General features: G+C 42.5%; 1 protein-coding gene across 2 annotated transcripts; it reads right to left on the bottom strand.

Moving 5' to 3' along the window:
* Positions 1 to 127,638: 127,638 nt before the first annotated feature.
* Positions 127,639 to 269,955, bottom strand: MAP2K6 (mitogen-activated protein kinase kinase 6). Of its 2 annotated transcripts, none has more exons than XM_081966728.1 (12): positions 269,623 to 269,955; positions 185,371 to 185,437; positions 167,197 to 167,245; positions 166,075 to 166,188; positions 162,972 to 163,091; positions 161,712 to 161,828; positions 158,238 to 158,289; positions 155,079 to 155,206; positions 145,317 to 145,394; positions 142,822 to 142,961; positions 131,230 to 131,275; positions 127,639 to 128,469 (listed from the first exon to the last, which is right to left on the bottom strand). In XM_081966728.1, the coding sequence occupies exons 1-12, from the start codon at positions 269,633 to 269,635 to the stop codon at positions 128,392 to 128,394; spliced, it is 1,002 nt and encodes a 333-aa protein (XP_081822854.1). In that variant the 5' UTR covers positions 269,636 to 269,955; the 3' UTR covers positions 127,639 to 128,391. The 2 variants fall into 2 exon arrangements, with proteins under 2 accessions (XP_081822854.1, XP_081822855.1); XM_081966729.1 differs by lacking the exon at positions 269,623 to 269,955 and adding an exon at positions 268,600 to 268,799.
* Positions 269,956 to 288,358: the final 18,403 nt, after the last annotated feature.

Below are 288,358 nucleotides of genomic sequence, written 5' to 3'. Positions count from 1 at the left end.
ATGAAACAGGCCATTCCCAGCCTCAGAAAGAGCCAACTGCGCGCTCCTGACGTCCTGCTACGAGACTACCAGGGGAACCAAGTCCCCATCGTGGGCCAAGGCACATTCCACATCCAGTTTAAGGACATCGAAGCCCAGCTGCCCGTGACCATCTCCAGCGCGCCATTGCAGAACCTCCTGGGGCTTGATTGGTTTGAAGCCCTGGGATTAGAAGTCACCGGAATCAACGCCGTGAGAAACAGCAGCGCTGAAAAGATCTTTAAGGAGTTCGAGGATGTGTTCAGCTCCGGTCTTGGTAAGTATGTGGGCAAACCAATATCGTTCAATTTAGATCCAAATGTGGCGCCAATCCGGCTTAAACCGAGACGAGTGCCTTTTGCACTCCGCCCAAAAATAGATAAAGAGATAGATAAGTTAGTGGAACAAGGAATCCTTGAGCCGGTAGATCACGCGCGTTGGGAGACACCTATCGTGACCCCAGTTAAGTCAGACGGATCAGTCCGCTTGTGCGCAGACTATAAATGCACAATTAATGTCGCGCTACAACAGAGCGCATATCCGGTGCCCGTAGTACAGCACCTATTGCACTCATTGGGGCCAGGAAAAGTTTTCGCTAAATTAGATATGGCACAAGCTTACCAGCAACTGCCAGTAGATAGCACCACAGCGGAGGCCCAGACTATAGTGACGCACAGAGGAGCGTTTAAATGCAACCGGCTACAATTCGGCGTAAGTATTGCTCCAGGATTGTTCCAGAGCGTCATGGAACGACTGTTGCAAGGGATACCGGGAGTCGTCCCATATTTTGACGATATCTTGGTGTCCGCTGCAAACGAGGAGCAACTAAACAAAAGAGTCAGATCTGTTTTGGCCAGAATCAGAGAGAAGGGCCTCCGCCTGAAAAAAGAAAAATGCCAAATTAACGTGCCTAGCGTAGAATTCCTGGGTTATAGAATTGATGGTCAGGGAATTCACCCCACTGAAAAGAAAATTAAGGCGATCCAGGACGCCCCCACACCACGAAATCAAACCGAGTTGCAGGCCTTCCTCGGACTACTTAATTTCTACAGCGTTTTTCTGAGACAGAAGGCGACCGTTGCTGAGCCACTACACCGTCTACTCCAGAGGAACGCACCATGGAGATGGGGACGAGCCGAAGCTGCAGCATTCGCCGGGGTAAAGCGCCTGCTCACCACTGACTCACTACTTGTACAATACAGTCAGACCCTCCCGCTGGTATTGACCTGCGACGCATCGCCGTTCGGGGTTGGAGCAGTCCTCAGCCACAGGATGCCCGACGGGAAAGAAGCACCCATTGCTTTCTACTCCAGAACTCTTTCATCGGCCGAAAGGAACTACAGCCAAATGGACAGAGAAGCATTGGCTGCCGTTGCAGGTGTGAAACGTTTCCATGAATACCTCTACGGCCGCGATTTTGAACTCATTACTGATCACAAACCGCTGTTAGGACTTTTGGCGGGAAATCGCCCCACTCCGGTCTCCCTTTCTCCACGTATGACCAGGTGGACTGTTTTCCTGGCTGCGTACTCTTACAAGTTAATTCATCGACCGGGCTCCACTCTAGGGCACGCAGATGCGCTCAGCCGTTGCCCATTACCAGACATTTTGCCAGACCCCACTCCAGAAGTACCGGTATTGCTCATTGACTGTTTGGATTCGGGACCGGTTTCTTCTTACGACGTTGCAAGGTTCTCCTCGAAGGACAATTTAATAAAACAAGTGCAAACTTGGGTATGGAGGGGGTGGCCAAAGGGAAATGTGGGCCCGGAATTCAAAATGTTTTGGTCTAAACGGGACGAACTCTCCGTGTTACAGGGATGTTTGTTGTGGGGGGATCGAGTTGTTATTCCTTTTGCGCTACGAAAAAAGGTATTGAATGCTTTACATATGGGGCATCCGGGGATCGTGAGAATGAAAGCGTTAGCGAGAAGTTATGTGTGGTGGCCCAATATGGACAAAGAAATAGAGGAGTGGGTGGCCACTTGCGATCCATGCCAGGAGTCGAGACCAGCACCCCCGGAAGCGCCCGCCACAGAATGGGAGAAACCCAAGGCACCCTGGTCACGCATTCATATTGATTTTGCAGGGCCATTCCAGGGTCAAACCTTCCTCATAGTTGTAGATGCTTATTCTAAATGGTTGGATGTAGTCCTAATGACATCAACCACGGCAGAGGCAGTTATAAAGGTTCTTAGGCGGCTTTTCGCCACCCATGGTCTACCAGATCTGTTAGTATCGGACAACGGGCCCCAATTCACGGCCATGCAGTTCGAAACATTTTTAGCAGGGTTGGGAATCAGACACGCCCTCATCGCGCCATTCCATCCAGCGTCCAATGGTCAGGCAGAAAGAATGGTGCGGTTCGCGAAAGAGGCCCTCGCCAGGATGGGCCCGGGGGATTGGCAAACACGCATTGACCATTACCTCCTCATTCAACACATTACCCCGAGCGCAACGACGGGTAGAAGCCCCGCTGAACTACTAATGGGTCGCCGCCTACGGTCTCACCTGGACAGGCTCCACCCGAATTATTCTACCTCGGCTCCCCCAGACTCTACAAGTAAGGTCAGATCTTTTAGAGAAGGAGACACTGTTTATGCTCAAAATTACACAGGGGGGACATTGTGGATACCGGCAAGGGTCATTGGCATCATGGGCCCTCGATCGTATTTGTTAGAGCTTGAAGATGGGCGGAATTGGAGAAGGCACATCGATCAGCTTCGAGGTCGCCTAGCACACTCCAACTTAAGGGATGAGGGCGAAAGTTTCCTGTCCACAGAAAGACAACCGCAGGGAAACTTCATCCCAGGAAACGACGACACCGGCGAGCTAAGCGGGGGACAGGACATCACGCACGCAGCTGAGCAACCCCCCGTCATCACAGCCGCTGAGCAAACCCCCGTCATCGCAGCCGAACAAGATACCAGGGAAAAGAGCATCGAAAACGCAAGACCTCCAGAAACAGAAAAAGCACCCGATCCTGCAACTACTTCAACCCAACAGGAAACCAATCCTGCAAGTACTTCAACACAACCTGAACTCCGACGTTCCTCCCGAGCAAGACAAACACCCACCTACCTAAAGGACTATGTCACCTACCGCAACGTCCCATCTAGGAGGGGAGGGGTGTTAGATATTAGCATATATCGGGATAAGTCTTCCCTCAGGTCCGCTCCTACAGCGGGAAACAGGTATTCCTCTGATTGGTCAATGGGCGTGCCTCATCCCTATAAAAGGGGAACCCTCCGACCACAGAGTAAGCTGGATCACTACTATTACTAATAAAGAGCTGTTAAGTCACGTCGTGTCCGCAGTCTGTCTCTCGTTGCCCAGATCTAACACTATCTATCTATCTATCTATCTATATTTTCTAGCTATTTATCATCTATCACAATCTATCTATCAATCATCTATTTGTATTATTATTTATTATTATTTATTTATTTATCAAACTTATATGGGGGAGGCTGTCCTTTGGATCTTAAATAGCTGATAGTGAATATTCCCAACAAGGTCTGTTATAACTTCAAATATTCGCTAAGTCAAGGACTACATGTGTTTATCAAACTCTGGAGAGTCTATCCACAGCCATAGGACTGGCAATAAAAAGGGGGATTTTATAAGCATTTAAAATTTAAAACTAGGAATGACTAAGTATGAAAAGTATGAAAGAGATATATATGGTTTGCAAAGGCCATTCACTAAGTAAGCAAATAATACACAAACAACAATTAGCCCTAAAAATTACCTTCTCTCCCATTTAAAAAACCGAGTTTGTAGTTGAGTTTGTAGTTAAGAAAGTTTTGTGTCAGATTTATGATTTCAGTTTTTCATACCATAAATATATACTGCTATAGTATATAATGCTGGAAGATTGTAAAGCTTAATAGCAAACAGAGCACGTACTTAGCAATAGACTAAGCACAATTAGGCCTCACATTCCAGCCACTCCTATAAATAACTTTTCATTTCCTTTCTAAGTCTGCAAATTTCATTACTATAGTGGAAAGATATAGAAAAAAAAACTTTCCACACCCACCCAATCACTCAATCAAAGATTTTGTTCATTCCAGTGAAGAACATGAAAATAACTCACAACTATCCACTGTCTCAACCATCTGTTCCTGATCTAAAAAAACCTATAGAAATGCACCTGTTAAAAACCAGAAGGACACATTTGTGTTTTATCATACAACGTATTGTAGGAAGCTAAAACCCATCCCTCTCCTAGAAAAATGAAATATCCTAGGAAATATTAAAAAGGCAGAATATTACATTTCCCTGGATGTGAAAAGGGAGAAACATATTTTAAAGACAGAGTAGCTCCCTGCAACTTCCTGCCCACCCCCCTTGTCAATGGGCCATTAAGATGCCCAAGCCAGTCCCTTTACATAATAAAGAGTTCTCCCCTTCAGCTCCAGGGTGATGGGATTAAGGTACGATTAGCCTTTACCCACTCACCACATGGCATCTGAGAGCTCAACCAAACCGTGATTCAAAATACAGCCTAGAGAGTTGCCCCTGCATGGCCCCACGGGAGTCTGACAACCAATCAGAATACATTTCTTACACAGAACAGGAAACAGAGAGGTGGGGCCGAACAGATTATAAAAAACCCTGCAAGCCCCTGCTTCACTGTCTTCTTCTCCACCCAACATTGAAGCATGTGATCACCTTTTCTGTTCAGGACTCAAGCCATGTGGTCCTGTCCACCATTAAAACCATCTTTCCAAGCAACCTCCATGTCTCCAGTGTCTTTTCCCCCACTTGGACATTTCTTTCAACAGTGTGTAACCTGTACCAGTCAACTATTCTTCTAGACCAGGGCTGTCACACTCCCAGCCCATGGGCTAGATGCATCAAATGCTGGCCACACCCATGCCTGGTTTAGCAAAGGGGGGAGTCCCAATACGTCGCATGATGCCGCCATGATGACATGAGTTTGACACCCCTATTCTAGACTTTCTTATTCCACTCCCAGAAGGCAAGCCAAATAATGATCAAACAAGAGGTCTAATGATCAAATAGGATGCCTAATGAGGCCAGGGGCTAGCTTGGTATATTGCAAGAATCTGAAACCGTGAACCTAATTGATGGGAAATTCGAAAATGGACCACTTCTTCACATAACATACAATTAACCAATAAATTTGCGGTCAGTAGTTGTGGTCCCCATTGTGAATGGCTTGAAAAGGGTATGATTCGGGAAAATAAGGAAATTAATAGCTTCTAGGTAATAAAATAATCCATACATTAGGCATTATGTAGCTTCTAGATCCAGGAAAATAAGGTGTTTCATAGCTTCTAGGTAATATGGTAACCTATAAATTAGGTAATGATAATCCATAGCTTCTAGCCATGAAACATATGCATTGGTCTCTATAGAGAGGTACATTATCGGGATAGGAATAGAAGAACAATGTGGTATGTTTGTGAGTTCTCCTTGTGCTTTATTGTGAGAACACTGGATAAGTTAAGCGAATGATCTGAGTCAGCATAGTGCTCTCTCTCCTTTTCAGCTCAATAGCACCTTGAAGGAGAGTGTCCAAAGTGGCTTGGGACTGTCTGTCCATCGGTTGGAGAGCCCTCTGAGAAGAGAATAGAGCAGGATCAAGGTGTGAGAGGAGAAGCCAGCAAATAAATGTTTGTGTTTGATAATCAAACAGATATGGCCAAAAGCTGAGGGTGGAAAACATTTCGGGGGGGGGGACCCTAATTCATCCCTATCGGAGAGGCAATTGGACAATGCTTTTGAATGCTGTCAGCTTCTCCAATTAAGCCCCTTTCTTGATCATTTGGACAGCACATACAGCTTCCCATACTTCCCTGCATGCACACACGCACACGGGGGAGGGGGGGGCAGGCCAGATAAATGGATATTTTCCAATTAGCTCCCCACAACACAAATACAGATTACTTTGTTTACTAGACATATCAAGGCACTCTCTATGGTCACTGTTGGGAAAGGGATTGGAAAGAATTTTAGAAGCCATCTTCACCCTACCTTAATTTATCCTTAGTGAGTCCCGTAACCATGCAAGCCAGAAGTGCGAGTCCTGAAAACTAAAATGAGCAGGATACGGCAAGTTCTTTTCTTTAAAAGCCATCTCACAGGCTACATTTTTAAAAGGGCTTCTTCATCTTATTAATCTTTAGTATAATCATACTCCCTCTGGAGATTGGTTGTTTAACATGACTCTGATACTTGGGATGTTTGTGTTTTGACGAGAAAGATAAAGAAGAATCTATAAAAACTGTCAGCCTTATTATCTCCTGGTTCCTCCTCTTAAGAGAGCTTACCCTTATGGAGAGATCAGATGTAATCTGTAAATGTTGAAACTGTAACTTGGTTTCTGCTGAAAACAAACAAAACATTAAACTAGATTGTGTTGTAGAAATATAACACAATAGTTTACGTTAGAAGAGAGAGAAATAAAACATCCTGCAACAGGCCATTTTTAACCATTAACACAAATGTTGGCTTCTCTTGGCAAACTCCCTGTAATGAACCCTTTTTGCATGAAGATAGAAGTGGGACGCAGTGGCTCAGTGGCTAAGATGCTGAGTTTGTCGATCAGAAAGGTCGGCAGTTCTGCGGTTCGAATCCCTAGTGCCGTGTAACAGAGTGAGCTCCCATTACTTGTCCCAGTTTCTGCCAACCTAGCAGTTCGAAAGCATGTAAAAATGCAAGTAGAAAAATAGGTACCATTTTGGTGGGAATGTAACAGCGTTCCATGCGTCTTCAGCATTTAGTCATGCCAGCCACATGACCATGGAGACATCTTTGGACAGCGCTGGCTCTTCAGCTGTGAAACAGAGATGAGCATCGCCCCCCAGAGTCGGGAACAACTAGCACATATATGCGAGGGGAAACTTTACCCTTACTAGTATAGAAGTAATTAGTTCTTACTGGTCTCCCTCCAACATTAGCCAAAATATAGCCTCCTGTTGTGACCCAGCAGGATCTTTTGCAGCTGCTGAGCGACTCAGATAGCGACGAACCCTGGGAGTCAGCTATGGAGGAGGTGGAGGACCCTGGGCAGGATTCAGACCCTTCTTCTCAGTTCTGAAGAAGCTTCTTGCATGACAAGCGAAACATTTTCAAGGAAAAACAAAGTCCAGTTGTCTTTTGAAAAAGCACTTTTGGGACAACTATGACCTGGATGACTGAGAATCTCCATAGACACATGGTTTCATATATTGTTTTTTGACCTTCAAAATCCGCACCTCCTTCTTTTTCAGGATCTCATTGGCTCTATTCTACCATGACATTTTTGGACTTGCTCTCCCTTGTGATCCATTCACTCTTCATATATAAGTCAATCCTTGGTTTTATGTTTTGCCATGTAGATGCAATAAGCAATCATTCATTCCATTCTCCTGTGAAAAAGAACAAACTTGGGGTTTCTTGGTTTTCATATATTAATGTTTCAGCATACTTTTCTTTGCATCAACCAATGTATATAATATTCATCGCAAAACATGCGGGTTCTCAACCAACAACTTGGTACCATTTGCACATAAAATACCTGCTCATTCATGCTAAAAAAAATGGACCTGTAATCATTCCTGACCCACTTATCTGTAAATATAGAAAACAATGATATGGAAATCACACCTCCTTGTCTTACTCTCTTTTTATAGTGGATCCATTGTTGAAGGATTTACTAATTATTCAATTAATTCTCCTGCATGTTTTACCTGTTACTGTTCTCATATTCAGCAACCAATTTCAACTTCATATTCACATAAAAGATCGCAAAATTCAAATGTATTCACTTCAGGAAATATATTTTATAAACAAAAAATAATACAATGAACTTTTTTTTAACTTTCATACATTTCTTATTCCCTTGTTAAAAAGCAAAAATCTGCTCTGCATATCATTTGCCTACTATAAATATGTATTACACTTCCCAAATTTTGCTCATTGCCACCTCTTGCAGTATTTTTAATCACAATTCTGCAAAAGTATTTTGAGGCACTAAATTTTAATTTCCCAATAGCAGCATTTTTATAATTTTCAGACACAGATGCACTCTCCACATACACATTAAACAAACCTCTCATAGCCAAATCACAACCCTATGTATTGCTCCAGTTACATCGTCTACAACTGCAGCCTTAACATTTCTCAGCATTCTTACAATATCCTTTTTTATAATAGCAAGTGGCAATCAATTTAAATTCTATCCTTCAATAGAATTAAAACAATAGGTTATCATAAAAGAAATCTTCAGCATTGGTTATAATTCTCACTTAATTGGTTAATTATCAACATTTTAACATCATTGTGGTGTAGACATTTAGCAGCCACACTGATAGACCCTCTTCAGGATGATCTGTCCCTAATCTGGTCATTTGGTCTTTCAATAGTGCACACATTTCCACTGCAATTGAATCCATGCATTTTGGTGCTGTTCGTTCATTCAGAAAATAGCATACTGTGTCAGGGAAATATATAAATGCTACATTTATATAGCATAACACAGAATGATACATTCTATGGTCCATTTCTTTGTTTTCTGAGCTATCCATAGTATTGTCAGACGTCTTATCCAACACCAAGTTCAAAAGCATTGTTGTTCTGCTTCATCAGCCCACTTCTTCAAAATGTACATCCATAGAGCATCACAGGTACAATTCCCATTTTTATAAGGTATAGACATACCACAACATTGCGATATTGTTTCCAAGGTCTTCATTGCCATTCTACCAAGTACTGTACTATGTAATTGGTCACTTCACCTTGTTGGTCCATGTGATTGTCTTGGTAAAATAAATGAGTAATTTACTGTTGCCCTCTCATGTACATATGAAATGATGTGTGTGTAGGTGGTAGGTAGGTAGGTAGGTAGGTAGGTAGGTAGGTAGGTAGGTAGGTAGGTAGGTAGGTAGGTAGGGGGGTGGGTGGGTGGGTGGGTGGGTGGGTGGATGGATGGATGGATGGATAGGTAGGTGGGTGGACGGACGGACGGACGGATGGATGGATGATAGCTGGATAGACAGACGGGGGAGAAAGAGAGAGATGATAGATGAGAAAGATGATAGATAGAACATAGATCAGATATAGATAGGAAAGGGGGGGGGGAATATCTTCACCTATCTATCCCAGGAACACAAGGCTGCAGCAGAGCAGGCCTTGAAAACGAGCATTCACCTACAAATAATTTCATATCTTTTGTTTTTAATTCCATTCACTGTCTCTTCATTTCCAAAACATTTATTTTCATCAAAATTGTTCTACTTTTTGCTGCCTCATTTATCTTAACCATCGCTTCAAATTTTATTTTCCCTTGTCTTTTCATCTCAGTAAATTTCACGCAATTTCTCTCAGCTTCACTTTTTTGCATCTTCTTATATGCATCCTTTCTTCTCCTCCTCAGCCTTTTTCACTTGATCATTCTACCAAGCATCCTTTTGTTCAAACTTACTTCTGTGTACTGTGCAGTATTATTCTTTTTATTCTGTTCCAAGCGGTTTCCACATCCTCTTTCCTTGTATCCACATTCAATTTATTCTGTTGGGAGATTATTTTCTTTTAAACCAGATTCATAATTTCTCTCTCGGCAGTTATTCTTTTTCCTTCATACTTCTTTTTTTCCCCTGTCTTGTTTCCCTTTCTCCATTCTTATCCTTTCTAAAGATTCCTTCCTTTTCCAGATAATAAATCTGTTCATATGTGCATATGGAAAAGGAAAAAATAATAATTCCTTCATATACAAAACAATTGGACACTCATTAGTTCATTGAGCCAAACATCTCAATCATTTCTTCTGTATTTTTTCATCACATTTCCACCCATCCATTTATATCAGCAAGCAAAATAAATTTTCATTAAGAGTGTTGATTTTTGCCTTCCAAAACTAATCTCTGATTTTTCCATTGTCACTATTATCACAATTCATCAAATCTTAATATATAACCTACCTATGGATTCTTGCTTTCATGTACATCAGAGGTGGTATTCAGCAGGTTCTGACCAGTTCTGGAGAGCCGGTAGCGGAAATTTTGAGTAGTTTGGAGAACCGGTAAATACCACCTCTGACTGGCTCCACCCCCATCTATTCTCTGCCTCCCAAGTCCCAGCTGATCTGGAGGAAATGGGGATTTTGCAATAACCTTCCCCTGGAATGGGGATTTTGCAGTATCCTTCCCCTGCCACGGCCACCAAGCCACACCCACCAAGCCATGCCATACCCACCAAGCCACGCCCACAGAATTGGTAGTAAAAATGTTTGAATCCTACCACTGATATACACCCATAAAAACTGAGATGAATCAGTTCATATTTTCTAACACACATTTAGCCATTTCATTTATAATTAAACCTGTACATTCATTTACTCAATCAATCAATCAATTTCTTAAGGTCAGAATACTTTCGTTCAGATTTCTTTCTTTCATTTGTTCATTCCTGGTCTTTACCATTTATTCCTTTTACATTCCAAGTCATAATTTTCCATTCACCATGATCCTATTAAAAAGCTGTTATTCCCAAAAGGAGTAGCCACAACATTAAAGAGCCATCAAATTCACATTCTCATTAAAATGTGGTCCTCAACCTGCAACTGTTCATTTAGTGACTGTTCAGAGTTACAAGGGCATTGAAAAAAAGTGACTTATGACTGTCACATGATCAAAATTCAGATGTTTGCCAACTGGCCCATATTTATGACAGTTGCATTGTCCCCGTATTGTGCAATCACCTTTCTGATTAAAAACTACAGTGATTTACTTAGCTATGGTGAGAAAGGTTGTAAATATGAGATAAAATTCACTTAACAAATGTTTCACTTAACAGCAGAAATTTTGGGCTCAATTGTGGTCGTAGGTTGAGGACTACCCATATCAGAAAAATAATGTGGACACTAAGACAATGCAATCAATCACAATAGGACTAATAATTTACGGGAACTCAATGTTCCTGTTCTAGCAGTAATTTATTTTGTTTTCTTGAAATGTGAATTTAGAATTGCAATTCTGAATGAATAGAAGCAAATGGTGAGATGTCATCCTGAGCTTCCCACAGAAATCTCCCTTTTCCAGCTGCAAATAGATTGAGGTAGCCCATAATCTTGCCATGTGTTTTCCTGAACAATATCATTCTTTGAGTACCTGAAAATTCAAGAGACGATCAGAAACTAGGAAAGATCTGCTTTATATCTTTCATCACTTCATTCTCCTTGCTTCCCCAAGGAACATGCTAAACAAAAGCCTTTGTCTCTAACTTAATTTTTGTTCATTTTAGTAAGGTCCCTCTTCCCTCTAGTGCCTCCTTTTTGCATTACTTAAATTTATATTCAACATTCATTGGGTTCCTTGAAGAACCTAAAATAAGTCAGTGAAGTTAACATATATCAGTTATGAATTGGCATGGTGATTTCCTCCAGTTTGGTCTTTCTGGTTGGGATTCCTATATGTTGCATTCCTAGCTTTTCCCTATGGATTTTACTTTAGCTCCCCCCCCCCGCCCCGCCCAATAATATGTGTTCAACTTTCTACAGGGAGAAATTAATAATGTGGATTTTGCATCGATATTAAAAGGAAGGCAATGCACGTAACTATTTGTTTAGTGACCATTCCAAATAACAACAGCACTGAAAAAGTGACATGACTATTTTTCACACGATCGTTGCAGCATGCCACAGTCATGTGATCAAAATTCATATGCATGCCTCTCCATGGCAACTGCTTCATATTTATGATGGTTGCAGTGTCCCTGGGACACGTGATCACGTTCTGCAACTTTCTGACAAGCAAAATCAATGGGGAAGCAAGATTTGTTTCAGAACTATGTTATTAACTTAGTATTGTAGCGGTTCCCTTAACAAGGGTGGCAAGAAAGGTAATAAAATGAGATTCAACTGTATTTGAGGAAACAATTATGCCTGGGAGTTTCAAAGGCAATAGAAAATGAAGCCAGCAGTAGGGCAAGATGATGAGATGCTATTACTGATTTTCTGACTATGGGTTTGGGACTCAAAGAAGTTACTGACAGACAGTCCTGTTGTCCAACAACCAAGTATAACCATGAGTAATGTAGAAAATGTCATCTTCTTTCTAGATTTATTCTTTCCTCCTATTTGGGATTGTGCTCCTGGGTGCTTTCCAGATTAAAAGACCCTTGAGTTCTTTTTTCTTCAAAAAGTTCAGAGGGTGACACAATACTGGCAATAATTATTAGTGTGTATATTATTATGTATATATTATATATTATCATGGTTATGTGGGCAAAAGTTCTAATACCATTGTTATTATTATTCTAGCAATAATGACAGAAAGCAACAGCAATACTGAATAGATCCTTTTTTCAGCTTCATCAGTCTACAATTTCCTGAAATTTGCCCTCATTATATTTCCTTGAACATGTGTATCTTTAACATTTAGAGTTATTTTAATCCTGCAGATGGATTTGGAAAAAAAATCCTTGCAACTAATTAATGAACTTCTCGCCCGAAGGCTCTTCATTATTTCTGAATGAAAACTAAACCTGTTTTGAAATACACAAAGGGCTATTTGTATTTTTCCAAGTGCACAAAATGTTTTTGCCTTGAGCACTGCTAGTGACACAAAAGGAGAAACAAAGATTCAGGTCTAATTATACATTTTGGCTCCCTTCTACTCATTTGTTAATTAAAACATACTTTCCACCACCACCACCTCAAAAGTGTATGGCATTCAAGAAATTTAACAGCATTCAGTAAGGAATTAAGGGCTTAACTGTCTTTCTTTATTAGCTCTGGTGACAGGGGTGAAATTCAATAGGTTCTGACAGGTTCTGGAGAACCGGTAGCGGAAATTTTGAGTAGTTCAGAGAACCAACAAATACCACCTCTGGCTTGCCCCAGAGTGATGAGGGAATGGGGATATTGCAGTATCCTTCCCTTGCCATGCCCACCAAGCCACGCCCACAGAACCAGTAGTAAAAAAAATTAAATTTCACCACTGTCTGGTGACCATAATGCCATTTGACTGTCCCAACCTATCGGAACATGCAGGGTGACAGTATGGGTGGTGTCGGCCGATCCCCTGCAAGAATTCCTAAAAGGGGCTTGTGATCTGTAATTAAGAGAAAGTGGCGGCCATAGAGGTAGTCATGAAACCTCTTTATGCCTGCGACGGCCACCAATGCCTCTTTATCAACCTGACTGTAATTACGTTTAGTGGTTGATAAGGTTCTTGAAAAATACACTATAGGGGCTTCTTGACCTGAGGGTAATAAGTGAGCCAGCACAGCCCCTATACCGTATGGAGAGCCGTCACAGGTGAGGGTCAAAGGCAGCTGCTCGTCATATTGAACGAGAACCGCTGAGGACGTCAATAAACGTTTGACAGCAGCGAAGGCATGTGCCTCCTGTGGCCCCCACCGCCAGACAGCCTCACCATCCAGAAGTCTGTGCAGTGGCTCCACTATAGTGGCTTTATGCGGTAAGAAAACTGCATAAAAATTTAGGAGACCTAGGAAAGCCTGTAACTCACCTTTAGACATCGGAGTGGGTGCCTGGTGAATGGTTCAAACTTAGCCGGGGTGGGGTGAATCCCTCATCCATCAATTAGAAACCCCAGGAATTCCACTGAGGGAACCCCTAACTGACATTTGCTCCTCTTGAGTCTCAGCCCTGCCTTTCTGAAACGAAGGAGGTCGACCCATATTTTGACGATAAGATCAGATTTGCAAGTAGCAGCGATCAATATGTTGTCAAAAAATGGGACCACCCCGTCAAGTCCCTGGAGCTGCTGCTCCATAAGACTTTGAAGCAGACCAGGGACAACACAAACCCCAAATTGCAATCTTTTGCAGCAAAAAGCACCTTTGTGGGTGACAATAGTTTGAGCACTGGCAGAGGCATCATCAACAGGTAACTGCTGATATGCCTGTGCCATGTCCAACTTGGCAAAAAATTTGCCGTGTCCCAACGAATGTAGAAGATGTTGTACCACTGGTACAGGGTACGGGTTGGCTTGTAATGCCTTATTAATGGTTGAGCGGTAGTCCGCGCAAATCCTGAGCAAACTGTTGGCCTTCACAGGGGTGACAATCGGAGTCTCCCACTGTGCATGGTCGACGGGCTCTAAAATCCCTTATGCAATTAATTTGTTTAATTCTGCCTCTTCCTTGGCTTTTAAAGCAAATGGGACTCTTCTACCCTCTAGTCGAATGGGAGCTACCCCTCGATCCAAATTAAGAAAGATGGGGTTTCCTTGATAATTACCCAAAGAGCTAGAAAACACATCAGAGAACTCAGAAATGAGATCATCAAAGTCATCAGTCACGGTGGAATGGATGCTATCAATGGTGAGCCCTAGGGGCTGGAACCAGTCAATGCCCAGCAAGGTGGCAAATGGTTTGGCAACCACGACTAGAGGCAGATAACCCTTGAAGGCATTGTGTTCAACTAGGACTGAAGCCATTCCGATGACCGGAATCAGGTTACCCTGATAATCCCTCAGATGATAGGTGCATCTAGATAGGGAGGCTTTCTTTCAAGAGGGTGCAAGCCTTTGTAGTGCCAGCCACGAAATGATAGATTTGGAAGACCCTGAGTCGATCTCCATCTGGCATGGAGAGCCCTTGATGGTAATGCTGAGAAACAATTTTGACATCTTTGCAGTTTGCTTGGCTGTGGTTTGGACATCCCAAGTGCCTCGGAAGCTGTTGCTGTCCAGCAATGAGCACTGGGATCCCGAGGCAGGCATTGATCTGGTAGACCTTTTTGTAGAGAATTGCTCAGATTGATGATCAAGTTCAGGAAATATCGCCCGGCAGACGCTTGCCAAATGCCCCTTCCGACCACAACGCCAACAGATTGTGGTTTTAAAACAGCAATTTGAGCGTAAATGTTTGCCGCCACAACCTAGGCAACTCTTATGAGGGAATTTGGTGGCCCCAGGAGTTGCTTTAGGTTTCGATTGAAGGCAATTTCCTCACAGTCCTCAGACCAAGTGTCATCAGATTCAGCTTGTTGTTGAATTAAAGCAGAGAATTGTTGGCTAGCGCCATTCGAGCTATTTTGAATTTGTGTTGTAGATTTTTTGGCCATCTTAGCAGTCCTGGCCTCACCCACAGTGGCTTGCAGTGTTAGTTCAGGTTTGGCTAAAAGCCTGCCCTGCAGTCTGATGTCCCTAATGCCACAGACTAACTGCTCTAAGAGAGCTTCATCCAATTCACGGAAATCACAATGGATTGCCTCATGCCGGAGGGAAACCATATATTGGCATACGGATTCCCCGTCCTTCTGCATACACTGTCTAAACACATGTCTACGCGCTATCTTTGAGGGGGCTGGTGAATAATGATTCTTTAATTTGTTTAGCAGTACGTCCCAAGGTACTGAAGCAATAGGCATAGGAGCAGTAATACTAAACATTTCAGGGCCACAAACACTTAAAAAGAAGGCCTTATTTTGATCATTAGTTACCTCAGCAAGATCATGGGCAATAAGAAAACATTCAAAGCATTCTAAGAATGCCTCCCAAGATTCTTTCTCAGCACTGAAGGGAGCGAAATTCAGAATGGTAGACATTGTTGCGATCAGAAAGATTTCAAAAAAACTGCGGCTCAGTGTGGGTTCGTCTCTACTCCTCGTCACCGGAATTAGATTCTCTGTGGTAGTGATAAACGACTGAGGCGATTCTGCATTCAACTGTCTTTATTAACTCAGAACATTAACACTACAGAACAGAACCCCTTGGTTTGACAGCTTTTTATATGGTAGCTGTCAAACTATTAACCAATTAGAATGCTGCCATTCTCCCGTCGGAACGCTTCCGCATTTGAGCCAATAAAAACCCTCATCCGGCTTGAATGACACTGGCCGGTTGTAACTCAAGTATACAACACAATCTGTTTGAGGCATTCTTGGTTTTGGCCTGTTTTTCAAATTTGGCATCTTGAACATATGTAGGCTTCAGCTCCCAGAATTTCCCATCCAGCATGTTGATTTAGCTCCTTAACTACACAGGCATAAATATGAGATAGAAGTTGATGTTCTTCTGATGAGCCAAATGGCATTCAGGCTTCACCCCTTTTCCGTTCTCTTTTTCTCCATTAACCAAGATCTCTTTCTATGAGGTCTTCTGTGATACAGGTCTTTCAGCTGCCAGCATACAGACTCATGACCTCTCTGTATCCACACACACACGCACACAAAAACCTGAGGACCAGTTTAGCACATATTTTTCCAGGACCGCAGGATTGTGTACAAATTTGGGTGGGATCATTCTGTCTTCAGTTTTGAAAATATGTGTTTATGGAAAAAAAGCAAAGTGCAAAGGCAGCTATGAGTCTTTCTTTCATCCTTTTTCTCAAGAATTCATAGAGGTCCTTAAGAGAAGCTCTTACAATGTTTTCCATTCCTGGCCTAAAAGGAAAAAAATGGGCTGTTTAAGATCAGGTTCAAGTTAGGCATTGAATTCTGCAATTTATCTGGTTAAAAGGTGATAGCCACCACAAATGAACTACAAAATATCGGAGAAAAACATGAAGCTGTTCACAAATCCCCTTTATGAAGCCCTCACATAAAACTATTTGGTAAAAGGAATCACAGAGTGGAAGGAACTGTGGAGGTCTTCTAGTCCAACCCAACGTTCTTACATCATCCCAGACCAATAGAGTCCAATCTCCAGAAATGGAGATCCATCCAGCCAATGATGGAGCACAATCATGAGGTTAGAACAGAAGACATTAATCTGGAAAATTATGGAAAAAATATGATCCAGATGATATTCAAATGTTGAGGCTAAAATCCAAGCAGAGGATGTTAAGCTGTATAAAACACGTACGTGCCATCCAAGCAACAGGTAAATTGGGAATGAATGTTTAGTGATTTTTCCACATTATACCTCTAAATTCCACAATTTGATAATGGTGAGGAAAGGAAGCTCCGCGGTAGCAGTTTAAAATAAGAGATGGGATTCTAATATAATGTTTATATTTTTAACAATCACATAAAATCACATCCAGCTGAAAATGTATGACTGATGCGAACCTGTCTGATCCCTGTCGCCCTCCCCCCCCCTCTTTTGGATAGAAATTTTTCTTCTTGAGCTGAAAAGGGAATAATTTCCCCTTCTTTACAAATGCATGTTTTGCTAGAAGTAAAGCATATCAAATCACATTATATTTTTCATCCAAATACTCCAGCAGCTTCTGGGATTCCATAGATTATAGCCGGTAAAATATTTCCTGTTTCAACAAAGGAATGAAACCTGATCCAATTCATAACATTGCTGGCCAGGGAGGCAGTGACTTTCAGCAGCGAAATCTGGGCAAGGAATGAAAAAACATGAAAGCAGAGGGGATGGGTTGCTTTTCTCCTCTACAGTGATGACTTTGCAGGTGTACAACGTGCTTGAAGAGGCCTCACAAATGAGGAGCTCAAAATAGTTACTGTTAAGCATTTGGAAGCCACATCTAATCTTCATAGAAAGATCTGAGCTCATATACAACTCTTTGTGTGGTGGAATTGCTAGCTAAAGGAGGGTAAAGAGGTCTTCTACCATTGAGTCATTGAGTGAAAACTATGGGCCAGATTAGTGAAGATTGAACCAGTGGTGGGTTGCAGGCAGTATGTCCCAGTACGGGCGTACCAGACCCTGCCCGGAGCACCGGATACCGTTCCAGTACGGTGCTCCGGCGGGCCCACCCGCCCACCCAAACTGCTTACCTGTCTTTTAAGCCTTTGGCGTTTCCGCTCACGCACATGGCGCATGCGGCATCTGTGTGACACTCTGCCAAGCAGCTGGAGCATCGCAGAGGCTTACAGAAGCATCGCAGGCAGGTACAACACCCGCGTCCATGTGGGCGTACTGGTTGGAACGGGATCCGGAACCCACCCCTGGATTGAAGAGACAATCAACCAGCTAAAAAGGGAACAAAACACCTCCCCACCAGCAATCAACACTCAAATGAGCACAGATTAAGTCCAAGATTAACATCAGACCAACAATCAAGAAGTAAACAATGCCCCAATCAAGGAACTGCCAAAGAAGCCTGCAGTAAAGATCCCAACCAAAGAACCTCTAAAGTCACCCCCACCAACAGTGACAGGAATATAAACTGAGAGGAAACCCCATTCCTTGCTAGCACTGATGACATTACCTAATTTGGGTAATGAAACATCTGCAAGAAAAGGACAAAGCCCATAGAGTACCAATGACTCCTTATAGTGAAGTCTTTATTTACTCTTTCCCAAGGGAATGCAGTCAGTCTGACCCGATTCTTGTAAAACAGTAAAGAAAAACTGCTTTGGCCTATTCACAGAATTGTTCTGGTTCCTACCACCTGCCATTCTGTTCTGTTCAATGATTTAATTCAACACCATTGAATTAAAGTGCCGGTTTTTGGTTTTGGGGAAGAGTCAGTGAGTTACCGGTTTGTCCCTCAGGGGTCAGAGAGTGGTGGGGGAAATCCTATATTGTGGCCTTCTTGGCAAGTGATACCCCAAAGCTTTAGCAGAAGGAAAACAATGATCTGGATTAGGAACCCTAGATAGAGGGATGAGAAAAAAGTTTTTTCTCTCTTCCCTTCCCTTCTCAACAATCCTGTTCACATACATGATGTGTGGGGCTGGGAATAGGACTGGGACCATCATTCATCTGGCCCACTTAAAATGTCCTGGAGAGACCAAAGTAGTGTACCAATCCTTGAAAGCTACCACAGAGGGATCTTGGAGTCCTAGTGGACAATCACTTAAATATGAGCCACCAATGTGCTGCAGCTGCCAAAAAAGCCAGCACAGTTCTAGGCTACATAAACTAAGGTGACCAATCGTCCTCCTTTAGGGAGGACAGTCCTTCTTTTGTAAGTTCTGTCCTCCCTCGAAAAGTGTCCTCCTAGATGTCCTCCTTTTTGATATTTGAAGAGTAATCTGTTGCGCATTATGTGACGTATTTGTATTTGATATGACAATTCGTCAAGGCTCGGTATAGTGCGGTATAAGACACGATTATGAGACTCATGCGCTCTGCACGGGAGACCTTGAGAGAGAGTGCCGTGTGCAAATGGCTTTGTTTACTTCTTACCGAAACACGACACGGCACATACGCCTGCAGTAGACTCACGGCACGTCGGCAATTGAATGACTCACGGTAATTATTTCTTTCTCAGTCAATATTCAATTATACAGAGGTAAGTACAATTCGTGTTTTATTAATTCATTATCTATTTAATAATTTCCAAATATGTATAATTTTATTTACAAGTTTATACAACCCTATTGTCAACAGAAGTGTAAAATAATTTAAATTTAAATTTTAGTGAAGTTTATTCGCTTATGTTATTAAAGTTTCAGTTGTTATAATTAATTTTATTTATTCATAATGTGCTTGCATCGTTCATGTAGCTTTATATTTTATTTTTAATTTTAAATTTCATTTAGGAATGGAAAAATCAAAAAAGAGGAAATGCCATTTCAACGATCAATTGAAAAAGGAATTTCCATTCCTCATATCAAAGAAAGATGCCATTGTTTTCTGCAATATTTGCAGAGGAGAATTTTGTATTGCAGTAGGGGGCAATTCAATGGAAAAGTATTCATTTAAATAATAATTAACAGGCATGTAAGCATAATTACAATATAAAATGTTACAAATGTTTTTATTATGCATATATCATATTTTAGTGTATTATTGTTGCAATGAATAAAATATTTCTTTTATTTACGATATTTTTTTCCAATTTATTTATCCTCCTTTTCATTGTAAAAAAGTTGGTCATCTTACATAAACAGAGGGATAGAATCAAGATCATGTGAAGTGTTAATATCACGTTATAATGCCTTGGTAAGGCCCCACTTGAAAACTGCGTTCAGTTTTGGTCGCCACGATGTAGAAAAGGTGTGGAGAGTCTAGAAAGGGTGCAGAGAAGAGCAACAAAGATGATTAGGGGACTGGAGGCTAAAACATATGAAGAACAGTTGCAGGAACTGGTTATGTGTAGTTTAATTAAAAGAAGGTCTAGAGGAGACATGATAGCAGTGTTCCAATATCTCAGGGACTGTCACAAACAAGAGGGAGTCAAGCTATTCTCCAAAGCACCTGAGGAAAGGACAAGAAGCAATGGGTGGAAACTGATCAAGGAGAGATGCAACTTAGAACTGAAGAGAAATTTCTTGACAGTGAGAAGAATTAATCAGTGGAACAACTTGCCTCCAGAAGTTGTGAATGGTCCAACACTGGAAGTTTTAAAGAAGAGATTGGATAACCATTTGTCTGAAGTGGAGTAGGGTTTCCTGCCTAAGCAAGGGCTGGACTAGAAGACCTCCAAGTTCCCTTCCAACTCTGTTATTCTATATTTTATTCTATGTTTTTTTTATCCCTTCAATAATGCATGATCAAATTCTCATTTGTTAGATTTGTCCCACCTTTCATTCAGGAATTTAAGGCCTGATACATATAGCCCTTTTGGGGGGAAGGGTGCAGAGTCCCTCTATTGTGTGTGTGCCTTCAAGTCAGTCTTGACTTCTGGGACTGAAGTCCATGCAATTTTCTTGGCAGCATTCTCAAAACTGGTTTGCCATTGCCTTTTTCCTAGGGATCTCTTATGTTTGAGGCGAGACTAAAACTTTATGGTTTCCCGGTTTTTAGACCAGGGCCTGATCTGTTATGGATACCTTAAGCCCTTTCTAAATCTGAAGACCCTTTTTTGTTTAACTTAAATTTATCCCCCATCCAAAAAGCCCTTAAAAGTTTGGCCCCACCCACTTTGAAATGCTGTGGGGAGACCCCCAAAATAATGTTGGCTGATTGCATGTAGGCCCTGGGCTCCCTTTTGGCCTCCATTTAGGTTATATATTCCATCGCAAAGCTAATCAGTAACTGAAACATTTAGTCAGAAACCTCTCCCTTTGGCTAGTGGGACCATTATGCTATTTATCATGAAAACAGAAGGCTAGTAAGGAGCAGAGTCTTTGGCTGGGATGTGGAAATTTGGAAGCTCTTTGCTATAATCTGTGGTTATGACTTCCAGCTCTAACAGCGCTGCCGGGAAAGAAATGAGGGCCTCCAGAGAGCAAGTGGGCCTTCATTGTAATCTGATAATACCTTCACAGCTCACCATCTTCGCTGCATGCTAAATTAAGGGCCTCGTTTGCTTTGAAGTGGCTTGTTTGCTCTTTTTCGTTTAATTCCTTCACAAGGAAGAGGCTGGGGAATCGCAGGAAGAAAAGGAAAATGATCCTGGCTTTCCCCACCTCACCCTTGCGGGCTTTGGCAAATGCAAATGGCATCCACCATTCTCATGCTATCTGATTTGGACTGGCCAAGCTTTCTTTCGAGCGTCCAAATGGAAAGTTGTAGCCTTTGGAATAATGCAGTGAAAAAGATCAAAGGCTCTTTTTATCATAGCCAAGGCCACGAGACATGAACTGTAGTGCGAGCCTTTGGGCCATGTCGGCCAATATTTCCAAGGTTCTTCGGGAGTTTTGTTTTGCCTCTAAACTTTTTTTTTCCTATTCAGTGGAATGGTTTTGATATTGTTCTTCACAGCAAGCTCAATTGTTACCATAAGATATTAGGGGTTCTTCACTTCTGTGGAGGTCACTGTGAAAAGTTTTATATCAAAATATATTTTATTCTTTGTACTGTTTCCATCTTCCCTTAAAACATTAACAGAATCCACAATGGTCTGTCTCCACTATCAAGCTGAAACTAAATTAATCAAGTAAAAATATCAAGGGGGTGTGTGTGTGGAATCTTTTCCTAATCCACATATCAAAGGATAATGTCTGCAAACACAAATACAGTTAATTAAATTAGGTCTCCCTAACAAGAATAAACACCATAGCCATACTTACATGCCCCTCAAGTATCAACCTAGAATCAGCACCTAGACACTTCCACACCCAGAACAAGCTCCCCTATTTAACTGTACCACTTTACCCCATTTCTCTGCAGCTGCCTCTAAAGGCAAATTGTTTTGCTTTTAGGAATAAATATTTCTTCTTTCCTCTCAGCTGTCTGGATCTCATTTTTATTTATTCTTGTGCAAGCCCCTGCTCCAGTTGGAACCCCAAATTATTATTCGGACATCATTGATCAATCAATGATGCTCTTATCCCCTTAATGGACCAAAATGCCCTCACCAACCAGATTATTAACATGACTTGTAAGGCATAAATTAAATGTTTTGTTGCAGCCCGCCAGCGGCCAACAGAGCTGGCAGCAGATTCGGACAGTGAGGAGGCTGGGGAGAAACATGGGCCAGTCCTGGAGTCTGGGGAAGGCTCTGATAAGGGCTCTGCATCAGAGGCAGAGATGGGACCAGGGCCGTCTGACAGTTATAAGCTGCCTTTGGAGTCAGACATCAGTGAGGCAGACAAACAGATGGAACCTGTTCCCAGTGTGCGCATGCACAGAGTTGTCAGACAAAGGAAACAGCTAAGGAACAAGGATCGACTTGGGAGTAAGGCCACAGGCGGACGGTGAATGGCCCCTCCCATAGGGAATAAAAGAGGAGCGAAAGGGGAAGGGTGTTTGCAGGAGACAATTAGTTCATTCCTGCATTCTTGCCAAGTATTGTGGCATCTGAAAGATATCGGCCTGGCCACTCTCCAAGCCTGATAAAGGTAGGTAATTGTGAACTATCTTGAAAGACTGTGGGCCAGGACTTTGCTGGAGAGGAATTCACTGTAAATTAAATAAAAGGGGGTTGTTGGGACCAGAACTCGGCTTCATGCTGCTGGGGAAGCCTAAGTCAGAACATGTTTCAGGATATGTGTGGTGGTGTTACCGGAAATGGAGGGAAGCCCAGTGTTTGCCATGGAGACCAAACAATTGGTCTCATGAAGAATGAGGGGTCATGAAGAAAGTCTTTATATTCTCCTGGAGAAGCTCTAAGTCTATCATGAAATCACTCCCTTGTCGCAGAAAGATTTTGAACACTACAGAGTCATATTTGTCCCCTCCCCAATATGAAGTCCCAACAAGATCCAAGGACTGTATTCAGCAGCCTAGCAGTGTGTGCTCCTGTAAATCATATTATTCAGAGATCAGTATAACAGGGCAACCAGGTGGCAGGTTTATGAAATGCCTTAATTCTAACAAACACATGGAAGGATTGCCAGATTCACCCATAAAAATCGTATGCCGTTTACAAAAGAAGTGGATGTGCTTTAAAGAGATCCAAAAGGGGGTGGGGTACCTCTTCAGAAGAGGTCCACTTTACCCTGGATAACTCTAAACTACATCAGTCCTTGAAATGAATCTTGAACTGGTTTGGGCACCATCATTTCCATTAATCATATATGATTATACGGAAGAAGAATATATGATTATATCAGAAGAAACACTACTCTGGCAAGCTTGCAGCTACATTCCAAAGTTTACATCTTCTTTACCCTTTGCAAGTAGCCCTTGAGTTGAGACCACAACTGAGACCAGATGTTTGGTTGCTATTAAGCAAGGCAGGTATTAAAGTGAGCCATGTCCAATTTTACAGGGAAAAGCTGGAGTGATAAAGAGTACGCTCCAAGCGCTAGCTTCAACAGAAGCCTCCATAAATGCATCTTTATTGGAGACTGTAAGTAAAAATGAGCCATCCTCAGTACTTCCCAAAAGGTGCCAGCTGTATTGAAACAGCCCTTAGGAATCCTAGAAAGGGTGCACAGAAGAGCAACAAAGATGATTAGAGGGCTGGAGGCTAAAACATATGAAGAACATTTGTGAGAAGGGTATGTTTAGCTTAAGAGAAAGAAGGACTAGGGGAGACATGAGAGCAGTGTTCCAATATCTCAGGGGCTGCCACAAAGAAGAGGGAATCAAACTATTCTCCAAAGCACCTGAGGGCAGAACAAGAAGCAATGGGTGGAAACTAACCAAGGAGAGAAGCAACCTAGAACTAAGGAGAACTTTCCTGACAATTAATCTATGGAACAACTTGTTTCCAGAAGTTGTGAATGCTCCAACACTAGACATGGTCCCTTCCAACTCTGTTATTCTATTCTATCCTTTCTATTCTATTCTATTTCTATTCTAATCCTTTCAACAGTCCTGTGCCTGTGCAGAAAGTGCTTCCACCAGCCCTTTGGGAAAAATGATCCTTCAGAATGAGGCAGCCCACCTTGGCATTCTGATAGGAGACACTGAAGTGATCAGCCTGCTCTTGCTCTCTCAAGACAAGGCCTGGCCTTGAATTGAATAATTGCAGTGGTGGGTTTCTACTGGTATGCACTGGTACGCCAGGACTGGTTCCAGAAATTGGGCGTACGTTTGCAAACCATTAGAGCTGGAGGCCCCGTACTGGTATGGTCTCTCCCCTGGTGTCTCCCCCCCCCTGCTCGCTCCCCTCACCCGCCCGGTCACCGCTCGATCTCAATCTCTCTCTCTCCCCCGCTGGTCCATACCAAACTTGTCCTTCCAACTCTACTATTGTATTATTGTATTAAATGTGCATAAGATGATAGGGTTATTTTAAATGGATAGTGAGGCCTCTTTACCAACCTCCCAGCTGGCAAAACAGATTTTTTTGCCAACTGGAAAGGATGTGTGTGTAAGAGAGGGGGGATGAAAAGAGAGAGAAAGAAAGAGAAAGAGTAAGAGAGAAAGAAAGAGGAAGGAAGGGAGGGGGAGAGAGAGAGAGAGAGAGAGAAAAGAGAAAGACAAAGAGAGAGAGAGAAAGAAAGAAAGAGAAAGAAGGAAAGAGGAAGAAAGGAAGAAAGGAAGTTGGAGAGAGAGACACAAGAAGGAAGGGAGGAAGAAAGGAAGAAAGAAAGAAAGAAAGAGGGAGAGAGACACAAGAAAGAAAGAAAGAAAGAAAGAAAGAAAGAAAGAAAGAAAGAAAGAAAGAAAGAAAGAAAGAAAGAAGGAAGGAAGGAAGGAAGGAAGGAAGGAAGGAAGAAAAAGAAAGAGGAAGAGAAAGGAAAGAAGGAAGGAAAAAAAGAGGGAGAGAGAGACATAAGAAAGAAAGAAGGAAGAATGGAAGGAAAGAAAGAAAGAGAACTTATGATCACAGTTAAGCCCAAAATTTTGGTTGCTAGCAAGAGCGTTATTAAGTGAGTTTCACCACATTTTGCAAGCTAGCCACTCCCACCCAGTCACATGACTGCCAAGCCATTCCCACCCGGTCACATGACTGCCAAGCCACTCCCACCCGGTCACATGATCGCCATGCCACTCCCACAAAACAGGCCACACCTACAGAATAGGTTCTACAAATTTTTGACACCCACTACTGAATCATTGCATCTAATCTGAGGCAACACTTCAGAGGCCAGAAGCACCATTGTGTACAGTCTTAGTAGAGAACATATTGGTGGAGCAGGCAAAAGTGAGAAGAAGCAACCCCACAAAATTGCACGTTGCAATTAGCCACACCTCCTCCCTGACAGTTGGTTGACGCAGTCAGCTATATTCTCTCGAAATTCAAAATGCACCATTGACCCCCTAAAAATGGGGACCCCAAGGGGTATTTTTATATGAACCAAAAGTTCTGTTGGAATTATAATTATAATATAATTGGTTTCCTCCAGAGATACTAACAGGTTACTTAGGGATTCTGAGCCCATCTTACCGTGGTACAGAATTCTACCTGCTTTGCTTTGGTTTCAGACTCACTTCTCACCAATGCACCTAGGATTCTATTGCATGTCTTTGTAGACACATACAGGCTAATAACAAATTTGCAATCCTGGTCCCTTTTTTTCCTTCCTCATTGTGCACTTATTGATGTTCTGTACTTATTGATGTGCTGTACTGATATGCACTTATTGATGTGCTGTACTTTTGTTAATGGGATAGTGCCCTTTTCAACAATTCCATTGTGGTCTTGGTGGATTTCTCCCCAAATCTGATACATATCCAGGACAACCTCCATGTCATTTTTCAACTTACATAAAAATTTCATCAGAACAATAAAAAGTAACTCTTGTTAACCTGTGGTTGGGCTAGGAATCAAGAGTAGTTAAGCTGATTTACTCCAGAGGGTAATAAGCAGCTTCTTCGATCCTTCAAGACACTTGTGATTCTACAATCAAATTCCTTTCAGCCATTATTTCTGCGGTGTGACAGTGCCAGGTTTGTGTCCTGCGTACAAGGTTTTCTACTCCAACCCACAAAACACTTGCAGCTGTAGAAGCCCCTTTTGGTGTTATTCTTGGTGGAACCAGGCCCACCTCTGGACAATTCATTAAATTCTGTCCTCCAACTCCGGCAGGCGATGAAATACTTCCAAATTAATACTACAAATATATGACACTGGGAGTTAGGTCAGACTGGATTTGTCCCATTTTAGAGCATTCAACCAAGCAAAGGGTTGTATAACCTTGTGCTGTCGTTTCCTCTCTTCCTAAACTAATACAGGTAGTCCTCAACTCACAACAGTTCATTTAGTGACCGTTCGAAGTTACAACGGCACTGAAAAAAGTGACTTATGGCCATTTTTCATACTTACAACCATTGTAGCATCCCCATGGTCACATCATCAAAATTCAGTTCTTTGGCAACTGGTTCATATTTATGACGGTTGCAATATCTGGTCTTCATGTGATCACCTTTCTTGACCTTCTGACAAGCAAAGTCAATAGGGAAGCCAGATTCACTTAACAATTTTATTACCAATTTAACAACTGTGGTCATTCACTTAATCCCTGGGGCAAGAAAGTTCGTAAAATGTGGCAAAACACACTTAATAGATGTATCACTTAAGAACAGAAATGTTGGGCTCAATTGTGGTCATAGTCAAGGATAATCTGTATTAGTCAATCTTATTACTAGAAATGAGGCAAAAAAATGACAATAGTTTAACAACTCAGCAAAGTTTTGAAAACTACTTTATTGATGGAACTTCATTCTGAATGTTAATTATAATCTATCTTGTTGACTACCTATAGTTCAGTGATGGCTAACCTTTATCTCCTTGTGTGCTGAAATTGCGCAGGTGTGCGCAAAAGCACACATGGGCATGCCCACACCCCTAATGCAATGTGTCCCTCTGCGCATACGTGCATGTCCCTCCTGTGCTCCCCCTCCCCTCTGTGCACGTGCACGCCCCCCCCTGTGCTCCCTCCCACGCCCCATTTTGGGCCTAGCAGTCCTCCCTGAAGCCTCCTGAAACCAAAAACTGGGTATGGTGGGAGGCTGTGTCCAGTTTTGCTAGCAGTCCCCCCTGAAGCCTCCTGAAACAAAAATTGGGGCATGGGTGTGATAATCACCCAGGGTGATAGTATCTTCTGAACAATTCTTGGCCTTAACTAAAAGTTCACCTTTTAGAAATTCAGTCTTGCAAGGGCAAAAGGGTCTTGTTTATGAAGTCGTGCAAGCCTGATGGTTTAGAGCTGATGGAAATGGTGATTAGGTTAGACTTATCTTCTAAAAATGGTAACTGTTAAGATAACTTTACATGTCCCAAACTGATCCTTAGCAGCCCCCCCCCCCCAAAAAAAAAAAACCAATTTCAGAATCTTTTAAAGGAATTACTTAGCCCTATTCCTCTGAGGGAGATTGATTTCTGTCATAATTACCAAATGTAATTTTATTTATTTTTATCCCTTACATGTCACTGCAATGTAGCACTTTTTGACAGATAACATGATGTAGAGCATAGGAAAAAGTTAAATATTCCTTGTACGATTAAAAAAGCATATTAACTAACAGTCATAAAGCCCCCAAAGCAAGAATAAACCAACTCAATAAAAAAATAAAAGGCATTAAAGTAAAAGAGTAAAAGATGGCTCGGTGCATGAAATTAAGAGAAAGTCCTCTAAAATAGTTCTGCTTTTAACATTTGCTGGAAAACCTACAGGAAGAGGACTAATTGGATCTCCATCAGGAGGTTATCCTAAAGGACTGATCCTACCATTGAGAAGCAGTGCCTTCTAGCAATAGCAATGGCACTTAGGCTTATATACTGATTCATAATGCTTTACAGCTTTTTCTAAGTGGTTTACAGAGTCAGCATATTGTCCCCAACAGTCTGGGTCCTCATTTTATCAACCTCAGAAGGATGGAAGATTGAATCTTGAGCCAGTGAGGATCAAACTTCTGGCAGTGGGCAGAGTTTGCCTGCAATACTGCATTCTGTCCACTACACCACCACCACAGCTCCTACCTTTGGCCCCATTCACCTCTCAGAGATATGCAGCTATGAGCTGCTTCTCCTTGGATGATGTAATAGCTTATTTACGGTAGTTTATTAGACGTTTATCCCATCTTTATAATATATAAGTAATTTCAGGTGGCAAATGTACCTAATATTCTTTCCTATCAACCCTGAAGCTGGCCCAACCAAGGCCGTTTTAAGGGTTCAATGTTATCACACTAGAGCTGAGGGATAGGGAGGGGGGAATAGAGAAAGCTCGGGTTTTGTAGCCAAAACAAAATACTTTATCCTGGGAACCAAGGGCATTCCCACAGGTGATCAGAGGAAGAGGAGTGAAGTTACCAAACAACCGGATAGCACCTTGATTGGACCATGTGATATTGTTTGAGAAAGGGAAGAAACTTTTACTTTTCATTAGGTAAAAAACATGGGAAGTTTCAGAGTCGGTTTTCACCAATTTGGGCCAATATGATACATCCAGATAAATTGTTCTTTGAGGAATCTAACTGCCTCGGAGTTCTGTTTGCTATGGGTGTATTACTTGGTACCCTGAGGCTTCCTCCTCTTATTTTCCCAATGACAACAAGCTGTGGGGTGGGGTGGGGTGGGGTGGGGTGGGGTGGGGTGGGTGAAAGAGAATGACCGGTCTGGGCCAATGAGTGTTGAAACAAGCAGCCCTGCAAGTATTTAGCTGCCAAGCCATAAAAGACTTTATTGGTTGACACCAGCATTTTAAATTAGACCCAGAAACTGACAGGCAATCAGGACAGGACCCATAGAATTGATGTTATCTACTCCTAATGCTGGGGGCTTGTAAGTACAGAGAACATTACACAGCTGTAGTACTCAAGTGGTCTTTAAGAACATCACCATTTAAAAACCATCTCAATAGTCAATATGGGTGATGATATAAGTATGAATCATTGTAGCTAAGTTCTCCTGCACCAGGTAAGGTCACAACTGGAATATTAACCTGCTTATGGAACGTGAGCTGTGAGTTCAAGAGGATGCTCAAATTATGAATCTGTTTCTTCACTTTTGCCCATTCAGACATAACACCAGCTTTGACAGAGGACTCTGATGAACAAATAGTAACTTGGTCTTACCTGCGTTCAACTTCAGCCTTTCCTCTTCCATCTATAATGTCTAAGGGACAGGATCTGGTTATGGGAAAGTTGTAACCAAAGGCAATATGTCTATTTATTTGTACATACCTTTTGATAAAAAGGATTAAAGATAGTCATCCATTCTGTACAAACAGAATCAAACCTATTGCCATCATTGTCCAGTAAATAATACAATTTCATAACAGAAATTATAACATATAAGAAAAATTGAATAACAAATGTAGAAGTTTAAATAAATGGAATAAAATGTACAAGTACGGTTCTCAGGGTAATCAAGATATAAGAACAAAAAATAACTGGGATAGAATATTAATAAAAGTTACATATTCAGAATTAAATTAAGGGGCAATAAAATGTTAATGTACTTTAAAAATTCTAAATCAATATTTGAGACAAATTTTAAGAGCCATAATTAAGCTTTCATAGGGTCACTACAATTCATTTCATTAATACAAAGGAAATAAACTATAATAAAACTGAATTTAAGTTGAGGTCAACTTAAAATGTTATTAATAGTTGTAATAGTGGTTTGAAAAAACTTCAGTGTGATTGCCAGGTCCTGTCCTCAAAATTCTCCATTGATTGATTATAGTCATTTTCAACTCTTAGCAACTACATAAATAGATTTTTGCCACGATGATCTCCCCCTAATCTGCCCTTTCTCCCAACAGTGTACCCACCACCAATGTAATCTATCACCAATATAAGCAAATCCATCCACCCTGCTGCTGGTCATTGTTGTGTATTAAACTCTCCTGCCATAGACTTGCCTTGCTAACTTCTCCTGCCATAGACTTACATTGGTCGCCCCTGATTGGCCAAGATGCAGCAGCCAGCCGGCGGGAGAATCCAGCCACCTGATTGGTCTATCGTCTGACAGCTCGACTATAAAAGAGCTGTCAGCTGTCATTTGCTTGCTGTTTGCCTATCTGAGATTTGCCGTACTTCTGAGCTGTTTGTCACTGTTAATAAAGGTTGTGTTAGCTTCAACCTGCCTTGCCTCAGTCCCTGTCTGTCTCGTTCTCCCTACAGAACACTGGCGACGAAGGTGGGATCAGGTCTGAGGTAAAGGACAAAGGCGAAGTCACTGTCAGAGCTGTCTCAAGTCAGGAAGCGACGAGACGTTGCTCATTGCTGAATTTGTTTTTTCTCTCTGATACTTCAAACACACCGTCCTTTTCAGGATGGCTACCCAACCGGCATTCTCGGCATTCAGCCTGGCCACCGAAACGTGGGATGCTTACCTCAAAAGGTTTGAGTGCTTCCCTGCTGCATTGGGATATAGGCAATGTAGAAGTAGGGTACATAATTAAGTCTCATCCCAAGCAACCTTCTGTTGTTCATTTAAGTCCTGAAAGAAAATAATAATACCTTGTACTATTTAGGAGCAATTCCATGCTATCAGTATTCTAGAACAGTTCTGGTTCTTCAGAAAGCATTTGAAAGAACCCCAAGTCTAGTTATGACTCACTGAAGACTTCCATTGGCTCATACCGACATTTATAACAGGCAAGGATATTTCCTGGACCTTTAAATGATGTTTCAGAAGGTGTGTGGTCTACTTACAAACCATTTCCAAAGCTACGTTGCATGGACATGTCGATGAAGTTATCAAATACCAAAAATGAGGCAATGTTTATCATTTTATCTTCAATCAATCAATCAGAATAGAGCTGAAGGGGACCTTAGGGGACCTCTAGTCCAATCCCTGCTCAAGGAGGAGACCTATACAATTTGAGACAAGGGGCTATCCAGTCTCTTCTTAAAAAGCTCCAGTGATGAAGCACCCCCAATTTCTGAAGGCAAGCTGTTCCACTGGTGAATGGTTCTTACTCTAAGGAATTGTCTATATATTGCTTAATATACCTCCTTTGGGTTTAATACTACAACATTTCCCCCCAACAAGTGAGTCTTGTTGGAGAGAAAAAGGCCTGAATCATGAGAGCACCATGAAGGAAGATGTAGGCTTGGCAGGAGTTCTCATGACATCTAGATTGGCCCCCAATTGAATTCTGTGTCTACTCAACTCATTCCCTTGATCCTTCAGAGAACAAAGTTTGTCTACCTTCATCTCATGTTATTATAGATTGCAACTCTTTGTTAATCCAAGAAATTAGTCATTTATTCCACTTTTCTGGGATAAAATATGATTCATGGAATGCAATTATATCTCAAGGGATAATCATTTGGTTAAAAAAATAATAATTTTCAAAGCAATTATGCTATCATTTGTGGACTCCATCAAACTGTTTCCTTTCATTACTTTTTGCTTTCCACGTACGCTTTGAACTTTGGTAGGATTGCTTAACCTAAAAAAGTCAGCTGCGTTATGTCAAAATTCTCCATTTCCCTCTATACACTGGCCTGCTTTTGGAAACATTTGTTATCACTGCAAAATCCGGATGAGGATAGCATTTAAATGAAGCCTACTGAAGGTCACAGAATAGTATGCAAGTCTTTGAGCCCTCCAGAACTCTTCATCAAGCTAACTGGGGAATAAAGAAAAAAGGAGGGAGAACTAGAGATGGAGATTTAAATTGTAGAGTTTCAATTTCAAGATATAATATGAGAGAAGGCTGCAGGCCTTAAAGCAAACTTCTACCAGATGTTGAGATAGCGTCATCTTGCACCTAGAGTTTCAAAAGAATGTTAGAGTGGGGAACAAACAATGGTTAATCTGTTTCTGAATATTTTATTTCTTAAAAAGACATTTTTATTGGAATTCAGCTAAAATTCTGAGGTGAAATACCCAGGTTTGTTTGTAGAGGGAAAATAAATGTGCAGTGAAACTAGATTTGTAACAGTAGAACATGGGTTCAAACTCACGTTTAATATAGTTTATTAATAGGAATAGTTTAATAAAAGTAAAGGTAAAGGTTCCCCTTGCACATATATGCTAGTCATTCCCTACGCTAGGGGACAGTGCTCATCTCCGTTTCAAAGCCGAAGAGCCAGCGCTGTCCGAAGACATCTCTGTGGTCATGTGGCCAGCATGACTAAATGCCAAAAGCGCACAGAACACTGTTACCTTCCCACCAAAGTGGTCCTTATTTTTCTACTTGCATTTTTATATGCTTTCGAACTGCTAGGTTGGCAGAAGCTGGGACAAATAACGGGAGCTCACTCCATTATGCAGCACTAGGGATTTGAACTGCTGACCTTTCTGATTGACAAGCTCAGTGTCTTAGCCACTGAGCCACCGCATCCCGAATAGTTTAATAGCAATAGCTTAATAGAAGCTATATTGTAGACTTCACATAGTAGAATAAAGTAGGTCAATTTTAGAAATGGATTTAAAGTATTATCAGTAAAAAAAATATTTCCTTCAAAGTGGGATAGCCTAAATGATATATTTTTCATGGTACCTAATCTTGCAAACTATTTTGTGAACTTGAATAGGCGTAATAAAATAATTGTCTTAATAACCAATTCTGGCAAGCAGGGATCATTCTGTTTATTGTTTATTTGTTGGTAAGAATATTTGTTGGTAAGAATGTAATAGGACTTTGGACAGCGCTGGCTCTTCGGGCTTTGAAACAGAGATGAGCACCGTCCCCTAGAGTCGGGAATGTCTAGCATATATGTGCAAGGGGAACCTTTACCTTTACTTTTATTAAACTACTCCTATTAATAGCCAGGAACGACTAGCACATATGTGCGAAGGGAACCTTTACCTTTACCTTAAGAATATTTAGCCTACTTTTCATTGAAAAGTAGTCAGCAAACAGGATACATAAAGCAAACCTATCAATGGTATGTAACATTGTTTATTTAAACAATTAGCCCTTCAGGGAATCTGTCTTCTGTCTCCGTTGTTTCTCTCTACAGCCAAACTAAGCTGCAAGCAATGCAAATCAGTACATTGCTGCCAATATTGACCTCTAGGCCCTAACCTGAGAACCTCTCTGGATCACCAGTGGAGAGATTTGTTGCACCAATGTACACCTCACATTGGGGCTTTCATTCGCAGTAAATGAAACTCACTCCATGACATCTATATGTAATCTCTTTCATTTGTGGCTGAAAGCTTGCTGAAATGACACTGCATTGGCTTGCTTGCAGAATGTGAAGTCTCACAGATAAATACCTCCTTGGTTTTAGCACACAATACTCTAATCCTTGATTTCTGTCTAGTGGTCATTCTGAGTCTTTCAACTCGAGTCTGGTAGACCTACCATGCTTTTCTGTCCAATGCTTAGAGATCCACAGTAACCTGGATACAGGGCCACACACTGGGAGCATTACCCTTAAGAGATAAGGGAAGAGTCATTTCAGCCTCAACAGGGCTCCTTTATTACAGTTGAGTTGATCTATAACAAATCATCAGAAGTCGACCTCTGCAAAGAAAAGTAAAGGAACTGCAAGAAGTAAGAGGGATGCACACATAATAATTGATTGTGCAGTTCTGGCATTCCTAAGGAACATAGTCCTGCGTGGGGCAAGGGCCAGCTGCTTTGCCTTTCTTCATTCCCTCAGAAACCTTCCATGGGTCTCCTGGTCATTAAACAGTGACTGCAAAGCAGGGATGATCAACCTTCCTGAAGCTGAAGGTGTAGTATTCTTCCAATGACGTCAGGCTTTCCCTGCCTGACTGCCGGCAACAGCTAAGCCGCGTCTGATTGGATAAGACGCGGCTTGGCTAAACGCGAGCCTTTTCTCTCCCCTGATTGGTTGCCCTGCTTGACAGCTCCATATAAATAGCTGTCAAGCAGGGAAAGCTTTGGTTCTCTCCTGTATTTTGCTGTAAGACCTGTTGTGATTAAACTGTTTGAATTACCTCAGCTGTGTCAGCCTATTCCTTGCCCACCTCTTAACAGAAGGTGGAACTTTATTTCTCATGAATATATTGGTTCTAGAATTTTAAAGGACAGCAGGTCATTAATAAGTGAATTGAATAAGGCCTAATGTGGTAGAATTGAAGGATAAGAGAGTAATTATCACAATCTTTAACATGCCTCTGAGTCAGTGTTGGCACTTGACAACTACCTGGACAAGTTCTTGCAGTTTTCTTGGCAAGATTTTTAGAAGTGGTTTGCCATCACCTACTTCTTACGGCTGGCCCAAGGTCATTCTTCTGGTTTTTCACCTAAGGCAGGGCTAGAACTCCCAGTCTCCTGTTTCTAGCCTGATGCCTTAACCACTACACAAAATTGGTTTTTACACTTATTATGGCCTTAAAGCTGCAAAACATAATATATGGTATATCAATTATGAGGGGTCCTCGGTGCTCTCTGAGTTTGCTTGTTTTCTTGCAGACATTTTATTACCCTAACAAGGCAACTTCATCAGTGCAACTAAGGAGAATGTAGCTCAGGGGCTCCACAAACTATTCTTACAAGGGCGTATCTGCTGATACGGGGAATAACTGAATTGGAAGCAGGGATGGGATTCAGCGGGTTCAGACTGGTTCAGGAAACTGGTAGTTCTGATGATCAGATTGGCCCGCTTACCATTGCGCTTTACTTACTTATAGCCTCTCATCTGATTAGCACGGCAGAGCAGATTGCCACACCTCAGCTGTGTTACTCCCCAAGAAGTAGCGTGGAAGGTAAGGTTTGATAAAACTGCATGCACAGTTACCTTCCACCCGTGAGCGTGTAACGAAACATGCGATCGCTGAACCGGTTGTTAAACTGGCAGGATCCCACCACTGATTGGAAGGGACCTTCTAGTCCAACCCCACACACGATTAGGAGAGCCTATACCAATAACTGCATAAGTAGTTGTCCAGTCTCTTCTTAAAAGCCTCCAGTGATGGAGTACCCACAACTTCTGAAGACAAGCCATTCCACTTAATTATTAATTATTGTCACTGTTAGGAAATTTCTCCTTACCTCTAGGTTGGTTCTCTCCTTGATTAGTTTCCATCTGTTGTTTCTTGTCTTGCCTTTTGGTGCTTTGAAAAATAGGTTGACCTCTCTGTGGAAGCTCCTCAAATATTGGAAGACTGCTATCATGTCACCCCTAGTCCTTCTTTTCACCAGACTAGACTAGACTAGACATACCCAATCTCTGCAACCATTCTTCATATGTTTTAGTATTTTTCACATGCCCCATCAAACTATGGAGATAATATGTCCAACCTAGCCAAGGTAAACGCACACTGAAATTTCTGAATTGGAATGGAGGAAAGATAGGTCAGTGGCACATGCCCTTTCAAAACTGTCTGATTGGATCCTAGGCATAGACTAGTTTGGAAATGACTGTCCTGCTTAAGATGTCCTGACATTTCCAAACTCTAACGGGTAGAAAGTCTCCAAAAAGAAGCCCAAAGAAATAAAACAAGTATAGTGTGACTGTAAATAAATGTTAGAACAAAGTGTATTAAATAATTTTCTCCTTCTGTCACATATAAAAACATACAAATAAATAACTCAGTGGCAATTTTGGGAGAAGCTTCCGAAGCTACCTATGATCCAACAGTTTCAATTTTCTAGATGACCTTCCTGTGTGGCTTACCTGACATCTTATCTGGGTGATCTTAGAAAGACAGCTGCAAGCAAGACTCCCCATTGTTTTCAAAAATGTCATTGAAGCTGCAGGTGGGGGAAAAGAAGCAGTCTGGACAGACATGGAGCAGGGAGTAGAAAAGCAATAGAAAAATATGAAATTCCTTCCGTGTTTCTGTCCATCAGACACCCTGTGTCTTTTCACTGGTCTCATGGATTGCTGATTTTATCTGCTGAGAATAATATGAACAGGAGGAAATGCATAACACACCAAAAATAAGCTGTCGCATTCTCAGCATAATGTATGTTTTAGACTGGTCTGCAAGCTGCAATTCTCAAATGCACTCACCTAGGCTAGGGCTACCATATTTGAGGTGCACAAATCTCAATAGAAGCCTTGAAAGCCACCTGGTTTTTGCAGTCTAGACATGGTAATCCTACAGAAAAGTAAATCGCATGTCACTTATTGTGATAGCACTCATTTTTTAAAAAAGCACATTCTATTAGTTTGCTAAAATGTAATAATATGTGATATAGTTAAATAAAGGAGGGATAATGATAACAAGGTATATATAGGCATGGGTACAACATAAGGAAATTGAATGTAAATTGCAAATAATAATTTGGAAAGAAGGATTAGAAAATTTTGTTATTGAATATTATGGATGTTTAGCTAGAATAGGATATAAAGATTCAGTGTTATTGGAGGATTTTAGAAATAGTAAATGAAATGCTAGTATGTGGTTATGTATTAAATTTTGGTATATTTTATGATGAAGGACGTCTAGACAATTATAGTCAAATGAAAATGGAGGTATGATGATGGTAACATGTATAAATATATCTGAGTTAAAACACTTGAGTTAATATGAATTATGCTTGATGACTGTGGAAGAGATGCACGAAAGTCTTTTGTAACCATCTGATACATTTTCTGCAATATGCAAAAAAAGAAGATTTTATGTGTTGTGTTTGTTTTGAAAACGAAAAAATAAAAATAAAAATTTTATTTTTTAAAAAAAGAATGAGTGTGACATGGCTGGGCTTCCCGTCCCCGTCCCCGTCCCCCCCGCAAATTAAACACAGTTTTTATTCTCACTGTCATGAAAAGCCACGGCTTCAAAAGTTTTCTGGAAGCTACCCTTCCAAAGGTAACAGGAGAATCGCAAATGATTCTATTTAACAAAATAACAGAGTTATAAGGGATCTTGGAAGTCTTCGAGTCCAACCCCATGCTCTGGCAGGAGACCCTATATCATTTCAGACAAACAATTGTCCAATCTCTTCTTAAAAACCTGTTAAAAAGTGTTGGAGCAGCCATAACTTCTGGAGGCAAATCATTCCAATGATTAATTGTTCTAATTGTCAGAAATTTTTTCCTTGTTCTAGGAGAAATTTCTAGGAGAAAAGGCATAGATTGTTAGTTTGTGAAGAGGTAGAGATGGTAAAAATCAAATGAATTGTTTATTATAGGCAAACTATCTTGATTTTTTTCCTCCCCATTTTCTATTGGAAACCAGTGACGTGCAGTCAGGTGAGGCAAATGAGGCACAGCCTAACCTCTCATCATCAGGGCAGCGAGTCATTCGATGGGAAACTTGCCTTTTGGGAGGAATGACCCAGCTTGGCTCCCACTTTCGATCTGCCGCCCAACGACCGAACGGAGAAGCGAAGAGGCAGGAGAGACAAAGCAGGAGCCAAGCAGAGTCATTCCTTCCAAGAGGCAAATTTCCTATCGAATAACTCGCTGCCCTAGAGTCGAGGGGGGGGAGAGGCTTCCTCCACTCCATCTGCTCCCCATCTGCACTGCCCTCGCCTGACAAGCGCGCCCTGGATTCCGCACAGCTCTGGCAGGCGGTGCTGTGGCCGAATCCCAGGGCGGAGGGTGGCACGTCGCAACTGAGCATGCCTGACTGTGGAATTATGGGAGTTGAAGTCCACAAGTCTAAAAAAATTGCTGCCTTACCAGGTATAAACCTCACCACACGTCACTGTTGGAAACCATATTTGAATTTTCACAAGGGTTTTCACAAATTTCCACTCTTCATCCTGGAAGGGCCAGGTCAGCCAAGTGAGTCTAAAAATCCAAATAAAGCAGACGTACTGTGCTGAGATTATGCCCAAGGAATTGAGAAGGTGCCCTGTTCTTTAATTCAAAGGAATGGGGGCATAGCTGGAGAATTCTCCTCAATTCCTATCAATCCCTTGAGGCATCAGTGGTCTTACTTGCAAGAGGGACTATGCCTAGTTTTTGGCTGATACATTAAGTATGAAACCCACTACCACCCCGACAGGAAAAAGGAAGCAAAAAATAATGGCAATTTCAGGCAGACTTAGTGGTGATGAGACAAAAAGAGGGAAAAAACCTCATCCAGAACTGGGCTGATCAATGAGTTGGTCAGCATGGCTGATAACAACAAATTACTCAGCATGCTGACAGACATTTCAGTCAGTGAGGTACTGCAATAAAATCTGTAGGAGTGAAAAACAAAATGTTAAATGCATTTTAGTAAGTAAGATTAAAAGGACTCCAAATGATTTAGGCAGTAGTGAATTGTTGAGCAACAAATGAGGCTGTTACAGTCAAGATACAAGGAAGGTGGGGATCCCAGTATATGACAACTATGGAAAAGCAATGGATCAATTCTCCTCTGAGACAGGGTTTGCAAAGTGCAAGTTACTTTTTTTAGACAAAAAAGGTAAGATATGGAAGACACCAAGTTCTTCCAATGGAAGGGAATTATCAGTGGTTATACAATACAATACAATACAATAGCAGAGTTGGAAGGGACCTTGGAGGTCTTCTAGTCCAACCCCCTGCCTAGGCAGGAAACCCTATACCGTTTCAGACAGATGGCTATCCAACATTTTCTTAAAGACTTCCAGTGTTGGGGCATTCACAACTTCTGGAGGCAACTTCTGTTCCACTGATTAATTGTTCTAACTGTCAGCAAGTTTCTCCTCAGTTCTAAGTTGCTTCTCTCCTTGATTAGTTTCCATCCATTGCTTCTTGTCCTGCCCTCAGGTGCTTTGGAGAATAGCTTGACTCCCTCTTCTTTGTGGCAACCCCTGAAATATTGGAACACTGCTATCATTTCTCCCCTCGTCCTTCTTTCTCTTAAGCTAGACATACCTAGTTCCTGCAACCGTTCTTCATATGTTTTAGTCTCCAGTCCCCTAATCATCTTTGTTGCTCTTCTCTGCACTCTTTCTAGAGTCTCATCATCTTTTTTACATCGTGGCGACCAGAACTGAATGCAGGTTGAGGGCAGCCAACACACATCTCATATTTCTTTATAGAATTCATATTATATTACATTCACCCTTGTTCCTTTACTAGGTACTTTCTCAAGAAATAGGAGCATCGTGAGGGAAATCAGATGAAATTGATTTGCTGGGTAATTGGTTGCAAAGAAATAGTGCGAAGGGACTTCACTGCTCTCTTCCTTGCAGTTGTAGAAGAACAGCCATTTGGAAAGGCCCAGGTGGAACCATGTAATGAAGGAAATCTAACTTCTTAGATGGAACTTGATGAAGATGTCTGTTTCCACCAGAAACAATAGCAGTTAAGAGGAATATGAACTGTGCTAGGTAGTAAACTTGCTTTTTTTTTCCCCCTGTCCAGACCTGGAAGAAATACGACTATTTGAAAGGAATGAGTCTGTCCGTTCCGATCCAGGGGGAGTCTCTTTCTATTACTAGCACACCAAAATAACCTGAAGGTGTAATTATACCCTGGAAATATCACCCCACAGGAATACAAATACTTTCCGTGTGTTTAGCCATCTTAAATTGTGTTGCCTAAGTCTTAAAAAGGCCTGAAGGATCCATTTCATCTCACAAATCTCAAGCCAGGCTGTGGCATCAGCCATCTTTTAACAACTAGGTTCGAAATGCCATACAAATCAGGCCAATGGAAAGAAGGACTTCTGCTCTAAAGCATCATTCCTCAATCTGCATTCAGGCCTTCAGCCACAATGATTGAAATAGGTGAGAGTTGTAGACCAGGTCCCTTTGTAGACATCTACCTGTACAGACAGCGTTCCGTGGGCCACATGACCACGGAGATGTCTTTGGACAGCGCTAGTTCTTTGGCTTTGAAACAAAGATGAGCACCACTGTCTAGAGTCGGGAACGACAAGCACATATGTGCAAGGGGAACCTTTACCTTTAATCATTTCCCATCATTGCAATTCTATACGGACTATTTCCTGACTGCCTCTCAATGTGCATATAGAAGCCGCATTAGGTGTCACTCTGAAAAATCATTTGTTCTCCTATCTGGAAATGTTATTTATTGTATTCAACCCTATACTGAACAATAATTGTGTCAATTAACTACTAATAATTACCTTGAAAGAAAAAAATAAATAAATCCTAGCCTAAGTTCATACTGCAGATTTCTCAACTATACACAAACTTCCATGCACAAGAGTGGTTTCAAAACAGTTAATTAATCTACCTGCTCAGTGCTAATGAAGTAATGGATTGCACATGGCACAGGAATGAGCTTAAGAGCAATCATTTTTGCCATTAAGTACTCATGGATCTGTCATAGTTTGGCAGCTGATTTCCATTAGAAAGCCTTGCGTCAAGAATGAAAAAAAATCACTTTGCATCTATTCTAGCAACTATGATAAATAGGTACGAAGAATGATTTTCTTCCCTTGATCCTTTGCCACATTATTGTTTTAGTTTAAGACAAAGAAAAAGAAGTAAACTTGATGGTGTTGAAAATTGTTATTGCCAAAAGTCAGCAGTTCCGTTCTTTGATTTGTTAATTGATGGCATATATTCCAGAGATTAAGAAAAGATGTGTCTAAAATGTAGGCATTTACTGAAACTAATGTTTTTTTTTAAGTCACAGCATTGTTGCAGACTCCAGATCCCTGATATGACAATTTCAGATGTACACAGAAGCTGAGATTGTCTCCTGCTTGCGTTTGAGTTGAGGAAGTCATTCTGGCTACATATATTCATCCCTTCTGTCCGTTGAATGACAAACCTGTAATTGATATAAATCTTGGATCCACTATCTGGCTCTTTGGAAATTACAAAGAGCTTGCCAATAAATTCTCAAGTCCCTGTCCAAGTTGTTATTTTTAAAAATATTCTTTTAACTTAAGAAAAGAATAGCAAACTAGTATGCCATACCATGCCAGCTTTAATTGTCCACCCAACAGTGTCTCTGGCATTGCCCAAGAGATTCCAGAGGCATGCTTAGAAGAACAGGTAACTTTGCTTTCATTGCTTTCTCCTATGAAAGGGTTCTGTGATTGGCCACATCCATCAATAGCAATAGCACTTAGACGTATATACCGCTTTATAGTGTTTTGCAGCCCTCTCTAAGCAGTTTACAGAGTCAGCCTATTGCCCCCAACAATCTGGGTCCTCATTTTACCCACCTCGGAAGGGTGGAAGGCTGAATCAACCTTGAGTAGCCTGCAGTACTGCACTCTAACCACTGTGCCACCGTGGCTCAAGACATCATTTTAGGAAAATGGTTCCCAAATTCCAATGTGATTGCTAAGGAAAGTTTGAAAACCCTTGTTCTAGACCAGGGGTGTCAAACTGGCTGCCTAAGGAACAGATCTGTCATGTGCAGGCCATGCCCACTCCAGCTCCACAAAGGGAAAAACTTCACATGACGGCAACGTGACGCAGCGAGTTTGACACCCGTGTTCTAAACTGAACCTGAAAGACATGAACAGGAACATCAGAAAGCCACCAGCACGTAAGAATTTGCACAGCCCATTCTGAAGATATCAATACTTCATACATATGATGAAAGTAACTGTTACTACAGTTTTATATTTCAGAACACACTATGTATTGTAGTCAAGTGCAGCTAATTTAACTCCCATATATTTTACAGTAGGAAGATTATATTTGGAGCAAAACGAAAGGGTGCTTAATCATTCCCAGGAGTACTTTTTCTAACCCAATTTGTCTCGCCAGACATTGATGGAAAGATTTTAGATATTACACCATTGTACGTAATATTTGCATGCACAAATCTATAGATATAAATCTGGGCCACTTTATTTGGACCTACTGCATGACATATAATTGAGCATAGCAGCAATGATATTGATGTAAATTTAAAACCTCTAACAACTTTTATCCAACGTTCAACATAACATTTTTATACATGAGCTCATTGATACACACATACATGAATAAGCATACATTATGTTCAATATATACAAATGAACAGGAGTGTGAGTCAGCATTGATATATTATTTTATTTCACAGAACCCAGAAAATCCACATTTCTTGCTTAGAGCAATTTTTTTAACCATGTATCTTTGGTTTGCAATGTTTTCTATCTTTTCAGATAATGCAAGAACTCATTTTAGATGCTTTCAAACTGTAAATCTTTCTGATGTTAACTCTTTTTGACTAATGGCCCAAAATACATTTTAATGCATATTTGTCAAATTTGGATGAAATGGGACAGTAGTAGATATTTCTAATGCTAATGCTAGTGTCTTTCGTGGACCACTGATTCGTGGCATTTCAGTTCAGAAAGACAATAAAAATATTTTAAAGGTAAGAGTTCCCCTCAAACATATGTGCTAGTCGTTCCTGACTCTAGGGGGGGGTGCTCATCTCCGTTTCAAAGCCGAAGAGCCAGCACTGGCTGAAGACATCTCCGTGGTCAGGTGGCCGGCATGACTAAATGCCGAAGGTGCACGGAACACTGTTACCTTCCCACCAAAGGTGGTTCCTATTTTTCTATTCGCATTTTTTACGTGTTTTCGAACTGTTAGGTTGGCAGAAGCTGGGACAAGTAATGGGAGCTCACTCTGTTACACGGTGCTAGGAATTCGAACCGCCGAACTGCCGAACTTTCTGATCAACAAGCTCAGTATCTTAGCCACTGAGCCCTACAAGAATCTTTTACACTCCTGCTAATCAATATAATCAAATAATACTGGAACAATTAGCGTCCAATGTAGTTGAGACAACTGATCCATAACTGGAAAGCAGAGCAGACAAATCAAAAAAATAAGTTAAGTCATATATGGGTTTCTTTATACTGTAGACAAAATTAAAACTCTGCAAAAGACATTCTAGAAAACCTCAGCTGTTGGAACGTTTAAAGATACCTGATAAAATCTAACAAAGGTTTTTCTGGCTATAAACAGCAGGGAGACAACTGGTATCTTTATTTGCCTTTTATAAACTTCCCAGGTGCATGCATTCATTCCATTATTTCCTGTATAATCCCCAAGGTGTATAGGGCAATGTCCGTTCAGAAACGTTTTTGTTGTTCTTGCAACTTTATGAATGGAAAAGACAGAAGAGGCTCCATGATTAGCCAGGAATTTGTGGATGGCCAGAGATATACAGGCTATCAATTCTGACACCACATTTGAAGCTTTTTCTTTGCGCATGACGTTCGAGTTAGGATTAGCTTTCCCGGTTGTGATTTCCTCCATAGAGAAAAATGTGCCATAACGTACATGTGCCGTATCTATATTTTCCCTGTGTCATTTCTCAATTGTCCCACAGAGTTTCCGCTGAATGTACACAGAGTATATTTCCCAGGGCAGAGACATGATGCAAAAGCCGTTCAGACAAGATGGTTGCGGAAGGTAACCAGTATATTGGTTCAGTTCAGAAGATACAGCATGCAAACTAGCAAATATATATTTCAAATAGCTGCCAGATGATATTTTGCAGGGGCCTCCCACCCCACCTCTGCCCAAACCACATACTTGATTGGTACCATATATTTGTTCTTTAGTCCGTCCATCTATCATTGTCTCAAGATCAGTAAACTAGAGTTTGGGCTCTTTTGAAATGCATCCCAGCTGTGCGGTCTTGAAAAGGCCATGCCCTTTCATACAATTCCTATCTACAGCCGAATCTGAACTAACTGGCGCCATCTAGCTCAAAATTCTTTTAAGAACAGCATGTACATTTTGCTGCTGGATATGGATCAATCTGTAAAGAATCAAGTTATCCGAGGTCAGCTAACCCTCAATATTTCCTAGTAATATTTTCACTTAGAAAATAAAGATCAGAATGGTAAAATAGCAACTTCTGATTTTGGGGGGGAAACAGCAGTAAAATGCATTGTCAATAGCATGCATTGTCAATAACAATCGGCAAATCTGATATACAGGACAAAATAGTATTTGCAAATTTTTCAGCCTAAGAGCTGCTATTCATGTCATCTGTTTGAATGTATGTATTGTGAGAATGGTATGTCCTGGAGATGTCACAGTAACATGTCTTCCTATTACTGAATATAAGAAATCCTTATACACAAGTATATCAATATGAGAAACTGCTGTGTTTATTTATGTCAACAAAAAAATCTTTGTCATGTTGCAGAACGATTTCCTTTTTCGTGCTTCTGAATTTTGTCTAATCATTGTTTGAATGTTTTCAAAGTTACCGTGTAGTATTCTAACTCAATAGTGATGCCAGGTTCAGGGAAATCCATTTGAACAATGCAATTTTTGTCCTTCAAAAAACCTGTAACCATGAGTTTTCCTGCCCAAACTTGGGATGAGATGAGATGAGAGAGAGAGAGAGAGAGAGAGAGAGAGAGAGAGAGAGAGAGAGAGAGAGAGAGAGAGAGAGAGAGAGAGAGAGAGAGAGAGAGAGAGAGAGAGAGAGAGAGAGAGAGAGAGAGAGAGAGAGAGAGAGAGAGAGAGAGAGAGAGAGAGAGAGAGAGAAGCATTCCATGTTTCATCAGCTGTCACAATACTTTGAAGAAATTCCTCACCTTCAATCTCATAGCACAATTGCTGACAAATTTCAATTTTTGACACTTTCAATTCTGCTCTAAGAACATGAGGAACCCATTTTAAATAAATGTTCTGATACTGAGTGTCGATAATACATTCATTCCTTGAAATGCCAGAGTTGACAGGGATTTCCCTTTGAGTTATCTGATCATCCCTAATCAGTTCATCAACCTTTCTCGTGTAATGCTTCATTTTGGTCCCAGTATGTCTTAGCTTTGTTACAAGTTCATCAGAGATTATAAAAAGGACCAGTTGCATTTCCAACATACCTATGCAACCCCTTCATGCATTTTTGACAATTTATCACAGGTTTAAATGCTAATGATACATCATATTATAAAGTTACAATTCAATGTAAATTTCAATCCAATATTGTGACATATACAGCAAAAGGTTGAGACTGTATTATTATTATTATTATTATTATTATTATTATTATTATTATTATTATTATTATTATTATTATTATTATTATTATTATACGATTGTATCACAGCGGCCAGTTGATTCGCCGGATTTGGCATTGATTACTAGTCGGGCCCCACCCAGGGGCCTAGGACGTCGTAACGTATTTTCGCAATATACGTGCAGATCCAAGCAGTGCAGCTTTTTGCATTTGACTGATGGTGATTTTGTCAATTTTTAACTGTTTTAAATGTAATTCCAGTGCTTTTGGAATAGCACCCAGTGTGCCGATTACCACTGGAATTACCACTGCTGGTTTGTGCCATAATCGTTGGATTTCAATTTTTAAGTCCTGGTATTTCGCGACTTTTTCATGTTCCTTCTCCTCAACTCTGCTATCACCTGGTATTGCGATGTCTATGATTGTAACCTTATTATTCTCAACCAGTGTGATGTCTGGTGTATTATGCGCCAGTATTTTGTCCGTTTGTATACGAAAATCCCATAGGATCTTGACCATCTGATTTTCGGTGACTTTTTCAGGCTTATGTTCCCACCAGTTTGTTGTTGTTTTAATATTATAATTTTTGCACAAATTCCAGTGGATTATTATTATTATTATTATTATTATTATTATTATTATTATTATTATTATTATTATTATTATTATTATTTTGGTATGTTACTGCCAGGAAAAAAGTGAGAAGTCTATTCCTTTGTTTCCATTTGCACTTTTTCTTAGTTTTCTAACATTCATTTTTTCCCCTATATTTTTATCTTGTAATGAAAATAAAATCAATTGTTTTTTTTTTAAAAAAAAGTTATGCCGCAGTACGGCGAGACAATAATGAACTTAAGTATTTTTTGTTTAATTCATTACACCACTTACCCCATTATCAGGATATTTCCTTTGCAATGGCCAACGTGCCTACATTTCAAAGCTGAATTTATTTCCTCCTTTTGATCATAACAAGGTGATTAGTCACAAGGAATTTATTTGGGCAAAAGTCTGGAGTAACATGGTCTTCCTTCCTTCTGAGCATCTTGCTGATGGGCTCCAAAATATTTTAGGAAAGCGTGCAAGCCCATCACAATAAGTTGAAGGTCAAGCTGCCACGTTCATAAGTCTTTTTTTTTTTACAAATCGCATTTAGATAGTTTAACCCCTGTTGACTGTTATACAATATGTCTCAGTTTCTATGACTCAGTCCTTTATTGAGGATGCACTGCCGAAAAAAGTTGGATATCAGTGAGTGGAGCAGTCCAGTTAGTAGATTACTCATCTTGTCTTCAGACACCTAGAATGATGAAGCCAAACAAATTTGCTAATTATAAAATATCTTGCTGGAAGAGACCAACGGAAGTACATGGACTCGGGAACTTCAACTCACACTGATCCTACTGCTCCCAGAGTTCATTTGAGTTTGACACTTAAAGCATCTTAAACCAATTAATTGATCTTCTTCAGTTCTTGAATGTTCATGCATCACAGTTAAGCATTGCATCCTGGCGACTACTTGGACTTGTCCCTACATTTTTCTTTGTAAGATTTTGGAAGTGGTTTGCCACTGCCTCTTTCCTAGGGCTAAGAGAGAGGGACTGACCCAAGGTCGTCCCCCCACCCCACCCCCTGGCTTCATCCCTCAGCCAGAACTAGAACTCACATTCTTTCAGTTTCTAGCTTGATGCCTTCGCCATGGTACCATAGTGGCTCTGCCATGATGGTGATGAAGTCACATGGGTGACTTTGGGCCATTCCCTTTCTCTCAGCCCAAACCACCTCACGGGGTTGTTGTTGTGGGGAAAATAAGAGGAGGGGGGAATATTAGGTATGTTCTAGTGGTGGATTTCAAAACTTTTTACTACCGGTTCTGTGGGCATGGCTTATTTTGTGGGTGTAGCTTGGCAGTCATGTGACCGGGAGGGAGTGGCTTGGGGGCCATGTAACTGGGTGGGAGTGGCCAATTTGGCCATCCATTTTGCCAATTTAGCAGTTCATTAAACAATACACAGCAGCCCCCTTTTCTATTCTTTTTAATACTGCATGAAGTTTTTGCTCTAGGTTTTTTTCTTTTTACTTGGGGGAAGAGGTTGGCAACGCCTGGGGATTTCTGGGGATTTCTCCTCTTTGTTAGAGGCACTAAAATAACCAAGATGATATAAGGTCTCCTGCTGGAGCAGGGGGTTGGACTAGATGACCTCTGAGGTCCCTTCCAACCCTGGATTGCTGTGCTGTTTCAAAGCATCCTCTGAAGCTGCGTCTGGTGCCAGGTTTGTGGTCCTTCCTTCCTCTCCTTTTTCTCTCTCCCTCCCTCTATCCATCCATCCATATCTCATTCACTTTCCCTTCCCTTTTTCTCCCTTCCCTCCCTCCCTCTCTCTCCTTCTTTCCTTCCTTCCTTCCTCCCTCCCTTTCTCCCTGTGAAGAACCCCAGGTGGTCTTTGGTAGGAGGAAGAAAAGCCAGACATTTTGAAACTTGATCATCTGGCATCCTTAGAGAGCCACTATTGATTAGCTTTGCCTGAGGCTAAGGATAGCAGCTGGCAGAGGTTTTCAAACTTGGGAACTTTAAAACTTGTAGACTTCAACTCCCAGAATTCTCCAGTCAGCAGAGCTGAATTCTGGGAGTTAAAGTCCACAAGTCTTAAAGTTCCCAAGTTTGAAGACCTCTCTGCTCCGTCTCCAAACGGTGAGGATTTCTTTCTTTCTTTGTCTCTTGAAGCCCCCCCCCTCCCACGCTTTTGTTCCCAGGGGGCTGAAGGAGGGCTTGCTACCCCCCCATGCCCTATTTTGAGCCTAGCAAGTCTGCCTGCAGCCTGCTGGGAGCCAAAATGAGGCTCATGGGGATCCTGGAAGGGACAGGAGAAGGGAAGGTTGTGAGCCTGGGGGGGATTAGGGGGGGGGGGTGCAGCAAGCTCTGGGAGGGGTAGTGAGACTTACCTGTAGGCAGAAGGGGGAGGCAGCTCAGTTGGGGCGCAGGGCAGGCACCACGTAGCAGCAGGGTGGGCCAGGTGAGTGGGGCATTTGTACTTAAAACAGTCTGCACAATAGTAAAAAAGGGAAAAATTACATTTTTCCATAAAGATTGTTCTGCATATGTGCAGAACAGAAAACCAAGATGGCACCGTACTGGTATGGTCACGTGTCTGCTGGAGTTACTACCTATTCGCCCGTACGGCACCGAACAGGTAGGAACCCACGTCTGCCCCATAGTGATAAATCAGTGTTTCAGTATATCAGGGGTCCTCAAACTTTTTGAACAGGTAGCTGATTCACAGTCCCTCACACTGTTGGGAGGCCAGACCAGCTGGATGGGCGTGGCTAGGTGGACATGTGAGGGTAGGCACCATGTGGCACCTTAGGCAGGGAAGCCACCCGGAAGGAGAGGAGTGACTGGGTGGGGCGGGTGGGTGGGGTATTTGCACTTAAAATAGTCTACGCATGCACACAACATTAAAAAAGGGGGGGAAATTACATTTTTTCAATGAAGATTTTTCTGCGCATGTGCAGAACAGAAAACCAAGATGGCACCGTGGAGGATAGAACAGGTACGGTCACGTGTCCCCCCAAACTGGACCAAATAGGTATGTTTGCCATCTTGAGTTACAGTACTTATAAAAATCATAAAGGCAGGGTATAAATAAAATTAAATAAAAATTGATGCTTTCAAAAAAATAGTCTAATTTTAGAAAGTGGAAAGGTGGCATCCTTCACACAAAAACACAACCTCCTCACATTCAGTTTATTTCCAGGAATGCCTCTGACCACCAGATTGTCTGATAGGTTTTTGTAGAAAATGATTAATGTTTTGTCGGAAGATCAGGAATAGGAACACCTGACAGGAAGGATGTGACCAGAGGAACAGGGCTTAGTATTCTGGTAAATTTGTGCTTTGTCATTGGAGTTGTGGTGGGAAAGCTATCTCCTAGTATCCATTTTGTGAAGGTGCCCACAGCCCATTTTCAAAAACCTAAATGTTTCTTCCTTGCAATCCCAAACATTGGATATGCTTCTGTTATGCATTTCCTTCTGATCTTCCTACAAAATTGTCCAACACACCTAGGGACAGAGAAACGGAAGTATGGAACATCATGATATCCAGACCTAAAGAAATCCCACTGCTTTATTTACATGGAAAATAACTGAGAAGTTAAGCCTGCCTTCCAAAGCTGAGTCTTTCCATGTGTGCAGAAACTACAGTTCCCTGAATTGCTAGAATTGTGATGGCATTGGCAGAGCAATGTGAGAAAACGTAGGGTCGATGTTTATCTTTAAGGATTGGAGTACCCAATATAAAAACATAGCATTACTTCCAAAGTTGGATAAAATTGCTTTGCAGTTAAAAATAATTATTTAGTTTAGTTTGTATATTATGATGGCACAGTGGTTAGAATGCAGTACTGAAGGTAATTCTGCTGACTGCCAGCAGTTCGATTCTCATTGGTTCGAGATTGACTCAGCCTTCCATCCTTCCGAGGTTGGTAAAATGAGGACCCAGCTTGTTGGGGACAATATGCTGACTCTGTAAATGGCTTACAGAGCGAGGACAGTAAAGCCCTGCAAAGTGGTATATAAGTGCTATTGCTATTTGTATTTTTGACATACTATTTAATATGGTTCAAAGATATAAGCCATCTTAATGGCAATGTAAATACAGGGTAGAAAGTTCGTAGTGCAACAATCCCAACAAGAGGAAGGAAGGAAGGAAGGAAGGAAGGAAGGAAGGAAGGAAGGAAGGAAGGAAGGAAGGAAGGAAGGAGACACAAAGAAAGAAACAGAAAGGAAGGAAGGAAGGAAGGAAGGAAGGAAGAAAGAAAGAAAGAAAGAAAGAAAGAAAGAAAGAAAGAAAGAAAGAAAGAAAGAAAGAAAGAAAAAGAAAGAAAGAAGAAAGAAAGCTGTCTCAGGTTTGCTGGATTTTTGCCAACAGGGAAAAAAATCAGGAGTAATGTTTGCAGCTATATTATTGTTATTGTTATTATTATAGTTCCTTCCCTTGAAACCAGTTTTAAAGCTACCTGAAACCTCAATTTGTGGGTGGTTTGGGGAACAAGGAAAGCTCCGAATCCTCCCAGTCACGAGTTCCATTCCTGTCATCCCTGTCCAATCTTGGATGAATGAACCAGCCTCAAAATCTTCCACAAAGTCTGGAACACTCTCTCAGGGACTACGAAATTATAACCCTAATAAACCAAAGTTATTGACTTCAAAGATGAAGTCTACTTTTGTTCCACATTTCCAATCCCTGTCATCTAGATGTACAGCCTTCAGACTTTGCTGAAACCACCAATCTAATCATGTGACACAGTCAATTATTTATTTCTAAAAGGATTGTGTCAAGGGTCAAGCATCCCTTCATTGCGTACTGCATTGAGCGGCGAACAGCGAGGGAAGGAACTTAGCACATACGCAACATTACTTTTTATTTTTCATTCATAATAAAACACCCTTATTTTTGACCTGGTGAACTTTGGATTCAGCATCAAAGACTTCGCGTTCCCAGCTCTTTTAGGTCGGGTTGTCGTGTTTAGCCTTGTTTCAGCTTTGCTGTTTGTTTTTTTTCTCTGCTCTCCGTTTTTGGCAGACCGTTCCTAGCCTTTTGTGAAGTTGTTCCCACTGCTGCATTTTATCCTATTGCATTTTTGTCATGGAGGTTTTGAACTACAGTAGGTTCAATTTTCAAATTAACTTCTTTATAATGTCTCCAGATAGGGATCACGTTTGTGAATCTACTCCTGCTCATTTTTCGGAAGGAAGAAGTTTGTGGTGGCTAGACACCAAAGTGTCAAAAAAGTGACCACCTAGCTATTGACCGAGTATGTTATCTTGACTGTATCCCACATAATTAAAATATATGTCTAATCAGCTTCCAAGTAGCACATACTACAGTGAAAAAGGGAAATGTTAAAGGTGCACGGGCATACTTCAATTTGGATGAAGGAGGCAGTTTTTAACCAAGCCTTAATCAACTTGTTGTCATAATCCTGAGGGTTAAAGAAGCAGGACAAAGTGCAATGCCCCTCATGAGTAGGAATTTCACTTAGCTTTAATGAGGGTGAGTAAGGAAGCCAGTGATCATATGATCGGGCTGAATTAACTCCCATGGAGTAGCAAGGTGAAATGTTGTGCCCGGCTGGTGCAAGAATTCTGTGAAAACCATCAGTCACTTGAAAGCTCAAAATAATGAAAGTGTAAAAATAAATTCACATACCAAAAATGAGTGAAGCTGCGATTTCATCATTTTCCCTTCAGTTGTTGTTTTCTAACTTGTAGGTTAAACAGGAAGTTTTCTGCAGGATGTGCCGGTATCCTCTGTTCGTGTTAATAACTTTAACACTTCGCTTTCCTTTTCTCCCACGATAAACTTAATGTTTCCTCCCAAGAGCTCGGCTTTCGTGACAGATTTCCTGCATCAGACACAAGGACTTATTTCACTTAACCCCTTAAAACATCTATCTACTCTCAGGATGCTTTACAGAAATTTGTTACGTTTATATCTTTTTTTTTTCTCCAGGCAATTTCTTCTCCAAAGGGGCAGTGACTTCTCCTAGTCCACCATGTTCTAAAAGAGGAACGCAGGAAAAAAAGGTCTAAAATTAGACGGACGGTGGAAGTTCCTAACATTCATTTGGAAAAGGTGCTAAAAACAGACATTTGGATACCACTTAAATATTAATGAATAGGGACGTGGTGGCTCAGTGACTAAGACGCTGAGGTTGTTGATCAAAAAGGTCGGCAGTTCGGTGGTTCGAATCCCTAGTGCCGTGTAATGGAGTGAGCTCCTGTTATTTATTCCAACTTCTACCAACCTAGCAATTCGAAAGCACGTAAAAATGCAAGTAGAAAAATAGGAACCACCTTTGGTGGGAAGGTAACAGCGTTCCCTGCACCTTCGGCATTTAGTCATGCCGGCCACATGACCACGGAGACATCTTTGGACAGTGCTGGCTCTTCAGCTTTGAAACAGAGATGAGCACCGCCCCCCAGAGTCGGGAACGACTAGCACATATATGCAAGGGGAACCTGTACCTTTTACCTAAACATTAATAGTTAATCCAATACCTGGATGGAAATGTGATGTGAATAATATTGTGCATACTGGTTGAAGATCGTTCTATTTCTCTTTTTGTCATTTATAGATTCAAGAACATAGAAAGAGAGATAAGAGATGGAGGGAGGGAAGGAGGGATGCCCTGCTCCTGCTTCCAGCATGGAACCTAAATGAATTTTCAAGAGCCTTCATTATGTTCTGGCCAGGGAGCCTTCTACCCGAGATGACAACTGTGAGAAGCAGCATCTGCCCATTTGTCTGAATGGGTGCAGATGTAAGTACCTAACAATGGCTTTGTCCAGAGATTTTCCTGATCCGAGCTATTGGGGCAGGGCTACCCTAACTGTGTATGCAGGGGTGGCATCCTACCCATTTAACAACCGGTTCGCTGAGTACACCCACCTGACGTGCCTGATGCGTGCTGTGCGCTCTTGCACAGTTCATAGGAAAACAGCTGAGATGTGGCAATCGACTCTGCAGCACCCATCATCTGGGCTAAAAGGTAAGGAAATATAGGTAAGTATAAGCCAGAGGTGGGTGGGCATGCCTACCTAAAGGTCTGAGTGGACCAGTTCTCTCTCAGCAGATCTTCGGAGCTACTGGTATGCCCAAACCAGGCCGAAGCAGTAGAATCCCACCCCTGAGCCTATGTGCTCTAGATAATTTCTCATCTTCATAAGTGCAAGATCACACTATTATGGGTTGTGCTGATATGCAAATAGCTAGCAGAACATTATCAAGTTCATTCATGTATCCCATTCAAATCTCTTCTGACATTCCAAGTAGCTCATAAACTGGATGCTGGTTGGTAGCAGACCAGGACTTAATATTTTTGCCTGTCAACCAGGCTTCTCTGAATCACAATACATTTAAGGAAAACCCAAGGACTGCAGCAGAGGTCATGCATTGCGTGGGTAGTAGAGAGTTTGCTTTAGGACAAGGACCAACTCTGTGGCCAGTGGTCCAGAATTCCGACTGCTGTAGTCTCATCATCCTAGACACACTTCTATATATGTACTTTACACCAGCGGTGGGTTTCACATTTTGTTACCACAGATTCTTCTGCGCATGCACTTTGCTCACACGCGCACCTTCCACGCAAGTGCCCAGCCATGCTTAAATAAGATGGAATTGAGCCAGGGTGGGTGCACACCCACAATTTCTGAACCAGTCCGAACCGGCTGAATACCAAATCTGCTTTACACTGAGGAGGAGTGGTGAGGAGCCATCCACCAGAATAAGAACTGGAGTGTAAGGTTTTGTTGCTCCTTCCCATTTAAAAAAAAAAGCATCTCACACATGAAGTATTTTTCTTTCCTTCAGATTCTAGAAGTTGAGTCATGACAGCTGAACTTTTTTTTTCTTGTTGGTTTGAAGCATTTTGCTACTTATCCAAGTAGCCTCATCAGCCTGAGCAAGTTGGTTATCTCCTCCAAGGCAATTTCATTTTTGTTAGGTGAGTAGGCAGAGAACCATTAAGAGTTGTTGTTCCTAAATCTTTTCCCTTCAGTGAGTTGTTAAGTGTGGCCTCCCTGGTAAAGTGGTTTTCATCTTCCTGGGGATTAGTGCATGAGTGGCATAAAAAGTGGAATTGTCTGAGGCCTCCACATCGTATTAAGGGAAGGACTTGCCACTTGTTTCAAACCAACAAAAAAGAAGTCCAGTTGCCATGACTCAACTTCCATACAATTTTACTGAATGACTGACAGTCTTTGACATTTCTTTCAGACTGTTTTGGTTTCTTAGCATGGATTTCTACCAGGTGACTGATTCTTGAGCCTCGGACTGCCACTTACTACTTAGCCATAGGAAATCAATATACTATAATAAATAAGGACAACAAATAAGAATCTTGTAATCGGGGAGAAGAATATCTACTTGGAGAGCTGACTGGAGTTTTGATTCCAGCTGTTTCCATTACAAGTGACCGAAGCCTCCATAACTCCTCCTGATCGTGAGTTTATCCACATTGCCTCTTCCAGGCCTGAGTCATCGCTTATGGTCTTCTTGATTCAGCCTAGCTATTCACTCCACGGGGATATGGGGAGTGGCCAAGCTTGCAAGAATAGCTCAAAAACAAACTCTGGAAACAGCGACTCATGAACTAGTCCAAGGAGGATGTTGTTTATATGTTAGATCCTGTTTTCTTCCTTGAGCAAACTGCTTCTACCAGGTGCATCTCCCACGGAGGCAAGCCCTCCCTTTGCACGCGGACAGATCCAGGGCAGCTTCCTGCCCCTTGTGTGTGAAAACTCAAATGCCTGGAGGCAAGCAAGGATGCAGGGTCTGGCAAAGGTTAGCTTCCCACCTGGGTGGCCCCCTCCCTCACCAATTGTAACAAAGGGTCACCCTTGTCTGCTACATGCCACTTGCACGGTGGGATTCAGGCAGCATCTTTTGCTGTGGGTCCAGTACTGAGCTTGGAAAGAGGAAGGACAGAGGCAGAGGTGGTTATTCAGCAGGTTCTGATCAGTACTGGAGAACCAGTAGCGGAAACTTTGAGTAGTTCGGAGAACCGGTAAATACCACCTCTGACTGGCCCCGCCCCCATCCATTCTCTGCCTCCTGAGTCCCAGCTGATCGGGAGGCAATGGGGATTTTACAGTATCCTTCCCCTGCCACTCTCACCAAGCCACGCCCACCAAGCAACATCATGCCCACCAAGCACACACACAGAACTGGTAGTAAAAAAAATTTGAATCCCACCACTGGATTGGGGGCTTCTGTGCCCATGCAATACGGGCAGCAAATGTTTCTGTTTGAGAGCAGCAGTGACAAAGCAGTGCCCAGCCAAGCATAAGAGAAATGTCCTAGTATGTAAGTAAGTATCATGGGAAGCAGCAACCACCAGGTGGAGGTGGAGTTAGAGGTCAAATGAACATCAGTTCTTCCAGAAACTGGGCCCTTCATTAAGCTAGATTTGATCAATGTCAGGCAAAGCAAAATTCACTTCAAACATAAATTACCCACGTCAAACTGCCAGTGGGACCAGGTGGGTGGATGAAAGAGTAAGAAATGTTTGGGAGTGCAAAATAAAATGTGCTGCTCTTCTCTTTCTTTTTCACAATCACGAAGAGGTGGATGGTCCATTAAGCTTTCCAGTGGCACAAAATTTCAGCAACATTGAAGAAAAATGCCAGAGTCAGCCTATGGCTAGCAACCTATGAAAGTCGACTGAGGACAGAGTTCTCCTAGCCGCATATAAATAGAGAAAGCTGACATCCTCTTGTTACAGGTTAATGGCAATGAAAACACAACGTACACAATCAGAGGGGTGGGGGGTGGGAGGAGAAGGATGACCAACGGAAAAGACATTGTGTCTTTTTTAACATCTCTTGTTTCCTTCTCACCCATGGCAAGAATTTCCTCCCAGCCCTTAGCTTCCTCTATATATGTTACAAGCTGATCAGGGATCTGCTTCTATTGTCTTCTGGGGTTGGCCCAAAAGTTCAGATTGGTTCAGCTTTGCTGTAGGTTGCTTGGAGCCACAGTCCTTGGGTTCCTCCACACAGCTTGCATGAACAAGACCATCTGTCTTGATTTAAATCTTTGATTTAAATCCTATTTAAGGTGATCTAATGAAGCTGTTGCCCTAGGGTGGATGTGGACATGCACTAAGAATTAAGGCAGCACTTACTCTTTTCCCCAAAAAGTCCTTGATCACATAGAGATATTTAGCAAAAACCTTTAGAATGAATCTCAGTAAGGAGCAGGAAGCCAGGATGAGCTCGTTAGATCTGCATATTTGCAGGCATCTAATAAGGTTGACCTCATTATGTGGCCAGAAAGTATTGATGATGGACTGTCAACCCTACAAGCAGGGTTAATGTTAGATATTAACATATATCGGGATAAGTCTTCCCTCTGGTCCGCTCCTACAGCGGGAAACAGGTATTCCTCTGATTGGTCGAGGGGCGTGCCCACTCCCTATAAAAGGGGAACCCTCCGACCTCAGAGTAAGCTGGATCACTATTACTACTAATAAAGAGCTGTTAAGTCACTTCGTGTCCGCCGTCTGTCTCTCGTTGCCCAGATCTAACATTGGCGACGAGGATGGGATTGAGAGACAGATAGGACGAAGAACGCTACCTCCAGAATCTCCGGATTTGATCCAGCCCAGGAATTCGGCAGAAATTCCGACAGCCATCTCAGATCACCGCAGCGCGGCAAATTCAAACAGAGAAGATGGCGATGCATGCTCCCCCCGCTCCTTTCGACCCAGAAAACGACGAATGGGAAGCCTTCATGATTCGTTTCGAGTGTTTCCTCGAAGCGAACGAATACACGGGGATCACCGATGCGAGGAAGAAAAACATCTTCCTCGGCTACTGCGGAAAAGAAGTCTTCAATACGGCCAGAGACCTCACCGCGCCTACTCCAATACAAGCAGTATCGTGGACAACGTTGCAACAGACTCTGCAAACCCATTACGCGCCAAAACCTTCCCGCCATGTCTGCCGCAAGGAATTCAACATGAGGACTCAGAAGGCGGGAGAATCCGTTAATCAATATGTTGCAGCCCTACGAAAAGCAGCAGCTCACTGCGAATACAGGGATCTGGAAGAACACATCTTAGAGCGGCTCATCTGTGGGATAAGAGACATTTCGTTGCAAAAGAAGCTGTTGGCAAACCCGAGTTTAACCCTACAGACAGCGTTAAATGAAGCAAGAGCGTCAGAATCAGCGGAGAAATCATCGGTGACCATACAACGAGGGGCCAGCGTAAACCAGCCAGCACCGAGGCAAACCAGAGTTCACTACGAGGACACAAGCCCCGACTACGAGAATCCCGAGTTCGAGGACAGTCACCTAATGCAGAGCAGTCACGTGAGGCCTGGGGGGAGACCCGGATCCCGTTTGCCGCCCTGCGCAAGCTGCGGAGGGAATCACCCCAGGTCTACTTGTAGGTTCAGGAACGTTGTTTGTTCGCATTGCAACAAACTTGGGCACATCGCACGAGTGTGCCGGAGCGGAGTCCCTGCCTCACGGCAGCCACCCATGTACCGCCAACAGAAGCCCAACCCAGGGGCTTGGCGAAATCAAAAAGGGCGCCCAGAGAGAAATCCACAAGTGTTTACCCAGAGAGAAAATTTCCAAAGAGCTGAACGAGCGTATTCCCAGAGAGACTACTCACAAGGAAGTGAGCGAGCGTATCCCCAGAGAGAATACACACAGAGAGCTGAAAGAGCGTTCTATCAAGACGCTCAACAAGAGTATTTTCAGGATGTTGACGATGAGATAGAGTTGACCCAGAGAGAGGAGTTGCGAACGTATCTCACCACGATACATCAGCTCCGCCCTAAGCGGCCCAAAAGGCTGAAAGTCACAGTCCTCTTGGAGGGCTCACCCTGCGAGCTAGAAGTTGACACAGGATCAACCCTGACGATCATTTCATGGGCATCCATGAAACAGGCTATCCCTAGCCTCAGAAAGAGCCAACTGCGTGCTCCAGACGTCCTGCTACGAGACTACCAGGGGAACCAAGTCCCCATCGTGGGCCAAGGCACATTCCGCATCCGTTTCAAGGACATCGAAGCCCAGCTGCCCGTGACCATCGCCAGCGCGCCATTGCAGAACCTTCTGGGGCTTCATTGGTTTGAAGCCCTGGGATTAGAAGTCACCGGAATCAACGCCGTGAGAAACAGCAGCGCTGAAAAGATTTTTAAGGAGTTCGAGGATGTGTTCAGCCCCGGTCTTGGTAAGTATGTGGGCAAACCAGTATCATTTAATTTAGACCCAAATGTGGCGCCAATCCGACTTAAACCGAGACGAGTGCCTTTTGCACTCCGCCCAAAAATAGATAAGGAGATAGATAAGTTAGTGGAACAAGGGATCCTTGAGCCGGTAGATCACGCGCGCTGGGAAACACCTATCGTGACCCCAGTCAAACCAGACGGATCAGTCCGCGTCTGCGCGGACTATAAGTGCACAATTAATGTCGCGCTACAACAGAGCGCATATCCTGTGCCTGTAGTACAGCACTTATTGCACTCGTTGGGGCCAGGAAAGATATTTGCAAAGTTAGACATGGCACAAGCTTACCAGCAACTGCCAGTGGATAGCGCCACAGCGGAGGCCCAAACTATAGTGACGCATAGAGGAGCATTCAAATGCAACCGGCTACAATTTGGCGTAAGCATTGCCCCAGGATTGTTCCAGAGCGTCATGGAACGGCTTTTGCAAGGGATACCAGGAGTCGTCCCCTATTTTGACGACATCTTGGTGTCCGCTGCAAATGAGGAGCAATTAAACAAAAGAGTCAGATCTGTTTTGGCCAGAATCAGAGAAAAGGGTCTCCGCCTTAAAAAAGAAAAATGCCAAATTAACGTGCCTAGTGTAGAATTCCTGGGTTATAGAATCGATGGTCAGGGAATACACCCCACTTCAAAGAAAATTAAGGCGATCCAGGACGCCCCCACACCACGGAATCAGACCGAGTTGCAGGCCTTCCTCGGATTACTTAACTTCTACAGCGTTTTTCTGAGACAGAAGGCGACCGTTGCTGAGCCTCTACACCGTCTACTCCAGAGGAACGCACCATGGAAATGGGGACGAGCCGAAGCTGCAGCTTTCGCCGGGGTAAAGCGCCTGCTCACCGCTGACTCACTACTTGTTCAATACAGTCAGACTCTACCGCTAGTATTGACCTGCGACGCATCGCCTTTTGGAGTTGGAGCAGTCCTCAGCCACAGGATGCCCGACGGAAAAGAAGCACCCATTGCTTTCTACTCCAGAACTCTTTCATCGGCCGAAAGGAACTACAGCCAAATGGACAGAGAAGCGCTGGCTGCCGTAGCGGGTGTAAAACGTTTCCATGAATACCTCTACGGCCGCGATTTTGAACTGATCACAGATCACAAACCGCTGTTGGGACTTTTGGCGGGAAACCGCCCCACTCCGGTCTCCCTTTCTCCACGCATGACCAGGTGGACTGTTTTCCTGGCTGCGTACTCCTACAAGTTAATTCATCGACCGGGCTCCACTCTAGGACACGCAGACGCGCTCAGCCGTTGCCCATTACCAGACATTTTGCTAGACCCCACTCCGGAAGTACCTGTATTGCTCATTGACTGTTTGGATTCGGGACCGGTTTCTTCCTACGATGTTGCAAGGTTCTCCTCCAAAGACAGTTTAATAAAGCAAGTGCAAACTTGGGTATGGAGGGGGTGGCCGAAGGGAAATGTGGACCCGGAATTCAAAATGTTTTGGTCGAAACGGGACGAACTCTCAGTATTACAGGGATGTTTGTTGTGGGGGGATCGAGTTGTTATTCCTTATGCTCTACGAAAAAATGTATTAGATGCTTTGCATATGGGTCACCCGGGGATCGTGAGAATGAAAGCGTTAGCGAGAAGTTACGTGTGGTGGCCAAACATGGACAAAGAAATAGAGGAGTGGGTGGCCACTTGCGACCCATGTCAGGAGTCGAGACCAGCACCCCCGGAAGCGCCCGCCACAGAATGGGAGAAACCCAAGGCACCCTGGTCACGTATACACATTGATTTTGCAGGGCCATTCCAGGGTCAAACCTTCCTCATAGTTGTAGATGCTTATTCTAAATGGCTAGATGTAGTCTTAATGACGTCAACCACGGCAGAGGCAGTCATAAAGGTTCTTCGGCGGCTCTTCGCCACCCATGGTCTACCAGATCTTTTAGTATCCGATAACGGGCCCCAATTCACGGCCATGCAGTTTGAAACATTTTTAGCGGGTTTGGGAATCAGGCATGCCCTCATCGCGCCATTCCATCCAGCATCCAACGGTCAGGCAGAGAGAATGGTGCGATTCGCGAAAGAGGCCCTCGCTAGGATGGGTCCAGGTGATTGGCAAACACGCATTGACCATTACCTCCTCATTCAACACATTACCCCGAGCGCAACGACGGGTAGGAGCCCCGCTGAACTACTCATGGGTCGCCGCCTACGGTCTCACCTGGACCGGCTCCACCCGAATTACTCTGCCACGGCTCCCCCAGACTCTACAAGTAAGGTCCAGTCTTTCAGAGTAGGGGACTCAGTATATGCTCACAACTACACAGGGGGGACATTGTGGATGCCAGCAAGGGTCATTGGCATCACGGGTCCTCGATCGTATTTGCTGGAGCTAGAAGATGGGCGAAATTGGAAAAGGCACATCGATCAACTTCGAGGTCGCCTTACACACTCCAACATCAGGGATGAAGGCGAAAGTTTCCTGTCTACAGAGAGCCAACCGCAGGAAAACTCCATCGCAGGGAACAACGACACCGGCGAGCTAAGCGTAGAACAGGACAACACGCACGCAGCTGAAAAACCCCCAGTCAACGCAGCCGAACTAGCTCCTGAATGCCCAAGCAACGAAAGCGAAAGACCTCCAGAACGGAAAAAGGGAAATGCACCCGATCCTGCAACTACTTCGAACCAACATGCACCCGATCCTGCAAACACTTCAACCCAACCTGAACTACGACGTTCCGCCCGAGCAAGACAAACACCCACCTACCTAAAGGACTATGTCACCTACCGTAACGTCCCATCTAGGAGGGGAGGGGTGTTAGATATTAACATATATCGGGATAAGTCTTCCCTCTGGTCCGCTCCTACAGCGGGAAACAGGTATTCCTCTGATTGGTCGAGGGGCGTGCCCACTCCCTATAAAAGGGGAACCCTCCGACCTCAGAGTAAGCTGGATCACTATTACTACTAATAAAGAGCTGTTAAGTCACTTCGTGTCCGCCGTCTGTCTCTCGTTGCCCAGATCTAACAGTTAACAACCGGTTCGCTGAGCTCGCGCTTTGCGTGCATGCACACGTTTCACTCAGACATGCGCCAGGATGCTCACTGCACGCGCATGCACAATTGAAAGAATACTTAGTACCTTCCGGATTGCTGCTTGGGAAGGAAAACAGCTGAGATGCGGCAATCCACTCTGTCGCATGACTCAGCTGAGAAGATAAAGGTTGGTAAAGAGCACTTGCTCATGGGAGCGAACCAGTTCACACCCAGCTGATCTTCGGAGCTACAGGTTCGCCCGAACTGGTCCGAACCAGTAGAATCCCACCCCTGTGTACAAGACAGACCAAACTAAGAAATCAAAGCCATGTAGCTCAAGACTACTTTTATTGTAACAGAATCTGGCAGGTATGAACATTTTCCTCCTTCTCCTTCACTGGGGAGGAGAGTGAACTGGGGAGGGTTTTTTTGCAGACGTTTTCTCAAGCTCCTTTCTTGGCTTGGTTCAAGATCACTTATAAAGTTTGGTGTGTGACTGTTGCCTTGCAAGCAGCTCTTCCTCCTGTCCTTCTAAACTACTTTCCTGGGATTAATGCAACATTTGTAGTGCGGTGAGATATGAATGACCCCTAGAGGTGGTTGAACTACAGCTTCCACTGTTCTACTGCTGTTTCTGGCCAAACTGGTTTCAGTAGAAATAATTTTCTCACCCGTTGTAAAGGGTCATCACCAATCACCACTGAACTTTGAGCTAATGCATTTAAGAGAAAGACACTGGAGAAATTTAGGAACAGATTTCATTTCAAGTAAAATGGCGTATTTCTTCAAGAATCTTGTTGAAGTCTCAAGTATCTTATAATTTCTGACATCTGTTAAAAAGTGTTTCAAATATTTGGTTATACAAATTCATATATTTGGGGGGAGATAGATGATAGAGAGAGCGACAGACAGACAGATATTAGAGGGAGAGAGAAAGAGAGAGATAACTGGGATCATGTCTATGTTTGTGCTTTTTCAAAAGTATCTTAGAATGTGGGGGAGCTGTGATGATTGAATCACACATGTGATCATGGTCTAACCCATATAAAGATTTGTTGTGAAGAGTAGAGACCTGATCTGATCATATCTCTGAATATTTAATTGAGTTCATGTTAGCTAATTTCCGTGTGTTCAAGTTTTATATTTTATATAAAATGTATATATCAACAAAGCAAAAAAAAAAAAAAAACAATTAGAGTGAGAGAGAAAGACAAAAGAAACAAAATAATAAACTTACTCAGAAAGGGAATGCTTCCACAATTGAAGAAAGGAAAAATGTTAACGTATTTGGATTTTTCAGAGGTGTCAAAAGGAAGCAATCTGACCTCTCAAGTAGTGGGGGGGGGGGGGCGGTGGGAATCCAGCTCTTTGGCTCTTGTGGTTCATGCACATTGAGGACATTTAGAAACGTGAAACTTAAAAGGTTGTGTTTAAATGACATCCTGTATCCAAAACTCTGCAAGGGACACAAACAGGAAGAATTTGGAATGAATTCTGCCCATTTTAAAACATTACCCTACAGTACTTAAACATGGAAAGAATGTCAAGCTGTTCTCCTGCATTTGTTGAGGTGCCAACTGTGGAGAAATTAGACTAACCCACACTCAGGTTTTGTTTGTTTTTCTTTGAAGGGGAAAAAATAGACTTGGAATAAGTCCTCGGAGAAGAGAAGCAGCATGTTCCAATTTCATCGGCCTTCTTTGGATCTTCTGGCAGAATACCTACTTATTATTGCTCTTAATTCTTCCTTGTACCCCAAATTTGGCACCGGCATAGTCGATCATGCTGTGTTATATACAATTAGTAACATCAAGCGCAGGAAAGCAGTGGAAAAATATATTCCTTTGGATATGAATGGATGACAATTGCCCAGAAACTCTGTCTGGGACTGTAAGAACAATAATTCATATATATTTCTGGTCTGGAGTATTCATTATGTTTAGTGGAAGGGCATCACAAAATATATAGATTAAAGAACGATGCATTTAGAATGGCAAGGCATCATAATGTTTAGATATGCCTATATTGTAAATAGCCGTCTTCATCCATAGTGAGCTGATCATTCTCAATGGACTGAGCTGCATTCATAAAAATGGGGAGTTGTATCACTGGAAAAAGCATCATCTAGAACAGAACTCTGGTCCTGGCGACTGACTCAGATTGGATCCAGAACAGAGCTTGAGCCACTTTGTATAATGCGAGATCAAAATTAGCTTCACTGTTTCAGGTCGATGAAGGAAAAAGATAATAAAAGAGCCGTGGATGTTTGTGGATGTTATGTGTGCGCAAGTGTATAAACCAGAGTTCTCCAAACTTATTCACATTAATCTTAATGTATTTTATCTTTCCAGCAAGTTTGTCTCCTTTGGAAAATCCCAAAAGCTGTAACTATGAGACATTGGCTAACCAAGCTTATTAGAAGCTTTGAACACTATGATTGATAGTGGCAGAAAATTGGAGTAATAAGAAACCTCGGAAAGGTCACAGAAAGGCAGCATATGTTTCTCTGTTTTTTTCGGCTAGCATGGCCTCTCAGCTGAAGTTTGCCGGAAAAAGAAAAGAGAGATTTTTTTCTCTCTCCAGCAATCAAAGGTTTGAGCAAACAAATGTGAAGGAGGAGCTAAGAAGCAGGGAAATTAAGAGTCGGGAAAAGAATAATTCTTGCAATTGGAGATCCCATTCTTTTTGTGGGAAATTGGTGATGTCAAAACTCAGCTGTGATATTCAGTGTGAGCTTTAGCTCTAGCATTCTAGTGGAAGAAGAAAAGCTGTGTAGAGAATCAAGTAAGGAGTAGGAAAATGCGTGTATTGCAAATGCAACAAGTTCAATGGCTTAGGATAATGGTTTACAAGCCACTGCAGAATCCCAAAACGAGTCCAGCCTAAGATCTCACACACAAAAAAGAAAAAAGAGAGAAGACTTCATCAAAGCTTAATGGGTTTCTTGCAGATGTTTCATTAGCAAACTAGATAACATCATCAGTGTGCTGATGATGTTACCTAGTTTGGTAATGAAACATCTTCAAGAAACCCACCAAGTTCAGAGAGCCCGAAGGACCCCACAGTTCAACTCCTGTACTACAAATATTCTCTACTATCAAGCCCTCTTCACTTTCATTAGTTGTTTTTGAAAGTGCGCATCTGACCATGCTTCTAATGTATCAGATATCCCCACCTAGAAATTATCCTCTGTTTTATTTCTAAATTTGATATGGGGAGAATGGACACTTCTAAGAGGAAGCTATCCTTTGCCAAGTTATCAAGATGGTGAGAAGAACCTGTAACAGTATGTGGGAATGACCTGAGGACACAGGAAGGATCATCTGTAAGCAACTGACATATACAAAAATGTCTCAACCCACTGAACAGGGAATGGCATAGGAAATACTTTCAGTCTGGCAAGATTCTATTAAAGTAGCCTAATAATAAAGATAGTATGGATGACCCTCCTTGGGCTTCTTGTCAAGACTACCGTGCAATGCTACCAGAAGCAGAAGTAGAGCTGCTACTTAAGGCAGAAACAATTCTACTCAAGCCTATTTGTAAGCCACTTTGCAAACTCAAAGTGGAGAATGTGGGGAAATAGAAATCTGTCCAATAAATACAACTTGGACTCCAGTGACCTCACTAATATGCAAGGACTCAAATAAAATTTCACCTGATTTCCTCTCTCTCGTGGAATGAAGCAACAGGGACATTGTGGTCTCTCCTGTGCCTCACCACAAAGGAAAAAAATTTCTGAGCTCAAATAAACCAAGAGTCAAACATCCTAAGCAATGTTCCACTGTTTGAAGGGCTGCCACAAGGAAAAGGGGTCAACCTACTCTCCAAAGGACCTGAAGGCAGGACAAGAAGCAATGGGTGTAAACTAATCAAGGAGAGAACCATCCTAGAACTAAAAAGAAATTTCTTGAAGGTTAGTACAATTTATTGGTGGAACAACTTGCCTTCAGACATTGTGGGTGTGCCAGCATTGGATATTTTAAAGAAAAGATTAGACAGCCACTTGTCTGAAATGGTATAGGGTCTCCTGCTTGAGTAGGGGGTTAGGTTAGAAGATCTCCAAGGTAGAATAGAGTAGAATAGAATAGAATAGAATAGAATAGAATAGAAAAACAAAGTTGGAAGGGACCTTGCAGGTCTTCTAGTCCAACCATCTGTTAAGGCAGGAAACCCTAGACAATTTCAGACAAATGGTTATCCAACATCTTCTTGAAAACTTCCAGTGTTGGAGCATTCACAACTTCTTGAGGCAAGTTGTTCTACCGGTTAATTGCTCTGTCATGAAATTTCTCCTTAGTTCTAGGTTGCTTCTCTCCTTGATTAGTTTCCATCCATTGCTTCTTGTCCTATCCTCAGGTGCGTTGGAGAAGATCTCCAAGGTCTCTTTCAACTCTGTTATGTTTCTTCTTCAAGGATGCTTTAAATCACTCAAATAGCCCTCCGTATAAATCTAAAATGAAACAAAAGTACTATATCAGAGGTGGGTTGCTCCTGGTTCGGCCTGGATTGGGCAAACCGGTAGTAGTAGTGGCAGCATGCGCAAAAGCATCGCAAGCAAACCGGTAGTAAAAAAAATTGGAAACCCACCACTGTACTATATGTGTTAATGTTGAATTAGAGAAACCATTTGTCTCTGCAGATTGAAAGAACTCAAAAATAGGGGGATTTGGAAGACTGTAATCTGTATATATTCCTTTTTCCTTCTGTGGATAATCTCTCCCTCCCTCCCTCCCCCTCCCTCCCTCCCTCTCGTTCTCCACTTCTAATGTGTCAGCAAGGAATCATTTGAATGAAGACTAGGGATATTTGCACAGTTTAGTCAAAAAAAAGTCACATGCAGAAAACGGAGCTTTGATCACCATCATAAATACTGTCATCTCAACGTTTTTGACCACAGCCTTGTGGAATGACAATTTCTCCATATTATTAAAAGGCAACAGATAGCCTTTATTTCACAGAAATGGTAGGACTAAAACATTCATTGGCCTACTGGCTTCCTTTTATGCCTAGCAAGGTAAAAGTAGTGCATGCACCCTGACTGAATTGGCACAGCATCCTAAACCATCACCACGAGTTGATTGTTTTTGTCTTAATAGATGTGGTGAGCCCGGTCAAGGTGGTTTAGAAACCATAGTTTATGGACTAGCATGTTGCATGAACAAAAGTCAATTGTTGTTTAATTTAAAAAAAGACCATAAAACAAATTTGGCTTAGCACATTGGGGGAGCAAGTTCTAATCTGGCTATAGGTAAAGGTAAAGGTTCCCCTCGCACATATGTGCTAGTCGTTCCCAACACTAGGGGGCGGTGCTCATCTCCATTTCAAAGCCAAAGAGCCAGCGCTGTCTGACGATATCTCCATGGACCTTTGGCCGGCATGACTAAACACCGAAGGCACACGGAACACTGTTGCCTTCCCACCAAAGGTGGTCCCTATTTTTCTACTTGCATTTTTACATGCTTTCGAACTGCTAGGTTGGCAGAAACTGGGACAAGTAACGGGAGCTCACTCCGTTACGTGGCACTAGGGATTCAAACCGCCGAACTGCCGACCTTCCTGATTGACAAGCTCAGCGTCTCAATCTTCCATCCCTCATGCTGTTGACCATGCATGCTGGACTTCTGAAGTCCAATGGCCTCTAGAGAGTCCAGTTTCTTACTTCAGTAATTCAGATATTTTGCATAACCTCCAGAAATCAGATTCTGCAAGTTTATCAAAATGATTGAAATAAGCATCTTCTGTTCAACTTGCTTTTCAAAAACAATAATACCGGTAGTAATAATAGTGGCTGTACTAATAATAGTAGACAGATCAGAAGCTCCAGTTGGCCAGTTTTGATGTCTGAACTTGGATATATGTAGTAACTCCGTCTGATGTGCAGAGGGAAGTTTCAAAATCATCCTCAGGGAGTGAACAAACAGTTTCTCTACTGGTAAACAATAACACTGTGTGGTATGAAACAATCGTTCAAGCTGTTTCCCTCTACTGGAACGTGTGGGATCTCATGACCATCTCACTACAATAGCCCACCTTTCCTTGAGAAACGTCTAAGGGGAGGAGGGAAGAAGCCGCGTCCATTCATAAAGTCAAGATCAAAAGACCCAGTGATGCATAAAATTATTTTTCTGTCAGGTCAATGCCCAGCTTTTCATGATGGCAGGAAGGAAGGAAGATGCAACTTTCTCAGCTTGATGGAAGTCAGAGCTTATTTCCAGCAGCCCCAGGTCAAGAGGTGATGGGAAAAGGACAAGGTAACGTGGGTCTAAAAATAGAGCTCCCTGTGGTGGAAGAGGAGAGGCGATGCCTTTAAGCACACAAACAGAAGTGGAAGAAGGTAAAAATAAGACCTGGTGGCCTAGTAGGGCTTGAGCTCGTAGCATCTGGAGCAAGTGTCTGAGCATGCCGTAACTCCCCAAGAGGAAATGAAATCTGGAAGCAGGTGAACAAACACTGATGATCACAGCACGAAGGTGGCTTTTGCTGAATTGTCTCTGGCGTGACAACGTGGGCATCAGGGCACTTTCTGAGAAGTGCAAAGAGATGGCCGTACATTAAATTACCAAGTAATTCTATCCAGGCTAGCTCTTCAAACTGGACATGGTTTACTTTATTTAGCTCCACACACACCAAGGTCTCAAGGCTTCCCACAATCCTAGAGAACCGTGAGGGAAAATCCCTAATGTGACTCCAAAGGTTAACCCCAAATTATTACTATTGCTCATGCAAGAGGCAGAGAAAATAATCAAATGCCCTGGGAAGAATCGTATGAATTAGATCAGATTAGCAGAGTTGGAAGGGACCTTGTAGGTCCGTGATAGCGAACTTATATGACATACGTTCCAGAGGTGGCACTCAGAGCCCTCTCTGTGGGCACGCACGCCATCGCCAACTGCTCTTCTGGGTTTTGTTGTGCGCATATGCACTGGCCAGCTGCTCTCTTCCAGGTTCTGGCATGCATGCGTGCACCAGCCAGCTGTTCTCATCCAGGTTCCGGTGCTCTGGTGCATGCGCATGAATGTGCGCACTCCCGTTTCAGCACTCGGTGCCAAAAAGGTTAACCATCACTGTTGTAGGTTATCTAGTCCAAACCCCCACCCACCCAAGCAGGAGACCATTTCTGACAGATGGCATTCCAGTCTCTTCTTGAAAGCTTACAGTGATGAAGCTCCCACAACTTCTGAAGGCAACTTCTGTTCCATTGGTTGATTGCTCTCACTGTCAGAAATTAGATTTAATGCATTTAAGGCTAACTTAATTAAAATTAACTCGGGGAGCTACAGTACATTTTCTTCCTTATTGCCCAAGCCTCCGAAAGTAAATGTCCGGTTTGATCAAATTTCTGTAGATAAAGTCTAACTTCCCTTTGAGAAGTTAGAAACCAAAACCAAAGCAAAGGCTGGGATCTGTGATCAGATCTTCCAAATATAAAGCAGACACGGCGCGGAAAAATTACTCTGATGCTGATTGAAGCAAGAGGAGTCGGTGGGTGGTGGAGGAGAGGGGGAGGCCAGCTTTTTTCTCTTAGATACATCTGGTCAGTCTTCCTCCAAAATCACAGAAAGATATGGTGAGTCTTGCACAAAATGAAGGAAAATACAAGTATTTATGAATGATAGTTCAAAAGGGGCAATGTTGGATTGTGCAAAAGGCCCAGGAAAACAATGCGGTAGCGTTAAGGCGTATGTGTTCGCGTGTGTTGCAGCATGTACATTATTAGCAAACACATGGAATTCTACTTTTCTTCCAGTTGCTGGCAATTGGAAAAGAATTGGTATGGAATGTTAATTAGTAAGCATGCTGCTTACAAAGATCTCTGAGAAGGAAATACATTGCATAATAACTTTTAAACCTGGCCTTTCTTTGTTCAATTTTGCAATTGTTAGAAATATTTGGCATTACCGGGAAAGTTAATGTGGGGACACAACATATTTGTCTGTTTTCTAAAAGCGTGTGTTTATTTCAGTGAAAATGTTCTACACCCTACACTTTATTGTGATGGCTTATACATAGCGCTACTAAGCAACAATGATATACAGGCAGCCCTCAACTTACAACCTTTCATTTAGTGACTGTCCAAAATTACAACAGCATGTATTTTCACATTTATGACAGTTGCAGTATCCCCATGGTCAAATAAGGAAAATTCAGACTCTTGGCAACTGGCTTATATGTCAGCCTCGGACCACCAGATAGTCCAGGGCCTCCATTCGAGCGGGGGAGGAGTGGCCAGCTGGGACACGCACGCATGGGCATCAACATCCATGCCGGCTTGCCATCCTGAGCCACCATCTGGGACGACTTTCCGGATATGCACCTATGTCCTGTATCGCATGGATCTTGCATCCACAGGGCTGCCAACTGGTAAGCCGGGCCCGGACTTTACCCGGCTGACCTCAATGCAAAGAAACAGCTGAATGTCGGATCATGAGAAAACAGCTGATCATTGGATCGCAGGCTGGGCTTGCTAAGCCGGGCTGGGTGGCTGGGGGCATGGCCAGACTGCGGCGGCCGTATTGGTAGCAAGCAGTTTGTGGGAGGTGTGTAAGCACAAGGGAGTGGAGCACGATAAAAGGGGTGGTGAAATAACCATGGTAGCACAAACTTGGACTCCTTTCTGGATGGTCACTTTGTCCCGGGTCCACATTTTCAGATAAATATTCTCACATGGCCCTCTGTTGCTGGCTTTTCTTATGTGGGATGCCAGAATGTGACATTATATTTATGACGGTTGCAGGGTCCCGAGGTCATGTCTCGGGATTTTGTGACCTTCCGACAAGCAAAATCAATAGGGAAGCCAGATTCACTTTACAACCGTGTTATTAACTTAACAACTGCAGTGATTCACTTAGCAACTGTGGCAAGAAAGGTCATAAAATGAGACAAACAACTGCCCCACTTAGAAACAGAAATTTTGGGGTCAGTTGTGGTCATAGGTTGAGGACTACATGTAAACCGAACATTTATGTCCAATAAAGATAGGAGGAACTGTAATTGTTTTAAATACCTTTTCACATCTGCTTTGGCACCAGGGTAGTTCTATAAGGCTTACGAGCTAGAGAGTCGTTTGACGTTAAGCTTACAATTCATATAGCTTCACATCTGATAGAAGTAAATCATTTCTTATAATTGTTTTTTTAAAGCTTCCCCAAGGAAAAAGTCTCAGATAACACTGGGAATGTCAGGAAAAATGACCTGCAAATGGGGCTCTTATCTTACTGAAATTATAATTCCCATGGTGTTCTCCCTTACTTTCCCTTGCATTACTCTTTCAATTGTTTTTCCTATCTAGAATTTATTATAAAAACATTTCATGACATAGATCATAGAAGCTGAACCACATGTTGGAAAATTCTTGCCGACCATATCCACTTTGTTCAACTACATTTACACACTCAACTATTTTATGATTCTGTTTTGCAGCATTTACAATTTCCACATGGAAAATTTCTTATAGGATAAGCCTAGCCTCTTTGTAAGTTGCATTGCAGTTTCTTGTGCTATTTCTTCCCAACTGGATTCTCTTTCCTGTAGTCAATTTCCAACCCCATTAAAGTGCATTCTGAATGTTACTGCTTTAAGAGAACAGCTTTTAGAAGCATGTTAGATTAGGGGTATCAAACTGGTGGCCTGCAGGCCGGATGCATCACCTGTAGGCCATGCCCATCCCAGCTCTGTGAATGGGGAAAATGTCACGAAACATCACATGACGGCAACGTGGCGCCGCAGGTTTGACACCCATGTGTTAGATACAGGATAACTGGCTACATATGATCTCTTTCTTAGCTAGAAGATGGCTGTAGAACATAGGTGTCCAACCTTGGCAACTTGAAGGCATGCTAACTGAGGACTTCTGGAAGTTGAAATCCACAAGCCTTCATTTTGCAAGGTTGGGCACCCCTTCTGCAAAACTTCCATAAGCGGCATCGTTTGTAGGAAAGCCACTTAAATCAGTGGCCTCCTGGGCCAGATTTGAAAGTAATCAGAATCAAAGTTTTCTCATTATTCTTTGGTAGGACGTGGTTCTGTTGAGATCCATGTGAGATTGGTAAAGGACTCAGAATTTCCGCCATACATTCTCACAGGGTATCATTGAAGTGAATAATAGTCTAGGGAAGAGAAGCAGGAGGAGGAGGAGGAGGAGGAGGAGGAGGAGGAGGAGGAGGAGGAGGAGGAGGAGGAGGAGGAGGAGGAGGAGGAGGAGGAGGAGGAGGGGGAGGGGGAGGGGGGAGATGGTACAGTAATGAGATGGAGAGTCTCAATTTCAGCAAACACCTCAAAGCAAATAGCTACATACAAGGAATATTATGCAAACTGGTGTTTAACAATTAGGAACACTTTAATACATTAGCCACATAAATTATATATATGACACACATATATAATACAATATAATTAATATATAATATAATTATTATAACTATTATATAATATTTTTCTTACCTGCATATTGTAACTAAATATAAACTAGATTTTTAAATGGAAAGTTCACAAAGCACACACTGACATCCAGATAAGGGCTACTCTGCCAAATAAGCTTGGGACAAAGAAAGAAAGGTGTCTTTGCTATTTTCCTTCACAGCCATTCCCCTAGCCCAGGGGTCTCAAACTGGTGCCTGTGGACCAGATGCGTCACATGCATGTGCCATGCTCACCCCAGATCCGTGAAGAGGAAAACCATCATGAAACATCATTTGACGGCAACATGACACCGCAAGGTTGACACCCGTGCCCTAGGCATTTCCCCCTTAGCACAATGCACAGATGACTTACTCCATCTAGAGCAGGTGCTCAATCTGTGGGTCGGGACCCCTTTGGGGGTCGAACAGCCCTTTCACAGGGGTCACCTAAGACCATAGGAAAACACATATTTTCGATGGTTTTAGGAACCTAGACACCAATTTTATGCTTGGGGGGTCACCACAACATGAGGAACTGTATTAAAGGGTCATGGCATTGGAAAGGTTGAAAACCACTGATCTAGAAATACATCCTGCAAGGAATTCAGAAGGTTGGAGGTGAGAGAGAGTCCCAAACCCTGACGGGGCTGCTTTACACTGTTATCACTGCGTGTAACAAACAATATATGCCAACCATGGCATTATCACAATGGATGATGTTATCCATTCAATCATGTCCGACTCTTAGCAATTCTATGGGCCAGGTTCCTCCACATCTTCTGATCTTGCACTATTTCTTTGAGGTGTTCTATGCTCTGACTGGTGTCAGCTTTGATGGTAACCAGCCACTGTGCTCTTTGACAGCCTGGTTTCTTTTACCGCTAACTCTTCCAAACATAATTGCTTTCTCCAGTGAATTCTCCCACACGAAATGGCCAAAATAAGTGATTTTGTTGTTTTTTCCTTCTAGTGACATGCCTGGTGTTATGTGCTCCAGTACTTGCTTGCTAGTCACCTTTGCTGTCCAAGGAATATGTAGGAGCATCCACAAGTGCCACAGCGCAAATGAGTTGATTTCCTTTCTGACAATATCACAATGATCCACCCCTTTACTGTTTTTTCTACGAAGCAAGGTTTCTTATCCTTAAGATATCATGATGTCACCATTGTTCCTATTCTTCTGCAGAAGGAAAATTAAAGTTTCAAGGCCTACTGGCTCAGCACCATCTCAGAAGACCAGGGCCGGGGTGGGGGGCAATTCCCAGAGTCTCTAGGGAAGTCAATTAGCCACCTTAAAATCCCAACTTCTAGCCATGGTTTGTGTCATACTTAAAGCCCTGATCAAGAAAATCTGCAAACTGTTTATTCGGTCAATATTTAAGTTATCAACTGGAAGTCTGGGAATCTTTTGATAGCTACTTCCCAACCATCTTTGCTGCTTTGTAGAACTCAGTGCTCTGGCAACTCTTTTACCATCTATGGCATCTCTGTTTGAAACCAGCTCCAAATATTTTCCCAGCCCTCACGATCTGCACTGATGACTGAAGTCCTGCTATTTCAGCCGGACTTCTCCTTTCCCATGTTTTAAACTTTAATCCTTCCTCTGGGAATACCAAGTTACACAAGCTCGTTCTGTTTTCTTGCTGGAGAGACGCTGGTAATTATTTAGTTGGCAAGATCACATCCAGATAATCCCAATGCGGTGAAGTGGGTATCAATTACAAGATTTCCCCCCCTTGTCTTCTTTTCCATAACTTCACTTCTTTTAAGTTACGTTATTTCTAATAAATCAAAGCGCACGAGCTGACTAGATTGGTGGTTTTGTTTTTTGTTTTTTTGCTGTCCTGAAGTTTGTTGATTTGCCACCTACCAGACCTTGTGAGTTTGCTGGGAGCAGGCGGCCTATATTTGTTTTACAAATTCCTTCGTGCCAGTTTGAATTATCGTGGACAATGGAAAAACTACTCAGCGTATTTCATTGTGCATATTCTTTCAAAAAGACACTATTCCCAATGTCTCTTCCTTGGCTATTAAATGCATACGTTGCCTACATTATCCATCTTTCAGAGGGAGCCAAACTCACTAAGCTCCTATCACAACAACAGAAAAATTCTTCCAGTAAACTGGCCCACAGAAATCTTGGATTTATGAGGTGGTGGTTGTTTGAGCCTATGTAATACTTTCAGGCATCTTTTGCTCCATTTCAACATTTCCCTATTTAAAGCAGGTCACAAGTACACTAAATCTGAGTTGATGTGAAGGTAGCTTACTGTTTGTTAATCAACAAATACTTTCTGTGATGCAGTGTTGACTCATCAGTTTCTTTTGTGCCAATGTAATCCATGCCATGATAGTTTTGTTGACCACTTCTCCCCATTTTCTTTAAGTCTAAATATTCATTGGAAGCCAAAACTGTAGGTATTGATTATGCAAGAGGAGATTCTTCTTAGGAGTTGGAAACCTCTCTTTACTGTTCTCCACCCTCTCTAAGGAATTGTATCTGGCGTCTTCCATTCTTTCTGTTCTCCTACTAATAATGTTTCAGTATAAGGGCAGTTTTTGTAGGAGAAGAACAGCAGAGATGGAAGAAAGGAGTTAACATCAGCTTATAATCCTTATGTTGTCACAAACAATCCGAGTTCAACCCCTCCTGAATTCCTTTGTCCCTTATCTGGTGTCAATTTAATGTAGAAGTTTAGTTGACCAGATTTGTGTATATAGGCATGAATAGATCATCTATGTTGCAACCTAAAGGAAGATAGGTTTTTGTGCCTGACAGTTTCTCCTTGTTGACTAACAGGGAAAAAGGTCAGAGTTATTGGTTTTCTCCAAGCTCATGCTGGTTTTGATTGTTCTGGAGAGAAGGGTTCGTGTTTCCTCATCCTCCCAAATTCACTTTTCTTGAGTCACTTTTCAACACCTCCAAATCAAGATTATGATCAGAGAATTTAACTGTTTACTAGACATTCTAGTTTCTAAGAGGGAGTTACTCCTGAAGGATTTGGTAAAAGAGTTTGCATTTCAAAAAACAGAAACCAAAACACAACAGGCTTTTAAACACTTGACTGTACCAATATAATAATAAATAGTGGAATTCACTTTTCCATTTTTAAAAAATGTAGCTGCTTCTATAGCAAGATAGCAAGAACGGTGAGAGATTATGTACACCCATTGCATTAGGTAATTTCAAGACAGCACCTGACTTGAGCTGTAGAATTTGGTATTCTGGAAATATGTATCAATATTTTTCAAATATAAATGTTTTAAGTACAGGTTCTAATCCTTAAGGCTGCAAAAACTTAAACTGGATAAACCGCATCTGGCAAAATGTCAGAAGGGGAAGGATATACCGATCAGAAGATGGATAATGTAGGCAATGTATGCATTTAATAACCAAGAAAGAGACATTACAAATAGTATCTTTCTGTATTAAATAAGCATATTTTTTTTAAAATCCCTGAGACTTAGAGGATCTGTAAAAATGCAGAAATCAGAAAGTAAGTAGATGCAATTTAGATTATCTGCAGAGATTGTTGTTTTTCTTTTAATTATATTTGATATCCAAATTTGGGAAGAAACTTTCTATGCATGCTGAATAGGCAGTACAGAGCCCTGAACTGTTATACCAGGGGTGTCAAACTCAAGGCCCAGGTGCTCTGGAAAAGAGCGAAGGGCCAGCCCGTATTCCAACAGTCCGCCCTGTACAAAGAAAATTTTAGATTCACTCTCTAGCATCCCAAAGAGAGCAAATTCAAATTACAGGTGATTTGTATAGAACAACTACCTTGGCTGAGCTTGGAAGCTAACAGGATTCTGCTTGGTTATTTCTCTGATGGGAGACATCTGGAAGTTTCAGGAAAGGCTAGACTGGAAGTTCAAAAGTATCCTGGAGAAAGTCATGGTAAACCATTTCCTTATAGCTACTAAGAAAACTGCATGACTGTGTCCATGATCTAATCAAGAGTTGAGTTTGACTTGGAAGGAGGAGCCAATGTTATGACGAGATGACGTGCAATCTCAATGCTCTGAGATCGCCGTCGATACTTTTGGTGGTCAAAATGGACCTAAACCGTCACGCAGAGACGGTAAACAGGAATAATATGTCTTGCTGATCTCAGGGACATTGCAAAGTCCCTGATCGATCCAAGAGAAGTTCTTCTGGCAACAAAAAATCCAGCCATTAGGCTGATGAAGTCGGGCGGCTCCAAAACGGAAGAATACAGAAAGAGAAAGTGTTTCCAGCTGCTGAGGAATTTTTACCGTTTTTAAAGAGACTGCCTATAAAAAACTTAAAACTAATTTAAATTGGAGAACAAAAGAAATAAGCGGCAGAATTAAAATTGGAATGGTTTTGGACAGTGGGCTATCTTACTTTTTAAATGCTATCTTCATGGATGGAATTTATGCAAGCCTTTTAAAATGAATGGATTAAGTTTTCTTCTTCTATTTTTTTTTCTTTTATTATTCTTTGTAACCTATGGATTAAAATTTTCCTCTTTTATTACTGTGGGTGTTCTAACTCATTCAAGAATTGGACTTTTTTTTTTAACCTTGAAATACCAAAAAGATACAAAAAGAAAGAAAGAAGATTGCAACAATAACACTGCTACTTGGAGGCTGGTGGTTTGTGTATTGGAAACGAAACACTCTTACTTTTCTCACTGATTATCCTGGCTTGGCACTTCAAGGTCTCACTGCTTGTTTATAGAGAGTGATAAGAAGAAAAGCATACAGATGTCCCTTTGAAGTATATCTTTAACCAGAGAAAGGTGAATATAAAATGTTATTGTGAATCTATGCTTAATCTTGTTAAAACCTTCCAAGCTAGAACAGCAGTGTTTGTTAGCTGGAGATAATGGCACAATTTCAACAGCAGAAAGAAAATTTAAGTCTGCAAAAGATATTCTCAGAAATACAGAAATTATCAGATACATATGAGAGGATAGAGAAGAAGTTGGAAGACTTAGAGTATCTAACAGTAAAATATGATGAAGAAGTTGGAGATGTTTATCAAATGGAAAAAGTGGTGGTTAAAATCCTAAAAATCGAAGAGGAAAATGAATATAACAAAATTAAAATTGCTGCTATTTATGATGATTGGTTCGTCTCTGAAAATGGAAAGAGTGGAATACTGAAAGAGGAATTAAATGGAGGGGAAATCTACCCCAGATGGCAAGATACAGAAGAAGAAAAAACAAAAGAATTTATGGATTTAAAGAGAGAAATTTTATTAGCAATATCATTGATAACACTACCGACAATCAAAGATAAGCTGATTAAGGAAACAGAAGAAGGGCATCGAAATTACATGAGAGATTTTATAAGCAAGGAGTTGCTAAGAGGAGTCCATACAAAGTTGATTAAGGAGATGATTAGAGGATTGACACCACAAATGGCAGAAGATATGAGACTGTTTTGCTACTGGAAAGATACAGGTTGATAGATGGAAGAGTATAATTTAAAACTAGTTAAATTTAGTGAAATTTAGTGACAATAGATATAGTTAAATAAATAATTGATAATGATAATAATGTATACAATGTGTAGTGTTATTATAAGTAATAATTGGATATGAATATTGAATGGTACCCATGAAAGGAAGATTAGAAATCCTTTTGGATTATATATAAAAGTTAATAAAAAAGAACTAAGTTAGATACAGTTAAGTCTTGATTATTAGGGGGAAAATGTTATGATGCAGGATATAGTTAAATAAAGGAGGGATAATGATAAAAACGTATATGGGTACAGGTATAGGTACAACATAAGGAAACTGGATGCAAATTGTAAACCGTGATTTGGAAAGGAGGATTAGAAAACTTTGTTATTAAATATTATGGATGTTTAGCTAGAATAGGACATAAGGATTCAGTGTCGGAGGATTTTAGAAATAGTAAATGAAATGCCAGTATGTGGTTATGTATTATATCTTGGTATATTTTATGATGCAGGATGTTTAAACAATTATAGTCAAATGAAAATGGAGGTATGATGATGGTAACATGTATAAATATCTGAGTTAAAATACTGAGTTAATATGAATTATGCTTGATGACTGTGGAAGAGATGCACGAAAGCCTTTTTGTAACCAACTGATACACTTTCTACAGTATGTAAAGAAGTATGTGTTGTGTTTGTTTTGAAAATAAAAAAACAGAGTTGAGTTTGACTTGAAGAAGAGTTTGCTCTGACTTTTTACATCCAATCAGAATACATTATAAGATCTAGTACACGGGCTCAGGAATTGGACTTGGATTTTGGAGTCTATCTGGTAAACCGCTCCAAACTTGACTGCAGAAAATACTTCAGTAACAGAGTGGTTAATGCCTGGAATGCACTACCTGACACAGTGGTTTCTTCCCCAAACCCCCAAAACTTTAACCTTAGACTGTCTACTGTCAACCTCACCCCATTCCTAAGAGGTCTGTAAGGGGTGTGCATAAGCGCACTAACATGCCTACCGTCCCTGTCCTAACGTTCCCTTTTATTCGTATCCCTTTCCTGTATCCAAAATCATGTTTATACTTATATCTGCTATTTAATTCATGCTTGATGAAAACAATAAAAAAAAAAATTCACTGGATGCTTCTTCTCAGCTTAAACCACATCACCAGGGGTTCTGCTATAGGGTTCGTCTTAAAAAAATGAAATTCCCATGGAAGTTACCTTGAACTCTTGGAAAAAAAGATGGAAGATAATTGTCCAGAATTATACATATAGAAATCTAACACATCTAAACGCTTCAAGCTGAGGGAAGGTCATAGTAATTGGTAATTAGTAATTAGTAATCTCAGAGTAATTGGTCTGGGACCAAGAAGACCTATAATCAAGTCCCATGATTATGGACCTCAATGGGTGACCTTGGGTTAACGATACTCTTTCTTAACCTGTCTGTCTGGTGAGGTTATCATGTGGAAGATAATAGCCAACCATAGTACCTAAAAAAACATAAATGTAATGATAAACCAATATTCGAGATAATTTATATTGGTGAATCTTTCCCACCAAGACTTCCTTCACTTTTCAGTATTGCATTTTGGGGCTCCGCAGGTGGGAGGATGGTTATGAATGCTGGAAAACAAAAGCACAGTCAAAAGGGCAAATGCCCAATTGTCTAACAACAAAGCCATAGGTACAACCCTCTGACTTTCTTTTCTGAATACAGGCTGGTGTCTGTTCTTTGACTAATTTAGAGAAGATTGGAAGAAGACCCATGGGGTCACCGTTTTCCATATTTCCCCTTATTTTTAACAGGAGGACAAGTGTTTGACTTCCAGCCAGTTCCAAGTGATTTTCTTTTTCTCTGCCAGTAAATCTCTGTGTGAATCAGGCTCTATAATAATTCCTTTTTCCTCTAACTAATTTCTGAAATGGGGAAATGTATCTTTTGCTGCCTCCATGTGGTTTGTTCATGAAATAAGCTACTTGTTGGAAACCTGGCAGCTTCTTTTTTCCATGGCTTTCAGTAGCATCTGGGAAAACTTCGTGAGCATGAATAGCCTTGGATTTTGCATCATACATATTTTGGACTATTCCGCTTAATTCTGACTTGCTTCACATCCCATGCTGGAAAAAGGTAGGGATATTTTGCATTAATCAGTGCATGTGTATATATGTGTTTAGTCCTACAAAACAATGTAACAGTCAACTATCCCCATCAGTACTTTTGTCTCAGACCTCCTTGAGTCTTACAAGAAGAGTGGAATAACAGTGACAACTTAAAATAAGATAGCCAACTTTGGTGAAACAGAATATAAAATGGATTTTCCAGATGTGTTTCAGTGTCAGATATTTTATAGATCGAGAGTGAGAGAACGACAGCACCAATTTACCTTTTAAAAGGAAATCAATGCCACAAAAAAGTGACACAAGTAACATAAGCATTAACTTATAAGATAGGATCGCCGGGACTTGGGTGGAATATGTGTATAATAGATGATGATGATGATGATGATGATGATGATGATGATGATGATGATGATGGTTCGTCACACAGTCTTCCAGATGTTTAGGCCACATTTGGCATTTTTCCACCTATTGCATCCTTCCCAAAGACCTGGTATAGGCAGATGTTGCTGTTTGATGGTGTTAAAGGTATCTCCGCAGGATGTAAGCTGCTCCAAGTAACTTTTTTTTCTATAATTGACTGGTGATTTTGTCAATGTTGGTGGTATTCCAAGTGGTGCTCCAGTTGTTTGGGGATTATACCCAGGACACCTATTACAATTAGTACTATCTTTCATTTCGTTTGTTATTATTATTAATTTAAGTTTATCAACCACCCAATGGATTATGAGTAGCGTGGACTCTAGGTGAATTGTTGCTCTTGTTGTTATTGTGGTGAAGAAACAAATGAGTTGTTCCTTTTTAACTATGCTCGGAAATTATATATGTCAGATTTGGAAGGCACAATGCAGAAAACAGCCATGGTTATTAAACCTACACACGCATACCGAAGAATGGGGAATTGATATTTGCACTAAGAATTGCTCACTTGGACAACTCTTCTTGAAACCTTCGAGCAATTCATAGATTAGTTTTATGTAATAATTTGCACATGCTTAGCAATCACAGTTAGAAGGTGAGAGTGTGCCAAAATGTACATATTAAACCAGGGCATTTTCTAGAAGAAAAGTGAGTACGTCCTAATGATAGCTAAGACACCAGGACAGAAACTGGGAGACCTTGAGTTCTAGCACTGCCTTAAGCATTTAAGTCGGCTGGGTGACTTTGGACAATCACTCTCTCTTTCTCAACCCAACCTATCTCACAGAGTTGTTGTTATGGGGAAAATAAGAGGAGGAAGGATTTTCTGCCTGGATTTTCTACTTATAAAAATAATCAAGATCGGATAAAAAAAATATCTAGAATCAAATGCATAAAATATAAAGGTACACTCATCCAAGTACATATCATAAACTAAATGGATTATATGTGTGTATGAAATACAGATAGTCTTCGACTTACAACAGTTCATTCATTGATGGTTCAAAGTTACAATTGCATTGAAAAAAGTGACTTATGACCGTTTTCCACACTTACGACCTTTGCAGCATCCCCTTGGTCATATGATCAAAATTCAGATGCTTGGCAACTGACTCATAGTTATGACGGCAGCAGTGTCCCTGGGTCATGTGATCCCCTTTTGCAACCTCGTGTCCAGCAAAGTCAATTGATAAACCAGATTCACTTAACAACCTTGTTGCTAACAATGGCAGTGATTCACTTAACAACTGTGGCAGGAAAGGTCATAAACAATGTTTCATTTAGCAACAGAAATGTTGGGCTCAATTGTGGTCATAAGTCGAGGACTACCTGTATTGGGCAGGTTGTGCCACATGTTTCGAGGGCAATAGGACAGATGATCTCCGAAGATGAATGTAAATACTCTAGAAACAAGATTTCCAACAAGCTGACTTCAACTGCTGCCTGTCCCAGCCCCTTAATTAATAGGAGATAAATGCTGATTTCCAAATCCTGGGTGTTAAAACTGAGATCTTGTATTTGAAGGGAGTAGCATTAAAATTTCTTATTAAAATGCTAAAGAGGCTGTACCCATTGTCTTTAAGCAAATTCTTCCTTGTGTTTATTTCAGCACTATATCAAATTGAAAGAGTCCCTCTCTAGGAGCTGTGTCAGTGGATAGGGTCTACAGGAAATGGGTGTACTTTGCCTCCTGGTTTTGTCAAAAATGCCGCAGCTTTCTTAAACGCTAAAGGCAATGTAAAGCCACACACTTTCCCCCTGCCTTCAGAGAATGAAGTGGCTGCTGCAGAGACATCCATCTTAAAATATTAACATCTGCTTTTGCAATTTCCATCGGGGTTGCCAAAAACGTAGCCTAACAGTACTGTGCAAGGCTCAGTTTACAAAGCTCTTGGACAACTCCTCACTCGAGTTCAAACAAAGCTTCAATAATGTTTAACATCAATTTGCCCTCTTGATTAATGTAAAATGTTAGCAGTTCACATTTGCATCAGGTGTCTCCCACAAGATAGAATAAATGGAAAGTTAGTCTCCACTCGTTTCGGTCACCCGTATAGCCATACATTCATACGTAGCCTGCAGGCTCTTCCTTTTGGGGGGTGGGGAGGGGAGTAGTCAAAATTCCTACAAGATAACTTATACTTGCTTGCACCATACAATATAGCAAAATATACACATCTCAATAGTATTTGAAATGATACCCACAAGCCTAGGGACTAGCTGAGAATATATTAGACTTGCTATTCCTGAAAGTTAAGTCAATACTGACATGCTTCTTCATCATCATACTTTAAAATGATTTAAACCAGCCCCCTCTGATTTGGAATAGGTTTACAACAAACTGTTAGAACTTTAAAAGAATAACACCATCTGCCCTATTCAAGATTACCAAAGCTGAGTAATAATACCTCATCTACAATCATGGCCTTCCGGCAGAAAGGAAAAAAGAAAGAAAAATAACAGAGTTGGAAGGGACCTTGGAGATCTTCTAGGCCAACCTCTTGCTCAAGCATGAGCCTGTATACTGTTTCAGACAAATGGTTGTCCAATCTCTTCTTTAAAACCTCCAGTGTTGGAGAGCCATAACTTCTGGAGGCAAGTCGTTCCACTGATTGTTCTAACTGTCAGAAAATTTCTCTTAAGTTCTAGGTTGGTTCTTTCCTTGATTAATTTCCATCCGTTGCTTCTTGTTCTGTCTTCATGTGCTTTGGAGAGTAGGTTGACTCCTGTTTTTTGTGGCAACCCCTTAGTTATTGGAACACTGCTATCGTGTCACTCTTTTCATTAAACTAGACATTCACAGTTCCTGCAACCATTCTTCATATGTTTTTAGCTTCCATTTCTCTAATCATCTTTGTTGTTCTCCTCTGCACTCTTTCTAGAATCTCAACACCTTTTTTATATTGTGGCAAGCAAAACTGGATGCAGCATTCCAAGTGTTGTCTTACCAAGGCAATATAAAGTGGTACTTACACTTCACATGATCTTGATTCAATTCTTCCGTTAATGTAGTCTAGTACTGTGTTGGCTTTTTTGGCAGCTGCAGCATACCTCTGTTTCATATTGAAGTGATTGTCCACTGGACTCCGGAATCCCTCTTGCGGTTACTACTATTAAGTCAGGTACTGCCTTTTCTATATCTATGCATGTTTTTTTCTTGCCTAAATATAGAGCCTTACTTTTCTCTCCACTGAATTTCATTTTGGCTATTCTGCCAGCTTGGTGTCATCTGCAAATTTGATGAGTTCCCCTTCTATCCCCTCATCTAAATCATCGATGTTGAAGAGTACTGGCCCTAAGATGAAACTTTAGGATACCCCACTGAATACTTGCTTCCATGTAGATGCAGTTTCATTAAAGACTACATGTTGAGTGCAGTTGGTCAGCCAGTTATGAATCCATCTGATGGTGATGCTGGTTGTGGTCTACTTTATCAAATGCCTTACTGAAGTCCAAGTAAATTATATCCATAACGTTTTGCTTGGACCACTAATTTTGTCAAAGACATTTTTTCTTTATGCCTTTTTTCTCCTTCCTTTTCTTCTAGAGAAAATTCATCCTCATCGGTTCTTGTGCTAGGAATGATATGACATGCCCATGATAACCTTCCTTCACTCCTATAACTTGCAAACTTTGGAACGTGGAATCTAAAGTTGGAAATTTCCATCTCTTTGCTTTTAAATGGGGATATCCAACATATTGGCCCCGGAAGCTCTCTCTCACACATAAAAGAATTGATACCAAAGTGGAAATGAATGACAGATTAAATTATAGCAATCACCAGCAGAGTGACTTTGGATCAGTCCCTCTCTGACAACCTAGGAAACAGGAGTCAAGGGCAAACAAGAAGCAAACTACTTCTGAAAAGGTAGTTTTCATTTTTCTGCCAGGAAAACTTCAGGGACTTGTCAGTCATAGAGAGTCAAAACTGAGTTTGAGTTATACACACAGGCAGGCTAGCCACAGAGAAAATGGGGCAAACAAAATCCATAGCTGAGTAGTACAGGAGAAGGAATGGCAGGACCTGGAGGTGGAGTTAAAAGAGGGATCAGGCTAGAATCCTTAGGTCACCACAAGCAAACTAACACCACCACCCTTTTGAGTGCCATTAACCCTTATCTAAATCTGGCCAAGTACTGATTAATCAAGAAGATGCCTATTCATAGGCCTTTAGCAATAAATCAGTTTAATTGAACCTTTTTGTGTGGACCTGGTCTTTTGCACCTGACAAGTAGCTATATTAGGCCAAGTAAAAGAATTCAAAATCATTGCAAGTTTTTGCATTTTCTCCCAAATCTGATGACTTTTTTTTATTTCCAACATTCATCAATCCATTAAGCAAATAATACAACGAAGCAAATAATCCTTGCTTAGTAACCAATCACTTAATAGCCATTTGAAGTTATAATAGCCACCACCCATCCAAACTTACAATCTGGTTCCGGAGTTCCAATACGCTTCTGGTCACATGACCAGATTTTGGGCGCTTGGACACTGGCTCACCTTTATGAACAGTCACAATGTTGTACAGTCATGTGACCACAATTTATTATGGCTTTTGGTGGTTTCTGGCTTTTTCAGCCATTTTCCACGAAATATACTGTACCCATAGGGATGGATTTATTTATTTAACATCCATGGAAATAATTAATAACCTCTGCAAAAAAAGTTATAAAAATTATAAAATTGGGTCACGTGGGTGCCTCAACTTACAACCATCATGACTTACAGGAGGAATTCCGGACTCCTTATGTTCATAAGTCAAGCACTTTCTGTACAAACATTAGGCATTAAAGATATTTCAAAATGTGAAAAATACAGTAGAAAAAAGAGAAACATATCATATTTCATATCATTATAGTAATTAAAAGATACAAGTCTCTATATGCCAGCAAATATTATTCAAGTGTGTATGTGTGTGTATTGATTTCTAATACGTTTATGTAACTATTGTTCTTTTTTAACCTTCTGTATTTTGCAGAAATGAGTTCCATATTTCATTACGCTAGTCCATACAAAAAGACTGATAGTGTAACATTGGAAAGATAATTGCATATCTCCATTCACTCAATGGATTGAATACCTAATTACACTTACCACCTATGAGCAGATTGCCTGTAATCAGAGGTCACATAGACTTGGATGGCATCTCCTGTGGCTTTGTTGAAGCTTTGAAAAACTTCATCTGTGTGTGCCAGATGTATAATAGGAAAGAGACAGCTTTCTGTTGGGCAAAACACAGGTCAGATTTTAACGTGAATTATATCCTGATGAGCATTTGTGTTGAGAAAATGTTGTAGGAGATGACCAAACTGAGACCAAGGATGAGGTCAAACGTGTCATCAGTTTGGAGTCATTACACTTCCACCAGAGGCCTAAGTCCAGCCCTCCTTGAAGTCCATTCTAACATCACTTTGCTTTGACTGTTGGTAGGTCAGATTCTTATGCATGAAATAAAGTTTAGGAGTTTTGGACTCTATCCTGGCTCCTGGTTTCTTACGCCTTACATATATGATAAATAAGCACACACTAAGGTAACCATTGGTTTGATACTTAAGATGGTCTTCCTGTCTATAGTCCCATTTGAAATAATACAAGATCAACTTATATTACAATATTCTTTCATCTACTATATAGTGTTCCTGTTTAATGGGATGTTCATGTGTGAAGGCTAACCACTACCTTCCTTAGCATTTATGGAAGGATAGCACATTAAAATGAAGGACAAAATTGTACAGTCCATTCCTAGATAAATATTCATGAATAAACTGTACCATTTTGGCATACTTATAAGAGAGTTTGGAAGGGTAAGATAAATTTGGAGCAAATGTGCACTATTTCATGAGTAAAGGAAGGCCAGAACTTTCTGAATTGACCCTTTTATGGAAAATTAGATGATTAAAACAAAGCAAAAAAGTTTTGGAAAAGTATGGTCCAGTTTCTGGAATAGAACAAAACAAAATCTGTGGGTGCTATCCTTTCAGTTGGTTTGAATTTGCTTTTAACCAAATTGTATTCAACACTAAAGATATGTTGGCCCAGATAAAGACACTCATGAAAATTGAGCAACCAAAAATCACACATAGCTCAAAGTATTTGAAGTTCAATCAAATAATTTATTTTAAAGATGAAATTATATCCTTTAAAAGTTAACCAAACTTCTCATATAATCAGAAACAGTACATCTTAATGAATCATTTGAACTATTGTCAAACTGAACCAGATTTCAACAATTTCCACAACCATTCAGATAACAGTTTCTGATGACTACAACTGCATGGTATTCTCATGAGAAGGTTGAGTTGTGAACCCTTATTTTGTTTCAAGAAGAGGATTTAGTTTGGTTCAAATTCAGCCTCCTGAGAAACTTTGCTCTTCCTGATCTGATGCAGGGTGGGAAGAAACACAAACGAGAACAGGTTTGGTGAATCAAGTCTGAATACCCTGATGATTGGTTCCAAATATATTTGTCACCCCCATGGCCAAGCCTTCTCAAAAAATGTTGGCAGACAGCCTTTTGCCAGTGATGCTCCCTCCCAAGTAGATTGGCTTGAGCCAAGTAGAATGAATCATTCTTTGTCCAAGAGTAGTATTGAGTGAAGGAGCTCCCAAGGTGATTGGTTTCCCAGTGGTGCTCTGTGGAGCCAAGTGGTTGAGCAGAGTGATCCTTCCAAAATATCTTTAAAAGAGAATTAAAAAAGCTAAGAAGGAAACAAAAAGACCAGAGCCATTTCCTAGATAAGCAGGGATTAACACCAGACAAACAATCTATCAATGAGAAAATAATACTCTAATCAAGGAACTAGCAAGGAGAAAATCACACCCCCATCAACACTGGCAAGTAAGCTGTTGTAAACAGGAGCAAACCCCACAATGACTAGTACTGATTATGTTACCTAGTTAGGTAATGAAACATCTGCCAGTGAACAATGAGGCTCAGAAAGTACCAAGGACCCCACAATTCAACCCTGAGGTACAGATATTCTCTTCTATTGAAAGGAGAACATATCACTTCATGTGACAGCTTGTGTAATTCACTGACAGCTCATGCAGCCACAAGTCATATGCATTACTCTTCCGTATAAAATGGCAAGTTTAATTTCACTCAATATCTCATTTTCTTGCATTTATATTGTCCCATTTTAGAATGATTGCATGAAGTTTTTTACCTGTTCCTTGAGTATATGTGTGTTTGTGTGTGTAATAAGACACTCCCATCTTTGTATTTCCAGATGTTATGATGTAATTTGTGACACTCACACACGTATGTTTGTGTCTTATTACATACATACATCTGGGATGTACAAATGGGAAATACAAAGTTTAAATTCACATTAAAATGCAAAGAATATTGCTCCTATCCCTTAAATATCTTCTTTTGTGCTTGTGAATAAAATTATTGAAAAAGCAAAATGAATTTTGTTTGATAGAAATACATTTTATTAATCTGTGGGCATTCATAAGAGAATGGCATAACACTGCAGAATACATTCTGACTGTACTTTTTGACCTTGCCAAATTTTTTGACCTGGCAGAGATTTTAAAGATTCAAGAATGCTGCTGTTTTTCACACACTCTTTGGGTTTATGGAGAGTTTCGATGCTTCTTGTTGTTCAAAAGGGAAAAAAAAAACATACAGTCATGTTCTATATGTTGCGCCTCTGATGGAAAAAACTAATCTGACACATTACTTTTCCATCTCTTCTTTGATGACAGAAATAGAAGTTGCATTGAGGTTTGCAGGTATAACTTAGAAATCGTATAAATTGAATATGGGGAAAAATGACTACAACTACTGTATAAAAGTAGAACAGGTACTATCCAGAGCAGCCTTTCTTGGCTCAGGTGCCCTCCATACAGTAACTGTGGATTTCGACTTCCAGAATTCTCTACCAACACTAGACTAGCCATGCCCAGTTCCTACAACCGTTCTTCCTATGTTTTAGCCTCCAGTCCCCTAATCATCTTGGTTGCTCTTCTCTGCACTTTTTCTAGAGTCTCAACATCTCTTTATAGTGTGTTTATATAGTGTGTTTTTATAGTGTATAGTCTTCAATGTTTTCTACTTTGGCTACCTCAGTTTTATGAGACAACAATTTTTCTCATTAATGGGAATGGAAGAAAACATCACTTCATAGCATAGAACACTTCCATCAACCCTCTGATTTCAGGCATACCATCTTCCAGACTCTTTGTTCTCATGACTATGGATCCAACTATAATGTCTGCATATTAAAGAGAAGCATTAAGATGCCTCGGACTTGCAACAGTATCTCAAAATGCCAGCAGCATATCTATGCTACTGAGAGCTTTCATGATTCATAAAACGTCCCATTGTCTAGCAAAATAATAAAATTTAATCATTAACTAATAACATCTATAGCAAACTAAAATGACAAAATGCCAATGCAGTGCCATCTCATAAATGTTGCTATTTTGGACCTGTGTCTGACATCTGATGCAAGTAAATTCCAGTGTTGGCACAATGTCATTGTTCATATTTAGACAATTCCCTGCTTACCAGTTTGCTCTGCAGATGCCCAGGGGAACAGCTGACTTTGTTCTCCCTTCATATCCCACTTCAGAGAACCAAAAACAAAATTCCATTTTCCTTCCACCTATTTTTCTATAAAAAGATTTCTGCAATATATTCCGTTTTCCAAGAATCCAAATAATATCTTATCTGTCTGTCTGTCTGTCTGTCTGTCTATAGCTAACTAGCTAGCTAGCTATCATCTATCTACTCTGTCTGTATCTATCTAGCTATCTCTCTATCTGTCTGCCTGTCTGCCCGCCTGCCCCCCCTCTCTAATCTATCTACTTTCTGTCTGTCTGTTTCTATCTATCTATCATCTATTTACTGTCTATATCTGTCTGTCTCTCTCTCTGTGTCTCTTTCTCTTTCTCTTTCTCTCTCTCTCTCTCTCTCTGTCTGTCTGTCTATCTATCTATCTATCTATCTATCTATCTATCTATCTATCTATATCTATCTAGTTTCTGTCTGTCACTCTCTATCATCTATTTACTGTCTGTCTCTCTCTCTCTCTCTCTAGCTATCTATCTAGCTAGCTCTCTCTCTCTCTTCTCTATCTATTTATCTATCTATCTATCTATCATCTTACTGTCTATATCTATCTATCTGTCTGTCTGTCTGTCTGTCTGTCTGTCTGTCTAGCTATATAGCTATCTGTCTCTTTTAATTGCTCCACTCACTCATTTCTCAACTTTGTGCCTGTATCTACAACTTTTAGGCTCCCCAGTCTTGATTTCTAAATCAACACATCTGGAGGACATCAGGTTGAAAGAAGCTGTACCAGATTTTTAAAAATGTTAACATTATAAAATGGAAGAATTGGGTTAAACCTTGGGCAAGCATAAATTTTAAGAATAGCTCAACAATGGAAAATGACTTCCAGGAAAGCCATACTTTCCTCCCCTTTTCTATGAAGTTTTTCAAGGAATAGAAGTCCTTGGATTTGTGCTCTTTTAGGCCCGTGGCTTAAGCTCATTCTTTAATCAGGTTTTCTTTTGCCATAAAACGATTCATTAGGTTTTAAAAAATAATCTAATGTGAAATAAAGTACAGCCATCAAAATATTCAGATTTTATTACTTCTGGCATTGTGGCAGAGTTGATTCGAACAGATTTGCTCTATTACTTACAGCTATGGAAAAAAAAATAAACCGCATGTTGAAACATGTCTCACCAGATGAGACTTCTAAATCTTGCATCTCGCCTTCTGATGTAGAAGCAGAATTCTCCCATGATGCTCTAGGAACATGAAATCAGGTAAAGAGAATAGCTTTCACCTCACTTCCAGATAAAAACTATCCAATAGTTAAAATTCAGGTGAAATTCAGCAGGTTCTGGAGAACCAGAAGTGGAAATTGACTGACTGGCCTCACCCCCATCTATTCTCTGTCTCCCGAGTCCCAGCTGATTGGGAGGAAATGGGGATTTTGCAGTATCCTTCCCCTGTCACACCCACCAAGCCACACCCACAGAACCGGTAGTAAAAAAAAATGAATTTAACCACTGATCCAATGGAACTTTGGGGGGGGGGGAAGAATTCTCAGAAGAGAATGGAAGATGACAGAATTGGAAGGAACCTTGGAGGAACAAACTTTCCCTTTCCGTAATAGACAGTGACCTTGTGAATCAGAGATGCATATTTTTTGTCAATTGGATGGTCCCAGCACACTTTGGTGGGAGGTTAAGGCTCATAATCTGAAAATGAAGGGGACAGGGTCCATTTTGAAAGCACTTTCAGGGTTAGTGCCTTCAAATGAATGCCTTAAGCATAGGTATAGCTTCAGGGGTGGAATTCTACCGGGTCAGACCGGATCAGGTGAACCGGTAGCTCCGACTAACAGCTGGGAGCGAACCAGTTCGCTCTGACTTTCAGCTTGGCCCGCCCGCCTGCCCCTGCGCTAGACTCACCTATATTCCCTTTTCTGAAGCCTAGCTGATAGGCTCAGCTGAGTGGATTGCTGCGCCTCACCTGAGCCTCACCTCCCCATCATTATTTTGAAGTTATTTTGAAATAAGAGGAATCCAGAAGGTCTCGAGGGCTTCCCCAATAGAACACAAGGTAATTTTCTGTAAATTGTGCACATGTGTGAGCGAAGTGAGACAGTTGTTAAACCAGTAGGATCCCACCCCCACACGGCTTCTCATGTTGCCCCTTAAAGCCACCCCCACCCCCAATACAAAAGAAGGAGGCTCATCCATTGGAGGCAAAAAATCAAAGCAGACACATAATACAGGTAGTCCTCAATTTACAACCATTGATTTAGTGTCTGTTCAAAATTACAACGGCACTCAAAAAAGTGACTTAGGACCAATTCTCATATTTACATCCCCTGGGTCATGTGATCAAAATGTAGTTGCTTGGCAACTGGCGTGTATTTTGACGGTTGCCCTGTGACGGTGTGTGTGTCATATGATCACCATCTGGAACCTTCCCAGCCAGCTTCTGCCAAGCGCAGTCAATGGGGAAAGCCAGATTCACTTAATCACTGCAGTGATTCTCTTAACGACAAAAGGGTGCAAAATGGGACACAACTCACGTAACAATTGCCTTGTTTAGCAACAAAAATATGAGGCTCAATTGTCACAAGTCAAGGACTGCTTGTATTATTTCCAAGTTTCCCTTTTGTTCATACTTGCTTCAAGTCCACAACCAGGTAAGTTGCTAACACCTATTCTACTTGGTGTCTATTCTCCAAACTACGAGAACTGTATGAAGAGAGGCTGGATCACCCTCTATTGGCCAAAACCTCTTGCTCAGCCATGTCTGCTCAGCTATATTAGAGGAGCAATTTTTGCAGTAGGAAGTTCCATCCTGTGAGAAGCATCATTGCCATATAAGTTGGGCTGGAAGACTACAAAGCAGCCTTTCCTTTCAGATACTCATCTTTTAATGTAAGGAGCAAGATGGAGGAAGAGAGTTGATCCGGTCCTACTGTCTGCCTCACATTTTGCTGATCGTGCAGGGTTCTCCATATGTTCAAGCATCTGACCCAGGGGTGGGATTTAGTCAGTTTGGACTGGTTCGGGCGAACCGGATGCTAATTTTACATCTGGTTCGCTGAACAAGTAGTTGCAAGGACTGCCTGGCCCCACCCCACTCTGCTCCACCCCTCCCAGGAGTTTCCACGTGACCCGTTTTGTATGCCAGGTAAGTGCAGGGCCTGTGCGGAGGCTCTGGGACAGTGGTGGGTTGCCAATTATTTTACTACTGGTTCAGGCGCGCTCCCACGCGTGCTTCTGTGCATGCACAGAAGCATCCAGGCTGGTGGGCGGAGCCTCTGGCTGCCACTACTACCAGTTCGCCTGATCTGGGCCAAGGAGGAACCCACCTCTGCTCTGGGAAGGTGAAAAACAGGCTTCCCAGAATCTCTGGAGCGCCTCTGGAGCCCGGGAAAAGCCATTTTCACCCTTCAGCAGGCTCAAGAAAAGCCTTCGGAGCCTGGGGAAGGCAAAAAATGGGCCTCCTGGAAGTTCCGGAAATCCAGAAATGGACCCATTTCCAGCCTCCTGAGGGCCTCGGGAGCCTGGGGGAGGATGTTTTTGCCCTCCCAGAGGCTTGAGGAAAGCCTCCGGAGCCTGGGAAGGGCAAACCCCCCCCCCCGCCTTGGTGCAGGAGGTGGAGTAGGCTACTCCCACCCAGCCACCGGGCAGAGAACTAATGGCTAAAAATTTTCAATCCCCCCTTGATCTGACAAGAGGTTCCTTTCAACTGAACTACTTTAGAAAAAAAAACATTTCAAGCAGCAGGGTTTTTGTTTTTTTGAAATATCCTTTTGGATTTCTCTCACACATGCTGATTGCTTGGCTCATAATTGTTCCATTCTATTCATCTGATTATCCGTTGTTGGCTCCACAATATTCTCCTTCCAGCTTGCCAAGGCTATCTGGCTCACCAGGATATTGCTCTACATAGTCCCTTGTTCTGATCCAAGAGGCAGTTTGTGCCTCCTTGTATCCAATGTCATGGAGATGGGGGAGAAGTCTATCAACCCTGATAATTAGAGGGTTGCATCTAAAATGCTTTCGAAGACGTATCTTTATACTGCTAATCACTATCAGAGCAGAAGCTCAAGCTTCATTTCCTGTTAGGCAACCCAGCTGAGCACTTAAATGCAGTAGACATTGGGCATGTTCACTAAAGGTTTTGTGACAGCCAGAGATACAGGTAGTCTTCAACTTACAACCATTCATTTAGTGACTGTTCAAAGTTACAACAGCACTGAAAACAGTGTCTTATGATTGTTTTCCACACTTACAACTGTTGCAGCATCCCCATGGCCATGTGATCTAAATTTGGACGCTTGGCAATTGGCTCGTATTTAGGGTTGTGACCGTCTGATGAACAAAATCAATGGGGAAGCCAGATTGACTTAGCAACTGTATTAGTAACAACAAGTGCAGTGATTCACTTAACAACTATGGAACGAAAATTCACAAAATGGGGCAAAACTCATTTGAGTGTTGTCTCACTCAACAACAAAAATTTGGGGCTTAGTTGTGGTTGCAAGTTGAGGGCTTACCTCTACTTACACTTAAGTCAGTTTTTCAAGAGGCAACTGGACTTCCTGTTTTTCCTTTGACTTTCTGGTTTTTCTCTATCCAAAATGTGAACTTTGCTGTGAGTGGCCGTTGTCGTTTAAATGCAGATGGCCTGGTGAATCTTGTCCTGATGGCTTTGTTCTCCTATGTTGTGCCATGTGTTGATGAAGTGGTTGCTTTGTTTCCCCAATGTACAGATCTGCACATGGCTCACTGCCCTGTCTGTCACCTATGTCAAAATTGAACAGCCCTCTCTCAACAGAGGCAAGAGGGATGCAACATCGTCCAGTCCTTTCAACAGTTCCAAGAAGCTCCACATCCAATTGCACTACTCAGGTGATCCTGATGACACAGATAAACCTCAACCACTCATTAAGAGAATGCAGCTGTCTGCAAGGAGTGTCAATCCTTCCATTCCCCACCATCTGGTCAGAACTGAAGAAGCTTCAACAAGAAGCAAAACGTCTTCAAAGAAAAACCAGAAAGTCCAGTTGTCTCCTAAAAAAAAACCCACCATGACCTGGATGACTGAGACTCTCTATAGACATTCCCCCATCAATTATCTTTAAATAAGAGGAAACCAGAATATCTTGAGGCCTTCCCCAATAGATCACAAAGAGACACCCAGATATAAATTGCTCTTCATCCTGCTTTATGTAACCTTCAGGCAATTGTTGATATTTGGTGAATTTAGTAGATAGAGATGGGTGGAACTGTAAAAACAGCCAATATTATGAGGCAAAGTAGTACATCACTGAAGACCTTTTAGAAGTATAGAATTTGGCCGCCATTTCATACCAGACTGTTTTTAACAGGAAAAGAAAGCTGAAAAGAAACAGTAACAATAGATATTGGAAGATGATCAGACTCCAGTAACTGTTAACTCAAAAGAAATCTTCTGCCAAGCAAAGTTCCAGAAAGTGTTTGTGTGTGTGTGTGTGTGTGTGTGTGTGTGTGTGTGTGTATGCACACGCCCAAAAACCCAAACAGAAGCAAAAAAAAAAAAACCCGTTCTAAAAAACGTAATTCTTTCTACTCCTGGCCTAGCCAAAGCCACAAAAAACTGGAAATCTCCAATTGATGCCTGATTTTGATATTTCCAGAGATGCTTTAAAGTTCAGAGATGTTTCCAAACCCTGGTGGAACTTTGCAAGCTCTAATGTTTGATTGTGGTTTTTCTATTGAAAAAAAAATCTAAATCTTTCTAAGAAGTAGCTTTCCACTTGTTTTGAGCATGCAGGGTTCAGAACCTGATCTACGGTATGATTGTGTAAAGCCATGTTTGGAATCTCCAGCCAAACCTTGTAAAAAATACTCTAAGACCTTCACAATGCTATACTGTCTCATTTATAAGAAAAAAACCACAGAGGTCCATGACTATATACAGTTATTCTGAGATATTGGATACTATTTATACAGTGATGGGCAACTTTTCAGGGGTCTGGGGCTGCAGGAAGCCCTCTAATGAAGCAATGACATCACCAGAAGGAATACAATACAATGATACAATACAATACAATAGCAGAGTTGGAAGGGACCTTGGAGGTCTTCTAGTCCAACCCCCTGCCTAGGCAGGAAACCCTATACCCGTGATCGCGAACCTATGGCACGCGTGCCACAAGTGGCATGCGGAGCCATTTGTCAGGGCACGCGAGGCGCTGCCCTGTCAACTAGCCAGCGCGCATGCGCGCGCTGGCCAGCTGACTTCACCTTTTTAAAAGCTATTTTTCGCCTTCCCCAGGCTCCAGAGGCTTTATTAGGAGCCTGGGGAGGGCGAAAAGAGCCTCCCCCGCCCTCCCGGAGGCTTCAGGGACCGTCCCTGAAGCCTTCGGAACGCTTAAAACCACCCTCCGAGCAAACCGGAAGTGACTTCCGGGTTGCTCGGAGGGTCGTTTTAAGCGCTCCGAAGGCTTCAGGGACCGTCCGAGGCTTCCCTGATGCCTTCGGAGCGCTTAAAACGACCCTCCGAGCAACCCGGAAGTCACTTCCGGTTTGGTCGAAGGGTGGTTTTAAGCGCTCCGAAGGCTTCAGGGACCGTCCGAGGCTTCCCTGATGCCTTCAGAGCGCTTAAAACGACCCTCCAAGCAACCCGGAAGTCACTTCCGGTTTGGTCAGAGGGTGGTTTTAAGCGCTCCGAAGGCTTCAGGGACCATCCGAGGCTTCCCTGATGCCTTCGGAGCGCTTAAAACGACCCTCCCAGCAACCCGGAAGTCACTTCCAGTTTGGTCGGAGGGTGGTTTTAAGCACTCCGAAGGCTTCAGGGAAGTCTCTGGACAGTCCCTGAAGCCTCTGGAGGGCCTCCGGGGGATCGGGGGAGGCTCTTTTCGCCCTCCCCAGGCTCCTATAAAGCCCCTGGAGCATGGGGAGGGCAAAAAAAAACATGTAAAAATGGGGGGGATTGCGCATTTTGCGCGCATGCGCACTGGGGGGGTTGCGCGTTGCATTATGGGTGCGGCACGCCTGCACTCGACACCCCTGCACTCCCCCCACTTGTGGCACGCGAGCCAAAAAAGGTTCGCCATCACTGCCCTATACCGTTTCAGACAAATGGCTATCCAAACATCTTCTTAAAGACTTCCAGTGTTGGGGCATTCACAACTTCTGGAGGCAAGATGTTCTACTGATTAATTGTTCTAACTGTCAGGAAGTTTCTCCTCAGTTCTAAGTTGCTTCTCTCCTTGATTAGTTTCCACCCATTGCTTCATGTTCTACTCTCAGGTGCCTTGGAAAATAGTTTGACTCCCTCTTCTTTGTGGCAACCCCTGAGATATTGGAACACTGCTATCATGTCTCCCCTAGTCCTTCTTTTCATTAAACTAGACATACCCAGTTCCTGCAACCGTTCTTCATATGTTTTAGTCTCCAGTCCCCTAATCATCTTTGTTGCTCTTCTATGCACTCTTTCTAGAGTCTCCCCATCTTTTCTATATCGTGGCGACCAAAACTGAATGCAGTATTCCAAGTGTGGCCTTACCAAGGCCTGATAAAGTAGTATTAACACTTCACGTGATCTTGATTCTATCCCTCGAATACAAATGAAAACGTATTATTTATTACCCTGCTGGATCTGCCAAGGACTCCGGATATGTTTGAACAGTTTGTGGGGTTTGGTATGGGGATGAAAACAAGCTTCATAGAGAGAAGCCACTCTTATTTGTACTTTTATTATTCCCAATCATTGAGGAGAAACTGAATTTTTTTGTATCAGAATTTGGTCATTTAAATATCACATTTCTATGCTGCGACCTCATTGTTTTGGAAGGATGCATGTAACACTTTCCTGATGTAAAACTTATTACTGATTACTTTATTTTGAGGGATTGACCTATTCAGGTCAACTCATAGGCATCAGAAGTCAAAAAGTGAGCTCTGATTGTTGAGAGACCTATTAGTGTCTACTCTGTTTCCCTGAAAATAATAAACCCAGTCAGGCTTTTGAGCGCATGCCCTCCTCCCCAAAAATATTGCAACACAGCAGTAGCCATGAGGTGACCATGCTTGCCACTTCCTGCACCTCAAAAAAAGACCTCGCCAAAAATAAGGCCAAGTGTTTATTTCGGGGATCAATAGAAAATAAGACCCTGTCTTATTTTCAGGAAAACATGGTAATACTGGAGATTCAGAATGCTGATCTGTGACCATAATAAAAATTGATTGATTGTCTATTGCAGATTCAGTGCAGCTTGGTCTCAAACAGAGGGCTTCCATGACAAAATCTTACTTTCCTGAACCAAGGCATCTCCTCCAATGGGATTGCTCAAATGAGATGATGCCAAGGGCTGCTAATTAAAAAGGACAACTCTTTGCAGAACTAAATCTGGAACAATATTTTCTATTAGGAATAGAGGTAGAAAGAGAGAGAACTTGATCATTAAGACCAAGTAACAGCTACACATAACTAATCTGAAAGAAAGACAAGCTGTGACATGGTTGCAGTGTTTCAATATCGAAGGGCCTCCATAAAGAAGAGTGGGTCAACCTATTCTCCAAAGCACCTGAAGGCAGAACCTGAAGTAATGGATGGAAAGGAGAGAATCAATTTAGAACCAAGGATAAATTTCCTGGCAGTGAGAATAATTAATTAGTGGAACGGCCGGCCTTCAGAGGTTGTAGGTTCTCTAACACCGGAGATTTTTAAGAAGAGATGGGATAACAATGCTAAAATGGTAGAGGGTTCCCTCTTGAGCAGGGGGTTGGAATAGAACAGGCATGTCCAAAGTGCGGCCCCAGGGCCAAATGTGGCCCTTTTTCAAATTTCAAGCGGCCCGCAGCCTCTTCTCCTCACTGGAGTTATTTGTTTAGTCTTTCATAAAATACTGTGTTTTTCGAAGTATAAAGATGCATCTTTTTCCGCTCAAAAAAGAGGCTAAAAATCTGGGTGCATCTTATACACTGAATACAGCATTTTTTGCCTCCCAAAACTCTGCCCCCTTCACCAAAATGGCTGTGCATAGCCTTTAGGAGGTTTTCAGAGTGCTCCTGGGGGCTGTGGAGGGCATAAATGAGCAAAAAACGGACCATTTTTTGCTCAACTTTGCCCCCTCCCCAGCCCCCAGGAGCACTCTAGAAGCCTCTTAAAGGCTATTCATGCCCTTTTAAAAATAGGCCCATTTTCGTGGGAGAGTGCAAAAACTTTTTTTTTAATTTGCCTCTTCAAAATCTTGGTGCGTCTTATACTCCGAAAAATACGGTAGTTAATTCGCATTTAATGTTAAGGGTTCAAAGAATGTCAGGCTGAATGATCGGCCCCACACATTTTCACCTCACCAAATCTGGCCCTCCTTGTAAAAAGTTTGGACACCCCTGGAATAGAAGATCTCTGGGATCCATTCGAACTGTTAATTTTGTTCTGTTGTTCTCTTAAAATATAGTCAGTCACTGAGAATGTTTCTCTAAAATTTGGTGCTTTTTTATGTTCTTTTTTTAAAAAATTTACAAAACAGATAGGCTAGTTCAAAATTCAGTACACAGGTTCAAAAATTATGTATTAGAATGAAGTTTCTTTTTGTGCTATTGGGTTTTGTTTAGTCATTTGCCTTTTAGGAGTGATATTTTTTTTATTCTTTTAATACACACACATATTGACATAGATATATTAACTGCCATAGTGCATACGTATTAGAGAAAAAGCTGAATCCCTATTTCGTATAATTCCTAGGGATTATACTGATATTCAAACAGCCATATCATTTTATATCACATATTTATTATTTGGACATTCCAGTTAATGCACAGTTATATAATTCGTATAAACTGAAGCGTCAACAGTTGCTGCATAATTCAATGACGGCTAGATTTAAAGTTATTGTATAGGAGCCACAAAATTACTAAGCATTTGGAGTACAGTTCTCATTGTCCAAAGTTCCAAAACACACTGAAAGCAAACCTTTGTTGAAACACAGCTTTTGAAGAAGTCTGGATCATTGCAAAAGCTCAATAAAATAGAAAATATGATATTTTGGAGTTATTTATTTGTCGGGACCTTCAGAGAAGCAACTTCTGCTTTTCTCTATCAGAATGCAGCTGCTTCTTTAGAACTATTGTTCATTCCTAGAACTGAATTTTCTGTATTTGAAACATTCATTATTACAGTTAAGATTTATAAGCCCAGGATGGACTTGCAAATAAACCAAGATTTGGATAATGAATATTGCCTTAGATGTTATCTTAGGAAAGTTATCTGCTTTTCTGGAACCCTTAGCTATAGTTCCCAGTTGACCTATAAATGAAAACTGGGATTAATTCCATCTTCCTGACTTCTTCCATTGCTTATACAAAGAGGGGAATAAAAGGTCAGCAAATGAGCTCTGTCCCAGCTTAATAAGCCAAGATCTTCCAAAAGTAACTAAAGTCATGCGGCTGATCAGCACATAAAGATGAATATAACTACCGAAGTTTTTCACTTGAAATTATGGTAGGAGATATACGTGTCATCTGTGATGGTTTCTGTACACATTTAAGATAAATATCTATGGAGATTCTCAGTCATCCAGGTCATGGTTGTCACAAAGGTGCTTTTTTCAAGAGGCAACTGGACTTTCTGGTTTTTCTTTGAAGATGTTTTGCTTCTCATCCAAGAAGCAAAATGTCTTCAAAGCAGATTCATGTGTTTGCGTATGAACCAATCTTTTCAGTCTGGCAATTCTGACATTTACAACTTGCTTTATTCTGAGACCTCAAATCTGGCTGTGCAAACTCATAAACTTTTTGTGATCACCGCAATTTAATAATTTAAATAATCTTGGCCTTTCCAGAAGGGAAAAATGGAAGGAATTAATCTACAACCGAGACAAAATGGGAAAACATTTAGGACCCTAATGTTTGCTTCATCAAGAAGACCATCAGTTTGCCAGTCTGCCAATGGCAGAAGAAGTGGTTTCTTTCTAACCTCAGGTTTGTGACTGCAGGTGTGACAGGCTGTGTTCCACCAGAAGGTGCACTTAGCTCTGTTTCAATGATCTCCAGGCAATTTTCAAATAAAATATGAATGAGATGCAATCATCCTTTGTGAGACAAATAACTGGGACTTAATGGGTATGTCACCAAGATACTAATGATATTTGGTTAACCGCAATTTTTAAAGGCTTTCTATTTGTAGTGAATATATTTCAATTGCATGGAGCTTTTTTAAAAATTAAAACTGCTCTGACAATGATTTTCAGATTGCTAACATCATAAATATAAACTGAAAATACGATGTTTGAGTGTCACCAATATCTTTTTTCCCCCCAGTGAGGCTTCAGCAGTGAATTGCACTTAGAAATTCAGGTGAGATAAATGATTTCAGCAAATCCAGATGGCAAGAACTGGTATCTAGCCTTCAGAGAGTGTTCTGAAAATATTCAAACTCAGGAGCAAAATAAAAATGCTAGAAAAAAAATTGGTGCTTTCCAAAAAAGAAAAGAAAGGAAAAAAATACTCCAAGGAACTGAGATTGAGGAACCAAGTTTGAACAAGATACTGTTGATAACTTAAAAGAGAAATAAGAACAACTTAAAAGAAAACAGAAGGAAAAATAAAATTAAGAGGTAAAATAAAAAAAATAACTGTTCGGAATGAAGAATTATATATATTGAAAGAAAACTTCCCATTGTGTTTGCAGAATAATAGACAACATAACAAACAAAAATAGGCAAACAAATATAGGCAAGCCACTCATTTTGTTAGTGAAATGCACAGATTAGCAGAGTTCCAACACTTAGAAAAATGTTGTTCTTTTTTTAAACATCCCATTTACATTAGGAAGTCAATGGGGATAAATTGTAATTATCTTGATAAGGCAAATATTTCTTTCTTTTTTAAAAAAAGAATTTTATTGGTTTTTAAACATTTATAGGAAAGGGTAGGTGGATATACAAAAAATTTTGGCAGCTACATCGTGCTGAAAGTAGAAATCTCTCCAAATCTCACAACTTTTACAGAGAGAAAAACAAAAGATAAAAGATAAGCAGAAACAGCATCTTGTTATCAACCATATGTTCAATCATCTCTTTTGCCACTTTCTAATATATCAACAATTACAATGATATTTCAAATACATTTATTTTTGTGACCTGAGTCTTTTCAATATTGCTCCCTCCCGCCCCCCTGTCCTCTGGTGGAGCCACAGCCCCTCCCTCCCTCATATCTTGTGTATTGTCACCTTTTTCACTACCTCTTATGATTTCGTCCTCTAGGAGGGCAGTTTGTTTTTTCATGAAGGCCTCTGCCTTCACAACTGTATTGATTCTAATTCTGTTTCCCTCCCAGAAGATCAACATTCCTTCTGGCAATAACCATCTAAACCAAACTCCTTTGTTATATAATTTCTTTGATAAGGAGGAATACTTCCTCCTCTTATCTCTTATTATTTTCGGAATTTCTTTAAGAATGGCAATTTCTTTATCTTTATATTTTAGTGGTCCCACCCTTTGGGCCCCCAAAACCTCATCCCTCGTGGTCTTCCTAAGAAATTTAATGTGTACTTCCCTTGGAACATTATGTGTTCTGGCATATTCTGAATTGATTCTATAAACCAGGTCCATATCCCACCACAACTGTTCTTTATCTCTCTTAATGTATTCTGCTAAGATTGTACACATAGTATCCTTAAGATCTTCATCTTCTGTCTCCAGTAGGTTCTGGAATCTGAGAAAAAGGGACATTCTTTCAAGTTCCATCTTTACCATGAAATTTTCCAATTCTCTATTCCCCTTCTGAGTTGCCTTCACCTCCTTCCTCAGTCCAACCACGCACGCCTCCAGTACACCAACTCTCTGTTTATTGTCTGTTGTTTGCTGTTGTACATCTCTGAGCTGTTCTTTAAAGTCTGCCACCTCTTTTTTCAATTCATCTTGTCCCTTCATAAGAGCCTGGAACATTTGGGTAACAGATAAGTCCTTTGAACTGTCTCCAGTCCCTTCTTGTTGTAAGAATGATGAAATTTTTGTCTGTTGGGTCGTTGGGCTGGATGTGGAGGAAGTGGGCGCCGAGGCTGCCTTGCCAGGAGGTGGTTTTCTGGGCCCCATTTGTTGAGTTCAGAGATAAGTGTAAGTCTTATACAAAAGAAATGGCGTCTGTGGAATGCGCAGCTGGGTGACGCCGTGGAAGCAAACAAGCCCAGAAGTGAAAGTTAATCCTTAATCACAGTTCCAAGCCAAAAGAAGAAAATCAAATAATCCAAATCCAGAAAGACCACAAAGCAGGAGGGGCTCCAGGAGACTTCGGGGGGTAATAATAATATAAACCCAGAAATTTCTTCAAAGGTAGTTTCAAAAGGCTAGTTTTATTTATAAGAGCAAAGAAGAAGACAGAAGTGGGCCATCTTGGCTCCCCCTTTCAAGGGAACCATGTAGCAAAGCATGCAAAGTTTCCATAAAGCTTTTAAAACAGCTCATGAATCACCTCTTGCAATTGTGATGTAAATCTTTCTCACATAGTTAGTACAAGTGGGTAATTCAATGTTTTACTCTCTCACTCCATTCCGAGATCGAGAGATAGTCCAAATGCCGCTTTACCCGAGGGAGGTGGAAAAAAAAACCCCTCCAATCTTGCAACTTCAAATAGATTGAATCCACAACTTGCAAAAAGCTGTTGCTCATCAATTAAATGGTGTTAAAAGAGATTAGAACAAACTTCTCACCTCCGGCACTTCTACTGCAACTTCTAATTGATTATTTCCTTCCGGAATCCATTCAGCAAAGGCACACAGCTGTGCTATGCACCCCCCAGGCCCCCTGGCTCCTGTGGCGAAGCTGGAAACCCCCCCGCGGCTACCACCAATTCTGGGGGTTCCAGCAAGCCGCCCTACAGCAGGTGGTCCCTCCAAGACCGCCTGTGCTCCATAAAAGGAGCCCACCGGGGAGACGAGCAGCGGATGGCAACGTCCGTCGCCTTCGGGGACCAGAAGTGATCTCCGATAAGGCAAATATTTCTTATCTTTTTTTAAAAAAACAAAATTTTATTGGTTTTCAAATATATAGGGAAGGGTAAATAGGTATACAAATTTTTTTGGCAGCTTTCATACTGCTGGTAGAGATCCCAGCACGATACTCATTTATGTAACATTGTACAACAAATTTATAGAAGAAAACAGTAAACCAAATCTTACTCTATATTGTTAGTCTTGTGTTCCTACATGTTTCTCTTTGTCGTTTTCTAATATATCACTAACTGCTATTGTTCCAAATAATTTTATTTTTGAGATCTGAGCCTTTTCGATATTGCCCTGTCGCCAGAGAGAGCCTCAGTGCCCCCCTCCTTCCCATCTTGGATCTTACTGTGTTGTGTTTTATTGTCTCTTTCACTACTCCCACTCAGTTCCTCCTCTGAGAGTGGAAAATTCTTTTTAATGAAGGCCTCCGCCTCCTGGACTGTATTGATTCTGATCCTATTTCCCTCCCAGAAGATTAACATCCCCTCTGGAATCAGCCATTTAAACCAGATTTTTTTGCTAGGGAGGAAAATTTCCTCCTTCTATCTCTTATTTTTTTCGGGATCTGTTTGAGAATGGTGATCTCTTCACCCTTGTATTTCAATGGTCCCTCCCTTTGGGTCGCAAGTACCTCGTCCCTTGTGGATCTCCTGACAAACTTAACATGTATCTCCCTCGGAACATTGTGTCTTCTAGCATATGCTGAATTTATCCTATATACTAGATCTATATCCCACCATATTTGTTTTTTATCTCTCTTGAGATAATCTGCTAAAATTGTACTCATAATATCTTTAAGGTTTTCATTCTCTGTTTCTGGTAAGTTCTGGAATCTAAGAAAAAAGGACATTCTTTCAAATTCTACTTTTGTCTGAAAATTTTCCATATCTATGTTTCCCTTGCGCATTGCTTTCACTTCTTCCCCCAGCCCCAGCAGTCCGTCCTCTAAAACCAAAATTCGCTGTGTATTTCCAGCTATATGTTCTTTAACCACTCTGAGTTCTTCTTTGATCTCAGCCCTCATTTGATTCTATCCCTTCATGAGTTCTTTAAACATTTCCGTAACAGATAATTCCTTAGGATCCTCCCCAGCCACTGCTTTCTGCAACATTGATGATATCTTGGACTGTTGCATCGTGGGGTTTGGGGCAGCCGATGAGGGGGCTGAGTGCGCTTTGCCGGTAGGGGGTTTCCTTGCCGCCATTTGTTTAAGTTCAGAGATGCAAATCCTTGCCAACGAAAGTGGTGTCAGAGGGTTTCACAGCTACGCTGGTCTCCAAAGGAAAACAATCGCAACGGCACCCAATTTGCAGTTCCAAGAGTAAAATACACCAAGATGAATGAAGAGAAAAGTCAGCCAAAGATCAGAAGATCCATACACAGGAGGAGGTCCCAGTTTCCCTTTGAGAGAGTAAACAAACAATCCACTTTTCTTTATTCTCTCTTTGGGAGTAGCTTCAGAGAACAGACTTCATTTGCATAAAGACAAAGAAAGAGGGGCGAGCGCCATCTTGGCCCTCCCCTTCGCAGGAAAAGAAGTCGCCTAAAGTTTTTTGTTTTAAAACAACAGTTTAGAGTCATTTCCAGCAATTGTGAAAGTCATTTTCAATTAAAAGTCAAATAAATCAGTCTTTTAACCTCTCTCTTCCCGAGGGTCCATTTTCAAAGCCGCTTAGTCCGAGGGGGGGGGAATGGTAACCCCCCCCCCTCTAATCTCTCTTCAAGAACAGAAACACAAAAGACTCACAAAGTGACTGTTGCTTTTCTCCTAAATCCTCCAAGAGCACCGGTCAGGATCCCCACCTTCAGTCTCCAGCTGCACTTTTCTGACTCTTCTTTTAACCTCTGGAGCCATCCGACGAGAGGGCGGGCAGCGCGAAGCTGTCTCTCGCCCCCCCTCCGCTCCCCAGCTCCTAGGCAAAGCCGAAAAGCACCCCAGCTGGCTGCCGCCACATGCGGGGTGCCTTGGCCGGCCGCCCTTCGGCAGGACCCCCCTACAAGGGCTCCTGTGTCCCCTAAGGGACCCACCGGGGAGACGAGCGTCACAAATATTTTTTTATCTTGAAAAGCGGAAAAAGTGGAAAAGGAAAATTAAAACAAATGGACCAGTCTTTTTCCAAATAAATATTGCTCCCTCATTGCCTTCCTTTCCTAAGGTGTGTGTGTGTGTGTGTGTGTGTGTGAGAGAGAGAGAGAGAGAGAGAGAGAGACAGACAGACAGACAGACAGACAGACAGACAGACAGACAGACAGACATAGAGAGACAGAAGCAGAAGAGATGAAAGAGGCGGTTCCTTTTCCTTCCTCTTCTTTTAACAAATTAACTGGTTGGTAATGTTAATTGGAAATACTATGGAAGGATCAGTCTCCTTTCTCTTTCTTATAGTTCACAAGTGGAATATGAAAAAGGTATCAAGAAAAGGTGAAAGAAAGAGAATGGAATTTGGGCTCTTATAGGAACTATGCTAAATATTAATCCTCCGAAGCTGTAGAACACTCAGAGCTCAATGCTGGTAGTCCTTGACTTGGTTTGGGGACTTCGAAATTTCAACAAGCATTGAAAAAGGGACTGATGACCATTTTTCACTTATGACCATTGCAGCATTCCCCATGGTCACGCGATCCAAAACTGGATGATTGGCAACTGACATGTATTCATAATATCCCAGGAGTGACCTTTGTGATCTTCTGACAAACAAAGTCAATGGGGAAGCCAGATTCATTTTACAGCCATGTCACTAACTTAACAACTCCAGTGGTTCACTTAGCAAATGTGGCAAGAAAGTAGTAAAGTGGGGCGAAACTCACTTCACCACTGTATTGCTTAGCAATACAGAAACTTTGGCTTCAAATGTGGTTGTAAGCCGAGGGCTACCTGTAATCATTTTTGTTATGCACAGATTTTTTAAATTTTTATTTTGTACTTGCAAATTCTTATTCTTTTTAAAAGAATAACCCCCCACTTGTATTGAGACAGAGCTTCATTTTTACTATGGAGACATTGCTCTTGATCAAGTGGAATGAACATATGGGCAGAGCTACCACAGAAACCCTCATCTCTACTAATCTCTAGACAACTCATGCATCTGTTTGGCAGAATGATTCAAGAAATCTGATTTCTGATCATCATGGTTAAGCCATGTTAAGGCTAGAGGGCTATGACGGCAAACCTATGGCACGCGTTCCACAGGTGGCATGTGGAGCCATTTCTTAGGGCCAGCTGACTTCGGCCTTCCCTGAAGCCTCTGGAGCAGTGGTTCTCAACCTGTGGGTCAGGAGCCCTTTGGGGGTCGAACGGCCCTTTCATAGGGATCACCTAAGATCATTGGAAAACACAGATTTTCGATGGTCTTAGGAACCGAGACACCAATTTGATGGTTGGGGGTCACCACAACATGAGGAACTATATTAAAGGGTCACGGCATTGGGAAAGTTGAGAACCACTGTTCTGGAGGGTGAAAAAAACCCAATGTGCAAACCGGACGTTCGGGAATAGACTTCTTTGCCCATAGGGCCATTTTTCACACTCCAGAGCCTTCGGGGAAGCCTCCCAAAGCCTCCGGGGAGCGGGAGAGGCTGTTTTTGCCCTCCCCAGGCGCCTAGAAAGCTTCTAGAGCCTGGGGATGGCAAAGAACGGGTCCAACATGTGCCAAAAGTGGGGGGAGGGTGGGGGTCGTGCATGCAAGCACTCAGGGGGTCGCACGCATAGCATTATAGGTGTGGGCACGCCTGTGCATGACCCCCCTGCACTCCCCCTGCTTTTGGCATGTGATGGGGAAAAGGTTAGCCATCACTGCTGTAGGATGTCTAACCATAAAAAGAATGCAAAGCAAGACAGGAGCCCTACCAAATATTCAGCTTTATAAAACTGGTTCAACCAAGAGTGTACAGAAGCCAAACAAGATCTTATCACAAGTTAGAAGTCTGATAATCTCTCCTGGTAACTGGTTCATACATTCTCCTGGGAAACATTCAAAAATCCCTTTGAAGTTCAAAAAGATGTAACTTTAAAGACCCCTTGTTAACAATCAAGGAATTCAAAAGTTTTCTGATGCATTGTATTAACACATTGTTTTGAAGCAGGTCCACCTGGTTCTACATGTCAGATTCCACCCGGGGAATTTTCTTTTGGTTCCTATTAAATCTCTTCTTCATCCATTACCTGAGGCTCTGTCTCATACTCAGAGATTTAAAAATACCACTGAAAACTGGCAACAACCTAGGACAGTGATGGCGAACCTTTTTTGGCTCGCGTGTCACAAGTGGGGGGAGCGCAGGGGGGTCGAGTGCGGGTGTGCCACACCCATAATGCAACGCGCGACCCTCCATGCGCATATGTGCACAACGCGCGACTCCCCCATTTTTACATGTTTTTTTTGCCCTCCCCAGGCTCCAGGGGCTTTATAGGAGCCTGGGGAGGGCGAAAAGAGCCTCCCCCGACCCCCCGGAGGCCCTCCGGAGGCTTCAGGGACTGTCCGGAGGCTTCCCTGAAGCCTTCGAAGCACTTAAAACCACCCTCCGAGCAAACCGGAAGTGATTTCCGGGTTGCTCAGAGGGTCGTTTTAAGTGCTCCGAAGGCGTCAGGGAAGCCTCGGACGGTCCCTGAAGCCTTCGGAACACTTAAAACGACCCTCCGAGCAACCCGTAAGTCACTTCCGGTTTGCTCGGAGGGTGGTTTTAAGCATTCCGAAGGCTTCAGGGACGGTCCCTGAAGCCTCTGGGGGGGGGGCGGGGGAGGCTCTTTTCGCCCTCCCCAGGCTCCTATAAAGCCTCTGGAGCCTGGGGAAGGCGAAAAATAGCTTTTAAAAATGGCTCACGTGCCCTGACAAATGGCTCCGCGTGCCACTTGTGGCACGCGTGCCACAGGTTCGCCATCACGGACCTAGGAGGTGACCATGTCCAAGATGAACTTGAGATAGATCCCAAGTTGTGGATTCTAGTCTTGATATTTTTTGTTTTCATCTCACAGATAAAAGATTCCGGGTTGATTAGAAGATGGCATTTTCCCCCTTAATTCTCAGAAAGGATCAATCTATCAAACTGCCAACCCAAAGCCCTTTTAAGTATCATGAATAAATTATACATCTGTATGGCAATTCTACAGTAGGAGAACATTCTGCCTGAGAAGCAAGCAGCCCTTAGAATAGGATAACAAACCCTGGTTCTAATAGAAGGGAACGTTTGTGGTCCAGGGTTGAACTGTGGAGTCCTTGGTGCTCTCTGAACTTCATGGTTTTCTTGCCGATGTTTTATTACCATTATCATAATCAATCATCAAATCCTAGCTCTATACCATGTGGTAGAAAAATGTAAATCCAAAGTATCTCTATATAAGCATTTGTTGATTTTAAATGTACCTTGGACTCTTATTTCTAGCAGAATCTTCCAGGAAAAGTTTAAGGCTTCCTTCATACTGTATTTATAGGTTGCACATGAATGCAAATTTGTCAAGAGGCTGCTTACAACACGTAACTTCCATTCCATTTGTAACTTGTATTCTAACTGGGTCAGGATCAAATAGCTGTTTCCGTGACCCTTTGCAATTCTATATTAATCAGCAGATTAATTGGACAAAGGTACCCAAAATTACTTTATACGCATGTCATGGTGATTTTATCAAAAATCCCAGATTGCCTCCAGAGGGCTCTTTCTAAGGACAGTACTGACAATCAGCTCTTGTTTAATTACCAGAAGACAGATTTTTGCTCTTTGCCAAAAGCGCCCCAAAATTAGTAACTGGAACATCAGAGCCAACATCAATGAGTAGGTAAAATGAATGTCTGGGAGTTGTACTCTATGCCTTATGAAGACAGTGCAAATTTGAAGTGTGCTGCAGACAATTTAGAAAAGTACAAGTATTACACAGGAATTGTTTTTCCTAAAAAGGAGATGTGCCTGCTACAATTCAAGGCTGTTCCTGGCTCAACGTTTATTCTGAGTTCAGACAGAACCATCAACCCCCAATTTCATCTCGAAGCTACATCGTAGCTTATGACAGGTTTGTCCAAAATGTTGTTCTGGTCTAGTAATCTTTATTTTGAAACTTAACTTCTGCCCAATGAGTCTAGCTCCACTAATATATATTAATGCATTTTATTCTGTTTGGTAAAACAACTGGATGGATAAACTGCTAATTTTTGTCTTATGCCTGTGATGGCAAACTTATGGCACGTGTGCTACAGGTGGCACACAGAGCCATCTCTGCGGGCATGTGAGCCATCGCCCCAGCTCAGCTCCACCACGCATGTGTGCGTGCCTCCCGCTGGTCAGCTGATTTTCGGGTCCCTGCCGTGCATGCGTGGGGGTTGAGGTTCACACAGGGGGGTCGTGGTGCACATGCACAGGGGGAGGGGGACATACAGGGGCACATATACACATGTGTTGGGGCAGGGGGAGCACAGGGGTCCGTGCATGCATGCACGGAGGGGTGGGGCGCACACAGGGCTCACATGTGCATTGCATTATGGGGTGTGCGCATGCTTTCGGCATGCAGCGACAATAATAATAATAATAATAACAACAACAACAATGAGGCTGGGCAAACCATTCAAACCACTACATTAGCTGAAGCAAACCAGCTGATGTATGCAGCAGCGTTCATAACCACCAAAGAATTGGGTTTGAAAATACAAAAGAACCAAAGAGGCAAGAAGGGGAAGCCTAAGTGGAAAATTCGGTTGGAATTGAAGATCAAAAAATTTCGTGGAGACTTGAGCAACTTGAAGAACCTAAGGCAAGGTCAGCTAAAGAACAAGCAGGTCAAAAGCAGGCTGGAAGCAAGATATGATTTGGAGAATAAGGAGATTGCGGTAGTAATTGAAGAGCTGAAGCAGAGGGTTGTTGCCATTGCTGAAAAGATTAAACAGTATGAAAATCGAGTAACTCAGTTCAAGGAAAATTCACAGTTCAAAGTAAATCAGCACCAGTTTTATAAGAGCTTAGAAAGTGGAGATGGAGTAACAACAAATGAAAAGCCTGATAAAGAGAAAGCTCTGAAATTCTGGAAGAATTTCTGGGAAAACAACAAGAAGCACAACAGAAATGCAACATGGATCAAGCAGGTTGAGGATTCTAGTGAAATGCATAAAATGGAAGATGTGAAAATAACAAAAGAAATGGTGCAAGGGCAGTCAAAAAAAGTGAAGAATTGGAGTGCACCTGGACCAGATGAGCTACATGGTTTCTGGTTAAAGGCACTTACAAATATGCACAAAAGATTGGCAGCCCAAATGAACCAGATCTTAAAAACACCTGAAAATGATGAATGGATGACAACTGGAAGGACATTTTTGATCCAAAAAAATAAAGAAAAAGGAAAGGACCCTGGAAACTATAGGCCAATCACCTGTTTGCCAACAACATACAAGCTTCATACTGGTATCATTGCAAACCAAATTTACGGATACTTGAAAAGAAATGAATTGCTTCCTGTAGAACAGAAAGGATGCTGCAAAAATTCAAGAGGAACAAAGGACCAACTGCTGATTGACAAGCTAATCCTAAAGAATTCAAAGAAAAGACGAACCAAGCTGTTCATGGCTTGGATAGACTATAAGAAAGCATTTGATTCAGTTCCCCACAGCTGGATCAAGAAATGTCTGAAAATCTTTGGCATCAGCAGCAGCATACAAAAATTCATGGAAACCTTCAATGAACCTCTGGTAAACGAAGTTCATGGCTAATGGAGAAGAACTGGGTGAAGTTGAAATTAAACGAGGCATTTTCCAGGGTGATTCCCTTTCACTCCTACTTTTTATACTCTCAATGCTACCACTGACAACCATTTTGAAGAAGGTGAACTGTGGATACGAACTTGCCAAGAAAGGACTGAAAATTTCACACTTGGTGTACATGGATGATTTGAAGCTGTTTGGTAAAACAAAAGCTGAACTGAATTTATTAATTGAAAGCACAAAAGAATTTAGCCAAGACATTGGTATGCAGTTTGGAGTTGACAAATGTGCAACAATGGCAACCAAGGCAGGCAAGGTCCTAGAAGATGATGGAATATAACTTGAGAATGAAGAAATGATAAAGGCAGTAAAACCAGAAGAAGGCTACAAGTACTTGGGGATTTTAGAGGCCTCTAACTTAATGCATAATAAAGTCAAGGAATGAACCTCAGCCAAATATATTCGACGAATTTGCAAAATATTAAAGTCCAAACTGAGTGGAGGAAACATCATAAAAGCCATAAATACCTGGACTATACCTGTAATTCGATACTCTGCAGGAATAATTGACTGGATCCAGATGGAGTTGGACAATTTGTACAGAAAAACAAGGAAACTTATGACAATGAATCATGCTTTGCACCCTAAAAGTGATGTTGACCGATTGTATCTACCAAGAGCAGAGGGTAGTCGAGGACTCCTAAAGTAAAGCAGACAGTGGAAGAAGAAAGACACAGCTTGAATGATTACATCCAGAAAAGTGAAGAACCAATGATTAAGGAAGTAAATAAAGGAGGCTTTTGAAGACAACTAAGTTAAAAGCTGAATATAAGAAAGAATTAATTGAGAAGCGAGCTGAACATTGGAAAAGCAAAGCTATGCATGGCCAATACTTGAAAAGTATTGAAGGCAAAGCTGACCAAAAACTAACTTGGAACTGGTTAAGATCAGGAGTACTGAAAAAAGAAACAGAAGGCTTTATTTTGGCAGCTCAAGAACAAGCCTTAGCCACAAACTGCATGAAGGCAAAAATTCAACATGTTACCACCAACAGCAAATGTCGCCTCTGTAATGAGAAAGATGAGACAGTCGACCACTTGATCAGCGGGTGCAGCAAAATTTCACAAACTGACTACCTACAACGCCATGACCATGTTGCTAAGATTATTCACTGGAAATTGTGCCAAAAGTTTGGGTTTGAGTACAGCAAAAACCACTGAGACCATCAGGTTGAGAAGGTTTTAGAGAATGAGAAAGTCAAGATCTTGTGGGACTTCAGAATCCAGACTGACAGGCACTTGGCCTACAACACACCTGACATAACAATGGTTGAAAAGAAGAAGTATGGTTCATTGACATTTCAATACCTGGTGATGCACGAATTGAATTAAACAGCAAGAAAAAAATCACAAAATACCGGGACTTGCAAATTGAGGTTGAGCGACTGTGGAAAAAGAAATCATGTGTTGACCCAATTGTAATTGGAGCCCTAGGAGCAATACCTAAAGGGCTACCTCGCTGTTTGAAAATTCTAAATTTACCTGACTTGAACATTCTGACTCTATAAAAAACCACCCTACTTGGAACAACTTCTATCCTTCGACGTTACCTTACCAGTTCCTAGGTCCTTGGTTAGGACTCGAGCTGTTAGGCTACCAACCAACCCCAAAGGCTGTGAATCTCACCAAATATTAACCACATAATAATGACAACAACAACTACTACTACTACTACAACGACGACGACGACGACGACGACGATGATGATGATGATGATTTGAAACTCTATGGTAAGTCAGAAATAGAAATCCAATCACTGACAAACATAGTCCAAGTATTCAGCACCGATATTTCAATGCAGTTTGGCATGGAAAAATGCGCCACTGTATCCATAAAAAGGGGCAAAATCACTGCGTGAAAGGGAATTGAAATGCCCAATGGCCAACTAATTAAACGCAGCGAAAATGAAGCCTACAAATACTTAGGCATTCTGCACTTGGATAACATCAAACATGGAGAAGTAAAAACTATTGTCAGGAGAGAGTACACCAACAGTTAGGAAAAAATGAAATCTAAATTAAATGGTGGAAATACAATCAAGGCCATAAATACCTGGGCAATACCAGTTATAAGATACACAGCTGGTATAGTTAACTGGACACAAGCTGATTTGGACATTTTGGACCGAAAAACCAGGAAACTAATGACAATGCACTACAGTTTACATCCACGTGGTGATATTGATAAACTATACCTACCCCGAAAATCAGGTGGCAGAGGATTATTACAAGTGAAGCAAATAGTTGAAGAAGAAAAACATGCACTGGCTGATTATCTAAAAGAAAGTCAAGAAAATCTATTAATCGAAGTAAAGAACAAAAATCTACTGAAGGCCCAACAGACGAAACAAGAATACAGAAAAGATGTGATAAAATCAAGAATGGAGAGTTGGCAGAAAAAAGCATTGCATGGTCAATTTCTGGAAAAAATAAAAGATAAAGTGGACAGTGAAAAAACTTGGTTATGGTTAACAACAGGTACATTAAAGAAAGAAACAGAGTCACTAATCCTGGCTGCGCAAGAACAAGCTATCCGAACAAATGCCATTAAGGCCAAAATAGAAAAATCCTCTGATGATGCCAAATGCAGACTCTGCAAAGAAGTTGATGAAACTGTTGACCACATACTCAGCTGCTATAAAAAAAATCGTGCAGACTGATTATAAATTGCGGCACAATTCAGTAGCACAAATGATCCACTGGAATTTGTGCAAAAATTATAATATTAAAACAACAACAAACTGGTGGGAACATAAGCCTGAAAAAGTCACCAAAAATCAGATGGTCAAGATCCTATGGGATTTTCGTATACAAACGGACAAAATACTGGCGCATAATACACCAGACATCACACTGGTTGAGAATAATAAGGTTACAATCATAGACATCGCAATACCAGGTGATAGCAGGGTCGACGAGAAGGAACATGAAAAAATCATGAAATACCAGGACCTAAAAATTGAAATTCAACGATTATGGCACAAACCAGCAGTGGTAATTCCAGTGGTAATCAGCACACTGGGTGCTATTCCAAAAGCACTGGAATTACATTTAAAACAGTTAAAACTTGACAAAATCACCATCAGTCAAATGCAAAAAGCTGCACTGCTTGGATCTGCACGTATATTACGAAAATACGTTACGACGTCCTAGGCCTCTGGGTGGGGCCCGACTAGTAATCAATGCCAAATCCGGCGAAACAACTGGCCGCTGTGATACAATTCTGATGATGCAATAATAATAATAATAATAATAATAATAATAATAATAATAATAATAATAATAATAATAATAATAATAATAATAATAATAATAATAATAATAATAATAATAATTCTTTATTGTCAGTGCATAACATATGTACAATGAGATTTGTTAGCCATCACTGTCTTACGCTATCTCCAGACAATGATCAGGTTGGAATGCTTCTTAAACAATCAGTCCACAATGCTGATGGCAAACAAAAAATCTAATCTGTAATGATGTTAAACCCTATACATTGAATCTGAAGCTAGCAATAGAAGTTACGACCACAATTGAGTCCAACATTTTTGTTGCTAAGTGAAACATTTATTAGGAAAGTTTGCCCCATTTATGATTTTTCTTGCCGTGGTTGTTACATGAATCATTAAGTTAGTAACATTAAGGTGACCAACCGTCCTCCTTTAGGGAGGACAGTCCTTCTTTTGTAAGTTCTGTCCTCCCTCGAAAAGTGTCCTCCTACATGTCCTCCTTTTCGATATTTGAAGACTAATCTGTTGCGCGTTATGTGACGTATTTGTATTTGACATGACAATTCGTCAAGACTCGGTATAGTGCGGTATAAGACGTGATTATGAGACGCATGCGCTCCGCACAGGAGACCTTGAGAGAGAGCGTCGCGTGCAAGTGGCTTTGTTTACTTCTTACCGAAACACAACACGGCACATACACACGCAGTAGACTCATGGCAAGTCGGCAATTGAATGACTCACGGTAATTATTTCTTTCTCAGTGAATATTCAATTATACAGAGGTAAGTACAATTCACGTTTTATTAAACAGTTTTTAATGGTGTTTTTTTTTACTTCATCGCAAGTATATTGAACAGATATTGAATCTTGTGTTGATTTTTATCTAAAGAAATGCTAGACATTAAAATAGATGACAATTGTCTCTTTGAAGAAACTAGAAGACTGAATGTATATTTAAATTCTGAAAAATTAATACAATGGAAAAATCAACATGTTGAAATTGATAAAAGATGGGTGGATATTTTCAGCCATTTCAAAAATGAACATATTCCATGTGAACGTTTATTTATACTTGTTCAATTTACGTTGTGCTGCCCTGGAACTAATGCAGCAGTTGAAAGAGTTTTTTTCAATTGCCAATGATTTTTCGACAAGTGAGAAATCGAGATTGAATGTTGATACTCTAGCTGCAGCACTTGCCGTAAAATTCAATATGAAGGATATTTCTTGTTCAGATATTTCCAATATATTGTTAGAAGATGATACATTGACAAAAAATATTAATTCAATGGAAAAGTACTCATTTAAATATTAACAGGCATGTAAGCAAAATTACAATATAAAATGTTGCAACTGTTTTTATTATGCATATATCATATTTTAGTGTATTATTGTTGCAATGAATAAAATATTTCTTTTATTTACGATATATTTTTTCCAATTTATTTGTCCTCCTTTTCATTGTAAAAAAGTTGGTCACCTTAGTAATACAATACAATACAATACAATAGTAGAGTTGGAAGGGACCTTGGAGGTCTTCTAGTCCAACCCCCTGCCTAGGCAGGAAACCCTATACCGTTTCAGACAAATAGCTATCCAACATCTTCTTAAAGACTTCCAGTGTTGGGGCATTCACAACTTCTGGAGGCAAGCTGTTCCACTGATTAATTGTTCTCACTGTCAGGAAATTTCTCCTCATTTCTAAGTTGCTTCTCTCCTTGATTAGTTTCCACCCATTGCTTCTTGTTCTACCCTCAGGTGCTTTGGAGAATAGTTTGACTCCCTCTTCTTTGTGGCAACCTCTGAGATATTGGAATAATGCTATCATGTCTCCCCTAGTCCTTCTTTCTCTTAAGCTAAACATACCCAGTTCCTGCAACCGTTCTTCATATGTTTTAGTCTCCAGTCCCCTAATCATCTTTGTTGCTCTTCTCTGCACTCTTTCTAGAGTCTCCACATCTTTTTTACATCGTGGCGACCAGAACTGAATGCAGTATTCCAAGTGTGGCCTTACCAAGGCATTATAAAGTGGTATTAACACTTCACGTGATCTTGATTCTATCCCTCTGTTGATGCAGCCTAGAACTGTGTTGGCTTTTTTGGCAGCTGCTGCACACTGCTGGCTCATATTTAAATGGTTGTCCACTAGGACTCCAAGATCCCTTTCACAGTTACTACTACTGAGTAAGGTATCACCTATACTGTACCTGTGCATTCCGTTTTTGTTGCCTAAATGTAGAACCTTACTCTTTTCACCATTGAATTTCATTTTATTAGATAGTGCCCAATGTTCAAGTTTGTCAAGATCCTTCTGTATCTTAAGCCTATCTTCTGGAGTGTTGGCTATTCCTGCCAGCTTGGTATCATCTGCAAATTTGATGAGTTCCCCATTTATTCCCTCATCCAAATCATTGATGAAGATGTTGAAGAGTACTGGGCCTAAAACAGAGCCTTGGGGTACTCCACTGCATACTTCCCTCCATGTAGATGCAGTTCCATTGAGAACTACACGTTGAGTGCGGTTGGTCAGCCAGTTACCAATCCATCTGGTGGTGGTGCTGTCTAACCCACATTCTTCTACTTTATCTAGTAGTAGGTTATGGTCTACCTTATCAAAAGCCTTACTGAAGTCCAAGTAAACTATATCAACGGCATTCCTCTGGTCCACTAATTTTGTCACATTATCAAAGAATGCAATAAGATTAGTCTGGCATGATCTGTTTTTGACAAATCCATGTTGGCTTTTGGCTATTACTTTGTTTGCTTCTAGGTGTTCGCAAATTCGTTGCTTGATTATTTTTTCCAGAATCTTTCCTGGTATTGAGGTTAGGCTGATAGGTCTGTAGTTTCCTGGATCTAATTTTTTCCCTTTTTTGAAGATGGGAACCACATCAGCTCTTTTCCAGTCCTCTGGTAGTTCCCCGGTGTTCCAGGATCTCTGAAAGATATAATTCAGTGGTTCTGAGATCTCGTCTGCTAGTTCCTTCAGAACTCTGGGGTGTAATCCATCCGGTCCTGGTGATTTGAACTCATCTAGGGTAGACAGGTGCTCACTTACCATTTTCTTCCCTATTTCAATTTGTGTTCCTAATTTTGTGGTGCTGCTTTTGATAGGTTGGACTGTTTTATCCCTTTGTGTAAAGACAGATGCAAAACATGAGTTAAATAGTTCTGCTTTCTCCCTGTTGCTTGTCACCTTCTTGCCACTTTCTCCTAGCAATGGACCAATTGTTTCCTTAACTTTTTTCTTGTTTTTAACATGTTGGAAGAAGCTTTTTTTGTTAATTTTTACTTTTGTGGCAAGCCTTTCTTCATTGTGAGCCTTAGCTTTCCTCACTTCATCTTTACAGGCTCGGGCTATTTGCTGATATTCTGCCTTAGTTATGTCCCCCTCCTTCCACTTTTTATACTTACTTTTTTTGTCTTTCAGTTTGTCAGATAGTTGTTTATGCAGCCATGCTGGTTTCTTTTGGGAGCTGTTGTTTTTCTTCTTCATTGGTATTGTGTTAGACTGGGCTTTTCTAATCTCATTTTTCAAAATTTCCCAAGCTTCTTGAGTTGTTTTCCCCTCGAGGATTCTCATCCATGGAATTTTTCCCAAGCTCTCTCTAAGTTTATTGAAATTAGCTTTCTTAAAGTCCAAGACTCTAGTTTGACTTTGTTCTACTACTTGTGTTTGGATAATGTTGAATTCCAATATTGCATGGTCACTTGCCCCCAGGGTTCCTATGGCTTCAACACCTTCTATCATTTTCTCTCTGTTAGTGAGAATTAAGTCCATTATGGCTGATCCCCTTGTTTCCTTCTCTACTTTTTGGAAAACAAAGTTGTCTGCTAGGTTTGTTAGGAACCTGTTGGATCTTCCACTTGGTGCAGAGTTTGTTTCCCAGTTGATGTCAGGGTAGTTAAAATCTCCCATTACTATTGTGGTGTGCTTCCTACATACCTTAGTTAGCTGACTAGCAAAAAGTTCATCTTCTTCCTCTGCTTGGTTGGGTGGCCTGTAGTATAGACCTATGGCAATGTCATTTCCCCCACAACCTTTAATATTGACCCAAATGCATTCAAGATATTTCTCATTATTGTTGTGCTCTATTTCTGTAGAGACATAGTTATTTCTTATATATAGTGCAACTCCACCTCCTCTTTTATTTGGTCTATTTCTTTTAAATAATTTAAATCCTTCTAGCTGTATGTTCCATTTGTCAGTTTCATCCCACCAAGTTTCTGTAATGGCAATAATATCATATCTGCCCTCTTTTACTTGAATTTCTAATTCTCCCTGTTTATTCCTCATACTCTGTGCATTGGTATATAGACATTTGAGTCCATTTTGATTGACCTTGTGTTTACTGTCTACATAACCTGTATTATGCCTGACTGCCCCTATTTTCTTGCCACTTGTGTGATTCATGCACATGGTATGACAATCACTATTACATGCTTGGTTTTGCTTGACAGCAGGAGTGATAATCTTACCCACACACACATCTATGTTACATGCATTTATAACCCTATGAATTTTAGTTTGCTGGGGACAGAGATGTTCTGTATCTATTAATTCTCTGTCCCCGCTCTTCAGTTTAAATGTTTATCAAGAAAATCTGTGAATTTAATGCCAAGTAACTCAGTTCCTTTCTTGGATGGGTGCAACCCATCTCTTTTGTACAGTTTTTCATTGGACCAGCTACAGGCTTCATGACTAATAAAACCAAAGCCTTCCCTTTTACACCACTCCTTTAGCCAAACATTAAACTCTGCTACACGCTGGCCCTTCCCTTTTTGTTCCTTATATACAGGTAAAACCTCTGAAAAGATAAGCCTACAACCTATACTATTAAGTTCATACCCCAAGTTCTGGAAATCATTCTGCACAGAAAGTACATCTTTCTGGGATAGATCATTAGTGCCAAGATGTATAATAGCATCAACGTCACAGTCCTTACTTGCATTCTTGACTATCTTAAGAATACGCCTCTTGTCTCTGCTGGCAGTAGCACCTGGCAGACACCTGACCTCTTTTAAAACCTCCTTATCCTCTCCTAAATTAACATCTCTTACGATTGAATCACCAACCAGAAGGTGACTTCTCTTTTTACATACCTTGATCTTCTTCTGCGACTGATGTGTGATACCTGGTTCCCCTTTTCGCCTTTCCGAAGAAAGTTCTTCGTTTTGGACCACGATCCCCTGCTTATTTGAGTCATCATCATCACAACTGCCTTGACCTATCTGTTTAGTGTCCCCATTAAGGTCAGCAAGGGCACTATATCTGTTTTGCTGGGTCACAGCAAAAGCTTTGGGTTTATGGTTCACAGCTCTCAACCTGCCAGATCCCACAGTTGTCCAGACAGCTCTTCTCCTGCAAGATCTTTGTGGTAGAGGGGGCTGATAGTGTGGCTTCACCATAGAGTGGAATGGCTGACGTAGACACCTAGTTTCTGCTTGGAGAGCACAGATTACAGATTCTAGATAGGTAATCTGCCTATGTAGACTCGTAATTTGTTTACAAAGGGGACAGTATCCAAATTTGAAAAGAGTACTGCGAAAGACAGGTGCAAAACATCTATTACATTGAACTAAGCCAGTCATTATGAAATAAATAAAATCACAATCTCAAACACACTAATCCAGAATGTATTATTGCTATTTTGGTTTATAGATATATGATTCGCGCGCCGTTAGGCGCGCGGGCCCCCACCTCAGTGTCTTTGTCTTGTGACTCACCCCCTCCTTCTCTCCAGCAGCTCCAATCCTAGCTTCAGGAAGTTTCAAATGATATGGAGTTTAAGGGCCCCCACCTCAGTGTCTTTGTCTTGTGACTCACCCCCTCCTTCTCTCCAGCAGCTCCAATCCTAGCTTCAGGAAGTTTCAAATGATATGGAGTTTAAGGGCCCCCACCTCAGTGTCTTTGTCTTGTGACTCACCCCCTCCTTCTCTCCAGCAGCTCCAATCCTAGCTTCAGGAAGTTTCATGGTTGTTAGCCGAGTCTGGCTTTGACTTTGCTTATCAGGTCACAAAAGCCGATCACATGACCCTGGATCCAGAGGTGGCTTCCTATCTATTTGGTCCGGTTCGCACAAATAGGTAGTAACTTCAGCAGACACGTGACCGTACAGGTACTATCCTTGGTGGCAGCACCATCTTGGTTTTCTGTTCTGCATAGACCATTTTAAGTGCAAATGCCATGCCCGCCCACCCCATCCAGTCACTCCTCACCTCTCAGGTGGCTTCCCTGCCTAAGCTGCCACGTGGTGCTTACCCTGTGCCCCAACTGAGCTGCCTCCTCCTCCTGCCTACAGGTAAGTCTCACTAGCCCACCCCGCCTGGGAGCTTGCTGCATCCCCCACCCCACCATCCCCACTGGGCTCGCAACCTTACCTTCCCCTGCTCCTTCCAGAATCCCCACCAGCCCCATTTTGGTTCCCAGGCTTTAGGGAAGCCTGCTAGGCCCAAAATAGGGCATGGGGGGGGGGATAGCAAGCCTCCCTGCAGCCCCCTGGGAGCAAAAGCAGGGTGGGGGCTTCAAGAGAGAAAGTAAGAAAGAAATCCTAAAGAGAGAGAGAGAGAGAGGGAGGGAGGGAGGGAGGGAGGGAGGGAGGGAGGGAGGGAGGGAAGGAAGGAAGGAAGGAAGGAAGGAAGGAAGGAAGGAAGGAAGGAAGAAAGAGAGAGAAAGAAAGAAAGAAAGAAAGAAAGAAAGAAAGAAAGAAAGAAAGAAAGAAAGAAAGAAAGAAAGAAAGAAAGAAAGAAAGAATTCCCAAGTGCATGGAGCAGAGGTCTGCAAACTTGGCAAATTTAAGACTTGTGGATTTCCACTCTCAGAATTCAGCTCTGCTGGCTGGAGAATCCTGGGAGTTGAAGTCCACAAGTCTTAAAGTTGCCAAGTTTGCAGACCTCTGGCATGGAGTTGAGAGCTTATTGAAAGTGTGGGTAGCTATCCTTGCTCAGGCTAAGCTAATCAATAGTGGAAGGGAGGGAGGGAAGGGAGAAAAGGGGAAGGGAAAGTGAATGTGATATGGATAGATGGAGAGAAAAAGGAGAAAGAGGAAGGACCACAAACCTGGCACTAGGCGCAGCTTCAGAGGATGATTTGAAACAGCACAGCAATCCTGGGCTGGAAGGGACCTCAGAGGTCATCTAGTCAAACCCCCTGCTGCAGCAGGGGACCTTATATCACCTTGATTATTTTAGTGCCTCTAACAGAGAGGAGAAACTCCCAGAAATCCCCAGGCATTGCCAACCTCTCCCCCCTAGTAAGAAGAAAAAAACCTAGAGCAAAAAAAAAACCCTAGAGAAAAGGGGGCTGCTGTGTATTGCTTAATAGACGGCTAAATTGGCAAAATGGACAGCTAAATTGGCCATGCCCACCGTGTTACATAACTGCCAAACCACACCCACAAAATGAGCCACGCCCACAGAACTGGTAGTAAAAAATGTTGAAATCCACCACTGCCGGGGTCGCTGCAAGGGTCATAAATATGAGTCAGTTGCCAAGCATCTGAATTTTGATCACGTAACTATGGGGAATGCTACAGTGGTTGAAAAAGTGTGAAAGATGGCCATAATTCGCTTTTTAAGTGTCATTGCAACTTTGAATGGTCACTAAATGAACTGTTCTAAGTTGAGGACTTATCTGTGGGAGGTTCTTTTGCATTTTGGACATGCCCAATCTTCTTTCAGACTTGTTTAACATCTCCTCATAGTCTGTGGATGCCCTTATAGCTCCAGAATAGCCGTGGCAGTCCTGAAGGCCCAAATGTAAAAGATGGTGCTGGGCAGGGACTTGAACTTTCTTTTGGGTGGGGAAAACCTGGAGACTTTCAGATTCAGGTTTTTCCCAGATGTGCCAATGTGACCTCTCACATCTAAAATTTGAGGAAACTCAAGCCTCGGCGTCTTCTTTCGTTGGGGGTGTTACTTGGAACCCTGACAAGCTGTAACATTTGCTTGGCTCAACTTTTCTATTTTACTATGTACCTTTTTGACTTCTTACATTTCTATTGGGTTTTAAACTGCTGGACGTGAGCCATCATCACACGATCTTTCTCCATTTACAGCTCTACTATGACCATTGCAATTATGCAGTGAAGAAATGCAAATTGGGTGAACTGTGATTCGTGGAAATTCATGTGTCTCTGTAAACGTATTCCGAAATTTGCACAATATTTTCATTATAATGTGGAATCTTTTCTTTTTTAAGGAACATTTCATTAACCAGAAAACCCGTCTTTCCACTGTAGGAAATAATATGGTGATGAATTACACTAATTTATGTGTTTCCACCATTGACTAACATTTATCAGCTGGAGTTGGTCTTCATAGTATAAAAGTCTAGTCAAAAGGGTTTCCCCCCCCCCTCCCCTGGCTAATAAAATTTTATTGCTTATCCACAAACTATGCTAAGCCTTTATTTTTTGTTTCAGGCTGCATGCTGATTCAATGGTTGTCTTACTCAAAAGAACGGGGAACCAAAATTAAAACTGACTGAATCCAAAAATTAGATAATGAAGAGGAGGGGAAGGTGAAAACTGCAATATGAAAACTATTATTGAGACTAAAATATAATAAACATATACCTGTGCATGTATAAAGAATGGGTGGTAAAATTGTTGATTTTCTCTCTTCTCCCAATCCCTGGGAATCAAATCAGGTATTCCCCAAAGAACTGGACATAGCAGTATTTCTCAACCTCACCAAGATGTGTGGACTTAATTTCCAGAATTCCCCAAGGAGCTTGCTAGCTGGAGAACTCAGGGAGTTGAAAACCACACATCTCAAAGCAGCTAAGGTTGAGAAACAGATATAGTCCTTGACTTACCACCTTAATAAATGCTTAATAAATATTAGGAGTTATGACAGCCTTGAGAAAAGCGCTTTACAACCATGTAAATTGTCTTTGCATATGTGTGTGTGTTCAAGTAAAGGGTTGACACGTGGAGATGACCTGGACTAGTCCTCTGCAGTCTTTTTGCAAAAGTTTTTCAGAAGTGCTTTGCCATTGCCTTATTTGTGACTGAGAAACAGTGACTGTCTATCCACCCAACTAGCTTTGTACTTAAGATGAGACTTGAACAAGGTTCCTACTGATGCCTTAACCCCATAACAAATCCCCTGGTGTTTATCATGCTCAATTTAACAGACATTGTTATTGAAGTATTAATATTAACCCGGAAGTATTGCATTCAGCCATTTTTCTAGATGGGAAAGGACTTTCCTCCCATGCAATAAAAGACAAAATTGATACATTCCTCAAGAAGCAATTCCTAGAGAAGTTGAGTTTTCAGATTTCAAATTTTCTAATTAACAAATGGTGGGCAGATTGATGGTTCTTGGTAAATTCCTTCTCCCAGTATTGGCTCTGTCACTATCTATCATGTCAGAAATCCACCAATGCCTGTTCTTCTAGTGTGGGAGAATCGGGAAATAGGAATTGTGACAGTCAACTATTACTTTATGTTTAAACCAGGATACATCAAATCCTGTCTTTCTGTAACTAAATATTGCCACTGTATATTTATTAGCAAAAACAAAAAACCCTATACTCGAGGATGGTGATGATGGTTTTGTTGCCCTTCTCACACATCCTTGAAACAAAGCTGATTGTTTATGAAAAAAATATTGTATCAATCGATCAGAATAGAGCTAGAAGGGGCCTTGGAGGTCTTCTAGTCCAACCCCTTGCTCAAACACGAGACTCTATACCAGGGGTGTTAAATTTAAGGCCCGTGGGTCAGATTCAGCCCTCCGGATGCTTAGATCTGGTCCGTGGGGCTGCCCTCGAATCAGCAAAGGACCGGCCCACAGTGCCTCTGCCAGTGAAAACACAGCTCTGGAGGGGCTGCACACAGGTGATGTTGAGCTGGCCATGCCCACCTGATCCCCAAGGTCAAACACAACCCTGATGCGGCCCTCAGTGAAATCAAGTTTGACACTCCTGCTCTATACCATTTCCGACCAGACTCTTCTTAAAAGCCCCCCGTGATGAAGCACCCACAATGTCTAAAGGCAAGCTGTTCCACTGGTTAATTGTTCTCACTGTTAGGAAGTTTCTCCTTAATTCCGGGTTGCTTTTCTTCTTGATTAGTTTCCATTCATTGTTTCTTGTCCTGTCCTCTGGTGCTTTGGAAAATAATTTGACCCTCCTCTTTGTGGCAGCCCCTCAAACACTGGAATACTGCTATCATGTAATATATCATATGCATAACGATATATGATGATGCCACTATCTGCTAATGCTATGCTACTGAGTGGAGATTGGCTTTTTCTTTTCACAGTGCTCTGGAGGAAACTATTCCATGTAACTCAGCAATGCCTTACTACATACAAGAGAAAGCCACAAGGAACAGATTGTGGGCTTTCACTCCATTACATACTGCATAGGGGTAACTCAAAACTCTCCTTGGGAGTTCTGTATAAATCTTTCCATTCCCTGTATCAATTTGGAGTATCTCACACACCAGATGCCCTGGTGTGGGTCAGAGTTTAGACGCTCTAAATACCAATTGTACAAATTTACGTAGGATGTATTTTCAATTCACGCACAATTAGGAAAGAAAAATAAGAGCAACCAGTAGATCAGTCAATTGTATCAGATGCACTATTTCAGCTAATCTGTCAAGTCCATTATGAAACCACTGTTTGGGAAAATGCAGCGATGGCAAATTTACAGGCTCCAAATCCCACAGAGTGAACAGCAGACTAGCCAAGACTTGCTGTTGTCTGTAACTAACATTAAAAGGCCTTAACGTTATGGTTGAACATCATCACCAACTGACTCAAAGTGAGGTGCAGAATACGTGGGTCAGAACTTACACACACTTAACGACGACTAGGTATATTTGTACATCGCCAAACAGCAAATGTTATGGTTCAGAAAATATTACCTTATTCAAGAATCAAAATTTTAATTTCAGGAAATTACCATAAATGGAATTTTAAAAAATCAATTTTAGTCCCATGGAATCATGGATTACGTTACTCATATTATATGAAGCTTCACAGTTCAATGGATTAATCCTATCGCTTATTTTATTTTAGACTATTAACTCCAGGGTCTGGAGTTAATTAGGCTGTGTTTTATGACATAGAAAAATAATTTTTTGACATAAGAAAGGGCATTTAATTTTCCGATTTTGAAAAGAAAACATTGACCAATAAATATTAGTCAACGTTTAAAACATAAAATGCGGCAACTCATCCCCGCATTATTTCCTTCAGTGGAAAGATAGATTTTCTAGCTGAAATGGTTCTTTAAAACAAAACAAAGACTTTCCACATTATAAGGGGGGGGCGGAATCACACAAACATAATTTCTAAGGCCTTTTCTGAGGTTGGCCTGGAGACTGTATGAAAATCAGAATCTATGAAAATATTTCCTTCATTCCCTAAATAAATGCACACCAGGCTGTCTTTAATTGATTGGTTGCTTTCCCGAACAAGTTGTGTGTGATGAGGAACCTCAGTGGAAGAATTCAGAGCATTCAGAACAAAAGGAACCCCAAAGTAATTAAGAGGCTGGAAAAAAAAAACCTTAAGATTCTTTTGTTTTTAATGGAGGAACGAGTTATCATGGTCTACATCTGAAAGTAGGAAATCATCAAGTAGAGTGTGGCATGAGATGACAAAAGCAATACCCTGTAGAGAAGAATTCAACCTTTCATTTCAAATAAGAGGGCAACACAGTGTGTATATGAGCGCTTGCTCGTCTGGACGTGCTCCAAAGCCACAACCCTTTTCCTTCACTGCTCCAAGCAATACTGAAAATGGGCATTCCTGCTTCATAAGCTTCTAGGATACACAATCCAAAGGTGGAGACACAACTTCATTGCAAATGTCCAGTGCAGTGTTTATTAGCTTGCTATCATGCATGGCAAAATGTTCTGCTGCTAATAATAGGATTTTGCTTCATGCATCAGTCTCTGCCAGCTACTTCTTGCTTAGAAATGGTTTCAACAGTCATCTATATTCGTTTCTAGGATGTATGCCATTATGGCAATTTTTTCAGCACTGTTTTACAGAGGAGGGGAAAAAACAACAACCCAGGAGATCATCTCTTTGCATATAGCCCCGCCCCAAATCCACATACCATTAAAAATAATTATTCCAAAATAACTTAAAACAAACCTAAGACAGCTGAGAAGGCTGAAATTAAAAGATCAGTCACAGCAGCCATGGATTCCTACTCTGTTAACATTTACTAGGATAAAAGAATTTTACAAATAGAGCCTTGCCGAATCCAGAAACATTTTCAAATATTGGAAAACATCAGCAGATGAAGGGTTCATTTTTCTGTATAAAACACATAATGGTTATCTGTGTCAGTTTATTTATTTATTTATTTATGGCAGCCTATAGAAATGAAGGCTCTGTAACAACTTCAAGCAGGATGATGTATTTCAGAACACTCTGGGGGTACATGTGCAAGTCTCTGTGAGAGTGAGAATGAGTGTGTGAGAGAGAGAGAACACACATAAATACATGTAAATGGGCGATGTCTTCTTTTAAGCCCGTTATTTCTTACCCTGTTTTCAGGAGACTATCGGATCAGTTATTTCCTTTCCATTTTTACCTATCTTCCTTTAGAAAATGGAAGTGAATTCGGACTGCATTTCAAGGGCTGTGAACATTTATGAGGAATTATGCTCACTAACATGATAGGAGAACTTTTAAATAACAAAGACAAGCAAAGCTTTAAATCTGGAATAGAAAATACAGATGTTAGGCACCTTTTATTCTATAACTGTGGTAGGGTTCGTGTACCTGCCAAGAAATGAATTATATTTGGACAGACCTGACAAAAGAGCTCACAAACACCACATTCTAATTCCTAAAACAAAGCATGAGGCGTGTAGTGTTATTCTTTCCAGTCAGACTTAACTGCAGACATCACTGGCATGCTCCAGCTATTGGAAACCAATGGGAATATTAATATTGCCTATTAAGCCCAATTTGATCTCCTGAATCCAGCCTGCCTGTTACCACAGCAATCCGATAAAGGTGTTCTGAGGTCAAGAGGATATAATATCCAATGGGGCTTCACTATTCCAAGAAGGAAAAAAAAGGCAGCAGACCAATCTCTACAGCAAGCGTCAGATCCGTTTATAGGAAACCCCAAAAGTGGGTTTTAAATGACATGTTTTTCCAGAGTGAGAATAGATGCTGGAACTAGTTCTAAAACCTAGCTGGCTGAGCTTTAGATACAGCTGAAGACAATCAATCACAGCAGCTAAGAATCAGCTAGAGGAGGCAGAGAAGGTAACCAGACATGTAAAATAGTTACAAGCCATTCTTTGCTTTTGAAAAAACACAATGAAAGGGAAGGATCTTAGTGTTTTATCTGCAATTAAACATCTTCTAAATCACTTCCAGTGGACTTCTGCAAAAAAGACCAGCTGCACTGTAAAATATGGACTGCTGGAAAGCAGGATCAAAAATGTCTTTGACAAAAAGCCACCTTATCAATACTAATATACTGGCCTTCCCAATTTGATGCTCTCCAGATCAGAGGTGGTATTCAGCCAGTTTGGACCGGTTCAGGCGAACCGGTAGTGGAAATGTTGAGTAGTTAGGAGAACCGGCAAATACCTCTGGTTGCCCAACCCCCACCCACCCCCGCTGTTTCCTGTCCTATATTCCCTTGTTTTTTAGCTCAGCTGATTCGTGTGGCAGAGTGGATTGCCATGCCTCAGCTAAGCTAAAAAACAGCTCAGCTCACCAGCGCTGCCCGCAAGGGCGGTCTTTGAGTGCTGCACGCGCACGCAAAGCACTCTCACATAGAACTGGTCAGAAAAGATTTGGAATCCCACCACTGCTCCAGATGTGTAGGGTGTTGACTACATATTGGCAAGCACACCTTGAAGACCCTGGATGCATTTCTACATTCTACAACCTCCATTTGGAGTGAACAAACATCCCTGCTTGAACCACTGGGAAGAATTAATATTGTCAGAAGGAAACAGAAATGCTTCGTGAGCAAAAGTTGCCTTGGAAATCATGGGAGAACTGGAGTTATTTTCATCAGATAAGATCTGGTCTTATTTCTGAAACAACCCCGATAAAAAATAGTGGATTGTGAAGTAAGAGAGGCACACAAATTGCCGTTTCCATAAGTTAAAACAAAATCTAAGACAACCACTTCTGAATGAAAAATCAAGTAGTTTTAGCCCTACCAGCGGTTTTTTTTTTTTTTTTTTTTGCTGTTGCTCGTGTTAGATGAGGGAAATAATGCTTATTAAGTAATTCCTGTTCTATCTTTTGTTTTCAGACAGAGCCTAGTCTAATGTGTGCCAGAGATGAGAATCTCTTCAGCCAACTTGCTGCAGCAAACTCACTGCCGCCAACCTGCAGCGGGCAAACTGGCTAAGGCCAACTCGCTGCAAGACAACTTGTTGTGGGACAATTTAACAATTCTATTTAATTATTTAAAATAAATAAACATTATTTTAATTTTCGCCATTCACATTTCATTCTGTCCCTCCTTTTGCATCCTTTCTTTAATGATTCTATTCCACCATTTCTTTGATATTAGTGTAACTCTTGTCCCGAAGCAAGCTGTTCTGTGGCAAGTTGTCCTACAGCGAGTTGGCCATGATGAGTTGGCTGTGGCAGGTTGGTCATGGCGAGCTGGCTGCGGAGAATAGATTCATGTAGGTGAAAAAGAAGACCACTACAGGACACCTGAGAGTCCAGAGCAAGCTCAGTGTTCTCAGAAGAATGTAAAACTAGTAAAACTTTTCTCATTTCTTGATCTCACCCACCCCTTTGTGAAACCCATATCTCTATGCCTCCTCAGTCCCACTTTCCTTTGTGAAGCCTTTTTTTTTTCATTCAAAGGCACAAAACTCTACTAAGCCAATAGGGACACAGTTCTTCCTTGATTGGCCATGATTTAGAGCAGGGGTATCAAACTGGCAGCCTGCAGGCTTGATGCGTCAGGGCCACTCTGGTTCTGTAAAGGCAAAAAACATTGTGATATGTTGCGTGACACTATAGAGTTTGACACCCGTGAGTTAGAGAAACATCATTATTTAAGCAACAATCAAATGTCTAAAGGTGCTTTTGATTTTCCACTAGCTTTTAAATACATCACTGCCACTGTTAATCCCACAGAGCCTGATACTGAGATAGAATCTTAATCTTAAAGATATAATTGTTTATAGAAACTGCAGTTTTAAACCAAACCACTGGAATAATAATCCAACAAATCATTTTCTTTCTTTTTTCTTTTTGCATCCTGCTGATGTTCTTGCCAAAAGTGTCTTCAGACATATCCTAGGGAATGATGTAGACTTCCTCATACATTGCTGGAGTAACATACAAACCAAATTCTTATTTCAATGTAAATTAGTCATCCATGTCATAAATGGGACATGCCTTCGCCTCTTCCTTTTCCTACAAAGCACTATAAATACTCTTTTCTGTAACTTCAGTGTTTTAGCTGTCATTATTGTCCACTGTCTCACATAAAAACAAAAACAAGAATTCTATTAAAAATCAAGCGCTTAACATAAATATTAAAATAATAGTAAGGACAAAATATAATTCTATATCGAACTTCATAACTACCGTAGCACCTATTACCATAAACAAAAGAAATCTGATTTGACAGAAAATTAAGTATGGCTAGTTGAGAGGTTGGTTAGAGAGCCCTAAAATATCATCATTTAAATCACTCGTTGCTTTGTGTATGTTTTTTGTTTATGGTTGACAATCTTATTAAAATTCATTTCACTAATCAGTTCATTCTATATCACTATGAATACCAAAGAACCCTTTAAAAAAGCCTTCAAGGGAAGGAGATTAGGATTTTACAAAAAAAAAAAAAAAAAAAGGAAAATGGCCACCAGTTAAATTCTCCTCTGGCTTTCCTGTAATGAAGGCTGTCCTACCACGACCCCTTCCTCCTTAATCCCACCAGTCCATCAAAGAATAAAATAATGTACAAGTCCTTTTTTTTTTCAGTTTTCCAGGATGAGTTTGACAAAAGAAGCCACATCTGTTTCTTTGGATTCATGAAAGGTAAAGAAGGGGTGTTGCTAAAAAAGAAAAGAAAAGAAAAGGATGAGTGGAAGGTGACAAAAGGTCCCAATAAAAAAAACCCCATATTTTTAATTTGTTTGTTTGTATCTTGCCTTTATTATTTTTACAAATAACTCAAAGCAGAGAACATACAACACACCTTCCTCCTCCTATGTTGGGCTGAGAGAAAGTGACTGGCCCAAAGTCACCCAGCTGGCTTTCATGACTAAGGCAGGATTTGAACTCAAGTCTTTCACTTTCTAGACTGGAGCCGTAAGCCTCACACCAAACTGGTGTCCCATAATAGGACCTTATTCCTCCTCATGATCAGTTTGCAGGCTTCCCACATACTTTTTAAAAAACTTTTCAGCGTAGTGACTGAGTGCTTAGCCGGCATTCGGCATTGGTTGTCACAATGAAAGTATGAGATATTGTTTCTTGAGGGCACAAACACACAACTGCTTCTCTACTGCCCTTAGCCTACTGAGATTTCAACCTCCATCCACTGTTTCCTGTTCTGCGTCAAAAGTAGCATTTCCTGACTTCTGCTGGTTCAGGCAGTATTGTTCACTTGGCCTCCTATGCTTCATTTCATTATAGGCTGCTGACCACTGTTATTGCTGCCCTTGTAGGTATTTTTTGTGTTTTCCAATGAAACACCGATGTTAATACAGCAACAACTCAAACAGGTTCACCGGCAAAATAGAGAAAGGCTGTGTTTGTTTGTTTGTTTTTTAAAATACAACCTCATATCTCTTTTTTTTAAAGAATACTGAACTCCATAAGAGAGAGAGAGAGAGAGAGAGAGAGAGAGAGAGAGAGAGAGAGACAAAGAAAGAGAATATGTATATTTGTGTATTTCAATTTATAGACAAGCAGAAGCAAAAATCACTTGGATTAGAAACCTACTGAATCATCCATCCCTGATGCTAATTCATAAAACATCGTATCAAGCAACTCTAGCCTTTGAAGGGGAATCCTTCCTTCCTCCCCTCCCCTCCATTCCTTCCTCATTCAGTGATTTCAAAATTGTGCCTGGGTGTTCTGCATTCAGATGAATATACCGTATTTTTCGGAGTATAAGACGCATTCAGGTTTTGAAGAGGCAATTTTTTTAAAAAAGTAGGTAGGTAGAGAGATAGAGAGGGAGAGAGAAATAGAGTAGGGAGGGAGGGAGGGAGAGAGAGTGCAGATAGGTAGGTAGGTAGAGGGAGAGAGGGAGAGAAATAGAGGGAGATAGAGAGAAATACAGTAGATAGGTAGGGAGAGAGAGAGAGTAGGTAGGTTGGTAGGTAGATAAATGGATAGAGAGAGAGAGAGAAATAGAGAGAAATACAGTAGGGAGGGAGGGAGGGAGAGTGTAGATAGGTAGGTAGGTAGGTAGAGGGAGAGAAATAGAGGGAGATAGAGAGAAATACAGTAGATAGGTAGGGAGAGAGAGAGAGTAGGTAGGTTGGTAGGTAGATAAATGGATAAAAGAGAGAGAGAGAAATAGAGAGAGAAATACAGTAGGGAGGGAGGGAGGGAGAGAGAGTGTAGATAGGTAGGTAGGTAGGTAGAGGGAGAGAAATAGAGAGAGAAATACAGTAGATAGGTAGGGAGAGAGAGTAGATTGGTTGGTAGATAGATAAAGGGATAGAGAAAGAGAGAAATACAGTAGGTAGGTAGGGAGAGAGAGTGTAGATAGGTAGGTAGGTAGAGGGATAGAGAGAAATAGAGAGATAGAAATACAGTAGATAGGTAGGGGGAAAGATAGAGAGAGTAGGTAGGTTGGTAGGTAGAGGGATATAGAGAGAAAAATAGAGAGAAATTCAGTAGATAGGTAGGGGGAGAGAGAGTAATTAAGTACGTAGCTAAAGGGAGAGAGAGAGAGAGAGAGAGAAATACAGTAGGTAGGTAGGGAGAGAGTAGTTAGGTAGGTAGATAAAGGGATAGAGAGAGAGAGAGAAAGAGAGAGAGATAAATACAGTAGGTAGGTAGGGAGAGAAAGAGAGTAGGTAGGTAGATGTTTCCAGGTGTATTTATCCATGTGCTGGAGAAGGAAATAGCTGACAACCTGTAGCACTTAAAACTCATCAATCACTCTAATTAAACAACTTTCCGAAAAGGGGAAAAAAAAAGATTTTGCACTCTGCAAACCTCCCCAAAACGGCCTCTTTTTGCTAAAACGGGCATGTTTTTTTTTCAAATAAAAGACATGATTAGCCTTGGGGGGGCTTGCAGAGTGCTCCTGGGGATGGGGGCAAAAAAGAGCAAAAAATGACCCGTTTTTCATGAAAACGGGCTTTTGTCAAAAAGAAATGCATGCATAGCCTTATGGAGGCTTATACAGTGCTGCTGGAGGCTGGGGGGGGGGGACGACAAAAAACGGCTCATTTGTTGCTCATTTCTGCCCTCCCCAGCCCCCAGGAGCTGTCTGAAAGCCTCCATACGGCTATGCACGGCCATTTTGGTGAAGGGGCGGGGCTTCAGAAGGCAAAAAATGCTATATTCAGTGCATAAGGCGCACCCAGATTTTCAGCCTCTTTTTAGAGGAAAAAAGGTGTGTCTTATACTCTGAAAAATACGGTAGGTGGGCAGACAAGGGAGAACTAGGTGCAAGCTATGACACAGTCCTACAGGCACCAACTCTATAAACGACATTTCTTTTGGCTAGGTAAAGGCTGAAGGGAGAGAACAGAAATATTGGGATGGCATTATTCTTCTTGCTTCCTCATGTTTATTCAAAAGCACGAGTGAAATCTATGTTACGCTTGAATTCAACAAGATAAACTCACCATTAGCTCAGGATATGTAGGTCTCTCTGTGGAATTTTTCTTCAAGCTTTGAAAGAAAAAGAAAGATACATATTATTTTACGTTCAGTATATAAGCAACAGCCTAATGCCAATCTAGCCGAATAAAAAGTTTTACAGACAGATCTCTCTAAAGCTGGATGGAGAGAGATTATGCGCAAAACCAAACTAATAAATCATCAACAATATAAATAGATTCCCCCAAAAATCCTCAAATAAAGTAGGGGGATTAAAAGGCTTCACTATTTTAGTATAGAAGAGCGGCCCCCGAACTTTTGTGCACCAGGGACCGTTGTGGAAAGAGGTTTTTTGGTGGACTGGAGGAGGCGTAGTTTTGTGTACTGCCTGCACTCCGTGGATGGGGCTTCGCTTGTTTGCATGGCCCTGTTTCTGGCATGATGTGGACCAGTGCCAGTCCATGGACCAGGGACTGGAGATTCCTGATATAAAATGCTGTTCTATGAACATTTTAAAAAAGCAATCATACTGTTCTGCACAAATTCAATAGCACAACAAATATACATTCTGATGCATACCCCCTCTAACCGTAATTCTGAAGCATCAGCAGCATATATGCAGTAACCACATCTCACAAGCACAGCAATAGGGCAGATTTTTTATGACTGAAATTAAATTCCACATGTAAAATCTAATTTGTGTCTGTCTGAAGTACAACTAAATGGAATAAATGTAGCTTCTTCAAGCAAAAATGGTCTGTACCTTTGAGTTTACAAATTCAAGAGTATGACAGAATAACATTAATATAATTTATAATCTCATATAAAAGAGGTTAAAGTAAAGTTTAAAAGTATCCACTGATGGTACATCATATCCATACAAATTAAATCTGATTTACTATATTCATTTGATTTTATATCAAGTTTTAAATGAAGACTTTTTGCTCATTTTTGTTCCTTTTAAACAAAATATGAGTTAGAATTAGTTCCCAGGTAACACTATACAAGCTACTCATAGACTTTAATTTTGTTTACTGGGCTAGGGGAAAGGAAAAAAGAAAACTTTTTAAAAGTTCCTTCTGAATTCACAGTGGCAACTGCTTTGAAAGTTCTGAAAATTAAATTGATTTTAAAATAGGAATTCAATTCTGCTTACAAAACTGGCATTTCAATAGAGGTCAATGTAATCCACATCATGGCAAAAAAATTTAAAAAGTGGTTTCTATTCATTTTTTTAAATGGCTGCTTTCATGATAATATCATCCTTATGTTTTTATGCTATAAATAATATAATGTGGAAATTTCTAATAAAGCTTGGCTTTTGCTTTATGTACTTGGTGAATGTTTAACTGTGTAGTTTTATGAGTTTTCAAGTTTAACCAAAAATAGTTTTAAATGTAGCAGAGAAATTATGCCAGTTATTTGGTGCTTTAACAAACAAATGTCAAAAATTTTAAAAAACCAAAAATGCTGCTATTCACTCAGCTACGTGTAGACAACTAATCCTGAAAAAATTTCTGTCTTGCTTAAAATTTTCAATATGGCAACCAGAATCTCATTTTCTTAATTTACTGGCTAAATATTTTTAGAGTTGGATTTTTTTTTAACCTCCAAAAATGTAATTCAGAAAATAAGGAAACCCTTCTACTTTATGTCATACATTCTGGTTTTAAATGGATACCCTTACCTTGCTGGATACTTTCCATACCAAGACTCTTCATAATTAAGAAATGATACATTTATATGGTGTAGGACCAGTGGTGGGATTCAAATAATTTAACAAACAGTTCTCTGCCCTAAAGACCAGCTGGGTAGGCGGGGCTTGGTGGTCATGTGACTGGGTAGGCATGGCCAACTCAACGTCACTCACGCCGATGGGCGCTTCGCCTTAGCTGTTATAATGTTATAACCCGAAAAGCAGTTTCTGTAAACAGGGCAATAAAGATTAGGCTAGAAACACCAGAATGTTTCCTTCCTGCCTTCCTTACAGGATTAGCCCTGTAAAGTGAGAAAAAACAAAATAAGATTTCTTCAAACAACCGGTTCTCTGAACTGCTTAGAAAGTTAACAACCGGTTCTCCTGAATAGGTGCAAACTGGCTGAATCCCACCACTGGGATTCAGTTATACAAAGTAAATTACCTTACCTCCCCTACAATCCCCAGCCAATAACAGCTATGACCAGTTTTACTAAAGGGAAGTTCTGTATGAAATGAGCTGAAGGAGGAGAAACCAACAGTTCCCAGGCTAGAAAGAAAAGTTACGCTAACTTAGTTTGAATACCTCCCAAGGCTATCACCATAGCCACATATCCAATGAGCCCTGGGGGCACAATGGTTAAAGTGCAGTATTATTGCCCTTTAATTTTGCCCACAGCCTGCAGTTTAGAATCTGAACTCTATAACAGACATATATTAAGGCTTTGACTTTTGTGACTGCAATATACGGTTTCAATCTGTCCTGCAATAACAAGATTATTAACTTCTTAAACTGTGCCTATGAGGCTTTTTAGAAGAAGCCAAGTCCTAAATAAGGGACTGAAGAATCTGAAAAATTAACATTCAAATCCTAGTCAAAAACAACAATTCAAGTGCTATTAATATCTGCTAATATTTGTGAAGGTGAAAGAAAATCAGCAATTTTGTTATCTTGGTATCTTCTGTATGTTTAATACTGTATCTGCCAAGTCAATATAAACAGTGCCAGGAACTGAGAAACTGGTACCAGATTGCTGTACATCTTACACAAAATGAACAGAATAGATTTTTGGGTAAAACATCTATAGATATGAGCTACTTTACCATTACTGATAAAAGATGCAAGATAACCAAGGTATTCTACTTACTCCAATAGAGACATTACTCCCAAATTTAAAAAAATGAGAATAAGAGTTACATTTGACTTCATGCAAACCCAAAACCTAGAATAAATTGAGAAAATTTAAATTTCAGATAAACTGCAGCAGGATGGATTGCTGTAATTAACCTTGGTCTCAGTTCACAATTTTTTATTATGTTCCACTTCTTAATACAGAGCCCGAGAGTACGGTTATACGGTATGTGCAAAAGTAAAACTCATTTGGATCGAACAACTGACCACTCTGCTTTTAAATCAAAGTAATCCTTGTGACTAGATTACCACTACTTGTTCAATCCTTTCATAAAAAGAATCTGTGATTACTGGTTCTTGGCAGTTTACAATTTCTTATCCATTGAAATAACAAAACATGTTGCTGTGTTCTTAAAAACTATAATTGATTTTAATGAAAAAAATTGATGTGTTAATCTCTTACGCTTCACAACAGTCAGCTTCACCAAATTCAGGAAAGTGCGACATTATTTCTTGCTATTATCTTTCATCTCCCTGCATGAAGCCCTCAACCTATCTACTTCTAATATTCATCACAATATCCATACATTATAAACACAGAACCAAAACTTTAAAACAGTATTGGTACCATTTTTATGAATACTGATATTCATATGCTTAATTACTTATCATCAACATAACTTTCAAATAAATTTAATGCCAGGACTAAGGGGGAGGGAGAGAAAACAAAATTACATTGAACTACAGCAAATTTTATTTCTTTCGTTCCCTGGTAATATTCTTTGTTGCAAATTTTATCCTGTTCTAATTTTAAAACTGATTATAATTATTTAAGTTTCCGCATGAAATAAAATGTTAAAGTAGATATCTAGTTTTTATGATACATATTCAATCAAGTTAGGAAGGACTAACCCACCTGCTTAGACAATAATATCATAGTTGGATTGAGGATCTGGCATGAAAGGTAATTTATTGCATTGACCTAATTTTAAGAAAAGGTTATAAAAGTAGTTCTTGACTTATGACCACAATTAAGCCCAAAATTTATGTTGCTAAGCGAGACATTTGTTTAGTAAATTTTGCCCATTTTATGACCTTTATTGCTACAATTGTTAAGTGAATCACTGCAGTTGTTAAGTTAGTAACACCTTTCCCATTGACTTTGCTTGTCAGGTCATAAAAGGTGATGACGTGACCTCAGGATACTACAACCGTCACAAACATGAATCGGTTGATTTAGCGTCTAAATTTTGATCACATGACCACAGAGAAGCTGCAATGGTCGTGTGAAAAGCAGTCATAAGTCACTTTTTTCAGTGCCGTTGTAACTTCAAATGGTCACTAAATGAACTGTCATAAATCGAGGATTACCTCTACATGAAATCAAGGAGTAGATCCTTGCAAAATTACTTGATTGGCACATTACTAATGCATGCTCTGATTTTGAGTTGATTAAGACCAAAGACATCTAGCAGTACTAAATGGAAAGCTCTTCTAGTCTCTTCTTTTCCCTGTATGTCTTTCACAATTGATGCAGGTGATACGGAACAGTGCTTATTTGAGTTCCTAGAGCAGGGGTGTCAAACTCAAGGCCCGCAGGCCGGGTCTGGCCCATGGGGTGCTTAGACCTGGCCTGTAGGGCTGCCCTGGGAATAGTGAAGGACCAGCCAGCGATGCCTCTGCCAGCAAAAGCAGAGCTTGGGAAGGCCGCACATATACGACGGCCTCCTGCAACACTCTGCCAGAGAAAATGCTGTTTTCACTGACAGAGCACTTGTGCTGCTACAGGCACCATGGACACGAGTGATGTCGAGCTGGCCACACCCAGCATGGCAACGCCCCCACCCCCACGTTAAACACAATCCTGATGCAGCCCTCAATGAAATCAAGTTTGACACTCCTGTTCTAGAGGATGACTTCCAGCTCCCATCCTATATTCATTCATGAAGTCAATGCTGTTCAAATTTGACCTATCTACTAGAACCATGATGCATTTACCATCATTACCAGGGAGCAAAGTGGCATCACTCAGCCATGCAGCTTCTCCTATCATTGATAACCATGGGCTGAAGTGTGGCCCATATATCTGTTGCAGAAACTTAGGCATGTATGTCCTACCCACCCACTCAACACCCTATGAGATGGAATCCTGATTGGGCAAGGTTCTAACTTCCAGGGCCAGTTATATAAGCAGGTCTGCTTATAACAGATATTCATGCCCAGCAATTAAGGATATCAGGGTAGACAGCAAGAAATGCCTTCAGAACTATTTCCCCAGTGAGTTTACAATTACACTTTCATGTGTATAATGAATAAAAAGAAGTTAGACTGCAAGCTATGCTTAGGGTGGAAAGTAAAAACAAGTTTCATGGCCTACATTCTGTAAAAGAATTAATGGATCTCTCTTTGAAAATTGCAGTTCTAAAGATGCCCTGCGAAAACAGGTACAAATCTGACAAAATAATGCTTGTCTTCAAACATTTGACCATGCACTGAGCTGATGCATCTAACATTTCATTACTGGCTCTAAAATACAGTGCAGGCTTGCCTTCCACATTCAACTTGTTTAACCTACTGGCTAAATATGGAGTTTGTTATTATTGATGCTTGTGAAGATCCTCCGTTCTGAAAATAGCTTTACTACAACGGCTGGCTGGGAACACTTGAGGGCCACGGGGCTGGTGAGATGAAGAGGTAAAAAGACTGTTTATTTCAGTCTCTTTCCACACACACAAAAAAAAAGGCTTTGAAGACAGGATGTAATAGCCACTCACTTCCTGGCAGAATATTTATGGGGAAGATGCTTAGAGCAACTTGAAAAAGATCCTGACACCTACGCGTGTGTTCATGGAGGGGAAGGAGGCGTAAAGCGTCACATTATGAGAAAGCAGAGCGTGTTCATCAGCTCCAGCAAACACACACCCTCTGCTGGGATTTATCAGGCCCGGAAGAAATAAGGATGCTTGCTGAATGGGTACTTCCTGATAATCTCTTGCTGCTTCATCACAGAGCTCAGGTGTACGGAAGCGCTTCTGCTGTGTAATAACAAAAGCCGATGATTCACATAGTCGCATATGCACACGCTGCCTCGGCTTATCAAAACTGACAGGAGAGACCGTGCATGGACAAAATGGATTATTTTTTAAATCTGCATTGAATCCTATCCAAGTTCATCCTGAAAACACTTTTACTGTAGATAAATGCCTGCTGATTTGTTGCTTTCCAAAGATGGTTTATGCCAGTGCCCCCCAATCTTTTGGGCACCAGGGACCGGTTCCATGGAGAGGTTTTCCCTGGATCAGAGAGGGTGTGGCATTGTGTACATCCCATAGATGGGGCTTTGCTTGTTTGCGCAGCCTGGTTTCTGGCATGCCGCAGCCCATTGCTGGTCTAAGGACTGGGAGTTGGGGACTCCTGGTTTATGCTATATGGATAATGTTTTTTGTAGGATTTGATATCTATCTATCTATCTATCTATCTATCTATCTATCTATCTATCATCTATCTATCTATCTATCTATCTATCTATCATCTATCTATCTATCATGAATTATTATTAACAAACATTAAAGGTAAAGGTTTCCCTCGCACATATGTGCTAGTCGTTCACGATTCTAAGGGGCGGTGCTCATCTCCGTTTCAAAGCCGAAGAACCAGCACTGTCCTAAGACGTCTCCGTGGTCATGTGGCAGACACGACTAAATGCTTAAGGCGCATGGAACGCTGTTACCTTCCCACCAAAGATGGTTCCTATTTTTCTATTTACATTTTTTACGTGCTTTCGAACTGCTAGGTTCACAGAAGCTGGGACAAGTAACGGGAGCTCACTCCGAAATGCGGCACTACGGATTCAAACCGCCAAACTGCCGACCTTTCTGATCGACAAGCTCAGCGCCTTAGCCACTGAGTCCCTCTAACAAACATTACCAAGTACCTAATTTAATATACATTCAAGATGCAGAGAGAGAAAAAAACATATAGAAAATGCAAAAAAAAATCTACTAAAAAATCAGTAGAGACAAAGTATTGTACTTATAACAAATTTACTATATGTATACAGTATTCCTGTATTATGATCTATTGCCATCGAAATAAACCATGACGTCCTTCTAATTTTAATAGTAGTAGTTCTTGCTTCTGATGTATTGATATTTTTAACTTTACATGATTATTTTTTAGCGTGACAATTTAAGAATCTTTGTTAGTCCACAACTCAACTGTTACATTATCCAATTTACCTATGTTAGGCAACTATTTTAACCGCTAAAATTAAACAGATAAAAAGTTACTTATTTTAACCAGTGTTGGCAAGATATATTAGTGTGCTTCAAGGGAAATGCCACCTTCCTGATAGTGTCTATGGGAGCCTTTTTTATTATTAAAAGGCTGAAAATTTTGTAAAATCACCAAATCTCATGACACTTTGATGTTCTTGTTTTAAATCTCATGACATTTCAAAAGATACTTGCCACACTTTCTGAGCTCTAGTGATCTCTCTAGACATTTTATTTTGGTGTTCATACTACATGCAGACAGACTTTTAATAGGCTCCTGAATATAGTCTGGAAACAATTGTTCTGGTCAAAGATAAACAAAGAAAAAGAAATAAAACAAAAAGTTGGATACATTACTTTTTATACTGTGAGACACAGAATTCAGGCAACCACCACCACATTACTAACTACTTTGAACAGATTTGAGCTATGTTATAGAAAAGTTAGTCATCAAGCTTTTTATTTTTCTATTCTCGGTGAGGGCTGCTCTGCAGTTCCAGATGAATGCTCCCATATATATATAAATGTCTCCAAAGCAACGTGAGGAATATTGCCAAATACTGTTTGACAAAAGAAAAGAGCAGAATTCCATTTCATGTCACTCTTATGGGCAAACTTCAGAAATGAGAGAATTACATTGCTTTCTCCACAGTCATTTTCATTCCATAATTTTAATAGTTAATTTGATTAACTATTTCTTACCACAATTTTATTTCTGGGGGTATCTTGCCCAACCCCAAAAATGGCTTAAAACTCTGAGAAACCAATCTTAGTTCCTCCATAATCTTCTGGGAGGTCAATGTGACATTTCCTGAAAGCCACTGTAAATAGTCCTTTAGGAAAAGTTCACTCAGACACACATGGCTTAGCTCAGGAAGAGGGCAGAGGAAGTAAAGCCAGTTTGCGTAAAGCAAACAGTAAAAAATCTTACTGTACCTTGACCATTTCCTTTGAGGACTTCTGCCTGTTTTTAAAACAATGAAGCTTCTATAGAAAGCTTCAGGATGATTCTTTAATAGTCATGGATGAATGTCCACTAAAAAAACCCACTTCCAACCCACCCACCCCCAAAAAACACACACAAAACAGACTGGAAAAATTGTCTTCCTTTTTCTTTTTTTTAATTATTTGTATTTATTTATACACAAATTCCTTAAACAATCAGAACTCAGGAAGCTAAACTTGCAAAGATTGGGTATAATGTGTCACCTTCCAAGATTGACAGGATAATATAAGTAAGACCTACTATTGGTTGCAATCTTATTGTGGCCACCTCACTATTTAGAGATTTTGCAATGCAATTTTATTCTAAGCTAAGGATATATTTTTTCTAGGCTCCAAGAACATAGATTTAAAAAAATACAAAATAACTTTATGAGAGTAAAAGTCTCTACAGAAAATAATTACAATAAATCCAACAGGCCTAAACAGAAACCAACACAGACATAACAATAATAACAAATCGACCCCCAACTATAGGGGGCAATGTGTTAATCAGGATTTCAGAAGAAGTCCAAGTTAGAGGGCCAACTCATCACTTTAGCACAATAATTTAACCCTACTTTCTCTTTTGCCAATGCTTTGCCTTCTAAGTAGGAAATTAAGAATATACATAACTACTTTTGATACAAGATACCAACTTCTATTTCCTTCTATGTATGTATCTTCTACTTCCCTTTCTTCTTCTTTCTCCTATTATTTTAAGCTCATTCTCACTCCATCTTAACATTTGTAGACCTTTCTCTGTTTTTTGTGTTCCCCACCTCAACAGTTTTTTGGGTAATATTTCCTTTTTCCTAAATTCAGATCCACTAAATTTAACAGTCACTATTTACAGGCCGCAGAGATTAGGATTCACAGGTTCTGCCTAGTTACATCTTTCCCATTAATTCCAGGCTGATCCAATCTGAACTCTCAACTACTGATTCTTGCTGGGGACCACTTTATCCTTGGCAAACAAGAAAATGAACAGAAGACTATGTATGACACCCAAGCTTTCAAGGATACGGAAACCTGCTATGCTAAAACAGTTTTGAAACACTTAAGGAGTTTTGAGATTTTGCATTTCACAACATTCATCTGTTTTTCCTTTGCTTATTTTGTTTGGCAGTGTTTATTACAAGGTTAGGAGTAATTCAGAATGAACACTCAGTATTCAATACTTTAGCGTTGCTGTTGTTTTTATGTAACATGGGTTATTGCCCCGTGCAAGCTTTGTTTTATATTCTAGGATTTCTAGTTTATGAGCAAGTGTCAACATTTATTTTGATTTTATTTATTTATATTTCATGTTTCTAGGCTGCTCATCTCCCTTAAGGTTAGCATAGAAAATGATGCGTTCATTAGAAATATCTACCAGCTATACTTCCAATGAACATATTTAATAAACGTATGAATGGAGGGAAAGATAAAGAGGTTGGAATACTTTCCAACATCTTTACTAGTGGCAGTCATAGGAGGTGTCTGTATTTTGTTCAATATAATAAAGTACAGGTAGTCCCCAACCTAAAACTATTTGTTTAGTGACTGTTTAAAATTACGTTTCTGAAAAAAGTGACCTATGACAATTTTCACATTTACAACCGTTACAGCATCCCATGGTCACGTGATCAAAAAAATTAGATGCTTGGCGACTGGCATGGATTTATGACTGTTGCAGTGTCCCAGAGTCATGTGATCACTTTCTGTGACCTTCTGATTAAGCAAAGTCAATGGGGAAGCCAGATTCACTTCACAGCTGTGTCAAGAAAGGTTGCAAGATGGCGCAAAATTAACTTAATGACTGTCTTGCTCAGCCACGGAAAGTTTGGGCTCAGTTATGGTTACAAGTCGAGGACCACTTGTGTTTTCTCTCTCTTTCTGTGTTTGAGGACAGCTGTGTATATGTGGTTCCTGGGTTTTTACCCTTCCCTTGGGATGGGTCTGGTAGGTTGCAAGTGTGACACTGTGTCACCTAAAAAGTGGGGACAGAAATAAGCAGTCAGCAGAATTCCAAAATGCTACATAACTCTATTAGGGATTGTTTTTCGCATCTCCTGGACAAGTTCGGCCAGTTTCAACCAAAACCTTTCTTTTGTTGGCTTCCCCTTAAAAAACTGGTTGCCTTCTGTTCTGTTTTTAGATAGTTATTCTGCTGAGGGACAGGCAGAACCTTTAGCATATTTGATTACTAACTCTGGTTTGGAAAGAATTAAAAAGAGCAGGACGCTTTTGTAGGAAGAGCTTTTTACAAGGCATAATAATGATACAGCTGCAGCCGGACATCTGGAAGAAAGCATCCTTCATGGTTCTGGGAGAAACTCAGTCCAATGGGATGGACAGGTCTGCAGCACTGTGAGTTAGGTGCCAACACATCTGGAGATCTGAGCAGAACTGCAAAAGCAATTAGCCCACCCACCTTTCTGCTGTTTTTAAAAGAGAAAACTGTGAAGAGACAGATATGTGGGTGCCTAATTGTTCTCATTCAAGAATAATATTCCACACATCACAGCCAATGCTTTAAGAACACAAGTTAACAGATCTGTTCCCAGCCCTAAGAACATTACAGTTTACAGCTCGAGACATGTAAAGAACAGAGAAAGAGGAAGGGGACACAACAGAAATGTTAGCATGGTTGTTAGGACTAGTTGTGTGCAATAAATGTTAGTTTGACCCTCAGAACAAAAAATAAGATACTGAGGTACGCAGAGATGGACAGACTGACTCTAGAACTCAAAGACAAGGGTGAGACAGAATATCACGAAATCTGGGAAAAATGGTACCAATGGTTAGAAATGAGGGAAAAAGGCCAGGACAGAAAAACATAGACAAGAATTGGAAAATATGGTATTAAGAATTTGTGATAGGTAGGAATTGAATGTGTATTTGTATGATTAGTAATTATATAAAAGAAAGGATCAACTGACTGACTACATACACCTATGTAATGGATATAAAATGTACTTGTTGTAAGATCTAATCACTCTATGGAACGTTTATGCCAGAAATATTGCACTATGTCCAATGTTTTTAATGTTTATCTAATTAAAAAACTTTTTATTACAAAAAAACACGTTACTTTGAGTAGCAGAGACCATTAGTGTTGTGCCCATTTTCATCCATGCTTCATTTTTAAAGGATAAGCGTTGTAGGACTTAAAAAACAAGAACATGTATAACTTGATATTCAAATTACATGTTTACTACCTTCCTGAACAACTACTGCACTCCTGTTCCGATATTTGTATTAAAAGACTGATTGGGTTGCAGTTAGAAAGCAATTCATAAGCAACTGGGGTTTTTTTTTTCCTTGCCAATTTCTCCTTTCGTGAGAAATGACACATTTTAGAGACACTGTAGGCATCCTCTCCCATTTGGGATTGCAGTGCATTTTGGAAGCAACTGCCTGGTTTTAAGCTGCATTTATCTCTGGTCAGCATGTCAGCGTCCACCTGTATGCCCCCGGTAATATGTGAGCAAATTCAAAGGTTAATGAAGCAGTATCTGACTTCTCCATGATTCAGGGAGAATGCTCTTACCACTGTGAGGTAAAATCGACAAATCCAGCTGAAAACTTGTCTACAGGGAGCTGTGGTGATGGTTCTTCCACTACCTGTTTGAGCTGCTGGAACGGCGTCCCCCAGGAGTCATACGGAAACCGCAAGATTGCTAATTCAATCTAGGTCCAAAAACAAAAGACAGGGAGACATCAAGACATCTTCCGGCGACACTTCTCTCCCTCCCCCTCCCCCATGCCTGCCCAAAGAAAAAAATATGAAAAGGCTACAGCCATAAAGAGGACCCAAACTCAATCCAATGTTGTTGCACGCTGCCACCTGCAGGCTGAGAGCTGAAATTACAACATCGTTGACGATTTCTGTGCCGGAGGCTGTGCTTTTCTCCCCCCTCTTCCATTTTTCCTTGGAAACACTGGGCTCATTTGGTGCCTCTGAGGCACAGCCTGTGCAAGTCTCTGGAGACAGCATGTCTCTGGGAATATTTCAAAGCTGCAGCTTTGAAATATGTGAGGCGAGTTCTTCTGGTTTGTGCCACGTACCCACAGCTTCTCTAGAAGACACGAGGGTGCCAGGGGAGAGTCTGCTTTCCTCTCTTTGCCCAGCTCATGAGGGCTGTTGCAACAAAAGGGGACTAATCATTCCCAAGAGAATTATTCTGACTTGCTACCAAGAACCTTAATGTTCACCCCGAATGCGTATTTCTCTCCTGCGGGCATGGTGCCAATGGAACAAGCTTTGTGATGGATGGTTGCTATAGGGCTTTTTTCCCCCTTCTGTTTGCAGACACGCAACCCACGTATGCTTCTGCCTGGTTTTTCAACATTCATCACAGGCAAATGCAGAAATATGGCTGAGGATGACAGCTGGACCTGCTAAGATTCTTCCATTTCTGAAGAAAGTATAAAAAGCCCATTCTAAATTTAAATGGATAAACTCTTTTGCCAATCACATGGACCAATTGGGGAGTAGTTTATAAATTATGCTGTTATAGCTAACATAGTGCTGGGTAAATTCTGACTCTGAAAGGGTTTGCTTCTCCCCCCCCCCCACCCAAAAAAAAAATCAGGCTTCCCAGAACTGTTTATTCTTTCACTCCTATTGCATAAGGGTGATGCACAATAAAATCTGGCTTTTGCCCAGAAAATCAAATTATTTTGCAAAAAACCCCGCAATAAGTGTGTGTGTGGGGGGGGGGGGGGGGGGAGAGAGAGTGAGAAGAGGGACCACTCTTGAAATCAATTAAAGGATACAAATCAGGCAGGTGCCCAAAACACAAACAAGACAAGCAAAATAAAAGCAAGCTAAACGTCATCTTTCTATATGCAGCTGAATTCAAAGCGTTATGGGAAGAGGGGGAATGGGTCAGGAACTAACCGTGTACTCTTTTATCAGTCAATCAATAAGAGCCAGTCAAGATGCTTTCTAAAAGGATGCTTATCTATCTCCACTGACCTTTGGAAGGGTGTAAAAAACTATGGGGATTCATGGTAAAAGGTAACAGTTTCCCCGTACATGCATGCTAGTCATTTCCTGCTCTAGGGGGGCGGTGCTCATCTCCGTTTCTAAGCTGAAGAGCCAGCGCTGTCTGAAGACGTCTCCGTGGTCATGTGGCTGGCATGACTAAATGCCGAAGGGGCACGGAACGCTGTTACCTTCCCAACAAAGGTAGTCCCTAGTTTTCTACTTGCATTTTTACATACTTTCGAACTGCTAGGTTGGCAGAAGCTGGGACAAGTAACAGGAGCTCACTCTGTTATGCGGCGCTAGGGAGGAGTGTGACCGTGAAGGAATTTAGAGCAGACTTTGGGAAATCATGAGAGGCAGAGCAAGGCAGGAACAAATCATAAGAGGCGGAGAAACCTGGACAGGAGATAATGCAGAGATAGAAGGAAGTATGAGAAAGAAACTCAAAATATCCCCACCTTGATTTTGTTTCATACAAAATGGGACTCAGAAAACAGGTTTTCAAGATTCTATGGTATCATTCAACAATGTGACGTTTTTTGCCTTTGCGGAACTGTGGTGGATGTGGCCTGTGCGTGACGCATTCAGCCTGTTTGACAGGCCTGCTATGGTGTGTCTTTCTTTTTGAAGAGAAACTGAGCTGAGTCTTGAAAACCTCTTAAAGTTTCTCTCTCTCTCTCATTTTATACTTAACAAAGTCAAGACAAGGTTTACCTTGAGTTTCTTTCTCACACTTTCTCCTTTTTTGGGACTGGTCCATCCTTAAAATCCCACTCTCCTTCTCCCCATAGTGACTCTCTCTCATCCCTTCTCCAAGGTCAGCTCTAAATTCTTTTACAATGACTTGCCAACAGAACACAATCAATTCACTCAAGAATCTTCCATGCAATTTCCCCCTTTTTTTGAAACCGTACGTTTAGGCTACAGGTCTTCTTAATTTAAATGCAGTTAAACCCATTTCAGATTACAAGGATTTTGAGTTGCAAAAGTCAGCAGAAAAGAATAAATAATAAAATTAATCCCAGCATCATTCCTCAGTAATGTATTCTTACCATTGTAATCCCCAGACTCCAAATATCAGATTTTACACTGTATCCCTTTTGGTTTAATTCCGGGTTGATTCTTTCAGGCTTGAATGGGGAGTAAAAGAGAGAGAGAAAATTAAATTGATATATACTGATTCCCTGAAAATAAGACCTCCCCATATAATAAGCTCAATTGGGCTTTTGAGCGCATGTGCTAAAATAAGCCCTCCCCAAAAATATTGCAATGCACAGCAGCCATGAGGTGACCATGTTCGCCACCTCCTGCACCTCAAAAATAATAAGACCTCCCCGACAGTAAAGCCAAGAACTTATTTCTGGGGTAAAAAGAAAATAAGATCCTGTCTTATTTTCAGGGAAACTTGGTAGTTAGTTTTAAGTGTTCACTCAGGGAAAGGAATAATGTTCTACTACTGCTATGAGAAACGTAACATATACACAGGCCAAACTGTTATTAGATTAACTTAAACTGGGTCTGGGTCTATACAATATGCTTTGAGTCAAAGGCAAAGTAGCCAAATTGTATTACAATCTAGTATGCAACAGCGCAGGACAGTATATTTACAAGAGCCAGGTTAGTTACAAACAGCAATTTGCATCCCTTTCTAGGATACAAATGTTATGGTCTGCTGGTGGCCTGTAGAACTGGCAGCAGAGTCAGACAGTGAGGAGCTTGGGTAGGAAAATGGGCCAGTCCTGAAGTCTTGTGAAGGCTCGGACGAGGGCCCTGCATCGGAGGCAGAGAGGGAGTTATGTACTGCCTCCAGAGCCTCCGGAGCATGACACCAGCGAGGCAGAAGAACAGTGTGAGCCTGTTCCCTCTGTGCGCATGCGCAGAGCTTCCAGAAGGCAAGAACTATTAAGACAAAAAGGATGTACAAATGCCTAGGTTTGCTCCCCACTCCAACATTTCCACAAATGGACACATTCATCCCTCCCCATTATTACTTTTGACATCAACAAAGATATTGTTTTTTCTCTTTTTCCTCTTATGCTACAATAAGCAAAGTACTGGTAATAGGGGGATTCGACAGGAAGTTCTCCAGCTGCACAAACGTGGGGAATGTGAGCTCTAAAGAGCCTCACATGAACCCTGTCTGACAAACTTACTCCGGTGATCCTTTTTTGGACCAGAACCCTCCTGGAGGGGGGCGAAGAAGGGCAGCGTCTCATCAGACCCAGAGGGAGGCTACACGTCCCTCGCAGGTCAGAGATTTGCCTTAAGAATCGAAGTGGGGGCAGCAGCCTGCAATATGGCTGACAAGATGCTGACTTCCTGTCTAAGCAAATGAACAGGAGGGTGAGGAAGAGATGAAAGACCAGTAAGAAAATTTATCTAACCCACAGCCATAAATCAAACCTGGTAAAGGCAAAGGAATCTTGAGAGCATAAATAATATTGATGGTCAGACCGGGATTTTCTCCAAAAGAAAGAAAGGAACAAACTCACTCAAATATAAACTCTAAATTTGGTTTTGGATTTGAAATAGAAACCAAATTTTTCGAAGGATTTACTTCGCTTTGAAGCAATTCCAAAAAATCAAGGAAAAAAACACTTCTTCTCACTGATAACTGATAACCTAACCTTGACTGTGTGGGAAGTTCTAATTAACCAACTGCCATAAATCAGAATATGGGAAAGCAGGAGGCAAAAGAGAAACGTACCCAAATCTGGCTGTTTGCAAGCTTGTTCCAATTGATACGTTTTGAGCAGCTGTGGCTGACTGGAGGCGGAAGGTGACAGGGGAAAGAATTATTGCAGAGTCAAGAACTGGGAAATGCAAGGGTCGTCCCCCCCCCTCTTTTGTCCTTTTTTTCTCTGCAAAAGAATAAAATGGCCCTGGCTTCTCTTCCGGTCTCACAGTAGTTGAAATTTAAGGTGGATCAGACCCTCAAAATAAGACTTGTATAACTAACTGCAATTTCGGAACTGGACATTGAGGAAGAACAAAAGACTAAGATGGCTCCCATCGCTCTTCCCCACAGCAGCTGAAGTAGATAAATTTAAGGTGGACCAGAACTCTGAAATAAGAACTGTATAACTAACTGTAACTTTAGAACTACACATCATGGAAAGCTGGGAATTTGAAGAAGTACATGAAATTATAAAAAATATGCACAAATCATTAAAATCAATCCTAAATAGAATTTTGAACCCAGAGAAGCAGATATCTAAAGAAGAAATCAAAGAAGAAGGGGGGCAAGACAATAAAGAGTAGAAATGGAGGAAATAAAAAGCAGACAAAAAACTCCATTAGTCTTGACAGTGGTATAGGGAAAACTGTAAAAAGAGGAGGTGTCCCAACAAAAGGGAATAAAAAGCAGACAAAAGAGGTTGAGGCTGTTAGTGGCATAAGGAAAATTGAAGTAGGAGGTTTTGCCCCAACAAAGAGAAATGTAAAATATCCTTTTGATGGTGACCTGGGGAAAATTGAAGAGAGTGGATGTGTCAAAACAAACAAAAGGGAGAAGACAGGAACAGAGAAGTGGGACAAAAGACTTACTAGGAAAAAAATCAGACAACTAGAAACTGTTATATGGGAAAATATAAAGCTAAGGTAAGAGTTTCATCCTTAAATATGACAAGAAAATGGAGTTACTAATTGGTTAAATATAATAATGGAAAGATAATTAAACAAAGGTTAAAATATATGGAATATGGATAAATATGATACTTAATCTAGGATATGGAAAATGGAGAGGGAACATGAAATACACATACAATGGGAAACTATTGAGATTTCAAGACAGAATCACTAACAGGGGGCATGTAAGGATGTATAATTACATATATAAAGATAATGATGAGAACAGCTGGGAATTGTAACCAGGTCTACATCTTGGCCAAAATTAGGCTTGCGGGGGAGGGTTTTAAAAATACAATGTCTATATATGTATACTTTTTTGTTCTATTTTTTTTAAAAAGGAGAATACATGTTAAAATTAAATATGTATATTGAAAAGAAATTATAAATACCATCAACATAAAATGGCGCTTGCTCAGAAGCTGAAATACACCAAGTAAATGAGATGAGTGGGAAATAGAGGAGAGAGGGGGAAGAAGAGAGGGATAGGAGAGAGGGCAAGGGGGGAAGAGGAGGAGAGAAATGAGGAGTGGAAAGGGGAGAGAGAAGGAGAGAGGAAGGGGAAGTAGAGAAGAGAAGGATGACAGAGGGAAGAAAGGAGGTAGGGAGGGGGAGAAGAAAGTGATGGATAAGGTACAAATATGGTGTATGGAGAGCAGAAGAGCCAATAATTGTTTTTAGGAGTTGATGGTAAGATTTAAAAGTAAACATTTAATAATACAATATGATGTTGGCTATGTAAAAGTATACATGTGATTATATGTTATGAAAATGAAAAAAAACTTTATAACATGAAAGTATTGGTAATAGGGACTGTTCTTTTAGTCTGCAAAAATCTTATAGCAAAGACTAATTGAGCTTCACATAAATAAAATTAACAATGTACCTTTGCAACTTAATTTTTTTTTAAATAACGCAAAGGGAAACTCTGCAGGACTGTGGGTGGGATTGGGAAAGTGATAGGTGCATACTTCACCCAGTTAAGATAAACTGGCAAAATCTGAAAGGATATCCACTGGGAGATGTTAAGAGTTGAAGGGATCATGAGGATAATTTATTAAGGTCTAGGCCATTATTGAATCGACTGAAAAATGATTAAAGAAAAATCAAGCCACCAGCAGCTACCAATCAAAACAGAAGATGGTTGTCTAGGGCAGCGATGGCGAACCTTTTTTGGCTCGCGTGCCACAAGTGGGGGGAGCGCCGGGGGGTCGTGTGCGGGCGTGCCGCACCCATAATGCAACACGTCCCCCCAGTGCGCATGCGCGCACAACACGCCCATTTTTACATGCTTTTTTCGCCCTCCCCAGGCTCCAGAGGCTTTATAGGAGCCTGGGGAGGGCGAAAAGAGCCTCCCCCACCCCCCGGAGGCCCTCCGGAGGCTTCAGGGAACGTCCAGAGGCTTCCCTGAAGCCTTCGGAACGCTCGGAGGGTGGTTTTAAGCGCTCCGAAGGCTTCAGGAAGCCTCGGGACGGTCCCTGAACAGACACGAGACGTGCGTCTCCATCGCCCGGGCCCGGATTGCCTCCGCCGCGCCTCGGGCCCGCCGTCCTTGCGCCACTCTGCCCAGCCTCGGCGCGCTCGCCAGGGCCCGGCCTTCACATCGCCGCCGCCGCCAGGATGGGCTCGGCCGAAGGGAAGTCCGTCGGGCCTCAGCCGCGCCGCCCTCGCCGCCTCCTCCTCCTCTAGCCGCGCCACACCAGGCAGGCTGCACAGCCGCCTCGATCCCGGCCTCAGGAGGCGCCGCGCCACATCATGCTCAATAGTCGCAACTCGGCTGCCTGCCGCCTTTCCCCTCCTTTGTCTCCCAGCCGGGGCGGCCCGCCACCAAGTTGCAACTATAGCCGCCGCTGCTGCCACCTCACAGGACCCGCCTCTCACCCTCTTCCTCCGGTCGGCAGGTTCCGACTCGTTCGCTGCCTGCCGGGCCCCGGCGCCGCGGTCGAGCCAGAGGGGGAAAGGAGGAGAAGGAGAAGGAGGACAACAAAGCCCCCTTTACTTTCCCCCTCCCCCTCCCTTTCGGCTTAACCCTTGCGACGCCCGCGCAAAGCCCCGAGGGGACGGATTCCTGTGCGGGACGCATGGCAGGAAGGCTATAGAGTCCCCCCTCCCTCCGCCGTCCGGACGGTCCCTGAAGCCTTCGGAACGCTTAAAACGACCCTCCGAGCAACCCGGAAGTCACTTCAGGGAAGCCTCCGGACAGTCCTTGAAGCCTCTGGGGGGGAGGCTCTTTTTGCCCTCCCCAGGCTCCTATAAAGCCTCTGGAGCCTGGGGAAGGTAAAAAATAGCTTTTAAAAAGGTGAACTCAGTGTGCCCTGACAAATGGCTCCGCGTGCCACTTGTGGCACGCGTGCCATAGGTTCGCCATCACGGGTCTAGGGCAATGATTGACTGCTGGAAGGGAAGTGGGGATGCCACTTGCTGAAATCAGTTAGAATTGGAGCTACTGCTGAAATGGAATAAAGCATGGAGTTCATCATCTCTCAATAGCCTGTTAGGTATGGTTAAAAAAACACCAGTAGTTTTGAATTGCAACTGAAAGAAATAGACATGAGGTGCATTTGTAATTGGCTGGCAATGGGAGGAGGATGTCATTTGTTCCTAGGCTTGGGCAGTTGTGATTGACCCATTCTAGCAGTGGGCCAATGGGAAAGTGCAGTTTAAAGAATGGCATAATAAAGTCTTCATGATAGTATTCATCGAGGAAATTCTGGCAATCAGAGAATATGCCTCCTTGGCACTGCTTGGTCAAAAGGACCTAAGCCATGTCCACTGATGTTTGACTTGATAATGTAATGAAGCTTGTCACGTGATTCTTGATGAAAGGGGGCTGTGGTGGTGCAGTGATTAGAATGCCATATTGCAGACTAACTCTGCCCACCGCCAGGAGTTTGATCCTGATCGGTTGACTCAGCCTTCCATCCTTCTGAGTTTGGTAAAATGAGGACCCAGATAGTTGGGGGCAATGTGCTGACATTTGTAAGCTGCTCAAAGAGTGTGTTATGGTCCAACTGCCAGCAGAGATGGCAGTCAAGTCAGAGGAGATGGAGGGGGTGCCTGGGTTACCATCAGAGCTGGCGGAAGGCTCTGAGGAGCAGGAGGTCTCAGAGCCAGATGCAGAGCAGGGCCCATCTACTCAAGTGGAGACAGCTGTTTTGGGGGCCAGGGCCTGAGCTGAGTGAGTGGGAAGAACAGCTGGATCCTGTCCCAGATGCACATACAGTATGCATAGAGAAGTGTGGAGAGGAGATCAACGCAGGACTGAGGGCCAGCTCTCCAGGAAAAGGAGGAGAGGTTAACAAGCCCCTCTTTGGCTGGGATATAAGGAGGGGTGTGGGAGGCATGGTTGTTGGAGACATTTGTTCATGCTCCAGAAGAGTTCCTTCTGGTGGATTCCTTGACAGGATTTCTTTGCCACTAACCAGGTTGGTCAGTACTCTTTGTGTTGGGATTGAAGTGCCAATTGAGGCTCCCTGTGGGGAACACAGAGACTGCTACGGCTTGTGAATCACCTATGGATGTGTGACCTGGAGCTTTGTCAGTGAATGCCGTGTATTCCTGCCTTTCTAAATAAAAAGAGATTTCTCCTCACGAGTATGCTGTTGAGTAGGGCTCATGAAGGCTGGGTCAGACAGAGTGCGGTAAAGCACTATGGAATGGCATATAAGTCTAATTGCTATTACTATTGCTATCAGATACCAGGAAGAAGTGGGTAAGATCTTGCCTTCCCCCAACTCATAATTTTTTTTTAACAGTTAAGGTGACAGTGTGCTGCCAGAATGACTGGGTAAAATGTTTTGTGAAGAAAGCTTGAGGTAAAGATCATCACAAGCTAATAAAGATTCAGGATAATTGTTTGATAAAGACAAATGGAAGGTCTTCCATCTTCTGCAAAGATATCTGCCACTTCACCACTTTATGGGAAGGTCATTAAGGGAAAGCAGACAAAGTATCCACTCTTAAGAAATTCCAGGAGATAAGAGTTGTTCCATATGATCAGTTCTTGAAATTCTTGTACGAATTCGTTTCAGTTCAATAAATCTTGCCAACAAAGCTGGGTGAGAATCTTGCTTTTGGTTTGAGAAGCTGGTGCCAATCTTAACAAAACACTTAGCACAGGGGTGTCCAAACTTGGGAACTTTAAGACTTGTGGACTTCAACTCCCAGAATTCCCCAGCCAGCATGGGGAATGGCTGGCTGGGGAATTCTGGGAGTTGAAGTCCACAAGTCTTAAAGTTCCCAAGTTTGGACACCCCTGACTTAGCACAACTCCCATCCTATACATTCTCCAGTTTGAGGGTATTTCCCCAAAAAAAAGGCAACCAAAAATGCTGTTAATGGGATAGCATGCAAGCTTTCCGAAACCAATAATCACATCTTGCTAGTAGAAAAAAGCAGCAGATTGCAAAGACTCCTCAAAGGGGAAGAAATCACAGATGGCAGCCAAAACAACACTGTTAATATTCCAAAGCCCTGCAGGCTTGGTAAATTTCTCAGCAGAGCATCCTCACTGACAGGTTTATGCATTTTGCTTAATTGTGATGGAGAAGATCCTTGCAGATTTGCCTGTAATCCTGGTAAGTTTATTATAGTATTAAGATGGCATGGCCACCCATGCACGACCTATAGAAGGCAGCCAAGACAGTGACAAATTCATTTCTGCTGAATTCACAATTGGCTCAGTGTGTGCAAGCTGAAAGAGTTCCAGCCAAAGGCACAGGAAATCTATAAGCAAATGTAGGAAAGTGTTATTTATTTCTGTAAGAAATGAACTAAATGCTTATACGGCACTACAGTTCTAGTAATCACGTGTCAGAATGCGTTTAAGATTAAGGTATTGGGAGGGAAGTTCTTAAGAACATAGAAAAAAAATCAAGAAAAGAGAAACTAGAAGACTTACAAAACAATATTTAATTACTTTCATATAAACTACCGTTTAGTCAGATCAGACCGCTTCCGTTTCCTCAGACAAGTTAGCGGATTATACTGCTTCCTTGTTCCCAAGGAATATGAGACTCTCCAAGTTCTTTAGTTCAAAAAAAAACACATTATTTGGATATACTTGTTCAACTTTGAACTATAATATCCGGGTCTCATGATACTCTCAGATAGATTTTTATGAAGATGTTCCCGATACTTTACTTCCAATTAAGTATGCATTGCAGATTGCACATATGCTGTGTCTCATTTTCATTTTATAGTATCAGGTTTCAACCATTTTTGGCTGACCTTAATTGCCAGAGTAGAAGCTGTAATTACCAGCCCCCGTGTGAACTGTCAAAATGTATGTACTTAACTCCAGACATTCCCTTCAGAAGGCTGAGAAAGTGCTACACCACTGCCCAAAGGCATCTATTGCATTGTACTGCAACAGAATCTAATACGCCTCATCTGAGACAGTCTAACTTGATGAAAAGTTGGAGGGGGGGGGGGGGGATGCTGTAAATGTTAAATGCTCTTTGGGGTTTTAAAGGTACATGGAGCACTATGATAGGATTGAGCACAGCGATCGCTCTCCCTGTGTTCAAGGGTCTCCAAAGGAAAGGTCACGAGTTCCAATCCACCTGTTTCACTGCCTCTGAAAAGGAAAGGCTGGGGGATACGTCAGCTTGTCTGCGCACAGTCAAAGTTCTCATTCTGGTTTGAATAATGCATCGAATGATTCTTTCTGCTTAAAGCGAACATGCGTATGTGGCTTCCAGTGTTCTTACTGCAGCAGTTCCTACCTGGGTCTATCGTCTAATTCTAGAGAGGTACTTAGAACATTTACTTGAATTGAAACCAACAAAGAAACCTATGGCTGGATGCATGGCAGGAAAGCAGCACACCAGCCAGCCACGATAGTTTACCATGTTTTGCAAACTCTATGCCTATGGTGGTTCCGAATAATTACAAGTCCTCTTCCTAGTTTTGAAGACTGGGAATTGACAGGTCCAAGTAATCTCTTCCCGGGTCTCCAGTTTCAGTGCTAGTATGAAAATTGGTTAGGTGGGCACGGGACCCAAGATTGGTGGTGGTATCTTGGGTTTTTCGCAGTAATAATACTTTATTTACAGTCACAGACCAAAACACGACCACTACAAAAGAGACACAGCAGCCAGTCAACAAAAGCCCAACTAAGGGAGGTTACAGCTCTCTCCTCTAATGGTCACAGCTCTCAAGAAAAACCTGGAAACCTGAGAGGTGATGTACGAGGAGACATCCCCAAGGCAATGCACAAACAAATCACAGCCATCAGGACCAGAAGGGACGATTTCAGGAAGAGACAGTAACCTAGATCTGTCCGCGCTATACATAGGGGTTTTTCACAGTATTCATTTAGAAGTTCATTGTAGAAGAACTAGAGTTAATCATAACTACCATAGTTGTAACATATCTTAACATTACAAGCTGTGGAGAACCGCATTCTGAAACAGGTCATTATGAACTTGGTCAACATCACTGGCTGGAAATGGTCATCAGGAAGTCACATTCTCTAAAGTCAGTCTCTATTTCAGATCCTCCCATTGACAGACTGTGGTAGGTTATGAGCTGAGACACAATCTTTTCAGTCCTGGCACCTTAGAGCAAAACAGCTACTCTAAAACATTGTTTCATTTTACAAGATAACCACAAAGTCATTCTAACAGGTTTTCACCAAGCCAAATCTTTAGACCTTTATTCTTCTACAGCTTTTCTGATATTTCTGCTGTTTCTATGGTGCTTTCTTGGTGTTCGGATGCAAAGCAACCTTGAATACATTAGAAATGTAGAATACATACATAAAAACTCCCTTTTTTAAAGACCCTGTAATCTCTTAATTCAGGTTAGAGTCGGGGTAACTGAATACAGCTGAGTGTTTACTGGCCGGATGCCCTTCCTTGTGCCACGTGGAGTTCACAGCAGATACCTTTTCTTTGCACCCTGAAAAACATGTCACTATCTAGGATTGAATTGTGAGTGGGAGGCAAGCATCTTCACCACTACACCACCACACCGCCCACACACTCACATACATGCACACGGATCGCAGAGACGGACAGTCACTTGGACACAGAGTATGTGTATATATATATATAATGTATATCACATGCACGCACACATATATATCTTAAATTTGATAAAACAAAGTAAATATCTGCCACTGTGTGCATAGAAAGTGAAGTGGCACAGTTTGCCCTGAAGGTTTCACGATTCACTGCACTTACTGCCATATACGGTTTGCATCCAGCATCCATTGTCTTGGCCACAGAATCAACGAGGTACCCACTAATTCCAAAGTCACACATTTTCACCTGTCCTTCTGTATTAATCAGCACATTGGAAGGCTTGACATCTGCAAAAGAAATTACAGCGGAATGTCATTGCTTGCAAGCATTCCTTTTTTTTTTTTCTTGTTGGGAGTTTATGGTGAAAAGGGGACGCAGTCTACAACATGGGTTGTCACCAGCAGAGGGCACCCAAAGCAATGCACCGTTTATTTGTTGGCTTAAAATAAAAAGATATACACACAAAATGCACACACACAGACACAAATGTATTTTTCCATAGACTGTAGTCTGGCGTTCATTCCCACCAATAATTCCACTATTAATTGACACTGAGGAAACAGCCAATAGAGTTCAAACAGAAGGGCAAATGCTTTTAGCTGTGTGTTAATCAGGATGAAAAACCTAGAAACTGGCATACTGAGAAGACATACTTTCTTTCGAAGTTTCTTCTCTCCATGGAGCAAAATGAAACATGGTTAATTGTTGATACTTACCGTATTTTTCGGAGTATAAGATGCACCTTTTTCCTTCAAAAAAAGAGGCTGAAAATCTGGGTGTGTCTTATACACTGAATACAGCATTTTTTTTGCCTCCCGAAACCCCGCCCCCTTCACCAAACTGGCTCTCCAGAGCCCCTAGGAAGCTTTTAGGGAGCTCCTGGGGACTGAGGAGGGCAGAAATAAGCAAAAAATGGGCCGGTTTTTGCTCAATTTTAATAATAATAATAATAATAATAATAATAATAATAATAATAATAATAATAATAATAATAATAATAATAATAATAATAATAATAATAATAATAATAATAATAATAATAATAATAATAATAATAATAATAATAATAATAATAATAAAATTTGAATTTATTAGCCGCTCCCTTTCCAGGCAGGACTCGGGGCGGCGTTTTAACCCCCCCCCCCAGGAGCACTCTATAAGCTTCCTAAAAGCTATCCATGTCCTTTCTTTTTTTAGGAAAAACGGACCCATTTTCGCAAAAAATGGGCAGTTTTTGCCCCCCCCCCCGAGCACTCTGCACCCGTTTCCCGCCCCCCAAAAAAGGCATGAATAGTCTTTAGGGGGCCTAAAGACTATTCATGCCTTTTGGGGGGGGGGGGGAGAAACGGGCCCATTTTTGTAAGATTTGCAGAGTGCAAAAACTTTTTTTTTTAATTTGCCTCTTCAAAATCTTGGTGTGTCTTATACTCCGATGGATCTTATACTCCGAAAAATACAGTACTTATTTGACCAACCGATTTATACCTTGCTTTGCATTCAAGAGCTCAAGATGGCACGCATAACACTCACTTATTTTGTTTTTCCCAAAAGAACCCTGTGAAGCAGATTGGGCCGAGAGATCAGCCCAAAGTCAGCCAGGGAGTTTCAATGGCTGAGGAGGGATGAGAACCTGGGTCTCCTCCTTCTCCTAAGCCAACTTCTTAAACACTACAGCAGTTAACTTTAAAAGTGGCCCTCTAATATCCAATAACAAATGTCACAAGTCACACTAAGCTACAGTACATGATCATAAAAGTAGTCCACGCTCAGCAACCACAATTGGGCCAAGCAACTCAGTCACTAAGTGCTGTGTCACTAAGCGTATCCCATGACGAGCTTATAAATTCATTTCCCCTTTGGTCATTAAGTGCCACAATCACTAAGAAAAAAAAAGTCTTGTGATTGCGATGTGCTATTTTGTTTCCACCTCCTTCATGAACATTGCTTGTCAAAAACCAGTTGTGAAGGGTCATTTATGGGCCTGGAGAATACATTCGGAGCCGATCAAGTGGCTTGTTTGATTCTGAAGCCAACTATTTTGGGTGGTGGGGGTGGGGGAAACGGGAGGGCTAAATTCAGAATTTTACATTTTTTAAAACCCTCCTGGGGTCACCGCGTGTGAGTTGGGAGGCTATGTAAATTTGTTTAATAAATAAATAAAATTCAAGGATTGGTTGCAGTGCTATTTTTTTACATTATTGTAACTTCGAGCTAAACATGGCAATTGGTAAGTCAGGGCTATAAATATGATCATGATGGTGCACTACTGCAGGCTAATTCAGCTACTTCAGCTCGCTGCCAGGAGTTCGATCCTGACCCGCTCAAGGTTGACAGCCTTCCATCCTTCCAAGGTTGGTAAAATGGGAACCCAGACTGTTGGCACGGCAAAATGCTGACTCTGTAGACCAATTAGAGAGGGGCAGTAAAGCACTGCAAAGTGATATAGAAGTGCTATTACTAGTGGTATATGTACATCATGAACACGTTTGAGGCCTCCTTCTCTGCAACACTGGTTTGCTTAACATGACACAAGCACTGATTTGAGATCATGGCAGTCACAAAGCTTAATCTATCCATTTTAATCTATCTATAGCCCAACTTAAGACTTAAATACCACTTCATAGTGCTTTTATAGCCCTCTCTAACCAGTTCACAGATTCAGCACATTGCCCCAACAATCTGGGTCCTCATTTTACCTATCTTGGAAGGGTGGAAGGCTGAGTCAACCTTGAGCCATTCAGAATCAAACTCCTGCAGTACTGCATTCTAACCACCACACCACTACTGAGTAAGCGCCAATATAATTTAAAAAAATAATAATAAAATAAAATAAAATAACAAAATAAAAATAGAATACAATAAACAAAACAAACCCTTATTCTAAATGATGTAATACAAAGTAGTCGCCTTAGAACAATAGCATGGCATTCCACCGTCTGTACAAAGGTTTTCGGTGGGGAAAAAAAATCTGGGAAAACAGGAAGCCACTATTAAGCAAAAGCACTACTGCCTAGTAGTGACATCCCCATAGGGAAGGGGGCCCGAGTCAAAATGCTTGGCTGGGGTTTTTCTTTATCGTTCACTGTGGAGCCAGGGTAGTTAAATGAAAGATTTTGCTTCTTTAAAACGATCAAAAAATCATAGCTTTTCAGAGCTGAATGTCAATGGCAAGACCCAAGAAGCATTGGAAGGCAAAGGAGGGGGGGGGAAGGGGGGAGTCAGAGAGAAATAGCTGTGGGTTCGGGGGTTAAGTGACATAGACATCTTTTATCCAAAAGCCCTGCCCCCTCTTTCACAGCTGAGTTCATGCTTACTTACCTCGGTGAATTACAGAGAGTTTACTATGTAGGTGTTCTAATGCTTTTACAATCTGAAACGCAGAAGAGAGAGAATCAGCTGCAGCTGCTGAAGCAGAAATAGTTATTTTCAGGGCACAAGTTCACACACACACACACACACACACACACACACCCTTTCAACACTTAACCCCAGGTAGAGACAGTCTGGGGTTGGGCATCTTGGTAATTAACCAGCACAAGAATGCTGAGCCCGCAGTCTAATACCAACGTAATAAAACATGATTCATGCCAAACACTCTTTGCAGCATGGCCAAGCTAAAGGTTGATATAATGAGCCCTTTTTCCAAGGGTCAGACTCTACCCATCCTTTCTGCATCTTTACGGGGGAAATTTTTTTGATTAGAATTCCAGCCGTCTCCCAATGAATCAAATGTTTTTATAGCAAGGATCCGTTTTGATTATTTTTCCCCTGCAGAACAGAAAGAGTTGGAGGATGAACTTGCTGGTTACCAAGCAGGATAAGTTAAAAAAATCCCTCTATCTCATGAGCAAAATTGCAATAAAATAATATGCACCTCCTATTGTCAGTTACCTTGCTGTACAGGTAGTCCTCGACTTACAACAGTTTGCTTAGTGACCGTTCAGAGTTACAAAGGCACCGGACAAAAGTGGCTTGTGACGGTTTTTCACACTTATGACCGATGCAGAATCCCCATGATCACCTGATCAAAATTCAGCCACTTGGCAACTGACTCATATTTATGACAGTCGCAGTGTCCTGGGATCATGTGACCAGCTTTTGCGACCTTCCAATAAGAAAAGTCAATCTGGGAAACCAGATTCACTTAACAACTGTGTTGTTAATTTAACAACTGCAGTGATTCACTTAACAAATGTGGCAAGAAAAGTCATAATACGGGGCAAAACGTACTTAACAAATTTCTCACTTAGCAACATGAATTTTGGGCTCAATTGTGGTCATAAGTTAAGGACTATCTGTATAAACACAAGAAATGTCAAAAGGTTAAACAGATATTTTTTGTTGTACCTAAGTTGGTCCTGATCTTCTCCTTTCCTGAGAACGGTTCCTTCCCCATTAACAAAAATACTCCCACCACTTCCATCAATGTATTCGAGGAAACTTTTAAGGAAAGATAGCTATATAATAATTCTGTGCACCTGCTTTTACTACAGTCCATTTTCAAATTTGTGTTGTTGTTGTTTTTTAATTGAGGCAGATTGTCTGCAAACTGACTCCAAGCAGATCAGGCTGCACCCAGAACCCTTTCTCCTGCCTCAAGGGTTTAAGAAGCTGCAGACTGCAGACAGATAGACTAATAAAACCAAATAATTGCATTTCCCTCCATGCTCTTTAGAGGCATGAAGAAAGAAAAGGAGGAAATATAGCTGTGATTGACAGCTCTGGCTTCCAACCGATGGCTCCCCCCCCCTTTCAGCCCTAGTGTTTGGGAAAAGGTATAAGAAGTGATGTCCCGGTGTGTGGAAGCCGTACGGGTCTGGATGGATGACAACCGACTCAGGCTCAACCCTTCCAAGACGGAGTGGCTGTGGGTTCCGGCCCCCCGGTTCAACCAGTTAATTCCATCTCTGGCCATTGGGGGCATTCAACTTGCCCCCGTGGAGCGGGCGCGCAATTTGGGCGTCCTCCTGGATGCCAGGCTGTCCATGGATGATCATGTGACAGCCGTGGCCAGGGGGGCGTTCCACCAGGTTCGCCTAGTGCGCCAATTGCGCCCCCTATTGGACCGGGACGCCCTACGCACAGTCACCCATGCGCTGGTGACGTCTCGCCTGGACTACTGTAACGCTCTCTACATGGGGCTTCCCTTGAAATGCACTCGGAGACTGCAGTTGGTCCAGAATGCGGCCGCGCGGGTGATTATGGGGAGTACTAAGTACTCCCATGTGACACCTCTCCTGCGCGAGCTGCACTGGCTTCCTGTGTTCTATCGGGTGCGTTTCAAGGTTTTGATAACTATCTTTAAAGCGCTCCATGGCTCAGGACCTAGTTACTTGCGGGATCGTATTCTGCCCCATACATCCCTGCGACCAATTCGCTCGCACAGAGAGGGACTCCTCCAGGTGCCGTCCACCAGACAGTGTCGAGGGGCGGCGCCTAGGAGTAGAGCCTTCTCTGTGGCGGGCCCAGCCCTGTGGAATGACCTCCCTCCGGATATTAGGACTACGTCTGACCTCCGTTCCTTCAGAGTTAAGCTCAAGACCCACCTATTCCAAGTAGCTGGCCTGGCTCAACCATGATTTAACTACATCGCTCCTGACGGGTTTTTTATTAATGTAATTCAATTGAATTTATTTATTGGGGTTTTTAAATATTGCGACTTTTTAAGTGTTTTAATTGTCAATTGTTTAATTGTTTTTTAGCTATCAGCCTACCTCCTCCTTGTATACGTCTTATACGTCCTTGTTATATGTATGTCCTGTCCAGATTTGTATTGTATTGTATTGTACTTTGTATTTTATTTGTTTTATTGTACGCCGCCCCGAGTCCTTCGGGAGAGGGTGCGGCTTAGAAATAAATATTCTATTCTATTCTCTAACCTCAGTTAGAGTCAGCTAAGCAAAACATAAATACAATCCTTTTTTTTCAACTTTTTTTTGAAGGGGTGGGGTTTTTACTTTTACAAAACAAATAGAAATGCACGTTCATATTTCACAGAACTCTGCCCCAAAACATACAAATTACAATCAATCTTTTTTTAAAAAAAAATCTCAGATTATCAAGGTATTTAATGCAGAAAACCTTGTTATCATTTATCTAACCCCTGGCAGGCAATTTCCTGTACAAGGACTTTGCCTTGGATTTGAATTAAGGTGGTTCATGCCTGAAGCAGGAAGGGTAAGGTCCAAATCAAATTTTATTTTCAATATCAGATCTTCTAATTACCGTATTTTTTTGAGGTATAAGATGAACCTTTTCCCTCCTAAAAGAGGGTGAAAATTTGGGTGCGTCTTATACACCAAATGTAGCCCCACCCACACCGCCCCCCACCCTTTGGCCTCTGCCTCCCAGCAATTTACCTCCTTGCAGCAAATGAGAAAATGGGGTTTGCGGAGGTGGCAATAGGCTATGGCAATTCCTGCAGCCTGAAAGAGCTGTTCATCAGGAAGCCCTGCTAAAATTAAAAGTGAAACTGGTTTTTTGCTATTTGCTGCAAGGGGCAAATTGCTGGGAGACAGAGGCAGATTCCCCCCCCCTCTTGTTTTCCTCCCCAAAAGCTAGGTGCATCTTATACTTCGGTGTCTTATACTCTGAAAAATACGGTAAAAGAAACAATCCCTTAAAAAGCACTATACACACATGTTCCCCATTTAATAACAACAGCAACTGGGACTACCAGAACTGCTGTTGCTAAGCAGTGTGGTCACATTGGGTTCTTTTTTCCCTTTTACCCCGGCAATGTTAAATCATTTTTGGAAGAGAATTACAGTTTTTAAAAAGTAGAGCACTTACAGAGACAGCTATTTTCCCTAGGATATCCTCAGGAATCGTTAAGCCCCTGTCAATCACTTGCTTGTAGAATTTGTCCAGTGAGGTATCCATCAATTCCATACAAATCCACACATCACCCTAGACAAATGGGAGTTGGTGAAAGGGAGAACACGTACGTGATTTTGAGCTTTGACCAGTTTCTATCACCAAAACATATCCTTACTAAAACACATATGCACCGCCTCCAAAAATTTCTTGTCGACTTATGTTAGATTTTCAATATGGCCTCCTACCACACACCGCAGTGTTTAGCTGCTGTGTGGAATGTGAATTGTTTAGATTGACTGATGGAAGCAATGAGCAATAGAAGTGTGGGGGAAAGGCACCAGAAATTAAATAGTACAAAGAGAAAATAAATCATTTACAAGCTGCTTGTCAGATAAAAATGGTTTCATCAATAAAATTCAACCAGAGAGAGGTCTACCTTTTAAATCACTGCTTAATTTGATTGTTTCTGAAAAGGATGAAAGGATATAGAAAGAAAATTCTGCTGCTGCTTTTGTTATTGTTGTTGTTAGGCTTTTGCTATTTTAAAAGTCTAGCATCATAGTCTGATACACTAAGGCAGCCATAATTAATGCAGCCCAACAAAAGTCTTGCAGATCTTCCAACAGCATAACTCTTCTTTAGTGAGATGATTTGAGATTACACATCCTTCCAATACCTCTTTTGCTATTTTTCATTGCTGGATGAAAACACATGCTATTCTCCACTGAGTTTTTCATCTTCTAGGTCAAATGAAATTTCTGTTGTTCAGAACCTTCTGTCCGTGCCTAGGTTTGTCTGTGGGTTTTGTGTATATACTGAAGATATTTTGTATCAAGTGAATTGTCTCCTGGGGTCTTACTGTAACAACTGGTTGTGCGCTGTTTGCAAATGATTTAAAGAAAATCTTTGGGCTTTATTTGACCACAGCAAGCCCTCTGCCAGTTATTAAAGCAGTCCATCTTTTTTCACCAGAAGGCACAAGGCCCCTTCTGAATAATCTTTAGCAATTACAGACTTATAGTATTTTGGTTTGTTGTAAGGCATATTAAATAATAGGATGATAGTTTGAGTAACTGAAATCCATGCATTATTTGGTTTCAGATCCAATCAGTTGTCAAATGAAGGACAACACTTCCCAGCAGGTTGCCCACTCCCAGGATAAATGACCATCCGGTTAATCTAGTATAATTTTCTATGCCCTAGATAAAAGCATGAAAAGGTCTTAAGTCCTACCTCTCGAAATAGCGCACCATAGAACGTGACAGTGAAATGACAGTCTACGGTTCTCATAGAAATGTCCAAGTCCATCAATAGCCTCTTCTGTTCCTGGCTATTCACTGTTGCCCGGATTCGCTGGAAAACAAGAGCCAGTTCACAAGTTCACTCTTCCTATTCTTAATTATAGATGCTTCTATCAGACAACAACCAGGCTGTCAAAATAATGACCATCCCTCAAAGAGATCTTACCAGATGCAAGCCTTCTCTTCCCTGATCTTATGGATGAACAGAATCAACCAAAGAGAGCATTTCAAACATGTCCAGGCAATTAGCCCTGCAGGTGTTTAAAGAAGATAACTACCTTTTGAATCACGCTGCAAAATTAACTGGCAGCCAGGGCTGTTTTCCCAGCAGTAGCATTACATTGGCAGACCTAGGAGTTTGGCTTATTTTATCAAGCTAATTTAACCAGTTATTTTTCTAGTGGCTCACCTCTTTTACTGCAAGACAAGGAGAAACAAACGCCTGCTGGCCCACTCTCAGAAGCAGGAAGCCTTCAAATTACATAGGTTTAAAGATGGCAGCCACAAAAGTTGAAGCCAGCCAACGTTGTGGCTTGGGAGCCTTTAATCCCTTGAATCCCAGCATCCTTTGACAAAACTCAAGTGCTTTTATGGCCTTAAATAAGAAGACTGCAGTCCTTGGCACACTTACCCAGTGGTGGTGATGGAGAGTGACTTCTTTGAAATTCAATATAATTTACTACTGAGTGCATAAACATCTTAGGATACAAGTGCCCCATAGCAGACACTCCAATACGAAACTTTTTAAAAAGCCTCTTTGTGTCTTTGTGAAATGGGGGTGATAACACTTACCTACCTCACAGGCGTAATTTATGTCTGGGGAGCACTGTGAGATCCTCAGATGTGAGGTGCTATAGAAGGGCAAAGGATGATTGTTATTACGTAAGTGCTTTTCTTTTCTCCCCCCCCCCCTCTGTTTATTTATATTTGCTTTCTTGGGCCTTCTATCATTAACAAAGCAACAATGGCAGAGCACTGGGTGAAGAGGGACCACAGAAAGTGCCCCAGATTTAGGAATGCATTCACCTGCCCCAATCCAACACAGCTGTTTGCATGAATGGCAGTTTTGATGCACTCTGCCAGGATTCTGCCATTCGTTTTCATGGGAAAGGTGTGTGTGCATGTATATGCATCTACTGAATTCTTGCTATCCATGCCTCGATTGAGTAGGCTCTCATATTTATCCAGTCTCTGTGCTCGCTAGGGATAAGTAGGTCTTTGTTTACCTTGGTATCTTTTATTAGGCATTGGTTACCTTAACAAACTAAACCACGATTTGACTCTATATCTGGATATTACCAAAATATTAAGGGAGTACACAAAGGTTTAGCAGTAACTTGGATTCAATAATATATTTGTATCGGGCTAGTAGTAGTCAAAACAGCTGGAATCTGTGACTAATATAACTGATAGGCAGTTTGGCACTCCATAGAAAATTTATATTTCATGTAATTGTAATTGCTTTAAAAACAAGTTCTAGTCTGTTCCCCAAAGGCATACTTTACCATTCTCACAGCTTTTAGAAAGGAAACGAGCAAGTCATAATCAATTATATTTTGTATGCTAATCAGTTTCAGTAGAATCTGCCATCAATATATGCAGGAAGTTCTTTTTCAAGTGTTTTAATTCAGTGGAAAGGGGACAGAATATCTCTTTCTCTTTCTGTTTTAAATTTTCATATCTAAAATATTGTATATCTTTATTCAGATGACAATCAATCCTAAAATGTTAATTTGGATCATCCATTGGCAACTTTATTAACAAAGGAAAGTTACAAATGCCATATATTTTATGAGCTTTTATGAAATGTAGCTAGCTAGTATTTGATGTAAACATAATCATCATTACTGCACGGAATGAAATTATCTAATGATATGATCTGTATGGTGATTAGCTACCAGGAATTTAAATTAAAGCAAAAAACACATTGATGTTCAATGGCTGTAATGATATTCAATGGTTATAATAGCCATATTAAATTCTGAATAATGTTGAATGTGAGGCTTTAAATACATAATTCTAAATATATCATTGTAAAGGCATATTACAAAGATGTGAACTAAGTAGAAGTTCTAAGTCAGTCAGATTTTTTTTTTTGCAAATAGCATCCTTTCACTCTCCACGCAGTCCATGTGTGTGTGTCTACATGCGGCTAAACTTTAAACCAAGGTCTGAAGTTGATTTAGGATCTTAGCATATTCCAACTGTGGTTAATCTGAGGCCTTCACGATAAAACCAGATATTAGAAAGGACCAAAACCCACATTAAAAAACTTACAGTCATTGCTTAACAACCCTAATTGGGGACGGAATTTCCATAGTTAACCAAAGTGATTGTTAGATCAAACATCACATAACCGCACCGCTCAGCAATGATAGCTCTAGTTGCCCCTGTGACTACAAGTGATGTCATGTGCTTTATGACCACATTGCTTAGGAATAGAAATTCCAGTCCCAATTACCATTGTTAAGCGAGGACTACCTGTATACGTGCACGCATATGAAATTCCCTCACATTTTTATAAAGACTATTTGCATGGAGAGATTCCACTCACTCTAAGCAAAAAGAAAGAAAGAAATGTTACAGAACTCTTTTGAGTCATGCTAAGAAAAATCTGTTTCCAATGTAAGCAGCCAAATGCTTAGAAAAACAGCCAACACAATAATAGTTATATATCAATTGGTAAGGAAAAGAGCCACAAATAATTTCTGAAACCCATTCCTGGGTGGCAATCAATCGCAAAAGGGAGAAAAAATATAAAGAGATGTTTGATTTCTAAATATGGAAGCAGCACTTATGGAACATAATGCAGATATGGGATCAAATTTTATGAATGATTGTATGTGTTTAGATCTAGAAAACGTATGATTCACCAATGTACAAGTGAGCCAGATTCTATTTATTTGGGGCTTTCAAAACTGAATGAAATCTGGCCTGATCTCATCCATCTTGCAATTTCAAAATCCTGAAGAACAGCTGGGGTGAATTTGGACAGTTGGACAGTTAACGCACACCAGGAGAGAATCTTACTCTACCTTCACTGCCATTATTTGCCCGCTGGGCATATGTCGCATCATCTCTACCACCCCATATGCACCACGTCCTAATTCGGATATTGGCTCCAGGTCATCAGCTTTAACTTCAAAGTTCTGTGAAGAAAACAAAACAGAAGTTAAAAGGCAGATCTTCATTCCAATTCAGCCAAAGCAGGTGAGCTGTTTAACTTTCCGTTTTCTTAGACTTTGTTTCCCTAAGGGGAAATGAACACTTGATTTTCACACATTAAATAATTTTGCTTTTATGTGCCTAATTGTTTGCATAGTTTTTTTTCCCCTTTTCACTAGATTAGGCAAGTGGTTTGCACAAGAGATATTCTCTCTTTGGAACCCAAAAGAATAATAGTTCATTTTTATCCCTCTTCCATTCTCCAGATCACTTCAGATGTAATTCAGCGCCAGATTTCACCACAGGTGAGAGTTGCAGGCGAAGGGGGATTGTGAAAAAGCACTCTGGATCATGGGCAGGTGTGTGGATGCTGCAGGGGTGAGGGTAGTATCACAGGCAAGGTGTAAGCAGTCACTGCAGAGTACAGGTGGGTGAAAAAACTGCAAGAGCAGGAACAACTTTTGATTTCCCAATGGCTTTCCCATTGATTTTGATTATAGGAAGCCATCAGAAAACGTTGGAAAACAAAACCATATGAACATGGCTTGCTGTATTGTCATAATTTCAAGGTGGGCACTGATCATCATGTTGCTGTGGTGACACTGGCAAAGCCAGAGCTCTGAGGACCATTTTTAAGTCCCCCATAATCATCACCATTGTAACTATGAATGGTTGCTGAATGAGTGTCTACCTATAATGATGCTCTAAAAGGAAAGTTAATTCCATGCCTGTAAAAGCAGCTCACATCATTTTAAAATGTTAAAGCTTTTTGAATGCTGGATTAAACAGATACAAGATATAATATATAAAAATGCAAATAACAAGACTGAGAAATAAAATTATATTCATACAGAGAGAGAGACACACACACACACACACACACTTATAGGACTACTGCATTCATTCCTATTCACTTCTTCATTAATTTCCACCTTAGTCCTCCCAACAAGCACACAAGCAAACCCACCCACCATATTTTATCTTCACCATACCTTGTCTCCAATATTAATGCAAGCTTTGGAATCCAAATCTCTAGGTGGTCTGTGAAATTAAGAAAAGTAAAATCAGAAAATAATCTGATTTGCACTTAAATTCACACCTATGAATACCTGTATAGAAAAATGCATTAATCTACTCAGATGGGGAAAAATACTGATTTGGACTGATTTATTAAGAGAGTTTGGAAATTAATACATTTTTAAATTGTATACTTGGAAAATATTGCTCTTTAAAGAAACTATTATTTGTATATGTGAATTTCCTATCAAGAAAATTTTAAAATATGAATCTAAGTTTAGGAGTTGCCAATAATTAGCTATCACAAGAAATTTTATATCTATCTCAAGTTTTAAAAAATATTTTTAATTAACATGATCAAAAAAAACACTGAACATTTTTAATGTAAGAACTTTTTTTTTTAATGCAGTAGCAACAACTATAAAAAGGCAGCAACTATATTATTCAAAGGACCTTCAAAGTATAGTTTGCGAACAGGCATAAATACATTTTTAAGCCTTAAATGTATCTTAAGTGTTAAACGCTTACTTAATTGATCTCTTCCATTCTTTATATTACAGGTAAATTACGTTGCTGATCAGTTTAAAAAATGGAAACTCAGGCAATTTTTAAATATTCTTCACAATTCTGCTTGGTGGTTAGAAATTTGGTCCATTTTCATAGACCATCTTTTGAATAATATTTATTCAGAATTATTATTTTGAAGATTTTCTGTGTTCCTATAGATAGTATTGTGGTTGAAAGAATAACTAATTCCTCTAAATGATGAATTCCTCAAAATATCTTTTACTCACCACAAAAGAGCCACATATTATGTTTGACCTTCACTTCTTATATACTGCTGAAGTTGGGGTTCATTATGACTCCTTTCCTCTAACTCTCTGTTTTATTTTAATTGTGTGCCTAGAGAGATATACTGTAAATCTTCAGTTTTGCTCATTTAATCTAATCTGATGAATTGCACAAAGAAGTAGGCTTACCTGGAAAATACCTTATTTATCTTGCATTATACCTTATTTATCTTGCAAATACCTTATTTATCTTGCATTATCCATGACAGAAATAGCTCCAAGTAACCTGAGCACTGATGAACTTTGTCATAAATCCCTTCTTTTACAAAGGACCAGCAATGTTTCTTTTTAAAAAGGCTCCTGCTTAAGTCGACTATAATTTAACACAGAAAAATCAGAAGATGTTAATGAATAAAGGGAATATGTGTGTCCCAGGATAATGAGACAGGATCCAATCTGAGTTGGTCACTGAGACCACTGTCTTTCAGACCAGACTGCAAGTGGTCAAACAAGGAGACCTGAACTCATTGGTAGCCTCACCCTGCAATGAACAAGGACACACATTCAACTTTGCAACAACCAAGATTGTTGGATGAGCAGGCACAAAAACAGCTGGGGAAGTGATTGAAGCCTGGGAAAAAGTGCCCCCCTCCCCCCAGTAAGCCAATAGGAGTGCGGATTTACCACCAGCCTATCAAGTCTGACCTCAATACCAGGAAAGATTCTGGAAAAAACAATCAAGCAACAAATTTGTGAACACCTAGAAGTAAACAAAGTAATAGCCAAAAGCCAACATGGATTTGTCAAAAACAGATCATGCCAGACTAATCTTATTGCATTCTTTGATAATGTGACAAAATTAGTGGACCAGAGGAATGCTGTTGATATAGTTTACTTGGACTTCAGTAAGGCTTTTGATAAGGTAGACCATAACCTACTACTAGATAAAGTAGAAAAAAGTGGGTTAGACAGCATCACCACCAGATGGATTCGTAACTGGCTGACCAACCGCACTCAACATGTAGTCCTCAATGGAACTGCATCTACATGGAGGTAAGTATGCAGTGGAGTACCCCAAGGCTCTGTTTTAGGCCCAGTACTCTTCAACATCTTCATCAATGATTTGGATGAGGGAATAAATGGGGAACTCATCAAATTTGCAGATGACACCAAGCTGGCAGGAATAGCCAACACTCCAGAAGATAGGCTTAAGATACAGAAGGATCTTGACAAACTTGAACATTGGGCACTATCTAATAAAATGAAATTCAATGGTGAAAAGAGTAAGGTTCTACATTTAGGCAACAAAAATGGAATGCACAGGTACAGAATAGGTGGTACCTTGCTCAGTAGTAGTAACTGTGAAAGGGATCTTGGAGTCCTAGTGGACAACCATTTAAATATGAGCCAGCAGTGGGCAGCAGCTGCCAAAAAAGCCAACACAGTCCTAGGCTGCATCAACAGAGGGATAGAATCAAGATCATGTGAAGTGTTAATGCCACTTTATAATGCCTTGGTAAGGCCACACTTGGAATACTGCATTCAGTTCTGGTCGCCACGATGTAAAAAAGATGTGGAGACTCTAGAAAGAGTGCAGAGAAGAGCAACAAAGATGATTAGGGGACTGGAGACTAAAACATATGAAGAACGGTTGCAGGAACTGGGTATGTTTAGCTTAAGAGAAAAAAGGACTAGGGGAGACATGATAGCATTGTTCCAATATCCCAGGGACTGTCACAAAGAAGAGGGAGTCAAACTATTCTCCAAGGCACCTGAGGGTAGAACAAGAAGCAATGGGTGGAAACTAATCAAGGAGAGAAGCAACTTAGAACTGAGGAGAAATTTCCTGACAGTTAGAACAATTAATCAGTGGAACAGCTTGCCTCCAGAAGTTGTGAATGCCCCAACACTGGAAGTCTTTAAGAAGATGTTGGATAGCCATTTGTCTGAAACGGTATAGGATTTCCTGCCTAGGCAGGGGGTTGGACTAGAAGACCTCTAAGGTCCCTTCCAACTCTACTATTGTATTATTGTAAGTATTTAGAAGGTCAGGGCTAGGCAGCACAAACAGCTAATGACTTAAAAGCCAGCCATCAACACACCCCAATTAACATCTAAAAAGCCACTTACAACAGGCACTATAAATACCACACACAAAACAGCACACTCTCTGCTAGAGAGAAGTTCCCTGAAGATGGGTTCTAGCATGAATCTGAAAGCTCAGAAGACAAAACCTCTGGTCCGACCCCGATTGGATCCTGCAGAAGACATTAAACTGAATTCCTCAACGTAATCCAAAGTCCCTGTATCCATGAATTTTCAACTCCTGATATTAATAGAAACTTGCTTACTGTATTTCAAATTCCAAATAGGCCTTTCCTTTTCTTAAATTGTTCTTATTTTTAAAAAGGCTGCTTAAATAACTCAGAACTCCTAAATAGCAATACAGTACTGAAAATATGTTCGCTGTCTGTTCTAAATGGCTTGCCTCACATAACACTAGAATAGTTTTTAGAACTTCCATGAATATTTAAGAGCTAAATTTTGATACTGTGGTAAATACAAAACAGCTATCAATCATCATTACTCCCTATCCAGTTCCCAATCAGAAGCAAATTAATAAGTGGGAAAATATTGTGTCATCACTACATGCAGTGAATTCCAGCAGATATTCCACAGAACTGGAGTGGACCAGTTTTAAGACATTACCGGTCACGTTACATGAGGGGACTAATAAATGACAGCCTCCACACACATGCATACATTCATACATAGATGCAGACACCACTTGTGCCACTAGCCTTTATATGTTAGAATAATAGGTTAGGATTAATAAACTGGGAAGGTTAAAGACCCTCTCCCACTTTCCTGACCTTTCCTGACTTATTAATGTCGTTAATGTTGATTTTACTTAGTGCCCTATATCTGCAAGACATATTGATTATAGTGCAGAAAACTAGGGCAGTGAGAAAGGACACTGTCACTGAACCTTGAAGAAACAGAAACTTTTTAAAAAATAAACTGTTAGGGGCTATCATAGCAGTAAGACAGGCTTAAGGACACAGGAGGCAAGAGGGTAGAAACAGCAGTAGACTCTTGTGATGGGCCATATCAAATAACCAGAAATGTAACATATGAACACGGGAACAGTGCAACTATACACCTTATTTACAGTGGAAGCTCCCATAAATCTGTATCTTTATCAAAGAGTTATTTTTACATGGACTTCATAAGTGATCGTGGCCACTTCGATTTATCTATTGATCATTCTACATGGGGCTGAAATTCAGCCAGTTCTGACAGGTTCTGGAGAACCGGTAGCGGAAATTTTGTGTACTTTGGAGAACGGGCAATACAACCTGTAGCTGGCCCCAGAGTGGGGTGGGAATGGAGATTTTGCAATATCCTTCTCCCAGGAGTGGGGAGGGAATGGGGATTTTGCAGTATCCTTCCCCTGCCACGCCCACCAAACCGGTAGTAAAAATAATTGAATTTCACCACTGATTCTACAGTAGCTGTAAACCTTCCCCATTGCCAAACTGGTAACTTCTTCCCTACCACGGGCTTATTTAATTTCTGCTGGTGACATAGTCACACCTGAGTTGCTATTAATTTCCAGACATTTGTCAATGATATAGGTATGGCCAACTGAAAGCTAAAGAAAGGAGAAGAGAAATAGTTCTGCTCTAGGAAATTGTCACAAGAGAACATTCAGCCTTAAGAACATTTATCTTGTGAGAACATTAAGAATGTTCTCACAAGAGAACATTCAGCATTCTGTTGATTGCTAGAGCAGTATCGGGTTCTTGGTGGAGACTGTACTTCTGTTGGTGTTTTGGATGCCTTGTTATCAACTGAAAGAAGGAAGCACGGGAAAAAAGCAGATACTGTATGAAGTCTTAGAAACTACATCCAAAGGAACTTATAAGCTAAAACAGACCTCCTTTTTGAAAGGAAATACAGCAGACAGAGTCAAGAGCAAGTGGAAAAAAAGGTTGTTATCCTAGCTGACTGTCAAATTAGAAAGAAAGGAAGGCTTGACACAATTCAGTAAAGCAAGTCTCTGTGTTATCTAACAAATTTGTCAAGGTATCCTCAAGAAATCATTAATCCAGCAAATGTCAAGGCTCCAAGTCACTCTCCATGACCCTGCACACTAGGCAAACATTATCGTTTTCCTGGAAGCAGGGGGAAGGACTTTAAGGGCTTTCCAGGCCCCATCAGACTTCGAAGCTAACAGAAGACGTAACACAAATCCAGAAAACAAGAGACAAGACTTTTCCTCCTGGTGATTGTTGCAGATCATCAAGCAAGAAAATGTTGCCCGATATTTTCATCTACGTCACAGCCTTGAAATGAATGAAAAATGCACAACTGAAGAGTCCAAAAGTTCAAGCAGTCAGCTTGTTAGAATGCAATGTAAGAACTCTGTCTGGGGTAGTGCTATCCCATTCTGAGAGAAAGATAATGTCTAACATGAGACCCCCACAGTCAGTCCCTCAATAATCTAAATTAATGCTATGAATCCCCAAGCTAACCATGAATCCACATCTAAAGAAGGCAAACTTAAGTCCCCAATGCCTTAGGTTCTGGAGTCTTTACTGCCAAACTTGTCAGAATTTGTTGCAGAAATCACATCCAGCAAGCTCACACAGATAACTGATTCAACAGGATTCATTTACTTCTTTACATACATAATAACACCAACAGCAAATTGTTCCAATGAGGTAGAGTTACAGGAAAAACACAGGCAGAGGAGAGATGGTTTCAGTTTCAATTCAGAGAGCAGACTAGATTAGTTCTCTTGCACAGACTCATAGCTACATAGGTAAGTCCCGCCTAGGCTCCAAGCCATATGGCATGGCTCTCAGTCACCAAACAGTTCCCATTGGCTGACCCAGTTGCCATGCCTATACATTGGTTGACCTTGTTATCATATCTCTGCCAGTTCATGAATATTCTTTTTTTAAAAAAGAATTTTATTGGTTTTTACAAATGTTTATAGGAAAGGGTAAATAGGTACAAGAAAATTTTGACAGCTACATCGTGCGAAAGGTAGAAATCCCCCCAAATCTCACAACTTTTACAAAAAAAAGGAATGAAAAATTTAAAAATAAACATTGGCAGCTTTTGTTTTGCATTATATCAACAATATGCTCAATCATCTTTTATGTCACTTCCAACAGTTACATTATAACAACAATTGCAACAATGTTTCAAACTCATTTTTGTGACCTGAGACTTTTCACTATTGCTTCCTCCCCCGTCTTCTGGCAGAGCCATGGCCCCTCCTCCCCATATCTTGTGTACTGTCCCCTGTTCCATCTAGAAAGGCACTGTATTTTTCAATGAAAGCCTCTGCCTCCACAACTGTATTAATTCTAATTCTAGTGCCACCCCCCCCCGAAAATCACCATTCCTTCTGGCAATAACCATCTGAACCAAATTCCTTTATTATATAATTTCTTTGATAAAGAGGAATATTTCTTCCTCTTATCTCTTACTTTCTTCGGAATTTGTTTAAGAATGGTTATTTCTTTGTCTTTATATTTTAATGGTCCCACCCTTTGAGCTCCTAAGACCTCATCTCTTGTAGTCTTTCTAAGAAATTTAACATGTATTTCCCTTGGAACATTGTGTGTTCTAGCGTATGCTGAGTTGATCCTATAAATCAAATCAATATCCCACCATAGCTGCTGTTTATCTCTTTTAATATATTCTGCTAAAATTGTGGTCATAATCTCCTTAAGGTCTTCATTTTCTGTCTCTGGTAGGTTTTGAAATCTAAGAAAAAAAGACATTCTTTCAAATTCCATTTTTATCATATGATTTTCAAATTCTCTATTTCCCTTCTGGACAATCTTAACCTCCTCCCTCAGCCCAGTCGTGTCCTCCTCCAGTACACCTATTCTCTGTTTATTTTGTGTTGCTTGTTGCATTTCTCTGAGTTGATCATTTAAGTCTGCCAGTTGTTTTTTCAGTTCGTCTTGTCCCTTCATAATAGTTTGAAACATTTGGGCAACAGATAAATCCTTTGAACTCTCTTCAGTTGTTTTAGGTTGTAGAAATGAAGCCATTTGTGTCTGTTGATTAATCGGGCTAGACGTGGAAGATGTCGGGGCCGAGGATGCCTTGCCAGGCGGTGGCTTTTTAGGACCCATGTTAAGTTCAGAGATAGCTGTAAGTCTTACACAGAAGAAATGGCATCTGTGGAATGCACAGCTGGGAGAGATCGTGAGGCAAACAAGCCCAGAAGTGAAAGTTAGTCTTCCTATACAGCTCCAAGCCAAAAAATAAGAATCAAATGTTCCAAATCCAAGGGGACCACATAAAAAGAGAGGCTCCAGGAGATCTCTAGGGTGTAGGGTAATATAAAGCCAGAAATCCTTTCAAAGGGGAAATTTCATTCGTAAAAGCAAAGAAGAAGGAGGAAGTTGGCCATCTTGGCTCCGCCTTCACAGGGGATCAGAAAGCAACATATCCAAAGTTTCCAAAAAGTAGTTTAAAAGAATCAACTCAGCAGTCATCTCTTGCAATTGTTGCAAAAGTCATTCTCCCATTGCTTAGTGGAAGTGAAAGTTAACTTTTAACTCTCTCTGTCCTCCGAGAGGGAGAGATATTCCGAATGCCGCTTTTCTGAGGGGGGTGGTGGAAAATCCCCCCTCCAATTTTAACACTTCAAAGGATTGAATCCACAATTTAGGAAGGCTGCTGTTCATCAATTAGATAGATTTAAAAGAGATTGAGGGAAACCTCCCACCTCACCGCACTTCAGCTGTAGCATCTGATTAATTGTTTCCTTCCAGGATCCGTTCGGGGAAGGCGCACAGCAACAGCAAACGCCACCATGCACCCCCCACGCTCCCCGGCTCCTGGGCTGAGGTTGGAGACCCCCCCTGCGGCTGCCGCTGATCCAGGGGGTCCCAACGAGCCGCCCTACAGCAGGGAGCCCCTCCAAGGCCCCCTGTGCTCCTAATAGGAGCCCACCGAAGAGACGAGCAGCGGACACACAGGTCCCTTCGGGGACCGGAAGTCATCCCCAGTTCATGAATATTCTGACAAAACTGGCCATAGCATCAAGCAGCTAAGGTAGGGCAGGCCCTTTGTAGCAGGAAGTTCTGATACACTAACGGCAGTACTAGCTGATCTCTAGAGCTCAACTTCATGAGCAGGATCTCATGTCCGGTTTCTGCAGAGCAGTAGCCCCAGAAGCCAGTGGAGTCCTTTCAAATGACAATCACAACAACCACTGCTCCTACACCAGAGATGCCTGCCAAACAAAACATTGATGGGCACATTTCCAAGAAGGGCACCCCACCTCTGACCCCATGTCCTGCAAGGTTCACATAATACATGCAAAGTTGACTCTCTCATGCAGAACTAGAGCTGCGGTGGCGCAGTGGTTAGAACGCCACTGCAGGCTTCTTCTGCTGAATGCCGGCTCTCTGCAGTTCAGCGTTTGAATCTCCCCAACTCAAGATTGACTCAGCCTTCCATCCTTCCGGGGTTGGTAAAGGAATGTTGGTCCTACCTGAACATTCTTCTCAGCGTGGCGCAGGGTGGTCCAGGAGTGGGTTGTTCAATCCATTTTTGCCCAAGAGACTGAGTCAGAATTGAAGCCACACCTCCAGCTTCCCCTGCTGACTTCCAATTCCGACAAGGCACAGCTCCAACTAAAGAAACAAAAGAAGAGCAGGCCCTGCCCACAGCATTAATAGCCCCGGGGACATGGACCTAACTAAACAACAAACAAGGGCGGGACCTGGACCGTCCTGCACCATGCTGAGAATAACGTTCAGGTAGGACTGTTAAGTAAGTAAGCTCCCCGTTAGGAGAGCGAGTGTGCAGAGAAGTGTAATCAGAGTGGTATGCAAGAACATGCACAAACCAGTATACAGGGACACTGAATAGTATAAATAATATAGTAGTTTACTATGTGGAAATATAGAGGTATTCAGAGTTCAATTTACAGTCCAAGTCATACACGGTTCAGTCAGTCAATTAATAATGTTCTCAGTTAAGGAATGATCCTTCGAACACAGTCCAGTATCAAATAAGCAGTTTAGCACACAAAGCAGCTAACAGTAGCAAAAACACAGTACCTCACAATACACTGATCAGTGTCTAACAGAGAGCTAACAGTCATTCTGGCTCCCTCTTATGGCTACTTGAGGTAACAGCAACCAATCACATTACAGTACTACTTAAAGCTACATCCTGGTTTATATATTGTACCCACCTGTTAGCTTACATTACTAACAAGGACCAACGTTCCTTCTCCAGCTGATGGTGCAGGAGGGTCCAGGAGTGGGACATACCAAAGTGTCAGTCCCTAGGGCGGGAACTCACTGGTCCATGGTACCCGAGGGAGCATGAACTCCCTGAAGCACCGATGACCAAATGATGCCTCGGCAGATGCAAAAGCATCCAATCTATAATGCTTAATAAAAGGTGAAGGGGAAACCCATGTCGCAGCTCTGCAAATATCCCCAATCGGAGCCTGAGTGTTCCAAGCGGCTGTTGTGGCTGCACTCCTAGTTGAATGAGCCATTATCCCCCGTGGCACTGGTTTACCTCTCGCCTCATAGGCTCGGGCAATACAAGCCCGTAACCACCGCCCAATGGTAGAGGGGGACACCCGTGACCCAATGGCAGAAGGCTGGAAAGAAACAAACAACGCCTCCATCTTCCTGGAGGGCACTGTCCTCTTTATGTAAATACGGAGAGCTCTCTGCACGTCCAGCTTGTGCCATGATTTCTCCTTCCAATAAGTGGGGTTAGGGCAAAAATCCAGGAGAATTAACTCCTGAGCCCTATGAAAATAGGAATTTATCTTGGGGATGAAGGCGAGATCAAACCTCAGCACGACCATATTAGGCTGGAAAATACAAAAGTCCTCCCTGACAGAGAGAACACCCAGCTCGGAGATCCTCCTTGCAGACATCATGGCGACCAAGACCACCACCTTTAGGATAAGGAACTGCAAGGAAACGGTCCTCAGTTGTTCAAAGGGGGGATCCACGGGGGCCAGGCGGACTGTGGACAAATCCCAAGACGGGAATCTGTGAACTACCGGGGACCGGAGGTTAGCCGCTCCTCTTAGAAACCTCTTCACCACTGGATGACGGCCGAGGCTCTCCCGGCTGTCCAGGATCAGGACAGTTGACAGGGCCGAGACGTGTCTCCAAAGCATGTTATGGGACAACCCCCTCTCCAATCCGTCCTGGAGGAATTCCAGGACATTAGGGAGCGAAGGACGTTTGGGGTCCACACGCGCCTTACGGCAACAATCACAAAAAGTGGACCATGTGGTGTTGTAAATCCTGGTCGTGGCTGGGCATCTAGAAGCCACGATGGTTCGTATCACCCGCGAGAAGAACCTTGCCTTCCTCAAGATCTCCCTTTCAAATACAAGGCGGTCAACTGGAGCCACTGAGGCTCCGGATAGACCAGGACCCCCTGGTGAAGGGAGATCTTCTCTTGCGGGATCCTCCAGCGTTTGACAATAGACAGACCTAAGAGGTCCGCGAACCAAGGTCTACGTGGCCAGTACGGGGCGACCATGCTTACCTCTGCCCCTTCCATCACTATCTTCCCCAACAGCCCTGGGATAAGTGGAAGTGGTGGAAACACATAAAGCAAACCCCAGGGCCACTTGCTGCATAAGGCACTGCTCCCCTCCGCTCCCCGAGTCAGGAACCGTGTGAAAAACATAGGGAGCTGGGCGTTTTCTGGAGACGCGAAGAGGTCCACCTCTGGCCATCCAAATCTCCTGAAAATCTCCTCAAACAGCTCTGGATCCAGCTGCCACTCCATCTGATCCACCGTGGCCCTGCTGAGCCAGTCCGCTTGGTGATTGGCATTCCCGGATATGTGCTCTGCCTTGATGGACAACAGGTGCCTCTCCACCCAATGGCCCAGGCACTGAGATTCCACCCAGAAGGCTCTGGAGTGAGTCCCTCCCTGTCTGTTTACATGTGCCTTCATAGCCATGTTGTCTGTCAGAAGTAGGGCGTGTCTTTGCTCTACAAGGTCCTGAAAGTATTGAAGGGCTAGATGAGCCGCTCGCAGCTCTAGCCAGTTTATGTTATGTATAAGATCCAAAGGGGACCAGCGACCCTGGGCCAGCTGTGTTCCCAGCAACGACCCCCAGCCATAAAGGCTCGCATCTGTGGTCAGAATGAGCATTTCCGGCTTCCTAAACACACACCCCTTAGCTAGTGCTGGGGAAACCCACCACCTTAGGGAGAGCCTCACATGGGGGGGTTACTCGAACCTGAAAAGGCGAGGCGCTGCATTTGCTTCTTTGGTACGGGAGTGGAACCACTGGAGGGTTCTAGCATTGAGCCTTGCCCAGGGAACAAGATCTATACAAGAAACCATCTGTCCCAGCAACTAAGACAATGTGATGGTGGGCACACGCCTTTCCTTCTGCACCTGGTTGACTAGCTTCACTAGACTAGCCCTGCGTTCCTGGGACAGGAAGACCATGCTGGAGGAGGAATCTATGACCGCTCTCAAATGCAACTGCCTGGTAGAAGGTTGCATATGGCTCTTCTGGAAATTTACGGAGAACCCATACCTCTGCAGGGTTCCCACCGTCAGGCCAAGATCTTGAAGGGACCGCTCCAACGACTCCGCCTGGAGGAGGATATCATCTAAATAGCAATGAAGTCTGATGGGAACCGTTCTGAGGTGAGCTGCTAGGGCCGCCAGGACCTTCGTGAAAGTCCTAGGAGCCGAAGCAAGTCCAAAAAGAAGAGCCCTATACTGGTAATGGTTACCAGCATAGGAAAACCTAAGGAACTTCCTGTGCTCAGGGAAAATTGATATATGAAGGTAAGCCTCCGTCAAATCAATGGAAGCTAAGTAGTCACCTTCCCTGATACCTTCCAGAATGGAACAAAGGGAGGCCATCTTAAACCATTTGTATACTAGGTAGCAGTTAACGTCAAGAATCACCCTCCATCCCCCAGACGACTTCGGAACCACAAAGAGGTTAGAATAAAACCCCTTGCCCCAGTCCCCCTGTGGAACTAATTCTACCGCCTGGATCGCCATTAGATGGTCGATCGCCTGGCGCATGAGCTGTCTCTTAAGTGCACACTTGGAAGATGTAAACGTACAAAAATAATTCAGAGGGACAGAAAGGAATTCCAGTCGCAGGCCAAATTTTACTGTATTAAGGACCCGGAGATCCAATGTAATACTCTTCCATCGGTCGACAAACAACGCCAACCGACCACCAATGGGAGCTGTCCAAACCTGCTCATTTATTCTGGTGGAACGGGCATCCGTGCCCCCCCCCGAAAGGGCCACTTACTCTGGGGTTGAAATCATGACCTATTCCTGTAGGAAGACCTATCCTGCCCCCTGTCCTGACATGGCTGAAAACTTCTAGGTTGACAATGAAAGTCCGTATCAGTACCCCTATAGGGTGCCCTGCGTGTATATGGTGTGTACTTCTGCTTCTTAGTCGTGGCAGGCAAAACCTTGTTTGTTCTTATCCTCAATGAGGCTTGGGTCCAGAACCTCGCCAAACAGCTTCTTCCCTGCATATGGGCCAGCCGCCAGCTTCCACTTCGCTTTGGCATCCGTCTGCCAATTTTGGAGCCACACCATCTGCCTAGCTGAAACAGAGGAAGAAAGGGCCCTGGAGGCAAACTTAATGGAGTTCAAGATCGCATCCGCCGAAAAGTGGGTCGCAGCAATGACCTTCCAAACACAAGTAGTAGAACAAAGTCAAACTAGAGTCTTGGACTTTAAGAAAGCTAATTTCAATAAACTTAGAGAGAGCTTGGGAAAAATTCCATGGATGAGAATCCTCGAGGGGAAAACAACTCAAGAAGCTTGGGAAATTTTGAAAAATGAGATTAGAAAAACCCAGTCTAACACAATACCAATGAAGAAGAAAAACAACAGCTCCCAAAAGAAACCAGCATGGCTGCATAAACAACTATTTGACAAACTGAAAGACAAAAAAAGTAAGTATAAAAAGTGGAAGGAGGGGGACATAACTAAGGCAGAATATCAGCAAATAGCCCGAGCCTGTAAAGATGAAGTGAGGAAAGCTAAGGCTCACAATGAAGAAAGGCTTGCCACAAAAGTAAAAATTAACAAAAAAAGCTTCTTCCAACATGTTAAAAACAAGAAAAAAGTTAAGGAAACAATTGGTCCATTGCTAGGAGAAAGTGGCAAGAAGGTGACAAGCAACAGGGAGAAAGCAGAACTATTTAACTCATGTTTTGCATCTGTCTTTACACAAAGGGATAAAACAGTCCAACCTATCAAAAGCAGCACCACAAAATTAGGAACACAAATTGAAATAGGGAAGAAAATGGTAAGTGAGCACCTGTCTACCCTAGATGAGTTCAAATCACCAGGACCGGATGGATTACACCCCAGAGTTCTGAAGGAACTAGCAGACGAGATCTCAGAACCACTGAATTATATCTTTCAGAGATCCTGGAACACCGGGGAACTACCAGAGGACTGGAAAAGAGCTGATGTGGTTCCCATCTTCAAAAAAGGGAAAAAATTAGATCCAGGAAACTACAGACCTATCAGCCTAACCTCAATACCAGGAAAGATTCTGGAAAAAATAATCAAGCAACGAATTTGCGAACACCTAGAAGCAAACAAAGTAATAGCCAAAAGCCAACATGGATTTGTCAAAAACAGATCATGCCAGACTAATCTTATTGCTTTCTTTGATAATGTGACAAAATTAGTGGACCAGAGGAATGCCGTTGATATAGTTTACTTGGACTTCAGTAAGGCTTTTGATAAGGTAGACCATAACCTACTACTAGATAAAGTAGAAGAATGTGGGTTAGACAGCATCACCACCAGATGGATTGGTAACTGGCTGACCAACCGCACTCAACGTGTAGTTCTCAATGGAACTGCATCTACATGGAGGGAAGTATGCAGTGGAGTACCCCAAGGCTCTGTTTTAGGCCCAGTACTCTTCAACATCTTCATCAATGATTTGGATGAGGGAATAAATGGGGAACTCATCAAATTTGCAGATGATACCAAGCTGGCAGGAATAGCCAACACTCCAGAAGATAGGCTTAAGATACAGAAGGATCTTGACAAACTTGAACATTGGGCACTATCTAATAAAATGAAATTCAATGGTGAAAAGAGTAAGGTTCTACATTTAGGCAACAAAAACGGAATGCACAGGTACAGTATAGGTGATACCTTACTCAGTAGTAGTAACTGTGAAAGGGATCTTGGAGTCCTAGTGGACAACCATTTAAATATGAGCCAGCAGTGTGCAGCAGCTGCCAAAAAAGCCAACACAGTTCTAGGCTGCATCAACAGAGGGATAGAATCAAGATCACGTGAAGTGTTAATACCACTTTATAATGCCTTGGTAAGGCCACACTTGGAATACTGCATTCAGTTCTGGTCGCCACGATGTAAAAAAGATGTGGAGACTCTAGAAAGAGTGCAGAGAAGAGCAACAAAGATGATTAGGGGACTGGAGACTAAAACATATGAAGAACGGTTGCAGGAACTGGGTATGTTTAGCTTAAGAGAAAGAAGGACTAGGGGAGACATGATAGCATTATTCCAATATCTCAGAGGTTGCCACAAAGAAGAGGGAGTCAAACTATTCTCCAAAGCACCTGAGGGTAGAACAAGAAGCAATGGGTGGAAACTAATCAAGGAGAGAAGCAACTTAGAACTGAGGAGAAATTTCCTGACAGTGAGAACAATTAATCAGTGGAACAGCTTGCCTCCAGAAGTTGTGAATGCCCCAACACTGGAAGTCTTTAAGAAGATGTTGGATAGCTATTTGTCTGAAACGGTATAGGGTTTCCTGCCTAGGCAGGGGGTTGGACTAGAAGACCTCCAAGGTCCCTTCCAACTCTACTATTGTATTGTATTGATGATGTCCTGAAGCAGCCTCACATCATGCGCTGGAACATGCTCCTGCATTTGTTCAAGCCACATCAGTGTGGTGCGATTGAAGGACGCAGAAGAAGCAGCCTTAATCGCCCACATTGCCGCCAGTTAGTACGTAATGCCAGTTCAGTCGTCTTCTGCCTTCAGGTTGTCCGCCACATCACTCGCTACCATGGGCATTGAGGATGCCAGGGCGGCCACAGGAGTGTCCACCTCCAGAACCTGTAATGCCTGGGAGAAATCAGGTTCCATATTATAGAAGCGTCTGTCATTCCCACCCGGGGTGGGGAAAGTATCTGGATTGGCCCACTGCTTCCGAATGACATCCAGAAACAGTTTAGGTGCAGGGATCTCCTCCTTCCGTGCCGTGGGTTCGACAAAGAAATGCTTTTTCTTTGGCGCTGCCTTGGAAGTCAAAGCCTCAGCCACGGACTCTTTTTCCTTCTGTTTGTCAGCCTCCGTCTCGACGGCTGCAGTGCTCCTGGCTTTAAATAGCAAGGAACGGAACAAATTAGGAGGAAACAAACCATCAAAAGCAGGAATATCCGGTGCCAAACGTTCATCATCCGAAAGCTCCATCTCCTTTTGCTCCTCCTCTTCCTGGAGCGAAACTTTGCTCCTCAGCAAAGGAGAAACCTCTCTCTGTGCCCTGTCTGGGCGGAGAGACCGGATCCTGGATATCCTTGGCCTCCATCAGTTCTGCATCTGCCTGGTCAGAGGAGCGACCCTGGAGGGCTATGCCATGTGCAATGGCTCGAAGAATAAGAGATTGAATGTTATCAGGTAAGTCCTCAAATTCACCAATCGCATGACTAGGCCAAGTCCTGGGTGCCAGTTGATGCCTATGACCTGGTTCAGGGACAGGCGCAATGCATGGAAACGGATGGCACTAGCCTTCCTCGTCCTCAACCTCCAAAAGTGGAGGTGAGATGGAACTAGCCCTTGGGGATCCAGATATCCTTGGAGGAGGAGGAGAGGGAGAAAGTGGAGCCGCTCTTAAGAGGGTGGGGGATCTCACAGAAGACAAAGGGGCCTTATCTCCGCCTCCTTGCCTGGACTTCTCTCCATCCCCTGTACTTCCTTGCCTGGAGGAAGCTTGCTTCACCAGGGAAGGAGGATCCTGAGGGGAACCCTTCCTCTTCTTGGAGCTCTTCGATGGAACTGCAGAAGCCACCCCAGAGGTGCTCTCACTGGGGGAATCAGCCATGGCAATGTAGCAATACTCTTTGCCCCAAGGCCTCACTCTGCTCAGTTCAGTAACCAGCACAGCAATCTGCGACTGTTCTCATCATAACCAGCAGTCACAATGAGCCTCATGGCAGTGTAAAAGGGAAAACAAAATGGCTGCAGACCATGTGACCCACTGAAGGTCCAAACAAAATGGCTGCCACCTCATGGCCACCAACAAAATGGCCATCGCCCCAAGAAGCTGTCCCAAAATGGCCACCCCTAGGGCCCCATACTCACGCGGGAGTAGCTTCCAGGAAAACAAATAATGTCGAGCAAACGGCCCTGAGAACCGCCAATATCAGCTGCGCGGCCCTCCGCAAGTCCAGCCAGTGCCGATCGCGCCTCCTGTTGTTCTGGAATGTTCACAGCCACGCGGGAGTGCCGGCGCTCCGCACGCACACCCCTCGCACCAGTAACTTTGACATCCACCCACTACAGCCCCTGAGAACCAGCAGCAATGCAGGGAAACCTCCCTGGCCCGTGCACGAGCCAGCAAGCAGTAATCAAGCCAAACAGAGTTGCAATAAAACTCCGATAGCCGGCAAAGCCAGCTGCTTGCCTGCGAGGAACCTGGAAACCTCCAGCAGGACCTAGCCCAAACATTTCACCACTCTAACAGTAACCAGGTGGGAAAGAACTTGTGAGCCAAGTTCAACACCTTCCATCAGCTAGTAACATTAAAAAACAAGAAAAAAAATACTTTAAAGCAAACTAACTCTAAAAAAAAATGTTCACTCACAGCAATAAATTTTACATCTCTTATCGGGCAAGATTGAGTCGGAATTGGAAGTCAGCAGGGGAAGCTAGAGGTGTGGCTTCAGTTCTGACTCAGTGTCTTGGGCAAATAAGGATTGAAGAACCAACTCCTGGACCCTCCTATGCCATCTGCTGGAGAAAGTTGAACCCAGATTGTTGGGGGCAATATACTGACTCTGTAAACCGCTTAGAGGGAGCTGTAAAGCATTATGAAGTGGTCTAAGTGCTATTGTTAGATTGCAGATGAGGGAAACTTTATTACAAGCCAAGCATGCATTCGGGACCAACAACTGGAAACTAGGGCAATCACCGTATTTTTCAGAGTATGAGATGCACCTTTTTCCCTCAAAAAAGAGGCTGAAAATCTTATACACTTAACACAGCATTTTTTGCCTCCCGAAACCCCACCCCTTCACCAAAATGGCTGTGCATAGCTTTTAGGAGGCTTTCAGAGAGCTCATGAGGGCTGCAGAGGGCAGAAATGAGCAAAACATGGGTCATTTTTTGCTCAATTCCCCCCCCCCCCCCCAGCCCCCAAGAGCACTCTATAAGCCTCCTAACAGTTATCCATGCTGTGTTTGTAACAAAAAAAAAGGCCCGTTTTAGGGAAAAACTGGCCATGTTTGCTCATTTTTGCCCCACCCAGCCCCACCCCCCAGGAGCACTCTACAAGCCTCCTAAATCTATTAATGCCCTTTTCTGGGGGAAAAATGGGCCCATTTTCACAAAAAACAGGCCGTTTTTGGGAGGTTTGCAGAGTGCAAAAAAAATTTTCTTTTAATTTGCCTCTTCAAAACCTTGGTGCGTTTTATACTCCGAAAAATACGGTAGGTCTGGGGCAGACAGAGCATGGGAACCCCTAACCATATAGCTCTAGCTAGCCATTCATCAAGCACAGGAGACAGGCAACTTCATCTACTGGATTATCCAGAGGGTTGCTCCAAACAATTCTCAATCCGCTGATTCCTGAAACTCTGAACAGACCTGGAAAACTTCCAGCCAATTATCAAACATCTGCCATCTCCATAAACACCCAGCAACCGACAGTATGATAAGCCCTTAACTCCTATGAGCCCGTCCTAAAGATGTTAGGACAGGCTCATAGGAGTTAAGGGCTTATTAACATCTTTTCTAGATCTCAGTATCACAGTCCACCTTTTGCAGGGGACACCACTTGGCTGGTTATTAATTCTGTGCAACATAAACTCACTGAATTAGCACGGTACCTCCTTAGTTTTCATCAAAGGTGCTCTTTGCTCTCACTTCCAATCAAACACAGCACTTGCAACAAAGGAGAGCTGATAAGCCACTCTAGCTCTAGTCTCCCTTCAGATCTGTTAAAATCTGTTGAAACTCATGGAATTAAGAGAGGGATTGAGGTTGAACTGCTCCAGCCCCCTCTCCGTGTCGCCCCACCACCACCTCACCATAATAATATTAAGGTATACATACGTTGAGCTTGTCTGTGGTTGTTCAAATGCTTCTTTAGGAATTTTCAACCCTGGATTTTTCTTCTTGCCTGAGAAATTTTAAAAAAATGCATTAATTTTTTAAGGTTTAGCCTCACCTTGCAAAGTCTGCCATAGATATCTGTTCTGACCCCCCCCCTTTTCGTCCACACCAAAACACTTGAGCCAAAGATACTTTACAAGATTTATTGACAGACAGGTCCTTGGGAGTAAACCAACACAGATAAGCCTTAATACAACCCGGCACTGATAAGCATTAGCAGCAATCCAGCCTGCCACGCTCACAAGACTGTACTCCCACATTAGTTCATGCGTTGACTTCTGCAAAAGGGTGTGTGCACAAACAGTCCTTTTATAGTCTGGAGAGGAGTCTAATTACCATCAGCTGAGTGTAATTACCTCCTGTAACTGCACAACTGTTCCTGACGCCTATTAGCTCTTCGGTGACGAGCATCCAACAACAACTCACTGCTGACGTCTGACTCACTGTCCCTTGTCGCCTCCCCACTGCTCCAAGGCATGACATCAGGAGCACACTCCCTTTGGCTTTCACCCCTGTTCCATGCCTCAGACGCCTCCTGGTGGCCAACCAGCCTCTCTGATCCTTGCTCGGAGTCGGAACCCTGTCCAGGATCCTCCACATCCTCCAGAGCCGACTCATAGGGACCCTCGCTGTCGGAGTCTGGTGGCAGCTCCAACGGCTCCTGCTGGGCCACAACAGATATCAATCACTTTTCTTGAGGAATGCTTGAGAGTGCAAGGTTCCGCATATAAAGTCCTTTGCGGAGACTTACTTCCTGCCTCAATAAGCCCTAATATATTTAGGAATCTATCCGCGTATTCTCAATACTCTATTCAGGATGGCAGAATGATCCACCATAACCCATCATTTCTTAGAAAGACTTAGTAGAAATCCAAGCCTTAAAATGATCTGGAGAGAATGAGACCCTGACAGATGATGCAGGTGGCAAACCTGAAAAGCCAAAGTCTTCAAAGAAAAGATCTTTTGTGTAGAGCCTTTTAATAGCTTCGAATCTCTCACACTGACCCTTCTTGACCCTCATGTATTTTAATATCTAGGATGCCACAAAGGAACCAAATTGCACATTTTATTTAAAATGGCATGAATGGGATTTATTCCAGCACAACAAATGAAAGCTTTATTAGTCGAGATTGGTTGGCTTGCACATTGGAGGCTCTAATAGTATCCATGTTAATGCTTCCGTAAGTCTATTTTATAGGGACGCGGTGGCTGAGTGGCTAAGACGCCGAGCTTGTCGATCAGAAATGTCGGCACTTTGGAGGTTCGAATCCCTAGCACCGCGTAACCAAGTGAGCTGCCGTTATTTGTCCCAACTTCTGCCAACCTAGCAGTTTGAAAGCATGTAAAAAATACAAGTAGAAAAATAGGGACCACATTTGGTGGGAAGGTAACAGTGTTCCGTGCACCGTCAGCATTTAGTCATGCCAGCCAAATGACCATGGAGACGTCTTCGGACAGTGCTGGCTCTTCGGCTTTGAAACAGAGAGGAGCACTGCCCCCTAGAGTCGGGAAACGACTAGCACTTGTGTGAGGGGCACCTTTACCTTTAAGTCTATTTTACTCAAAAAGCATAAAAAGAAGCTACTGGTGACTCCCAAATACTTTAAATTTGAACACAGATAGCCCAGAAGCCAAAAAGATAAACAAGGCAATTTCAGCAAGCAAACTACCAAAATCTCTTTTTACATCCTGCTGTGATTCTACAGGTAGGAGGAAGGACAATTCATTTGGTTTATCACTGAAAAATCCATTGCCGCCAATTTGGACACCTATTCCTTCATCACTTTATATACGATGACAGGCTTCCTTCTATGACAATAAGAACAATATTAAGGGCACAGCATGCAAATTCTGCTGAGTAACCCAACAGGCAATGGCAGGGCCAATATCTGACCCTATCGGTTAAAGAACTTACTGTGTTTCCCTGAAAATAAGACAGGGTCTTATTTTGTTTTGACCCCTGAAATAAGCACTTGGCCTTATTTTCGGGGAAGTCTTATTATTTTTGAGCTACAGGAGACGGTGAGCGTGGTCACCTCATGGCTGCTGCTGCTGCCAAGTCTTCTCCTTTCCCAGGACAGAGCTGTCTTTTACTTTTCCCTAAACAGATCTTGCATTATCGTTATCAAGGTTATCTCCATATTATTCTAGAGCAGCTTATGTACATTCCTTTTTAGAATAAAAGGGTTAAAAATTTAAAATTATATACAAGTAGTTCTTGATTTACGGCCACAAATTTCTGTTGCTAAGCAAGACAGTTGTTAAGTAAGTTTTGTCCAATTTTAAAATCTTTTCTGTCACAGTTGTTAAGTGAATCATTTCAGTTCTTAAGTTAGTAACACAGTTATTAAGTGAATCTGGTTTCCCAACTGATTTTGTTTGTCAGAAGGTCACAAAAGTTGATCACATGACCCCAGGGCATTGCAGCCGTCATAAATAATGCCAGTTGCCAAACATCTGAATTTTGATCATTTGACTGCGGAAATGCTGCAATGGCCTTTAGTGTGAAAAACAATCGTAATTCACTTTTTTCAGTGTCATTATAACTTTGAACAGTCTTTAAATGAATGGTTATAAATTGAGGACTATCTGTAATAAAACAATGGATTAACAGTACAAAATTACAAAAAGTTACAACAAAAGACAAAGACCAAGAGAACAAAACATCCAAACTGAGCCAGGATGAGGGTTCAAGCTTGTACTACACCATCTCATCACAGGGCTTTCTTAGTAAGCCACATTTTAACTTCTACTCTGAAAATACAAATTGGGGGCTTGTCTGATCTTGGATAACAAACTTTTCCTAAGTATAGGCAATTCTGTTTCCCATTACTGTTGTTCTGGGTAACATTTAGCAGACATCCCTTAGTTGGCAGCAGAGTTACACAAAACTAAATGATTAAAAAATGAACTTGGGTGTACTAGAACAGTGATGGCTAACCTTTTTGTCGTTGCGTGCCAAAAGCTCATGCACACCCATAATATAATGTGCGTGTGACACCCCCGTGTGCTCCGCCACCCACGCATGCCCTTGCAACCCCCCTTCCGCGCTCCTACCCAAACACTCTCATGCAGGCCCATGACCCTTGTCCCACGCACGCAACCCCCCTCACATGCACATGCATCTTCTGCATGCCCCCCATGGCAGAGACCCAAAAACCAGCTGGTGATTGGGAGGACCGCGCGAATGCGCGGTGGAGTTGAGCTGGGGCAACAGTTCGTGTGCCTGCAGAGAGGGCTCTACGTGCCACCTGTGGCACACGTGCCATAGGTTCGCCATCACGGTACTAGACCAACTGGGTAACTATCTTAGAAGATCTGTAATCATGGTTATAGTGACTGGCTTTTAAGGGGGAAATAATAGGAGCTGTTTGAGAAGTGTGATCTATGCAACTAGGTCACTCTCTCTTCCAACAGCTTTGGGGAACATACTTAAAATGTCAACAATGATTGTCAGGGCTATTTCTTCTTAATACTCAGTGTACTATATTGTTTCCAATATTACACTATCTCAAGCGGTTTAGAATACATAAAATGCACCAGAAAAATAATAAACTGCTAAAAACATGCACAGGAAGGAGGTGAGGAAAATGAAAACAAAACAAAACTGATTTGGGCTTTTACCCTGAGAGGGGCAATAAATCACTTTCAAGAAACACAAACACGGGAGCTTAGCTGTAGAAGATTCAAGGCCGTGGCTCAGCTTCCCATAGATAAGTTTGTTTCTTTTTTAGGCAGATGTGAGAGAAACTCTTATAATGACGATCGGTCACTGCAGAATCTGGGAATCTAACCGTATTTATACATCAGTTCAAGGACGTAAACTCTACATCTTATTCATAAGTGAAATTCCACTCATTTCTCAGTTCTGGAGAGGAAGAGCACCTGCAGGATCTTAACAACAATGCCTTTTTTCCCACTTCAGCCAGCTTCAACCTCCCTGGTTCCACGTTACAATTATTTCTTGACTTACTACCACAATTGAGTCCAAAATTTCCATTGATAAGCAAGGCAGTTGTTAAGTGAATTGTGCCCCATTTCATGACCTTTCTTGCCAGGGTTGTTAAGGGAATGACTGAAGTCGTTACATTAGTAACATAGTTGTTAAATGAATCTGGCTGCCCTACTGACTTTGCTTGTCAGGAGGTTGCAAAAGATGATCACAATGATCCCAGCATAGTGCTGGGTCTGACATAAATATATGCCAGTTACTAAGTGTCCAGACTTTGATTACCTGACTGCAGGAATGCTGCAACGGACATGTGAAAAATAGATATAAGACACTTTTTTCAGTGCCTCTGCAACTCGAACAGTCACTAAATGAATGATTGTAAGTCAAGGGCTAACTGTCTCTGAGTTAATTGTTTGCTAGCTGTGCTGAAAATTTTACTGCGCAGGTCATAGGCCTTATCCGACAATGATTTACTGCGCATGCTTCTTAACACGTTTCTTAATACATCACACATTCCAGAGACTTTTGTACTTTTGATCTTCTGTTCGTCTGCCAAGAAGGTGGACGACAATTGCTATTGCCAAAATGTAACAATTAGATAGATTTGTTTTCATTTTTTTTTAAATATTAAAGTTTGTTTTCAGTAGAACATGTTATCGGGTCTTATTTTTGCTTTTTCTGAAGATATGCTTTTTAGGAAAGCCAACGGTCTACACCTCATTAGCTCAGGGTGAAATTTCCCCTGACACTAACTGTACAGTATTTAGTGCCATTTATATCATAAGGATATGGAATATGGGACGCAGTGGCTCAGTGGCTAAGAAGCTGAGCTTGTCGATCAGAAAAGTCGGCAATTCAGCAGTTCAAATCCCTAGTGCTACATAATGGAGTGAGCTCCCATTACTTGTCCCAGTCTCTGCCAACCTAGCAGTTCAAAAGCATATAAAAATGCAAGTAGAAAAATAGAAACCATCTTTGGTGGGAAGGTAACAGCGTTCTGTGCGCCTTCAACGTTTAGCCATGCCGGCCACATGACCACGAAGATGTCTTCGGACAGCACTGGCTCTTCGGCTTTGAAACAGAGATGAGCATCGCCTCCTAGAGTCAGTATTTCAATATGGGAGTCACATTTACACATCAGCAACCAATTGCTACATTTTCCATGAGCTTCTAGACCAAATGCAAACACACTACAGTACCTAAGCACGAGGTTACCTGTATGTGTAATAAGCATCCCTGGTCATAAAAATAAATTGAGTCTCAATTACATAATAGGAACATAGAAACATCACATTTTCAATATTCCCAATTGATAAAAGGTCTCCAAAGATTCAAACTGTTTTTGTTGTTTTTTACAAAAACTTCTTCTACTCATCACTGCATTCAAACCCTGGTTCAGAACATGTAAACGGCTGCTTCAAATGTCAGCAAAAGACCAGAGTTGGCAATGCATTACTGACACTTAACCCCAAAATTCTCAATGGCCACCTCTCCTGATTTTATACAGAGGTAGCGCTGGAAGAAATCAATACTAGGGTATCACACCATGTAACTGCTAACTCTCTCACTGTGACAGCATACTCATTGGGAGAAAGATAACCCAGAATTTCTCCAACCTTCAAAATGTAAAGCCCCAACTAACATAGGCTAATCTCAGACTAAGAGATAAGCAGCCTTGATATTGGTAAAGTCACCACTGTCTCACTGCGATATCATACTCTGATGAAGTTTGGTCTCACATGGTTATCCAACTACAAGAAAATATTATCTACTCTGGAATCTGGTGGATTCTTAAAATGGGAGATTTTCTATAAGACAGAATTGTTGACTGTATTAATATCCTATATGATTCTCTTACTGAAGCTTTACAATATAAGTAGTATTGGCCTACTTCAGTGCCCCCCCCCCCCAACCTTTTGGGCACCAGGGACTAGTTCCATGGAGAAAGGTTTTTTCACGGACCAGAGAAGGTGTGGTTTTCCATGCTTCCTGCATCCCATGGATGGGGCTTTGCTTGTTTGCACAGACCGGTTGCTGGCATACTGCGGACCCGGAGCCAGTCCACAGACCGGGGATTCTGGTCTACATGACTTTGGCACCCTACTGAGGTGTACCTTGAAGGGCTGACAATATCTCTCCTGAGGAGTAGATGATAAGAAAGGATTGTTGTCTAAATAAGCTGCTTTCCAATGTCTGTAATAGGATGCTAGTCTGATCCAGTGAGCCTCTTAGACCTGCATTAGCTAAATCTACAAGACTTATTCCATTCCTTCAGTTCTCATTTCAAACATTTGCACCCTTAGACTAAACAAGAGCCACCGAGGAAAGGTGCTTTCTGGCCAAATCTTCAGATCCCCACTCACATAAAATAAACTGAGAAACAAAACAGCCATTTGTCTTTCAGAGGAATCTGGCACCGGGTGAGGTTTGGGCCTCACAAGTGTATTTTCCCTCTCAGACCTCTAAGGACCCAAATGGAGCTTCAATTCTTCTGAAATAAAGCAAATAGCAGCCTAGTCAATCTCATTTATAGTACTTCTGGCCTATATCATCTTCCAACACCTGAAATGAATGACATATGCAGGGTTTTAGGTAAGTTAAACTCCTTCATGAAGCCATTCCTTACGAGGCCCTAATGCTGAGACCCGTTTAAACAAACTACCTCTGTGGAGTGATTAAGCTGGGTGCCCTTCAGCCAGCCACCCTCTTTCGGCCCTAAAGGGAAGGCAAACTACTTTAAAATCTTGCCAAGAAAACTCTAGGGTCTAAGACAGTGATTGAGAAATATGATACATGTGTCACACGACATTTGGGTTGACATGCCAGCATTCAACAACAACCAACAACTATTCTCAAAACTACATCCCATTCTTGTGCAATTTTCAGGGTCCACGTGGGAATGGGGCCCTGAAATAAAATGTGTTATGTGCAGCCTCCAAACCCTCAGGAAGTTGCCCAAGAAGGTCTCTCTCTCATGTGGCTTCTGGAACCTCTGAATATTGAGAGGCCCATGAGAACAGGGCATGCTTTTGCCTGGTTTCTGGAGGCCGCAAAGGCCATGGAAGAGCATCCTCCCAAGCCGTTTCAAGAACAAAGGCCTTGTTGACACAGATTAGGCCACCAGGAGAACACACCTTGGAGAACAGTGCGAGGTAGCCTTTTTGAGTGACAGCAGTAATTCATCATGGCCTAGATGGGAGAGACAGTAGAAAACTGTTTCTCTTTTGTTTGGGAATGTGATATGGCTACAGTCAAGTTAGGCATTGTCTGAATTTTCAATCCATCGAGTCCAAAACATTCGCCATCACTGGTCAAGGCAGTCACCAAGAATCAATGCTGACTACAACCCTCCCTCCTCCCCAGAAAAAAAAGCACAACTCAAAAGTTACAAGGCTGCACAGGGATAACGCTGTACAACCATTTGGAACTGATGAACGTATCCAGAATGGCTGCTGTGGGGAATAATTAATTAATGTAAATGTAAAGGTTCCCCTTGCACATGTTGTTCCTGACTCTAGGGGGCAGTACTCATCTCCATTTCAAAACCGAAGAGCCAGCACTGTCTGAAGACGCTTCCATGGTCATGTGGCCAGCATGACTAAACGCCGAAGGCTCAGGGAACACTGTTACTTTTCCACCAAAGGTAGTCCCTGTTTTTATACCTGCATTTTTACATGCTTTCGAACTGCTAGGTTGGCAGAAGCTGGGACAAGTAACGGAAGCTCACTCTGTTATGCAGCGCTAGGGATTCGAACTGCCAAACTGCTGACCTTTCTGATCGACAAACTCAGTGTCTTAGCCACTGAGCCACCGTGTCCCTACCTATAACCAATTACAAAGCACCAATCTATCATGATGTCATCCCTCTGGAACCATTATACTCAGACAGGACATTCCTTTCTTCTTCTTTTTAAGGCAGACAGACACTTAGCTGCAACCGTCCCTCATTTTATTGGGGGGGGGGGGGTCTTATGGTCTGCTTGGTGCTAAAGACAGAGGATGCTGGATGTTGTTTCGCAGCATAATAGTTTTCCATTTTCTATGATTGACAGTCAAGAGCAACAGGGAGCCCGGAAATTGAAAAAGGAAAAAGGCTATAGCTGTGACAGAGGCTGGCGAGCCACACTGGGATCCATAAAGATAATGGAACCCAGTTGGCTCTAAGCTGAAGCATCTCATTTGTGACTGGCATAGTTTAAATGCAGCTTCTCCTTTAGCTCTCAGTCTGGCACAATACATAGTACATTTGCTGGAAAGGGGAGCAAAGACAAGACTGCTAAGCCTCACAGGAGACTTAAAAGATAAGAAAAAAAACTGCTACACCTGGTCAAGGCCCATTTTATCCAGTATTTTGTGTTGTATATCACCTTCCTCAGTCCATCAGATTATTTGCAAGCAGGGTCCTCTCACAGTTGTTCCCCTGCAAATGATGTATCGCCACCAACTTGAAGGTAAATAAGGAGTCTTCCACATTAATAACCCTGGACTTCGATAATTTCCTTTTAAAGCCATCCTCCAAGTTAGGGGCATCACCATCTCATGGTAATTAATGCCTGATTAATTATGCTCTGTTCAGATGTAATTTGCACTTCCTTAAACAACCTCTCATTCTAATGCTTTGAGAAAGCAACAAAATGCTTTCTCAGTCTACTTTTTCCTCCTTCTCCTCATTTTGTCCATGCACCCAATATTCTGTGCACAGGCCAATTCAGCTATTCAGGTATCTTCTGCTTGAGCGGGAGTTGGGCTAGATGACCTCCAAAGTCCCTTCCAACTCCGGTATTCTGTTATCCAGGGAGCTGGCCTCAAAGGTTTTCCCCATTCACTCAAACTGCCAGACACAATCCCCACTGAAAAGCAAATGATCACCATCAGCTGGGCACATAAAGCATTTGACATACTAGTGAAGCATTCTTGTATATTATTTTCAATTTTTAAAAATATTTTTTATTTTATTTCCGAAGTTAAAATATAAAATCCAAAAAGGAAAAGGAAAAAAGGGGAAAAAAATACGGAAAAAAAAGGGAAAATGTGCATAAAGACAAAGTAACAAAGATACACATAGATTGTCCTCACTGGTTGAATTCTGATGAATATATTTCAACAATAATAGTTTCTCTCATTGTAAAACAACCACAATTTAAACAAAGCAGTCAACAGGTAACCCCATCAACAAGCCCAATTTCAAAACCCTCCGTTAATTGTTTATTATTGAATTTAACTTGCAGAAAGTCCTCAAAAGACTTGCAAACTACCATAAGCTCACTACAATCATTATCTACGATCCATCCAGTGTCAAATATCCTTGATTGATTCTTGTTTTCATTTTTAAAAGACGTTACATTATAATCTCCATCCCTCCCAGAACTACTATACTGCCTGTCCCCGCTTTAAAATTGCTCCTATATTCCAGATAAAGAAACAAGGTAGGGACAAACACAAAAGATTTTTTTTAAAAAAAAAACAGTTTTCACTGTTCAAATTATAGCTTAAATCATGGCACCAGTAGGCCCATAGGAATAATGCAGAATTCTCCCCTTTGTTGTAAATCTGCAATTTATTTGAGAACACAACCAGTTTATTAGAGGAAAAGGTTGTACATTTTCAAAATAAAAAGTATAGTAGCATCGTGAGCAAGTTTCCTTTTGACAAGGAAAGGGGATTTCAGCAACTAACATAATCGCCAATTTCAGGTGCGCATCTGGGCCTCTTTCCCCACTGCCTATCTTGGCTACTTCTTATTGAATGTTTATAAGAGGTAAATGCCAACTGCCAGGAGTTCAGTCCTGACCGGCTGAAGATTGACTCAGCCTTCCATCCTTCCGAGGTGGGTAAAATGAGGACCCAAATTGTTGGGGGCAATATCCTGACTCTATAAACCGCTTAGAGAGGGCTGTAAAGCCTGTGAAGCGGTATATAATTCCAAGTGCTATTGCTATTAACATAGAAAGAGGGTTACGGAGGTAAAGAATGACAAAAAAAGAGGAGGATTCATGCAACGATATAGGAAAAGGCTAAGCTAGCACAATGTTTGATGAGTAAGGCGAAGCCAAAATGCATGGTGACCCTTGGAATTATTGTAAAAGCATCGAGCTCTTCACTTGATCCCACATGCATTCCAAGAGGTTATAAAAATCAACAGATTGCCAAAGGCTCTTAGAAGTAGAAGGCCAAATGAATTCTTATGAAGCTTGCTGCTAGGGCACAGGAACATTAAATTGATCTCAGGTGAATTATAGCATTTCAAACCACAAAACAAACAATAACCTTTCTCATGCCCACAAGGTTCAAAGAAATCATATGGGGAGGGTGCCTGTGCGTGTGTGTGTTACTTAAGAGTGGGTTGTGGCCTTGGTCTGCAGGACTTACATTTGGCTAACAAAGAAATGCCAAGTTTACAACGTTAAAAAGACATTGCTGCTTCACTGTGTTACTAAGGGCGTTGCTGCCTGCAATCTCTAGGATCACTTTTTTCTCATCCCAGATGTTTACATAGTACTCTGCTAGAATCAGTTTTGTTTTGAATACAAATCTCCTCCTTCTGAACTCTGCAACCCACACTGGCTTGCACTACAGCTCCTAGCAACTTCCAGAACATAGCACTGCTACACGATTCATTCATGCTCTTTTGTTATCGCAGACTGCTGGGCAGAACAGAGCAGGATACTGCTACCAAGAATCATCCATGTGATTCTTAATAAGTCAGGTTTTAAAGGGCTGCCTTTGAACAGTCAGTGTTTGAGTCTGAAGAACGTCTCTCTTGGCCAACCGATGGCTCTTCCATCCGACCGCGCCATGATATAAAACATAGAAATCAACAAGCAAAACAGCACCATGAAAAATTAAGCCTTGTCATAATGCAATGAAACACTGACATATATATGAATAATTTAGAATTTTTTGTTATAAAATGAAGAACAAAGATAATAATGAATTAATGTACATTTGATAGAGGATTGGTAATATAATATATAACTCTAAGTGCATACTATAAAGATATCCTGTTGAAAATAGTGATAGATATATAAACATAAGCACTTGGTAAATTCTTTTATACTGTAAAAATATTTAAAATGAGACAATGATTACATAAATGTACATTGTTATTAAGCAGACAATCAAGAATGCAAGAGAATTAAGTTTACTGAAAAGAAAGAAATATTAATCGTAATTGAATATATGCTGTACAATGAAAGTGAGGTTTTTGGTTATATTGGATGGAAAATCTGTGATTGTATATGTAATTGAAAATACGGAGGCAAAAACACTTGTAACCAAACGACATGCTGTATGTAATGGATGAATTTTTTTTAATGTTGTCTTTTATGTTTAAAAATAAAAAAAACAATGAAAAAAAGAAAAGAAAAAGTAAGCCTTGTCAGGGAGATTAGTTCAAATCATGAGTATTCAGATGTGCAATTCTCTAGATGTGGAGTATGCAACTACAGCCAAAAAGGACAGTGCCACGCTCAGGTTTTGGAAGATGTAGTTTGGATGTTTAAAAGAAATGTTCATAATAATGACCCAGGCTTCTTAGAGAGCGGAGGGGGGAGGGGGGAATTCAGCAGTCTAATTTCAATTTTCTCTTTCACTTCAGTCCAGACAATGAAGTCAGACTTTACAATTTTCTGCTTAGCAAACACTAAAGTCTAAAGTACAGTTGTAGACAAATTGCAGGTGTGCATTCTCTGTGGGCATGTGAAGTTCCTTGCCCTAATGAAACAAGACCACGTACATAGCTTTTCCTGGTTTTAAGCAAAAAATCTGTCAGGACATTGTTGCAAAAATTCTTCTGAAAGACATCAGATTTGGGGGAAGAATAACAGAGTTGGAAGGGACTTTGGAGGTCTTCTAGTCCAATCCCTCACTCAAACAGGAGACTCTATATACCATTTCAGACAAGCTGCTATCCAACCCCTTCTTAAAAACCTCCCATGATAGAGCACCCACAATTTCTGGAGGCAAACTGTTCCACTGGTTGATTGTTCTAACTGTCAGATACCAATGTCAAGAAGCAATCTAATAAAATTAATTTCTGTCTCCAAGGACAACAGAATCTAGTTTATCAAATCAAAAAGATTGCCTACAAAGCTGTTGCTATATTAGTCATTGAAAACAAAAGTAATAATATATTGGAGGATAAGCTCTTGGAAGGCAAGCAACACTAAAATCACAAGCAAGTGGTTAAGAATTAAATAGTATAGATTCTGTAAGGGAAATGAAAGATTTTTATATACTGTTCAGACTGTAGGTTCATGTTTTATCATTATATTCTGTTTTGTATAGAGCTGCAAAAATCCTGATAACGACCAGATGGCAGCGAGCGATTAGATCTTTCTGTATCTTTCTGCCTCTATACATCTATATTTCTGCAGTTTGGATCTAATAACAGTTTCACACTCTAGAAATGGCACTGTTATTTTATATCTAAAAATACTAACATACATGGAAAATCTATATGTATTAACTGTGGGAGAGTGCAACGAGTGAAATGGTAAAGGAAAATATTGTATGGGAAAATGAAACTAAATGCTCTAATTAAATTATCCTCTAAAACAGGAGTGGGGCAACTATGGTCTCTTTATGACCTGTGGACTTAATCTTCCAGAATTCCTGGCCATGCTTGGAGTTGAAGTCCATAGGTCGTAAAGGGGCTATAGTTGCCCACCCCTGCTCTAAAGACAGAGAGCTGAATTTCCCTGTCTTTTCAAGCATGAATTGCCCCTTGTGGCAATTTATACAAAAATAGATCATAACAACATCTAAATGTAGTGAGACACAATTTAAAAAATACCGTAATTTTGGTAGCAATCACAAATCTCCATTCATTGCTTTAATAACAATCTAGATTTGCAATAGAGAACCATCTGTTTTCTTGCATTATCCATATTAACCTTCAACTTCCTGAGTTCTTCTTACTGTGTGCAGTGAAAAAATGACCACTCAGATAAAATTCAGTTTGATATTCGACGTGCTTGAAAATGCCACAACAGAAACATAAGAGTTATGTGTGTGAAATCACCTAATTTACCTTGCTAAATAATTCCTAACCAAGTAAGATAAAACTCACAGTCATGTTCTTTGGGACTGAACATTATCTTCATAGACTGTTCCAGGTAATATGAAATATGGGAAGGTATCCTTCTCTTTTTTGGAGAAATTTATACCACAAGGTGATGGCCTTAGGCTTGTGGACAGAAATGGTTTCAACAGAAAGAACGTTGGTCTTACCTGAACGTTTTTTTCTGGAGTAGTGGAGGGAGGGGTCACAGCAGGGTTAACACAGCCTGATTGGTCCATTTGACTGAGAGAAAACTTCTTAACCTTCGCCTTCTCCCGTTGGTTCCCAGTTTCCGCGATGTCACGGCCAGCAACTGCAAGTCAAACACAAACAAGAACAAGCCCCCCCGGGGCCTCCCGATTCTACACCTCCCGGACCCTGTCTAACTAACTAGGGCGGGAAATGTGACCCCTCCCTCCACTACTCCAGAAAAAAACGTTCAGGTAAGACCAACGTTCTTTTTCCAGTAGAGTGGAGGGAGGGGTCACAGAAGGGACATACCCACGCTACGTCCCCGGGCGGGCAGACTGGGTCCCAGGTGAGGAATCGGCCACCACCCTCTGAAGGACCCTCCGGCCAAAAGATGCCTCAGCCGAGGCATAAGCATCCAAACGATAGTGCCTAATAAAAGGTGTGGGGGAAGCCCAGGCAGCCGCCCTACAAATATCCTCGAAAGGTGCCCTGGTGGCCCAGGCCGCCGAAGTAGCGGCACTGCGGGTGGAGTGCGCAGTGATCCCCGATGGGGGAGTCTTCCCAGAAGCCCCGTAAGCCTCAACTATGGCCAACCTAATCCATCGTCCGATGGTGGAAGAAGACACCTTACATCCTAACGAGCCTGGACGAAAGGAAACAAATAACGCTTCCGTCCTCCTAATGCCCTCAGTTCGCTTTAGGTAAATGCGAACAGCCCGGCGAACATCCAGCTTATGCCACACCAACTCCCGCTCTCTCGAGGGATTGGGACAAAAATTCGGGAGCACGACCTCCTGGGCCCTGTGAAACTGTGAATTCACCTTCGGAATGAACGAAGGATCCAAGCGAAGGACCACCCTGTCCTGGTGTATTACACACAGGTCACTGCGTGAAGAAAGGGCCCCCAACTCTGAAATGCGCCTGGCCGATGTAATGGCCACTAAAAACACCACCTTAAGGGTAAGCAGACGCATGTGTACCGTCCTAAGTGGTTCGAACGGGGAGCTTGTCAGAGCCTGGAAAACCAGGGTCAGATCCCAGGTTGGAAACCTATGAACCGGAGGCGGACGGATGTTAGCCGCCCCCTTCAGAAACCGCTTAATCAGGGGAGAATGGGAAAGGATGGGGGAACCCTCCCCCCCCAGAATGGTGGCCAAGGCCGCCACTTGACGCCGGAGCGTATTATGCGACAAGCCGTCCTCCAACCCCTTCTGGAGGAACTCCAACACGTTTGGGACGGTAGCCCTATAAGGATCCAACCCCAAAGGAATACACCACTTCGCAAACGCTTTCCATGTGGCATTGTAAATCCTAACCGTGGACGGCCTCCTAGACGCCTCTAAGGTGGCTATAACTCCCGACGAAAGTCTCTGCCCCCTCAGGATCCTCCGTTCAAGAGCCAGGCGGTCAGATGAAGCCACTGAGGCCCTGGGTGATGTAAAGCCCCCTGACTCAGAACGACCTCCCCCGGGGGAATCCTCCAGGGGTCTGCTACCGACAGCTGGACCAGGTCCGCGAACCAGGGTCTCCTCGGCCAGTATGGGGCTAACAGAATAACGAGAGCCCTCTCTGTGACTATCTTCCCTATCGTACGGGGAACGAGGGGAAGGGGAGGAAAGGCATAAAGGAGGCCCGGGGGCCACCGGCTCCTGAGAGCATCCGCTCCTTCCGCCGACGGAGACTGGAACCGGGTAAAGAACCGGGGCAGCTGAGCGTTGTCGGGGGAGGCGAACAGATCCACCCGAGGTGTGCCGAACCTGCTGCATATCTTCCGAAACAACTCCGGGCCCAGTTGCCACTCGCCATCGTCTAGGGTTGTGCGACTCAGCCAATCCACCTGAAGATTGGACACTCCTGAGATGTGCTCCGCCACTATGGAGGCCAAGTGTCTCTCCGCCCACAAGCCCAACGACTGCGCCTCTCGCCAGAGAGAACGTGAGTGGGTGCCCCCCTGGCAATTGACATGGGCCTTCGTCGCCACATTGTCCGTAAGCAGGAGGACATGGCGCCCCCGCAGGTGATGACGAAAAGTCCGTAGGGCAAGCCGCGCGGCTTTCAGCTCCAGCCAATTGATGTTGTGGCGGAGATCCGAGGCAGACCAACGTCCCTGGGTCATGTCGGAGTCCCTCACGGCCCCCCAGCCGAAGAGGCTGGCATCCGTCGTCACTGTGACTCTCTCGGGCTCCCAAAAACAAGCCCCCTGTTGCAGCGCTGGGGACAACCACCACCGAAACGAGAGTCTCACCTCCACCGGTAGAGGAACTGGCCGCAAGGAGTTGCTCATCATCCTTCTCTGGACCGGGATCAAGGCCCACTGGAGAGGTCGCAGGTGGAGCCGGGCCCAGGGCACTATCCCTATGCAAGAGACCATCTTCCCCAGGAGTTGAGACAAGGTCAGGATGGAAACAGACCGTCTTTTTTGTATGGAGGAGACCAGCTGGCGTAGGCTGGACAAGCGTTCTGGAGACAGGCGGACCCTCCCTGACTCGGAGTCTATCACTGTCCCTAGGTGTAGGATCTGCCTGGATGGGGACAGGTGGCTCTTGGGAAAGTTCACTGAAAACCCCAACGCCTGAAGCCAACGGATCGTCAGCCGAAGATCCGACTTGGCTCTGGAGAGGGACCCTGCCTGAACGAGGACGTCGTCCAAGTAGCACTGAAGTCTCACCGGAACGGAACGCAGGTAAGCCGCCAGTGCTGCCAGGACCTTGGTGAACGTCCGCGGAGCTGAGGCCAGACCAAACGGGAGAGCCCGGTACTGGTAATGCCTGCCCCGGTGAGAGAACCTGAGATAACGCCGGTGAGACTGAAGGATGGGGACGTGGAGATAGGCCTCCGTCAAATCTACTGAGGCCATGTAATCCCCCTTCCGAATGCCCTGCAGAATGGATTTCAGGGACGCCATCTTGAACCGCCTGTATACTAGGTAGCGGTTTAGGCGTTTCAGGTTGAGGATTGCCCTCCAACCCCCCGAGGATTTTGGAACTACGAACAGATGGGAGTAGTAGCCCAGACCCCTCTCCGGCTCCGGAACGACCTCCACTGCCCTGATTTCTAGAAGATGGGCGACCGCGAGGTCCATGAGACGACGACGCTTCGGGTCCCGAGCCGGGGGAAAAACTTTGAAAAAACTTGGGGGTTTGGAGAGGAATTCTAACCTTAGGCCGTGGCGAACGGTCGCCCTGACCCAACCGTCTGACGTGATCCGATCCCACTCGTCCGCATACAGTGCCAGGCGGCCTCCGATGGGATGACTCGGGTTCGAGTCATTTCCCTCTGCAGAAGGGGCGGCCGCCCCCCCCACGAAAGGGCCGCTTGGACTGCGGCTGATATCTAGAACGGTCCTGAAAACTCTGTCTATTGAATGACCTGTCCTGCCTGTACGGTTGGTATCGCTGGTCCTGATCCCTGTCATAAGACTTGAACTGGGGCCTGCGATAGGGATGACTACGGGACTCCGCCTTCTTGGTGGATGTAGGCATAACTTTCTTTTTATCTTTGTTTTCCACCAAAATCGGGTCTAAGGAAGCCCCGAACAAATTTGGACCCTCAAAGGGGGCAGCTACTAGGTCCCACTTGGCTTTATAGTCCATCTGCCAGTTCCTGAGCCACAGAAGTCTACGAGAGGCCACAGAGGTGGCCAAAGCACTCGAACCAAATCTAACCGCGTCTAGGGTCGCATCAGCCGAATACTGACACGCTGCCATTATTTTAGCCAAATCCTGGTGTACACGCTCCTCCTGGATCGGAATGCGCTCCTGGAGCTGGCGGAGCCACATGACCGTAGTGCGGTTGAAGTACGAGGCAGCAGCCGCTGCCCGCACCGCCCATGCTGAGGCCTTAAAATTTTTACGTAAGGTGAGCTCCGCCCTCTTGTCCTCTGCCTTAAGTTTGTCAGCCGCGTCCCCCGAGACTACTGGAGAAGAGGAGACTAAAGCTGCTATGGGCTGATCTATAACTGGAAGCTGAATAGCCTGCACAAAAGACTTTTCCATGTTGTAGGCGCGACGGTCGTTGCTGCCAGGTGGGGAAAAGTTAGAAGGACGGGCCCATTGGCTAGTAGCTACCTCTAAGAAAAGAGGAGGGGCAGGAATCTCCTCCTTATTGGTGGCCGTCGCTGAGAACATGACCATGTCCGGATCCGTGGGCGGTGGGACCGTGGGGTCCCCCGTGCCCACCTTGGTGGTCCTCCTAGCCTTCTTAAGCAATGGTTTGAACATGGCCTGGAGGAAAAGATTGGAAGAGCGAGGCGGCTCAGGAGCCGCATCCTCCTCCTCAGAGAACCCCCAATCATCCCTCCGTGCCTCCCCCCTAGAGGAGACCTCACTCATGAGGGAAGGCGAAGAAGCCCTAGATCTGGACCTACTAAAGGGAGTAACTCGACTGTGGTGGTAAGGTCTGTCCCTTTGGGAAATGCCCCTAGAAATGGCTGCAGAAATAAGCCTTTTGAGATTCTCAGGGAGGTTTTCGAGATCCTCCTCATCTCCTTCTGAATCATAGTCTGGTGCCACATAGGCCCTGCTGGATCTCCTACCCCTAACTGGACCTGCAGAGGTACCTTCCAATGGATCCCCCCTATCTCCTTCTCTAATCCCCAGGGAAGCAGAAGGAGAGCGAGGCGCCCCCCGCTCCTGACTCCTATCAGATCTGCATGGGGAAGCAGAGGAAGAGGAAGAGGAAGGGCTGAACCCCCTAGCCACCGGTGGGGGAGGGCAGGATGCCACCGCGTGTGGGGATCTGGATCTGGGCCTAGGATCCCTGGCCTGTCTCTTCTCAGCCCTTTCAATGACCTTCTCGATGGCCCTGGATCGCCTGAGCTCATCCCTTTGCAGAGCTCTCGAAGGCCTGTCCTCAGCTGAAGGCCTAGAAACCCGAGGCCTAACTGGGGGAGTGGGCTCAGCCTGATCTTCGCCTGTCTGAGCTGGCGCGGCCTGCTGGGACTCAGTTCTATCTGCCATCCCCACTCACGTGCTCCAGAACGAAGTTTTTGGTAGGAATTGCCCTTCAGCTGGTGAGAATCGCCTGCTCCGGGCCTCCGGTAAAGTTGCAAACAGCACTGCCACGTTTTTCACAGCCTCTCCGTGTTGCAAGCCCCAAACACGTGACTCAAAATGGCCGCCGGCTTCTTTGGGCGGTGCTTTCAAAAGCGCGCCTAAAAATGGCTGCTTACCTCGCCCTTAATTGCTAATGCCTGCAAGCTGCAAGCTCGCCTTTCCAAAAAAACTCTCCAGATCACTGCTGGGCTCCTAAGCCACGAGGAGCCTTCCAACACCAAAAAAACGATTCCGCGCTGCTGCCGTGGGCTGTAACCGGCCCGGGAAGCTAGCGGTTTGAATTAGAAGCCGAAAAGCCGCTTTCGCGCCGAAAAGCCCCAGCGCGCTGCGAGCCTCACCGGAAAGTTTTAAAAAAGGCAATTTAAAGCACGCAGGATCGCCCGGCACACCCGAGACCCCAGGCACCAGTCCGGAGCGATCCCTTAGGAGAGGGGTAGGAAGCGCCCCCCCCCCACTGACTATCTCAGCCTCCTGAGGGCAGCCGAACAACAGCCCTGCAAGGCGGACCACTACAAAAAAATTTTGAAATAAAAGAATCCGAATTCAAAGTGCCAACAACACTAACACTGACTAATAAAACCCAATAAAACTCTCTTACTAGGAACCAAACCTGTGTCTTGGACCTTGACTGAGAGGAAACTGGGAACCAACGGGAGAAGGCGAAGGTTAAGAAGTTTTCTCTCAGTCAAATGGACCAATCAGGCTGTGTTAACCCTGCTGTGACCCCTCCCTCCACTCTACTGGAAAATAATAGCCCAGCAAAAAGCAGACGGGTTGAGTTCCAGATTAAATCCCTGACATGCATTTGTATGTGGGCAGGGGAGCAGCTCCCTCAAAGTCTGGAACATGGCATCTAGCCAGTGCAGACCATATTCAGCTAGTAGAACAAATGGGTCATGGTGGCTTCCTGTTTTACAATATGCAGACCAGGGATTTGACGCAGGTTGCATTGTTGAACCAACAGTATCACCTAGCAAGGGAAATTAGCAATCGGTGGCATTCAATTGGAATTACTCCCTGATTCTACCACCCCTTTATCCCATTTTACTATGTGAGGTAGAGATAGAGAAAAGGCTGGATTTAGATTTCTGTTTTTCTTCACAACTATTATTCTGCTAATGATACTGGGACTTGAGCGTAATATCTGAAAAATTAACTTGCCCCAATTTTGGTGTACATATTGTTATTGTGATTCATTTGCAACTACCGATGCTATCGTTAAGGAATTTGGTCTTCTTTCCATCCGCTTGTCCATTCATCAGTTCTAGGAGAAAGAACATTTTCTATCCTCTGCTATTATTTTAATCAATGTTCTTGATTTGCTGAAAGTCCAATGACAAAACTGTTCTAATGCCAAAAAATGTGTATGTCAAGAAAGAGGCCAATGGATGTTTCCCCTAATCCATCCCTTTCACCTGAGCACCGGCTGCAAGTCACAATTGCTGCTTCCTGACATTCAACTAATCTCACCCCAACATATGTTGTAGAGCAGTCTCCAGTGTCTTTTAAAAATCCACAAGTGTAAACCAGCTATACAAAAACTCCACTCCTTCAATGTAAGCCAGGAAATCCTGCAGAGGTGACTTGTTCCATTAATCATTCAGTCCCAGAAGGGAATGGCTATCACCAAATAATGTAATTACTACTGCATATTTTCCTCCCACTTCAACAGATGTCATATTGTGGTAATTCCAACCAAGAATTCCATTTCCTGATTCAAATAAGCTATTTTTCGGGTGGCTGCACCATTCTTAGTAGCCAGGTTCAGTCATCTGATGCTCCACATACCTGAATGAGATCTTTTAAGCTAACATGAAAAACATAAAATGTGGCCTTTCTTTTCCTATTTCCTTGAAGAGAGAAAAAATATACAAGGATGAGTGAGTGTGTCTTAGAGAAAATGTAGAAGTGATTAACTGTTTAAGGTAAGCCCGTTACTTTGCCTACCACGCCCAAGTTACTTATTTCAACTTGCTTGAATTCCTCCCCTTTTCCTTAAGGTGTTAAAAAGAACATTTTTAATACTGGTTCAGGTCAGTGAGAGGTGGTCTAATAAAGCATGCCCGCAACTTTCTAGACAGCAGCCAGGCACATCCAAAGACTTTAATATCTAAATATTTAAATTTTAAATTTAAATTTCTAAATATCTAATATTTAAACTTAAATATCTAAACTTAGCAATTGACAGCTGTAGGGAAAAAAAGAAATGTAAGCAGATTCAAAGAAAACAAAACACTGTTTTGTATAGTACAAAAAGACAAGCATGATAGCGTGCTATATACATCAGTATATTGGAAGTAGAAACTTCCCTTGTCATCATCAAATTAATTGAAGTTATACTCATGGTTTTTTTAAAAAAATAATGTGAGGGTAGGAAAGAGAAAAACTTATTTTATTGCCTCTGAATAAGAATATTCAACTTCTCCAACAAAGTTATATAGTTCTCTAAAAAAACAGCCAGAGTCAGAAGTGTAAGAGGAGAGGCACATCTGAAATTTTGAGAGCTTATGGTGGACGTATTCCCAAAGGATCTGCCATGGTAGACACAACTAATCATAAAATTTGTATTAATCAGAAGATGAACTAGCTTCCAGGATGCTTCAGCCCCTCAATGGATCCACTATGGGAATAAGAGACATTATTGCAAAAAGAGAGAGAGAGAGAGAGAGATCAAATGTTGTGCTCTTACTTTGCTTTGCTGTTCCACTAATTTCTTTTTATCAAAACAATGTTTTTAAAATATCAAATGAGTCAGTGGGGCTAGTAGGCACAGAGAGGCACTTGGGAACACATTGGTGTGCTCATTGACTCAATGATTCCTGCATTTAATCAGTGCTTTCTAAACCACAACAGCAAGTCTCCTCACTGTTCGTGAGTTCTAATTACATCTGCGGTCTAAAGAAACGTAAAAAGAAAGCAAGTAAGCTAAAATCCCTCAGAAATTTTCTTCCAGTACATATTACACATAAAAAACACACACACATACACCCCTCAAAGCAAATCATGTGATCATGGAATGGAATAGAATAGAATTCTTTATTGGCCGTGTGATTGGGCACACAAGGAATTTGTCTTTGGTACATATACTCTCAGTGTACATAAAGAAAAATAAAATAAAATAATGAAGAAAACAAAGAACCAAATACCTTTAGAGCAATTCCCACTGCCATGCAAAGTGAGAATCCAAGAGAGAACCCAAAATTTAAGGGATGAAGGGGAGAAGCTAATTTCTCAAAACTTTCTTTGTCTGGGAAATGCTAAGGATAAAGGCATATTAATACCTGAAATGAAGATGGCACAGGATGGTGATCAACGCACTAGAAGTATCTATTGAATGTACATAATGACATGAAACAAAAGTTGCATTTTGGGGGGATGGGGGTGTTTGCCTTCAAACCATTCTTGATTCCTAGATTCTCATGCCTAAGGGAGGACTAGAGCTCATGGTCTGGTTTCTAGCCCACTGCCTTTATTCAATACACTAAACTGGTTCTCATTAGATATGCCCATGGTGGCCTTAGCTTCCTCTTTAAATAATTATTGGGCTCCATTTAGCTTTCTTATCTGACCAGACAAATGCCTCAGGATGCAGAAGCTAAGTAAAGTCAGGTCTGGTTAGGACAATATGTGAATTAAAAAACCATTAGGAAATAGCACTAAAGCTGTAGGTCAGTGATGGTGAACCTATGGCAGGGCACGCGAGGCGCGCTGGCAAGCTGAGTTCACCCTTTTTTAAAGCCTTTTTTCGCCCTCCCCAGGCTCCAGAGCCTTTATAGGAGCCTGGGGAGGGCGAAAAGAGCCTCCCCCTCCCCGGAGGCTTCATGAGCTTCCCTGAAGCCTCCAGAGCGCAAAAAAATGGCCCTACGGGCAAACCGGAAGTTCGGAAACGGATTTCCGGTTTGCTCGGAGGGTCGTTTTGACTGCTCCGGAGGCTTCAGGGAAGCATTCTAAAGGTCCCTCAAGCCTCCAGAGGGCTTTCGTGGGGGCGGGGGAGGTTGTTTTTGCTCTCCCCAGGCTCCTATAAAGCCTCTGGAGCCTGGGGAGGGCAAAAAAAGCATGCAAATAATGGGGGGGAGCACCTGTAGTGCACGCATGCTCATTGGGGGGGTCACGCATTGCATTATGGGTGCGGCACGCCCGCACACGACCCCCTGTGCTCCCCCCACTTATGGCACACGAGCCAAAAAAGGTTCGCCATCGCTGCTGTAGATTATACTGGGAAGTCAAAAGAAAAAAAAAAAGGAAGTGAAGCAGTGAATGATTTCTATATTAATATCAAAAAAGCTGCAAAGTAATGCGCAAGAGGCAAGTCCAACTTGAAGATGTGTTTATCACTGCCTTGACAGTGGAAGGAAACTTTCTCCCTAGTATTTCTGGCAGAGAGTTAGCAACAAGTGTAGTTTTGCATCAACAGCACAGATCGGTTTGCTCAAGGCTATCTGGCTGTCAAACAGATGTGGCTGAAGATGTTGAAAGGATCAGCAAATATCCTTAGGGAGAAATCTCATTTCTGAGCAACATTGTTTGGCAACAAGCATGCTCCTAAACCATGCAGAGTCACTGTGTGGGAGTTGGGTGGCCATATACATTTGTTTAATACATAAATAAATGCTGATAAAAGCTGCTTGTTTTTTTCCCCACTGGACGATGCTGATAAACAAATAAGGAAACATGATTCATAGTTTGAGTTTATGAGAGTACTTGGAAGGGAGCTAATCAAGGTTAAATAAATAAAGCTAAACAAACCATGGCTGGGGTACCTCATTCGTTTAATTCCTCCTGGCTTTTTTTCTTCTCCTGCCGTATTATCTTTTCTTTCTCTATGAAGCTGAGCATCAGAACTTTTATTTTAAATCCCTTTTGGCAAAATCAAAAGATCAGCTCAAAAAATAATACTGAAAACAAGTACAGAATGTCACAGATGCTTATAGTTGAACAAGTGACAGGGTGGCGCATTGGTTAGAGTTCAGTACTGCAGGCTACCGTATTTTTCGGAGTATTAGACGGACCAGAGTATAAGACGCACCCAGGTTTTTAAGAGGCATTTTTTTTAATGTAGGTAGGTAGATAGAGTGATAGAGAGGGAGAGAAAGAGAGAGAAATACAGTAGGTAGGGAGGGAGACAGAGAGTTAGGTAGGTAGATAAAAGGGGAGAGACAGAGAGAGAGAGAGAAATAGAGTAGGTAGGTAGGTAGGTAGAGTGTAGATAGGTAGGTGGGTAGGTAGGGAGAGAGAGAGTAGGCAGGTTGGTAGGTAGATAAAGGGATAGAGAGAGAGAGAGAAATAGAGAGAGAAATACAGTAGGTAGGTAGAGAGAGTGTAGGTAGGTAGAGGGATAGAGAGAGAAAAATATATAGAGAGAAATACAGTAGATAGGTAGGGGGAGAGAGTAGGTAGGTAGGTAGAAGGAGCGAGGGAGAGAGAGAAATACAGTAGGTAGGGAGGGAGGGAGAGTAGTTAGGTAGGTAGGTAGGTAGGTAGGTAGGTAGGTATATAAAGGGATAGAGAGAAATAGAGAGAGAGAGAAATACAGTAGGTAGGGAGGGAGGGAGAGAGAGTAGTTAGGTAGATAGGTAGGTAGGTAGATAGAGGGAGAGAGAGACATACAGTAGGTAGGTAGGGAGAGAGAGTGAGTAGGTAGGTAGGTAGATGTTTCCAGGTGTATTTATCCATATGCTGGAGAAGGAAATTGCTGACAACCTGTAGCACCTAAAACTCATCAACCACTTTAACTAAAGAGCTTTCCGAAAGGAAAAAAAAAGGTTTTACACTCTGCAAACCTCCCCAAAATGTCCCATTTTTCGCAAAAAAAAAAATTTCGTTTTTTTTTCAAAAAAAGGGCATGAATAGCCTTGAGGGGGCTTTTTTTTAATTTGCCTCTTCAAAATGTTGGTGCGTCTTATACTCCTGTGCATCTTATACTCTGAAAAATACAGTAAATGAATAGTGCCCAATCTTATGGCCCTTTTTTACAGATATTCTGTATCTTCTTTTTCTTTTATTTTTAATGTCAATCTGTCCATTTCTGCGCAATCTAAAAAAAATTATTACATCATTCTCTCTAGGAGTTTCCTCATTTTCCCAGGTGTTTCCTCATTTTGCAGATTTTAATGTGCAAATCCTTTTTTGCCATTTTTGTTAAGTGAATCATGGTTGTTAAGTGAATCTGGCTCCCCCTCCCCCCGACTTGCCAGAAGCTGACTGAGATTATTCTAAAAGGTGATCACGTGATTCCAGGATGTTGTAACAACAGTGTATTTACATGCCAGTTGCTAAGCACCCAGATTTTTGATCACATCACTGTGGAGATGCCTACGGTTGTAAGTGCGAAGACTGTAGTAAGTCACTTTTTTCAGTGCTGTTGTAATTTCAAACAGTTAAACAAATAGTTGTAAGCTGGAGACAACCTGTATATAAATGAATGTTCGATTTAAAAAAAAACCTTTCTGCTTCAACACAGCATGCTTTTTAAGTTCCAGTGAAATCAATTGGCTTTGTGATCTCTTCCCCAGAGTTCAGTGAATGAATCCAATAGAAAAATGGATTTAAATTTACTTATTTAGAGACTTCCTTCCCAACATAATTTGCATTATGTGTCATGACTTGCCTGTTTGCCTCACCGTTTTCAGAGCCATCCAGATTACCAAAGAAGCAAATGTACTACCTCTAAAGCACGGTGGGGTCAACAGCGCCAAGTGAAATGACTGTGAAGCATTTCCAAAACAGTTGTTCTTCCTGTCGCGTTGAACAATGGCTATATTTAATTCTAACAGCATGTCTCACAACAGACCCAAATTCTACTAAAACATAATACCCTTGTTACTAGGGAAGGCTTAGCTCTTCTGGTTTGTCTTAAGCCACTCTGCAAACACGGTTGCGTTTAATATTTTCACTTCAGCTCTGAATGAAAACCGGGCCTTCAAGAAACTGCCAGAGGCATGAATGACTAAATTACTGGAAAGGAGTGCATTTGTTTTTTTAAAAAATGGCATGCGTTTCATGGGACAAGCAAAGTTCATTCAAAAAATAATAATAATGATCTTCAAGCTGCAAGAAAGAAGTACATAGTGATTCATCAGATGCTATAATATACAACAGAATTTGCTCAGAAGTTTCTTTAAATACATTCTTCAAATAAATTACCACACTCCATTCAACTACAGAAGCTGGCAAATGCCAATGGAGGATCACACGGAGCCTTAGATGGCAAAAGCAGATGCTTTGGATGGAGAAGGCTATAGGGCCGTGATGGCGAACTTATGGCACACGTGCCCAAAGTGGCACACGGAGCCATGTCGCCTGGCACGCATAGCAACACCCATTCCTCTTCCGGGTTTCTGGCACGCATGCGCATATGACCATCAGCTGGCCTTTGTGCATGTGGAAGTTCGAGAAACTAGAAGTGCTAGTCTTCCATTTTCCAGTGTGAGCATGCGCAGCGGCCAGCTGATTGGCGTACGTACATGTGTGCAGAGGCCAGCTGATTGGCACATGTACATGTGCACCACTAACTGGAAGACTAGCTGGTCGATGCGCAAGTGCACACGAGAATGACTGTTGGCTTACCTGAATGGTAGTTCTCTAGGCACTGTGGGAGTGTCTAAGCATGGGTTAACTTCAGCTTGCTGCCCACGGACTGAGTTTAAATCTTTAGTGTAGCCACGCCTCCTGCTCTCTTTGGAGATCAGTTTGAAAAACGAGGAGGTGAAGACCAGAAGGATGTCAAAGAAGGTGAACTATTTCTTCAGGAGAGGTGATTCGGCTCTGCCAGATTACCCCAGGGCGGGACACTCCCGCAGCGCCTAGAGAATGACCATTCAGGTAAGCCAAGAGTCATTCTCCTAGGTGCTGCTTGGAGTGTCCAAGCATGGGACATACCCAAGCTATATAGTCCCAGGGTGGGAAACAGAAACATTCCGTTGTTCCGGAGCCACTAAGACTCTCTGCAGGACCCTCTTTCCAAAGGAATCCAGTTTATAGTTACAAACAAATGGGGATGGCGAGGTACAAGTCACTTCCCTCCATATCTCTTTGATGGGTGCCTGGGTTGCCCATATGGCCGAGGTTGCGGCGCTCCTCGTGGAATGAGTGGTGATGCAAGGAGGAACTGGCCAGGCCTGATGTTCGTAAACCAGCTTAAAAGGAGACCTGGAGGCCAGCGACCTTGCAAGGCGCCTGTCCCCTCCGCTCCGGGGCACTGGTAGCACAAGAGGAACCGAAGGAGTTGTGTGTTCAACGGACTGGCGAACAGGTCTATCATCGGGAGACCGAATCTCTCGGATAGTTGCTGAAAGCGGGATGGATGGTGTCGCCATTCCGAGTTGCTGATCATCATACTGCTCAGCCAATCTGCCGTTGTGTTCGCCTCCCCCGAGATGTGATCCGCCTTCAGCGATCCCAGGTGGCATTCGCCCAATGCCTGATAGCCTCTGCCTCCAGCATCAGGGCCTTAGATCGAGTGCCGCCCTGATGGTTTATGTATGCCTTGGTGGCAATGTTGTCCGTCATTATTAGGATGTGTGCGCCGGCTATCTGCTGGCAGAAATATCGAAGTGCCAGCCTGGCCGCCCTGAGCTCCAGCCAATTTATATTGTGGGCGAGCTCTGCTGGCGACCATCTGCCCTGCATCACCTGAGTCTGAAAGCAGGCGCCCCAGCCATACAGGCTGGCATTCGTTGTTACAACTAGGCGCTCTGGATCCTTGAAGAGGAGACCTTGATGCAGAGCTGGCGACTGCCACCATCTGAGCGATCGGATGACTCTTGGAGGAACGTTGACCATCCTCTCGGAGTTGCTAGTCTTGCGCCGCTGAACCGGGAATAAGAACCACTGGTGCTCTCGTGCGTGCATTCGAGCTCAGGGAACTACCCCTATGCATGAGACTAATTTCCCCAGCAATTGGGATAGGGTCACGATGGAAACTTCACCTGGACGTCTTGATGCATCGCACAAGGGAGGTTGTGCTGTCCGCTCGCTGTTGTGTGAGGAAAACCTTCAAATGGTGGAGTTGATCACTATGCCCAGATGCTGAATTCTGGAGGTCAGAGTCAGGTGACTTTTCTCCAGATTCACGGAGAAGCCGTGCTGCTCAAGGGTGCGAATGGTGAGGCTGAGGTCCTGACATGCCTGTGGAACAGATGACGACAATGGATGTCATCCAGGTAACAAACGAGACGAACAGGACGAGACGGGAGATGCACTGCGACCACGGCCAGGAGCTTTGTGAATGTCCTTGGTGCCAATGAGAGGCCAAAGGGAAGGGCCTTGTACTGGTAATGATGCTCGGCGTACTGGAACTTCAAGAACTGGCGGTGCGCTGGGTGAATGGGGACGTGCAGGTACGCCTCCTTCAGGTCGATCAATGTCATGAGATCGCCCTGCCTGATGCAACCCAAGATGGTCTGTAGCGATTGCATCTTGAAGCGCTTGTACGCTAGATAGATGTTGAGCTTCTTGAGGTCCAATATTGCCCTCCCCCCTCCCCCGATGCCTTGGGAACCAGGAAGAGGATCGAGTAAAACCCTCTGCCCTCCTGTCCTGGGGGTACCGGCTCTATAGCCGCTATGTCTAGCAAATGTCTGATCTCCGCCTGCATCATCTGGCATTTGAGGGGCGATTTGGGAAGGGGACAACGGAGGAACCGTCGTGGAGGTATCAAAAGAAATTTTAGGTTAGCCCGTAACGGACCGTGTTCAGCACCCAAGCGTCCGTCGTTGTCTCCTCCCATTGGTTGACATACAACTGAAGATGGCCCCCAATGAGAGGGAACTGCTGCAGGTCACTTAGTCCAACGAAAGAAGCGGTTGGAATATACCCCGCGGAATGACCTGTGATTCCCCTGCTGCCTATTCTTGTCCCTGAAGGAGGACCTCTTGTGGGAGCAGTCCTGCGACTGGGTGTAAGGTCTAGAGTAGCCCCCTGATGTAGAAGGGGCGTCTGCATTACAAAAGGGCTGCCTACGAAAGAACTGTTGCCCTTTTCGTTCCGACTTCTTTGTAACAGCCAGCAAGACCTTGCACTTATCCTTGGGCTCAATTAAAAGGGAGTCCAGGGCCACCCTTGAGCTTGCTTTCCTTGAAGAGAGCGGAAGCAAGCTTCCACTTCACCTTCATGTCCACCTCCCAGTGATGAAGCCACAGCAGGCGACGTGAGGTCACATTGGAGGCAAGAGCCCTGGCTGAGAATTTGGTGGCGTTAAACGAAGCGTCGGCCAAATACTCGACCGCCGCGATTATTTTGTTGACAATCTGGCGTGACCTAACATCGCTAGCCAGGAGAGTGGACAGCAATTTGCGCAGACAAAGTAGGGCCACCCTACCAAAGTAGGAAGAGGAAGCCTTTATGACCCATGCAGTGGCCATGTGAGTCTTGTAACAGGCTTTTTCCGTTTTCTTGTCCTGAGCCTTAAGTCCTTCCAGCAGGTCGACTGGGAGAGACGAATTTGAGGTTAGAGACACTATGGGGTCGTCCACCTGAGGAAGCCTTAGGACAGTGATGGCGAACCTATAGCACACATGCCACAGGTGGCATGCAGAGCCATTTCTCAGTGCACGAGCGCTGCCCTGTCAGCTGGCCAGCGCGCATGCGCGCGCTGGCCAGCTGAGTTCACCATTTTTAAAAGCTATTTTTCACCCTCCCCAGGCTCCAGAGACTTTATAGGAGCCTGGGGAGGGCGAAAAGAGCATCCCCCGCCCGCCCCCCCCCAGGAGGCCCTCCGGAGGCTTCAGGGACTGTCCAGAGGCTTCCCTGAAGCCTTCGGAACGCTTAAAACGACCCTCCGAGCAAACCGGAAATTACTTCCAGTTTGCTCGGAGGATTGTTTTAAGCGTTCAGAAGGCTTCAGGGACCGTCCGGAGGATTCCCTGATGCCTTCGGAGCGTCACTTCCGGTTTGCTCGGAGGATCATTTTGAGCGCTCCGAAGGCGTCAGGGAAGCCTCTGGACAATCCCTAAAGCCTCCGGAGGGCCTCAAGGGGGGGCGGGTGAGGCTCTTTTCGCCCTCTCCAGGCTCCTATAAAGCCTCTGGAGCCTGGGGAGGGCGAAAAAAGCATGTAGAAATGGGGGGGTCATGCATTGTGCGCGCATGCGCACTGGGGGGTCGTGCATTGCATTATGGGTGTGGCACACCCGCACACGACCCGCCTGCGCTCCCCCCACTTGTGGCACGTGAGCCAAAAAAGGTTCGCCATCGCTGCCTTAGATATCCTCCATGACGGCTTCCATAGAATACAGCTTCTTATCCACCTCACTTGGATATGCCATGGAACCCAGCTGGGCCCACTGGCACAGAATAATGTCAAGGAAAAACTGGGGAGCTGGAACCAGCTCCTGGGGGGGAGTGGTCTCTTTGAACAGTCCTGCACCTAGATCCTGAGTTACCTCTGTTGGCTTATTGCCCTGATCAGTCAAATTCTTATCTGATTGGGTGGGAAGCCCCATCTGGACAGAAGAGGCCCTAGCCTTGGTAAGAATAGCCTGGAACTTGGAGGGCTTGAATAAATCCGAAAATGCGGGGACATAAGGGGTCGGATTCTCGTCCTCTGACAAATCTGGGGCATCTTGACCGCCCTCCTCTATGTCAGATGCTTCACTGACGGCCGAGGCCAGAGGGAGACCCTGCCAGCTTGCTGCGGGGGATCAGGAAACCTTGCCTTGGCTTTGGTTCGGCTTGGGAGGGGTAGGGAAAGGCCCAATTACTGGATACCATCAGCAATCCCTTGAGATATGGCTCTTGCAACCACCTCCTTCATGGCTGTGGTCAGCTCGGGGGTGTGATCCTGGTCCTGGGGCAAAGCCCTGGCAACAGGCGTAGAAAGAGGGATTTCCCTCTCCAATAGGGAACCAACCTCCTCCAAGTACTCCTCCTCTAGGGACGAGGCTGAAGATCTGGGAGAGGCTCTAGAAGGATTGGGGGAGAACCCAAATTCACCCTCCTCTACCATAGATGGGGGCTCATCTGGATGAGGATCTAGAATGGGGAGGTCAGCAAGAATCTCAGCAGGAGGAGGAAGATCCTGTTGTAGCCCTTGGTTGCCCTGAGCCTTTTGAAATTGCTTTTCTAGGGCTCTCTGGTGTCTCTCAGCCAGCCTCTCCTCTGCCTCCGACCCCCCCTTTGTTCTAGGCTGCTTCCCTTTAGTGGGGCATGCTGCATTGGCACCCTTGGCCACAGGATTAGGCCTGCTGCGCTTACTGCTGATAGGCCCTGCCTGATTTGCGGCCTTCTCCACACTCTTGCTGACCATGAACTCTCAGCCCTCAAACCTCGGTATTCAGAAGGTTGCTTGGAGTAAGAAGAGTCCCAATAGGAGATGAGTCTCTGAGGCAACAGCTCGGCAGGGAATGCAGCAACAAAATGGCGCCAATAAGAGAAGTCCTCAGGGCGCTGCAGATCCACGCTGTTAATAGGGACAAGGAATGGCCCAGAAAGCCAAACTCCTTGTGGCCACCAATCAAGATCTTTGGGGGAGGCCTGCCTGGCGACTCAGAGCAAGGCCACTTGATCAACACCCCTCCCGGCAGCGATCTGCTAAGGGACCAGGCTGCAGCAGAGAGAACAGGGAAAAAGCGGCTTGGATTTAAAGCGTGCACTATTTTTCCCACCCAAAATGGCCACCGCACATTTTGGAGCTACACAGGGCTGCCGTCGGAGATCCGGAGTGCCCAGTAGAGCCTCCGGAGCTAAGAGGAGTCTTCCGACGGATTGCAGGGGTACCTGACTTCCCTACCTGACCCCAGGGCTCGCCAGGAGCCGCTAACGAGCCTCCCGGTGCTGTCAGAGCCTCGTGGAAATGGGGAAGGCTTTAATGCTCCCAGCAGCCTAGTCTGTGCGTGAGGAAGCAATTAGCCGAAGGGAACTCTGTTTATTGGTTAAAAAAAAAAAAAAACCCTAGGTCTATCTAAAACTACCATAGTTTTTATTGGAAGAAAACAATAAAAAGGCTACACTAATGCTATTAGGAGAAATCCAGCTTGCTATTCAAGGACTGGAAATCTCAAACACATCCTTTTAGGGCGATTGAGTTTTTCAAACTGACCTCCAAAGGGAGCAGGAGGCGTGGCTACACTAAAGATTTAAACTCAGTCCTTGGGCAGCAAGCTGAAGTTAACCCATGCTTGGACACTCCAAACAGTGCCAAGGTGAAACTAGAAGTTCATTTCGGCATGCACATGCGCCCTGACAGCTTCAATTCCAGGTTGCAGCACCAACGAGCACACATGCATGTGCTTGCTTTTCAGCACTCAGTGCCGAAAAGGTTTGCCGTCACTGCTATAAGGCAAAGATCTTCCAAAATTACAATGGTTCTCTAACCGTACAAGGACATTTGAGTTGGCTGCCCAGGACCTCTTGAAAGTAGAGAGAAAGATGAACTTATCTACTTCCTTTCTTAGCACTGTTGCAGAAAATTTCATTTTTCTTATTGCCTTTACTGGCTAAGGAAACATTTCCACGCCTATCAATTGTCAGATATGTTTTTCTAGTGAGATCTGAGAAGAAAGTTCTTCCAGATTCCCTCTATGAGTTTCACAGCAGCATCTAGATTCTCTCTTTTATTTTAGGGATCAGGCAAGGTAGAACCTAAGGACATCTCTCCTGCCACTAAGCCAGGATCCCTTTTCCCATCTGGTTTTAATACTTCTTAAATATTATTTTCATTTTAAAAGTACATGGGAAACTGTCTTCTTGGATGCCAAATGTTGATCTTCTAGCAGCCTTATCTACAAGGTCTCAGAATTCCATAGAGGTCCCATGGGAATTGTACAAAAAAAAAAAGTGGAGGACGCTCACTTCTTTTACCCTCTGATGTCTAGGAAATTGTTGCAACTGTTTTGTGAAAATGCGTATTCAGTGTTTCCCAAATGTATATATCCTCTGGCCAAAAATACTGTCTATTTTTGCTTTATTTTAAAGCACAGTGTTGTGTCCCGTGATTCCAATGAATATGCAGACACAGGCTTGGCTGTCTGCCACAACTAATTACATAGATAAAACCACTCCTTGGCTAGGAGCCTAGAAAGCTATCTTCAAGAACCAAGATTAAACTTATGGAATGCTTCCTCAACGGCTAGTAAAATGGACTGTTGTTTCCTGCAAAGATTCCCCTCCTGTCGCTCCACCTATAAACTCTTTGGGAGGGGCCGCAACTTTAGCCAGCAGTCCCTACTTCCTTCTATGACATCTTCTCCACAGCTGTTCTTTTCTCACCTCAGCTCTATGCACAAGCACATCAGGGACAACCTCCCTCTGTTCCTTTTCACTGCTCCCTGACTCAGATGCCACCTGGTGGCCAACAGGCTTCTCTAGTTCCTGCTCTGACTCCAAACACCCTCCAGAGTCTTCCTCATCCTCCAGAGCAGTCCCATAATAATCTGAGCTGTCAGAGTCCACCAACAGCTCAGCCGGCCGCTGCTGGGCCATAACACACATGTAGTCCTCAATTTACAACCATTTGTTTAGTGACTGTATAAAGTTACAACTGCATTAAAAAAAACCGTGACAGGACTATTTTTAGTAATTACATAAAACGACTGTTGCAGCATCCCTGTGGCCACGTGATCAAAATTCATATGCTTGGCAACTGGCATGTACTTATGGCATTTGCAGTGTCCTGGAGTCATATGATCTCACCTTTTGTGTCATTCTGAATAGCGAAGACAATAAGGAAGTCAGAATCATTTAACCATCTTCCCTAACTTAACAACTGCAGCAATTCACTTGACAACTCTGGCAAGAAAGTAGGGGGAAAACTCATTTAACAACTGTCTTAGCAACAGAAATTGTGGGCTCCATTATGGTCGTAAGTCGAGGACTACCTGCATTTACAGCATTGTGGCCAGATCAGCTGATAAGAGTTATAATTGGTGCATTTGGATTGGGAAATAGGACTGGCAATTACAAATGAAGTACAGAAGAGAGCTTTTTCCTACCACATAGTCTATCTGCTCAGCACCAGCAGCTAGGTAACCTTTTCTTTTTATCCCCCATGGCACCAGGAACATTGTCATGTCAGCAGCATTCTAAGGGCCCAGGAATTCACCTTCTGTTAGCATTACTTCTGCTGCAACTGCCACCAAGGGAATAAATAGCAATAGCACTTAGAATTATGTACCGCTTTACAGTGCTTTACAGTCTTATCTAAGCGAGTCAGCCTATTGCCCCCAACAATCTGGATCCTCAATTTACCAACCCCAGAAAGATGGAAGGCTGAGTCAACCTTGAGCCTGGTGAGATTTCAAAATGCAGGCAGCAGGTAGCCGGCAGTCAGCAGAAGTAGCCTGCAGTACTGCGTTCTAACCACTACGCCTCTAAATGGGTAAAAAGGGTGCCAGATGAGGCAACACCACACTGGAGATGGCTGATTACTGTATTTTTCGGAGTATAAGATGCACCAAGATTTTGAAGAGGCAAATTAAAAAGAAAGGTTTTTGCACAGTGTTTTGCGAAAATGGGCCCGTTTTGTTTCTTCAGAAAAAAAGGCACGCATAGCCTTTAGGAGACTTATAGAGTGCTCCTGAGGGCTGGGGGGCAAAATTGAGCAAAAAACAGCCTGTTTTTCGCTCATTTCTGCCCTCCCCAGCACCCAGGAGCACTCTGAAAGCCTCCTAAAGGGTATGCATGGCCATTTTGGTGAAGGGGGTGGGGTTTCGGGAGGCCAAAAATGCTGTATTCGGTGTATAAGACGCACCCAGATTTTCAGCCTCTTTTTGAGGGAAAAAGGTGCATCTTATACTCTGAAAAATATGGTAATTACGAGACAATCTGAACTCTTCCCTTTGTACATTCCACTCCCTCCCTTCCCCATTTTTAACTATAATTTTAACTTCAATTGCAATTCTATTTTTTATCATATTAGAAATATTTAACTTTTATGGTTTTTACGCTTGTAATGCTGTAAGCCACCCAGAGTTGCTTTGAAACAAGGTAGGTACCAAAGCAATCAATCAATCAAAGAATAAAATAAATAAATAAATAAATACCTACGGAACCTACTTAGGTTCTGGCTACCTTTGGAACTGGCTTCGCCCCTTCGCATCAGCCTGTCCCACTTGTTCAGGCAGAGAGGGTATGCTACAAACCCCATCAGTCACAGAATTTTTGCTCGTGGGGTCTAAAAAGAAGGCCTCTTCTGCTGCCACCCCGATTTCTCTGTGGAAAATCTTGCTCTTGGAGGTGAGGAAAGCCTTCAATCTCTTGGCATTTGAAACAGGGCCAAAACCTGGCTGTGTAGCCTTGCATTTGGAGGAGGGGTTGCCTCATAAAAAGCCCGCTCCCAATTTTAACAATTGCTAAGCTCCCTACCTTGAAACTCTCCATCTTTTGTAATTTTTTTATGTTTTCTGTTTTCTATTAAAGTATTCTGGTTTTAATGCTTAATTTTATCAATTAAATTGTACACCGCCCAGTATGAAATATAGACAGAGACAGACAGGCAGATAGACAGACAGACACAGGCAGACAAGACAGACAAACAGACCTGAGCCTGAAAAGAACTCAATGTTTTTAATGCTTTCCTCAGAGCCAATTGTCAGTAATACAGTTCACGGAATTTCATACTCGGAAAATTACAGAACAACTATCAGTAGCATCACAAATTCAGATTAATTGGCTGTAAAAACTCCTGGGTGTATCAAAACCAGTCTTGACGACTTCCGGTTCCGGTTGTTGAGAGCGACGGGCGTGTTTCACTCGCCCTGCGCGCTCTTGGTGGGCTCCTCTCGATCAGGGGGGCACAGGGTGCATTGAAGGGGCGCCCTGCCGAAAAGGCGGCTAGCTGGGGGTCCCCTGCATCGGCAGCGGCCATGGGGGGCTCCTTGCATTGCCCTAGGAGCCAGGAAGCGAAAGGGGGTGCGCGAGGAGCTTCCATGCTCCCACGCGCTTTTGCGTCGAGACAGCTGGACGAACCTGAAAATCTGAAGGCTACAGCTGCAATGTGGTGAGATGGGAACGCTCCCCGATTCCCTTTTTGACTTTTAAATGAAGGATTGCCAGCTCTTTAAAGGTTTTCAATCTGTTCCTGGGAAGTGTGATTGGAGGAAGGGGGATTCCCCCCCCCTCAGAAAAGCGGCTTTGGACTGCTCTCTACTCTCGGAGGAGAGAGAGAGCTTTAAAAAGAAATCACACTCATTGCAAGCAAGCAGATGAATACCCTGCTGCAATTGTGAAAGACAAGTGATGATCTGATTCTTTTTAAAAAAAACTTTGAAAACTTTTGGTTTGTTGCCTTCTGATCCCGGTGCTGGCGAAGCAAGATGGCACACTTCCGTTGTCTCTACGCACTTTGAAATTTGACTCCACCCATAGAAATTACTGGCATTTTGTCTTTGCCTCCGTGACACTCAGAAATATCTCATGATACACTGTATCCTGGACTTGGAATAATTGATATTATTGTCTGGATTTGAATGATAGAAAAGGTCCCTATTACTGTCTGGACGGACTCCCTGCCTCGTGCTCTCTTTTGGCTATCCCCTTTTATAGCTGCCATCTCATTGTATGGACACAGACACCTCTGAGTTTCTTTTATTAAAATGGCACCGAAGAGACCACCACCTGGGAAACCAGGTTTTGCTGGTTCTGCTCCAACATCTTCAACATCCAGCCCCAGCGGACAACAGACATTAACATCGGTATTACAACCCAAAGCCCCTGAGGAGGACCTAACCCACCAGTTGCTTCAAAAGCTCTTAAAGGGGCAGAAGGACTTGAAAAATCAACTGAAAGAAATGAATGAGCAGCTCAGAGAGAATCAAAACCAAACGGCTTAAAATAAACAGAGACTGGAAGTTTTGGAGAAGGGGACGGCTGAGATGAGGGGGGAGGTGAGGGGGGTCCAGAGAGGAAACCTAGAACTTGAGAACCATCTGATAAAAATGGAATTTGAAAGGATGTCTTTTTTCCTTAGATTTCAAAATGTAATTGAGACTGACGACGAAGATTTGAGGGAGATCATGACAAAATTATTGGCTGAATATATCAAAAAAGACAGACAGCAGTTGGGTTGGGATATTGACCTGGTCTATAGAGTTAATTCAGCTTATGCTAGAACACACAATGTTCCAAGAGAGGTTCACATTAAATTTCTTAGAAAGATTACAAGAGATGAGATTCTGAGTGCACAAAGGAGGCAAATGTTAAAATACAAGAATAGAGAGATAGTCATCCTGAAACAAATCCCAAAGAAAGTAAGAGATAAAAGAAAAAAAATATGCGCTTTTAGCGAAAAAACTATTCGAAAAAGGGGTTTGGTTCCGGTGGCTTTTGCCAGAAGGTATGCTGATATTCTGGGAGGGCAGTAGAGTTAGAATTAATACTACAGAGGCGGACGCCTTCATGGAAAAAAACAAAGCTCTCCTAGATAAAGCTGATGATACCACACGAGACACACAAGACACGGGAGGTGCCGAGGCTTTGCTGGCGGGGGGGGGGGAGAGGCAACATTGAGAAAACTTAGATCACAGAAGTGAGTTAAAAAAATAATGCAATTGCTGATACAGGGAATTTTTTCTGTTTGATATAAAATAGATTGAAATTATTGGAAGATATAAGGTAAAAACAAGCTGTCAAAATATAGCTAAGTAATAATTATCTTGTTTATTAACATGTGAAAGTTATGAGAACCGGAGGGAGAACCATTTCCTACATAATGTAGCTGTCAAAATTTGTAACCATACCCATTACCCTTTTCCTCAAAACTTTGTGAAACTAATAAAAATTCTTATTTTAAAAAAAAAACCATTTCCAGACATTCCTTCTATATATTTCAGTGACAAATTACACAATGCTTGACTTCTCACCCTGGTGCCCCTGAAAAAAATTTGAGTACTGCGAGAAAAAGAAATTGTCTCCCCATTATGAGCTTCCTAATTGTTGCACAGAGTTGGGACTGCATGGAATTGCAAAAACAAGACTGATTGTTCTGATAAAAAATGTCTCCTCCACCAGAAGAAGTAATCTGAATGGTGGAGAATAAGCCTGGTCCTGTCAGTTCCTGGACAGTAAAGAATAAATGGGAAAACAACATAATGGCTAAACAGAGGACTCTAGACAAGCAGCTTGTACACACAATCCTCTTCCTGTGCCAAGAATGAGGAGTTACTCACAGACGTGGTGCAGGGACATCTTTACAGAAGATAAATCTTGCAGACTGTTTCAATCAGAAACAAACTTTAATTAAACTGGGGGGGGGGGAGAGATATTATGATTGAGATTGAAATTGTTTGGAAGAAGAAGGCACTAAATATACCTACTCAGCAGTGTTCATGTTGTCAAAGAGATAATAAACTTTATTGTCCTGAAACCATAGACAAGCTGGTGCCCTCCAATGTTTTCAACTGCAGCTCCCTAAACTCCTGAATCATAGCCATATCATTCAAAATATACAGAGGCAAGTAAGTTATGTACTCTCTAGAAAATTAAAGCTTTCCTTACAGTTATTTAAATAGCCATTTCATAAAAGGTACTCATAGAATCTCTACTACCAAATGTTTTTAGAAAACTAGGGAATTCTTTTTTTATAAGTTTTTTTTATTTTTTATTTTCAAAACAAACACAACACATCCTTCTTTACATACTGTAGAAAGTATCAGTTGGTTACAAAAAGGCTTTCGTCCATCTCTTCCACAGTCAACAAACATAATTCATATTAACTCAAGTATTTTAACTCAGATATTTATACATGTTACCATCATCATACCTCCATTTTCATTTGACTATAATTGTTTAAACATCCTTCATCATAAAATATACCAAGATTTAATACATAACCACATACTGGCATTTCATTTACTATTTCTAAAATCCTCCAATAACACTGAATCCTTATGTCCTATTCTAGCTAAACTTCCATAATATTTAATAACAAAGTTTTCTAATCCTTCTTTTCAAATCACTGTTTACAATTTACATCCAATTTCCTTATGTTGTACCCATACCTATAATATACATTGTTATCATTATCCCTCCTTTATTTAACTATATCCTGTATCATAACATTTCCCCCTAATATTCAAGACTTAACTGTATCTAACTTAGTTCTTTTTTTAAATCTTTATACATAATCCAAAAGGATTTCTAATCTTCCTTTCATGGGTACCATTCAATATTCATATCCAATTATTACTTATAATAACACTACACATTGTATACATTATTATCATTATCAATTATTTATTTAACTATATCTATTGTCACTAAATTTCACTAAGTTTAACTAGTTTTAAATTATACTCTTCCATCTATCAACCTGTATCTTTCCAGTAGCAAAACAGTCTCATATCTTCTGCCATTTGTGGTGTCAGTCCTCTAATCATCTCCTTAATCAACTTTGTATGGACTCCACTTAGCAACTCCTTGCTTATAAAATCTCTCATGTAATTTCGATGCCCTTCTTCTGTTTCCTTAATCAGCTTATCTTTGATTGTCGGTAGTGTTATCAATGATGTTGCTAATAAAATTTCTCTCTTTAAATCCATAAATTCTTTTGTTTTTTCTTCTTCTGTATCTTGCCATCTGGGATAGATTTCCCCTCCATTTAATTCCTCTTTCAGTATTCCACTCTTTCCATTTTCAGAGACAAACCAATCACCATAAATATCAGCAATTTTATTTTCTTTATATTTATTTTCCTCTTCGATTTTAAGGATTTTTATCACCACTTTTTCCATTTGATAGACATCTTCAACTTCTTCATCATATTTTGCTGTTAGATGCTATAAGTCTTCCAACTTCTTCTCTATCCTCTCATATGTGTTTGATTATTTCTGTATTTCTGAGAATATCTTTTGCAGACTTAAAACTTCTTTCTGCTGTTGAGATTGTGCCATTATCTCCAGCTAACAAACACTGCTTAGGAGGTTTTAACAAGATTAAGCATAGATTCACAATAACATTTCATTTTCACCTTTCTCTGGTTAAAACTATATTTCAAAAGGACATCTGTGTGCTTTTCTTCTTATCACTCTCTATAAACAAGCAGTGAGACCTTGAAGTGCCAAGCCAGGATAACCAGTGAAAAAATAAAATAAAAGTGTTTCGTTTCCAACACACAAACCTCCAGCCTCCGAGTAGCAGTGTTATTGTTGCAATGTTGCAATTTTCTTTGTTTCTTTTTGTATCTTTTTGTATTTCAAGTTTTAAAAAGTCCAATTCTTGAATGAGTTAGAAAAACACCCACAGTAATGAAAGAGGAGAATTTTAGTCCATAGGTTACAAAGAATGGTAAAAGAAAAAAAAAACATAGAAGAAGAAAACTTAATCCATTCGTTTTAAAAGGCTTGCATAAATTTCATCCATGAAGATAGCATTTAAAAAGTAAGATAGCCCACTGTCCAAAACCATTCCAAATTTAATTCTGCCGTTTATTTCTTTTGTTCTCCAATTTAAATTAGTTTTAAGTTTTTTATAGGCAGTCTCTTTTAAAACAGTAAAAATTCCTCACCAGCTCTTTCCGTATCCTTCCGTTTTGGAGCCGCCCCAACTTCATCACCTTAATGGCTGGATTTTTTGTCGGCGGGTTGAAGAACTTCTCTTGGATCGATCAAGGACTTTGCGATGTCCCTGAGATCAGCAAGACGTATTATTCCTGTTCACTGTCTCTGCAGGACGGTTTAGGTCCGTTTGGACCACCCAGCGGCAAAAGTATCGACCGCGATCTCAGAGCATTGAGATTGCATGTCGTCTCGTCGTGACATCAGCTCCTCCTGTCCCAAAACTAGGGAATTCTTAAATATCAAAATACATTGCACTTCAATAACGGATGGGTTAATTAGTATAACATCAATAATACAGTGTAGCTGCTACTTCTTCTGATCTTTTCTGATCTGAATATGCTACTGGCCATTACATGAGAGATGAGGACAGAAAGAGCATATGGGTAGTTCTTGACTTACAACCATAGTTCAAAGTTATAACGGGATCAGAAACAAAGTTACCACCAATCCTTGTAGTTATGACTGTTGCTTCATCCCTGTAGTAACATGATCACATTTCAGACACTTTTTTGCTGTTTTCCAGGTAAGTTTGATTTGGACCTAAGGCCATGTGATTCAATTAACACCCATGTGATTCATTTAAAGACCATGATGACTCATTTTATAACCATCATAAAAACTGTTATAAAAATCAAATCTGCCATGATTTGACTTACAAACACAACGCCTTATGACCAAAAGTGTCACATTGTGGTCACAAGACCTACTTGTAAAAACCTATTCACATGGAATGGTATGGCTGCCTGCAAGCAGTTTTGCTTCAGCAACAGAGGCACTCAGCAAGTGAATGGCAGTCAATAGGCAAGCTATCAGATGGAAACACAATTGGTCTGAAATACAGATATGCCTTCGAGATACAACCATTTATTTAGTGACCGTTCAAAGTTACAACAGCTCTGAAAACACTTTTTTCCCCTCCTACCCTAACCCTTCCATTTTCCCCGTGGTCATGGAACCAAAATTGAGATACTTGGCAACTGGCATGTATTTACGATGATGTCCCAGGTCATGTAACTGCTTTTTGCAGCCTTCCGACAAGCAAAGTCAATGGGAAAGCCAGAGTCACTTAGCAACCTTGTTACCAACTTAATAATTGCAGGAATTTATTTAATAACTGTGGCAGGAAGTGTTATAAAATGGGCAACATTCCTTTCATCACTCTCTTGCTTAACAACAAAAAGTTCAGGCCCAATTGGGGCCATCAATCAAAGACTATCAAATTTTTTTCATCAACTACTATTACTATTCTACTCCCAAAACATACCCACACGTTTTCCCCCTCTGTATCTAAAGAAAACATCCAGGGTCTTCTGGGCATCACAAAACATGTACAATAACCTCTGCCATGGGTCATCTTTTGCATCAATGCCTATAAAAATCAGCCGTAAGAGTAAGCTGGGACAGGACCCAAGAGTATTCCCCAGTGGAGCATAAATCACACTTGCATTTCCCTTCCAGCCCAGCCCAAAGGCAACAATTATTTCTCATCCCACAAATATGGTTTCCCTGACTGCTTATCTGAAAAAAGGAAAGCCACAAGAATTCCACTGTAAAATGTGTGGGAATTTTTTTGAAACTTTCAGTTTCACTCGAAATCATCTTGTCTAATTTAGTGGTTGCTTATGTTTTTTAACCTTTGTGGCTAGAGATATAAAGGGGGGGGGGTGGAGGGACAGAGAGAGAATAAGGAGAGCAAATACCATTTCTCCTGGTTCTTTCCCTTCCATTTCCCCCCAACAAATAGAAGAAACTGAAAAACATTGGAAAAAGTAATAATAAATCCCAAAAGATTTCCTTTTAACCTAATGGGTGACACAACACACAAGGTTCATAAATTGCTATCCCATATATTTTCTAATGCATCAAAGCACTACAGTTCTTACATACAGAGAGCAAATAGTATAGAAAAACTGCCCAATGCAAGATCAATATGCATTTCTGTCACACCTGTACACACATATACACACCCTGGGGCACTGTCATGTTCATCAAAAGAAGGAAGATTCAATTTCACACTTGTAAGTCTGCCTATTGTGGAATTTAAGAATTTAAAACATTTTAAATAAATTGAAGTGAATTCATTTAGAATTCGCTGTTGTCTCACTCAGTGTACTTTTGCATATAATTTAAAAAATTGAGGATTGTAGAGCAAATTAATCATACGTAAGGTACCACAATGAAATAGTAAAGGATGCATACAAATGATTACTGTATTTCATTTTCTCCCATAGATCCATGTTTTTCTTGAAAAACAAAATCAAACAGAAAAATTATATATTTTAATTTACAACCGAGCATTCTCTAGTTTTCAAATGTCTGCCTGCATTCTCATTCTCTCTCTCTCTCTCTCTCTCTCTCTCTCTCTCTCTCTCTCTCTCTCTCTCTGTGTGTGTTTGTGTGTACACATACTCCAGAATTACATATTTTTAAAAACTGAACAATGTTGATAGATGTTAACTGCATGCAGGCAAACTATTTTTTAAAAAAATAATGCATCGGAAAGGTGCCAAATATAAATTGTAGGCAAGAGAACCCATACATTCTGCCACAAGTGTTGTGAGTAGGTGGGTGACAAGAAATGCAGTAAGGTACATGACAAAAAAGTGTTGTGCCCCTTTTGTAAGCATGCTGACATTGCACCTAAAAAGATCATTGGTGAAATTTGCTCATTTTGTCTTTTGCTGAAAACTTCCAGTCAGAGAAACTGCCTTCCTCTGAATGGCAACAATTAAACTTTTGACTTCAATTACTGATTGCTACCTTGTATTTTAATCATGTTTAGCAATGTTTCTTCTCATGAACATAGAGGTCAAGAACTAAGTTTGGCATGAAATTCTGAAACTCTGTTTTTGGTTTATTTCATTATTCATGTTTTAACTTCATTCCTTCTACTTCGCTTATTCCGTCTTTTCATTATTTTAACTGAAAGCCATTTCTAATACTCATTTTGAGCAGAATAAAAGCATATAGATCAAGTATAATAATCAACTCCAGTTTAATATCTATTTCAGTTAGAAAGAAATTATCATCAATTTCATTCCTTAAATAAGCAAGGGATAAAATTATCTGCTGCTTGTATACCAAAAGAAGTCCAGGCAATTTCATTTCTATTATCTACTATGTTTTACACGTGATCCTCGACTCACAACCATTTGTTTAACAACTATCTGAGGTTACGACAGCACTGAAAAAGTGACTTACGACCAATTCTCACATGACTGCCACAGTATCCCCCAAGTCGCATGATCAAAATCCTGGCCTTGGCAACTAGCATGTATTTAAAATGGTTGCATGGTCCTGGGGCAGTGGTGGGAATCAAAAATTTTTACTACCGGTTCGGTGGATGTGGCTTGGTGGGCATGGCATGGCTTGGTGGGCATGGCAAGAGAAGGATACTGTAAAATCCCCATTCCCACCCCACTCCAGGGGAAGGTTACTGAAAAATCCCCATTCTTTCCCGACCAGCTGGGACTCAGGACGCAGAGAATAAATGGGGGCGGGGCCAGTCAGAGGCGGTATTTACCAGTTTTCCGAACTACTCAAAATTTTCACTATCGGTTCTTCAGAACTGGTCAGAACCTACTGAATTCCACCTCTGTCCTGGGGTCATGTGATCACCATTTGCAAACTTCCCAGCTGGCTTCCAACAAGCAAAGTCAATGGGAGCAGCTGTATTCGCTAACCCACTGCTTAAAAACTATGGCAAAAAAAAAGGATAACAAAATCAGGGATAAGTGTCAGGTGCAAGGAACCAGAATAAGACCTGGATGAGCTGATCAGAATTGCATCTTTATCACTGCAAACCTATTTAGAAGAATCTTGCCATGCTGACTACATTCTCTTGGGAACAGCTAGATAAGGGATTTGGGGGCTGTCTGTGTCATTTCCTGTTCTGCAAGGACTCTAAGTTCATCAATCCCTTTACTCCTTCCCCCACGCTAGCTGGACATTCTAGCACAGTAATTCACTTACTACCTGCCTTGCTTAGAAATGGAAATTCTGGTCCCAATAGTGGCCATAATTCAAGGACCATCTCTATAGCTCTATGTGAACATTTTTGCTGCTATTTGCATATTATGTTTCCTTCTAGGAACCAGGTGGACATGTGCCATGGTACAATATAAAACAGGACTAGGCTGAAGTCCAATTCATGGTTGCTTGACTGTAAATCAAGTCTAGATTTGATTCTCAGAAGCTCAAGTCCCAGAATTCCCCAGCCAGCCAATTTGAAGACGTGTTAGAATAGAATCATGGAGCTGGAAGGAACCTAGGAAATCTTCTAGTCCAACCCCCTGCCCAAGGAAGGAGACAGCTTAGATCATCCCAGAACAAATGACTGGCTAATCTTTTCTTGGAAACATGCAGTGATGCAGCACCCACATCTCCAGGAGGCAAACTGTTTTACATTAATTGTTCTCACTGTCAGGAAAGTCATTTCCAATTGGATCTCTCTGATGAGCTTCCCCCCAATTGTATATTGTCCTGCCTTTGAATGCTTTGGAGAATAAATTGACATCCTCTTTTTTTATGATAGCCCTTCAAGTATTGGAAGATTGTTATCAGGTCTCCCCTAAGACTTCACTTTGTCAGACTAGACATACCTAGTTCCCTTCGTCATTCATCATGCAATACAGATTCTTCATTATTTTTGTTGCTCTTCTCTGCATTCTTTCTAGGGCTTCAGCATCTTTTTTGTATCACGATGATCAGAACTGGTTGCAGTCTTTCAAATCTGGCCTCACTAGTGAGCATAAGCGGTACTATCACTTCCCTTGATCTTGATGCTTTCCCTCTGTTGATGCAGCCTAGGACTGCATTGGCTTTTTTCAAAGCTGCAGCATACTGCTGGCTCATATTTAAGCGGTGCCCCACCAGGACATCTAAATCCTTCTCCCAGGCACTATTGAGCCAGGTACTGTCTGTACTTTATACCTGCATATTTGTTTTCTCCTGCCTAATAATAGGACCTTACTTTTCTCATCACAGAACTGAATCTTGTTGGATACAGTCCAATGCTGAAGCTTTCTGAATCTTAAAGTTGCCATGGTTGAGAAACATTGTTCTAGGATAGTGATGGCGAACCTTTTCAGCACCAAGTGCTGAAAACGGAGCACTGCATGTGCATGAACATACTTCGTGCATGCACGCTTGTCTGGATCGCATGCTGGAAAATGAATGTCTGGTTCACTGGTGGGTTCCGGATCCTGTTGCAACTGGTACGCTGCGACGGGGCCAGGCATCCACCACGTGCACGGGCGCTGCGCACGCATGCCCATCACCGCCCTGTGATGTTCCAGCTGCTCGGTGGAGCGTCATGCAAGCGCCGTATGCTACGTGCACAAATGCCCCGGTCGTCTCAAATAGAGGTAAGGAAGGCGGGCAGGCGGCCCCTCCACAGCACCGTACCAGAATGGTGCCTGCGACTCCCAACAGGCACATACCAGGACGTACCGGCCTGAACCCACCACTGGTCTGGTTTCCGGCATGCTCATGCGCAACTGCCAGCGAGTCTACCAGTTCTTCCGGTTTCCGGCAGTGCCACATACCAGCTGATCTTCATGTGCGCATGCGCGCCAGAAACCTGGAAGAGGAACAGGCAATGCCACGCATGCCAGGAGACATAGCTCCGTGTGCCACTTCGGGCACACTTTTGCCATAGGTTCGCCATCACGGTCCTAGTAAGTGAATGTTCCTCAAATTCCACTGTTGGGCTCTGAATGAGTTCTGACTGCCCTAATCACCAAGCAATTGGACTATACCTCTCCCTCACTTGATCGCTACTGCCTACACAGTTTCTAAACCATCAAGAAGAACTTATTCAGCTGTGGTTGATGGATTCAGCCCAGCCCTCCTTTTTCCTACAGCAGTGCTTTATCTACAAAAATTAAAGAGGCCTTGCAGACTCAGAACACATTCTGGCTGTTGCTATCAAAACTTAAAGTCTAGTAAACAAAGATGCAGCAATCACTTCTTGCAATAAAGTATAATTAAACACAGCTTTATCAACTATATCCTTTATTGCCTTCGGAGCTCAGAGTAACACACATGGATCTCCACTCATTTTATCCTCATAGCAGTAAATCTGTGTGATGGGTTGAAGAGTCAATAGCAATTGGTCTCCAATCAATCAGTCAACTTCAGAATTGAGTGTAGGTTCAAACCTAATTTTTCTTAATTGTAGTCCAACAACCTAATCTTCTACAAACACATATGCACACACAGACACAGACACCAATATTAATATCTTCCAAGCAAGCTTGACCACCGCTTTAAAACTCAATTTCTATATCCTGGCTTGTCTTAATTACACTGATTTTTTTTCCCCACTTGAATATAATGGGAATAGTGTTTCATTACGTGTAAGAATAAAGGAGCTAACTAGACCATGCCTGATTAAACTTCTATCTGGATGAAAAATTACCAATAACATATATCTCCTTTATAATTTGGTCTTTTGATACTGCATTACATTTCTAAATTTTTTCTATACAAGTCTTTTAGCTACACAAATATGTTCATGTTAAAAATAATTTATATTCGCACGATGACACCCCCGTCCCCCAAATCCTCATCCCTTCTTTTTTTCCCAAAGTATAAAATAAATATATTTGAGTGTTTCCTTCAGCAGAAACTTTAATTTTATTTTATTTTATGATTACCATATACATGCAGGACTTGATTAAAATTTCCTTTCCACAAACATCTGCAGGCTTGGAGGGAAAAAAATAAAAAGGAAGTTGAAGATGAAATAAAAAGTGACTTGCAGTATTTGGTAGTAGTTTTAATTACACTCCTGATTATTTTTTAGTTGATGTTGTAATGCTGATTTCTAAAAATGAGTACACTTTTAAAGCATTCCAATAATTACTAAGTCACAAAGCTGTCTAATTTTAGAAAAAAATGCAATGCCATCTGGTATGCTTTCAGGGTTAGGGGCAACAGCCTGGGGCATGGATGAAAAAGAAGAATCTATGTTCTCCCCAAAACTCTCTTTGAAGTTCTAAGAAACAGACCCCTTGTTGTCTGTGACATTGGTGACTTTACATTATTAATCTGGTTAGTTAGGAAAATGATCTCTGGCTTTCCTCCCCAGCATGCAAGCATCAATACATTTCCTCTGGTCTCCCTTCACAAGGCCTCCGTTCCAAATTCTATTCCCAGGACCAAAAGTCACCTTAGAAAGAAATGCAAACAGTAAAGCATTCTGCAATTTTCCAATCAGAGCTGCTGGTCCTTAAAATTAACAGTGATAAGGGCTTTAGATTTCAAACGGACTGTTTGTTAGTGATTTTGCCAATATATTGCAAATATGTTTATTGGCAAGACCATTTCTTCCCAGTTACATCCAACAATCCCATCCGGTCAGGCAGGAAGGACATGTTATAGACCAGTGATGGCTAACCTTTTCCGGACCAAGTGCCCAATGCGCACGCCCCCGAACCACCACCACCCCACGCATGCGTGAACTCCCCCCGTATGCACGGCCTGCATGCATGCGTGTGCTCCCCCCGCATGTCCCCCACCCCCGTGCTTATGCAGCAGAGACCCGAAAACCAGCTGGCTGGTGGAAGGCACATACACATGTGCGGCAGAACTGAACTGGGGTGACGGCTCACATGCCCACAGAGAGGGCGCTGTGGCGTGCCACCTCTGCCACACATGCCATAGGTTCGCCACCACGGTTATATACCCTGTTGGTTAAAGAATGCCAACCGGTGGTGTCTAGGAGGAGAGCCTTCTCTGCTATTGCCTCTACCCTATAGAACATCTTTTCCCAAGGTAAGGCTGGTCTCCATTCTGATGGCCTTTTGGAAAAGCATTACAACTTGCCTCTGTCAAATGGCACAGGGGATCCAAGAAGGGTACACAACCCTGGGAGTAGCTGTTGGCTTCAGGGTTCTCTCTCCCTCTTCCCCCCACTTTCTCTCCATCTTAATTTTGTAAAGAATTTATGTTTGTTATGTTTTCTTATTCTAGTAAACCTCTCAGAGCCATTTAGACAGTACACATTTAATTAATAAGTAAAATCAATAAATACTGCCAAAATTACTAATATTTTAGTTTATTAATAGACTGGATGGCTGATGCAGTTTCTTTAAGTTTTTTTTAATGCAAAAAGGAAGCTATATTCACTTACTTACTGTATTTTTTTGGAGAATAAAATGCACCTTTTTCTCTCAAAAAAGAGGCTGAAAATCTGGGTGCGTTTTATAAACTGAATACAGCATTTTTGGCCTCCCGAAATCCCGCCCCTTCACCAAAATGGCCGTGCATATCCTTTAGGAGGCTTTCAGAGTGCTCCTGGGTGCTAGGGAGGGCAAAATGAGCAAAAAACTGGCCATTGTTTGCTCGTTTTTGCCCCCACCCTCACCCCCCAGGAGCTCTCTACAAGCCTTCTAAAGGCTGCGCATGCCCTTTTTGGGGGGGGGGGGAAGGGCCGTTTATGGGAGGTCTGCAGAGTGCAATTTTTTTTTTAAAAAAAGTTGGCTCTTTAAAATCTTGGTGCGTCTTATACTCCAGTGCGTCTTATATTCTGAAAAATACGGTACTTAAAGCTCAAACTTACAAAAGATAAGAGTAAAATACAGGTAGTCCTTGACTTATGACCAATCAAAATCACAATGGCACTGAAAAAAGTGAGTTATGACTAGTTCTTGCATTTAGGACTGCTACAGCATCCCCATGGTGACGTGATCGTGATTCGTGCTCTTGGTAACCCTGAGTGATCTTGGTCCACTTAAACAGCCCAACCAAAGAACCTCGCAGCCCACCACCAACACTGATAAGGCAAGCCACTAGAACCGTGATGGTGAACCTATGGCACGCGTGCACTAAGTGGCCTGGCACATGCGGGATCGCCCGTTCCTCTTACCAGTTTCTGGCACGCATGCGCACGTGATGATCAGCTAGCTGGCACGCATGCTTGTGCCAGAAACTGGAAGAACTGGTCTTCCATTTTTCGGCGTGAGCATGCGCACCAGCCAGCTGATCATCGCATGCACATGTGTGCAAGTAACCAGAAGACTAGCTGGCTGGTGCACATGCGTGCATTGGAAATGACCATTGGCTTACCTGAAGGGTCCTTTTCTGTACACCGCGGGAGAGTCCAAGCAATGGGTTAATTCAGTCTGCTTGCCCTTAGGACTGAGGAACTATTTTTCCTTAAGCCACACCTCCTCCTGGTGTGCTCAATCCCCCAGAATTCTTTGAAGGAGTCAGTTCGTGCGGACGGAGCGAAGCGTCCAGATGATGTACTGTTGACACGAGGAACCCGAATCCCGGCCTTGAGAGCCAGGGTGGGTTGGACTCTCCCGCGGTGTACAGAAAAGGACCCTTCAGGTAAGCCAATGGTCATTTTCCTGTACACCGCTTGGAGAGTCCAAGCAATGGGACATACCAAAGTTATTGTCCATCTGGGTGGGCAGAAGAAGGCTCCCGGGATTCGGTCTCTGACACAACCGCCTGGAGCACACGCCTGCCAAAAGACGCCTCAGCCGAGGCGAAAATGTCCAGTTTATAGTGTCGCACAAATGGAGAAGGAGAGGACCACGTAGCGGCCCTGCAGATGTCCAGGATCGAGGCCTGGGTGGCCCAGGCCGCTGAAGTAGCAGCACTTCGTGTGGAGTGTGCAGTGATGCCGCGCGGAACGGCCTTGGATTGACTTTCATAGGCAGTCGCAATGCAAGCGCGAAGCCACCTGCCAATTGTGGAGGAAGTGACCTTCTTCCCTAGGGAACCGGGCTGGAAGGAGAGGAAAAGAGCCTCTGACTTCCTGAATTCCGCAGTACGAGCGATGTAGACCTTCAGGGCCCTCCTGACATCAAGATTGTGCCAGGATCGCTCTCTGGGATGCGACGGATGAGGACAAAAATTTGGCAACACAATGTCTTGCGCTCTATGGAACCATGAGTTTACTTTGGGGGTAAAGGTCGGGTCCAGCCTCAAAATGACCCTGTCAGGGTGGATGACGCACAGATCCTGGCGAACAGAGAGAGCCGCCAGCTCCGAAATCCGGCGAGCTGACGTGATGGCAATCAAGAAGGCCGTCTTCAGCGTCAGGAATCGAAGAGAAGTAGTGCGTAAAGGCTCGAATGGAGGGCCAGAGAGGGCCCGCAGGACCACGGACAGCTGCCAGGTAGGATAGCGATGAACGGTGGGAGGGCGAAGGTTAGAAGCGCCCTTGAGGAAAAGACGCACCTTCGGGATTTTGCTGAGAGGCAAAAGGTGGTCGCCCGACCAGACAGTAGACAAAGCCGCCACTTGGCGTCGAAGGGTGTTCGGGGCCAGGCCCTTGTTGAGTCCCGCTTGAAGGAAGTCAAGCACTCTGGGAACAGGCGCGGTCGTCGGCTCGATGAGCAGCTCCTCACACCACTTGGCGAAGGCGGCCCAGGACGCATCATAAATCCTAGTGGTTGAAGGGCGTCTAGCCGCCTGAATGGTGTTCACTACCTCCTCCGACAGGCCTTGGCCTTTCAGTTGGTCCCCCTCAAGTGCCAGACGGCCAACTGGAGCCACTGGGGCTCTGGGTGAATCACGGCCCCCTGGCTGAGGGAGATCTGGTCCGGAGGAATGCGCCACGGAGGAGACACCGACAGGTGGACAAGGTCGGCAAACCACGACCTGCGGGGCCAATGCGGGGCCACGAGAAGGACCTCTGCTCCCTCTGCGATGACTTTGGAGATGAATTGAGGAAGGAGAGGCAGGGGAGGGAAGGCATACAGTAGCTCGCGGGGCCACTTGCAACGCAGTGCGTCTGTCCCCTCCGCCCCCGGGGTGAAGAACCGGGAGTAGAAGCGGTCGAGCTGCTTGTTGTCCCTTGACGCAAACAGGTCTACGGCCGGAGTCCCGAATCTGTCGGACATCTGGTGGAACAGGCGAGGGTCCAGTTTCCACTCCGCAGGATCTATGGTCGTCCTGCTCAGCCAGTCGGCCTGTGTGTTGTCCACTCCGGAGATATGGTCGGAGCGAAGGGATTCCAGATGGCGCTCCGCCCAGCGTCCCAGGGACTCCGCCTCTCTCATCAGTGCTCTGGACCTGGTGCCGCCCTGGCGGTTGATGTGGGCCTTGGTGGCCACATTGTCCGTCATCAGAAGCACATGTTGGCGATGGATGGGCCGGCTGAAATGGCGCAGGGCCAGGCGAGCAGCTCTCAGTTCCAGCAGGTTGATGCTGTAGCTGGATTCCACTTGGGACCACTTGCCCTGAACAACCAGGGACCCCATGTGGGCTCCCCAGCCGGAGAGGCTGGCGTCTGTGGTGGTGATCAACCTCTCGGGTTCCTTGAATAGGTGGCCCTTGAGGATGGCCGGAGACACCCACCAGCGGAGAGACCTCTTCACGTCCGGGGGAACTCGAATCGGCCTGGTAGAGTTGCTCCTGGATGCCCTCTGGTGCGGCAGCAGCAGCCACTGGAGAGACCTGGAATGCAGGCGGGCCCACGGCACGATGGAAATGCAGGAGATCATTTTTCCCAGCAGCTGCGACAGAAGGACCACTGGAGCCTGCCTCAAGCTCAACACCTTGTGGGTCATGGACCTTAGACCGGTCAACCTGTCTCGGGAAAGGAAAACCTTGCACAAGTTGGTATCTATCACCGCCCCCAGGTGTACAAGTCTGTTGGTTGGAGTGAGATGGCTCTTCTCTATATTTAGAGAGAAGCCGTGGTTTCTGAGGGATCTCATAGTGGTTTGGAGATCCCGAAGGGCCTGCTGCCTGGACGACGACTGGATCAGGATGTCGTCCAGGTAGCACTGGAGCCTTATGGGCCTGCGTCTTAGCTGAGCCGCCACTACAGCCAGCACTTTGGTAAACGTCCGAGGAGCGGACGAGAGGCCGAATGGAAGAGCTTTGTACTGGAAGTGGCGACCCGCATAATAGAAGCGCAGGAACTTCCTGTGCTGAGGACGGATGGGGATGTGGAGATATGCCTCTTTGAGATCTATAGATGTGAGAAGATCTCCCTGTCGAATCCCCGCCAGAATGGACTGCAGAGACTGCATCTTGAACCTCCGGTAGGCGATATGCCTGTTGAGGTTCTTGAGGTCCAAGATGGCTCTCCACCCCCCCGAATTCTTTGGTACCAAGAAGAGGATGGAGTAAAACCCCTTCCCCTCTTCGCCTTGGGGAACTGGTTCCACGGCCCTGATGTCCAGGAGATGACGGACTTCCTGGTCCATACGCTGCCTCTTTTGGGGGCAGGACGGGACAGGGCACCGGATGAAGGTCCGAGGGGGAAGGGACAGGAATTCTAGGGAGAGGCCTTCCCTGACTGTCTGCAGAACCCAAGCATCCTCGGTGTTCTGGGCCCAATGGGAGGCGAACAGCTGGAGGCGACCCCCGATGGGCGCCAAGCCCTGGCAGTCACTTTGACTTACGGAACGGCCTGTTGGAGGCCCCACCGCGGTTATACTTGCGGAAGCCGAACTGCTGCCTGCCTCTGTCCCGAAAAGGCGCTCTGTCTTGGGACCTGTCGCCCTGCTGGCCGAAGGACCTATTAGAGGGAGAGAAGGAAGAGGCAGAGGTGGAAGGCTCGGAGGCACGAAAGGACTGCCTCCTAGAGTAGGGAGCGGCCTTACGTTCCTGCTTTTTATTTAGAGAAGGTAGGATCTTCCTCTTGTCCTTGGACTCAATGAGGAGAGGATCCAGGGACTCGCCAAACAATTTGGACCCCTTAAAGGGGGCGGAAGCCAGTTTCCATTTGTTTTTCTGGTCCGCTTGCCAATGTCGGAGCCAGATCAGTCGACGGGAAGTTATGTTAGAACCGAGGGCCCTGGAGGCAAATTTGGTGGCATTGAGGGACGCGTCAGCGGCATACTGGGAGGCCGCGATTATTTTTGACACGTCCTGGTGGAGACGGATGTCTCCCGCCGGGAGCTTGTTTAGGAGCTCGCGCAGCCAGATCACAGAGGCCCTATTAAAAAAGGAAGCGGAAGAAGAGGCCCTGATGGCCCAGGCAGCCGCCAGATGGGTCTTGTGGCACGCCTTTTCCGCCTTCTTGTCCTCCGCCTTAAGGCCTTCCAGGAGGTCGGCCGGTAGCGAGGAGTTGGAAGTGAGCGCAGCGATGGGCGGGTCGACAGTGGGAAGGGCCAGAAGGTCCTCCAACACTGGCTCCATAGTATAAAGCTTCCTATCTACCCCACTGGGAGAGGATTGCGTGACTGGCTGAGCCCACTGGCGCTGGATTAAGTCGAGGAACAGCCCCGGGACCGGAACCAGCTCTTGCTGGGGCGCTGGCACATCAAACATGACCGCATTGGGATTAGCCGGAGGGGCATCATCCGCCGGCGCGGTCGGCTTGGGCTTGATCCCCACCCTGGTGGCAGCCTTGACCTTGTGAAGGACCGATTTAAAAAGGCTGGGCTTGAAGAGACCCGCAAAGGCGGGCGCTTCGGGGGGCAGGTCCTCGTCGTCCGAGAGGCCTAGCACCTCCGGGTCAGGGTCCTCAATGGCAGAGGCCTCGCTGACCACCGAGGATTCCAGGGAAGGATGGCGAGCACGCTTGCTTGGGGGCGGAGCTGCCTGATCGGGTTTGGGACCCCTAGGGGCCGCTGCGGTAGGACTTTTAAATTTCATGGCCTCCGTGATGCCCTTGGCAATGGCGCGGGCCATTAGCTCCTGCATGCGGGGCGATAACTCCTCAGAGTCAGAATCGGGATCCAAGCCCTCTACTAGGGGGGGTGAAGCCTCACCCTGCATATCGTCTATGCTAGCATCCCCAGGGGGAGGAACCTGTTCACAGGCCCAAGAAGGGACCGGGGAAGCCGGCTCTGCAAATGACCTATTAGGGGATAGGTCCTGGGATTCCACCTCCTCGGCGAGGACCGACTGGAGATCTTCCCGGGAGGGAGGGGCTCCTGAAAGGGACTGCACCCTGTCTGCCTGGCGTCTGGCCTTCTCGAATTGCTTGTCAAGGGCCCGCTGGCGCCTTTCAGCATCCTTGGCCTCAGCTACCGAAGGGGTTCTGGAACGCTGTTTCCCAGAGCTACCCCCACCACTCTTGCCCGCACCCCCACTCCCCGAAGAGGAGGAACCCTTGCTAGGGGCCTGCGAGAGGCTCGGCCTAGCGTCTTGGGAATCGGGAGGACTGGGCAGGTCCATAGTCAATGACCACACAAGATGGAGCAAGGCTATGATAAGGCAGAAGGATAGATATAGACTGGGTGCTGCAATGGGAAACAAAACGAAATGATCGTTAAAATTGCCATATATACAATTAATCGAATCAATACTATGAAATCATCCCATGTTTCACCCAGTCGGAGGCCCAGGGGTAGGATTGGGGCCTGCACCGAGGTGCAAGGCTCCGCAGGAGAAGCAGGGAGGAGAATGACTATAGAAAAAAATCTTTAGGCCTGCGCTTACTTAAGGCCTCCTCCCTGAGCCGGTATGATGACCGTTGGAATGGCACAGGAACCAGCGCCGCTCGCAAAAATAGACAAAGGGCGAAGGTGGCGATCCTAGCCCGAGAAACCCTTGCTAGGCCCTGCCACCTCCAGCGGCCTCCTGAACAACGAGGCTGATGCAAAATGGCGGCCATGGCTGGGCGCGCTATTTTCGCGCCTAAAAATGGCCGCCGCAACAGCGTGGGGCTAAGGGAGAGCGAGGGGCGAACGCGCCTCGCAATGGCGACGATCGCCCACTCCTCCCTGCAGCAGAGGTCCTCTAGCAGGCCGGGGAGCGAAAAAACTTCGACGAAAATAACAAACGAGGGGCCTGGGGACTTAGGAACCTCGCCGCTGCAGCCGCGCCGTTTTAAACGACAAGCGGCAGGCCTCCGAAGCCGTCCCAAGAGGATCGGCTGAGGGGCACCCCCCACCACCTTCCAGCTTACCTCCTGGCCTTCAAGTGCAGATTGTACTGAAGAAAGTCGCAGAATTTAAGAGAGAAACGTCTCACGATGTTGGAGGAATAGTAAAGAAAAACTTTAAACGTAATTTGAGAGTCCAAGCCAAAAAAAGGATCAATTTAGCTCAGAGCTCTAACTAAATACGTCCAAACGGGCTGACTGAGGAAGAATTCTGGGGGATTGAGCACACCAGGAGGAGGTGTGGCTTAAGGAAAAATAGTTCCTCAGTCCTAAGGGCAAGCAGACTGAATTAACCCATTGCTTGGACTCTCCAAGCGGTGTACAGGAAAACCAGAAGTTCATTTTCCAGTGCACACATGCCCCCTATGCAGTTCCTCTTCTGGGTTGCAACCCCGACAAGCATGCCCACGTCATTTCCACACTCAGTGCCGAAAAGGTTTGCCATCACTGCACTAGAATATAAACTGATCCACTAAAATATAAATTCCATTCCTTACTATTACTGAAAAAGGGCGTTGGTACTTACCTGATACGCCTCTTCTCATAGTGGGGGAGGAGTATCCAGGATGGGGTTGACCTTGTCCTCTCTTGATTGGGCTGAGTCAGATAAGCTCTTTTAGCCATGCCTTGGTCATCAGGCTCCACCCAGTTATGGGCGAAGAACTTTATCCGACTCGCTGTATCATCCACTCTAACTTTTAGTTTCAAACCTTTATTTATTACTTCAACAGCAGTTCAACAAACAACATAACAATTTTGCAACGTACCCATATCCGGGAGGGGCTGAATACTCCTCCCCCACTATGAGAAGAGGCGTATCAGGTAAGTACCAACGCCCTTTCTCCATAGTGAGGGGAGGAGTATGCAGGACGGGACGTACCAAAGCCTACATGTCCCTAGGGAGTTTGAGTATATGCCCAAACTTATGCCTGGTGAGGCGTGTCCCCCGCCCTGTGAACAGCCTGCAACACCCTACATCCGAATGAGGCTTCCGCAGAAGCAAAGGAGTCCTACTTGTAATTCCTCACAAATGGTGAGGGGGAAGACCCCTTGGCTGCCCTACAGATCTCAGAAGTGGCCGTGCTTTGTGTAGAATGCGCTGTGATAGAGCTCGGTGTTTGCAGACCCCGTGCCTGATAGGCAGAAGCAATGCAGGTTCTTAACCACCTCCCTATTGTGGTGGTGGTCACCTAATTCCCCAGGGACCCCAGCTGGAAGGAAACAAATGGGGCTTCCGACTTCCTGTTCAGCCTGGTTCTTCTGAGGTAAATCCTGAGCCCTCCTTGTGTCCAAGGTGTGCCACTTCCTCTCTAATGGGTGAGAAGGGTCCAGGCAGAAATGGGCAATATCAGCTCCTGCGAGCGATGGAAGCAATGACACACCTTGGGTATGAAGGAGGGGTCCAACCTTAGCACTACCCTGTCCTGGTGGAACACGCAGAGATCTTCCCTGGTAGACAGAGCCTGCAGTTCGGATAGCCTCCTGGCGGAGGTGATGTCCACCAAAAAGGCCATCTTAAGTGTCAGGAACTTCAGAGAGAGTACGTAATGGTTCGAACCGAGGGCCTGTCAGAGCATCCAACACCTTGTGTAAGTCCTAGGAAGGGTACCTGTGCACCATGTGCGGTTTAAGATTGGAGGCCCTCTTGAGGAACCGCCTGACCATCGGATTGTGAGTCAGTGTCTGAGATCTACCCCCCCAGGAGAACCGATGAAATGGTCGAGACTTGTCTCCTAATCGTGTTGGGTGCCAACCCTATGTCCAGCACCGCCTGAAGGAAGTCCAGAACTTGTGCAACAGTGGCCCGGACCAGATCACGGTCCCTAGAGATGCACCCTGTTGAAAAGGCCCGCCATGTAGTGCCATAAATGCACTCCGTGGAGGGTCTGCTAGCTGCCTGGATAGTCTGTATAACCCTGGGGGAGGAGAGATCTTCCCTCAGGGAGCTCTGCTCAAGCGCCAAGTGGTTAGCTGGAGCCACTGAGAGTCCGGGTGTTCCAGCGACCCCGACTGAGGGACATCCTCTCCTGGGGGGTTCTCCAGGGCCCGTCCACCAAGAGGAATTGGAGATCGGCAAACCAAGGCCTTCGGGGCCAGTGTGGGGCAATCAGAACCACCTCCGCCCCCTCCCGCAAGATTTTTTGTATGACCCTGGGGATCAGGGGTAAGGGTGGATAGGCATAGAGGGCCCCCCGGGGCCAAGGGCCGCGAAGAGTGTCTACCCCCTCTGCCCCCCCCCATGTCCAGTACCTGGAGTAAAACCTTGGGAGCTGAGCGTTGAGAGGGGTGGCAAATAGGTCAACCTCTGGGCGTCTGAAGCGCTCTGCCATCTTCTCAAAGATTGCTGGCTGCAGCTTCCACTCCGAATTGTCCACCTCAGTCCGGCTGAGCCAGTCGGCTCTGATGTTCTCCACCCCTGCTATATGTTCTGCCCTCAGCGAATGCTGTCTAAGATCATAGGCTATCTGAGGTGCTTCTGCGATTTCTCATAGTCGGACATCCCATTCTGAGTTTGTGGTGGGTTCCGGCATGGGGACCAGCCTGTCTCACCCTTTTGCCATGGCTAGAAGGGTACTATGATTCTATGACTAAGATTAGCTCAATTTTTTAAAAAAAATATATTTATTTATTTATTTGTTTGTTTGTTTGTTCAATCCACTTGGCGGCCTCTAGGGTGGATGCCAGACTTAGTGGATGCAGAGCAGTTCACTGGTCAGCCACTAGACCGAAGTGTAAAGATGAAGTGAGGAAAGCTAAGGCTTACAATGGAGAAAGGCTTGCCACAAAGGTAAAAAAATAACAAAAAAAGGCTTCTTCCAACATGTTAAAAATCAGAAAACAGTTAGGGAAACAATTGGTCCATTGCAGGGAGAGAATGACCAGAAGGTGACAAGCAACAGGAGGAATTATTTAACTCATGATTGGCGCCTGTCTTTACACAAAAGGATAAACAGTCCAACCTACCAAAAACAGCACCACCAAGCTCAGATTAGGAACACAAGTTGAAATAGGGAAGAAAATGGTAAGTGAGCACCTGTCTGCCCTAGACGAGTTCCAATCACCAGGACCAGATGAATTACACCCCAGGGTTCTGAAGGACCTGACAGACAAGATCGGTGAACCATTGAACTATATCGTTCATAGCTCCTGGAGCACCAGGGACCTACTAGAGGATTGCTGATGTGGTTCCCATCTTCAGAAAAGGAGGGGGGGGGAGGAGGAGGAGGAGGAGGAGGAGGAGGAGGAGGAGGAGGAGGAGGAGGAGAAGAAGAAGAAGAAGAAGAAGAAGAAGAAGAAGAAGAAGAAGAAGAAGAAGAAGAAGAAGAAGAAGAAGAAGAAGAACAACAACAACAACAACAACAACAACAACAACAACAACAGATCCAGAAAACTACAGACCTATCAGCCTGACCTCAATACCAGGAGGATTCTGGAAAGGATAATCAAACAACGAATTAGCCAAAAGCCAACCTGGGTTTGTCAAAAACAGATCATGCCAGACTAATCTTATTGCATTCTTTGATAATTGGACAAAATTAGTGGACCAGAGGAATGCCATTGATATAGTTTACTTGGACTTCAGTAAGGCATCTGATAAGGTAGACCATAACCTACTACTAGATAAAGTAGAAGAATGTGGGGTAGACAGCATCACGCCAGATGGATTCGTAACTTGCTGACCAACCGCACTCAACGTGTAGTCCTCAATGGAACTGCATCTACATGGAGGGAAGTATGCAGTGGAGTACCAAAAGGCCTTTGAAAAAAGCCAACACAGTTCTAGGCTGCATCAACAGAGGGATGGAATCAAGATCACGTGAAGTGTTAATACCACTTTATAATGCCTTGGTAAGGCCACACTTGGAATACTGCATTCAGTTTTGGTCGCCACAATGTAGAAAAAATGTGGAGACTCTAGAAAGAGTGCAGAGAAGAGCAACAAAGATGATTAGGGGACTGGAGACTAAAAGATATGAAGGACAGTTGTAGGAACTGGGTATGTTCAGTTTAATGAAAAGAAGGGCTAGGGGACACATGATAGCAGAGTTCCAATATCTATGGGGTTGCCACAAAGAAGATGTTGGATAGCCCTTGTCTGAAACGGTATAGGGTTTCCAGCTTAGGCAGGGGGTTGGACTAGAAGACCTCCAAGGTCCCTTCCAACTCTGCTATTGTATTGTATTGAATTTTGCTCTTTGCCTAGTTGCCCCCACCCTTGGATGGACCTTCAGGGGTAATCTCTAACCTGATTGAAGGCTCTTCTGCCCTTCCAGTGGGGCTGCCTGTTTTAGAAGCCAGGACTTGATTCCTGCCTGTGTCCTCCAAGCTGCAGGGGGCCGCCATCTTGGGCCATGTGGGGCCTCTCCTCCCCTTTCTTTTCAAATGGCTCTGCCAGGCAAATACAATAGCCCTGCCCTCAGGACTTTGAAAAAACACCAAAGGGCTTGTGCTGCTAAGAGCTGGCTCTCACCTGTGGCCTCCTGCTGTTAATAGCAGATTGCTGCCCCCCTCCCCCTTCTGCTGCTTTCCTTTCTCTGCCTTAAAGGGAAAGTTTTTCCTTAAGGGAAGACCTTCTTTAAAGTGGGAGCCTCCGCAATTATCTGAGCCTCATTGCCCTGTCTGGGCTTCTCTGGCTAACTAGGCCCTCAGAAGAGGATTGAATAGGGCTTGCATAAATCGTGATAGCAAGGTTGCCAGAACACAGGAGGACAAAGGCGAAGGGAATCCTCACCTGGAGGGAGGGTTCCCCTTCTGCAGCCCTGCCAGGTGAAAAGAAACCTGGTAATCTTTCCTCAGGTTGGGGGGGGGGGTGGTTCTTCCTGCTGCTGGCCTTGTGGCAGATGCCTCTGCCTTTCATACATAGATGGTAGGTTTGGGGTGGGGGGGTTGATCCACCACCTGCCTCTTTAGCCTCCTTGATGGAGATATTCCTCCTTTGGGCCTTTACATGCCTCCCCCACCCTAGCTAATGCCTCTGCAATGGTTTCTAACCTTTTTAAGGGCTCCTCGGTGCCTCCGGTGATTGCTGCTGCAGGACTGAGAGCTCGGCTCCTGCCGGCCTCCTCTGAGCTCCTGGGGGCCGCCATCTTGGACCATGTGGTTTCCAAAATGGCCCCCGGCTCCAAATTCAAAAGGCTCCTCTTTGCTGGAGCACATGGAAATGGCTTGTGCCTTTGCAGGCTGCCATGCAACTTCCGCTGCCGCTGGGGGATCTCTCTCTCGCCTCCCCCTGCCTCCTGCAGCTCTTTCTGAGCCTCTCCAGCTCTCACCTTGTTCCCTGGTGATCGCTGCCAGCGCAGGCACTCCGGGGCGTTTTAAAACGCAGCGGTTCGTCGCTCAACCCCTGAGGGGAGCAGGGGAGCGCTCCGGCACCCTTAGAGCCTCCTTGGGAGTTGCCCATGCTGCAGGGGCCTCTGCGGAGCTCGCTTGCCTGTCTTTGGTGAGAGTCCTCACTTAGTGCCTGGGTCTCGCTCTGTGACCTGGGCTGTGTGCCGCCTTAGTGGTTGCTGCACAGGCTTTCTACCCCGCTGGGGGTTTCCTCAGCCTCTAGTGATTGATCAGGCAGCGTGGAGGCAATTTGGATCGCTTTTGCAGCAATTTAAAGTTTTTCCTTTAAGTTTCGTCAGTATCTCATGATGAACACAGCCGTCCACAGATGGACTGAGTCAATAACTGGGTGGAGCCTGGTGACCAAGGCGTAGCTAAAAGAGCTTATCTGACTCAGTCTAATCAAGAGAGGACAAGGTCAACCCCATCCTGGATACTCCTCCCCTCACTATGGAGAACAACCAAGTTCAGAGAACATCAAGGACCCCTCATTTCAACCCTGAGCCACAAATATTCTCCCTTGTTGTAAACAAATATGTAAAAGCATTGCGTTTCTCTCATGTTAGAAGCTCATCTTTCTGGAGTACAACTGGATTAAATGAACAGTCCTGGCTACTACTTGTAAGTGTAGCATTCGGTCCTAGTTGTTCTGTACAATCTGTAACCAAACCTTGTTATAGGTTATTTACCTGAATGCTAATTTAGAGTGTTGTCCAAACTCAGATTAATGACTAGTTTTATTAATGGTTAACCAGCAATTTATTGGAATTCCATGAAAACAGTTCACAGTGCAAAAGTGTTTACAAAATGAAGCCACCACAAAATGAAACTTCTCCTTTGTTCTTCACCCCCTGTGGGTGCATGAGAACTTTCTTTTGAAACAAGGTGGTTGGGGGAAGCTAAGCCTTCTCTGTCCGGAACATGTTGGCTTTGTCAAGAATGAAACCACTACAGCTTCAACATTCCAATTCTGCAGGAAATCTAGTCCTCAATTTACAATTTGGACCAGAAGAGTTGTTACGTGAGTTGCACACAATTTTATGTCCTTTTTTTGCAGTGGCTTTTACATGAATCACTGCAGTTGTTAGTGAATTGCACAGTTGTTAAGTGAATAGCAATAGCACTTAGACTTCTATACCGCTTCTCAGTGCTTTACAGCCCTCTCTCTTAGCGGTTTACAGAATCAGTGTTTTGCCCCCAACAATACGGGTCCTCTATTTACCAACCTCAGAGGGATGGAAGTCTGAGTCAACCTTGAGCCGGTGAGAACTAAACTGCAGACAATCGGCAGAATTAGCCTGCAATACAACGCCACCAGTGCTCAATGAATCAGGGCTTTTCTCATTGACTTTGCTTGTCAGAAGCCCCTGGGAAACTCAAATGGTGATCACAAGACCCCAGGATACTGCAACTGTCACAAATACATGCCAGTTGTCAAGTACCTGAATTTTGATCACATGACTGGAGATGCTGGGACAAGCGTTACCTGCAAGGACCAGTTGTAAATCATTTTTTTAGTGCCCTTGTAGTTTGAATAGTCATTAAAATGAATGATTTTAAGTCAAGGACTGCCTATAAATAAACCAGGAAGTGATAGTCAGAACAAAGATGGAGAAGTGCTATTGCATCACTGCCCATGGTGGGCTGGGTTGTGTGGTATGCATTTATTGGCCTTAACTGTGGTCAACCTAAAACCACACTTAATGTATTATGCAAACATTGTCACTGTGTATGCAAACACTGTCATCAAATTATGGCTACTTTGGAGTATTGTTTGCCTGGGCAAAGCAGGAAGACCAACAAATAATAAATATCTAAAGTGTTTGGAAACTGCTTATAGTCTATTCAACAACTTTTGTGTATTTTTTAGTACACTAAAAATGAACTGAAATTTAATTTTACACAAATTACCATTATTATTTTTTGACATGAAGAGGAGTAAAATAATAATTATCCCCTAAAGGGAGAACGAGGTAGACGATGCCCAGGTCGGCCAATTCACTTCACCAGAGTATCTACGGCTTCACCGAAATCCATTGAAGATGTCAATGTATTAAAATGTCAAACTACATTCTTAAGGGTTCTGTGGATAAGTAGAAAATAAATACTGATGTAATCCTGCCCACATCTAGCCTGAATCACTGTATTTAAGGCGGCTTCTTCCAAGTGAGTAAGAAGTTGGGAGACTCAGTTTTCCAGTTCAAAAGGATTCTCTTTAAAGAAACGCCAGTAATTTCCACTTCACATATTTTGCAATAATAATTTAGAAAGGCAGCTTTTCAGGAACCTGCCTTGTGGAGACACTTTTCATTTGAAGGGCAGGAAAGGAGGAGAAAGATTGGGCTGAGAGTGGCCCAAAGTTAGCCAGTTTGCTTTTATGTCCCTAAGGCAGGACTTGAACTCATCTTTGTCTACTTTCCTCTCCTCCCCTAATCTCAGCCTCAGCCACTTTAAGAAGTGTGAACTTCAAGGATCTACTGGAAGTTTTCTGAGGATAGAAAAAGTTCAATTTGGCTACCAAAGGAGTTGTACTAACCTGGATAAAAACCATAAGAATATCCAGTGACCGTACAATATTTGCAGGACTGAACTCCATTCATCGATAGTTAAGCAAAATAGAGGAGGGATGTAAATCATGCCAGATGCTAGTCACATTACTCCTTTCTTGTAAAAGAGATGAACTACCATGGAACCCTTTGATATTGCTGTTCTTCACAGGGTTAGCTATGATCAATCAGGGTCATCAATAAAAACCAAAATGGACTAGAAGTCCTCCAAGGTCCTTCCAACTCTTGTCATTCTATTATTCTGTTATTGGCTCCCTCTGCTGGCAATGCAGAAAAGCCCCCCAAAAAGAGAAAAGGAGACAGTGAAGAATCAACGAGGTGAAAATCGGTTTCATTTCTCCTTCCTTCCTCTGCCTTTTCTTGAAATTTCCAGGAAACAAAAACATTATTCCCCCATACACCATTCAAAAGCCACTCAAAAGTCCTCTTACAACTTCCATTTATATAAGGAAAACTCTATAATCATATTCACATGGTTTGCACCAAAAATTCAATTTAGGTCCTCACTAGAAGGAAAAGCAGACTGCCTTTTTCCAATTAAGTTTAAGAAAAGAAGCTTGCTTCTTCCTTGCATAAGATAAAACCCCATTCCCTGCCCCATCCTCCATTAACAAATATATTTGGACAGAGGGCTAGAAAAGAAATTCTACTATGTTCAAGTAATTTCACCAAAGTACTTAATTTATGAGCAACGTATCTGAAGTTCAGAATATGCAAACAACAACTGAAAAAATGGTTGAGTAGGAAGTATCACTTCACAGCCTAACACAGAATTAGGGAAACATTTTTCATTACGGGTCTACATACTCTTTGGAATATTTATCTGTTGGGGGAATCAGGGTTAAGGATTTATGAGATATAAATGAAAGCAGCTCCCTGCTCATTTTCTGGCAATCTCTTTTCTGACACTTTTTAAAATATATACAGGCAGTCCTCCACTTACAAACGCAATTGAGCTCAAAATTTATGTTGTTAAGTAAGAAATTTGTTGTGAGTTTTGCCCCATTTTACGACTTTTCTCACCACATTTGTTAAGTGAATCACTGCAGCTCTTAAATTAGTAACAAGGTTGTTAAGTGAATCTGGCTTCCCCATTGACTTTGCTTGCCAGAAGATCACAAAAGGGGATCACGTGACTCCAGGACCCTGAAACTGTCATCAGTATGAGTCAGTTGTCAAGCATGTGAATGCAAACCACGTGACCATGGGATGCTGCAATGGTGGTAAGTGTGAAAAATGGTCATAAGTCACTTTTTTCAGGGCTTTGAATGGTCACTAAATTAACTATTGTAACTTTGAATGGTCACTAAATTAACTGTTGTAACTTGAGGACTACCTATACAGGTAGTCCTTGACTTAGAACCGATTGCTAAGCAACTGTTTGAAGTAACTGACCTACATGGAGATGTTTAAGACCTGGAAATTTCAATGGTTGCGCCCCCCCCCCCCTCGTCATGTTTGGGCGCTCAGGAACCAGGCCACATTTACAGCAACCAGACCATATTTACAGTATCCCGCGGTGACATATATTTTTTCATTTCTGCCCTCCCCAGCCCCCAGGAGCTCTCTAAAAGCCTCCTAAAGGCTATGCACGGCCATTTTGGTGAAGGGGGCGGGGCTTCAGAAGGCAAAAAATGCTGTATTCGGTGTATAAGACGCACCCAGATTTTCAGCCTCTTTTTTGAGGGAAAAGGGTGCGTCTTAATACTTTAAAAAATACGGTAATTACATTTCACATCATTTTTGCCAAAACCTGACATTTATTTCTCATTTTTAGCAAAAGTACACTTATAAGGTAACCCTAACAACCATGTTAATCTTCGCTTAACAACTGTGGATTCCCATCATGACCACTGCAAAGAAGTTGTAAAATTGGGTTGGTCACGTGGCTGATCCATTTTACGACCAGTGTGATCATGGTGGGAGGGCTACACTCAAGTATTACCTGTGTGTACCTCCCTCCACTAACTTTTCTTCCCCAACACAGCCAGCAGATTACCTTGCCTGAAGTCTGAAATGCTTGCTTACTGAGGGTGACTTGGAACTGGCCGAAGCAGATAACTGATATTTGTTCTAAAAGAAATGCCCGAAATTTAGCAAGACCAAAGATCCATGCTATATATTCCCCTGACCTTCTAATAATCATGAACAATGCTTTACCATACAGTATTGCAATGAATTACCTTGTTGAAAATTGTATTCCTGCAAATAATGGGACACCCAGGGAGGGGATTCAGAAGTTGTCAACCTAAAAACCTCCAAGAAGCTAAAAGAAAAATAGTGGTGCTGCAAGAACCCTTTGCATCAACATCTGGACTAGAGTGGCACCTGCTGCTGTAACATCCTTTCTTCTTTCTCTTTCATAATGTTTTATTGCCTGGCTCCACATGTTGATTTTTTTCTTATTATTTTTCTGTAAGAACAAATTATCCTTTCCTGGAACAGAACAGTGCCAATTCCCAATTCTAAATGAGTTGTTTGCTTTACAGCTAAAGTAATACACATGACAATCTATAACGCCTCACCCCATCTCAAGCATAAAAGCTGGAGTATAAAAGGAAGTGGCTGTACCAAGAACATCATGCATGCAAAGGTGTGCCAAAATAATCAGTTACAGAAGCCCTGACCACAGTGTTTCTCAATCTTAGCAACTCTAAGAAGTGTGGATTTCAATTCCCAGAATTCCCCAGTCAGCACTATTGGCTGGGGAATTCTAGGAGTTGAAGTCCACACATCGTAAAGTTGCTAAGGCTGAGAAAACCAAATCTATTTTTCTTGTCTTTATCACAATCCCGGTATTCTTTTCAGCAGTTGTTTTTTTACAAAAAGGTTTAATGTATCAGGAACCAGGGAGTCAAAAGTTAGATGACTCTGGTGGCTCCGTGGTTAGAATGCAATACAGGTAGACTTACAACAGTTCACTTAGTGACTGTTTGAAGTTGCAACGGAACTGAAAAAAAACTTATGACCATATTTCACACTTATAACCAGAAGTGGTATTCAGCAGGTTCTGATTAGTTCTGGAGAACCAGAACTAAATACCACTTTTGACTGGCCTCACCCCCAATCTATTATCTGCCTCCCGAGTCCCAGCTGATCGGGGGGAAATGGGGATTTTGCAGTATTCTTCCCCTGCCATGCCCACCAAGCCACACCCACAAAACCAGTAGTAAAAAAAATTGGATCCCACCACTGCTTACAACCATTACAACATCCCCTTGATCATGTGATCAAAATTCAGCTGCTTGGCAACTGACTCATATTTATGACTGTTGCAATGTCCCAGAGTCATGTGATGTCCTTTTGTGACCTTCTGATAAGCAAAGTCAATGGGGAAGCCTGATTCACTTAGCAACCATATTGCTAACTTACCAAATGCAGTGATTCACTTAACAACTGCAGCAAGAAAGTCTCGCCAGTTTCAATAGAATTGAATAGAATTCTTTATTGGTCAAGTATGATTGAACACATAAGGAATTTTTCTTTGGTGTATAAGCACTCAAGTGTACACAAAGGTATAAGTGATAAATAATTATTATAACCATCATAAAACATAAAAAACTATAGGTTCCTAAGCCTTATCTTTTTTCCATATCAATTATTTAATCGCTGAAGTCCAACTGTACTTGTAAATCTTTTACAAGTGGACATTTGGTACATTTTGAAATGTTACTTATTTTGGTTAGAATTACCATTATCTTTTGCATATCCTGCTGATTTCATTCTCATCCTACTAACCATCCCCCAGAGCATTTTCACAAACTAAATTATAACATGATCCCCATAAGAGTACTACGTTTGGAGCGTGATGTTGTCACTTACAGCAAGCCCGTAGAGAAAATAGTTCTCTTTCACATAAGGAATTGAGTTAAGCTAGTTAACTCTAGGCTACTTGGGGGGGGGGGGGGGGGTGTTAGTAAATTTTCCTCAGTTATATTACATATAGTAAAATAGGCCTGATTCAAAAATGTCTTTCTGGGTTCCCAAGGACTTTCCTTAGGTCGCTCTGTGTGTGTGTGTGTGTGTGTGTGTGTTTGTGTGTGTGTGTGTAAAATCTATCAAATAAAAAGAAGCCCATACCAAATATTGGGTTCACTTAACAACAACACTGTTTGCTTAATCACCATAGAGTATGCTTTACGAGAACCATTATAAAGGTCATAAAATTGGTGTCCAGCCACGTGGTGAATCGCTTTACAACCATCATGACTGATGACCATAATTGCCAATCTCAATTAAGATTACAACTCAAGGACTAAGTGTGTGTGCGTGCATGCGTGTGTATGTGTCTAGTCTTAAATGATTTCCAAGTTACGCATTTGATTTATTTTGAATAGTTAAAGGTTAACAGTGTGGTTGTACAATACTCCCTCCTTGACAACAGAATAATGCTAGATGGCTGTTAAAGAAGCTGCAGATTCTCCACCACTTTCTAATTCTGACAGTTCATGAAACCATGCAAAACAATTTTCTTTAAAAGCCAGAGAAAGCCCTTCTGCTATCTTAGCCCCCAAGTCCTGCAGGGCTTGCTTACAAAGACAAAACACCTCTTCCAATAGAACAAATAAAATGCTCATTACTGGTGACATATGTTTTCCTCTCGATCAGCAATGTGACTGAATCCTGTAAAAAGTTTGGAAGCTTTGAATTTAAAGCCCATCCAATCTGCCCTCATTTCACCTCCACATATGTGAAGGAGCAGGAGTTTCTAAGAAGATTCTCAGTCTATCAAGGAGAAGAACTGTAAGATTTATTCAGTAAGTGCATTTTCTATTGATTTCACTCCCCACTTCCCTACATTTATTCTTTCAATTTAAACACTTTTGGGAAAACTCCAATGCTCAGTTGGAGAAGGCTAGTATTTGGATGGTCTAAAATGAACAACCGATATTTTCAAATCTCTTTGGACACCTAAGTGGTAGTCTTGGCATAACATCATCATCGAGAGATAAAAAGCAAATTTTAGGCTGCGGTATAAAATGCAGTATATGATCAACGTTTCTAGCATAGAGAGTCCATCCAGATTTTTTTTAAAAGCATTGCCTATAGAAGTTTCAGCACTTTTCACAAAAAAAATAACAAGAGAACAGATGTACTTCTTTTGTTATTTAAATAAGGTGTCTTTTGCCTCTTTAGTCTAAAAAAAATTACTTTGATTTCTGTGGCAATGATCAGCTTCATCAGATGCATGGAGATGAATTCTTCCAGGACGCGTATTATATATCCATCAACTGTTGAAGGAGAAGATAAAAAAGGAAAGAATAGTAAAAGGAGACATTAGAGGAAAATAAAATTTAAGGGATAAAACCAGTGAAAACGACTTGTATCATGGCTATTTAAAAAAAGACTTGTTAGATACAAAAGCCATTATAAATACTATGCACACAAGGGATGCATAATGCATGGGGGGGGGGATCCTTTTTTAAAATTAATGATGATTCCACCAACAGAATTGTGATCCCAACAATAGGTAACAATACACATCCACAACTTGATCCATGAAAAACATCACAGAGAAATTACCGTATTTTTCGCCCTATAAGACGCACTTTTTAACTCCAAAAAAGAGGGTGAAAATCTGGGTGTGTCTTATACGCCGAATGTAGCCACCTGGGCAGTGGTGGGTTTCTGCCGGTTGGTCAATGAACCCGGAAGCCCCACCCCTGTCACTTACTCGCAAGTCCTTGGCGTTTTTTTGCATCGGGGCTTGCTGCAAGAGAGAGGGAGCAAAGACCTTTTCCGGATTGGTGGTGGTGGAGGTGCGGGCCCGTACTCACTAAAGCAAGTCCGGAGAAGTCCTTTGCGCCAGCTGGAAAAGGTCTTCACTCCCCACCCCCCCCTTGCAGCATGCCCCGATGCAAAAAATGGCAAGATCTCTTCTCAGAAATGTCTTCTCGGGCTGGCCAGATCTCTCTCCAGATCTTGCGGCTTTTTCAGGATTTTCTTTTTAAAAAAACACCTGCCCGAACTATCTTGAAAACCTGCGATGTTGCTTTGGGAGGGGGCAGGCGGCAGCATTTGCCCCTGCCGCCCTCCCTGGGCACCTGCAGCCTTGGAGCATGCAGCTTTAAAACAAGCCTTTGCACAGCTGCCCGTCTTTCCCCTCCGAAAGCAACCTCGCAGGTTTTCAAGATCGTCTGCAGAGGCGTTTTTTAAAAAGAAAACGGTCTTTTTTGGGGGGGGGCGGAACGGGCTGTGCATGGAAGAGCTGGCGGTCAGGGCGCCCTGAAGCAACGCCAGCCAGCATGTCCCTTAAGGGCAAGGGCAGCAGCGCTGCGCCCACCTCTGCCCTGCCCACTTCTCAGCAACGCGCCCCCGCCTCCTCCTCCTCAGCAGGCAGGCCGGGCAGGGGCGCAGGCACGGCTCAGGAGGGAGCAGCCAACGGGGGGGAGGAGCCCTCTGGCCAGCCGGCGGCTGGCCAGAACTCCTCTCCTGTTCCTTCTTCTGCGGGGGGCGTTGCCTTGCTTTGACAGCCACGTTTCCAATTGGGGGGTGGGGGAGAAATCCTCTGCATGGATCCCCCCAATTGGAAGGAGGAGGCTCCATCCGCGGGGGGAGAGATCCCCCTCACATTCCTCGTCTTCCTGGATGGGCTCCGGATCAGTGAAGCCTCCTCCTTTTTAACCAGGCGATCTTTCCTAAGACATAAAAAAGAACCTTAATTCCAGGCTCAACAAAAGAAGCTGGAAAGAGATATTGAAGCCAGGAAGCTGAAACCTGGGACTGGAGAACAACCTTTTCTGTCCCCTTACCAGCCCATCCGGGAAGATGAGGAACGCGAGGGGGATCCCTCCCCCCCCACGGTTGGGGTCCGAACTAGCGGAGCCTCGTCCTTTTTAAGCAGGCGATCTTTAAGCAGGCGATCTTCGGCTGCTGCACAAGCCGCGCTGCCTTCTTCTCTCTAATAGCTGCCTGCTTAAAAAGAAGGATGAGGCTCCATCCGCGGGGGGGGAGGGATCCCCTCGCGTTCCTCATCTTCCCGGATGGGCTGGTAAGGGGACAGAAAAGGTTGTTCTTCAGTTGGGACGGAGAGAGGGACAGACAGACAGAGACACACAGAGAGAGAGAGAGACACACAGACAGAGTGAGTGATTGAGTGAGTGACAGACAGACAGACACGCACACACATATACACACAGAGTGACAGACAGAGAGGAAGGGAGGAGAGAGAAACACAGAGAGATAGAGAGAGAGGGAGGGAGGGAGGGAGGGAGAGTGAGAGACAGACAGACACACACACATACAGAGTGACAGATGGAGGAGGGAGGAGAGAGAGAGAGACAGAGATACAGAGACAGACAGACACACAGAAAGAATGACAGAGAGAGACAGAGAGGGGGGAGGGAGAGAGAGACAAAGAGCTACACACAGAGAGAGAGAGAGACAGACAGACACACAGAGAAACAGAAAGAGAGAGAAAGAGAAAGGCAGGCAGAAAAAATGAAAAAAGAAAAGAAAAAAAGAGAAAGTGGGAGAGAGAGATGAAAGAAACAAAGAAAGAAAACTTATGTGAGGAAGTGAGGAAGAAAGTGATGACAATGACTGCGTGGATCTGTCCTTCCTCATTTCTGATAGCAGCGAAGAAGAGGAATTCTTGGGGTTCGAATAAAAACATTACAGCCTTATTTTTGTTACTTTCACTGTTTACTGACTTTACTGACTGTTAATGAGAGTAAAGATAGTTCTTAATATGTTACATGGTTGACATAAAATTGTTCTTAAACCGCTGTTAACTTTATACAGTTGATATAAACTATTTTACTACAGTATTTGGTTCAGAATTTTTTTTTTTTAGATTTTCCTCCTTTAAAATTGGGTGCGTCTTATATTCCAGAGCGTCTTATAGGGCGAAAAATACGGTAAAAGGCTTAAAAGAGCATTTTGTGTTTAGGCAGCCCAGAAAACGTAATAAATAGCTAACGGAAGGATAAAGTCCTTAATGTTCAGATTTAGATTTAGTTTTAAATTCCTGGACAAGATGTCTCCCTGCTGTTGATGAGAGATGCAATATTGCTGTTTTTAAAATCTGTAAATTAACTATAGAGATGATTGTGATGAAGGGACAGTGGCTCAGTGGCTAAGATGCAGAGCTTGTCGATCAGAAGGTCAACATTTTGGCAGTTTGAATCCCTAGCACCGCGTAATGGAGTTAGTTCCCATTACTTGTCCCAGCTTCTGCCAACCTAGCAGTTTGAAAGCACGTAAAAATGCAAGTAGAAAAATAGGAACCACCTTTGGTGGGAAGGTAACAGTGTTCAGTGTGCCTTTGGCGTTTAATCATGCCGACCACGTTACCATGGAGATGTCTTCGGACAGTGCTGGCTCTTCGGCTTTGAAACGGAGATGAGCACCGTGCCCTAGAGTCGGGAATGACTAGCACATATGGCCTTTACCTTTACCTTATGATTGTGATACCTGTTTGGGATCAGCGGTATAAAGAATATACTATGCTGGTGGGGCGGCTGAGATGAGGGAGGGGATGGAAGGGGTGCAGAAGGGAAACAAAGAACTTGACACCCAACAGATGAAAATAGAGTTTGAGAGAATGTCTTTTTATCTTAGATTTCAAAATGTGATGGAGGCAGATGATGAAAACATAAGGGACATCATGACAAGCATTTTGGCTGAATACATCCAGAAAGAGAAACAACAGATGGGGTGGGAAATAGACCTGGTTTATAGAGTGAACTCAGCTTACGCTAGAACACACAACGTTCCCATGGAGGTACACATTAAATTCCTTAGAAAAAGTACAAGAGATGAAATTCTGAGTGCACAAAGGGGGCAAGCCCTGACATACAAAGATAAGGAGATAACCATTCTGAAACAGATCCCCAAGAAAGTGAGGGAAAAAAGAAAAAGCTATTCGCAATTAGCGAGTAAATTATACCAGAAGGGGGTGTGGTTTAGATGGTTGATGCCTGAAGGTATGCTAATATTCTGGGAGGAGACAAGAGTTAGAATTAATACAACCATAGAGGCGCAGGCCTTTATGGAAAAAAACAAAGTACTCCTAGAAAAACCAGATGACTCTTCAACAGACATACAGGACACGGGAGGGGCCGGAGCTCTGTCGGCGGGGGGAGATGGGGCAATACCGAGAAAGCTCAGATCACAAAAATGAGTAAGAAAATCCACCTGATATAAACTGATCGAAATTATCAACTGAATCTATATGCTGACTATGTTACTACTTAATAATGAACTTTGTGTAAATGTATACTATGAGTATGGAGGGGGGATGCACCTACCGCACATCGCAGCTGCCAAAATTTGTAACCTTTCCATATTTTTCCCTTGTAAAATATCGAAAAAACCAATAAAATTTTGTTTTAAAAAAAAGAATATACTATGCTGTCTATGTGAAAAGATAAAAGTGATAAAACAAAGTTATTTGTAGATGACATTTAACTATATCCTCTTGGAGGGCAATATTTGTCTGGGATGAAGCCTGAGTGGCTCTCTGCCAGAAAAGAGATTGTTGTTGGTCTCCTGCCCCAAATTGCAGTGTTGGCAATGACAGCCAACCAGTAGTGAAATTCAATTTTTTTCACTACCCTTTCTGTGGCCATGTCTTGGTTGGCATGGTAGAGGAAGAATACTGCAAAATCTCCATTCCCACCCCACTCTGGAGCCAGCCAGAGGTAGTATTTGCCAGTTCTCCGAACTACTCAAAATTTCCGCTACTGGTTTTCCAGAATCTGTCAGAACCTGCTGAATTGCAGCCAACCGTCCATCAGGCCCAATGGAGTTGGTTTAGTCCTTTGTTCTTAGGAAAGGAAACCTCATCCTCTACAGCCCACAGCAACCTGGCACAGTCATCCCCATAGGATTGTTCTACCCACTACATTATATTAACATTCACAAAAAGGAACTAAAGTTCAGCAGCTCACATCCTTGAACCAAACCTATCCTTTTATTCAACATCTGTATTAATTCAATTTATAGTCACCACAGCATGCTGCAAGAATTATTAACATCTGCTATTAGGGGACTTGTGGGAAGCAGCCTGTAATGTATTGAGCATAGCATTAGACAAAAGTAGTCTATTATCAAATCAGGATCTGCAAAAGGTATGAGGTAATACAGGTAGTCCTTGACGTACAACCATTCATTTAGTAATCATTCAATGTGCCTTATGACCATTTTTCCCACTTACGTTGTTGCAGCATCCCCATGTTCACAAAACCCAGACGCTTGGCAACTGGCTCATATTTATGATGCTTGCCGTGTCCTAGGGTCATGTGATTGCCTTTCACAATCTTCTGACAACAAAGTCAATGGGGAAGTCAGATTCACTTAACAACCGTGTTATTTATTTACCAACTGCAGTGATTCACTTAGGAACTGTGGCAAGAAGGATCATACAATCGGGCAATCACTTAACTGTCTTGCTTAGCAATATAAATTTTGGGCTCAATTGTGCTTTATTAGTCAAGCACTACCAATGGTCATTAATCAAGGATCGCTTGTATCATAGAAACAGTTTTTTTACATTTGTTAAGTGATTTTCCTCATCCTTCCCACAAGCCTTTCCTCATGCATTGTCTTTCAGATTATATACTTAAGGTTATTATTATTCAAATCTTTGTAAGCCATTCTGGAGCCTTTTCAACTAAAAAGATATTGAATAAATAGTATACAATCCTATTTTATGTATTCTAGAAATCCTCAAACTAATGAAAGCACAGCTAAATGTAAAACCATTTGGTTAAAGTCCTGAATAGCTATAATATCATGTATTGTTTGAATGCTTATAATAAATCAAGGGTTATTCTGGTGTCATGCATGATTCAAGCAGTGACCAGAAATCCCAATAATGGTGTACACATCGTAATATCATGGAGGTCAAGTTCTACTGACTGACTGATTAGCTTAAGTTGCTAACTAAAAACACCAAAGACAGAAGCTACATTGACTTACAATCTCAATTGGGACCAGAATTTCTGTTGCTAAGCATGACAGTTGTTAAGTGAGTTGTGCCCAACTTTATGACTTTTGCCATAGTAGTTAAGTGAATCACTGCACTTGTTAAGTGACTTGTGCAGTCCTTAACTAAATCTGGCTTCTCTCATTGACTTTGCTTGTCAGAAACCAGCTGGGAAGGTTGCAAATGGGATATTGCAACTATCATGAACACACGCCAGTTGCCAAGCACCCAAATTTTGATCATGTGATCACGGCGATGCTGCAATGGGGATAATTGCAAGCTTACTTTTTTTGTGTATTGTTATAACTTCAAACAATTGCTAAATGAGTGGTTGTAAGTTCCTGTACATGATATACTATTTAAAATATGACTTTGTGGACTTTTAACAAATTCTGTATTTATGAAATAGAAGATAAAATATAAATGTAACATTTGTACATTCTAATGATAAAGAGTGCAGAAATTTTAACTAGATGTACTTTTGACATCACTGTCTGCTAAACATCACCTGAATCAGCAGCAACCTGAGCCATACGAAAGAGCAGCCCTAGCAATACAGCAATGAAAAACCTAAATGGCAGTCTACATAACTCTTAAATACAATATCGGCTCTACAGAAATATTAGATTTTCCCCCTCCAGCTTTACATACCTATTTTGTGAACAGATTGATTGCATCTCTAACGTAAATATTGCGTGGAGGCAATTTCGATCGCTTTTGCAGCAATTTAAAATTTTTCCTTTAAGTTTCTTCAGGATCTCATGATGAACACAGCCGTCCGTAGATGGACTGAGTCGATAACTGGGTGGAGCCTGGTGACCAAGGCGTGGCTAAAAGAGCTTATCTGACTCCGTTCAATCAAGAGAGGACAAGGTCAACCCATCCTGGATACTCCTCCCCTCACTATGGAGAACCACTAGGCCCCTTTGCCATATTATTTCTCCCAGATACTCAACAAAACAGATATTCCCAATAACAAGAGGCAGGGACACAACCAGCTAAAACCTATGTAATAGATATAAATCCTACTTTCTTCAATGCAACAAATGCTCAACTAGGGTTGAGTGGGCTATTTTTTACTAGATTTCACAGTATTCCAATTCTCAGGTTAATTCCACATTGCAAACACATGATTCAGATATTGAGATCTGAAAGTGTACTAACTTAGAAGACACACAATACTGTATTAGGTGGGAAAGAAAAATGGGAGGCAATTTAATTTTAAGCTCTCTTTTCCTTGTCCCTTACACCCCTCCCTTTCAAAACGGCAGGAAAATTAGGGATTCTAAAGGATCATGCTAATAAATACATTGGGATTTGTGTGTGTATCTAGGGACATATCTTCCTCACCATGCCATCTGTTTATTTATACAGTATTAAGTGTTTTATCAAGTAGGCTTTGCAGGGTCTATGACTAATCAGGAGAGCTTACAAGAATAAACTGCAGGTAAAACACAGTAATAAAACTCCAATCAAAACAGAGATCACAGATCAGACTAAACCAACCAAAACCTGCCAGAAGAAAATCTGAAAAGGAACGTCAATATTCAGTGACAGGCAGTAAACCCCTGGCTAGCCTTGTTCCAGTTAGAAAAAAATAAAACAGGCCTGGGTCTGGTTAATACTTTGATGGGTGGCCTCCAAGGCAATGGGCTAAATTAGGAAATAAAAACAAGAATCCCAGAAGAAAGCAAGGTCAACCACTTCTGTATTTTTACTGAGAATCCTCCATGTAAAAACCCAGGAAACCATCAAAGGTGAAACCTCTCTCAAACATTCCCTGCCTCATTCTTCTCAATTCTGTCCTAGGAGAAAGATATTTCCTTCTAGTTAGGGATAGAAGGGAGGATGCGAGGAAGGAGATAATTCTCAGATATCCAAGCCTTTTTACATTTGAAAAAGATCTTAACCCAAACTACAGCATCCTGAGCTACAATCTTATTGGTATATTCATAATCCCATAAAAATGCTGGTACAGTAAACCAATGGGATGTGGTGGCTCAATGGCTAAGATGTTGAGCTTGTCGATCAGAAGGTTGGCAGTTCAGTGTTCCGAATCCCTAGTGCCGAGTAACAGAGTGAGCTCCAGTTACTTGTTTCAGCTTCTGCCAACCTAGCAGTTCGAAAGCATGTAAAAATGCCTGTAGAAAAATAGAGACCACCTTGTGTGGGAAGTTAACAGCGTTCCGGGCGCCTTTGGCATTTAGTCATGCTGGCCACATGACCACGGAAACGTCTTTGGACAGCGCTGGCTCTTTGGCTTTGAAACAGAGATGAGCACCACCCCCTAGAGTCGGAAACAACTAGCTCATATGTGTGAGGGGAACCTTTACCCTACTGTAAGCCGAAGCTGGTATACTTAAGGCATGGGTTCTCCTAGGCACCACTGACTTCCTCAAGACAAGTTCAAATAATGCATCAATGTCAGTGGATTCATTGGTTCCGCCTGAAGGAAGTAAAAGCACCCCACCCCCTGATCTTTTAAAAGATCAAGGAGCATACTAGAAGTTAATGAAACATTACAGGTAATCGTTGAGATACAACAGATCTCCCCCAAGCTACATACAACCCCATTTCAACGTTACAACATCTACAGTGGTCCTGCAAACATTCACTCTTCTGACTCACCACAGGGTTGCTACAACACCCTCCTGCTTCTCTCCCATCCCATCCCACAGGAACCCTGGAACACTTGGGCTTCGTCTCCAAATGCCCATCACGCCCCACACTTACCTTTTGAAGTTCTCTGGGCGTCATATTGTGGAAGAAGGGAAGGCCATATGTACCTGGGCTACACAGTGGTGATCCAAATGCAGCGGACATTTTGTCCTGCCCGTTTGTGAGTGGGACAATATGGTGGACACCAGCAAAAGTACATCAATTTGCTGATTTACAGAGGTCTGCATAGTGCTCCAGAAGCTTCTGAACACTGAAGCAAGGTTTTCCAACATTGCAGGTCTTGATAAGACAGCAAAACAAAGCAGTTTGTCTCCGAGCTGTACGGGGGCAACCCAAATCAGCCATCATTTTGTGGGTGGGACAAAATGATGGCCATTTTCAGAACTGTGCCAAGAGGTTGCACAAAGAAGGAAGTCATTCCTATGTCCTGAAAGGTCTCTGAACTCTTCAAAAGATAAGGAAGGAGGAGGATGTCGGGTTTAGTGGGGTAGGAATCAGGATTAAGGACTGGGAGGACCTGGTGGGAGTGGGAAAAGGCCTAGAGGGGCCCCAAGGCATGGGAAGTGGAGCATGTGGTCACTCGTGGGTGGGGGAGACCTTGAGAAGACCAGGGCAAGTGGGCCTGGGCTTGGGTTAGGCTCCAATGAACTTTCCCACCCAGGAGGCACCCACACTCTGCTTAATGGCCCATACATTCATTTTATGTTGCATTGGGGATAGCAGGGATGATGGAGTATGTCATTAGTTAACACGTTTCATCTAATAACTGACACAACATGTGACTGTAATGGACAAGCTCTATTACGGTCGTATCTCAAGGACTACCTGTACAGAATATTTGGCTCTCAGCTGCCAGGAGTTAAGGACTGCGTTCTACAACAACTGCAGGCTGAGTGGCCTTCAAAGTCAGCGCCAGGTAAAGCATATGGCAGCTATATAAAAACTGGAGAATGGAACAACTGACATACCAACAGCATTAAAGGGGAAAGATGTAAATGTATTAAAGTATATACAATTGTAGTTTCTTCTATAAAATGGGAAATGAAAAGCTAGAGCCCAAGTTTCATTCCAAGAGTGTCTTTTTAGTAGATAATTTACTATAGCTGCCTATGTGTTCCTTTAAGAGACTTTCCTCACCCATTCAACTAAAAATTAATCTGCCAAAAAAGGGCAGATATCAAGTATACATTTAGCTGAAATATGGCCACAAAATGTCTTGACCACAACCCCCAAACTGAAAATCATCCATCACAATCAGGTGGTCATATCGCCAAAATATACAGCAGCATGAAGACAACTAGTCATGATACCAAGAAAGCATCACTCACCATAGTTCAGCGACATTGTTCATTGGACAAGTGGAAGGATTTATATATCTTCTGTAGGGCATTTAAGCTTATAGATTTCTGCTTTGCTTTGGAAATCTGAAAGCGGGTTTCCAGAGTGAAGTCACAGCCATAAGCAAACAGGCAGGCCCTTCTGTTAGTTAGGATTGTCAGAGGGGAAGAAATACTTCTTTTAGTTAGTCAAAAAAACTTTATTTACCGTGTAGATTATGTCAGGACTTTTTATCTACCTGGTATGCACAGGGAAAACTTACAATCCTCCAATGGCTCCACTGTCTCTAAATGTTTAATTTTAATTTCATGTTATTGTACTTCCACTGTTTATTTTTACTGTTTTATTCTTTTGTTATTGTTTACATTTTTAATCATTTTTTCCCCATTTGACTGTTGCAAGTCGCCCACAGTAGACGCATGTTGAGATGGACAGCAAATAAATTTAACGAACAAACAAACAAATAAATAAATGCCATTTGTGAAAACAAGTACATGCTCTGGGAAGAGACTCTAGGTCACAGGTGTGTCAAACCCGTGGCGTTACATTGCTGTCAAGTGACATTTCATGACTTTTTCCCATTCACGGATTGGAGTGGGCATGCGCGTGAAGCATCCGGGCAGTGGGCCGCCAGTTTGACACCTCTGCTCTAGGTAAACCAGAATTGGAAAAGGACTCTTCACTTGAACCACAAAGCGTAGTTACATTTTCCACTATAGTAAAGAGAATTCCAAAGGGGACACGGTGGCTCAGTGGCTAAGATGCTTAGCTTGTCGATCAGAAAGTTTGGTAATCCCTAGCACCATTAACAGAGTGAGTTCCCTGTACTTGTTCCAGCTTCTGCCAAACTAGCAGTTTGAAAGCATATGAAAATGCAAATGGAAAAAATAGGAACTACCTTTGGTGGGAAGGTAACAGCATTCCATGCACTTTCAGCATTTAGTCATGCTGGCCACATGACCACGGAGATGTCTTCGGACAGCACTGGCTCTTCAGCTTTGAAACAGAGATGAGCACCTCCCCCTAGAGTCAAGAACGACTAGCACATATGAGCAAAGGGGACCTTTACCTTACAGAGAATTCCAGGTCTTGCCCTTGGTTATGCTCATTACCTGAAAATAATTATCAGCGACATTTCAACTAAGTACTAATTTGCAAGCACTCAGAACTAATTATCCTTTGGTGAAACAACAGAATTGGTGTTATTTCAGTATTTATTCTTTTCAATGGCTCTGCAAATAGTCATTCACATTGCATTACACCAGCAACATGACGGATGTCACACAAAAAGCAGGACAAATATGGTCACTACGACCTGAAGTCTTTGGGCAGAAATTTTATTTAAGTGTTGTGTCATTCCCAGGCCCTGTGGCTGAAAGTGGTCAAATACCCGTGGAATTCCATTCTGAAGAAGTCTACATTCAATAAGCTTTCAAGAAAAAGTGAGATTTTTGTAAATTGCTCTACAGTGATATACTTAAAAGGACTGTTCATTAAAAAGATTGAATTCACCCACTCACAGAATACAAACCCAAACACTCACTTTAATTCTTGAGTGGCATTCAACTAATACATTAGTTGCAAGATAGGACACAGGACTGCCCAGTCACTTAGCAGAAGTCATGCATGCTATTTCTCATGACATTTTCTTTGGAATTAACACCATGGAGATTATTTCAAATAAGCCTTTTTAAACAGAACGAAAGAGTACAGGTAAGTTCTCACATTCAGATAGCTGCAGATAGCACCAAAGGTCAAAATAACAGGAAAATAAATACTAACTAGGTTCACTGCATAAGAAGACATAAAGTAGGTTGGTTGATTTGGAGTAAACATAGCCATAGCAATGTGTAAAATCATGATTGATACAGCTTAGCATGTAGTGGAAAACCAACAAATGTGGTTTACAAATAGATCCTACTAAACTTAATAGTTTATATATTCCTCAGCTATTGAGTAAAGTCATACATCATATATTAATTTCCTTGTGATTTAAGGGATTGCTAAACCTGCAGATGGGCTACATAGAATATATTCCAGTTACTAGTATAATCCAATTATTTAACATTCTTCCCCATGCAATGCTGTATTCAGGCTCAGTCAAGAAGAATCATAGTAGTTCACAATTACAAATACATACACACAGTTTAAACAAGTGTATCAACTACCGGTAATTCAAAGGACACCTAATATTAGTTCAAATATTTATCTACATCACTCTTCATTGAACCTGTATCACTTGGAGAAAATTACTTGAGCTGATCCTGAAAAGACATGAAAGTTGTATCTATAGCAACCTGTTGCAATCAAGCACTTCCCAGATGCATTGCACTGCAGTTCCCAGAATCCTGAAATAGCATCAAGTTTTCCAATGTTCAACAAAGAACAAATGGGAATATATGAGTATTATGGAAGTACATCAATTGAAACAAAACTTCTATTTTTGAAACGTTAAAACATCTGCACTCCTAAAGCTTACAGTTGCTTCAAAGTTGTCTTTGGTTTTCTACACCAACATCTAAGTGCAGACAGCACTTCTACTGAGGTCACAGGCAAAATAAAGCACAAACTGCAAAGCAGCTATGCAAATCAATCAGAAGACGCAACTGCTTTAAGGCACTGCATTCATATTCTGTTCAGAACTCTATTATGAACTTTTGGCAATCCAATTATTTCTTCACTGCCAACACAATCTTCAAATAACTAAAAGAACTGTGTATACATAAGCACACAGAGATAGGTATCACCAAATCAAATTAACTGTACTACTAGTAGGAAGAAGTAAAAAAGCTCAGTTCTACTGTAACAACAAATATGCGGTCAGCGCCTGATTGAGGAACAAAACACAAACTTCCAAGTTAAGCTAAGTGAAAGCAGAAAGCCAACCAGTTGTTACAATGTGAAGTTGAGCATATCCCCACCATCTTCATGAAGAACATCAGGAATCACTTTGCTTGGACCTTATTGCTCTGGAATGAGAGGAACTGTGGAATTTAAAGAATTTTGTTAAGGATGAATATGAAATCACATTACATTAGGTAAACCTAGCGGTAGCCATCACTCTACACATTGCTGCATTCTGAACCAGTTGTAGCTTCTGGGTGGTCTTCCAGAACAGCCTCATGTAGAGCACATTGCAGTAATTTGAACAGGTCTTCACAACCCTCCAAAACACTGGGTCTCAGTCTCCTTCCAGGTGCAATTCAAGATGCTGCTTATTATTACTTTTAAAGCTCTATGTAGCACAGAGCTAGGTTATCTGCAGGATCATGTCTTCCTAAGGACATCTACCTGTCCTATCAGATCAGATGCACTGAGAGAGCACTCCTGGTCTTTCCCGTTGCTGTATTATGGAATCTAGGAAGCCTGCCTTTTCCATGGCAGTCCCTACCCTGTGGAATACCCTTCTCCTTGAGGTTTGGTAGGTCTCTGTTCTCCTAGCCTTCTGAAAAGCACTTAAATATTTTCCCTGAGCACTGAGATAGAGTGAGGGGGGTGAAAGAATTTAACGAGGAACTGCATGGTGGAAGCTTAGTTTCAGTGCCAAGGGTTTTTTTTAGTTTATAGTTTTAATAGGTATATGTATTGTTGTTTTATTAATGGAGGTTTAATTGTTAATTTGGAGCTACCCAGAGTACAATATAAAATGGGCAGCTACAAAAATGCTTTAAATAAATAAACAATTGCAGTGATGGACACACCATTAGAAAACCTGAAGGATCAGGGTGGGGACAGATCCTCCTGGAGAAAATCTGTCTATGTCAGCATTCTCCAAAGAAGTCAATATTGACACCCAAGGGTCAATGGGACTATGCAAGGGGTCAAATGTATAATTATGGTTTGGCACACATCCAGATGTTCGGACTAGATTTGGCATTTTTATCCATCCATTGAGTCCTTCCGAAGGACGTGGGTTAGGCGGATGTGGAGGTGTGATGGATTTAAGCTGTTCCAATTGCCTTCTGCAATTGACTGGTGAATCTGTCAATGCCGATAGTGTTCAAGTGGCGCTCCAATGATTTTGGTATTGCACCAAGGCACCTATTAATAATAATATTATTACTTTAAATAGTATTTAGTAAATTGTTTTCATATAATACAATGTTTGGGGGAATCAACAAACAATCTGAAATTTCATGAAGGGTTGATGAGGTCCCCAGAATGTGATCACTAACACTCAACAATGACTTGATTACACTTAGGCAACCAATCAATCAATCATTGACACAATTGAAAACTATTACACAATTGATGGAAAATAGTACCATTGAAGTCAATACTGCTAGTTGGAGGCTACCCAGAATTGGTTTGCCATGCCAAGTCTGCACATGGCATGCCACATGGATAAATTCTCATTCTGTAATCTGTCTCCAATCTTCTGCCAAATCATCTTGAAATGAGAACAAGATGGCACAGAGATCCATTATAAGGAAAGCGCCAAGCTGCATGTCCAGCTGGCATACCTTAAGTATTTATTAAATGAAACAAGCCATAGATTTTCTAAAACAAGTCTGCATTATGAGAGCAAAAGATGACTCTCAGAACAGAGGTATTGGAATATCAGGTAATTAAGTGCTGGAATGATGGCAGGACATGGAATACAGAAAGATCAAGCCACAATTAGAGTTACTAGTACTATAATTAATTTTTCTCCACAAAAATCTAGGCCATCTATTTCTGCAGATGAAAATAAAGAGTTGTGGGCTAAAGTAAATTCCACAATGTTGACCTTAAAACACAAACAAAATGCAACCACAACTTCACTAATAGATATTCTTGGGAAGTGTGACACCCACTGCATTTTATGGAAGTCTGACTGTGTATTTTATTATTTTTGAGTGGCAAGGTTTATTTTCTTTTTTACATTTTTTAATCAACCACTTTTAGAAACTTACAGTTCAGCTTACCAAGCCATTTTCTTTTTTAAAATATTATATTCTTCGGGACACTCAAGTTTGCATTTTTACAAAATCCTAGTCTTTCTCTTCAGAGGCCAGTAAGAACTGGATCGTCCTCAAATCTGCTTAATACTAGTTCTCAAATACAGAATACAACGAATATTAAACTGATTAAGACCAGATACCACACTCAGCCAAGGCCCAGAAATAGTGAGACACTTTTATAGTGACATATTTCGGTTCTTAGTAGGTACTACTAAAGTTGCACTTTTCTTCAAAAGGGAGGAGATTATCATAGGTAAGGATGTCCATTTCCATATTAGAATGTCTAAAATAGCTGCCATTCTTCTTCCCAGAAACCTAGAGGCAGGCAGGCAGGCAGGCAAAAGACTGGCTTGTGCTAGGCGGTAAATGAAGAGGGGTGGGGGAAAATAAAATGTGAAAAATCACCTCATCTTTCTTTCAGCCCTCAAACGGTTTTTCCAAGGCTTTGGAGAGAGGCGAGAAAGAGTTACACCTCTTTCCCTCCTCCACGTATCAAAGGACGGATTTCTTTCTCACTATTCACTCAATTAGCCCGTTGGATGAAAAAGCCCCTTCGGACGCAGGCATCTTGACAGCCTGGCCATAAGGACTGAGCTGAGAGCTTTTATAGGGACCACCAAAACCTCCATTTGGCTGGGAGAGATCACCACAGCAAATGGGGAATCAATTATGCAATTCGGTCGCCCCGAAAAGCAGCAACCTTTGTGTGGCCGTCGTATGTGTGTGTGTGTGAGAGAGAGAGAAAATAGAGGCTGGCCACCAGCTTTTTCCTTTCCGAACAGCAATCGCGACGCCTGTCTCTGTCCTTGTCTGGTTTAGACGCTGTTTACTCACCGAGCAACTCTTACAAGTGGCCTTTCGGAGTTCATCCCGCAGCCTCTGTCCCGAAGCCACTCTCTTCCCCCAAGATGCAGCCAAGAAAACTCCAAAAATATCCCCCCCCCGACGAGAGGAGCCCCCAATTCAAAGAACAACTCTTCCTACGTTCAGCGAATTCTCCCTAAAGTTTGAATGAGCCACGGCAAGCCGCACTTCCTCCTTAATTCGTGTCAAATGCAAGCTTTCCACTTCTCCCAAACCTTTAACCGTATCTTTCCCCTAAGACTCGCAGAAGCCTCGCTGCTCTGTCTTCATCTTAAAAATACCAAAACACACACGCGAGATTAAAAAAACCGTGTTCCAAAGTAAAATCAGGCGAGCCCCCTACGTAACTTTCTCAAATCTAGCCTTTGCAATACGCATACTACTTGCGAAGAGGGGAAGGAAGCCAAGTCTATGGAAAATGAGCTCAATACTGGGCATCAGAACAATACTTTCCCATAGAAACCGAGACTTATATTTAATTCTTGGTTAACTCCACTCAAGTTTCACCTTCCATTTCCTCCGGAGATTTAAAACGCACGCAAGGATTTAAATCTGCATTGAAAACTGTCTGCAGATTTATCTGCATTGGCCTTAAGGGGGGGGGGGGGGAGTTAGAGGTACAGCTGCTCATGCATAAGCTTTTCAAAACCCTTTATCAATGTAGACTGCAAAAGGGGGGGGGGGGGCCTCAAGCTCAGGAATCCCAGCAAAAGAATGCAAATAACGTCAATGCACAACTAAACTGCAAGCCCTGCCTTACAGGAACTCTGTGTGTGCGTGCACGCCGCGCGCCCGAGTATATGCGCGCGTGTGTGTGAGTGTGCTTGTGTGCCTGCAAAAAGCACACAGATACTAAACAGGAAATGCAACTGAGAGCTATTCAGTGTCTCAAACTTCAAAATGCAATGGTATCCCTCAAATTGCATGCATGCAATTCCAAAATGCACGAACGACTTTTTGCATATTTGCAAATAACGCAAGTCCGAGCCTTACCTCTCTGAGACATTTTCCCCTCTGCTTTGATGGGGGAGGGGAACACAAAAGACTTTGCCTTCTGTAGCTAGTTTTGCAACAAAGATGCAAACTGCAAGCGCTCAATCTTCATGCAACTGGAGTTTTTCTCACTTCTCACAGCAGATTTCCTTGCAGAGGAAGGAGCTGCAATTGCACGCCTTGCAAAACAGATTGCAAAGTGGGGTTTCTCCCGCTATTGCAATGGGAAGGAAAGCTGTGCTGCACCTACATGATGGGCCAGGACTGGCAGCTAAAAGCTCCAAACTTGGATCCGAGTGTCTTACTGCGCAGACGTCCTTTGCACGACTAGCGCGCTGACTTCTGGGTAATGTAGTTCTTGTGAATATTCACGCGAGGGTGCCCCTTAAAAAAACTATCGGCTTCATAGTCGACGAGGTGTGCAACCATACATGTAGAGGAGGCATCTACCTGGAGGCAATCGATAGATTTCGTTGAATACTTCGATCTCCGCGATCATTGCAAAAGGGAAACGGTGGCTCACCGACTTCTCTTCTGTAATCCAACGGCAGCTAAAGAGGCAGCATTGGGAGCCGACTTCGCCTGCAACCACGTTGCAAGATCTCCTATCTAGCAGTTGGCAGTTTCATAACGAGACGAGTTGCCGTGCTGGAAGGAAGAGACCGAGGCACGTTGAGTGGTACAGCCGGCTGGACTGCCTCCGCCATCGGCCAATTTCCCTGCGTGGCCATTCCCACGATGGACCTCAGCGAACGCTTTTCCCTTCCGCAGCTACCGTTACTTAAATAAATGCAGGATGGCAAAACTCTGGCTCTCTTGGGGGGGAAAAAATCTTCAACAAAGATTTTGTAAAGTTTACGCCTTGGTTGCGACCTGGGTTTCCGCGGATTACAACTCATTTCGGATTGCCGTGGAGGATGGTTTATATGGCTAGTGATGATCTTTGGATCATAGCTTCTGAGTTTTCTTCATACTGTACTTTCACATTTATTTTTAATAATGTCATCAGTAGCCTCAAGGGGACTAACACGGTATAAAGCCCTGCTCAATATATCCTTCCCCCTCTAAATTGCTGATAATATTTCTTAGGATGTTGTACACTGCCAAAATGAAAATCTAAAATTCATTTGTAGATTGCATTGTTTGATATGATTAAAGGAATAGAGCTAGTCTTTGATTTAGAACCATTCGTTTAGTGACTGTTCAAAGTTACGACACTCCCCCCAAAAATGACTATGATCATTTTTCACAGTTTCAACATCCTCATGATCATGTGATAAAATTCAGGTGCTTGACATATATTTATGATGCAGTTTCACAGGGTCGTGTTCTGAGAAGCCAAGTCAATGGGGAAGCCAGATTCACTTTACAACTGTATTACTAATTTAACGACTGCAGTGATTCATTTAACTGTGGCAAGAAAGGTTGTAAAAAGGGGGCAAAATTCACTTAACAAATCTCTCGATTAGCGGAGGAAATTTTGGGTGCCATTGTGGTTGTAAGTCGAGAACTTAAATAAATTTATGTTTTTTTAAACTCACTTCCATTTGTGAAATGACTTTTTTATCAGATAGACTGTTTGGCATTTTAATTTACCTACCAAGGCATGCCCAAGGACCTGGCATAGGGAGATATTGCTGTTTGATGATATTAAAGATAGTGTTGCAAGATCTCAGCTGTTCCAAAGAAAGCTGCTTTTTGAAATTGATATTTTCATCAACGTAAAGTCAATATCTCTACGACTCAAGGATAAAAAAAGAAATTTAATTAAAAAAAAAAACAGGAAGGGGGAACCATTGCACCAGAAAACAAAAATCAATAAGGAACTTTAAAAGATTAGCATAGTAATACTGATTTTACAGTAAACGGTAACTGTTTCTAAACCATCTTAAGAAGCATGCAAGATGAATATGGGACTGAAGAGCAATTCACGAGAAAATGGAATATCCCTGCACCACAGATTTCTCCCCCCTTCCCATGTGTATTAATCTAAATTGCTCAAAAATGGTTGCTCAAAAATAGGAGAAAAACTATTGAAAGGTGGGCCCCTTCATTCCAAGTACAGGTAGTCCTCGACTTATATTCATTGGTTTAATGAGCTCCAAAGTTAAAACAGCACTGAAAAAAGTGACATGACATTTTTCACATTTCTGACTTTTTTCATATTTCTGACTGTTGCAGCATCATGTGATCAACATTTGGGCACTTGGCAACTGGAATGTATGATGGTTGGCAGTGCTTGGGGGGGGGGTATCATGTGATCACCTTTTGCAACCTGACCAGCAAAGTCAATGGGGAAGCCTTTTTTTTTAAAATAACTGTGTAACTAACTTAACAGCTGCAGTGATTCACTTAACAAAGGTTGTAAAATGGAGCAAAACCTACCGGTATTTAACATCTCTTCTCATTTTACAATGGATAATGGTGACTTGTTTAATGGCCAGAAAGGAACCAATCTTATTAATCAATTGTAGTAATACGATCTTCCAAATTACTATGATGATTAGCAACTAAGTTGGCTGGTCCCAATTGTTGTCACTAAGCAAGGATTGCCTACATTTATTTTGCTGTAAACCAGCTAAAGTTGTTTAAGATGATAGCAAGCATTAGGAAAACCGTTAAACCACCCAGGCAGATAGCTATCCAGCCTATTTAAAAAATCTCCAGTGAGGGAGAATCTATCAACGTTTAGGCAAATTATTTTACTGCTTTATTGCTGTTTAAAAAAATCAGAAAACTCAATCTGATGTTTCCTTCTTTTAATTGGTTGTCTTGTCTTCATATGTGTGTGTCTGGAACATCTCGAGCAATTTCAACCAAACTTGGTACACAGATGACTTACTCTCTGGGGGAAAAAATACTGTGGGGGTAAGACACCCCTAACACCCCTCGGTGTGTGTGTTCTGTTAAGATACAGCCTGTTGTGCCGTAAAATGGCTTCTAATGTACAGCGCAATGGAATTGCCATGGTAACGGCTTCACAGTACTCCACAAAGGGGCTCCCTCTGGTAAGGGGGAAAATCCAACATTAGAAATTACGTTTGGTCAGGACATTTTCCCCCTATAAATAAATCCCCGTGCAACGTCGGGTTATCAGCTAGTTTTCAATAAAGAACAGATTTGCACAGGACAACGTTTGGATATTGGTGGTCTCCATTTTCTCTTAATTAATAAAAGACCTGAGTATGTTCAACTTACAACTCCCACCCTTTTATACTTGGATCACAACACAAATGCATAAATCATGGGGATTGCATCACAACATAATGCCTACCCTAATTGCCTCTCCTTCCCCAGACACCTTCGCAAAGTCCTAGACACCTGAATGACGTCTCTCAGATTTTCCGTTTCTAGTTCCCTTGAATTCCAAAATGACACAGTTGCTTTTATCAAAGGTACTTAAGGCCTTCAATCTATTGGTTAATACCAATGGTCAGGATGAGGTCCAGGATAGCTGACCCCTTATTTCTTCTTCTGAAAAATAACATTGTCAGACAGAAGGGGCAGCAATCTGTTGGATGCTCCATTGTTAATGGAATAAGTTTTCCAGCAGATATCAATATAGTTGAAGTCTCCCATTTCCACTAGAAATTATATAATGGACATCAGCTATTAATCCATGCTACAGTACAAAGCCAACTGGTTGGAAATCCGAGAGAGGCGCTAACTTCGAAGGTCAGGAGGTACTACCTGTGCTTTCTGAGTTGTATACAACGGTTGCATGCAGCTAACTTCTGGAACTTGGGAGAAACTGCCTGTGGACTGGGATCTGTTAATCAGTTGCAATTATTCTCATCACCTAAAACCGTTTGCCATTCCCAATAGAGCAATTCATTTTCCAGATAGTAGAACAGAAAAGTTCCATAAACTGTCTTTTGCTTTAAGAGCCAAGCTATATATTACACAGTACAGCCCCAAAGCCCTTTTATTTAGAATAAGCTATTCCAAAGAGTGCTGACGGTTTGGCATCATGGCACGGGGAGATAAAGTAAATCCTTTTTCTCTGTGACATTTTTTTTTTTAAATTGAAGGGTGGAAAATTTTAAAACTCTCCAGGTTAGGATCAATTGCAGTTGTTAAATATATTGCTTATATTAACTAAGATTAATTTTTAAAGTTCAAATGGCATCAGTCTTAATCCCAGAAACAATTCTGTAAGGTCAGCAAAGAATAATCAGCAAATTTATTTGGAAAGGAGGAAAAAAACCAGAGGAAATCAAAAATCCCAAACAGAGCCATTACAACATGCATCCCTATTAAACACTGACATGAGGTCCACTAGAACAAAGCTACAATACCTTAATTAGTTGGAATGTGGCCTATTCATTGTCAAAATGTGGAGATAATCTTGTAAGGTTCATAACTGCATTGCCATCTTGCTGCAAGAAACCTAGTTTTCAACTGAGTTGGCACTAAATGGATAAACACTTTACTCCCTAAATGGGAAATAAGATGAGACCCATAGGCAGTTTAGGGGGGGTTTCAAAATTACTGGAAAAAATATACAGCATTATTTAAAACAAAAGTTAAAAGCAAAACTTGAACTGAAACCTTCATGTGTGTGTTTTTAATGACAATTTTTTCCAGAGAAATAAAGAATATCACAATGTGTTAAGATTTATACAGTACTGATGACCATGAAGATAAATTTGACCCAACACTGTAAAAAGACATACGTTACCTGACAATATTAGATTGAGAAATCAAAATTGGGGAAATCACAGCAGTAATAAAATTAACACATCTAGAATAGAAGTACAGTACTGGTAATCCTTGACTTACATTCATTTAGTGACCGTTCAAATGGCATTGAAAAAAGTGTCTTTTGACCAATTTTCACAGTTACAACCTTTGTAGCATTCCCATGGTCATGTGATCAAAATTCAGATGCTTGTCAACTGGTTCATATTTATAAATGTTGCTATGCCAACCTACCTACCTGTATAACTAAACTGAAACAAAAATGGCTTCCCTATGTGCCACACAGACAACAACAGACCTTGGAGTACAGTTTTTAAGGGAAACAATATTTGATACAAAGCAATAGCCAGAAGCAATTTTAATATTTAAAAATAATTGAGCAAACTCACCAGTTAAGTGCAATACAATGGGAGGGAATATTGAATGTTGTTTTTACATATTTCTTTATTTGTTTATCTCCTTCTTTCATAAGATTGTGTGCAGTTATTTCAGATGATGATAAATAGTATGTTATCAATGTGAATACTAAAATTTAGAGTTTTCCAGGGATTTATAATTATATCAAAGTTGCATCTGGTGTTGAGAATCGAAATCCAAGAAGGTGCATCATCAGTGGAACACTGAAAAAAAGAAACTATATCTGCAGGGGAAACCGTCTTGAGTTTCTTCAGAAAGGAAGGAAAACCAACAAATTGCCTTGAAATCACGCTTGACATTACAGTATAGGAAAAAGTTAGGAAATAATAAAGCTTAGCACCTTCAGACAAAAGCTATTTTGAAGTTCTATTACTGAAGATAAAAATAAATGATATCATGCATTCCATTCTCTCTCCTATTATAGAAATTCATAAAACCACATGTGGCTAATCCTGCCTTGGGTAGGATTGGAAACCTTTGGAGGTTTTAGCTTTGGGTTAACTTTCAATCTCCCCTGTTCCTGTCATTGCGTGTATCCTTGAAGCATTTATATATTTTTTCTTCTTCTTTTTCTTTATGCTTTCAAAATAAATCACATTGGACATTTCAGATAGCTAAGTCGCTTTGTGCGCGCTTGCATGTGTGTCTTACTTTTGCAGCATGAGGCCGCCCATTTGTCAAGTCTAGCCTAGGAAGTGGTGTTAGAAGAGGTTTTATAGCAGGATTTTTGTAGAAGGTAGGGCAATCTATAAAAGAAATTCAGGAGGAAAAAGTGTGTAGCTCATAACAATGGGAGAAACCCAGTAAAAAACAAGCCATTCACCCTTCAAGTGGCTATGATTTCAAGGAGGCAAAGGGATGAAGGGTGAGTCACAACAGTTCAACAAGGAAAGAGGCAAACCCTACATTGTAACAAAAGGGCCAGAAAGAAAGCAGCTTAGCAAAGCAACATAGCTTTCATTGGCTAAGAAACCCTCAACCCAACAGCCTATTCCAGGACCTAAAGTTCATCAAGAATCTTCTAGGTCTGTGATGGCGAACCTATAGCATGTGTGCTGGAAGTGGCACACAGAGTCATCTCTCCAGGCATGCAAGCCGTCGCCTGTTGCTCTTCCCAATTCCGGCGCACCGGCCAGCAGATCTTCTTGCGCACTGGAAACCAGGAGACCAGTTGCCTGGTGCGCATGCACACACCGGGTGGTTGCTCCTCTGGTTTCCGGCACACGCATGTGCACTATCCCCCTGGTCTTCCGGTTTCTGGCATGAATGTGTGCGCAAAAATCAGCTGGCTGGTGCGCATGCATGTGCCAGAAAGCAGAAGATCATCTTCCCAGCACTGGATGGCTTCTCTTCCCATTTCTGACATGCGCATGTGCACCGGCCAGCTGCTATTTGCGCATGCATGTGCACCAGAAATTGGAAGACCAGGCGATGGTGCGCATGTACGTGCTGCTCTTCCCGTTTTCGGCACACACACACGCCCGTGCTCCCATTTTGGCACTCAGTGTTGAAAAAGTTTGCCAACATTGTTCTAGGTACACTGCATGAACAAATTAAATCCTTTTTAAAGTCATATTTGTGAACACTGTTTATTTTAATGTGGTGTGCTTTGCAACACACAGTTCTTTCTGTGTGTTTTTTTTAAATGTGCTAACTAGACAGGTTTAGCGCTTATCAGTATTTTTTTACATTTGCAAATTCATCAGTATGCTGCTAGAAATGCTTATGGGCCAACATTATTGCCTTAAAATCTGTTATGGATAGCCCAGGGATCACTGGGCTTTATTGCAAATAGAGTGTGAAATGTTAGGCACTGTAATTTTCTAGCAGTCTGGCGATATAAAACACATGGCTTATGATTTAAATAAGCATCCGTTTCAAGGTCAAAGCATCAATGGACAAAGTTAATTTCCACAGCCAGTCTAGATCAGTTTTACTGCGTGAAATAAAGGTGAGTGGACCAGGGCCTCCTCTTCATTAGAAGGCAATGGAGCAGAGGAATGATCTGGTGGGGTGAGAAGGAAAAGCTCAGTGGATGATGCTCTTCTCTAGACCCGCACTCACAACTTGACGCAGCATCCTCAGCCTTTCAAATGGTTCAGGCAGCCTGATTTGGCATTCAGCTTAGCTTCCAAAAACAATTTAAAAAAAAAGAAACCTTCTGTGCCTGCGACACCATTGTCATGCAAATAACAAGTTGAACAAAACCCCAATATTCTCATTCAAGCACCTTTTTCAACAGACTGGCTGACACTGTACTTTGTTTGAATGAGTGGCAATTTCTCAGTTCAGGCTCTGGGAATAAATTTGCTTGTACTATAGTTCCAAAATTTTCCCCAAAATAGTACCCCTGTCCTGTAAGTCCCGCACAGTTATTTTGGCAAGAGATGGATGTCTTTCTGTATCACCCTTTTGATGGTTAGATGGCAAAGGGAGAAGTATTGGCTGAATGAATAGGATTCAGTAATCATCAACTTAAACCATTTGCTCAGTGATTGCTCAAAGTTACAACACCATTGAAAGAAGTGATTTACGTGGTACTTAAGACTGTTGCAGCATCCCCATGGTCATGTGATTTAAATTCAAGACCTTGGCGAATGATCAGACTATGTACTTGTCCTCTCAGAGGGGTGGATGCCAATAGGAAGACTGTCATTTTTTTCCAGTTGTGAATCAATATGGGAAACTAAAGCATTGTTACTGCTGAATGTTCACAGAACATACTGGACCAATCGAGTCAACAAAGCATGCTGTGGGTTAGTGGCTTGTGTGAACCCAGCTGCACCGGTTCAAGTTAAAGCAGGTGCTTTGTATTGACAACATGTCTGCAGTGAATTAATTGCCCTTATAAATGATCCCAATTAGTGAGGCTTGCATAATGGTGGAGGAACATAGTTCACAGAGGATGTTGTCCTATATAAAATGCCACCCACCATTCACTGTGTCAGCAGAAAGCTTGCTACCATAAATTAAGATCTCCAGACCATCCATTGCACACAGAACTGGGGCACCTTTAGCAGCTCACGGTCAAACTGTGCTCTTATCATGGGGAAATGTGTCAATATATCCCCCCCTAGAGTGTAATTGCTATTTCCCTTAGTCATTGCCACCTACTAGGGAAAAAAATATAGGGAGACATCTGAATGATGTAATCCTGCTGTGTCTAACCTTGATTATAGGCTAAAATATATGAAGAGTGGTTGCAGGAATTGGGTATGGGGTGACATGATAGCAGTGTTCTGATATCTCAGGGGCTGCCACAAAGAGGGAGTCAAACTATTCTACAAAGCACCTGAGGGTAGAACAAGAAGCAATGGGTGGAAAGTAATGAAGGAGAAAATCAACTTAGAACTGTGAAACTTCCTGACAGTTAGAACAATTAATCAGTGGAACAACGTGCCTCCAGAAGTTGTGAATGCTTCAACATTGGATGTTTTTAAGAAGATGTTGGATATCCATTTGTCTGAAGTGGTGTAGGGTTTCCTGCCTAAGCAGGGGGTTAGAATAGAAGACCTTCAAGATCCCTTCCAACTCTGTTATTCTAAATTCTAACGTTTTTCTCCTGTGCTTTTTCACCTTTATTTATCTATCTATTTATTTATTCATTCATTCATTCATCTCACCAGCAAGTGATTCTGGGCCACGTACAAAATAAGGTTAAAGCAATAAATATCTAAAATCATTATCTATAACAAAAATTTAAACATTAAAAACTGTAAAAAAAAAACCAGCCAAAACAAAATTAACAGGTGAAGGAATGTTAATAGTAATGGAGCTCACAAGATCACTATTTTTGCACCAATTCAGTTTTGACCAAATCTGCCTCTGCAGATTTATATGATTTTGCTCCCAAGTGACTTTCTGTTACCCTCTCCTCTTTTCTATTCATTCATTCGTTTGTTTGTTTGTTTGTTTCTTTGTTCATTCATTTATCAAATATAGAGACCGTCCATCTTGTTTTTAGGGGCATATGGTAATTTACATGGAGCCAAAATGTTGAAATATTCAAGAAGAAATTGAACTTGACAGGGCCTGTAAATAAACATTGTTGTCAAGGAGATTGGGCATTTGGAAATATTTCCCTTTTTCTTTGTTCCTTAACTTTATACTTCATTGCTTCTGGGAAAGGGGGTGCAGATACTGTATGCATTGGATTAATGATGGAGCAGTGAAAGGTAAGCACATTGGAAGAGTTAAATATCCTAATTACATGATGCATATTTCTTTGTTCAGAAAAACAGTATTAAAGAAAGTCAGGCACTAACACCACACACACGCTTCATTTTAAAAGAGGGAATGCAGCAGGAAAGGATTTGAAGCAGGAATCTTTGGAAAATAAAGAATATCACAGTGCCAAGGTACTATTTATCTACTGATATGGATCATTAAAGCAGCTGCATCTTTTCCACAGAAGGCAAAAGTTGCTTTTGTGGTTCATGAATTCTGAAACACATCTTCCAAATCAAATCCAAAACATTGTATAGCCATAATATATAGACATGTATTAATAGCCATGCTGTCTTAGCTTACCTAGAGCAACACTAAGAAGAGACTATGGGTTTAGCTATACCAAAATGTGACCATAGTAGAACCCTGCTAATTTAAGGTAGGAAAACTCCATTTGAACCAGAGGTGAAGTGATGATAGAAGACTGGTTGAACTTTGAGTTGCAGTTAGATTAAGCTACCATTGATGCTGATTTAAACTGCTAGTATCTCCTTAAAATGTGAGTTTCACCATTCACTTAAACTTTTGTTATTTACCACTAATATTTTTTAAAATGATCATTGAATGCTGTAACATTTCTACAAACCAAACTCATATATGAAACATTGTGTGGTTTTTACCGTATATGATATATAAGAAAGGAATAGAATATGTGTAAAAAAAATTATCTTAAGAAACGGTTGCACCAGAGCTCTTGTTATATATTATTAAGAAAGTAGAAGCATGTCTATCTGTATTTTATGCCATAATGGTTCATAATTGTACTTATATAATTTCCCATTTGAAGTTGTAATATAAATTCCTAAATATTTAACCTTTTTTACTATCTCACATCCTGTTACTCTTTCTAATTCTTTTTTTTTGGGGGGGGGGGTCGTAGTCATATTTTTAGCTATCATCTTTGTCTTCCCTAGAACCCAGATACTTGACCATATTGATTAATTATGTTCATTAAACCTGTAACTGATTCCCCCGGCTAGGTTAAAGTTACAACCAAGTCATCCGCAAATACTCTTACTCTACAATCGTCTTTGTTGGGAAGGATAGCAGCAGTTAAAATGAATGTTTTGCCCAAGTTTCTATTCTTCTTTCAAATGATACCAATACTTTAAAAAGACGCAAATTTGGAAGAATGGCAGAAAGTTATTAACAACTTTGTTTGGGCAGGGAAGAAACCGAGAATAAAACTTAAAATAATGCAAGATATACGCGAAACAGGAGGATTAAAAATGCCCAACTTAAAATTATACTATGAAGCAGCAGTTTTAACAACAATTAGCGATTTGATTAACCTAACAGAGGATAGAATATTGAATATTGAAGGTTATGATCTGGCATATGGCTGTCATGCTTATCTAATATATGACAAGAAGGCGGTGGGTTAAAATATGGTGGGTTATTCAAAATATTTTGAAAAAGAGGATAAAGTTCACGCCCCAGTTGTTCCTGTTAGGTATAGTTTCAGATTGTACTGTTATAGAGACTAATTTGATTTTGAACCTAACGACGGCAGCAAGATTGTTGGTGGCGCAATATTGGAAGAAGGAAGAGTTGCCCACTATCCAAGAATGGACGTTAAAAGTAGTAAACTTAGCAGAGATGGCCAAAATCTCAGCATATCTGAAGGACCATTCAGATGAGAAGTACAAGCTGGACTGGAGAAGATGGATTGACTATATTCAAAACAAATACCGGACTAAAAAAATTCAGTTAGCTTATGAATGAAGGCATAAGGAATGCTACAATTTATTTAAAGCTAGTTTAATAAAGGGGGAGTTAAAGCACAAGAATAGTAACATGTTAAAATTACTTAGCTTATGTTAGCGTATGGTTGTTAAATGTTTATACCCTGTATTTTGCTCTGGGAGGGAGGGGGGAGGGAGGGAGGGAAGAGGGGTAGGGATGGGGGAAGAGGGAAGGGTAAGGGGGGTAATAATTGTAAAACCTATTAAAATTTTAATAAAAAAAAGAAAGTAGAAGCATGCATAAATTCTGCAATTGCCTTCTAACCAATCTTTTATAATATGCACCATTGCCACATATATTGTTAAAGAAGAACTTCCATTGTGTGCAACTTCTGCCCTTGTTTATAATGCTAGACAGGTAGAACAAGGTCCATGGGGCCGTTGCCAGTACTGCCACTATGAAAGGAGCCTGGCCTTAAAAGAGATTTTTGGAGCAGTGAGAACCGTCTGAGAGCATACTCAGCAGTTTCAATATGAGAATGCCTTCTACATTCCTGTGATGATGTTTGAAAAACCAGCTCTGCAGCATTGCAGTGTGCCTTGATTTGTATTGTGGAAAACCAAGTTACAAAGAGTGCCAAGTGTTTCACAAATTCTGTGGTGTCACCATTATATCTGTACAATCACAACGAAGTCACCAACCTAACTTTGCAAGTGGTTATATAATATCTGGGATATTTCAAAATAAAAGCATTGGATTGGCTCAGCCTGTAAATGTTGCTTCACGCTCTCTGATCAGAAAGATGAAATTCTGAACAAGGATCCACCTGAGATAAAAGAAATCTGGGCACATTTAGAATATTCCTCCAAGCCGCACTGCCCATTTTCCTTTTGAAACCTGTCAACATTAGCTCTGTTCAAATGGCTCTACATCTGAAAGACAAGCTAGAATCTTTTCAAATATATCTCCTAAATTTTCTATACAAGTACTCTGCTTCTGTGTTTAATTAAAAGAGCACCAGCACTGAAGAATGTGTATCATTTCAGAAGTGTAATTAATTCCTGGTATTAAACCAAGCCAAAGGTGGTTTATTTTCTGAACAAGCAATATGAACCCCTACATAATCTGGAGTGGGGAGAGAAAGAGAATAAAAAGTGGGAGGGAAGCAATAATGTGATTTGTGTCTTGCTATCCAATAAAGAAATGTTGACCTTTTGTCTGATAAATAATTCTGTATAACCCTAACCCTAAAACTAAATTATTGCTGATAAGACAATAATTTGCCCTGACATAGCATAGTATTATTGTTAGTTTGTGCAGCTTATCTCTATCCATATAACTGAGTTCTCTGTAAAGATTTCCAAACTCCTTCTGGATTTCAAATATTTGTTTTAATTCATATTTGCCCAATGATAGAACCTTTTGATTCTGATAGATTCAAAGAGCTTTAAATCTCAGTATCTCCGGGGTCATGTGGGTGCAAAGATTCCCCAACTTTGGAATATACAAACGAAACGGTAACACATTACAAAATACTTTCTCATTTGATTATTGTAATTTCAGTCTTTCAGTCCTAAAGTGCAGCTGTTCCTAAAGGTACGAGATCTTGGCTGCAAAACTGGACAGTCAATGCAAAGTAGAGAAAACTCTGCTTTCTTGCTGCCATTCAGTAGATGTGCGAATTTTTGCAGCCCTGATATGGCAGCCCTGACTCTTATATCTTTTCTGCTGCGAAATGCATAACTGAAATGCAAGAGAGATGACATCCTCACTGCATTGCAATTTGGAAATCTGCATCTTATCTTAAGGTTGACAACGGATGGTAGCTTCAACATTAGTATTCTCTCCAGAGCTTCTTCTTCTTGTTGTTGTTGATTCCTGATAGGCAGAAATGCAAATTGTCTGCTACATATTCTTGATGGAAAGACAGAGCAGGGAGTGAATGGGAGTGATCCAAGATAGCAATCCTCCTTGGAATCCTGTATTTTCACTGTCAAGAAACAACAACAATTCTGTGAAGTATGTTGGGCTGAGAGAGAGTTACTGGCGCAGTCACCCTTTGGTTTTCAGGCCTGAGGTGGAACTAGCAATAGCGGCAACATTTAGACTTATATAGCATTCCATAAACCACACAGAGAGTGGTTTACAGTGTCATCATATTGCCCCTAACAATCTGCTCATTGTACTGACCTCGAAAGGATGGAAAGCTGAATCAACTTTCAGCCGGTCAAGATTAAACTCCTGGCTGTGGGCACAGTTAGCTTGCAACTTTGTATTCTTACCACTGCACCACCATAATGACTAGAACTCACACTCCCTTTGTTTCTAGCCTAGGGCCTTAACCACTAGGCTAAACTGACTTTCCATATATGTGATTCGGTCTCCTCTTTGCTACAGGGGTTGACTCAGTTTATTAATTCTTAGATTTATCCTGTAAACGATCTCTTGGTTATTATCAATATATCAATCTTTGCTCTGATTAGTCACTTACCTATCAACTTTTTAATGCGACAAGTTGACTCGGCTTATTAATTCTTAGACTTATCCTGATTTATAGATGTCTCTATTCATTGCCTGCCTTATGTTCTGGGCTTTATTCCCTTTGATTCTTCCTCTACTTGTAAAAGAATTTTGATATGACCTTGGTTTGAAAGAACCATCAAGGAAAAGCCACTTGGAAAAACAATTACACAGGCCAGGGGATCAAGCAAGTGGGAGAAAGAAATTCAGAATTATTCTGCCTTGATTTTATTGCTATAAAGGGAGAATAGGCAGAAACTTGGGCAGGTTTTCCAACTGCTGTTATTACTCTCTACAACAATAAGATTATATTCCTGGAATCTCCGTGGAATAAATTCTTGATCTGGACTATCTCAAAAGGTTGACACTACCTTTGTCAAGTTTTTTTAAAATTCTCAAAAGTACAAATAGTCCTCGATTTACGACCATAATTGAGTCCAAAATTTCCATTGCTAAGAAAGGCAGTTGTTAAGTGAGTTGTGACCCATTTTATGACATTATTGCGACTTTGCTTGTCAGAAAAAAGCTGGAAAGATTACAAATGTTGATCATAAGACCCACATGACCCTATCATAAATACATGTCAGTTGCCAACTGCCCAAATTTTGATCACATCGCCATGGGGATGCTGCAATAGTTGTAAGAGTAAAAAAACTGTCACAAGTCACTTTTTTCAGTGCCATTGTGACTTTGCACTGTCACTAAACAAATGGTTGTAAGTCAAGGATTACCTGTATAGTTTTAGATGCACAAAACATTCAAAAAACGTTGTGCACCTTTCAGAATTGTTTCTGTTATGAAGTTGCCTTATGAACAAGACATGATGACTTTGATGTTTTGTATCATTTGTCGTTTATTGTAAAGCATATGGTACAAGCCATAATACACAAATGTAAGGGAGGTCAACATGCCATTTCAGGTTAATGTGTGGTATTATTTTTTAATTCAAGAAAACACATTTACCTTATGCAGCTCTGCAAGATCTTTATTTTTAACCTGAAATTATTTCTTCTGATGATATCTTCCTGACCAAATCCATTCTGTAAGCTCCATTTGGAATATGCTAAATAATGGAATAGAGTAGGAAAAAAATGTGTTTATTTATTTTTTCCTTGAACAGCAGGAATTACCAGGACAAAAGTCCTGCCAATGGACTTCCCACATTTAGAGGTGCTCAAGAAGTATCTAAAATTTAGGTATTTGAGAGTCAGACTGCTAGAGTGTTGAATGTGCTGGCCTAGTAGCAGTGAGACCCAAGTTCTTCAGTCCACCCTCTACCACAGAAACTCCATGGTGTCCACTCTATAAGGTAGACCAGACTAAGAAGATCTGTTTGTATGAACAGAATTGTTCAAGTCTGAATGTGCTTCCCTGCTTCTTTTTCTTTTTTAATCTTTGTGTAAGTTGGTGGGAGTGAGGATGCTGTCTTAGACATTTCCACAAACCACTTTCCTGGCCTGGCCGCTGTTATGTCCTGGCAGCCAGCAACAGCCAAGCCGCGCCTGATTGGCTAAGACGTGGCTTGGCTGAGCGCGGGCTGTCAGGAACAGCTGATTGGTTGTCCTGCCTGACAGCTCCATATAAATAGCTGTCAGGCAGGAAAGTGCTGAATCTTTTGCTGTACATAGTTATCTCGTTGTTGTTCATTAAAAGCTGGTTGTTAGTTACCTCAGACTGTGTCCTGCCTCATCCTTCGGCCAATATTCTACACTGGCGACGAGGATGGGATCCTGAGGCCACGTAGACACCACTGAACAATAAGCGCTACCTCATCGGGAAAAAGAAAAAAAAAATTCCGCTCTTTTTTTTCCCTCAGACCGCTCAATCGCTATCATCAACTATGGCAGCCATGCCACCATTCGCTCCTTATGGAACCGCCGGCGAGTTGTGGGCGGGGTTCCTGGAGCGATTTGAATGTTTTCTAATTGCCAACGGCAATCGTAACATTCCAATGGATGAGAAATGCAGTTTTTTTCTGAGTTGCTGCGGGCCGGCAATGTTCAACGCTGCTAGGGCGCTGGGCGCTCCTCTGCCGGTCCACTCCTTAGACTGGGACACTCTTATCGCTAAGCTGCGAAATCATTATGCACCTACGCCGTCTAAAATCGCTCGGCGTTACGCTTTCAGACAATGTGTGCAAAAGCCGGAGGAATCTGTGAGTCAGTTCCTCCAATCTCTGTGGACCACAGCTATTCCCTGCAAATTTCACGACCTGGACGACTCACTGGTCCAGCAGTTCGTCTGCGGTGTGAAGGACCCTCGCCTCAAGAGGCGCCTCCTAGCCCGGCCTGAGGTGATTTTGGCCGAAGCTATTGCCGAGGCTAGGGCGGCCAAGCTGTCAGAACAATCGACGGCTGACATGTTTCGCCTCCAGGTCCCTCCACCTCCTGGCCGTACTTGCCTAATTGATGATCTGGTTCACATGACGGACCAGGAGGAAGAGGAGTTGGTGACCCGTCTAGCAGCTATGCCGAGGAGGCGACCCCAGCAGCAGCGTCCCTAGCAACCTGCAGTCCCCTGCCTTGGTTGTGGCAGCGACCACAGCCGTGTAGATTGCCCCTTTAAGGCGTCCGTTTGCCACCGCTGCCACAGAAAGGGGCATCTGGCTCAAGTCTGCAGGGCGACTGTGCCATTGCCCCAACGCCCCAGCACCAGCGGGCAATCCTCCAGCCGGCCATTCCAGCCTGCCACCCTTCAACAGCGCCGGCAACAAAGACCTCAGGAAGCCTACTTCACCGTGGACCAGATCCAGAACCCTCCTGCCACCCCTGCAGAGCAGGTCTACATCACAGCCGCAGGTGTGCCGAGGATCTGGGTCTCCGTCCTAATCGAGGGGTCGCCTTGCACCATGGAAGTCGACTCCGGCTCGTCCCGTTCCCTCCTATCCTGGGCTGATTTCCAGCACCTCTGCCCAGGTGTCCAGAAGAGCCAGTTTTCGCCCCCGGACACTACCCTGCGGGACTACCAGGGGGCTGTAATCCCTACCCTCGGGTGTTACTTAGTGAGGGTGGGATACGGGGATTTTGAGGGCTGTTTATCTACCCTTATAGTGCAAAACCCCCTTCCAGCCCTCCTGGGTTTGGACTGGTTTCCCGCATTGGGCTTCTATTTGCAAGGGGTTCACCTTACCTCAGACACTCCCCCTGACATAGCTAGCCTACTTGCGTCATATGCTGACGTGTTCAGCGGAGAATTGGGAAGGTACAAGGGCACCCCCATCTCGCTCAATCTAGACCCCCAGGTTGCTCCCATTAGGCTGAAGGCCCGCTGGGTGCCTTTTGCCTTGAGGGCCAAGGTAGACGCCGAATTAGATAGAGCCCGTCGACCATTCCAGATGGGAGACCCCTATTGTGGTCCCCGTCAAGGCCGACGGGTCTATTCGCCTCTGTGCCAACTATAAGTCGACGATCAACCTTGCCCTTCAGGCAAACCCCTATCCAGTCCCTGTAGTGCAGCACCTGCTCCATTCCTTGGGGCAGGGATGCATTTTCGCTAAACTGGATATGGCGCAGGCCTACCAGCAGCTCCCGGTGGATGACGATTCGGCAGCTGCTCAAACTATCGTCACCCACCGAGGGGCCTTCCGTTGTCGCCACCTCCATTCGGCGTGTCCGTGGCCTTGGGGATCTTCCAGAGCCTCATGGAGCGTTTGCTCCATGGGCTCCCTGGCATAGTTCCGTACTTCGATGACATCCTGATCGCTGCTAACAGTCACTCAGGGCTCATCGAAGTCTTACGGAAGGTCCTCGACTGTTTTAGGGGTGCGGGTCTCAAATTAAAGCCCAGCAAATGTGTTTTTGCTATACCTAGAGTGGAGTTCTTGGGCTTCCTGGTTGATGCCCAAGGCATCCACCCTACTCCTGCCAAGGTTTCTGCCATCAAGAACGCCCCCACGCCTGCCTCCAAGGCGGAGCTTCAGGCGTTCCTGGGGCTCCTGAACTTTTACGCACCATTTCTTCCCTATAAGGCGTCACTAGCCGAGCTGCTTCATCGGTTGCTTGACCGATCCGCGGCCTGGCGCTGGGGCAGCCGCGAAGCGCATGCGTTCGTGGCTGTCAAAGACATGCTTACGTCAGCAGCCGTCTGTTGTGGCCCAGCCGGTGCCGCTGTCACCAGACTCCGAGAGTGATACTCCATACGAGTCAGCTCCAGAGGAGATGTGCGATCCTGGACAGGATTCGGAGGCTGAGCAGGAATCCGAGAGTCTGGTCGGCCACCAGGTGGCGCCAGAGGCATGGAGCAGCGGTGAGAGTGAGAGGAGGAGGACTCCCGATGCCCTGCCTTGGAGCAGCGGAGAGGATAGTGACTCAGGACTTAGTAGGGCGTTTCGAGATGCCCGTTTCCGGCGCGCCCACAAACGCAAGGAGCGTGGGCGTAATTATAGGCAGTAAAGAGCTCTCAGGTGCTGTTTGGGAGACGCCCTTTTTAGGTTATAAAAGGGTTGACTCTGGAGAGGCTCTGCGTAGCAATCAACAAAGGACTTTTGACAGCAACTCTAGTCTGGGATCCTGGCAAGCTGGATTGCTGCTTTTGTGTGTTCTGTCTTTGTGAGTTCTGTCTTGGTGGCGTGCTGCCACAAAACCTCTTGTCTGTTGGTGTAATAAACCTTGTTCCCTTGTACTGTTCCGGAGTGTGTGTGCTGTGTGGGCAACGGAGGAAGGGGGGTCAGAACAGCCGTCCTAGTCCAATATAGTGACAAGTTGCCGCTGACCCTGGCATGTGACGCCTCCCCCGTTGGTCTGGGGGTGGTTCTGAGCCATGTCCTCCCAAATGGCTCAGAAGCTCCCATGGCTTTTTATTCCCGGACTCTCTCCCCGGTGGAGAGGAACTACAGCCAGATTGACAAGGAGGCTCTGGCTGCGGTGTCCGGGATTAAAAAATTCCACGACTATCTCTACGGTCGGCACTTTACTCTCTACACAAGCCTCTCCTTGGACTTCTGGCCGGTGACCGACCTACCCCTCCCATTCTGTCCCCTAGGATGACCCGCTGGACGGAATTCCTGGCAGCGTATTCTTATACGCTGTCATACCGTCCGGGCAAGCAGCTGGGGCATGCAGATGCCCTTAGTCGCTGCCCCCTGCCGGGCGCTGACCCCGCCCCGGTGCCCTCTACCTCCATCCTCTCAATTGCCTCTTTAGACCTGCCACTGACAGCCTTGGACGTGGCCACCCACACCAAGCCC

The sequence above is a fragment of the Natrix helvetica genome (assembly GCF_964273705.1).
Source record: "Natrix helvetica genome assembly, chromosome: 1".
Lineage (NCBI taxonomy): Eukaryota > Metazoa > Chordata > Lepidosauria > Squamata > Natricidae > Natrix > Natrix helvetica.
This window is presented reverse-complemented; position numbering and strand designations above follow the sequence as displayed.

Excerpts from the sequence above, each read along its gene's own strand:
- MAP2K6 (XM_081966728.1), bottom strand. Across the intron at positions 163,092-166,074 it reads GGCAAATAATGGCAGTGAAG|CGAATCCGGGCAACAGTGAA; the intron begins GTAGAGTAAGAT and ends CTTGTTTTCCAG. Across the intron at positions 145,395-155,078 it reads GATGCAAACCGTATATGGCA|CCTGAAAGAATCAACCCGGA; the intron begins GTAAGTGCAGTG and ends TCCCCATTCAAG.